The sequence below is a fragment of the Myotis yumanensis genome, unplaced genomic scaffold, assembly GCF_028538775.1.
Source record: "Myotis yumanensis isolate MYYU_CA2020_CCGP unplaced genomic scaffold, mMyoYum1.0.hap1 SCAF_5, whole genome shotgun sequence".
Taxonomy (NCBI): domain Eukaryota; kingdom Metazoa; phylum Chordata; class Mammalia; order Chiroptera; family Vespertilionidae; genus Myotis; species Myotis yumanensis.
Genome location: NW_027223756.1, coordinates 80,161,055 through 80,445,542, shown reverse-complemented (window position 1 = coordinate 80,445,542; position 284,488 = coordinate 80,161,055). Strand labels below are relative to the sequence as shown.

Genomic DNA, 284,488 nt, shown 5'->3' with positions numbered 1-284,488 from the left:
CCCGCGGGCCGTAGTTTGAGGACCCCTGGACAGGGTTTCGGTTTTTCAATATGCACAACAATGTAATGTACTTAATGCCACAAAACTAGATATTTAAAAATGGTTTAAAAGGTAAATTAACGTAAAATGGTAAATTTTGTGTTTACCACAACTAAAAATGTTTTTAAAAGCCTTTCAGAACTTAGTAGTTTCTTGTCATTTCTTAAGGAACAGCTATTAAGAGAATAATGAGGCTCGGCTGGCATGGCTTAGTGGCTGAGTGTATGAACCAGAAGGTCACGGTTTGACTCCTGGTCTGGGCACACGCTCAGGGCTGCAGCTCAGCCCCCAGTGCTAGGTGTGCAGGCGGCAGCCAATCAATGATTCTCTCTCATCGATGTTTCTGTCTCTCTCTTCTTTCCTCTCTCTCTAAAAAGCAATAAAAACATTAAAAAGAGAGAGAATAATGAGCCCAGGGTGAGAATCACTGAGAAAATACATATATTTCTCTACAGAGTTTGCACATTTTCGACAATCTAATCAGCTATTTGTCTTTCTTTGATGATGAATAAATATTGAAAAGGAAGTGAAAAATATATTTGCCAAAGATATGCTGATCTATGTAAAAAGCCTATACATTTTGAGAAATAGCTTGACTGTGAAGTATCTGATGATATTAACATACAAAAATCAACAATGTTCCCACATATCAACACTAACCACCTAGAAAAAGGGGAAAATCACATCCACAATGGAAACACAAATTAAATTCACCAAAAATTATAAAGGATAGTTATGGACCAAATTATTACGTTTACTAAAGAAAAGACATGAATAAATTGAAAAAGGCATCATCTTAATGAATGGTTAGTCTCAATATTGTAAAAGTTATTTTTCGAAAGATTAATCAATGAAGATGCAATTTCAACAAAAATCCCAACAGGAGATTTTCTGGAATTTGGAGAAGTTAATTTTAAAGTTTACATAGAAAAAAATGCAAGATAAAAATGACATGAAGGGGGGCCTTGTCCTACCCAAATCAAAACAGATTATAAAGCTAAAGTAATGAAAACACTATGAAGGACTTGCAACCAGAATATATAAAGAACTTTTATACTTCAACAATAAAAAGACAAATAGTGCAAAAATTCACAAAGAATTTGAGTAGACATTTCTCCGAAGAAGATATACATGTGGATGTATGTGTTATATCCAATAATAATGGAATACTACTCAACTGTAAAAATGAATGAACTATTGATGTATGCGGATGAACTTAACCCTAAGCCAGCAGTTCTCAACCCGTGGGTCGCGACCCCTTTGGCGGTCGAACGACCCTTTCACAGGGGTCACCTAAGACCATCCTGCATATCAGATATTTACATTACGATTCATAACAGTAGCAACGTTACAGTTATGAAGTAGCTCCATAACCACGCCATTCTGCCAGGACCACCCTGGCTCTTCCCCTCACACGACTCACTCCAAATCAGTCCTGATCAGTGGAACATGAGTCATATCCAGGAATTCCCGCGTGGGATTCTGGGGAACAGTTTCTGGCTTTCTAGCCTCTGCTTGTTAGAATGGGGTTGGGATCCTCACCCACCAAGCCGTAGTGCACCTGCCGCTGAGCCCAGGCATTTATTTATTCTGCTTCATTGAACTACGTACAATACAGTCTTCTGTGTCTGGCTTCTTTCGCTTAGGGCAGTGGTTCTCAACCTTCTGGCCCTTTAAATACAGTTCCTCATGTTGTGACCCAACCATAAAATTATTTTCGTTGCTACTTCATAACTGTAATGTTGCTACTGTTATGAATCGTAATGTAAATATCTGATATGCAGGATGGTCTTAGGTGACCTCTGTGAAAGGGTCGTTTGACCGCCAAAGGGGTCGCGACCCACGGGTTGAGAACCGCTGCCCCAGGACAATGAGGTTCTGACCCACATCAAATGCATCTAGGCCTCAGCTGTGTTTCAGCTCCAGGCGCAGACCAGCAGCAAAACCAGACAGGAGATTCCATGGCTGCCTCAGGGCCAGCTGCCAGGACTAATGACGCCCTGGCTGGTGCTGACCAATCTGTGGAGACAACCTTCCTGAAAGGGCACACCTGGAGAGCTGATGGATGTTCTACTGAGATCCTCGCCTAAAATCCCTGCCCTTAAAGGCTCTTAGGACCGAGGGCCCATCTGTGGTTCTCTCTCTCTCTCTCTCTCTCTCTCTCTCTCTCTCTCTCTCTCTCTCTCCTCTCTCTCTCCTGCCTTTCCCATCCTCTCCCCTCCCCGCTGGTGCATTTCCTTGCCTCTCTTTTTCTCCTAAGCTCCAGGGCCCTTCTTTGCCTCTATAACTTGTTTCCTGAGCCCATTTCTTCTACCGCTCACTCCTTCTACCTGTGACTTTCTAAATAAACTCTCTCTTCTAGTTTGAGTCTTGAATCTGAATTCGTTCTTAGCCAGAACTGTACCGAAGTCGGGTCTGACTCCATCAGTCTAACTACTGAGGCCATTTCAATGCCAACATAAGTTCTCTTACGTTATTTATTTACTTATCCTTGCGAACTATTCCAGCATAATTTGTTCAAAAGACCCTCTTTTTCCCATTGAACTACCTTGGCACCTTTATGAAAAAGCAGTTGATCATCATTGTGAGCTTTTCATTTCTGGATTCTCCATTGTGTTTTATTGATCTACGTCTATCCCTCCACCAATTCCACACTGACTTGATTATGTAGCTTTATAGTAAGTTGTTAAATCGAAAGAAAGAAAGAAAGAATCTGCACCCAGCATGTGCCATAGACAGATAAACCCCAGAGCTGTAACAGTTCCAGGCCACCAGGCCCGGAGGCCTCTGTCTGAGAGCCCCCGGCTGGCGGTGGAGCAATGTCACCTGGACACATAAGCCCCCTCCCATCCCCTTTACCCTGAGGGTCCCCTTGTCCTCCTCCTTTTCTGGTGGTGGCCCCAGTGCTATTGCTACTGAAAAGTCTTATGTTGTGAGGGACCCCTCCCCCCCATGCAAACATACCCAAGCGCGACTTGAATAAAACTGTGCTACTGCTGCCTTGTGGTCACGTCATTCCTCGTGTGACCACACCCCCCGAACTCATACAGCTTTCTCAGTAGGCGCTCGACGGAAGCCATGCTGTTCCTCTTTAGTGGAGAATATCAGGAGGCACTTGCTGACCTGTCCCACCTGGTCAAGTGGGTGTCTCAGGTTCCTCCACCTTAAGTTTACCTCCCTCCCCCCTTTATAATTGATCAGAATTCTGTGGGGAGGTATTCTGAGGTTGCACCTACATCCTCTCTCATCAGCCGCCAACCTCTGACCTTCGTACCCACTGATGACTCCCATTTGAATCAGCCGCCTCCATTAGGAGATTGTCTAACTCCATCATTCCTTCTGTTTGTTGACGTTCTCCAATGAGGAGGAGATTTCCCCCTCCCCCATTTTTTAAATTAACTTTGATTCATATTTTCAGTAAGTCCCATTGTTCAATGAATTATTCAGTGGGTTATAGTCTATTACTATCATTATTTATCTTGATGCTCAAATTGCCCCAAATTTGGCCTAGCTTTTTAAACTGGCTCTCTGGCCTTTTGACAGCTATCCAAAATTTGGGGCACTACCTTACTTTCTGGTACAAGATATTCCAGGCTCGTCTCATACTTTCCCTGCCCCAGCCCAGGAATTAGATATTTCTTCAAAAAAGCCTGGTTCTTTTCATGGTAGGTGGGGTTTAGAAACCACACCTGGGAGTGCGGTGTGTTCACTGCCACTGGGTGTCACTGCTTCTAGGCCCTCTGAGCAGAAACAGTTGAGAAATGTATGCATATTTAGACTCACGCATGGGGCTGTATATACACAAATGTACAGACATATCTATATGTGGCACATATCTATATTTCTGTATTATAAGCTATGAATTTGTACTAGAACCTCCAATTCAAATCTAATTTTCCAAAACCTCTCCTCTGGCAGTGAGAAACTCAGCTTCTACTTTCTTCAGTATATTTACTTATTGGCTCAATGTGTCCCATCTCCGCCACACAGAGCAGCTCCGCCTGCCGCCTCAGGTTGCCCTCGCTGCTCCATAACCTTGGCCTCCAAGCCTGGCCCCGGTCTCCCTGAAGCTGCCCACCCTATTCTCACCTTACACCCTCAACCCTTGTGCTAACTCCCCCAGCCTGGAAGGGAAGATGTCTCTTTGACACACGCACACACTCACTCTCTCTCTCTCTCTCTCTCTCTCTCTCTCTCTCTCGGCCCGGTGCACAAAATTCGTGCATGGGAGGGGGTCCCTCAGCCCGGCCTGCACCCTCTCGCAATCTGGGACCACTGACTTCTAACCACTCGCCTGCCTACCTGCCTGACTCATCACCCCTGACTGCTTCTGCTTGCTGACCTGATCACCCCCTAACTGGTCCCCTGCCGGCCTGGTCACCCCCTAATGCCCTCCTCTGCTGGCCTGATCACCCCCTAACTGCCCTCCCCTGCTGGCCTGATTGCTCCCTAACTGCTCCCCTGCTGGCCTGGTCACCCCCTAACTGCTCCTCTGCTGGCCTGATCATCCCTAACCGCCTCTGCCTCAGGCCTCGCCACCATCAGGCCAGAAGGATGTCCGGAAGATGTCCAGTCTAATTAGCATATTACCCTTTTATCAGTATAGATAAAATAATTCCTCCCTACCATGCACACATATTTATGTACAGTCAAGGTTGTTCTATAAAGTTGCATTAAGCACTGAATTAACAAGAAATACAGGATTAGGTTCCTGGCAGCCTCTGATCACATTTTTATCAACTGATCAATACATAGCCTTGTATTATGTGTGTTTCTGCTCAAGGACATCATATTTAGTACACATTGTTGATTCATTGACATTGAATTCATGGCCAATAGCACTATAATTCATGCCTGAATGAAGCTTATGTAACACATATTTTTCCATAAAGGTGCCTTACAGCCTTCTAGCACTCAGGAGCCACATTCAACAGCAAAATCACCAACAAAAATGCAAAAAAAAGGGGGGGCACTAGCTTGACCCCCACCAAAGCCATGTATGTACAATATGAGCTGAAGGAAGAAGGCAGAGCCTTACTTATTTAACTCAGCTGGGAATGTTGAGCAATTCAATTTTTCTCTGCTTTTGTGGCCCACAAATGACCACAAAACCACTGGAGTGTTGATTTTGGGGTTACAAATACATTTTAGTGATTGGCCAGCTTGCAAATGTGGAATTGGCAACTAGAGAGGATTGACTGAACTTACATATTAAAAAATGAAAACCTGGCCAGCCCCGTGTGGCTCTATGGTTATGCATCGACCAGGAGGTCGAGGTTCGATTCCCGGTCAGGGCACATGCTCAGGTTGTGGGCTCCATCCCCAGTGGGGGCCGTGCAGGAGGCAGCCCACCGATGATTCTCTCTCATCGTTGATGTTTCTCTCTCTCTCTCTCTCTCTCTCTCCCTCTCCTTTCCTCTCTGAAATCAATAAAAGCATTTTTTTAATGAAAACCTGTCAAATAGATGAGGAGGGCCATCAAATATGACTTAAGCCTTACTTACATTGCATTAAATTTCTTTCTCAAGGAGAATGGCTTAATATATTTCTCATCTATTTATTAGTTTATATTTTAAAAAGAAAAGGGGCTCTGGGTTGCGTCTGGGTATCTAGAACCTGAAGAGACACGGGAAGGGTCCTTTCTCCTGTCCCGATGGGCTGTCCCCTGCCTGCTCCCACCACTGGCATATTTTCAGGGTCCAAGACCTGGATATGCCATGTCAGCACTGGTCTCCGGGGCATGGAGTGCTGGAAGAGAGAGGAATAAACTTCTATCTTCAGTTGCTGTTATTTTGGACCTTATGACAACAGCACAACTCATCCCAAAAGATAAGATTCAGCCATGGCTGGTGTACTCAGTGGTTAGAGCGTTGGCCCATGCACTGAAAGGTCACAGGTTCAATTCCCAGTCAAGGGCATGCACCTGGGTTGCAGGTTCGATTTCCTGGCCCCAGTTGGGGTGCATGAGGGAGGCAACCAATCGACGTGTCTCTAGCACATGGTATTTCTCTCTCTCTCTCTCTCTCTCTCTCTCTCTCCCCCTCCCTCCCTCCCTCCCTCCCTTCAATTCTAAAACTCAATGGACAAAATATCCTCAGGTGAGGATTAATAGCAACAATAAAAAAAAATAGAATTCATCAAGAATCTGTTGGCCCTGGCTGGGTAGCTCAGTTGGTTAGAGCGTCATCCCGCTATGCCAAGGTTGCGGGTTCAGTCCCTGGTCAGGGCACATACGAGAATCAACCAATGAATGTATAAATAAGCAGAACAACAAATCCATCTCTCCCTCTCTCCTTCTCTCTCTCTAAAAATCAATTTTTAAAAAAATCATAGCTGATAATAAAATTGATCTCCACCTAAATGAACAAGGAAATGACAGCTGTTCACCATGGCCAACCGGGTGCTCTGATGATCACGGTTAACGTGCCTGGGCTTCCAGGCGTCAGACACGCACTCTGTCATCCCAGTGACCTTCACAGCGACCCTGAGAGGTGGGGCTCTATTTTTACAGAGAAAAACACCCCCAAGACTCAGAACGTTGAGCTAACACACAGCTAGCCAGAATTGGAACCCAGAACTGAACTTCTCAACAATGGACAAGCTGTGTCCGGACATGAGATGCTGATGTGCTTTATTATCGGGACTGACTGGGAGGGTTTCCTAGTTGCTTCCTAGAAGGCGAGGTGGTTGGGAGCCCAGATCTTCGAACTTGTGAATGTGTTTCTTTCTGATGTCTCAGTCCGTCCCCTGGGGAGAAAAACACACCGATTTGAAACCCACAAGGTCAGATCTTTCTTCTAAAACAGGCAGCTCTTCACAGACCTCCCAGAAGCTTCCCTTGGCAGGGGATCACGTCTGGGAGGTTCATTGGAATTCAAATAGCTACGATGACCCTGCCACGTGGAAGCATGGCGGGTCCCGATGGGGCACGTCTTCAACAAGAGACTGACACAGACAGAATCTGGCTTCTTAAAAACAGGAGAGAAAGTCCCTGCCCAGAGCAGTAAATCATGTGTCAAGATGGGATCTGCCTGTCGGAGCTGGAGAGAGGAGACAGACAAGCTGGCACCTGGGGGTCCGTGGAAAAGGTGTTCATTCCGTGAGGCCCAACAGTCACCATACGATGAAAATATTCCAGCATGAATGGATCCACTTATAAGTTAGAAAAACGTGAATCCCTCTCCAATGAACTTGAGAGCTGTGCTGTCCAAGGGAAATATGTGAACCACCTATATATCCTTAACATTTTTCTAGTAGCCACAAAGAAAGGAACTGGAGAAATTGATTTCAATGGTGTCTTTTATGTAACCCAATATATCCAAAATATTATCACCCCAACATGTCATGCATATTGTAAAATATGAGCAGGATAGAATACATTCTCCGCTAGAGAATGTTACACTCGCAGCGCCCCTTGATCAGGACCACAGCACCACACTGCGGCCCGTGTCTGCCCTGCTTGACAGCACAGGTACAGGGGGACCGTGCCCCCGTGTCGATGGGTCTTGCCAATTGCAAAATGAGACTGGACAGCTTTCAGAAGATGAAGAACGATGGACGTATTTAACTGCTGGGCTCCCCGACAAGACTGACAAATGAAGGTGCAGAGTGAAACCAGTGAGTGATGAGGAAAAGAAAATGGGTGATGGTGGTGGCACAGACTGCATGTCCCCCCCCCCTAAATCCATATGCTGAAGTCCTTACCCCCTGCACCTCAGGATGTGACTGTTGGGAGAGAGAGGTCTTTGCAGACAGAGGTGATCAGGCCAAGATGAGGTCGTTAGGGTGAGCCTAGTCCATGTGCCTGGTGTCCCTATCAAAAGGGGGCCATCGGAACACACACACACAGGGAGAGCCCGGCCTCTACAAGCAGAGGAGAGGCCTCTGAAGGAACCAGCCCTGCCTGGGTCTCGGGCTTCCAACTGTGAGAAAAGAACATCCTTGTTGTTTAAGACCCCAAGTCTGGTGCCCTGATACAGCAGCCCTAGTAGGCGGATGCAGGTGTGTTGGCTGGGGGCATCAGAAGAGAATGATTTGACCATGAAGCCCTTACGGCAGCTGCCCATGCGCTCTCCTCCCTGCCTGCGCCGTATGTCATGGTGTCATGGGGGCTCCTCTGGACAAGACTTAGGGGAAAGGAGCGGAAAAGGAGGGGCAGGAGCAGTCCAAGTCTCCATCCCTTACCATGTGTGATGGGCCAACACACGTCATTCCTTGGGTTTCTGACATGTAGAACTCCCGCCCCCGCCCCCACCACCACCAAAGGTTCTGACAAAAGGCCTCCAGATCGGCCACAATGAAACATTTGGGTGTTTAACGAAAACCTCTAGTCCTGGCTGGGAAGATGGCTCTGCTTCATCTTTGAGACAAGTGGCAAAGGCCAGGAGAACAAGTAACGATGTTGGTGGCCAGGCATGAAGGCGCTTACGTGCCCTGCCATGACCCTAGGAGAGAGAGCGTGAGTTGGGGCCGGACACTACCCAGAACCCACAGCAACTGAAGAGTCTGCGCGCTTGTCCGCGTGGCCTCTGCAGTTCTGCTCACAGACCCTGCCCCTCTCACCGGGGAGACCGCCTCTGTTGGACCCAGCTGAGGCACAGCCCAGGGGAGCCAGTCTCACCATCGGGACGGCCGGGAGCGGCTCTGCCAGTCCAGTCAGTGGTATAAGTTTTCGATTTGCTTCCTGTATTTCTGGGTTATGGAGTTTCTCTTCATCTTTGCGGTTGGACCTAGTGAGGAAGGAGAAACCAGTCCAGTTGTGGAGAGAACACAGAAGTCCACGTGCCCCGCACAGGACCAGGCAACAGGGTTGCGTGGCCGGGGCTAGCTGGTGGCCACTTCCTGGGCGCGCCACCCCTGCCATCCCCGGGAAGGAGTCGGTGACAAGGAAAGGTCAGGAGAGAGCTCACATGGAGCCATAGTGAGGAGTTGGGCTTTTGTTCCCAGAGGGAGGGGTGTGGCTGCCCTGGGGAGAAGCGGGGGCTGGGCACCAGTCAGATGGAGGAGCCAGCACCCCTGTGTGTCTCCAGCTGGTCCCGCAGACCCTCTGGCCCCCAGAATAGGGCAGGTCTCAGAGCCCACATGGCCCTGGACCAGCCGGGGACCAGCCTCCAGGAGCCACGGCCACAGCGCTCCAGGCCGCTCACCCAGCTCTCCACCGTAGGTGGAGAAGTCTTTCTCCAAGATGACCCACTTCTGGATCTTCTGCGCATTGGAGGTGGCCTCCTGGTTCACATCATCTATGCCTTTCTGGATGGCGCTGTAGACCAGGGCGTCTTGTAGCTCCACGATCTCAGACACGGTGGACGCCTGGCTGCCCAGGTCCTGGCAGAACTTGGTGGCCTCCCAGTTCAGTTTGTCCAGCGGCTCTCCAGTCATCTCATCTGTCTCACACTGCCCCCAGAACACCCCTGTCACCACACCCAACACCTCCCCCCCCCCCCCCCCGCCCCCGCACGCCCCAGCCAGCCCTCGGGACCAAGAAGAAGGTCGGGAACTGGCAGGAGCGCGCCCTCTGGACCCTGGGGCCGGGAGCCCGCAGGACGCCCACGTTACCTTCAGCGTCAGCAGGATGCTTAGGAACTTGGCCTTGTCTCCCACTAACAGGGCGTTACTGACGATGGGGATCTTCTCTTTAACCCTGTTCTCGATGGGGACAGGGGCTACGTTCTCGCCGCCGGCCGTGATGAGCATTTCTGGAACACAGGGCTCCGTCTGTGGGTTCAACCATGGCGACGGGAAACCCCCACCCCCTTGAGGCTCTGAGGGGACAGGTGTTGGCACGGACAACCATTCACCTAGAAAACCCCAGAAGCAGCAGCGGAGCCCTGCCCTTGTCCAGGACTCCCAGCATGCCCTTGTCTAAGCCACAGACCCCACGTTCCCCTGCCCGCTTCTCCCCTATTTCTTCCAATTCCCACGAAGTGTCTGAAACCTGTGCATTCCAGGTGGACAGGGTCTTATTAATTCACAGCCTATTTTGCAGCCTCCCATCCCCTGCTCCAGGCCCTCTGTCTTGCTTGGAAGATAGTGAAATGCTCCCAGTCACAGCCCGTCTCTCTGTCCCCTGATTTGCCCACCACTTGGCAGCCTCAGAAGAACCTACGTCCAGTCTCACCCGGAGGCTTTGTGCCACATCCCTGGTCTGTCTGAAAGATGCGGTGTCCCTTTCTCCCCCAGGCCTCTACGATTCTCCAAGAGCTACATTGTCCTTTCATCCCCGGAGCTGGCCACTCTCGGCTCCACCCACCCAAACTCTCTCCATCTCATCTCAGGGCCTCGCAGTTATCGCATTTCTGATGTGGTTATGGCAGTCGTCATAATATGGTCACTTAATGAACATCGGTGGTGGTGTCTGCCCAGTGGCTCCTCCTTTGGATAAACGCACCCGTAGGGATGTTTCCTTAAGGAGCTACTCTCCATCTTTATGTGGTTTGGCAGGTGAACCACAGGGTGAGCGTGTGACCAGGTCTGACCAATCAGTACATTCCATGCTCTACAGTGATTCGTGCTGAAACTATGAGTAATAACACACTCTTATCCCTAGGGGGTAGGATAAGCCCAGCCTGTTGGCAGCCATCCTGACACCAAATGGGGAAAAGCCTCTTCAAGAATGGCCCCAACAGCCCCAGCTGGTTTGGCTCAATGGATGGAGCACTGGCCTGCGGACTGAAGGGCCCCAGTTCGATTCTGGCCAAGGGCACATGCCCGGGTTGTGGGCTCGATCTCCAGTAGGAGGCGTGCAGGAGGCAGCTGATCAATGATTTTCTCTTATCATTGATGTTTCTCTCTCTCTCTCTCTCTCTCTCTCTCTTCTTCTCCCTTCCTCTCTGAAATCAATAAAGAAAAGAAAAAAAAAGAATGGCCCCAACACAGAAAATAGTTCAGTAAGAGAAGGATAAAGAAATTCCTCTTGCCATTGTTTTGGCACCTTGATCCAGCCATGCCTGAAGCAAGCCCTTTTGGACTTTTTCATTCAAACCCGTTTCCCTTTTTCATTTAAACCTGGTTAAGAACCCCACTTACTGAATAGTCATTCCCTATGTCAGGCTCAGGGCCAAATGCTCTGTCTACACCAGAGGTTGGTAAATTACAGCCTGCAAGCCAAATTCAGCCTTCTGCCTGTTTTTGTATGACCACGAGCCAAAAATGGGTTTTACATTTTTAAATTGTTGGGAGGAAATCCAAAGGATAATATTTGTGACACATGAAAATTATATGACACACAGTCACACCCATTCGTCTACATATTGTCTGTGGCTGCTTCTACGCTACCCTTCTGCCAAGTTGTGTAGCTGCGACAGAGACCATATTCCTGCAAGTCCAAAAATATTTATGATCGGGCCCTTTCTAGGAAAAGTTGGCCCATCCCTGTTCTATGTCATGTCATTAAATCCTTATTCAATCGTTATAACTCTGCAGGTTATTATTCATCTCAAATTAAAGGTCAGGAAACAGGTTTCAGGGATGGGGTGGGCATCTTTCCCAGGTTCATCCTGCGGAGGGCCAAATGCTGTTCCCGAGGACAGAACTGGGATGTGCAGAACAGGATGGCCCTGTATATCCATGTGATGTGTGTCCCCCCCCCCCCCCCCAACCCCCCATCCCACGCCGGGCAGGGAACTGAGGCCTGTGTTTGCGCTGGTATGCCAGCCCCTTAAATGCTCAGATGGGCCTGTTTGCAGGAGACCCCCGCAGAGCCCGGCCCCAGTACCTTTGATGCGGCCAGTGATGTAGAGGAAACCCTGGTTGTCCATGAGGCCCAAGTCCCCGCTGTGTAGCCAGCCTTCCTCATCGATGATCTCCGTGGTCTCTTCCTGCTTTTCCAGGTAGCCCATGAAGACGTGCCGGCCCCACATGCAGACCTCCCCAATGCCGTCGCTGGTCGGCTGGAGCAGCATGTTTTTACAACCACTTGCGATTTTGCCGCAGCTGCTGAGGAACCGAGGGGGGAGAAACTGAGGCTGAGAGACAAAGTCACTCGCGCAGGTCAGCCCGGTCTGTAGCCCAGGTGCCTAACATTCTGCTCAGCTGCCTCAGTTCTGCTTCTTTCGCCCTCTCCGGGACCTGGGGAGCACACGGAGGTGTTTGCTGAAGGAGAGAGGGAGTGTTCGATCCAGTGAATCCAGTTCCCAGACCCTTGGTGAACTGGGACACACAGCAGAGTGTAGGTTTTAACCTCCACAGAAATGGGAGGAGGACAAAGAGCTCCTGGCTTCAGAATAGCAGCAACACCCCCCCCCCCCCCGGGTGTGTGTGTGTGTGTGTGTGTGTGTGTTAGCAAACAGGTATATAGACCTGCACCCAGTGACCAGGACAACCAACCAGAATCTCTTCAGAAGTTAGTTACTTCCATGTGACAGAAAAGCTCTGCCTGAAATCTGGAATCTTATAAGACTTCTTTTCCTAGAGAGAACGCGCGGGAGGGTGGTTTCAGAACGCAGGAAGGAAAGTCATGCTGCTTTGCTGGATCTCCTTCCCTGGCAGAAGGGCCAATGGTCTTCGAGCTGATTGTAGGGATTCCCTCCGTTAGCAAGAGAAACAAGACACACCCAGGAAGCGCAACATTTGCGGAGAGCCCCCTTGGGCCTCCCCCGAGGAAGGCCTTTGAAGGAACATGGAAAAACACAGAAGCCACAAAGAAAAGATGGATCCATTCAACCACGCAAAGGTTTTTTAAAGTTCCGCACAGCAAAAACACCTTAACTAAAACTAAATGCTGCCCTCGCCAGTTTGGCTCAGTGGATAGAGTGTCGGCCTGTGGACTGGAGGGTTCGATTCCGGTCAAGGGCACATGCTCAGGTTGTGGGCTTAATCCCCAGTAGGGGGCGTGCAGGAGGCGGCCAATCAATGATTCTCTCTCATCACTGATGTTTCTCTCCCTCTCCCTTCCTCTCTGAAATCAATAAAAATATTTAAAAGAAAAAGAACACATAAAACTAAATACTAATGATAAACTGAAGGGTCAAATATTGGCAACTCGTCAAAACCAAAGGGCTGACTTTCCTCATATATAAAGAGTGCCAACAAACCAACATTAAAGGGACCGATGATCCAGTTTTTAAAAGGGGCAGATGATATGAACAGATAGTTCAGGGAAAAGGAAATACAAATGGCTTTTAAATGTATGAAAGAATTTTTTTCAACTTCATTTACAATGAAAGGAAAATTATGATGAAATACCATTTTCTTCCAATTGGTTTAGCAAAATATATGGTGTATACACTAAACATCCACTTTACCATTGTTTATGGTGACAAATAATGGAGAGAAAGCCCCAAATATCCACCAAAAAGGGGGCCAGTTAAATAAGTTATGGTTACATCCGCCTGGCGGAATACTATGCATTAAAAAAAGAGGCAGCTATTTGCATGGACAGAGAACATCCTGTCCAATGATGCCTTACCGACCGCGTCTGTTCGGTTCCTGAGCTGGGAGGGTGTGAGGCAAGGCCGAGGGGGAGTTTGTGCACCGAATCCGGAGAGTGAAGGGCATCGTGTTATCTGAATTATTTTGGTTTCCGAACTCAAGGCAGAAAGGATGCGATTTTTGTCCGTTTTTACATGGGAAATGCTCCCATTTGGGATAAAAATATCTATGTCGATGCCCTCTTATGCCAGGGTAATTTAAAGGGATGTGATGTGGTCACTGTGCCGCTGGGAGAGTGTTATGGGTTGAGTTGTGTCCCCCATTCATATTTTGCAAGCGAACTCCCAGTACCTCAGAATGTGAACCGATTTGGAAATAGGATCCTTGCAGATGTCATCGGTTAAATTAAGAAGAGGTCATGCTGGAGTAGCATGGTCCCAAATCCACTACGACTGGTGTCCTTTATAAAAATTTTTAAAAAGTGGAAATTTGGACAAAGACACACATGGGGAGATGCCACAGGGAAATGAAGGCAGCGATGAGGGGGCTGCTAATACAAGCCAAGGGAGGCTACAGGTTGCCAGTGACAACAGAGCTGGGAGAGAGCACGGGACAGATTCTCCCTCACAGGATAGAGAGACAACCAGCTCTGCAGACACCCTGATCTTGGACTTCTCGTCTCCAGGTCGTGAGGAAATTCATTTCTGTTGTTTAAGTGTGTGGAACTTTGTTACAGCAGCCCCAGCACACTCCCCCCGTGAGGGAGCGGGGGGGGGGGGGCAGCGGGGGGGGGTTGGGGTTGGAGTGGAGGGAGGGAGCTTTTCACGCTATCATTTCACACCTTCTGATTCGTGTGTGTGTGTGTGTGTGTGTGTGTGTGTGTGTGTGTGTGTGTTTCTCACTGGGAAAAAAAATACAGACGGAGGCTGGAGTTTGTGCCTTTCCTCTGGGATTGGGATAATGTCACTTCTCTTCAGGGAAGGACCACCCTTTGGTTTGGGAAGAACGCCAGTGGGCATTGGGGTTCTGCAGAAAACAGACTTTAGGTAGGATTATGGAGTGGAGAGGGGGCGATATCAAGGTGACAATCTCCCCTACAAGGGAAAGGCAAGAAGTGAGGTTGCCAGATTAGGACGATTGAACTTCATTTTTGCCAAGTTCAAAGGCAGCTGCCACCTGGCCAACCACAAGAGACAAGCCAGACTTGCAACATGGCAGCCGGAAGGGAGAGAGATGGCTGGAGGTCCTGTGAAGGAGCATGGCCCTCAGACTTGGAGTGGGCCTTGCCTTTAGTATTTTCTTATTTTTATTTATTTTTGTTGATTTCAGAGATGAAGGTAAAGGGAGAGAGAGAGAGAGAGAAACATCAATGATGAGAGAGAGCATTGATTGGCTGCCTCCTGCAAGCCCCCTACTGGGGATCAAGCCCGCAGTCTGGGCATATGCCCTTGACCGGAATCGAACCCGGGACCCTTCAGTCCGCAGGCCAATGCTCTATCCACTGAGCCAACCCAGCTAGGGCGCCTTTGGTATTCTTACTGTCTCGGTATGTCTGGGGTCAGTCCCGCAGCCTGGGGTGAGCTCAGCTGGGGGGAAAGCCAGAGAGGACCCGTGGACGGTGAGTCTGGGTGGTCGCTGGAGGCAGCGCTCCCCAGCAGCCATCGCCGGGGGAGACCATGGGAGGCTCTGAGAGCCCTGCCCCTTGTCGGTGAACCTCCGACAAACTGGGGCTTCCCACGGTCATGAAGATTTGGGGCTTGGGCGCTGGAGAGCAAGGATCATTCTGGAGATACCGAAACAGAGTTCATCTCAGCCCAGAGGCCCATCCACCCTCCCAGCTTCCTTCCCCTGACCCCGTGTTGCTGGAGGACTGGGTGGGGGTGGGGTGTCTATCCAGAAGGTCAGTACCTTAGCATCCTGAGGTTATCGAAGTTGGATACAGTGTGAGGGCCCGAGCTCTCGCTCATTCCATACATCTCGCCTATAGGTATGTCCAGGCTTAGAAAGAACTCGGCGGTCTCTGGGCTGAGGGGCGCGGCCCCGCTGATAAAAAGGTGGCAGTGATCAAAGCCAATGCTGTTCCTGATTCTGTTGAACACGAGTGCCTTCGCCACGTGGTAGCTCATGGGAGCGTCATGTATCCTGTGAACGGTGCCAAGGAGCGCTCTCTAGCTGTGGATCTAAAATGGGCTTCTGGGTTCCAGCTGAGCCCCTCACCCACCACCCTCCCCACCCAACCCACTGGGCCCTCCACCTACCCCTGCATCCTTTTCGTATTGACCTTTAAGCCAACAGTTCTTGCCCACGCAAACACCTTATTCTTCAAGCTTGAGGATTTGGCACAACTTTCCTTTATCTTTGCCTGTATCTTCTCCCAAACTCGGGGCACCCCCAGGAAGGCGGTAGGCTTCACCTCCTGCAGAGTGTTGACCAAGGTGCCCTGCATGGGACAGAGCTGGGTTAGCTACACCTGAACCTTCCAGGGACCCCAGATGTTCACCCCTGCCCAGCCAATCAAGTCAGCCCAGGAGAACCTCCTTTTTTAAATTTTTTAAAAAGTTGATTTCAGAGAGGAAGGGAGAGGGAGGGAGAGAGAAACATCAATGATGAGAGAGAATCATTGATTGGCTGCCTCCTGCACACCCCACACTGGGGATTGAGCCCATAACCCAGGCATGTGCCCTTGGCCGGAATCGAACCTGGGACCCTTCAGTCCACAGGCTGATGCCCCGTCACTGAGCCAAACCAGCTAGGGCAGGAGAACTTTCTTTTGGCTGATTAGACCAGGGTGAGCTCCCGACTCAAGCAAGCCCACCCACTGGCTGGGCAGCAGCCAATCAGATTTTCTCTCTCTAGGGTAGAGAGTAGCAGGCTGGTAAAAAGCTGTTGACCAAGCGTGCAGTGGAATATTATGCAACCGTATAAAAGGATGCAACTTTCTCTCCAAACTGATCTATAGATTCAATGCAATCTCTTTCAAAACTCAGATAGGCTCGTTCATACAAATTGACGAGCTGAGCTTAAAACTGCTATGGAAGTATGGAGGATCTGAATAGCCAACCCAATTTTGGAAAAGAAAAAAATCGGAAGGATTACTACCTGATTTTGAAATTTATTCTAAAATAGGGTGGTCAACTATCCTGGTTTTCCCAGAACTAAAGGAGTTCCTGGAATGTGGGTTTCTCCGTTAAAAAACTGTGTGGGACAAGGTAGTCAGCCTATCATCAAGCCATAAAACCAGTGTGGTTTTAATGTAAGAATTGACATATAGATCAATGGAACAGCATAGAAAACCCAGAGATGAATCTTTATATTTGTGATCAATTGACATTCAATCAAAGTGCTAAGGCAACTGAATGGTGTAAAGGATATTCATATCCCCCCCAAAACTAAAAGCTTTGCTTAGAGCCTTACTTCTCACCAAACAGAAAAGTAAACCCAGAACGGTCACTGACCTGAATGTAAGAGCCAAAACTAAAAGCTTCTAGAACACACAGAAGGAGAGCTCTGTGGCCCTGGCATGAGTAGAGATTTCTTATATACGACACCAAAAGCAGAAAAATAAAATAAAAAGAAATTGGCCCGTCTGCTGTGGCTCAGGGGTTGAGCACCAACCCAGGAACCAAGAGGTCACTGGTTCGATGCCCAGTTGGGGCACATGCCCAAGCTGAAGACTCGATCCCAAGTAGGGGGCATGCAGAAGGCAGCCGATAGATGATTCTCTCTCATCAATGCTTGTATCTTTCTCTCCCTCTCCCTTCCTCTCTCTGTAAAAATCAATAAAAACACATTTTTTTTTACAAAAGAAATTGGACTTCAGAGTCAAGACAAAAAGACAAGTCACAGACCTGCGAGAAAATATGTTTGAACATATATTTAAGAAATAATTTATATCCAGAGTGTCTAAAGAAGCCCTTACACTCAACCATGAGAAGAAATGCAGCCACATTTAAAAAAAAGATTTTCTTTTAGTGAAGAGAGGAAGGGGGAGGAAGAGAGAGAAAAACATCTATGTGAGAGTAGAACATGGATCAGCTGCCTCCTGCACCCCCCGCCCCACACCGCCCGCTAAAGGGATTGAGCCCAAAACCTGGGCAGGTGCCCTGACTGTGAATCAAACTTTCAGTGCGCAGGACGATGCCCAATCAATTAAGCCACACCAGCCAGGACCTGGAACCATATTTTTAAATGGGCAAGAGATTCGAACAGACATTTTTCCAGAGAAGATATATAAATAGCCAATAAGCACGTGAAAACTTGTTCACCACCGTGAGTCACGAAGGAAATGACAATTGATGTGATGAGCCACCACTTCACATCCACCAGGACGCAATGACAGTGGTGATGATGTTGAGGACGTGTTAGTGGAGAGGGGCAGAAACCGGAACTCGCTCATGCACTTCCGGGGGGAATACAAAACGGAACAGCCACTTTGGAAAAGTCTGGCGGTTCCTGAAACTGTGAGAGAACCTTTATCGCCCATCAGGTTGATCATGTTAAAGTTTCTGACGATATTGCGGAGTTGACGCGAATGTGGGAGAATGGGAACGTCTCGGGTCCTGGAGGTGAGTGTTATGTGTATGCATTATGCATTCAGCCAAAAAACCAAAGTATTTATCGAGTGCCTACTACATCTCCAGCACTGAGCTTGGGGGATGTGAAAGGGGCCAGGGAGAACTGTAAGCAGAGAACTAAATGACCAGGAGTCAGCAGCCACACGAACAAAAGAAGAATAAACCTTTCGGAAGGAATTACAAAGGCCCAATGCAGCCTGTTAGATACAGTGTGGAAGGGAGAATTGCGGCACCCCCGAAGACATGCCCTCCCAACCCCTGAGCCTGTGAATAGGTTCTCTTTCACAGCAAACAGGACTTTGCAGATGTAACTTACGGGTCTTGAGACGAGTTTGGTTTTTGGAGCTTTGGGGAGCTGGGGATGCTGACTTAAACAAAAACAAAAGCACACAACCACACATGGGTGCCCTGGTTGGGGTTAAGAGAAAACAACAAGAATATGACCCAGTGTTTCTGATGCTGCCAAATGAAGCATAAGATGAGGACAGAGAAGGAACCCCTAGAACTGGGGCGTAATGGAACCATCCACTCGCTCCAGCTGCCCTCCGCCTTACCTTGAGAGCGTCTGGTTGAGCAAAGTAGGTGCAACCCCCGACCTTCATGGGCAACCAGATATCCATCATCAGAGCCGCAATGTGGCTGAGGGGAAGGTAGCTGACCACCACCTCCTGCTTCTCTGAGGCGCAAGTCAGCTTTATGTCCTTTGCCACCGTCCCGGCCAACCACGTGATCTGGAACACAAGTGGAGCTTACAATCCGGGTGGCCTTGTCCTGGCTGAAGGGCCACTTCAATGCAGCTCTTTTATAAATAAATAAATAAATAAATAAATAAATAAATACATAGATAAATAAATAAATAAAATAAAGTTGATTTTAGAGAGGAAGAGCACAGAGGTGTCTCCTGTCCAGTATAAAATTCTGGAACCAACACTGTCCGACAAAGAGACCACCCATAATCCCCTCCCATAATCACCTAACCATTAGCATATTCATGTTTTTCTTTCTCCAATGCATACCTTGATGCAAAGTTTTAGCGTGTCTATCATTTTGGAATCTGTATTCCTCACGGATGTCATAAAACCCTGGTGAGCAGTTTACTTCATTAAACATGGCCTCTGCACTGTTCCACATGGCCTCTGCACTGTTCCTCCAACTCATCAGGCAGAGCCCAGCCTCAGGGCCTTTGCACTGGCAGTTCCCTCTGCCTGGACTGCTGTTCCCCCAGCTTTCCCCATGACTGACGCCTTCTCACCTGTCAAGTTTCCCACTAAATGCTGTCGACGAAGAGAGGCTGTCTCACACCACCCAAACTGGAGTCTTCAATGTCTAATTCTCTAGGCATGGTTTTATTTTATTTACAGTTTTTTTTTCTTTATTGCCATCCCTACACTACCACCCCCACCCCTCTCCTTTGGCAACCATCAGCTTGTTCTCTGTATCTATGGGTTTGTTTCTGTTCGTTTGTTCATTTATTTTGTTTTTTAGATTCCACAGAAAAGTGAAATTATATGGTATTTGTCTTTGTCTGACTTCACTAAGCATAATACCCTCTAGGCTCATCTATGTTTTCACAAATGGCAAGATTTCATTCTTTTTTTATGGCTGAGTAATATTCCATTACATAAATAAATAAGTATACCACATCTTCTGATCCAATTTTCTATTGATGGACTCTGAGGTTGCTTCCATATCCTAGCTATCCTATCTAATAATAGACAATGGTAATTAACCGTATCTCTGACACACTTCCCATTGGCTAATCAGAGCGATATGCAAATTAACTGCCAACCAAGATGGCAGCCAGCAGCCAGGCAGCTGAAGCGAACAGGAGGCTTGCTTGCTCCAGTGATGGAGGGAGCCAAGGTTCCCCGCCTGCCCTGCCACTGCCCAGCTCTGAGCTGCACTCTAAGCAACTATGTTGCAATTATAGAAACTAAACAATCCCCAGAAACCTGCTTTCAGCCAGCCAGGCCTCAGAGCTGGAGTTGCAACAGTGTTTCAATTATAGAAGCTAAACAAAGCCCAGATACCTGCTTTCAGCAGCCGAGGTCTTAGAGCTGGAGCCAAGCCTCAGAGCTAAAGCTGGCTCTCAGCTCCAGTGACAGCCATAGAAGGTAAATAAATCCCAGAATAAAAAAAAAAGAAAAAAAGGAGAGGTTGGGAGCTTCAGTCACCCGCCAGCCTGAAAACGGCCCTCAGCCCCTCACCCAGACTGGCCAGGCACCCCAGTGGGGACCCCCACCCTGAAGGGGGTGTGACCAGCTGCAAACAGCCATCATCCCCTCATCCAGGCTGGCCAGGCACCCAAGCGGGACCCCCACCCTGATCTGGGACACCCTTCAGGGCAAACCAGCTGGCCCCCACCCATGCACCAGGCCTCTATCCTATATAGTAACAGGGTAATATTCAAACTGATCCTAACAGCAGAAGGACTGGGAATGACTGGTCACTATGACACACACTGACCACAAGGGGGCAGATGCTCAATGCAGGAGCTGCCCTCTGGTGGTCAGGGCGCTCTCACATGGGGAGGAGCTCTGCTCAGCCACAAGCCAGGCTGATGGCTGCCAGTACAGCGGTGGTGGTGGGAGCCTATCCTGCCTCCTCAGCAGCGCTAAGGATGTCCGACTGCAGCTTAGGTCTGCTCCCCGCTAGCAAGTGGACATCCCCCGAGGGCTGCCGGGCTGCCAGAGGGATGTCTGATTGCCATCTTAGGCCCAATCCCTGGGAAGCGGGCCTAAGCCAGCAGCTGGACATCCCCCAGGGGGCCCCAGAATACAAGAGGGCACAGGCCGGGCTGAGGGACCCCCCACCCCCGAGTGCACAAATTTTTGTGCACCGGGCCTCTAGTTGTAAATAATGCTGCAAGAACATAGGGGTGCGTCTGTCTTTTTAAATTAAGTGTTTTGGATTCTTTGGATAAATACCCAGAAGTGGAATTGCTGGGTCAGATTACAGTTCTATTTTTTTAAAACCTCACCTGAGGATGGGTTTTATTGATTTTTTCAGAGAGAGAGGAAGGAGAGAGAGAGAGAGAAATATCCATGTGAGAGAGAAACATCAATCTGCTGCCTCCCATTGAAGCCCCAACAGGGATCAAACCCGCAACCTAGGTACATGCCCTGACTGGGAATCGAACCCGCAACCTTTTTTGGTATATGGGGCGATGCTCCAACCTACTGAACCAGCTGGCCAGGGCTGGTAGTTCTATTTTTATTTTTTGAGGAACATCTATACTATATTCCATAGTGACTGCACCAATTTACAATCCCACAACAGTGCACAAGGGTTCCCTTTTCTTCACATCCTCGCCAACACCAGTTTGCTGACTTTTTCATGCTAGCCGTTCTGAGGATGATCTTGAAGATAAGAATGGCTAGGACTGACATGGCTCACTGTGCGCCAGGCATTGCTCTAAGCACCTTATTTATGTGGTAGGTTAAAGGCAGCGGCAAACTCCCTGTCACCCTCCCCTTCAAAGCTGAAGTCTGTTTTCCTCTCCTTCCACAGGACTGGCCCACTGACTGGTTGGCCAACAGAATGGAGCGGAACGACACTGTGACTTCTGGTGCTGAGCCGCCATAGACTGCAGCTTCTGCCTCGGTATAAGGCAGGGGTCCTCAAACTTTTTATTTTATTTTATTTTATTTTTTAAAATATATTTTATTGAATTTTTACAGAGAAGAAGGGAGAGGGATAGAGAGTTAGAAACATCGATGAGAGAGAAGCATCGATCAGCTGCCTCCTGCACGCCCCCCAGTAGGGATGTGCCCGCAACCAAGGTACATGCCCTTGACCGGAATTGAACCTGGGACCCTTCAGCCCGCAGGCCGACGCTCTATCCACTGAGCCAAACCGGTTTGGCACCTCAAACTTTTTAAACCGGGGGGCCAGTTCACTGTCCCTCAGACCGTTGGAGGGCCGGACTATAGTTTAAAAAAAAACTATGAACAAATTCCTATGCACACTGCACATATCTTATTTTGAAGTAAAAAAACGGGAACAAATACAATATTTGTATTTGCATGTGGCCCGCGGGCCGTAGTTTGAGGACCCCTGGTATAAGGGAATATTTGCTCCGAGGAGAGCCCGTCACCATGGTAAGCAGTTCAACCACCTTGAGCCACCGTGCCGTGAGGTTGCCCAAGCCGCAAGAGACTGGTGAGTGAATTCCTTCCTGGACTTTTCTGCTTTTCTGAATACAGCTGAGTGGCCCCAGCTGACACTCCTTGGGGCACAAGACACAGCCTGCTGGGCCCTGCCAAGTGCCACACCCAGATGTAACACACTTTTGGTGTTTTACGTGCCTAAGTTCTAGAATGGCTACTAGCTGACTGGCAGAGATTGTGGAATAATTTTATCTTCCTGGCAACTCTAAGAGCAGAAACCATTCTTACCTGTGTTTTACAGATGGGAAAACTAAAGTCAAGAGGAGGTAAAGAACAGGTCACACAGCTAGCCAGTGGGAGAGCCAGGATTCAACCCCAGGCAGCCTTGCTCCAGGGTTTATACTTGTCACCCCAGTGCTAGGAAAACATTTCACCAGATATAAAGCCACAAGGAGCCAGGGTCAGGTGGGAGTTTAATCAGATGCCATTCATTCGTTCATTCCACAAAAATGGATGAGTCCTCCTATGTGCCAGAAATGAGAGACACAGACAACCCCTGCCCTCGGGAGCTGATGTTCACGATAACAAGTGACGACTAGATAATACGACAGTGGAAGAAAACCAGCAGCCAGAGGAAGATGAGGGATCAATGGGATGGTTTGTTGTTTGCTATTTTAAACATGGAAATCAGGGAGGGCTTCCCTGAGGAGGTGATGTTTGAGCAGGACCAGAAGAAGGTTAAAGGAGCAAGTCATGTAGCTTTCTGATGTGCAAAAGCAACAGCAAAGGCCAGTGTGTGCTGGTAACTATTAGCTAGGTTGGAGGAAAAAGTTCTTATAAGGTAGAAAAGCTTCATTTAAAAATGAAGCAATCTGCCCGGCCAGTGTGGCCCAGTGGTTGAGCATCAGCCTATGAAACAGGTCATGGTTCGATTCCTGGTGGGAGCACATGCTGGGGTTGTGGGCTCGATCCCGTGTGGGCATGCAGGAGGCAGCCGATCAATGATTCTCTCTCAACATTGATGTTTCTCTCTCCCTCTTCCCTCCTCTCTGAAATCAATAAAAATCTAAAAATACATATTTTTTAAAAGCTAGCAATCTGCCCTGGCCAGTGAGCTCAGTGGTTAGAGTGTTGCCCTGCACACGGAAGAGTTGTGGGTCCAATTCACAGCCAAGAGCTTGTACCTGGGTTGCAGGTTCAATCCCAGGCTCCGGTAAGGGCGCATGTGGGAAGCAACCAATCAATGTGTCTATCTCACATGGTTGTTTCTCTCTCTCCCTTCCTCCTCCCTTTCACTCTCTAAAAAAAAAAAAAAAAAAAAAAAATCAATGAAAAAAATATCCTCCAGTGATGATTAACAAATGAATCAATCAACCAATTAAAACTTGCAATCTTTCTGACTCATGGGGGGAACCACCGTGGCCAGTTGGGTGCCTGTCCTGCCAGACATTTTTCTGCTTTTAAAATGTACACGGGAGCATATTGCTTGCTGCCTTTTTAGTTTTTAACCAAAAAAAGTCACTTGTGTTCTGTGTACTTTCTGCAAATACCTTTCACATGCTTACACTGCATCTTCGGACATCTTCGCACGTTAGCCACATAGGTCTACAGTGTAGTTAAAAGTGCAGACTGTGGAGCCAAATCCTAGCTCCACCGTGTCGCATGCTGTGTGACCTGGGCCAAGTAACTTAACCTCTCTGGGCTTCAGTTTCTCCTCTGTTAAAATAGCCTCCGCCTGATAGAACCAGTAGACTTGCTGCGAGGATTTACTAAAGCTCTTGGAACAGTGCCTGGCAGGCAGTGATCGTGCAACAGTCTTTTTTTCAAATAGTTTTATTGAGGTATAAGTGACGTACAATGCACACATTTAAAGTGTACATCTGACACAAACTGACACATGTCTACACCCGTGGAACCATCACCATCATCAAGACGTGAACGTCTTCATCACCCCCCCGGCTTTCCACTTGTTTCTTTGTGATGCCTCCCTCTGGCCCCTCCCCAGGCAACCGCCGATCTGCTTTTAGTCCCTAAGGATAAGTTTGCATTTTCCAGGGTTTTGTGTAAATTGCATCCTTTAGCCTGTATTCCTTTTCATTTCATACCAGTCATCTAAATGATCTGGATGACTCCATCCAGACATGCGTAAGTGTTCCCCAAAACACACAGCCTTCCTTGAGTAACCGAAGCCTCAACTTCTGCCCCAGCCGGTGCGGCTCAGTTGGTTGAGCATCATTCCATTCCATACACCAAAAGGTCACAGGTTCAATTCCTGGTCAGGGCACATGCCCAGGCTTCAGGTTTGATCCCCAGTGAGGTGTTATGGGAGATAATCTCTCTCTCTCTCTCTCTCTCTCTCTCTCTCTCTCTCCCCTCTCTTTCCCTCTCCCTTCCTCTCTCTCTCTAAAAAAACCCCACCAAAATCCATTTTAAAAAATGCCCTCAAGTCTGCTTTACTCGGAAAGACAGGACATATTCACTGCTCTTTCACGTACTTATCAAACACGGTTCTAAGCTCTTTGCAAATGTTAACTTATATCATCTTCAGGACAACCCACGAGGCAGGGATAGTATATCACATCCATTTTACAGACGAGGAGGCGAGGCTGGGAGATGCTACAGGCCTTGCCTGAGATCCCAGAGTTGGGTTTGGACCTAGGTCTGCTCCAAAGTCTTTGACCTCAACCCCTGTGCATTGCTGCCCGCTCCTAAGTGTCCGCATGACTCTCTACACGCCACAGGTCAAGGGCTGTGTGTCAGGCCCCTAAACGCAGCCCTGTGGGTCAAGGACAAAACATCCTGAAGGCCACCGCCCCGGAGTGAAGGGATTCTGGCTGCTACCAAGCTGGCCACGTGGCGGGCGGCCACTTACGTTGTCGTGGCTAAGCATCACGCCTTTGGGGTTGCCCGTGGTCCCGGAGGTGTAGATGAGCACGGCGCACTGATTGGCCTTCTGGCTCGCAATGATATGGTCCAGCTGCGGGTCGGGGACGGTATTGCCAAGTTCCATGAAATCGTCCCACTGTGGGAAGAGAAGACAGGCAGAAGGTGGGGCCTCGGGGAGGCCTTTCCCTTCCCGGTCAGATCTTGTCCCGTCAGCTTCTCCTAAAGCAGTGGTTCTCAGCCTTCCTGATGCCGCAACCCTTTAATACAGCTCCTCATGTTGTGGTGACCCCCAACCATAAAATTATTTTCGTGGCTACTTCATAACTGTAATTTTGCTACTGTTATGAATCGTAATGTAAATATCTGATATGCAGGATGTACTTTCATTGTTACAAATTGAACATAATTAAAGCATAGTGATTAATCACAAAAAGAATATGTAATTATGTGTTTTCCGATGGTCTTAGGCGACCCCTGTGAAAGGGTCGTTCGACCTCCAAAGGGGTCGCGACCCACAGGTTGAGAACCGCTGACCTAAAGCATGATTTCTGGCCGGGGGAAAGTTTAGGCAGAAGCATCAGTCCCGGTTCCTCTTATAACAGCTGTTGCTTCCGTGGAGGGGGCTACTGGGTGGAGACCCAGGACGCTGCTCTAATCCCTACAATGCGCGGCTATTTGCTGCCGGTTCCTGCACTCCTGTCCTGGGCAGGCCCCTCAAGCTCCCTGTGCCTCAGTCTCCTCATTTGTAAGATGGGAATGATACCGGAACCCAACCTCTCGGGTTGTTCTGGGCGTATACATGAGTCAGTATATGTCAAATGCTCGACAGTGGAGTTCAGTATCATTGGAGCTCTGCCTTCCCTATTCCACTCAGCATCCCACATTTCTCAGTGACCAGCTCGTGGGGCCGACTCCATCCCCAGTTCCAGAGGTCAACCCTGATTGGTTTAAGGCAGAGGGTTCCGTCTGTGTGGGCCACAGTGATTGGATCAGGTCTGGGTATGTGACGTCGAATGGTCCAACCACAGTGAAAGTCAGGGCTTTTGCTGGAAGTGCTCTCCGGACAAGAATGAGTCAAAATGTAGCCCCGGGAGCTGCTGGACCATCTTAGGACTATGGAGTCAAGAAACCAAGCGGGCAGATTGGAGCTTGGGCCACATTCAAGCCCCTGGTTCTAGCCATGCCTGAAATCCACACCCTGAGTTGTAGTTCCATGAGTCATCAAATTATCTTTTTGCTTAAGTTGTATCCTTCATGCCAAAAATGAAATAAAATTAAATTTAAAAAGGCCCTCAGTCTGGCCAGCGTGGCTCAGCGGTTGAGCATCGACCTATGAACCAGGAGGTCATGGTTCTATTCCAGTTGGGGCACATGCCCGGATTGTGGGCTCGATCCCCAGTGTGGGGTGTCCAGGAGGCAGCTGATCAGTGATTCTCTCTCATCACTGATGTTTCTCTCTCTCTCTCCCTCTCCCTTCCTCTCTTAAGTCAATAAAAGTATATATTTTTTTAAAAAGCCCCCCAAGGGCCTGCCCATTTCCCTCTGGAGCCTGGCCCTCTCTCCTGCTCACCCCCCACTTCCTTTGAGCGTCCCACACACTCCCCTCCCTTGTGAACCCCCCTCCCTGTGCTCTGTGCCCTCCCACACTCACAGAATACAGGTTGCTTTTATTGTTCTCACTCATTGGCATCTTGTACTGGATGATCGCTTTTAGGTTCCCCATCTTGTTCTGTGGAATCTGAAAGAAAATTCAGCGTGGGCCTCGCGGCAACCCAGCCCCGGGAAAAGCAGAAGCCGGATGGGTGTCCTAAGCTCCCTCCTACTGCAACCCCAGCCTCTTTCTCGCCTCCCTTTTGTTTTCTGCGAAACATCGGAAACATCGCTCCTTGTCTTGACCGATGTTAGGCCTGGTTGTGGGTTCTTTGTGGCCGGTGTCAGTAGCTTCCAGCCATCAAAGGTGCATGAAGACAGCGGCCTCCTCAGGCCGAAGGCTGTGCTCTGCCCGCTGGCACCTCGCAGCCAGGATTCAGTGAACATTCTTGTTGGAGTCGGGCCACAAACGTCCTCCGTAGAGGGAGCTGGGCCCTGCACAGGTTCAGAAGCCTGTAGCTCCACCAGCGCTGTAAGGGTCGATGACCAGCCTGGGGGATGCTGTGCCTGCTCAGACAGAGCAGTCCCAGGAGAGAGTCACTCCCAGCATCGTTACGTCATTAGAACGAGAGCCGCTGCACCGGTATGGGTGGGAGAGAGAAGGTGACGGGGGTGCTTAGACCAGCCAGACAAGACTTCCAGAAAGATAGGGAACAGACAACCAAAACGCCTGGAGAGGCAGCAGTCTGCGAGGTTCGAGGAAGAAAGAGTTGGGGAGGCTGGCCTGCGGATGGGAGGGACAAGGATAGGGAGGAAGCAGGAGAGGATGGTGAGGGCTAGGTAGGCCCCCTTGGAGGCAGTGGCGAGGAGTGTGGGGTTTATCTAAAGGAGGCAGGCGGCACTGGAGAGTGGGAGGAGGATAAGTCACTAGTATTGCCCAGAATTAGAATCGCCAGGGCAGCTGAGGAGGCAGTTTGAGAGGAAGCGTGTCAGGAGTTGGCTTCGAACCTTCCATACAGAGCAACCAGAACCACAACCCCATCAGCAGCACTTTCGTCAAACTATGAGAGAGAAGTAACTCGGTGTGGCTTGATGTGTGGGAGGTCAAATATACCGGAAGTAGGACAGGAAGCCATAGCAGTGAAATTGGTGCAGGGGGGCAGATGGGGAACGCGGCATTTTCTAACACAGTGTTTCTCAACCTTCTGGCCCTTTAAATACAGTTCCTCATGCTGTGACCCAACCATAACATTATTTTCGTTGCTACTTCATAACTGTAATATTGCTACTGTTATGAATCGTCATGTAAATATCTGATATGCAGGATGGTCTTAGGCGACCCCTGTGAAAGGGTCGTTCGACCGCCAAAGGGGTCGCGACCCACAGGTTGAGAACCGCTGTTCTAATAGGAAAAACCCAAATCACAAGCCAGTATTCATGGCAAGAATAGGAAGCACCGCCCCACCCCCCCATCACCCGTCACCCATGACCCAGCCCCCAGCACATTCTGCTATTAGTAAGCCGGGCGTGACATGAGGACCAGGCACCACGGAAGTGCCATGCAAGAAAGCTCAAGGCTGACCCCAGCTGGTTTGGCTCAGTGGATAGAACGTCGGCCTGCGGACTGAAGGGTCCCGGGTTCAATTCCAGTCAAGGGCACATGCCTAGGTTGGGGACTTGACCCCCAGAAGGGGGGGTGCAGGAGGCAGCCAATCGATGATTCTCTTTCATCATTGATGTTTCTAACACTCTCTCCCTCTCCCTTCCTCTCTGAAATTATATATATATTTTAAAAACACACAAGACTCAAGGCTGGAGGCAGAGGTCTGTCCTTCTGAACCAGGTTAGGAATTCGGCTCGAAGGAGGCCTGCTGGCACGTGTTCTAGTTCACTGAGTCCTGCTAGGATTTCACTGAGTCAGGAAATGTGCCCTGGTTTCAGAGATATTAAAATGTGGGAAAACAAAACACATGGCCCATGATAATCCAAGAGGATGCCATCGATGGCAAGACACATCTCAGCTCCACGCCTGTTAAAAATGGGGAAACGCGCAACTCACAACTGATGAAATACTAAAACACAGTCCCAGTGGCCCCTCGGCCGAGCCATTGATCTGGTCACATGGGCTCACCCTTCCCCTAACTCCCCTCCCCTTGGGGTCTTCCTGCCAGAAGCTGGCTCAGGAAACGGCAGCTCATTCGAATAGGAATAGGAGGTTTCCACAGTCAGTGTCTATCTTCATACAAAGATACTGCAAGGGGAAAAAGAGAAGCTAAAAGAGGAGCCCAGTTTCACCAAGTCGCCACAAAGCAAAGGAAAATCACCACCCAACACCAACATTCCAGTGTAAAATGTAAAACGCGAGGAAGCACGTGCCACTGGGAAGCAAGAACACGGAGCAAACATACAAGGGAGGAGAGGGCCGGAGAGAAGAGAAACAGGAGGTGGTAGGATTCCGGAAAGAAACAGAAGAGAAAGACAAACGCATTGCAGAAATGCAGACAGCTATAAGGAATGAACGTGACAAGGCTCAACATGATCACACTTCTAAAAGAAGAACAGCAGTGGACCGTACATCAAATTACGCATATACGCGTTTTTTTTAAATGGAGGCTGAGTAGGAAATTAAGTTACTGAGAATTGGGAATTAACTCCCCCAATCCACCCTCATCCTCGTCCCACCTGCAAAAGCAGCGTTGCCAGTTATGCTAAAGTGGCGGAGGACTGTCCGGCCTGTGTGGCTCAGCGGTTGAGCACTGACCTATGAACCAGGAGGTCACAGTTTGATTCCCGGTCAGGGCACGTGCCCAGGTTGTGGGCTCGATCCTGGTAGGGGATGTGCAGGAGGCAGCCAATCAGTGATTCTCTCTCTTCGTGGATGTTTCTATCTCTCTTTCTCTCTCTCTCTCTCTCCCTTCTCCTCTGAAATCAATAAAAATATATATATTTTTAAAGTGAACCTGCGTGTGCAGCAAACCTTACCACCCCACCTGATCATTAGCATCTACCTGGAAGCACAGAGACACCTGGTCAGACCACTGAGGTTCCCCCCGCCTCAGATGACTGGCAGGGAGGGCTGGGTAGAGGTTTACCGAAAGGATTTTCTGCAGCTGTAGGTCATTTTCAACCAGCAGGACATTCACTTTGGCTTGAGCAATGACGTATTGACAAGCATCTGCAGAATTGGTGGCATAAATACCAACACAGAGGCCCCTGGGAAAAGAAAACACACATGCCTGTCATGTGCGTGTGAGCCTGGGGTGGGGGAGGGTGTCCTGGGTGGCGGGGGGCTAGGGGGAGGGCCTGCAGACAAGTTCTGAGTTTGCAGCCTTGGCAAAGCTTCCCTCCCTCCACAGCTCAACAAGGACAAAAACAACAAGAGATAAGGATGATGAAAGCAGCAACTCCTGTGATGTCGTTATGAGGTAGGATCACGGAACCCCCACAACAGCCCATTTTACAGTTGAGCAAACTGAGTCAGGGCAGTGACGTCACTGTTCAAAGTGTCGTGGCACATAATAAATGCCAGAGATGGGATTTGGACCGTCCCCCACCCTCAGGCACCGTTCCCTCCATGGGCAGCCTTTTGTTCTTGTTGTTTTGTTTTAATTCTCACCAAAGGATATTTTTCCCATTGCTTTTCAGAGAGAGTGGAAAGGAGGGAGGGAGAGGGAGAGAGACAGAGAGATGTGAGAGAGAGACACATTGATCGGTTGCCTCTCACATGCACCCTGACAGGCCTGGGGATCAGATCTGCAACCCAGGTACGTGACCTTGACTGGGACTCGAACCCGAGACACTTCGGTTCATGGCCAGGATGTTCTTGCTTTTAACCATCCTGTCCTGGGTCTCACTGGCATCTCCCTGGTGGCTGATGACACCAAACATCTTGAACTACTTATCACCTACTTCGCTTTGTAACATCTCTTGTTCAAGTCTTTTGTTCACCTAAAATATTTTTGTCTTTTTACTACTGAGTTCTAGAAGTACCTTCTGTATTCGAGATACTAGTCCTTCTATATTCGAGATACTAATCATTTGTCCGATAATTGGTTTGTGTGTCTGTCTCGCCTGCCCACCTGGGGCTGAGGCTGAACTCCCCGTTCACATCTCGGGGAGGCCCTGAGTAGCGGCTCATCAACATTAACAATGAACAACACATGGTCTTACCCTGCTAGGATGGTACCAACGGAAGCAATAACCCACTCAGCGGAGTTAAACCCCAGGATGCCGACTCCATGGAACCGCTCCAAGCCCAGCTGGGGAGGTAAAAAGAAACAGAAACAGGAAATGGAAACATGGAATGGTTTTGCTTCTGATGGGATGTGCTCCCTGCAAGGGGATAAGCCAGCACTGAGGCTAAAATCTGGGTGTGAGGCTTTTTTGACGATTGGGAACCTGCTTGGCCTCCCTCGGGTTAACACCGCATTGGTTTATTTTATGGGTTTTGCTTTTGTTGTGGTAAACTATTTACAGCACGAATATACCATTTGGGCCAATTTTAGGTGGACAGCTCAGTAGCATTAAGGACACTCATGTTGTATGACCACCCCCGCCATCCCTCTCCAGAATTTTTTCATCTTCCCAAACTAGATCTCTGTGCCCATTACATACTAACGCCCCATGCCCCTCCCCCAGTCCCTGGCTCCTACCGTCTACTTCCTGTCTCTATGAACTTGACTCCTCTAGGGACCTCATATAAGTGGAATCACATAGTATTTGTCCTCCTGTGACTGGCTTATTTCACTGAGCATAATGTCCTCAAGGTTCATCCATGTTGTAGCAGATGTCAGAATGTCCTTCCTGCCCTAGCCGGTTTGGCTCAATGGCTAGAGCGATGGCCTGTGGCCTCTAGGGTCCTGGGTTCAGTTCCGGTCCAGGGCACATGCCAGGGTTGTGGGCTCGATCTCCAGTAGGGGTTGTGCAGGAGGAAGCCAATCAATGATTCTCTCTCATCATGGATGTTTCTATCTCTCCCTCTCCCTTCCTCTCTGAAATCAATATATATATCTATTTAGATATGGATATATATATATATTTTTTTCCCCTTCCCTTTTAAGGCTGAATAATATTCCATTGTGTGATGGACCACATTGTGTTTATCCATCATCTGTTGGCAGACACTTGGGTTGCTTCCCCTTTTTGGCCATTGTGAATGATGCCGCCGTGTGAGTGTGCACACATGTGTTTGAGTCTTTGCTTTGAATTCTTTTGAGTACATACCCAGAAGTGGAATTGCTGGGTCCTATGGTATTTCCGTGTTTAATTTTGTTATGAATTGCCATACTGTCTTCCACAGTGGCTGCTCCATTCTTCATGCCCACCAGCAATGCATGACAGTTCCAATTTCTCCACTTCCTCACACCACCTGCTATTTTCTGTTCTTTTTTAGAGTAATAGACACTCTAATGGGTGTGAATTTATTTTCATTTTTCATAACAAAAGTACTCAGAGAGTGATACCCTCGAGTGGTGCTAAGTTGCACTTTTAAAGATGTAGCCTTGGTCTGGATGTGGCTGAGGATGAGCTGGAAACCTGGACTTGAAGTCACCCCTTTGGTTTGGGGCAGCTCCAACTTTGTTGGCCCTTCAGTCCTACGAGGCCAGGCTGGCGGTTACCCTGCTCTTCGGGGAACAGGCATTTGGAAAGCACCCGCTGGTGCTCAGAACACAGGGCCAGGTGTTTCTCTTGGTGACAAAAGGCTGTCCTCCTGGAAGCTGCCTCTACTCATGTGCACATAAACTGACATATTTCCGATTGGGTCCTGAAGGTAGGAGAGGAGAGGGTCCTTGAGCTCCACAACTAAGAGCATAGCTAACAAAGATCGACTTTCGGGAGAAGGAAACTAACCACGTCACTATGGCCCTGGGCGGGCAGCCGAGACAAAAGCCGGCCCAAGCACAGGGTTCTTAATTGTGACATATCACAGTCTCTCAATGAAGACACATGAGCATCGGGGAGGGGAGAGAAGAATTGGGATGTAGGTCAAAATGTGACCCAATTTCCTGTATATCAAAATCACTAGCAGGTACCCTTCTACAACGGGAGACACCTAATGTATTCACTGTCTCCTTTTATGTTTGCTGGTTTTTATATATTCACTAGATGCCTGGTGCATGGATTCGTGCACCAGTGGGGTCCCTCGGCGTGGCCTGCGGTGATCGGGCCGCAGCAGATGGCTGGGGAGGAGCCCGAGCCCAGGCTGGGTGCCGGGCCACTCCAGCTCATCCCAGACCCGCTGTGCTTGCCACCGCTGCTCAAGTAGGCTCACTGCCGCTCTGCTGCAGTTTCTGATCCTGATCCTGGTCCTGATCCTGGTCGCAGTCTGGAGTGGGGAGGGGCTCACAGGGGGAGTGTCTGCGGGAGAGACTTGTGAGCCCATGTGTGGCACCCGTCGGTCAGCTGAGTGGTGCTCCCACTGTGGGAGTGCACTGACCACTAGGGGGCAGCTCCTACATTGAACATCTGCCCCCCCCTGGTGGTCAGTGTGTGTCATAGCGACCGGTTGTTCCACCATTCGGTCAATTTGCATATTAGGCTGTTATTATATAGGATTGTCTACTGCTGCATAACACATTACCACAAACACAGCACACATTTATTATCTCAGTTCCCACAGGTCAGGAGGCTGGGGGAAGTCTAACTGGGTCCTCTGCATAGGATCTCCCAGTGCTGCAATGAAGGCCTCAGTGGGGCTGTGGCCTCCTCTGAAGCATGAGTCTTCTCCTGCACTCATAGATTGCAGAATTTATTTCCTGTGGTTGAATGAATGAGGGCCTGTTTTCTTGGTAACTCTCGGTTGGGGGTAGATCTCAACTCCTAGAGGCTGTCTGCCATCCACTGCTCCATGGCCCTGTCCACTGCTCCATGGCCCTGTCCACTACAAGGCCGGCAGGAGAATTTCTCCTTTAGTGCATCACCTGATTAGGTCAGGCCCACCCTGAGCATGTGTCCTTTTGATGAACTCAAAGTCAACTGATTAGAGACCTTAATGACATCTGCTAAATATCTTCACCTTTGCCACCACAGGAGGGAAAATCCTTCATTGTCACAAGTCCTGCCCACGCTCAAGAATATGAGACTAAAAGCATGAATATACCAGAGGCTGGAATCTCAGGGTCGTCTTAGGTTCTGTCTCACATGCCTATTAACCTGGCCAAGATGAGCATTTCTGATATGATGTTGGCAAGAATATAGACAAGCAGGTTCTTTCATACATTTGCGTGGGCATACAGAGGCACCTCCGAATAAGATTTCATTGTGCAAAAGAAGTCCACTGTGGCACCATATATGGTAGCAAACAGCTGGAAACAACTTAAATACCCACCGGTAGGAGGATGGTTAAGTCAGTACTGTTACAGACATAATTGCAGTTGTTGAAAAGAATGTGGTGATGGTGGCTGCCTGCATATGGAAGGGGTCAAGAACTGGAAGGCCTGGCCAGTGTGGCTCAGTGGTTGAGCATTGACTATGAACCAGGAAGTCACAGTTCGATTCCTGGTCAGGGTACATTGTGCGGATTTCAGGCCCTCCAGTGTGTGGCATGCAGGAGGCAGCTGATCACTGATTTTTTTCTCTTCATTGATGTTTCTATCTCTTTCCCTTCATCTCTGAAATCAATAAAAATATATTTAAAGGAAAAGGAATTGGAGGGGAAATTTTCACCAGTTACCCTTCATATCTTGTGGTGCCTTGTGCATTTTGTACCATTTGTATGTATATGTATTTCCTATTCTCAATGAATGATTGAATAAGTAATATGGAAGGAAGGAAGGAAGGAAGGAAGGAAGGAAGGAAGGAAGGAAGGAAGGAAGGAAGGGAGGGAGGGAGGGAGGGAGGAAGGAAGGGTCTCACTCACCTTGAGCAAGGCTTTCGCAGCCTTCCGACAAGCCTCGAAGTAGTGGTTGTAAGTCAGTACTTCCCATTTTCCACAGTTCTTTGATGCGAGGGCTGAATAAGTCCCAAATCGGTTGACTGACTCCCGAAAATATTCTGGGATGGTTACGGGGGGCTCATGGCCTGGCCCATGTTTTGACATCCTCAAAACGACTTCTCCATCTGGACGAGTGGTCCACAGTCCAGGACTAGGTGGCTTTGTTTCTAAAAAAAAAAAACAAAAAAACAACAACAATGCACATACCTTAATTTAAAAATACTTTATTCCTGCCCTGGCCAGCGTGGCTCACTGGTTAGTGTGTCAGCCCTCAGACCGAAGGGTCGCAGGTTCAATTCCCAATCAAGGGCATGTGGCTCGGTTGTAGGCTCCATTCCCGGACCAGTTGGGGCACATGAGGGAGACAACCAATAGATGTGTCTCTCTCACATCAATGTTTCTCCACGCCCCCCCCCACCATCCTCTTCACTCGCTCTAAAAAAATTCAATGAGAAAAATATCCTCCGTTGAAGATTTTTAAAATATTAAAAATACTTTATTCCCCCCCAAAAAATGCTAACCCTCATCTAAGTCTGTTTGGAAAATGGTGCTGATAGGTTTGCTCAAAGCAAACCTTTGATTTGTAAAAAAAATGCAGTATAAAACGAGGTGTGTCTGTGCTGTAGACTGGGTGGCTGGAACCACAGAAACTTACTCTCTGCCAGTTCTGGAGAAGAAAAGTCCCAGATCAAGGTGTTGGCCAGGTGGTCTCTCCCGAGGCCGACCTCTGGTGACTTGCTGGCAATCTTTGGAGTTCCTTGGCTTATGGAGGCATCACCTGGTCTCTGCCTTTGTCTTCACATGGTGTTCTCCCTGTGTGTGAGCCTGCGCCCGGATTCCCCTTTTATAAGGACACCAGCCATACTGGATGAAGACCCATCCCATCTGCAATGGCCCTATTTACAGATTACGTCACATTCTGGAGTACTGGGTAGCTGAATTTGGGGGGATGTCTTAGCCCATTTGGGCTGCTATAACAAATACCATAAGCTGGATCATTTAGGAACAGCAGGTGGGTCTTTCTCATAGTGCTGGAGGCTGAGAAGTCCAAGATCAAATCGCCAACAGACCCGGAGTCCCGGCCTCTGGTTCAGAGATGCTGTCTCCCCGTGGCGTCCTCACAGGGTGGAAGGGGCGAGGGAGCTCCTGGGGCCTCTGTTATTAGAGCACTAATCCCATTCAGAAGGGCTACACCCTCATGACCTAAACACCTCTCAAAGGCCCCCCACACACTCCTAATACCATCACGTTGTGGGGGCATAGGTTTCACCGTATTAATGGAGGGAAACAAACATTCAGACCATAGCAGGGGAACACAATTCAGCCCATAACAACCAACATCAAAGGAAGGCTAGTTCATAGAGCCCCCGCCAGCACCCCTCCCTCAAGGAGAAGCAGCAGTGGGAGTCTCACCAGCTTACAACAAAATCACCCAGTGGAGCCCGGGGGCGGGGGGTGCGGGGGCAGTGAGGAGACTATCACCTGGGAAATGGAAGTCAGCTCATCAGCCTCCCTTGCCCCCGGCGTTCCAGTGGCCAGAATGAAACCTGGGGGTGGGGAGAAGCTTTAAATTGGACAAAAATGTAGGGGGTGTCGCCTGGATAGGGTGGGGATATTTTAATGACTGTAGTGGGTTGAAAAGTGTTCCCTCCAAGTTCATGTACAGAATTTCAGAATGTGACCTTGTTTGGAAATAGGGTCTTTGCAGGTGAAATCAGTTGAGGATCTCAAGATGAGACCATCCTGGACTGAGGGAGCCCTAAGCCCAATGGCTGGTGTCCTTATAAGAAGAGGAGAGGACATAGACATGCCCAGAGTAGAAAGCCACATGGAGACAGAGACTGGAATGACGAGGGTGCAGGCCAAGGAACACGGGCAGCCACGGGCAGCCACGGACAGCCACGGGCAGCCACGGGCAGCCACGGGCAGCCACAGACAGCCACGGGCAGCCACGGGCAGCCTCGAGGAGGTTCTTGGTCACGGCCTCCAGGACTTGGTTTGGGACTTCTGGCCTCTAGCACCGGGGGGCAGTATGATCCTGTGGTTTCAGCCACGCCATCCGGGTGCTTTGCTATGGCAGTCCCCGGATAATACAGGGACCACAATGAGATTCTGAAGATGATTCGTTTTGAGAACGACTGAAAGTTATCGTCTCGCCACATGTAGAGGGCAGGTATGAAAGCAGGAAGGTGCTTTATTATCGCATGGTGCTCCCTGAGTAGTTCAGGCGGTAAAATGGTTACAACATCATAACAAATCATCATTACTACATCTGCACTATCTATAACAATAAAAGCATAATATGCTAATCAGACTGGACAGCTGAAGGACCTTCTGGACGTCATTCCGGACATCCTTCTGGCTTGCTGTGGCTGCAGGGGCCTACGCAGAGGCAGTTAGGGGCAACCAGGCAGGCAGGTGAGTGGTTAGGGGTGATCAGGCAGGCAGAGTGGTTAGGGGTGATCAGGCAGGCAGGCAGAGTGGTTAGGGACGATCAGGCAGGCAGGTGAGTGGTTAGGGGTGATCAGGAAGGCAGGTGAGTGGTTAGGGGCGATCAGGCAGGCAGGTGAGTGGTTAGGGGTGATCAGGCAGGCAGAGTGGTTAGGGGTGATCAGGCAGGCAGGCAGAGTGGTTAGGGACGATCAGGCAGGCAGGTGAGTGGTTAGGGGTGATCAGGCAGGCAGGTGAGTGGTTAGGGGTGATCAGGCAAGCAGGCAGAGTGGTTAGGAGCGATCAGGCAGACAGGCAGGCAGGCAAGCAGTTAGGAGCCAGCAGCCCTGGATTGCGAGAGGGTGCAGGTCGGGCTGAGGGTAACCCCCTCCCCTGTGCATGAATTTTGTGCACTGGGCCTCTAGTATATATATAATATTATATATCCACACTTCATGTATTACTTCTGTGCAACATATATTACATTTGCACTCTATATTCTACATCTGCACTATATTATTACATATGCACTTTATATCACATCTGCCCTATATATATCACTGCATCTGCACTATATAATGTTACATCTGCACTATATATATTATATCTGCATTATATATATAATAGTACATCTTCACTGCATATACAGCAGTGGGCAAAAGTGGGTTTATTGATGGCAATCAAGAACTCTGTGCCAAAGTGTGCTTGAGTTAAGCAAGTTAATGGAGGCCAGCAATTTGAACACTTAACGAGATTGTACCTAAGTGCACTGTGCCACTGTGACATTCTTTTGAATAAAGCTATTATAATAACCATATGCATATGAACAACTGTAAACCTACTTTTGCCATTTTTGTATTATATATGTACTATATATAATATTACATCTGCAATATATATACTAAATCTATACTATATGTTACATCTGCACCCATATACATTACATCTGCACTATATGTGTGTGTGTGTGTGTGTGTATATATATATATATACACACAATTATATCGACACCATATATATTATTACGTCTGCATTATATATAACTAGAGGCCCCATGTACAAAATTCGTGCAAGGGGCTCAGCCCTCACAGCTGCAGCAGCTGCCTCAGCCCTTGCAGCCCCGGCTTCATCCAGAAGTTCGTCCGGAAGGTCATCCGGACCGTTGTCTGGACGGTCGTTCCCCTGTTCGGCCGTCCAGTCTAATTGGCATATTATGCTTTTATTAATACATATAATTACCTCTGTGCCATATATATACAAATACACATATATGCTTCCTCCCACGCGGACTCACCTCCTAATAGGGAGGTGCTTGTCAATGCGGCCGTGACACAAACAAAAGAGTGAGGCTCTGAAATCACAAGCCTGTACTCCCCGTTAGTGGCAGAGAACCCCACCCCTACCCCCACCCCACCCCCGGGTCCAGCGCGGACAGAATGGCCGTGTCCTGACTCCCCCGACCAGGCTCCCTAGGAAAAGCCTGGCCAGGTCGTGCCTCCCACACGTGCCTCCCACACGTGCCTTTTGTTTTCGTCATGTCTCCTTCAAGGTCCTGCGCCTTCTCTTCTTAAGTGGTTGGGGTGTCAGCACTTTCAGGTCCGCAGAGACCATTCTTCACGGAGCTGCAAGGACAGAGCCGGGAACTTAGTAGGACGAGCAAAGGTGCTGCAGGGCCCAGCCCAACTCCCACCCGCCGGCCGTGTCTGCCTGGAACCGGGGTCGTCAGTCATGGCTGCTCTGGGCCTAGGAGGAGAGGAGAGTGGCACGAGTGTGGGATCAGAGAGCAGCTGTGAAGTCCACAGAGCATTCGATCTGTGAGTTTCCAGAAGTCTCCTAAAGGCTGGAATATAAGGGTCAGGTCTCTATGTGATCTTGTGAGTAAGAAAACATTTTGAAGTCTCCTGAGGGAAACCAGCTCCCCTCCGCCTCCCTGCAATGGACGCAGCAACACAGAGGCATGAACTATTGATACGGCCATTGGAGTGGGTCTCCGAGGCATCCCACTGAGGGGGAGGAGACAGATCCACACGCTTTATGATTTCATTTATGTCACTTTCTGGAAAAGGCGAAACTAAAGTGACAGAGAACAGCCCGAGGTTGCCAGGGGCTGTGGCCGGAAGAGGGGTTGACTACAAAGGGGAAATATGAGGGAATTTGGGGGTGATAGAAATGTACCATATCTGACTGTGTCGGTGGTCACACGACTCTATGGATTTGTCAAACCTCATAGAACTGTCTTGGACTCCACTGCATGTGGAAAAAGTATACTACACGTCTTAAAATGGGCCATTTAAAAACCTTCTGTAGCTAATTGGCTGGGTTTTCAGGTATTACTAAAGATAAAATGTAAAAAGAAAAAATAATTTATTAGCAAAGAACTCCCCATTTTCTTTATAGACTTGAGCTGTGTTCATATACTAATTCTGTACGAGTTGTTAAAAAGTCTTCATCACGCCCTGGCCCAGTGGCTCAGTTGACTGGAGCGTCATCCGTGCACCAAAAAGGTTGCGTCGGGTTTGACTCCTCGTCAAAGCACATACCTAGATTGCAGGTTCAATCCCCAGTTGGAATGCACACTGGAGACAACCAATCATTGTTTCTCTTCTCTTCTTCTCTCTCTCTCTCTCTCTCTCTCTCTCTCTCTCTCTCCCTTCCTCTCTCTAAAACAAAATTAAAAAATTTTTTTAAGATGCTGAGGGTCAGTATCTTTGGCTCAAAGCCAAAACGTGTGACTGGTGAGACCACATCCTAGTGACATACGCTGCTGCGCAACAGTCAGACACTAAATCCCAAAGGACGCCCGCGTGCCCGTCTCCCATACCACTGGCACCTGCCGTTCTTCACGAGGTGTGGGTCGGGCCATCGCAGCAAGGCATTGGTTGCTGAGCCATCTGGACACTCAGGTGTTTTCTTCTTCCACAAAAGTGACAAACAGGTTGCTCCCCCTGGAAACCTTACATGCGCGGCGTCTTCCCAGCCCTCGTCACCTTCTGGGTCCAGCCAGGATGTGGTCGTGACGAGAGGCAGGAAGGCGGGCAGTTTCCCTCCCTGCCAGCTCTCCCAGAACCTTCTGTCCCAGCCACCTTTTGTGACATCACTGCCTGTCCCTGCCTCCCCATACCACCCCCACCCCTGGAGAAAACTGCTTCCTGGGCAGGAGAATTGCGGTTTTTGTTTAGCTTGATCATTCATTCATTCGTTCACTCATCATTCAGTCAGTCATGCATTGCCTTCCTGCATGTGTTGATGAAGTCTACACGGAGCCACAGCCCTTATGTTGGGCATTGTGCTAGATGCTGAGGACACAAAAATGAGCAAAACCAGATTAAGAATGTTTAGGGAGACAACAGAGAAACCGAGAATTGTGCAAAGAGACACTAGGTAGGTCGAGAGAGTTTGATGAGGGATCTGACCCAGGCAGGGAGGTCTGGAGAGGCTGCTTGCGCTGAGAGGTAAGGGGTGGGCAATGTTAGCCCCGATCTCACCACCTCCTACCACGCTGCCCTGCCGTACGTGCCTTCAGTCGGCCTCCTCTGTCTGGTGAGAAAAACAAGCCCGTACTTTACAACCTGCTGTGGTTAGATCTTCTTTTAGAGGCAGTCAAATGCTACCTTACCATTTTAAATGCCATTGCTGGGCTGACTTTAGAAACGAACAGTTTATGATGGGCGTGTGTTATTTAAGTGATTAGCCCCAAATTTCTCGAGCTACAAGTCTTAAAACCCACTCGTGCTGCTCACATATTGTTGGTAGTAGTGAGTTAGTACAGCTTCATTGAAGAATAACTTGACTATTCGTCAAAAGTTGAAAACATATATCCTTCCTCCCCCTTCCCCTGTATGGTGTCAGTTCAGTCTTCTATAGGGCTAACCCATTACTTCTTCATATTTATACTAATTTCTAATAATATTATGAAAGTAATACATACATGTACATTGTTTTTAAATATTCAAAAGAAACAACCCAATTAAAACTGAGCAGAGGACTTAAATAGACATTCTTCCAAGGAAGACATCCACATGGCCAACAGACACATGAAAATGTGCTCACCATCACTGACCACCAGGGAAATGCAAATCAAAACCACAACGAGGTACCTCCTCACACCCCTCAGAACTGCTGTCATCAACAAATCAGCAAACCACCTGTGCTGGCGAGGGTGTGGAGGAAAAAGACCCTCCTGCACTGCTAATGGGGTTGTACATGGATGCAGCCACTGGAGGAAACAGTGTGGAGGTTCCTCAAGAAATTAGAAGTGCAACTACCTTATGACCCAGCAATTCCACTCCTGGGTATTTATCCAGGGAAATCCAAACAGATCTATGCACCCCTATGTTTAATGCAGTATTACTTATAGTAGCCAAGATATGGAAGCAGCCTAGGTGTTTATTAATAGACTAGAGGTGCATTGCACGAAGATTCGCAGTAGGCCTTCCTTCCCCTGGCTGCCGGCACCGGTTTTCCTCCTGCACCTGGGACCCAGGCCTTTGGTCTGGCCACAGCAGAGAAGCCAAGCCTCTTCAGTCTTCAGTCATCTTCAGTCTTCGCTCCACACCTGCATATGCAAATTAACCACCATCTTTGTTGGGTTAATTTGCATACTCATCCTGATTGGCTGGTGGGCATAGCAGAGTGACACCAATTTACATGTTTCTCTTTTATTAGTGTAGATGAATGGATAAAAAAAAAGAAGTAGTACATACATGCAATGGAATATTACTTGGCTATAAAAAAGAATGAAATCCTACCATTTGAGACAGCATGGATGGACCTGGAGGGTATTATGCTAAGTGAAATAAGTCACACAGAGAAAAACAAATATTATATGAGCTCACTTATTTGTGGAATCTAAAAACAATTTAAAAAACACATATGAACTCATAGACACAGAGAACAGATAGGCCGTTTCCAGAGGTGGGGTTTGGGGAGGGAGGTGAGGAGTGGGCAAAATGAGTGAAGAGAGTCAAAAGGTACAAACTTACAAACTCCCAGTTATAAAATAATTAGTCCTGGGGATGTAATGTATATCATGGTGGCTCTAATTAACAATATTATGTAGAGAATAGCTCTTAAACGTTCTCATCACAAGTGATAGTGGGCCTTGAGTGGCAGGGGCGGGGTGCAGGATAGAAGAGCTGAGACACCCAAGCAGCAGGACCTGGAAGGGAGAGAGGCGGTGGCGCCCGCCGGACCCCTAGCACCGTGGCCTGAGAGGAGAACCTCCCGGCCCGCGGGGGAGCAGCCGCAATGCCAGCCTCTGGACCCTTCAGGGTTGCAGTCCCAGATGGTGAAGTCCCCATGTCCAGCCCAGGGCAAGAAGAGTCCGCGACTCCTACGTGTAGAAAAGTAACAACTGACAAAGAACCACTTGACAGTTGCAGCAGACTGTCCTGGTAGAAGAAAACTGAAGCAGAAGCCCCGGAAGGTCCTGAGTGGGGAAGCCTATATCCAAGAATCCCGAACCCCTAGGAGACATCCATCTCTACATGCGGCCCTAACGTTATCCTCACACTGAGATTATCCCCAGTGGACCAGAACTCTGACAAAGAGGAAACAGCTCTGATGAACACTCCCTGGCCTTTTAAGTCCAAGAAGGCTCAAGCTGCTCTGAAATAAAACCTGCCAGAGTGCTCTAACTGCACCCAGGCCAAGGACCCGTTAGCTTCAGTGCAGTGAATCCCCTTACAGGTAACTGCGGCTTAGTCTTCTGCCTGCCTGCCTCATTGAACCCGCCTTGCTTCTTTGATTCTAGCTAAATGCCCAACTTGTATCCTGACTTCTTATTGGCTGTTTCTGTTTGTAATTTTTGTCTCTATGAGAATTTCTAAACTCTATTTTCTTTACTGTGACTCCGCCTAAACTCTCGTATCAGTTAGCTATTGCTGTATAACAAACCATCCGAAAGTGTAGTGGCTTAACATACAGCCATTTGTTATTTTCCAGTTGGGCTCTTTCCTTTCCGTGTCTTTCAATCCAGATCTTTGTGTATCCAGATGATGGTATCAGGGCAAGTTCCAAAGGCTGAAGGCAAAAGCTGCAAGGCATCTTAAAGCCCCACCCACATGATACGAGGTCAACACACAAAAAATCAATCATATCTGTATGTTAACAACAAAATTGAAATTATAAAATTAAAAAATAATACCATTAAAACCCTGGTCAAGTGGTTCAGTTGGTTGGAGCATTGCCCATACAACAAAAGGTTTCAGGTTCAATTCCCAGTCAGGGCACATACCTGGGTTGTGTGTTCGATCCCCAATTGGGATGCATACAGGAGGCAACTGATCAATGTTTCTCTCTCTATTCCGCCCTCTCTAAAATTAATAAAAAACATATCATCAGGTAAGGATAAAAAAATCTTACAAAGATAATAAGACCATTAATACAGTATCAAAAAATATGAACTACTTAGGGATGAATCTGACAAACATGTGAAAGACTGAAAAATATAAAACATTGCTGAGTAAAAGTAAAGACCAAAATAAACAGAGCCATGTACCTTGTTCATGGGTTTGAAGACTCAATATTGTGCAGTGGCATTGGGAAAACTGGGCCACTCTCTTACACCGTATACAAAAATAAGCTCAAAATGCATTAGAGGCTTAAATGTAAGGCCTGAAACCATAAAATTCCTAGAAGACAACCTGGGCAGTAGACTTTGACATCAGTCTGAGGAATATCTTTTTGGGTACATCCCCTCGGGCAAGGGAAACAAAAGCAAAAAATAAACACATGGGACTTCATCAAACTAGAAGGCTTCTACACAACAAAGGAAGCCTTCAACAAAACAAAAGACAACCCACTGAACTGGAGAATACATTTGCAAATGATATATCTGCTAAGGGATTGGTATCCAACATATATAAGAAACTCATACAACTGAATTTTTTTTTTAAATATATTTTATTGATTTTTTAGATAGAGGAAGGGAGAGAGATAGAGAGTTAGAAACATCGACGAGAGAGAAACATCGATCAGCTGCCTCCTGCACATCTCCCACTGGGGACGTGCCCGCAACCCAGGCACACGCCCCTGACCGGAATCGAACCCGGGACCCCTCAGTCTGCAGGCTGACGCTCCATCCACTGAGCCAAACCGGCTTCGGCGACAACTGAATTTTTTTAAAAAATCCAATCAAAAAATAGTCAAGAGGACATGAAAAGACATTTATCCAAAGAAGACATTCAGATGGCCAATAGACATGAAAAGATGCTCACCACCACTAATCATCAGGGAAATGCAAATCAAAACCACAGTGAGACACTACCTCACACCCGGCAGAATGGCTGCTATCAAAAAGTCAACAAAGAACATGAGCTGGCAAGGATGTGGGGGAGAGGGAACCCGTGTGCACTGTTGGTGGGACTGCAAACTGCTGCAGTCCCTGTGGGGAAAAAAAGTAGGGAGACTCCTCAAAATGAAAATAGATAATATACCATATGAACCAGCACCTCTGGGTATTCATCCAAAGAAAATGAAAACACTAGTTGGAAAAGATACATGCACCCTTATGTTTATCACCGCTGTGTTTACCATAGCCAAGGTATAGAAGTAACCTAGCTGTCCATTGATAGATGAGTGGCTAAAGATGGGATATACACACCTACCGACATACAATGAAATATTACACAGCAATAAAAAAGAATGAAATCTTCCATTTGCAACAACATAGATGGATCTAGAGCAGTGGTTCTCAACCTTGGCTGCATATTAGAATCACCTGGGAATCTTTTTAAAATCCTGATTTCTGGGCCTCATCCTCCGGAAATTCTGTTTCTTTGTTATGGGGTGGGGCCACAACATTAGTAACAAAGAAACAGAATTTCCGGAGGATGTGGCCCAGAAATCAGGATTTTAAAAAGATTCCCAGGTGATTCTAATGTGCAGCCAAGGTTGAGAACCACTGATCTAGAGGGTATTATGCTAAGTGGAAAAAGTCAGGCAGAGAAAAACAAATATCATATGGTTTCACTTATATGTGAAATCTAAAAAAAATAAAATAAAAAAATAGACTCATAGAAACAGAGACCAAAGGGGAGGTGACCAGAAGGGAGGGGGGTGGAGGAAGGATGTAAAGGAGAAGGAGAATATAGTCAATAATATTGTGATAAGTTTACATGATGACATGTGATCACTAGAATTAGTGGAGTGATTACACTAAACTATTAAATCACTGTAGTGTATAACTGAAATTCATATAACAAGTATATACTTAAATTTAAAAATTTTTATTTAAAAAAAGTTCTCATCTCAAGTAAAAAAATTCTGTATTTATGTTTGGTGACAGATGATAGCTAGATTTATTGTGGTGAACATTTTGCAATATATGCAAACATTAAATCATTATGTTGTATACCTGAAACTAAATATCAACTATACCTCAATAAAAATAAAATAGCAAAACAACAAACAAATTCAGGTAAAGGGCCGGATCTGGCCTCTGGGGTGGTAGATTGGCAAGTCCTACTGTAGCCAGGGTGATTCTTATTTTATTTTCTATTTACAGGGAAAAACTGTAACTTTTCTCACAGCGCCCCCTGGTGGGAACTCCACAGGCCCAGAGAGACTATACCACAGAATCTGGGACAATATAGGCAGTAAAGATGGAGTGCCCTGACATTAGTTGACTGTTTTTTTTAAAGTTTTTACTTTTTTTAATTAAGGTAATACATATACATCTTTGTTGTCGTTGTTTGAGTATCAAAACGATCATAAAAGTTTATAACACCTCTGCCTCCTCAAATCCCACTAATAGCCTGTAGCCAACCATCTTCAACATTAACTATTCCTTCTAGTATTAACCTGTTTTAGTTTTTATCTTTTGACTCCCTGTTGTGGCCTTGCTCTCTGACAATTTCCTATGCACTTTAATACTTTTTTCCCATTACATCTGCCATAGGCCCACCAATAGGTTATTGGTTATATACTCCAACCTATAGGACAAGAATTGGCAAACTACAGCCTGTAGGCCAAATCTGGCCCCTGCCTGTCTTTATAAATAAAGTTTTATTGGCAAAAAAATAAAACAGATGTAATTAGATATGTTAAGACTATGCTGGAATAGGTGGGCCCTACATTCAATGGTGTCCTCATAAGGAGAGACCATACACAGGGAGACAGAAGAAGGCTTTGGGTGGAGACAGCTCCAGGGAAAGGCCCCAAGTCCCCGTCTTCATGGGTAGCAATTTGCAGCCGGGGTGCCCCTTTAGTAGAGACCAAGTCCGCAGCAGGGTGACGACTCTAAAAACACAAGCACGTCCTGAAAACAACGGCATCGTCATTATTTGAAATTCCTGCTAGAAAAATATTCAACTGGATTCAAAATCCATGCACATCATTAGGAGAAATTTTTAAGCTTAGATTTGTCAGTGAACAAAGAGGGAAAACAGGGGTCTTCCAATATAATCTCACCAGTCATCCTGGATGACTTGCCAACGGTGGTGTTACATTTCCTATCTCCTGCAAAGTATCATTTTGCCTGTTGTAATTTTTGAGTGATTTGCAAAAATTGTTTGTTCTTAATTTCTTTTTTTATTTATTTTTTTATATATTTTATTGACTTTTTGCAGAAAGGAAGGGAGAGGGACAGAGAGTCAGAAACATCGATGAGAGAGAAACAGCGATCAGCTGCCTCCTACACACCCCCTACTGGGGATGTGCCCGCAACCAAGGTACATGCCCTTGACCGGAATCGAACCCAGGACCCTTCAGTCCCCAGGCCGACGCTCTATCCACTGAGCCAAACCGATCAGGGCTGTTCTTAATTTCTTGTCACCTGTTTGTGTGCACCCAAAATTTCTTGTCAATTGCGCCTATCGAGAATTTGAGGAAATTGGACTGCTACTTGAACCGAAGTCTTAGCCTCTTGACTTCCTTCCAGAACAACATGAGCTTCAGCACCTGGTCCAGCTTCTACGTAAAACTCGCAGACGCTGGGCTCCGTGCAGTCGCCCAGCCGCTGAACCTGCAGGCCAGCAGCACAGCCAGCTTTGGGGGCTTGGGCTCCCGGGCCGCTCTGTGCCCTACTTTACCAGCGTGCAGGGCAGTGGGGGTCCGAGGACCTGGCTGCGGGGATGGCCAGGGGTCTGGGAGGCACAGGGGGCATCCAGAGCAAGAAGGAGGCTGTGCAATGCCCGAGTGACGGCCTGGCCTCCTACCTGGAGAAGGTGAGGAGCCTGGAGGCTGATGATGGGGGACTGGAGAGCCGAATCCAGAACTCCTGAAGAAGAAGGGAGCTTGGGTCAGAGACCGGGGCATTATTCAAGACCATCGAGGACCTGAGGGCTCAGATCTTTGCACGTTCTGTGGGCAATGCCCGCATCGCTCTGCAGATTGACAATGCCCGTCTGGCTGCTGACGACTTCAGAGTCAAGTATGAGACAGAGCTAGCCACGTGCCAGTGTTTGGAGAGCGCCATCAGTGGTCACTGATGACATCAATATCGCTCGGCTGCCTCTGGGGACAGAGATTGAGGCTCTCAAGGAGGAGTTGCTCTTCATGCAGAAGAACCACGAGGAGGAAGTACATGGTCTACGAAACCAGATTGCCGCCGACTCTGGGTTGACCGGGGAGTTGGATGCTCCCAAATCTCGGGACCTCAGCAAGATCACGCGCACATCTGGGCGCAGTGTGATGAGCTGGCTCGGAAGAACCGAGAGGAGCTAGACCAGTACTAGTCCCAGCAGATTGAGGACAGCACCACAGTGGCCACTTCACAGACCGCTGACATAGGAGCTGCTGAGATGACCTTCACAAAGCTGAGACCTACGGTCCAGTCCTTGGAGATCCACCTGGACTCAGTGAGAAATCTGAAGGCCAGTTTAGAGAACAGCCTGAGGGAACTGGAGATGCACTATGAGATGCAGAGGGGCAGCACCAAGCCCAGGAGTACAAGGCCCTGCTGAACGTCAAGGTCAAGCTGGAGGCTGCATTGCCACCTACCACAGCCTGCTGGGAGAAGGGGAGGACGCTGATCTTGGTGACACCCTAGACAACAGTGACACCATGCAATCCATCCGAAAGAAACACCACCACTCTGGCCAGGTAGCTCAGTTTGTTAGAGAATCAACCTAATATGTCAAGGTTGCCGGTCAAGGCACATACAAGAAGCAACCAATGAATGCATACATAAGTGGAACAACAAATTATGTTTCTCTCCCTCTCTCTTTCTAAAATCAACAAATACAAATTAAAAGAAAAAAAAAGTTCTCGGGCCAAGCAACAGTGCCAGAGCATAAGGACTTGTTATAACTGGGGCTCTTCAGCTCTCAACTGAACTGCTCTTTTAAAAACAAGGTACATTTTAAAAATAAATAAAGAAAAGAAAAGAAAAAAAAAAGAGCACCACTGATGGCAAAGTGGGGTCTGAGGTCAACGACACCAGAGTTCCAAGGCATTAAGGCAGCAGAAGTGGGGCACCCTCGGGGGGTAAAAGGCCAATAAAAAGTTGAGAGATCATAGGGGGGAAATTGAGGAAATTTGAAATCAACCAAATGTCCATCAATAGGAAAACGAATCGGTAAAAGGTGGTATATTCATACAATAGAATGCAACTCAACAATTTTTTTAAAAAGAATAATTTGATCCACTTAACAATAGGGATAAATCTCACAGATGTAATATTGTACAGAAGAAGCCAGGCACAAAGAGTACATTCTGTACAACTTCATCAATAGGAAGTTCAAGAATAAGCCAAATAAATATGCTGATAGAAGTTGGAATAAATGGGTCGGGAAGATAACTGGAAAATGATATGAGGGAGCCCTTTGTGGGGGTGGAAATGTTCTATATTTTGACCTAGGTGCTGGTGACAAAGGTCCACACACATGTAAAGAGTCACACATATGTAAAAACTTAAAAACTGTTCACTTTGCTGTTATAGCTCAGTTAAAAGAAAAATATCATTAAAAAGTTTATAAACATTTCACAACATTAAAAAGAATTTCAAGAGACCATTAACAAATTTCTCAATCAGTAATTGTACATACTGATTATAAGCATAGAAGTTAATTTTAAAAGTTATATTCATCCCTGGCCAGTGTGGTTCAGTGGTTGAGGGTTGACCTATGAACCAGGAGGTCACAGTTCAATTCCCAGTTGGGACCACATGCCTGGGTTTTGGGCTGGATCCCCGGTCGGGGGTGTGCAAGAGGCAGCCACTGGATGATTCTCTCATCATTGATGTTTCTCTCTTTCCCTCTCCCTTCCTTTCTGAAATCAATAAAAAAATAATATTTTTTAAAATTATATTCATGCAAGAAAGTTCAGGTTTTGTATTAAAAGGCTGAAAGAGGTTTCATAAGGAAATTTTATACAAATACCTGAATATGACTTTTTATGCGCACCTTGCAGCAAGAACGATTGAGAAGCACTCAGGGATAAGAAATAGAAGTATTTTTACAATTTAGAATTTTTCAAGACTCAGAATTGCACATTTTAATCTGTATCTTTACACTTATTACAATCTTTATTGCCTGTCCTCAATAAAATAAATACACCCTGCCTTGGCTGGGTGGCTCGGTTGGTTGGAGTGTTGTCCCAAACACCAAATGGTTCGATTCCTGAGCAAGGCACATTCCTAGATTTCAGGTTCAATCCCAGATGGGGGCCTATACAGTAGGCAACCTATTGATGTTTCCCTCTCACATTGATGTTTCTTTCTCCCTCTCTTTCTAAAAAAAAAAAAAAGGAAAGAATAAAAATAAATACATACGAACATACATCCTGATATGAATGGAAAGACCAGCTTCTGTACCCTCTATTTGACCCCTTCATAAACTGAAAGTGAGGGGTACAACCAAGAATTCACCATAACTTTAACAACAGGGATTTCGGTCCACCCTTGTTTAAAGCCGAGTGCACATGCTAAGGCCCTTAAAATGGATCCCTTCGCCCCCTGGTGGCCAGGGAAGGAACGTGTGCCTCTCCGCTCCACCTATTCAGGGTGGGCTCCTCTTGGGGGAAAAAAGTGAATGTTCTGAAACAGTGGTGGTCTGGGAAAAAAGATGAGGCTGTCCACAAGGAAATTTAGAGGAACGCCAAATCCACACATTTAACTTCTTCCATAAACCCATTCGCTTGGTTTATGAGACTATGTATTCTTCTTATTTGCAATTTCCTCCAAGTAAAAATGAACGCGGCAGAATTCACACGGAGAGACCCCCCAGAGAACATGGGTAACCAGGGTCCTTTAGGGAGATGTGAGTAAGCTTCGAAGTGCTGCTCCCCCAGTTAGACTCCTGTGCCAGAACGTTAGGCAGATCCTCCTATAATTCCTTAAAAGTCACTATTTTCATGCGTGGAATCCTGTCTAGTCAGCAGTGTTGCCCTCACAACTAGAGCGGTTGGAATTAAGTTAAGAATCAAACATTCTTAGCTTCATTTTGTAAAATGGGCAACAAATATTTTATTATTATTATTATTGCAATAACAATTCTTGAAAGCTTTTTGCCACTGAATTGTTTATCTTCCTGAGCGTTTTTTATTTTTAAACCTCTCTCCTCCTTCCTCACTTTCATTTCTCCCCACGTCTCCTTTTTCTCTTTTTCCTCTTTCCTTTCCTTCTTCCTTTCATTGGCAGCCAATATGGAACCCAGGAATGGCCATTCTAGTCCCCTGCGCCCTGGTTGCCTAGAAATGGTTAATACACTTGGCTGAAGAAAAAATGAAATTAAGGGAAAAAATGTGTTGGACGTGTATTCAGCCTGCCCTTTCGGAGGCTGCTGGGAGTTATGGCGGTTTGCTATGGAAATAATTCAGAGTCGTGAAGAAATGTGGCTGCAGATGGCGAGAGAGCCGTCAGAAATAGAAAGGTCTTCGCAGCACACAGGTGCTTTCATACAAAATCCTCTATTCAGAAGCCAGGCATTGGGGACACTGTCCTTTTATGCCGCCCTTGAAAGGATCAGATGCTCACACTCAGGTCTCTGCCAAGTAAGTGGCTCTTAAAACCACCCACTAATGCACAAATGGCCTGGAAAGTCCTAATCGCGCTGGTTAATTAACAGTCATTAGTTGAATAAAAAGAGTCAATTAGGAAGAAGCCCGTCTGGGAGGGAAAAAAAAAAAAGTTTTCACAACCACGGAGGGTGAGTGCTCCCAAGGGGATCTGGAGAGCTCCCAGACGGATGTTTCGGTGCCATCCTTGTACTCAAAGCTCATTGTTAGTGGCCCTGCAGTTTTCCTGGCTAATTCTGTTCTCATAATTACATGGTTTACATGTTCTTGTTTGATTTTGCTTTTATATTTTAGCGCCAGATATCTTTTCACTTTATCAGACCTTTGGGGCTTTTTGACCTTCCAACCCCCCACCCCACATGAGACAAGTAATGTTTGCACTTTGAAAATGCACACAGAGACATACAGACAGCCCTGGCTGCTGTGGCTCCGTTGGTTGTGATATGTGATTTTTGGACTGGAACACCCGGTGTTCCCCTGGGCAGGATGGTTCCCCGGATTCTTTGTCCCTCGGAGTCGAAGAATGAATCCACGGACTGAAGATGGTATAGCAAAGGTGGAGATTTATTGAAGAACAAGTACAGACTCCCACGTGGGGAAGGGGGAAGAATCTCACAGCACAGACGTCCATGTGGGGAGGGGGAAGAGTCCCGCCGATGGTTTATAACGGCTACAGTTTCTGTGTCCTGATATCCCTTCTGATTGGTCAATATTTCCTTTTGAATTGGTTACTATAGTAACTCCTGAGCTCAAAGGTCAGCATCACTTGGGGCATGTGATGCCCTCCTCCCTCATTGTTGTTCTATTCCTTCTGGGCTTTCTTCCTCCTCCTTTATTTTTTATTTATTTTTTATTTAATTGATTTTTTTACAGAGAGGAAGAGAGAGGGATAGGGAGTTAGCAATATTGATCAGCTGCCTCCTGCACACCTCTTACTGGGGATGTGCCTGCAACCAAGGTACATGCCCTTGACCAGAATCGAACCTGGGACCTTTCAGTCCGTAGGCCAACACTCTATCCACTTGAGCCAAACTGGTTAGGGAATCTTCCTCCCTCTTTATTTTGTAAATATAGACCCTTTGGCTACTCCCAGTTCCCTTGTCTTACTCTTACGTAAATGTAACTGTTGCCTCTCCCTTGTCTTATGGAAATGTAACTTCCCCTGGCTCCCTTGTGTTATGGAAATGTAACTTCTCCCAGTCTGCAGCCCTGTGTTTTTTTTCCATGGACCCCCAATTCTAAAAATTCCCTAAACCTGCCTATATCCCCCTAAAATTCCTATTTCAGTTGGAGCATCATCTGGTGCACCCAAAGGTTTCGGGTTTGATTCTGGGTTGGGGCACATTCGGCAGATATCTCTCTCTCTCTCTCTCTCTCTCCATCCGTCCCTCCCTCCGTCCCTCCCTCTCCCTTCCTTTTGCTCTAAAATCAATAAGCATGTCCTTGGGTGAGGATTAACACTTGGAGTGGGGGAAACGAGTTAAGTCGGCTCGCGTGAATTGACTCGGTTCATATAGATTTGCGGTGGAGTGCGGGAAACGTGTAAACTCGGGCCGATTGTAACTGCGTATTACCAAATATTTGTTTGTTTGCCGTTCACAAAGATACCTACCTGCGTATGCGAACCGTTTCATACCCATTGGGGTAATAGGTATCATAAAAATCCCTGATTTTGCGCGGGAAACCTAAATAATTGCCCGCGCCATCTTATATTTTGGCGGGAAATTCACCCCACACCGGAGTGTTAAAAACAAAACAAAAAACAACAACAACAAAAAAGGCCATACAGACAGCTTCAACAGTGGGAAAAGCCTAGCCTTCCTCCTACTGTTATAGTTACTCTTACCAGGTAGTTTCTATGTATCATCTTCCCAGGAATATTCTCTGCATGTACAAGCATGCTGCAAAAGAGCAAGGAGGAGAAGGAGTCCCGGGCAGTCAGGCACCTGGTGTCAGAGCCAGACCGCCTGGCTTCAAACCCCAGCTCTGCAATTTGTTAGCGAGCTCTGTGCACTTTGGCAAGTGATGGGATCCTTCTGTAGCCCCAAAGCATAGGCAGCCTCTAAGATGCCCCCAAAAATATGGCCCCCAATGATCCCCACTTTCTCCTATCTCCACCCTTCAGTAATCATCGCCCCTTGAGTGGGGGCTAAATTTACTGTCTGAATTGATGCAATGTTGTGACTGAGATTAGGTTATAAAAAGATGGTGGCACCTTAGCGGGTTTGGCTCAGTGGATAGAGCGTTGGCCTGCAGGCCAAAAGGTCCTGGTTTGATTCTGGTCAAGGGCACATACCTTGGTTGCAGACTCCTCCCTGGCCCCAGGGTGCGTGCAGGAGGCAACCAATCGATGTGTTTCTCTCACATCGATGTTTCTCTCTCTCTTTCCCTCTCTCTTACACTCTCCCTAAAAATCAATGGAAAAATATCCTCAGGTGAGGATTAACAACAAAAGAAAGATGGTGGCTTCTGTCTTGAGTGCATAGGGATAGGCAGCTGCTAGGTCCCTGTTGCCACATCATAAGGACACCCAAGCAGCTTGTTGAAAAGCCCATGTCGTGACGAATGAAAGTCTCCGGCCAGTAATCCATAAAGAAGTGAGGTTTGCCAACAACCATGTGAGTGAGCTTAGAAGTGAATCCTCCCCCATGGAGAGTTGTTGTCCAGTGGCTACAAATTTTCTGTAGCTGCTGGACAGCAACTCTGCCATACATTGTGCCTCCAGTTAACAACACTGTACATATTGTACTTAAAATTTTGTTAAAAGTGCACGTCTCATGTTAAATGTTCTTACCACAATTTTAAAAAGAGAAAAGGAAGGAAGGAGAGAGAGACACTCTTTTCCCAGTTGAGCCTTCAAATGAGATTGCAGCCCCAGCTGACAGCTTGCCCACACCCCATGAGAGACCTTGAGCTAGAACCACCCAGCTAAGCTGCACCTGGATTCCTGACCCACAGAAACTATGAGATGATGAAAGTTTGTTGCTTAAGCTGCTAAATTTGAGAGCAATTTTTATAGGGCAATAGATAAGTAATACACCCTGCTCCCTCATATGTAAAATGAGTTATGAAAATCAAATGAGTTAATACTGACAAAATGATGGGAAAATGACCGGCACATAGTAAGCACTCAAAAAATGTTTATACATTTGCTTAAAAAGGGTAGTATATTTGTAAGCTCATCTCCTTTTGAAACAAATACAGTGAGGCCTTGATTTATGAGTTTAATTCATTTCGTGATGGAGCTCGTAACTCAAATTACTCGTATGTCAAATCTTAAAGTGAACGAATGAGACACGTGATGCTGGGCTGATGTTGTGACGTTCGCTGCGACGTTCGCTGCGCCAACTAGTGGTGGGGTATCTGAAGCTGGCTCGTAACCCGAATTTTAGCTCGCAACTCAAAGCAAAAAATTGGCCAAGAGACGGCTCATATCTCGAAAAACTTTAGTCGGGACACTCGTAAGTCAAGGCCCCACTGTACTTTAAAAATACAAATAGGATCGCTAGCCCATTTGGCTCAGTGGATAGAGTGTCGGCCTGCGGACTGAAGGGTCCCAGGTTCGATTCTGGCCAAGGGCATGTACCTTGGTTGCGGACACATCCCCAGTGGGTGGTGTGCAGGAGGCAGCTGATTGATGTTTCTCTCTCATTGATGTTTCTAACTCTCTGTCCCTCTCCCTTCCTCTCTGTAAAAAATCAATAAAATATATATTAAAAAATATAAATAGGAAAATACTATAAACAGTGTTCTGCACTTAATTTTTCATTGTTTGATACATACACCATAGCTATTGTCTTACATCTGCCTACGTAGTCATCTCTTTCTTTTCCACTGCTGCATAATATTCCATTGTTTACCTGAATGCCACTTTATTTACTCAGTCTTTTATTGGTGGCAGTTTAGGATGTCCCCAGGTTTTGCCATTCATTTCATCTCAGTGCCCCATTTTAAATTGTGTTTTTAGTCATGGACTGTTTGAAGTGGAAGAGACCTATCTTTGGAATCATTCCATACCAAGGTTTCGAACTGTGGAGGCCTAGTGTTCTGTGGAGCTCACTGTAGGGGTCTCAGGTGATCACCCCACACCTCACACGCCCTCCATGGGAACAGAACTATGGCTTTATCATGGAAATGACTGAGGCAAAGAAACTCATTTTATAGCCAGCTCTTTGGGAATACACCAGGATAATCCTTAATAGTAAACTGCTGTTCCCTAGGTGAGGGCGGTTCATAGGTGCTATAAAGGAAAATAGGGCACGTGGCATGTGGTTAAATAGGTTTGGGAAATGCTGAGTTCAACAAAATTAACCAGGTTCATTTACTAATAATAGTAACATCTCTTGGGCATTTGCAGGCATCTCAGACACAGTACAGACTTCATTTCAATTAATCCTCAACCCCGTGAGATAGGTTTTCACTGGAAACCTTTTTTTTTTTTAAATCCTCACCTGAAGATATGTTTTTTATTGATTTTAGAGAGAGGAAGGAAGAAGGAGAGGGAGAGAGAGAGAGAGAGAGAGAGGCATTGATTAGATTGATTGATTGGTTGTCTCCCCACAGGCCTTGGACCTGCAACCTGGGTATGTGCCTGATGGGGAATTGAACCTGAGACCTTTCCGTGTAAGGGAGGAGGCTCATCCAACTGAGCCACACTGTCCAGGACTCACTGGACACCTTTTTTACAGAAGAAGAAACTACAGTTTACAAGGTTATATGACTTGCCCAAGAGCATGCTAGCACACAGCAGATCCAAAATTCAAATAGAATCTGAAGGTTCCAAAAGCTGTGTTCATAACTGCCTGATTGCAGGACTTCTCAGGGCCTTTAATAAGCTGCTGGACACTGCCGTTATTTCATCTCATCGCCCCTTCTTCATGGAGCATCTGACTGTAGTCAGTAAGACTGTTGGTAAGCAGAGGGTAGCAGGGACTCAATATCTACCTGTCTGCAACCAAACCTACAAGTTGCAACAGCTGGAGTGACCAAACATCTGGTTTGCTCAGGTCTAAGATGATCCCTGCCTGGAACATGGAACTTTCAGGTTTAAAAAAAAAAAAAAAAAACTTAAAAAAAAAAATGTGAGCCACTAGTGGAATTTATTGTTTTCTATTTTATTGAATTTACTAGACACCTGGTGTATGACGTTCGTGCACTCTGGGGGTAGGGCTGGGGGGGGGGGAGGGGTCCCTCAGCTGGGCCTGTGCCTTTTCACAGTCCAGGAGCCCTCAGGGGGATGTTTGACTGACAGCTTAGGCTCGCTATCTGCAGGGAGCAGGCCTAAGCCAGCAGTTGGATATCCTTAGCACTGCCACGGAGGTGGGAGAGGCTTCCACCATCGCCGCTGCGCTCGCCAGCTGTCAGCCCGGTTTCTGGCTGAGCGGTGCTCCCCCTGTGGTAGTGCACTGACCACCAGGGGGGCAGCTCCTGTGTTGAGTATCTGCCCCCTGGTGGTCAGTGTGCATCATAGTAACCGGTTGTTCCACTGTGCGATTGATTTGCATATTAACCTTTTATTATATAGGATTGGGATGACACTGGTTAACAAAATTATACAGGTTTTGGGTGCACAATTCTATAACACGTCATCTGTACACTGTATTATGTGGTCACCACCCCCAGTCAAGTCTCTGTCCATCACCATTTATCCTCCTTACACCCTTCTCTCTCTCCCCTTCCCCCAGCAATCACCACACTGTTGTCCGTGTCCATGAGCTTTTTCTCTCTTTTTTTCTCTTTTACACAATCTCTCCACCCCCACAGGCCCACCCTCACAGCTGTTAGCCAAGACATTTTTAAAAATTACTATTCAGATACAATTCATATAACCTGAGCTTCATCATATTAAAGAGTTCAATTCCGTGGTTTTAGTACATTTAAATTGTTGTGCAACCACCCCCACTATTTAATTCCAGAACATTTCACTAACCCAAAAGGAAACCCCATACCCCTGTACTCATTAAGCACTCCCTCAATCCCTCCTCCGCCAGCCCCTGGCAAGCATGGATCCACTTCCTGTCCCTGTGGGTGTGCCTGCTCTGGACATGTCACAGAAACGGGATCACACACTGTGTGGCCTCTTGTGTCTGGCTTCTCTCACTGAGCGTCATGTGTTCAAGATCCACCCACACTGCAGTGAGTGTCAGTGCCTCACTCCTTTTCATGGCTCAGTGATATTCCAGTGTGTACATAGACCACATTTTGTGTATCCATTCATCCTCTGATGGGCATTTCCGTCATTTCCACTTTGGGGCTGTTATTAAATAACTAGAGGCCCGGTGCACAAAATTTGTGTACTGGGAGGGGGGTTCCTCAGCCCGGCCTGAGCCCTCTCGCACCCGGGAGCCCTCAGGGGATGTCCGACTGACTGCGGGCCTAAGCTGACAGTCAGACATCCTTAGAGCTGCAGTGGAGACAGGAGAGGCTCTTGCCACCATTGTTACGCTCTCCAGCTGTGAGCCCAGCTTCTGGCTGAGCAGCACTCCCCCTGTAGGAGTGCACTGACCATCAGGGGGCAGCTCCTGCATCGACCGTCTGCCCCCTGGTGGTCAGTGCGCATCATAGCAACCGGTTGTTCCGCTGCTGAGCCAAAACCAGCTCTCCGACATCCCCTGAGGGGTCCCGGATTGCGAGAGGGTGCAGGCCAGGCCAAGGGACCCCACCCATGCATGATCGGGGCTGGAGAGAGATGCAGGAGGTTGGCCAGCCTGGGAGGGACCGTGGGAGGGCTCTAGGGCATGTCTGGCCCATCTTGCTCAGTCCTGATCAGCTGGACCCCAGCAGCAAGCTACCTACTGCTTGGAGTGTCTGCCCCCTGCTGGTCAGTGCAGATCATAGTGAGCAGTTGAGTGGCCTTAGCATATCATTAGCACACTAGAGGCCCAATGCATGAAAATTCGTGCAAGAGAAGGCCTTCCTTCCCCTGGCTGCTGGCACCGGCTTCCCTCTGGCACCTGGGACCCGGGCTTCCCTCCAGCCGCCTGCAGGCACCCGGAACCCGGGCTCCCCTCACAACCCCGGCTTCATCCGGAAGGTTGTCCGGAAGGACGTCTGGTCTAATTAGCATATTACGCTTTTATTATTATAGATGCTGCTATGAACATCCATGGACAAGTTTTTGTGTGGATGAATGCCACCAATTTCTGTGGGTATGTACCTAGTAGAATTGTTGAGTCATAAGTAACTCTGTTTAACTTTTTGAGGAGCCAGTAGTTTCAGTTTTAAAAGTGGGAAAGTCCCAAGGAAACTGGGACAAGTTGCCCACACCCTCTAAATGATTCCCCGCTGATGTCACTGCCCTCGAGCTTTAGATAAGAGGACAAAGCAAGCAAGGTCCTGCCTTCTGTGCACCCCCTTCTCTCCACTCTGCCCAACTTTTCTGGCTCTGTGGCTTCCTCAGAATGGCAGGCTTTTACTCTGCTATTTTCCCTCTAAATTGTGCCCTCCAAAGACCGCTGTGTGCCTTGAGTCGCTTCTTTAAGCAGACAATGCTTTCTCTCTGGGATGGACTGGAAGCAGAGTCCACTAGGGGGAAGTGTCAGCCTTTCATTCCAGTCCATTCGGAGCAGAGGTTCATCTCTCTCCTCCCTGTCTCCGTTCTGCGTCAGCAGGGGCCAGGCACTTCTTTGATTTCTTGAGCCAGAATAGAGATACTGGGGAGCTAAGAGGGATAGAGCAGAGCTGAAATTTCCTGTAGGAAATTCATACCTGTGTCCTCTTGTCCTAACGTAACATATAACCACTGGTCCAGTGGGAAATTGAGGAATTGGAAAAAAAAAAAAAAAAGGTAAGGATGAATCTCAAAGCAACTTTTCCATACCTTTCCTGGGTTATAGTCAGAGGCTTTCATATTCACACAGAATTATATTCTTTTCATCTACATTTCCCTAATGAAAGCCTTTCTTTTTTTTAAAAAAATTGATTTTAGAGAGAGGGAGAAAGAGAGAGAGAGACAGAGATAGAAGCAAAGAGAAAGACAGAGAGAGAGAAACATCAATCGATCGGATTGGCTGCCTCCCCACCCACGCACACCTGGGATTGAACCCACAACCTGGGTATGTGCTCTGACTGGGGATCAAACCCGTGACCTTGGTGTACTGGGGTGATGCTCTAAACAACTGAGCTACCCAGCCAGGGTTGAAATTCTTAATAATTTTGTACAAGGACCACGGGCCGACCAAAGGCTTTGGTCCTCTCTGTGCTCCAGGGACTGAAGAAGAGGCCTTTGCAGCAGGGTTAGGCATCAATGCAAAGCAGGCCATTGGAGGAAAGAGCTGTGGTGTTACAGGCTGCGACTAAATCTCTGAGGAGATTCCCCTTTAACTAAATGGCTAAGAGTAATTGGGTTTTCTTAAAAAGTGATCAGATTTAAGAAAACAATAACAAAAACGTGGCTGGTATGGTTCTAGTTGATCATCATCCCAGGAACCAAGGGGCCGCCAGTTTGATTCCAGGTCAGGGCACATGCCCAGGATACAGGCTTAATCCCCAGTAGGGGCTGTGCAGGAAGCAGCCAATGATGATATTTCTTTCTCATTGATGTTTCTATCTCTCTATCCCTCTCCCTTCCTCTCTCTTTAAAAATCAATAAAAACCTTTTTTTTTTTTTTCCCCAAAAAGTGATTAGGCAGGATTCCCACCTTATCCTGTTTCTCTATCAAGGACAACTGTCACTTGACCAGCCTAAACCTACTGCTTACTAACATGGAACCAAAATAACTTACTACGTACAGTCAGTTCTGCTATACCATGATATATATATGTTCCTAAAAATCACTGCCCTCAGCAAAATTACACAATAAAAACCACAGGGCTTGTGGTAAAATTGGATTACAGTGACAAAACCCAAAAACTTCGTCAGTGAGTTGCACAATTAAAAAAAACAACAACAAACTTAACTAATATGGTAGCAGACTTACTTAAATACAACTTTACTGAGATATAATTCACATGTCATGAAATTCACCCCTTTAAAGCATATAATTTGGTGTTTTTTACAATGTGCACAAAGTTGTGTAACTATTGCCACAATCATTTTATAATATTTCATCACTGTAGAAAGAAACCCCATACACTTTAGCAGTTACTACCCAACCCCCTCCCCGAGCCCCTAACAGCCATTCATCTACTTTCTATTTCTGTGGATTTGCCTATTCTGGACATCTCATATAAGTGGTATCATGCCATATGTGACCTTTTCATAACTGAGATCTTTCACTTAGCATAGTTTTGAAGGTTCATCCATATGGTAGCATGTATCAGGGCTTTATTCCTTTTTATTGCTCAATAATATCCCATTGTGGATTTACCATATGTTATTTATTCACCCATTCTTTGATGAATATTTGGATTGTTTCTACTTTGGGATAATGCCATTATGAAAATTTGTGTTCAAGTTTTGTGTGGACATATGTTTGCATTTCTGTTGGGTATGTATACTTAAGTTACATAACAATTCTGTGTTTAACATTTTGAGGAACTGCCATTTTTCAAATTGGCTGCACCATTTTACATTCCTGCCAGCAGTTTATGGGGCTTCTGATTTGTCCACATCCTCACCAGTACTTATTTTTTTTTTTAAATATATTTTTTTATTGATTTTTTACAGAGAGGAAGAGAGAGAGATAGAGAGTTAGAAACATCGATGAGAGAGAAACATCGATCAGCCGCCTCGTGCACATCTCCTACTGGGGATGTGCCCGCAACCCAGGTACATGCCCTTGACCGGAATCGAACCCGGGACCTTTCAGTCCGCAGGCCAACGCTCTATCCACTGAGCCAAGCCGGTTTCGGCTCACCAGTACTTATTATCTATCTTATTATTATGAACATTCTAGTGTGTGTGAATCAGTATCTCATTGTGATTTTGATTTCTGGTTTTATTTCCCTGGTGACCAGTGATTTAGAGCATCTTCTCATGTGCATACTGTCTATTTGCATATCTTCTTTGGAGAAATATTTGCCCACTTTTAAATTGGGTTATTTGCCTTTTTATTGTTGAGTTGTAGGTGTTCTTTATATATTTTAGATACAAGTCCTTTATCAGATATGTGATTTTCAAATATTTCTCCTATTTTGGGGCTGTTTCCAGTTTCTTGATGGTGTCCTTTGAAACACAAAAGTTTTAAATTTTGGTGAAGTCAAATTTATTTATTTTTTTCACTTGTGATTTTGGTATCATATTTAGGAAACCATTGCTAAACCAAGGTCATGAAGATTTTTCTCCTATATTTTCTTCTAAGAGTTTTATAGTTTTAGTTCTTACATTAGGTTTATGATCTATTTTAAGTTCATTTTGTGTATGGTGTGAGGTAGGGGTACAGCTTTATCCTTTTGTGAAGATCCAATTGTCCCAGCACCATTTGTTGAGGTGACTGTTCTTTCCCCATTGAATGGTCTTGATAACCTTGTCAACAATTAATTGACTATAAATGTGCAGGTTTATTTCTGAATTCTCACTGTTATTCCATTTATCTGTATGTCTAGCTTTACCTCCAAACCACACTGTAGCTTTGCAGTAAGTTTTAAAATTTGGCAATGTTAAGTCCTCCAATTTTGGTCTTTTTCAAGATTAAAGATTGTTTGGGCTATTTTGGGTTCCTTGCATTTCCACATGAAGTTTAGGATTACTTTGTCGATTTATTAGAAAAAGCTGGGTTTTGATAGTTACATTGAGTCTGTAGATCAGTTTGGGGACTATTACCATCTTAATAACATTATATTTTCTGATCCATGAACATGGAATATCTTTCTATTTATTTGGGTCTTTAATTTCTTTCAATGAATTTTTTTAAAGTTTTCCTTGTATATGTCTATGTCTTGGCTTCTTTTATTAAAATTATTCCTAAGTCTTTTATTACTTTGGGTGTAATTATGGAATAATTTTCTTAATTACATTTTGAGATTGTTCCTTGCTTGTGTATAGAAAAACAATTGAGTTTTGTATATATCTGCTTATACTCTGAAACCTTGCTGAATTCCTAGTTTATTTCTAACTTGGAGCCCAGCGCGCAAAATTGCACGGCCCGCTCACCCACCTGCTGCCCCTGCCTTGACACCCGAACCTCTCCACGCAGAGCTCCAGGGCGCCTGGTCCAGCCCCCGGGCCCCTCTGGCCTTCTCTGGCTACTTCAAGCCCTGCTCTCAGTCCTTCGAGTCGCCTTGGGCTGATTCCGCCTTCTCCGGGCGCCTCCCCACTTCTGCCCCGTCTCTGGAGCAACGCGGCAGCTCCACCCCATCATGGCGCCAGAGGAGATCGTGGAAACCTCCTGCCTGCTGCGCTGTGCTCCTTCTCCAGGCAGGTGAGTAGCGGGACGCTCTGAGTGAGAGCGGTGGGTGGCAAAGGACTGGTGAGGGGGGCGCTACGGGCTCTCACCCCTGCCCTCCCTGGCACGGGCCTCCTCCGGGCACCTCCCCACTTCCACCCCATCTCTGGGAGCAATGCCCCACTGTGTATGCGCAGGCAGCCTTCTCCTAGCGGTCGTGACTGTGACAACTTTAGGACCAATTAGCATATTACCTCTTTATATATATATATATATATATATATATATATATATATATATATATATATAGAAGGTAGCTTTTTTTTAAGTTTTTTTTTAAAGTTTTTTAATTGATTTCAGAGAGGAAGGGAAAGGGAGAGAGAAACATCAATGATGAGAGAGAATCATTGATTGGCTGCCTCCTGCACGCCCCCAACTGGGGATCAAGCCCACCACCCAGACAAGCCCTTGACCAGAATCGAACCTGGAACCCTTCAGTCCACAGTCCGACTCCCTATCCACTGAGCCAAACCAGCTAGAGCTCTAACAGCTTTTTAATAGGTTCCGTGGGATTTCCCATATATAAGATCATGTCATCTGCAAATAGAGATAATTTCACTGCTTCCTTACTAATCTGCGTGCGTTTTATTTCTTTTTCTTGCCTACTTACCTTGACTAGAACATCTAGTACAATGTTGAATAGAAATGGTGACAGCAGACATCTTTGTCTTGTTCCTGAGCTTAGGGGAAAGCACTCAGTTTTTTACCGTTAAGTATCATCCTCAGTGGCATTTTTGTACATGACCTTTCTCAGGTTGAGGAAGTTCTCCTCTGTTCCAAGTTTGTTGATTGGTGTGCTTTTTTTTTTAATCACGAAAGGTTATCGGATTTTGTCAAATGCATTTTCTGCATCTTTTGTCTTCCATTCTACTAAAATAGTCATTTTTTAATATTGAACGAACCAAACTTGCATTCTTGGGATAAATTCCACTTGTCAGGGTTTATAATTCTTATTATACAGTAAAGGCCCAATGCACGAAATTCGTGCAAGTGTAGGCCCTCGTAGCCCCGTTCCCTGCCCACTGGTCATTCTGGAAGGTTGTTCTGGAAGGTCGTTCTGCCATCTGGTCTAATTAGCATATTAGCTCTTTATTATATAGGATTGCTGGATTTAGTTTGCTACTATTTTATTCAGGACTTTTGCATTTTTGTTCATAAGGAATATTGATCTGTAGTTTTCTTGTGATATCTTTGTCTGGTTTTGTTATCAGGATAATTCTTTCTTCATATAATGTAAGAATAGACCCATAGAATATTTCCTCCTTTTCTATTTTTCAAAATAGTTTATGAAAAATTAGTGTTAATTCTTCTTTAAACATTTGGTAGATGTCACCAATGAAGCTATGTGGTCCTGGGCTTTTCTTTGTGGGAAGATTATTATTATTATTATCATTATTGATGAAGTTTCTTTACTCATTATAGGTTCTTTCCAATTTTCTGTTTCTTCTGAAGTCAGTTTTGGTAACTTGTGTCTTTCTAGGAATGTGCCCACTTTATATAGGATGTCTAACCTGCTGGCATACAACTGTTCACGGTACTGTTTTATCATCTTTTCTATCATCTTTTCTAGGTTGGCTATGATGTCCCCCCTTTCATCCATGATTTTAGTAATTTGAGTTTTCTCTCTTATCTTGACCTGTGAGTCTAGTTACAGGTTTATCAACTTTGTTGATATTTCAAACTAACATTTGATTCTATTAATTATCTCTATTAATTTTCTATTCTCTATTTCTTTTATTCCTGCCCTAATCTTTACTGTGTCGTTTCTTCTGCTAGCCTCTGGCTTTGTTTACTGGGGCTTGAGCCTGCAACCCATGTGCCCGGACCCGGAATTGAACCAGTGATCTGTTGGTTCATAGGTCTATGCTCAACCACCGAACCACACTGCCTGGGCTGAAATGAAAACTTTTTAACTAAACGCAGTTTATGATAGGTAGTCATGTCCTAGGCTAGAATCTTCCCTGACAAAAGTCAATCTTTACCTTAATGAAGTCTATCTATTGTCTTTTCGCATCTACATTAACATACTTTTAGAATGTTAGGGTAGTTTTCCTTTTTTCAGACCCCACAGGACACATCCAAAGCAGCAGGGTGGAGACCACAAATCCTCTGATGGTTACTGTTATTGAGTTCATTGTTGACGGTTAACTATCCTATACCCACTTGTGTATCCTGTACCCACTATCATTTTACTTTCTATCCAATCCCAGAGGTCCCCCCTCCCCGCCTTCTCCTAATCCCTAATCTATCACCAATGGATTTCATGTAACCCACTTATCTCTTCTCTTTTGATTGTAACGTATAAAATAAAATGCAAAACTGCCATTCTCTGGGTTGAGCATTTTCTCAACCCGTTGAAATTTTGCTTCTTGGACATTGTCGATAGTTTGGCTCAAATAAACTCACAAAAATGCTCTAGAGGTTTGAATGTTTCTTACCTTGACATTCGCAATCTGGCAAAGACCCTTTCCCATGGCCTATGACCTCAAATGGAATGACCCGCTCTATTCTCCCACTCACCACCCTGCACTCACTCCTGGCCTCCCCGTCCGCTCTGCTCCCGCCACACCTAAGGACCAGCTTTCTGCTTGTTCAACGGGAGTTTCCACCCCAGGGAGTTTGAATTCCTGAAACTTCCTTCCCTTTTTCCTCATCATTCCCATCTTGGCACAAGTGTCCTACTCATAGTTGAAGCTACCATTTGGGGCTTGGGGAGGGAAGAGAGTCGGCACACATCTTCTGTGATGGACCAGACAGTAAATATTCTTGGCTCTGCTTATGCCACTTCGTCTTTGTGCAGCTGCTCAGCTCGCCACTACCCTGCGGTGTGAAAGTTCTGTCTCCCTTAAAGGAAAGTGAGAGTCTGTGTCTCAATAACATTTTATTTACAAACACAGGCAGACAGAATTTGGTGCACAGGCCCGTCTGTCAAACTTTGAAAATACTGGATTCAGTCAAATAAAAAGTTTCATGTTTTTTCACATGCCACAAGATTCTCCTTTTGAATTTTTTTTTTAACCATTTAAATTAAAAATATTTAAAAGTTTATAGTTTGTGGACTATGGAAAACAGGCAGCGGGCGCCCGCAGGACAGAGTGGGCTGACGCCGGACCGACAGGTTCTGGTTACCCCTTACTCGTTCGGGAAATGCACGGAGGCCCGCGGGTTCCGGAAACTCGGCCTTCCGGGCGCCGCGCCGCTAGCCCGGGTCCCCCGCGCGCCACCCGCTCTTCAACCTGGCGAGCCCGCGCGCCTCCCGCCAAGCCCCGCCCTTCAGCGCGGCGATAGGTCGGGCCTCGTCCTCCTCCTCGCCGGGAACGCCCTTTCTGACAGGCACAGCGTTCAACCAATGGGACGCCGCCAGGCCTTTCGCCCTGCCCTCCCGCGCCCGTTGGAGGCGGGCATGGGCGGGCCGTTGAAGGGGTGGGGCGTGGAGCCTGGTAACCGTTGCCGGTAACAACGCCCCGCCCAGTCTCGGCGGGCGGGCGGCGCGAGGCGGTCGGCGGGAGCTCGAGGAGGAGCCGCCGCCGCCACCGCCGCCGCCATAGAGACTGTAGCCGTGGAGACTGTTACTTACCAACGGGGACCAACACGCAGCAGCCGCCGCCGCGGGAGCCGCTGCCCGAACTCCCGGCCCGAACTCCAGGTGACCGATGCGACCGCCCGGGCTGGCCGGGACGGGGAGTGCTGGGGGCGGTGGGGGTCCTGGACAGGGGATGGGGGCGAGCCTCGCACCCCCCACCGTTCATCTAAACGTCCCGGACAGCGCGCCCGCGGGACCCGCCTTCGCACCCCCAGTCCCGCAGGGGCGGCTGAGTTTAGGGGCTCCCTGAGACCCCCACCCTCCTTTTAACCAAACTCGGGAGGAGGTGGGGATCCGCCGCCTCACTTTTATAAAACTTCCGGGGTAGCGCGCTCGGGGGCTCCTTTCAATCTCTCCTTCAAAATCTCGGGATTGGGGGCGCCCCGATCACCTCTCTCAAACTTCCATTAGACTTCCTGCATTAGAAGCGCCCGCGGGCCTCTTTTCCTTCCTTTTACTCCCTAAACCTCTAAAGTTGGGGTTCCCGGGGACCCTTCGCTCTTTAACCTCAGACTTGTAATTAGAACGGCCTCGGAGACTCTTCACCTTAACCCCACATTCCTGGACTTGGGGGGCTCGGGGACCCTCTTCCCGTGCCGACTCCCCACACATCCTGAATTTGAGGGGCGCCCCTGGAACCGCCTTCTCACTTTTTAACCAAAAGTTGGTGCGCTTGTCTAGAGGAGATCCCCTCCTCCTCACCTTTTTACAACAAACTCCAGAGAATCTGGCTTCCTGGGAACCCGTTTTTCACTCTGCCCCCCCCCCCCCCCCAAATCCTGGAGCTTTTTAGCTCCTTCGACAGCCCCTTCCCGCTGAACTTCACATTCCTTCGCACCTCGCACCTCCCCTATTTGGACTGATCTCGAAGCGAGAAAAGTTTCACCGAAAGGTATTATCATTATCTTATTATTTTGTTAAAGAGCCCAACTTGTGGCCCAGACTCCTCGGTGGCATTTTCTCCTGCGGTTGTGCGAGTGTGTGTGTGTGTGTGCGTGTGTGTGCGCGCGTGTGAACCCCAGTCCCACCCCTAACATACACCCCCTCCCCAGCTCTTTATTCCTTTCCTTTTCGCACCCGGGGAGCCGCGGCGCTCCCTCCGGCTCCGTCCGTGTGGGTTTTTTCTCTCCGCTGCGCTAGGAGAGTTGGGTTTCCTAGTGGCTATTTCAAGGGTCCCCCGGGCCGAGCTGACCCTGCCATTAGGGCGGCGACGGGGGTGGTTCATCGTTTTAATTTTAACCTCCGGGTTGCCCCGCAGGAATGAGGGACAAGGGCAGGATGCAGCGCAGGAGTCCTGGGCTGCGCTCCCCCGTAGACCTCATGCCTGCGCCTGTCTCCGTGTGATGCCTTCCTCTAATTATTTCCTTGTTTTGTGCAATAGTCAGTGCAGACGCTCGTGAGTTTTTTATCCCCCTCCCAATCAGCTTTATCTTTGCAAATCCAAAATATCAAACCTATACAAGGCTCTCAGTTCTGACTTCCCCAACAAAATAACGATAATAATAATGACATAAAACATTAACAACAGTTTTTTTATGACTGCACATATTGTCAATATGTTTTCATCTTTTTGCTCCATGCCCTGAAATATTATTTATTTGCTCATATAAAGACCCTTACCCTCTGTCCTGGGGAATAGGGGGGGTGAGTGTTAGCCACTCAAGTTTAAAGATTTGAACTGACTCTAAAATAACCTTAGAAATGGCTACTCACCTGCTCTGAGCAGAGAAATGAGTGTGTGGAAAGCCCTCCCCAGAAAAGGGAGTTAATTTTCATAATGACCAGCCAGCGCTGCTTCTCCCACAGGCTTGATGAAGTATGGGAGGGGACTTGGTAGTTTTTATTAAAAAGACTTCCCATAAAATATGACGGAAATGATAATCAGTTCTGTGATCCTGTGATATTCCAACCGATTTGGGTCAGGAGTGAGTTCAGAAATGCTTTGCCCCGCAGTAAAAGCAAAACTGAATTATTTAGCCCTTTTAGGTACATTTATGTCTTCTTCCAGATAAACCGCCAAACGCTCAGGAGGACGGGACAGAGTTATTAATTACCCCCAATTAGCAGAACAAGTCCTTTGAAATTCACATGTTATTTGCTTTCTGGGTGAAGGGCACATATTACCTTAATATTCATCTATTAACTACATTTATCACAGGAGCACTGCTGGCATGAGCCATGCACCAGAAATGGCGGTGCTTCGAAATTGTTTATCTGGCTCTTTTTATTTCTTAGATCAAAATCGTAGTTTCAGATTGGAGTTATAAAATTAGTATTGATCAATATTTAATTAATTTAACTTTAATTAATATCATAATTGAGTCAAAAGTTTGGATGTTATTGTGGGGTTTTTATAGTCATGTGTGGTTGTTTTGTCATAAAATTGCAGGGACTAAAGGAGTCATATCTTATAATGTATTTGAGTCTTTTTAATTAACTGCAGGTTGACCAATAACTTAAATAATATGCTCCCCTTATACACATCTACTTGTTTGTAAAATGTGAAACTATTTAAAAAGTAAGTTCTCAGAGAAACTGTCTTGCTTGTGGAAACCCTCATGAATTAATACTAGTATAAGTTCTGACCTAGTGTCTGAAAGCCCCACCCAGGACACATCCAACACATACACTCACATATCTACATGGAACTGTATGCAGATTCCCACTAAATAGAGGAGATAAGAACCATCAATAACTTCTTGTCAGTTCAGGTCAGATTTGTTGCCAAGTGAATCCGTGCCAAATGAGCAGAAATTTCCTGTTTTCAGAGCTTTTTGGATTTTGGCATTATTACAAGGGAATGTGGACTTATATATAAAAAAGGGTCTTTTGCCCTGGCCAGTGTGGCTCAGTCGGTTGGAGCATCATCCCATGCACCAAAAGGTGGTGGGTTTGATTCCTGGTTTCGGATTCAGTCTTTGGTCTGGGCACGTATAAGGAGGTATTTCACGGCAATGTTCTCCCCTCACCCTTCTCTTTCTCTTTTTCTTCCTCTGAAATCATTTTTTAAGGGTGTTTTTTATCCCCTTTCTAGAATGTAAATGACAGTTAACTCCACCACAACGCCATGTTTTCTTAGACACATGCCTGACACTGAGTGTGTACTTATTTTGTCCAACGAATGAATGGAATATGCATTGGGAATTAGAGAGAAAACTGATAACTACCTATATGCTTTTTGTAAACCCCAAGGTCAGCAAACTAATTCTTAAAGGAAAAATAAAAGTGAGAGAACTTGAGTAGAGGAAGACACAGAATCAAGTAGTAGGATGTGAGATAAGGAGTGGGTGAGTCTGGGGGAATTCGTGCCGGGGAAGCTCAGACTAAGACGACGAATGAGGAGATAGGCTTCTAAGAGCTTCCTAGCAGAAAAGTCCGGACAGCTGCCTATAGACACATCCAGATGATTCTGACAGGCAATTCAAACATGAGGTAGCCAAACAGAGCTCAAGATAGTCCCCCCAGTTCTGCTCCTCCCAGGCTGTGACCTCCCTGCATAAGTATCTACTGGCTGCTCTCAGCTGCTAAGGCCAAAACTTTGGCCTTGTTCTCCATTCTTCTGTCTCTCAAGTCATCAGCAAAATTGCCCACTCCACCTTCAGTGGGGACCTAGAATCTGACTATGACTGGCCACTTCCACTGCCCACCTCCTGTTCCAAGCCACCATCACCTGTTGCCCAGATGATTTTAGCCTCTTAACCTGGAAGAGGGAGGGGTCACATTGTGTCTTGTGTATTCCTCAGTTCCCATTTTACTTAGCGCAAAAGCCAAAGTTCTCCCTCCATCCCACCCCAATATATCTTTTTTTAAAATCCTCATCCAGAGATATGCTTATTGATTTTGGGGGGGGGGGTTGGAGAGAGGCAAAGAGACAGAGAAACATCGATCAGTTGCCTCTTATAGGCACCCCTACAAGGGATTGAACCCACAAGCTAGGTATGTGCCCTGACTAGGAATCAAACTCACAACCTTTTGGTGTGTGGGACGATTCTCCAACCAACTGAGCCACACCAGCCAGGGCATCTCAATATCTCTTTGGTCTAATCTCCAACCATGATCCCCTGTGCTCACTCCACTTCTTACCGGCCTCCCAGAAGTTCCTCAAACCCTCTGCCCAGAAAGTTATTGGCCCAGATAATGGGGGGTTGGGAGAAGCTTCTCCCTCATTGTCTTGAGGCCTTTTCAAACGTGTCACCTTCCCACTTGAATGTGATGCACTCTTAGCCTCCTTCCCTGCTTTCTTGGCCTCCTTAGCATTATCACTGTCTGTCTAACACACTGTATATTATGCATATTGATTTTATTATTATTATCTCCTCGTGGAATGTCAGCTCCATTAGGGAAAGAAGCTCTGTGTTTTATGAACTTCTGTGCTCCTGGGGCTGAGAATAATTCTGGCACTAAGTCAGCCCTCGATAAATATTTGTTAAATGAATAAATGGTTTCCTGCACAGGTATGGGAAAGCATATGTAGAAATTAAGAGTTGTTCCTTATCTGATACATACAGCCATCTATGAGACTCAGTGCAGCTCAGACCAGATGAACAGGGCAGAGGGAAGAGAAAAGGAAAAATTGCAGGTTGGATGTAGAACATATTGCAGAGGAGGGCTTTGGGGCCTGGCAGAAGGGCTTAAAGTGTGGCACCTTCGTTTATTAGCTCTCTGACTCCAGGTAAGATTTGGCATCTGTGAAATAGGTAATAGTAGCTTTATTGGAAATAATATCTATAAACTTCTTAGTACAGGGCCTGGCACATAATAGGTACTCAACAAAGAGTTATTATTATTATTATTATTATTATTATTGGGATAAATAGAAGTGGCCTGAGATTATTTTTTATTTTGGTTTCCTGCCTAGTACCAAATGCTGAGTAGACAATGAGTGAACATGTCTTGCTTCATTGAGTGGGCAAGCCTTACGCTGCCTGTTTTAGGGTGGAAAATGCCCTTCCATTAGCGTGGAAATTCATTGGTATAAATATGTCACTCTGCAAACGTAAGTTCTCTGCAATCATGAAACACCAACTAGTCACTCACAGTCCCACATCTTGGTTGTGGTTTAGATCCTTCTGAAATCACACCCCAAACATCACACTCTTGGAGTGGGTTTTGTCGAGTGACCAGCCCTACAGGCAGAACATAGAGATGAGAACATTTAAACACTGGTTTCCCTTCTCTGTTATCACTGGCTCTTTAATGCCACTGGTAGAAGTCTGGAATCAGCCACTTGGAGGTGAGACCTGGTCTTCTTGCCAGGACTTGAGTTAAGCCCTCAGGGGCAGACGGCCTTGGCCTTGCTCCTTGCTGCAGCTCACTTCTTTTTTCCTGAAATGCATTCCTGTTTTATGATACATAGGTTTTGTATGTTTTATGCTCTGGCAACTCCTTATTTTTCATTTTTGTGACTGCTATGACTTTCTGAAAAATATAGTTAACTTCCCAAACCTGTAGGTCAGTGATGGCGAACCTATGACACGCGTGTCAGAGGTGACACGCGAACTCATTTTTTTGGTTGATTTTTCTTTGTTAAATGGCATTTAAATATATAAAATAAATATCAAAAATATAAGTCTTTGTTTTACTATGGTTGCAAATATCAAAAAATTTCTATATGTGACACGGCACCAGAGTTAAGTTAGGGTTTTTCAAAATGCTGACACTCCAAGCTCAAAAGGTTCGCCATCACTGCTGTAGGTGATACATACAGCAAGTGGATTTCAGATACTGCGAATCAAATTACAGCTGCCATAGTCCATGTTTAAAAAATATATATAAAGCCATTAAAAATATGTAGAACTTACATGTAATGGCCCAACAAAGCGATTGTCATTTACCATGGAATGAAGTCCAGATATGTAAGCCTATTTCTACTAAGATATTTGCAGTTATTTTGAGTGTCTCTGTGTGTGTGTGTGTGTAAAGTAAGTAAGTAAGTTTAAGAACTGGACTACTGGTGTCCAGGGAAACTCTTCAGGAGGTGACAGTTGAGCTGAAACTGAAATGGTGACCAGGAGTGGCCCTGTGGACTTTAGAGGGAAGAGCCTTCCAGGAGGAGGCGGGGGGTGGGGAGTATGTGCAGCAGGTGTAAAGGTCCTGGGGCAAGAGGAATGAGCTGGGCCTGGTCAAGGCAGAGAAAGGCAGCTGTGTGTCTGATGCCTGGGGAGCAAAAGGAGGAGAGGCAGAGGGTCCCAGAAGCCGTGGGGAAGAGTCTGGATGCTATTCTAAGTATGAATTAGATTGTTGGTAGATTTCTCCTCTGCCTGTAATTGTCAGATCTGTGGTGTCTAGTCCTTTGCCGGAAGACCTGCTTTCTGAGTCTCTGACATTTGTCATTCATTCATTGTTCTCTCAGTCGAGTACTATCCTATGAGGTTATGAAGATCAAATACCAACTAGGAAAGGAAACCAGCTTCAAAAAGGGACTGTGCTGGATATGTGCCCTGACTAGGAATTGGTGTCTCTGTATGGCACAGTGAGTGAGTGCACAGAGGAGGGGCCAAGAGAGGTGTCCAGGAGATGGATTTAAGCTGATTCTGGGTACTGATGTCCTGCAGGCTGTCAGTAACTAGAGTAGTGGTGTGGCTGTTTTCAGCAAGTTGAATGCAGGATACAAGGATGATTAGGTGGAGAGCAAGTGTCAGCCAACTGCAGCCTGTTTTTGTAAGTAAAGTATTATTGGCACACAGCCACACCCATTCATTTACCTACCATCTCTGGCAGCTTTGGCATGGCAATGGCAGCATTGAATATTTGTGACAGAGATAGAATGTGGATCGCAAAGCCTAAAATATTTACTGTTTGGGCCTTTGCAGGAAACATTTGCGACCCCCAGCTAGACAAATGAAATTTATCTCTCTGGCGCTGGGCTGAGAGGTGTGTGTGGAAGCAGCTTTATGATCAGGCATGATTTTTGTAGATGCATCAGAAATCTTGGAGTCTGGAGGTTGGCAATGGAAGAGATTAATGTTGCCATAGTCCAAGCGAAGGGCGACAGGGCCTGCCTGACAGCTCCAGCTGCGGGGGTACTGGGGAACACAGAATTGTGGGGTTTTCTGGGACCTGGTGACTTGCTGTGGGACAGGAGACAGGAGGACCCCAGAGCAATTCCCAGATGTCTGACTTTGGGGATCAGGTGGAACATGTTGCCTCAATGAGTGAGGGACCACAGGAGAAGCTGCTTTTGGGTGGGGGTGGGGGCATTCAGGAGTTCAGTCATGGCTTGCCCAGCTTGAGATGTCTGTGGGGCCCTTTTCCAGTATGCACAGCTGGATTTCAGGGTCTGGAGCTGAGGGGGACCATCCAGGCTGGAGATCAGGATCTAGGAGCTGTCAACGTACAATTGGTCATTTCAGTCATGAAAACAGATGAGATCATCCAGGGAGAGGGTGGAGAGGGAGCATAGAGGGCCAGAGCACAGCCTTCAAGGAGCAGGAAACCAATTAAGAATCAGAGGAAAGTGAGTTTTTTAAACTGTGGCAAGACATGAAATTTTGAAACATTAAAATTTACTATTTTGACCATTTTAAGTGTGTAATTCAGTGGCATTAAGTACATTCACATTGTTGTGCAACCATCACCATCATCCTGCTCCAGAGCTTTCTCATCTTCCCAAACTGAAACTGAAACTCTGTCCCGGTTTTAACACCAATTCCCTATTCCCCTCCCCCAATCCCTGGCGCCCATCATCTACTTTGTTTCTATGGATTTGACTTCTCTAGGGACCTCATATGAGTGGAACCCTACAGTATTTGTTCTTTTGTGTCTGGCTAATTCACTAAGTATAATGCTCTGAAGTTTCATCCTTGTAGCATGTCAGAATTTCCTTCTTTTTCAAGGTTAAATAATATTCCGTTGTCTAGGCGGACCACATTGTGTTTATCCATTCATCCGTCTGTCCATGGACACTTGGGTTGTTCTCACCCTTTGGCCATTGTGTATGATGCTGGGCAGAAGAGGTATTGAAGAGATTCTTAGATGGAAGGAGTAGTTGGAAATGGACTCTGCAGGCAAAGGGAGAGTAACTCAAGGACTGAACACCAGGAAGCGTGAGGAATGGAGACCAGAATGCTCAGACTGGGACCAGTCCCCACAGAAAGGCAGACGGCTTGACTCATGAGCGCCTATTTCCCTGGAAATGTGTTGAAATCATCCTAATGATATAGAAGTCCATTCCTAAAGTCATAATAGCACTTAATTATGCTTACATTTTAAAAATAGGAATTGTTTATCTTTTAGAAACAGTGCCATGTTTCTAGGATATGTTTCTGTCCAAAAGGTGATCCGTGGGGTAAGGCCTTGGAAGCAGTTTCCAAAAAAATTACCAGCCCACAAATATGTTCCAGCTCCACCCTGGCCAGGGAGAACCCAAAGAAAACACACAGCGCTTTCCCACCTCTGCTGTTCTCCTCAGAATATGTACAGGCAGATGCAGCCTGCTTTGAGAAAAAATAAATTTGAAATTCCAGACGCACAGAAAATAGCTTAAAGGATATGTTCTGCTTTCTCAAAGAAGTCTTCATTTTCGAGAAGAATTCACTTATGAGGGACTTCTTTATGTGAGGAGCTCTCTTGGTCCTCCGTCCATTCAGCAAATATTTGTGAGCCCCAAATCTCAAACATCTTATAATTAGTTAAATACTTTAAGTGTTTTAATATAACATCATGAGGCAAGTTAAGAGGGGAGAAGATGCTAGAGAATTTTATAATTGTTAGCAACCATTGGCCACTGACATTCAGATCCGAAGTTAAAGCATAAACTGTGGCTATATTATTTTAGGAGCTTGCTAATTGTGTAAATCATGGTATGGTTATACAGCCAACTCTTAAAATGACAACTGAGAGTAAATAGAAAGTATTTCTGGAAGCCCTGTGTGATTCAGTTAATTGCTGACCTTAGGTCACAACTGAGTATGTATTTGTCAGCTGGGCTCTAATCTCTGAGAGTCCAGTGCAAGGGAAAGGTTCAGCAGTTAGTGGCTATTTTAGATGGTGGAGTTAGAAGTGGCGATAGAGCAACAAGGTGGTGGCCCCACTAGACTTCTGGTTGGAAGCTTCTCCTCTCCCCTTTGTGGGGTCTACATAGTCTAACTTCTGTCTCTCTCATAGCTCCAGTGGTGACTGGAGTCCTTTGTCCTACTTGCTACAAGGGGCCCAGCCCTCTTCTCCTGTCCTAGGAGCACTATTTCCTCAGCCTTCAGTTCTCCACATCACTTCGTACCCTTCAGACCTGGGTTACCTCTTTATCTCCTCCTGCCTCAGTTCTCCTGGGCTACGTCAGGAGGGAAGGATGGGCAATTTCTCTCTACTTTTGTTAGCCAAACTGATGGACTGGCCCTTCCCCTTTGTCATAACCATATCCTACTTAGCTTGGTTCAAGGCTTGTCTCCATTCAGCCCTATTTCCATTTTCATTGCCTCGTCTTTCACTATTGCTCTGAATGGGCTTGCCATCCCTTAAACAGGTCTTATACTTTTGTCTCCTCCCTCTCTCTGGAATGTCATTGCTACTGATGACAATCTTACTCTTCTCTGAAGACCCTTGTCCAATGCTCTCTCACCATGGAGACTTGAGATTTTAATTGCTGAGCTGAATGGGAAAATGTCAGACTAGGGCGGAGATTTTCCTCCTCAGCACTGTTGACAACTCTTTGGGGCTGGACCATTCCTGGTGGAGGGTGGGAGGCCATCTTGAGCACTGTAGGTGTTGAGCGGCATCCCAGGCCTCCATCTGCCAGAGCACCCACCTACTCCCAAGTTGTAACATAACCATGTCTCCAAGCATGGCCAAGTGTCCCCTCGATGACAGAATCATCTCCTAGTTAGGGACCACAGAACTAATCTGCCAGAAGCGGCAGTGACTCCTGAAGTGGCACAGCCTGTAGATTTAGCATCCGAGGCTACTTGGACATGTTGTGATTTATGTGTCTTATTTCCTGTTCTCAGTTGTATACTTCTGGGGGACAGGGACAGCTGGGACTTTCCATAGGACTTCATATTTAATACATGAGTGAATAAAACACTTGAGCCAGAGTGCTCTTCAGAGGGCATGACCTACAGCAAGTAATGGCAGCCTTTTGTGGTTTTTAGTATGTTCACAAAGTTATACAAGCATCCCCGCTATCTAGTTCCAGAATATTTTCATCACCCTAAAAGAAGCTCCATTCCTCTTAGCATTCACCCTCATCCCCCTCCCCATCCCCTGACAACCACTAACCCACTGCCTGTCTCTGGGGACGTGCCTGTTAAATGGAATCACACATTCTGGCTTCTCTCACTGAGATGTTTTCAAGGTCTGTCCATATTGTAGCAAGTGTCAGTGCTTCACTCCTTTTCATAATTTTCTATTTTTCTTTTGCAAAAAAGGAATCATATTCTGCCCATTGTCTTGCAACTTGCTCTTTCCATCTAGTATTTAGTCCATATCTTTCCTTATTACTATTCATATGTCCATCTCATTCTCTCCAAATGATTGCATGAGATTCCACTGCACAGCTGTGGCTAAGGTATTGAATTAGCCTCTTATTGAGGGGCATCGAGCTCATCCTTTTCACTTTACCAGTGACGCTGCAGTAAACAACCTTGTTCAAACATCTCTGTGCACATGTATGTATGAGGTGTCAGCAAGTTCCCGGAGGAAATTGCTGGGTCCAGGGGACTTCCTTTCCCTGCATTAGCTTTCTCTCATCACATTCACACTTTATTCCTGTAGTGAAGGTCACTGTCCATTCGCGTGTCCTTGCCTGCACCTACACCATCTCCAGCATGACTAGCTGGCATCACCTCCTCCAGTTCCTACCCACACCATGGGGCTGTCACAATATGCCTGTCCTTTACCCTTAACTCCCAGTCCCATTCATAAAATAGCGGGTGACAGACCTTTTGACAACCTGGTGAAAACGTGCATCCTCCCCTTAGGAAAGTGCACGATGAATGTGTACTTCTGCCTGTGATCAGAACCTCTCCCTAGACCAGTCCCTACTTTCTAGTCAATTCTGCTCTGTCCATTTCACAGCCTTCGTGTGCCAGACTCAGCCCCAGTCTGTCACCAGAGCTGTGCCCATGCCTGTGTGTACCTCTGGGGGAGGCCCTGCCTGGGAGCTGGTTTGTGCCCATACAAGTTCATGCTTGTTGCCTTGACTCTGAGCCGATTCTCACATAGCAACAGCATTTCCCCTCCCCTTTGAATTCCCCATTGATATATGGCTTTCAGCTCTTTGCTACCTTGATACTCCACCAAAGCATTCATTCTGCTGCCTTCTCAGCAGAAACCTGACCTGGCAGTCCGGCATGTAACCTCTGGGCCACTGTCCATCCATAATCTGCCGAATTGGGTCACTGTCCTCCATATGCCAGCAAAGGGACCCAAGCTCCTGTTGTAGAGTCTGCTGCTGCTGTTGAACTTTCTTTCTTGTGTAGGTGACTTCTTATTATAGTGAAGACCATTTCTGTCTGCAAACAATTGAAAACCAGAATTCTGATGCCCTAATTGTAGATGAAGTCATCCATCCTTAATGCGAGCTTTTCTTCCACTTTAAATTTAATGGAAAAAAATTTAAATAAGGATATTTTTCTTTTTAATATCCTTTGAGACTTCTGAGACACTAACCTAATCTGGTTTTTCTTTTTTAGTTTTCATGAATATAGAATCTTCTAGAAACTATCTGCTCCTTTATTCTCCAATGATGATGTTCTCTTAGGGCTTTTGGCCAGAAAGTCTCTAATTCTTTGATTCCTGAACTGAGACATATTCTGGTTTCAAATTCCTGAGGGTTAAGTGCCTACCCTAGCTGTTCATTCTTCATTCATTGCTCCCCCTGTTGGTTCTCTTTACAGGACACGTCTAACCAAATGTTTTGGCATTTTTTTACATACCACCACCACCACTGTCACTGGAGGTTTTCAAATAGAAAGTCTCACTAGGATAGTGTGTTGGGGGTGTTTTGTTTGTAAACAAAGTTTATTTCTGAAAACTTAAAAAATTTTGACCAAGTTCTCAGGCCTAACTTTCTCATCATTTCAAATCAGCATCATATTTCAGTTCTTCTTAGGTAAAGAATATAGGGACCATTTTAGGTTGTATATCATCTATTTTTCTTCTTATCTGGCATTTGTCAACACTTGCTGAGTCTTTTTTTAATTGAAATAAAATTTACATTACATAGAATTTACAATTTTTTAATGCTATGCACACTTCTTTTTTTAATGTTCTTATTGATTTTTTGGGAGAGAAGAAGGGAAAGGGATAGATAGATAGATAGATAGATAGGAACATCAATGATGAAAATCATCAATCAGCTGTCTCCTATATGCCCCCTATAGGGGATTGAACCCGCCATCTGGGCATGTGTCCTGATCGGTAATGGAACCAGTGACATCTTGGTTCATGGGTCGACGCTCAACCACTGAGCCACACCGGCTGGGCAAAAATTCACAATTTTAAAGTATAATTCAGTGGCTTTTATGATATTCAAAATACTATGCAACCATCATCATTATCTTATTCTAGAACATTTCCATCACCCCTAAACAAACCCTGTGCCCAGTAGTAGTCACTCCCAATCCCCATCCCTAACAACCATTAATCTATTTTCTTGGCTTTGCCTGTTCTGGATATTTCCTATAAATGCTATCATATAATAAGTGGCTCCTTTTGTGACTGGCTTCTTCCACGGAGCATGTGTTGAAGTTCACCCATGTTGTAATGAGTGTCAGTGCTTCCTTCCCTTTTTTGGCTGAAAAATATTCCCATGTGGATGGACCACACTTGTTTATCCATTTATTTGTGATGGACATTTGAGTTTCTTTTTGGCTGTTGTGAATAATGCTGCTATGAACATTTGTGGACAAGTTGTTATATGAGCATAGGTTTTCGTTTTTCTTTGGTAGTAAATACCTAGAAGTGGAATTGCCAGTCATATGGTAACTCCATGTTTAACTTCTTGAGGAACTGCCAAATGTTTTCCACAGCAGCTGCCCATTTTTCTTTCCCACTAGCCGTGTAGGAGGGTTCCAGTTTCTCCACATCCTCACCAACACTTGTTATTCTCCCTTGTTTTTATTATAGCTAACCTACTAGGTGTGAAGTAATATCTTGTTGTGGTTTTTTATTTCATTTTCCAAACGACTAATAATGTTGAGCATCTCTCCATATGCTTATTAGTGTTTGTACATCCTCTTTGGAGAAATGTCTATCCAAAGGTGACATCTTTTATAATATTTTGGCATCCACAAGTTTCTCTTTCTCTATGAAATGCCCAAAAACCCTGAATCATAAAGGGGCAAGACACACACATCCGAGTGCAGTGGCGAAGGGAAGGGAGGGTGAGAACTGACAAGACATGAGGGCTGTCTTCTCGCCCTTGTAACATGGCTCCTAACTCTGGCCTGTGGGCACCCCCATTTACAGATACTTCCTGAAATCCTGCATTTTCAGGTTTTGCTTTTTGGAACTTTCTGGGATTTTTTTTTCTTTTTGGAATATTTTTTATCCAAAGTTGGTTGAATCTGGAAATGCAAAACTGGTGGATACAGAGGGCCGGCTGTGATTATATGGGCTCTTTGATATCCATTTATTTATCCTGAATTATTTTAGGTTCTCTTTTAGAGACATATGAGTCTAACTGTCTGAGTCTAGTACAGGGTAGCAGTCCATGGGCTAAGTCAAACCAACTGCTTGATTTTGTACAGCTAAGAGTTAAGACTGGCTTTTTACATTTTTACATGCTTTTTAAATGGAACACATGAAATTACATGAAATTCAGAGTCTATCAATAAAGTTCTGTTGGCACCTGTCAATGCTCATTCATGTACATATTGTCTATGGTGCCTGGTACCCTATGACAGAGGAGTTGAGTAGTCTCAACAGAGATCATCTGACTCACAAAGCTTACAATAATTGCTGTTGGGGCCTAGCCAGTTTGGCTCAGTGGATAGAGCATTGGCCTGGGAACTGAAGGGTCCCGGGTTCGATTCCTGTCAAGGGCACATGCCTGGGTTGCAGACTTAATCCCCACTAGGGGGCATGCAGGCGGCAACCGATCAATGATTCTCATCATTGATGTTTCTCTCTCTCTCTCCCTCTCCCTTCCTCTCTGAAGTCAATAAACATATAAATAAATAAATATGAAAGGTGGTTTTAAAAAAGAAAAAGACTTACCCTGAAATGAAAAAACAAAACATCAACCAATACTATTTTTTTTTTAATTGCTGTTGGGGCCTTTATAGAACAGTTTCCTGCACGCTAGGCTAACACACAGCACTGGTTATATGTGACTAGCCCCTGGCACATCATCATAAGGCTGATTTAGAAGTTTATGAAACTCCTTAGAATATTCAGTAGTGCTTAACATTATTTTTGCTTCCTTAATGGGTGAGAGGAATAGTATTTACCTTATTATCTTATTCCTGTTTGCTGTAATTAAGGAAGAGTCTTCATCTGGCCACATCCTTCTTGCAGGCTGAATCCTCTTTTTATGTCTACAAAACTGTTCCCTTTTAAAAATTTTAATTCCACAACACCTGGCCTTTCTCTTCAGGACCTGGAGCTGAGGTTAGGCTTAGACCAACACTCTTTGGTGGGAAGGTGCTCTACAGTCAGGAAGCATTGGTTTCTTTTTGTTTTGGTCCCTGGCTCACCGATACTTGGCTCCCAGTGGCTGTCACTCAAGGACAGCTGCTCCCTCTGGGCAGGTCGGACCAGCTCTGCAATTTGGTGTGCACGTCATGGCGCCGAGCAGGGATTTCTGAAACGAATGACTGCTATAGATGATGATGCAAGGAAACAGGCTCCCGTGTGGGAAAAACTGACACCTGTAACCAGTTGGCTTCGTATGGGAGCACACTATAATAGTGACACATAAGAAGAAAAATGTGTAATGGCTTATCCATAAGGAAAAAAAATCAGTGTTTAGAGATCAAAACGGCGAACTAGTTCCACATTTCAGTTTTTTCCATATACAGCTAACATGACACTTGAAATGCATTCTGCATGACTTCGAGATCATTTTTATAGCTGGATTTTTCAGAATTGAGACATAGCTAGATCTCCAGGAGGAGCAGAACTGGTGTTGGGCTTCTCTGGGATAAGAATGTAAGAAATGATTCATCTTAACCCTCTTGCCATGGGAGTAGTCAATGTTGACTACCAAAGATGGCAAGTTTGGTTTGTATCCTTGGTTCCTTTGGGATAGACCCTAGAAAAGACCATGACTTCTCCTTTCTCTTCTTTATTCCCCACTGGCAGATGATTCTGTTTCAAGTTTCCTCCAATCTGTGGCATTTCCTGGGCTTTGGTGTCCTGTGTGTTAGGTGGTGCCAAGGTGGTCATTGAAGATACAGCTAACTATCAGCATGATCCCTTCCTGAACTGTTTGAATTCCTAAATATAGAGTATGGGAAAGAAGTCTAGCTGCCTTCAGACTGTGGCTTCCTAGAGACAGGCATGTCTCCTGTGACTGTCTCACCTGACCACATCTCTTCCATATGTGATTGGGGACCCACTGTCACCATTTTGCCCCTCCTCCAGGAAGTAAATCAATTGTGTCACTTACTTCTAAAGACTACTGACCTGCCTGGATTATACAATGAGCCTCATCTAAAACTGGTATCCTTGCCCTGGCTGGTATTGCTCAGTTGGTTGACTTCGAAATCATTGAAAGGTTGTTGGTTCGATTCCCGGTCAAGGCACATACCCAGATTGCAGGTTCGATTCCCAGTGAGGGAGCACACTGGAGGCAACTGATTGATGTTTCTCACATCGATTTATTTTCTCTCTCCCTCTCCCTTCATCTCTCTCTAAAAAATTTTAATTAAAAACTGGAATTCTTGAATTCATGAACTTAAAAGCAGACTCCCCACCCTCCAACCCCCTTCCGCCCCCTCCCCAAGAAAAAACACGTATCACTAGTAGTTCGTAATCTTTCTTCAGGACGGCTTTCAAAATTTGCTGAAAGTTGGGAATTTTTTCCTCAGAATAACAGGCATAGACATGTGCATACCACCCCACTTATATTTCATGTTCAAGTTCAGGTTCATGGACTCCCTGAAGTATACCCTCATGAATCCATGGACCCAGTTATAGGATCCTGCTGTAGTCATTTAAATGGGCAAACTGCAGAGTTTAAACCACCTTCTGAGTATTCTCTAGGTGTTTAAAAGTAGAAGGACATGCCGAAACCGGTTTGGCTCAGTGGATAGAGCGTCGGCCTGCGGACTGAAAGGTCCCAGGTTCGATTCCGGTCGAGGGCATGTACCTGGGTTGCGGGCACATCTCCAATAGGAGATGTGCAGGAGGCGGCTGATCGATGTTTCTAACTCTCTATCTCTCTCCCTTCCTCTCTGTAAAAAATCAGTAAAATATATTTAAAAAAAAAAGTAGAAGGACAAAAATTAGGTGAAAATCTAACACTTTATTGTAAACAAAAATGGTGGGGGTCCTCATGTAATGTTTGTATCGTTGTAGAGTAGTGTGGGTAACTACACACAAATTCCATTTGAAAATAATAGTAAGGAAGTCATCAATGAGAATAGGAATAAGAGTTATGTGCAGATGTCTACTACCATCAGGAAAAAGTAGAATTCATCTAATGCAGCGGTTCTCAACCTGTGGGTCGCGACCCCTTTGGGGGTCAAACGACCCTTTCACAGGGGTCGCCTAAGACCATCGGAAAACACATATATAATTACATATTGTTTTTGTGATTAACCACTATGCTTTAATTATGTTCAATTTGTAACAATGAAATTGGGGGTCACCACAACATGAGGAACTGTATTAAAGGGTCGCGGCATTAGGAAGGTTGAGAACCACTGATCTAATGTATGTCAGCTTCTTTTACAAATTCACTTTTCAGATGCTCTTTCTGGCAAGAGTAGATATTTGTGTGTTGTTACTTATTTACTTGTTTATAATATTTTACTCCAAGGGTACCAAGGCCATTCAATGGGGGAAAGGACAGGCTTTTCAACAAATGATGTTGGAAAATTGCATATCCACATACAGAAGAATGAAGTTGGACCCTTGTCTTACACCATATAAAAAGACTAACTCAAAATGCATCAAAGACCTCAATGTAAGAGCTGAAACTATAAAATTCATAGAAGAAAACATTAGGGGGGGGTGTTCTTCATGACATTGGATTCAGCAGTGATTCCTTGGATATGACACCAAAGGCAGAGACAACAAAAGGAAAAAATAGATAAATTTGATTTCATGAAAATTAAAAACTCTCATCCATCACAAGACACTATCAACAGAGTAAAAAGGCATCCCATGGACTGGGAAACAATGTTTGCAAATCATATATCTAATTCAGGATTAATATCCAGACTATATAGAGAACTTCTACAACTCAACATCAAAAAACAACTTGATTAAGAAATAGGCAAATATTTGACTAGATACTTCTCCAAAGAAGATACATATAAGCCAATAAGTACATGAAAAGATGCTCACCATCACTAATCATTAAAATAAAAAAATCACAATGAGATGCCAGTTTTGCATAACTAGATGACTATTATTTAAAAAAGCAGAAAAGAAAATAACGTGTTGGTGACAATGTGAGGAAATTAGAACCCTTGTGCATGGCTGGTGGGCAAGTAAAATGGTGCAGCTTCTGTGGAAATCAGTATGGAGGTTCCTCAAAATATATATAGAACTACTATATCACCCTGCAGTCCCACTTCTGGGTAGATACTTAAAGATTTGGACAGATCTTTGCACACCCATGTTCAGAGCAGCATTATTCACAATAGCCAAGGTGGAAGCAATCCAAGTGTTCATCGATGGATGATGGATAAACACCATTTACACAATGTGGTCCATTCACACAATGGAATATTATTCAACCTTGAAAAGGAAGGAAATTCTGACAACTGCTACAACATGGATGAACCTTGTTAGTGAAATAATCCAGTCAAAAAGGATGAATATTGTATGACTCCACTCACAGGAGGTTCTTAGAGGAGTCAAATTCAGAGACAAAGTAGAATGAGTGAGCCCTGATCGGTTTGGCTCAGTGGATGGAGCATCGGCCTGGGGACTGAAGGGTTCCGGGTTCGATTCCGGTCAAGGGCATGTACCTTGGTTGCGGGCACATTCCCAGTAGGGGGTGTGCAGGAGGCAGCTAATCAATGTTTCTCATCGATGTTTCTGACTCTCTTATCCCTCTCCCTTCCTCTCTGTAAAAAATCAATAAAATATATATTTTTTAAAAAGTAGAATGAGTAACAAGTCCTATTGAGTAGGATATTCAGTGGGTACAGAGTTTTACTTTTGCAAGATGAAAAAAGTTCTGGAGATGGATGGGAGTGATGGTTGTCTAACAATGCAACTGTACTTAGTGCACGTGAACTGTACACTTAAAAATGGTCAAAGTGATAAATTTTTGTTATATATATTTTACCACTATTAAAAATAACTAATATTTCACTCAGATTGTATTTCCAGTGTTACATTAAAGAGGTGTGTTTTTCTTAGTTTCCATCTCCTAAGTCCCACCTCTCCTGCTGAATCATAGGATCATAGATCTAGTGAAAACCCTAAAAATCTATCTTGTACATAGTCATGTTCTAACATGTGTGCTGGTGCATTTGGGGACCTGGGGGTGAACAAAAAATGAGAAACAACCTTGGCAGGGATTTCAGAAAGGAGATAATAGGACTAATTTGTTCAGAGTCCTTTGATTGTCCACTGGATAATCAACAAAAAACATTGGATAGCAAGTGTTTTTCTGTGAATGTAAAGATCACTAAGAAATGCTTCTAAATGGCCATCTAACATAGAGTCAGCAAACTAACCCTGGGGCCAAATCAGGCATGATGCCTGTTTTTGTGTAAGTCTTGCACTGAGAATATTTTTTGCATTTTCAAATGGTTGGAAAAAAATCAAAAGAATATTTTATGATGCATAAAAATTATATGAAAATAAAATTTCAGTGTCCATAAAGTTTTATTGGACCGCTCCAGGGCTGGGACTAGGGCAGTGATGGCGAACCTATGACACGCGTCAGAGGTGACACGCGAACTCATTTTTTTGATTGATTTTTCTTTGTTAAATGGTATTTAAATATATAAAATAAATATCAAAAATATAAATCTTTGTTTTACTATGGTTGCAAATATCAAAAAATTTCTATATGTGACACGGCACCAGAGTTAAGTTAGGGTTTTTCAAAATGCTGACACGCCAAGCTCAAAAGGTTTGCCATCACTGGACTAGGGTGAAACAAGTGGGCATTCATCTTGGACACAAAATTTAAGGGGTGGGTGGTGCCAAAAAACTCAGTCGTCAAGATAAATAATATTTTAAATGCAGTATTTTTAAAAATCAAAATGCCGAGATATCCATGGTGAGAAAAATATCAATTTTAAATAAAGCTAAAGTCAGTATTGCTGATTTTCCCCCCGTTGCCCCAGGCTCTAGTAGTGTTCTGAAGGGCATGAAGGCAGCCACACTCATTCCTTACTTACTGTCCATGGTGACTTTCTAGAAATAGTGACAGATAACCCTATGGCCCATGGAGTGAAAAATACTCTGGCCCTTTAAGGAAAAAGTTTGCCAACCCCTGATTGAAATCAATTTACTATATTAATCCCTAAGAGCAAATAACTATAACCAAATTACAGATCCATTTCCTCTGTCTACTTTTTTTTATGTGCCTTTTAAAAAAATGAGTATGCACTCAAATTATTTAAGTTTTAGATAATGGCCTTTATAAGTCAATAGGGATAATTCACACTGAATTAAAAAGCACGATGATGCTCTTGGGCTATGATGATTGACTGAGTATATAATTACCTGCATCAAAATTGTAGAAGTCATCATTAACTTTCTTATTAATTAAATACTTAATTATTTAGCCCTTCATTTACTGGGCTGACTTGACTGGGCTTCTTTCATAAAATGATATATTTTCTGCCCAGCTGCCATATATAAGTCTTAAGAAGCTCAACTAAGAAGTTAAGAAGTATTAATTATTATTAAAATCATAACATAGTAAATGCCAAGGGAACTTCCTGCCTGGTTTTCCTGTTTTCATTTTTTCTCCTAATAGTCTAAAATGTTTGCTGTTTTAAAAACATAAGTCAGATCATATTGTGCCTTCACCCTGGGCTTCTTTCAGGAATTGGAATAAAATCCAGACTTGTGGCCATGCCTTCAGGGTCTCTGCTGACCTCTGGACAGCCTGCTCCCCTGCCCCAGGGCCTTTGCACCTGCTATTCCCTGTGCCTGGAATTTTTTCTCTCACATCTACCCAGTTTGGCTTCTGCTCAGGTCAGGTCCAGCCAGCATATTGAGAGGTTGGGAGCCCCTCCCCACCACTGTCTCAGTCCTGTTCCTCTGCTGTCTTCTTTTGTCCCAGCCCCAATCTCTCTGCAGTCACCTTGTATATATATGGTGTCTGGTCTTTTATCTGACTCCTCTGCACAAGCATGTCAGCTTCCCCAGAGCAGGGCTTTCATCTCACTTACTCACCTTTGAATGTTCAGAGCCTAGAATAGTGCCTGGCACTCAGTAAGTTCACTTGTTTCCTTCTTGTTTATTTCTAGTTTAAGTTTGTGTACTTTCATGTTCATCTTTTGGGGTGTATGTTTTCACACATGCATGGATTCTACAAATATTTGAGGGCCTGCTGTGTGGCAGGCACTTCATATCTTGGAGAATGTACCTCATTCTTTTGTTGTTGTTAATCCTCAATGGAAGATATTTTTCCATTGATTTTCAGAAAGGGTGTAGGAAAAGGGAGAGACAGAGAGAAACATCGATGTGTCTACATCAACTGGTTGCCTCCTGCATGCGCCCTGACAGGGCCAGGAATCAAGCCTGCAACCAAGGTACATGCCCTTGACTAGAATCAAACCTGGAACCCTTCAGTCCGCAGGGCAATGCTATATCCACTGAGCCAAACTGGCTAGGGCATATACCTCATACTTTCTAATGGCATTAAAGTATACAGCAAGAATGTACCATTATTTATTTAATAGTTTTTCTATTGATAAACATTTAAATTGTTTCTGCTTTTTGGTGACTTTAAATAATGCTACCAGAGACATTTTGTCCACATACATTAAATTTTTTACAAGTTTTTTTTTGAGACATATTTCAGGTACCATGACGTTGACCCATTTAAAGTATACAGTTCAGCAGTTTTTAGTTTATCCACAGAGTTGTGCAGCCATCACTTCCTAATTCGAGAACATCACACCACCCCAAAAAGAAATCCCATCTCCACTAACATTCACTCCCTATCTCCCTTCTTCAGCTCCTGGCAGCCACTAATCTGGTTTCTGTCTCTCTGGATTTGCCTGTTCTGGACATTTCACATAAATGGGATCACAAACTGTGTGGCCTATTTTGTCTGGCTTCTCTCACTGAGTGTCATGTTTTCAAGGTCCATCCATGTTGTAGTGAGTGTCAGAGCTTCGCTCCTTTTCATGGCTGAGTAGTACTCCAGTGTGTAAAGGGACCACATTTTGTTTAATCAGCTGATGGACATTTGGATTGTTTGTACTTTGGGGCTATTGTGAACCATGCTGTCATGAACATTGGTATACAGTATTCATGTGACCATGCCCCTTCCTGGACATGTGTATTTCTATAAGATAAATTCTGAGGGAGAAGGGAGACACTGCTTCCATTTAGGTCTTCATTCTCAGACCCTCAGTCTTGAGGATTTCCTGTTTCAGGCAAGAATTCTCCACCCCTCACCCAGAAGCTGGTGCTGCATTGTGGGGAGCCGATATAGGATTAAGCCTTGGACTGACCTGTTGGCAAAGTCACAAACAAGTCCCAGCTTAGAGGGCACAGTCCTCTTAGCATAATTAGGCTTGACCTTATGAGGCTCCCTAGATCTTATCTGGGAAGCTAATGGGCTGAGGGAAGTGCAGCAAGAACAAGAACAAAAACAAGTGAAACTCACAAGAACAGTATAACTATGGTCAAAACAAGTGAAACTCACAAGAACAGTGTAACTATGGAAGCCACTACCTTGTTTACCTCTGACTATAAAATAAAGGTTCAGCTTGCTTTGGGATCTTTCTCTGTGGCCTCAGCCAGGCACAGGAAGATCCACGGAGACTAAAGAGAGCTAGAGAGTTCTGAAGGCTGTCTCTGTGTAAAACATTCTTCGCCGACTCAGTCCACACCTTTGGGAATCCCTGGCCCGCTGGGCCTGGACCCTGGCACCCCAATATTTCCAAATTATCTCTTGTCTCTTCTCTTTTATTTGTGTGCGGCTCCTCTTCCAGATCCTGAACCCTGAACCACGTGGGACGTGGAGGGAAACATTTACAACACTGCATGGCTCTGCGTTTGCCTCCCTTGCACATGCTCAGGGAGGACACTCCAGGAGCCCACACCAACTTTGAATTAGTGCTGGAGAAGGCATTGGCAAAGCCAGTGGTCTAATGATGCAAACCCCAGAAACTTGGAGCAAAGGACAGAAAGCAAAGAGGATCTCTTTGTGGGGAATTAAACAATCTCACCAGCTCGCTCTCTCACTGGAAAGGACGGCACTAAACACAGTCTGCCTCCGTCACCCTTTGTCAGGCAATTTATGAGACGTTCAGCTATGGACAGTGTACTGTACATGCTCTGAGGTCTTAGGGAAGGGCGGCATTTCTGAGAAGGAAAGGGAGCTGATAAGATATAATCTTTCTGAAAGCAATGCAGCAGTGTTAATTTGGAGGAAGAGCTGCTATATTTGGCATGATGATGGGAGGGAAATAAGTATTAAGTATTGGGCCCAAATATGCCCTGGAATAAAGCACATAGCATGAGGTGCTCCCCGAAGAACTTATCACACTTACTTGTTTTTGAAACCCCAAATAGCAAATAACTGCTTTTAGAGCTTCAGATATTTAAATAGGCAAAAAGCAGCAAATGGTCTTGGTCCTATATACCGGAGTAGATTACAACAATGACTAATTAGCATTTATTGAGTACCTAATATGTGCTGGGCTGGCAATTAAACCCCATGTTTGGTAGGCTTCATTTTATTTAACACAGTTGCCCATAGAGGCAGACAGAATTTATTTTCTCCATTTATGGATAAAGAAATGGAAGTCCATGTGTGTTGGCCAATACCAGCCACTTTGGGCGGGGCTGCCCCTTACTCATCATCTGTCTTCCTGAGAATTGACCTTTAGCCAGGCGCTGTCCAGAGCCCCTGCTGTTCCAGGGCAGGCCTATACAGCAATTGCCAAAAAGTCCTCCTGTGGTTGTCCACATCATTCATGTGTATGTAAGGACAAACCACACACTTTGTATTTGCTATAGAGAGAAGATTCTGGCAGCATCCTGCTGGTGTCCTGCATCGTCACAGATGTTATCTTAGCACAGCATGGGCTGAGCAATAGCCTGGGCAGATAGATGCTATAGCTCCCCAATGAGTAACGTTTAGCCCAAATTATTGAGATCAGTATCCACATTTAATCTAATCTTAAGCTTGAAATTTGCATTAAAAAAAGGATTTGATTTACCTAGAAATGCAGTTGCATCTTCATTATTCTAGTGTAGTAAGCTTTAGTGGGGCTTTTATAACTCAACCTTTTCCCCTTAATTCAGATTGTTTCAAATTTCATGTGGGTGAAAATCTCAAATATTTATCTTAAAAAGACATGTTGATGTAGTAATAAATGCTGTTCAAATGTAACAGTGGTAGAAGATTGGATAAAGAAGATGTGCATATACACAATGGAATACTACTCAGCCATTAGAAAAGACCAAATACTGCCACTTGCAACATGAATGGACCTTGAGAATATTATGCTAAGTGAAATAAGTCAGGCAGAAAACGCTAAGAACCATATAATTTCACTCATGTGGGATATAAAACAAATTCGTGAGGTGGATGCCAGAGAGAAGGGGGTAGGTGGGAGTAGGAGTGAAAGAGGCCTAATATATGGTGACAGAAGATGATTTGACTTTGGATGGTGGGCACACAGTACAGTATACAGATCTTGTAATATAGAAATCCACACCTGAAACCTATATGATCCTATTAACCAATGTCACCCTAATACACTTAATTTAAAAATGGTAACGGTGGTAATGATCACCTGGACAGCCAGGTTATGTCAGCTGCCAGGCTTCCAGAAGCAAGGAGAACTGGAACCACTATTGGCACACAGGAGGGTTTGAAAGATGGCTGCTTGACCTAGGGTACATTCTGAGTGAGAGCAAAGAGCGAGAGGGGAGGATAGAAAGGCCCGTTCACCGTTCCTTGAGTTATGTCTCACAGCACTCATCTGTTTCTCTTTCCACCTTTCAAGCAGAGCGACATCACTTTATTTCTTTTTCTCCTAAATGATCTTTTGCTCTGCTTTGGGGGCTGACTTAATGCAGAACTGGGAATGGAGACACTGAAAACAGAAGCAGACAAAGCTAGGCATTTGTCTGGACATTGCGAGCTGCTTGCCCATTTCACACTCTGGGGTCTTCCCCAACCCCATGCCAGTGGGAAGTGTTTACTGAGAAAAATGAAGACTTATCTTAATATTGATGGAATAGGGAAAATATTTTCAAGGTTTTATGATGCCCTCTTAAATTTAATAATTACACTTCCCCCCAAGCTTTTGATTAGAATGTCTTTCTAAAATGGAATTAATTTCAATGTATCTTCTTAGCATTAATTAGGATTAATTAGATTTAAAACTAAAATATCTCCAAGATTTCATTCATTGAGCTTAATTAGAATAACGAGTTCAACAACAATAGTAAAATTTATTTTGTTTCATTTTGTCAAAGTACCATGAAGTTTTGTTTTGGGGTTGAAACTTTCACAAGGACAGAATAAAATGTCCTTTGTTTTCAGAGGATTGGATGGAGGGTTGAGATGAGGAGAAGGGAGATGATGGATGGGATAAATATTTCTCATTTTTGCCTTTCATTGATTCATTTTCATGTCCTCAGAGCTCCCTGGGTTTTGCTGAAGAATCTTTGACTAGATTTTCAGTCCTGGGGCCACTTGAGATATATCATCATCCCCCCAGAGACTGGTGAGCACTAAAAGCAATAGAAGTTTCCTTCCTTTCCTAGACAGGTGGACACTTCTCGAGCTGGCCCAAGTCCATTCATTGACCAGAACAGGAGAACTCTGTTTCTGAAATTCTCACTGCAAGACCCCTGGCCTCCCTCATTTATCTTATGTTAAATTTCTTGGTAATCTTGCATAGTTCAAACATGACTTAGCAAGAAATACACTTTTATTTTTCTATGTGACTCTGGAGCTTTTTTTTAAAAAGATCTTTACCTGAGGAGGATATGCTCACAAATAATAGAGAGAGGGTTTGGGGGGGGGGGGGGGAGAAAGAGAGAGAGAGAGAGAGAGAGAGAGAGAGAGAAAGAAACATTGATGTGAGAGAAAATATCTATCAGTTGCCTTCCATATGTGCATAATACCATGGATGGGGTGGCTTATAAGCAACAGAAATTTATTGTGCACAGTTCTGGAGGCTGGAAGTTCAAGATCAGGGTGCCAGCCCCTCTTCTGGGTTATAGACTTCTCACTGTGTCCTCCTATAGTAGAAGGGGCCAGTCTTATGGCTTTAAATAGGTCATCTATACATTGATGGCTCCAGCCCACATCCTCTATATACTGATAGCTCCAGCCCACATCTTCTAAACAATGCTGGCTCCAGCCCATGTCATCTATACACTGATGGCTCTAGCCTGTATCATCTCTATATCATCTATACACTGATGGCTCCAGCCTACATCCTCTGTACACTGATGGCTCCAGCCTATATCATCTATACACTGATGGCTCCAGCCTATATCATCTATACACTGAAGGCTCTAGCCTGTATCATCTCTACACTGATGGCTCCAGCCTATATCATCTATACACTGATGGCTCCAGCCTGTGTCATCTCTACACTGATGGCTCCAGCCTGTGTCATCTCTACACTGATGGCTCCAGCCTGTGTCATCTATACGCTGATGGCTCTAGCCTGTGTCATCTATACGCTATGGCTCCAGCCCACATTCTCTGTATTCTGATGGGTCTAACTTACCTCTTGTCCCTCAGGCCTTCATTTATATATCTGCCTGCTTTTTCAGTATCCCAAATTGGGTGTCTAAGAGTCTCCTACACCTCACCTTTAAAACTCAGCTCCTGCTCTAGTTGGCATGGCTCAGTTGGTTGGAGCATCCTCCTGTACACCAGACGGTGGCAGGTTCAATTCCAGGTCAAGGCACATGCCCAGGTTGCAGGTTCAATCCCTGGTCGGGGCATGTGCGGGGGGCCAATCAATTTTTCTCTCTCACATCAATGTCCCTCTCTCAAATCAATAAAAAATATACAATAAAACTCAACCCCTAGTTGCTCCTCAGGCCTATTTCTGCAGTTTTCCTGCTCTCATGTTTTCAGTTGCCAAAACCTTTGAGCCACTCTTGACTCCTTTCTCTCACACTCCATCTCCAACCCATCAGCAAGTCCTCTGACTCCACCTCCAGTATTTATCCGGAATCCAGCCCCCCACTGCTGTCTCCCAGGACAGGCCATGTCTCTCATCCAGGTTATCACATTAATCTTTTAACTGCTCTCTCTGCTTTCACCCTTTTCCTTCTTTTCCTGTTCTCAACTGGCAGCCAGAGGGACCTGGTTAAAATGCAAGTCAAATCTGATCATTCTTGGGCTCAAACACTGTGATCACTTTGATTTCACTATGAGCAAAAGCCACATCTCAGATGATGGTGTAGTCTGCATGGGTTTTTTCTTCTTGTCTCCTGGTTTACTCAGCTTTAGTCACTAGCCAGGCATGGTCCCACCTCAGGGCCATTACACTGGCTGTTCCCTCCACTGCAGTGTTGTTCCCTCCACTGGAACACCCTCTCTAAGCTCTGCCCCTCACTTTCTTCATCTCTTTAATGAATCTTCTCAGGGAGGACTATGTAATACAACCCTTTAAAAATTGCAACCCAACCCCACCCCAGCACTCCATATCCCTGCTCCATTTTTTCCCTTTGGTACCTATTACCACCTGACATGCTATGTATTTTTCTTATTTATTTTGTTAACTGTAACTACCACCACTCCACCCCCACCCCACCCGCTCATTATCCACTAGAATATAAGATCCATGAGGGAAGGAATTGTGTCTGTTTTGATTACTGGCCAATGCCTGGCTCATGCTAAACAGTCAATACTTTTTTTAAAATTGAGATGAATGAATAATGCAAGTAAGACCCCTGTGTCAATCCTTTCAGAGATGGAGTTTGGGGTCTTCACAGCCGCATGTCAGAGCCTCCCTTCAGATGGGGAGTCCAGGCAGAATCATCAGTGTCCTTAGGGCTGTGTCCAAGCAGTGACTTCCATGGTTTTGGCTGCTGGTGGTCTCACCTCCAGGCCTAGAGACATGTCACCTTCCATGTCACTGCTTCACCATTGGTTAGTGGCCCTGGTCTAGCTTCAGATTTCTCATGTCCCTGGAGCCCAGGTTTAGATTCTAACAGTATGGCATCCACTCTCTTCTCCTCAGGGATACATGCTGATTCCCTCCTGTTTATTTAAGATCACCTCTAGGAGGCTATCTTAAGAAAACAAAGTCTTTGTGCACCAATTGTATCTATCTCAAAGGCCATGTTTTGTCACATTTATCATCTAAGATGTGGACTCCTTGCGGCTGTAGCCATGTTTCTCATTCTGTCGCTCCCAAACCTCAGAATAAGACCAACCGCTTAGAACTCTATACTCCCCTTGTTAGATGGGGTGCTGCCTGCTCCCTGTGCCAGTTCCAAAGGCACAGAGAACCCAGGCTCAGCCTGCATTGCTCTGGACAGAGCCAAGGCTGTGTGCTTTCAGTTTAACGTGTGTGTGTGTGTTTCCTGTGGGCCAATGCTAGGGACCTCCCTGCCACCTCTTTCTGGGGCTGTGTGTCCCTGTGCCTCCTGACATCTGGGGGCCTCTGATGTGGCCTGGTTTCCTCCTCTAAGAGTCCTTCCCCTGAGTGGGGCAGGAAGAGCAGGCTAAGGGACTCCAGATGCTGTAAGTTCCTTCCGGCAAAGCCCCAGGAGGCCTTTCTAATGCTGAGTCAAAGATTCAGTTTGCACCTATTTTGTATGTACATGACGTTTCAAACATCTTTTTAAATTAGGAGCTATTTCTCTTACATTTTTTTTCAAATAGTTTAATCCTCAGGTTTAGTTTGTCTAATCACGGCTTATGTGCGGCTATGAACTATCCTACACTGTTTGCTTGATGTTTAATTCTTTCTTCTTGGAGAAAAAGGCACTTTCTCCTCTGGCACTAGGAAAGACTGATAGAAGTCCCTCCTGTGATGCTTATGCAGGCAAAGTTGGTCCTTCTCGGGTTTTATTATTTCAGAACAAATATGGTAAACTGTTTTCTCCTCGGTTACTATAGAGATTATTTGCCTTTCTCTTAGGGCTTCTGAAAATAATAGATTACATATTTGGGAGGGTTTTTTTTTAGATCTGGTTAATGTGAGATAGAGAGGATTGCTCCTGGGATGACATTGTTTGGTTTGGGAAGTATTCTCCTGGTTGCCCAGCAACAGGCTCTTGGAGACGGGAGTGGACTGCGTTGTCCCTGGCAACCGTTGTTACTCAGCAAACAATGAGGGCCGGCAAGCTGCCCAAGCAGCGCCAGGACTGCAGACTCCTGGGCTTTAATTGAACATCTGTATATATTTTTCTCTGATGAAATTATGTTTGTATTTGATCTGCCATGACAGGTAGAGCTGAGTCCACCTGGGGTCTACTTAGAAGAAAGCATATTGTCATGTTGACATCTTACCCTGTACATAAACCAAGAGGAGATGTTGGGGGAAAACTTTTAGCCATTTGACTCTGTCCTAGACTGCTCTCAGATGGAGACATTTCAGTCTTCAGTGGAATTTCTTTTTTGATCTACTTCCTCGTGTTTATAAAATAATTACCCGACCAACCTACTACTGTAGGTCCCTGGTGAGCAGCAACTTCTGGAGCGCTTTTCAGCACGATGCTTTCATTCCTGCTGCCAAGAATATTAGAAAAGGCAGGAGTTGAACCCTGATGGCTCACACATAAAGACATTCAGATGTAAGGCTACCTGATGATGGAAACTGAACCCAGAACCTTCTGGTTTGTCAATATTCCTCTGAAGAAGTTGTTGACCCTCAGGGGAACCTGTATATTATATTAGGGGAAGCAGGTGTGTTCCCACTAATAGGGGACTGGAAAACTCTTACCCTGTTAGCGGGCACTGGGTTTTATCAAAACAGTGTCACTCCTCCACCTCCTCCTGGCCAGCCAGAGATAGCGTTTGTTTACCAGGGCTGGTTGCTTAGGTAAACACTGCCCCTGAACTTCATTCAAAGCCTTCATTCAAAGCCGGTGACACATTTCTTTCCCTCCTCTCAGCTACGCCCCCTCCCCTACCCACCAACTAGGGCTATAAATTGAGGAATGTTAGGCAGTGCAGGTTTTTGGTGGGGACTTGATTCTGCCTTATTCGCCTCTAGTGCAATCTGTCTAATGCAGCAACAGCCACAAAAGTGACGCCCGTATCGGAACACGGCAGCCTGTGGTCAGTAAATCAGCCCTTTGGTGAGACTTGCTTTAGTAATATGGATGTTCCTTTTTTTTTTTAAGGGCAGTTCACCCTGTAGCTTCGAGAAAATGTTCATTGCACTCCGTGCCAGCATTCCAGCTAACGTCTTGGAACGATTTAAAGTATCTGAACAAGTTTCCCAACTGTCTTTTGCAACCAAAATTTATAACGGGGTGTCATTTGTGTTCTAGAACAGGTAAAAGCAAGCTTGTAAAAAAACACAAAAAACAAAACACACACACACAAAAAAAAAACACAGCAAAAAAAGCAAGCTCTTAAGCCACCAGCCCTGTTAGATGCAGAAATTAAGGTCTAAGTACAGCAAGTGTTGCTGGAATCAACATGAATTCTGACTCCCCAGAGGGTTCTTTCGAATCCATGATCCTTCCTGCAGCCTGTTGCAGAGGATAGTTGTAAAATCCTTCCAATAGAAATGCTACCCTGCATTCCATAAAACTATTTCACACCCAGTCCCAGTGTGGGCAAGTCATTTTTGAGGAATTATTGCCTCATTTTTAAATGTTCTTTTAAATGAATTATTTTTTTTTAAATTTCCCATGGAAATACTTTACCCCACAACAGGCTTTGTAGCGTGGCCAACCACTTAACCATCTTTGGGTAAATTCTCCATCCGTTGGGCGAAAGAGCTGGGCTGGGTGATTTCTAAGGGCCCCTCCAGGACTCTGATTTCAAGAAGTTCTTGATTCTTAGCAGGGCCATTTTTCTGCTTTTTACATTTGAGTAAAGTGATGACAGAAGGGGAGGTAGGGGGTAAATTGGAAAGGTCCGTGTACGATGTTGGTGGGATGAAGGAAGTCAGCCTCCTCTTTGCCTGAATCAGTCATGGAGGTACTGCCCATTGCCATGGTCATTGCTTGTCCCTATAGATGGTGGTGGGGATCAGGACAGAGACCCCCTATTCCAGGTGGTTATCAGGCTCAGAACCCAGGAGATACCATCAAGGAAGAAGCTCCTGGCCTGTCCCTTGTCCTGCCTTGCTCCTCCTCCTCCTCTGGGCTGTCTGGGCTGCTCTGAAGACTTGGGAGGTGGGATAGGAGGGGACAAGTTAAGACAGCCTCCAGACTGCCATATTTTCAATGGCCTCACACATTCCCCACCTACTGGAGAGTGTGCAGAAGGGAGAAAAAAAGGTGGAAACCTGGGTGCAAGTGAGAGGGAAAGAAAGGGTGCTAAAGAGGATGAGATATAATCCAAAAGCAGGATACCAATGAGACTGCACCCAGAACCTGGAGCCGGGGACACATAATAGGCTGAGGTGGAGGCCAGTGTTCAGTCCATGTGGACAGTGTTGGTGGGCAGCCCTGAGCAGCAGCTACCTCATGTCCCCATTCACTTCAAAATATTTCTGGAGGATCATTATGGGGAACATGCTAGGGGGGCCAGGAGTGGGGAGAGGGATTGGGAGATGGTCACAGGGCGACTAAGACCTAGACTTGGTTTTCTCAAGGAGGCCTGATTGGTCCCAAAGCCAAATGTGTGAACAACTGTGTGATAGGAAGCTGAACCAAGAGCGCCAAGCAAGAAGAATGGTTTGGCTAATTGGAAATTCCATGTGTAATTAGGCCATGGCCTTGGACCAGGAGTTCTCAGTGGGCGTGATCCTACCCCCCAGGGGACACTGTTGGGTGATGTGTGGAGACTTTTGTTGTTATGACTGAGGGAGAGAAGGTGCTCTTGGCATCGAGTAGTTGGGGGCCAGGGATGCTGCTGCTCATACTACAGTGCCCAGGATAGCCCCACAAAGAATGATCTGGCCCAAAGTCTGTATTGTCCATGCTGAGAAATGCTGGTTTAGAACCAGGCTTCTCAAACTTGTCTGTGATTCAGCTCTCCTGAGAATTGTGTTAAAATGCAGGTTAGAATGTACGAGCAGTCCCAGAAAAGGCAGAGCCTCTCAGCCACGGCTGACTTTGCCCCCAGGGATATTGGGTGATGTCTCAAGACATCTGTGCTTGTCACAGCTGGGTGATGGGCGTCCTGGCATCAGGTGCCCCAAAGTGCCCAGGATGGCCCTACAACTGAGAATGACCCTGCCCAATGTCCACAGTGCTGAGGTCAGGAAACCTGCACTGGGCAGTGAGGTAATTTGAGGGAGGCCTTTAGTCACTGCTCACTGCCATGCTCTGGCCCACTTTGAAGCCACTGGTGGGTTTCCCTGTCCCCTCCCCCCCATGTCAACTGAGCAGCCCTTCTAAGCTGTAACAAGCGGGTAGACTTTGAGGGATAGAGTGCTCCCCAGCCTGGCCTTGGCCCTGCTCCATCGGGTCACATCAGTTCCATCCTGGCAGGCACCATTATGGCTGTGGTACTGGCAGGGACACCTGTCCAGCCTTTAGTGGTCCTCCATGCCAGAATGACTGCCACCCACCTTGTCACTCTGGGTCTGGACCATACTGGCCTCAATTCTGCAAAGACTTTGACTTGTAGATAGAAGCAGCACAGTGCAGTGGCCCACACTCGGGTCCCACAGGCCTCAGTCAGAAACCAGGTTCTTGTAACTCATTCAATGAGTCCTGCCAGTCCGATCAGAGCTCCAGTGACATATGGAGCTCTTCAAGCAAAACACCGAGCTCCTGTTATTGTTTTGCATTCTCTTTGCCAGAGGGTTGAGGAGCAGTTTATCTGGGAAGGAAACGGGGCTCTGCCTAGTACAGACAGCAGGAGGCTCGGGGGTCTTTACAAGCTTGTGCCTCCTTCTGTTAAAGGATAAGTCCTGGTCAAATCCAGCTCTGCCCTTCATGCTGTATGTATGGCCTTCAGCTCATTGCCAGACGTCTCTGAGCCCCAGTCTGTTTGTTGTTTCTAAAATGAGGGTGATAAAACGGGGGTGATAATGGAATAGCTTCCTCAGAACTTAGCAGGAACACATGTGTAATGCACTTAGCCCAGAGTCTGGCACACAATCAGTGCTGAGGTGATTGCTGCCACCACCGTCACTGTGATTGTCCTTGGGGTCCTTGGCCCGTCCTTTTTACTTGGTCAGACAGATGACCCTTGAACAACATAGGGTTAGGGGTGCAAATCGTCCCCCCACAGTCGAAAATCCACATAAAACTGATTTCCCTAAAACTTAACTACTAATAGCCTGCTATGGACTGTGAGCTCTTACCGATAACCTAAACTGTGGAGTAACACATATTTCACACGTCAGTGATTTTTAACCTTTTTATTTCATGGCACACATAAACTAATAACTAAAATTTTGTGGCACACCAAAATATATATATATATTTGCTGAACTAAAAATAGGTATAAGTTTTGACAAAAACAAAATAGGTATAGCCCTGGCCAGCATGCTCAGTGGTTAGAGTGCTAGCCTGCGCACAGAGGGTCTCAGGTTCATTTCCCTGTCAAGGGCACATGGGTTGCAGGTTTGATCCCTGCCCTGGTCCAGGTGCAAGCAGGAGGCAACCAATTGATGTCTCTCTCTCACATCAATGTTTTTCTCTCTCCTCTTTTTCTCTCTCTCCTTTCCCTCCCCCTTCCCCCTACCCTTTCCAATCTCTTAAAAAAATTAGTGGAAAAAATATCCTTACTCCTTGGGTGAGGATTTTTTTTTAAAAGGGTATAATTTTGATTCATTCACACCAGACAGCTATTAATGTGTTGGCTAGTGTCATTTATTTTCTTTGACAATATAAGGAAAAAGAGGTCAGTGCCCTAAGTAGTCAGGTATTGCATGTTTTAAAAATTCTTGCAGGACATTGGTTGAAAATTGCTTTTTATGTATTATACTAGTGGCCCGGTGCACAAAATTCATGCATACGGGGAGGGGGGGATTGTCCCTCAGCCCAGGCTGTACCCTCTCCAATCTGGGATCCCTCTCGCAATCTGGGACTGCTGGCTCCTAACCGCTCGCCTGCCTGCCTGATTGCCCCCAACTGCCCCCCTGCCAGCCTGCTCGCCCCCAACTGCCCCCCTGCCAGCCTGCTCGCCCCCAACTGCCCCCCCTCCTGGCCTGCTCGCCCCCAACTGCCCCCCTGCTGGCCTGCTCACCCCCAACTGTCCCCCCTGCCAGCCTGATCGCCCCCAACTGACCCCCACTGATGGCCTGCTCGCCACCAACTGACCCCCCCTGCCGGCCTGCTCACCCCCAACTGCTGTTTCATCCTGGCCTGATCACCCACAACTGCCCTCCCCTCTTGGCCCCTAACTGCCTCTTCCTTGGCCCCGCCACCATGGTTTGTCCAGAAGAGCATCTGTAAGGTCTCCTGGAAGGTCTCCCAGTCTAATTAGCATATTACCCTTTATTAGTATAGATAGAGGCCTGGTGCACAGGTGAGGGCTGGCTGGTTTGCCCTGAAGATTGTTCTGGATCAGGGTTGGGGTTCCCTTGGCGGGCAGGGCGGCCTGAGCAAGGGGCCTGTGGTGGTTTGTAGGCTGGCCATGCCCCCATTGGGGTGGGGATCCCCACTGGGGACGGTGCTGGCCTGGGCAAGGGGCTGGGGAAGTTTGCAGGCCAGCCAGGCCCCCATGGGGTGAGGGTCCCTGCTGGGGGGCCTGGCCAGCCTGGGTGAGGGGCTGATGGTGTAGGCTGGCCATGCCCCCCAGCAGGGACCCTCACCCCATGGGGGCGTGGCCAGCCCGGATAAGGGGCTGAGGGCCGTTTTCAGGCTGGCCACACCCCCAGCAGGGACCCTCACCCCGATAGTGGCGTGGCCAGCCTGGGTGAGGGGCTGACGGCCATTTGCAGGCCCCTCCCTCAGTGGCCGCCTGGGCAACCCAGGCCTCCCACTTGCTCTGGCTTGCTCTGTGGCCACTGCCCACAGGCCCCTCCTTTGGCCAGAGGCCCAGGTGGACAGGAAGCTTGGCTTCCTCTGTCGCCAGGGGCGACCCAAGCCTCCCGCCTGGTCCAGCTGGCTCAGTGGCCACTGCCATTTTTGTCCTGCTAATTTGCATATTCCCTCCTGATTGGCTATGGGGTGTTGCAGAGGTACAGTCAATTTACATATGTGTTTATTATTATACTGCATTCTTACAATAAAGTGAGCTAGAGAAAATAAAAATGTTATTAAGAAAATCATGTAGCCCAGCCAGTGTGGCCCAGTGATTGAGCATCGACCTATGAACCAGGTGGTCACAGTTCGAGTCCTAGTCAGGGCACATGCCCAGTGTGGGGTATGCAGAAGGCAGCCAATCAGTGATTCTCATCATTGATGTTTCCATCTCTCTTCCCCTCTCCCTTCCTCTGTGAAATTAACAAAGAAAAAATTTTTTAAAGAAAATCATACAGGTCATCTGCCAAGGCAAGTTCAAATTGTCACAAACCTCCAAAAAAAATCCCAGTATATTTATTGGAAAAATAAATTCACGTATGAGAAGATCCACACAGTTCTCAAACCATGTTGTTCGGGGAGTCAACTGTATTTATTTATGGCTGGGATTCAGACTTGAGGCAGCAGGTCCAGTATATCATTCCACTTCATCCTCCCCACCCATTTTGCAGATGAAGAAACTGAGGCCACAGCAAGTGACGGTGCTGAGATTTGAACTTGTTTGTGCCTGAGTCCAAAGTCCATGCTGCCCTTCCTCCCCTCCCAGCTGGACACTCACCTCAGCATGTTGAGTTTCTTATTTAGACTGTTAAGTCTCTTCCCTAATGGAACTAAGATCCAATGGCAGGTTGGGAAGAGAACCAGGTGTCCCTTCTTTTGAAGCACTCCACAGAGCAGGGCTCTTAGGCTGGCTGGACATCAGCAGTCTTTGGGTCAGAAGGTCTGGCTCGCCCAGAGTAGAGTGTGTCCCGTGATGTGACAGGCACGCCTGAACCCTCCAACACGTGGAACTCAACCTCCTCAAGAACTACAGCCCCTTGACCTGAGAACGTCTCGGACCTCCATCTTGGTAGTAGCCCTTGATTTGGAATATGCATCCACTTTGGAGGCAGATCCAGACTTCCATGTGTGCGATGAGGAGGTAGGGACTGTACTACTTCCCTGAGGGGTGCTACCCCACAGAGACAGCTGGTCAGGGTCACCAGATAGATGTGGCCTCAAGGCCGAAGGAGATGCCCAGTGACTTACAGCCCAATGGCTGAGTAAATGCAGAAGTGGCAAGTTTAGGAGAAAGAAGTTCCCTTTTGGATTTGTTGTGGCACCTTAGGGGCTCCCAGGTCTGGGAGGCAACTGGAAATAGAACCTGGAGTTGGGCAAGTGGGTGGTGTTAAAAGTTGTGGTGAGGGTGACGGAGTTGGGGGAGGGGAGGACCACGTGGGACAAAGAAGGGGCAGGGCAGGCGGCTGAGAAGGGACCCTTAGAGCAGCGGTTCTCAACCTATGGGTCGCGACCCCTTTGGGGGTCGAACAACCCTTTCACAGGGGTCACCTAAGACCATTGGAAAACACATACATAATTACATATTGTTTTTGTGATTAATCACTATGCTTTAATTATGTTCGATTTGTAACAATAAAATTGGAGGTCACCACAACATGAGGAACTGTATTAAAGGGTCGCGGCATTAGGAAGGTTGAGAACCACTGCCTTAGAGGGAAGAAGAGACCAGAAACAAGAGCACAGAAACCCAAAGAGCAATACCAAACATTACAGAAAGGTCAAGTTCAGATGAGCCTGGAAACTGGCTACTAAGACCTTGGTTGGGGAGAACTGTGGAGCTGTCGTGAGAACATAGATGGAAGAACATGAGAGGGAGGCAAAGATGCCAAAACAACACAGACTCCCCAGACCCTGAGCCAGCAAAGGGACTAAGGCATGGGATCATGGTGGCGATGGACGTGACTCTAAGATGGCATGATGGAACATGCTGCGAGCTACAAGAATGGGACCTGAGCAGAAGGCAGAGGGCAGCCTGGTCAGCAGGTCCTCTGTGGAGACAAAGGCTCTGGGACACATGCTCACACCCGGATCAGAACTTTGGGAAGGGCCAGAGAGTAATAGGCTCTGCCAGTCTGTCTCGACAGGAAAGCTACCATAGGCAATGAATGATGGGAGGAAGAGAGGAGTAGAAATGTTGGGGTTAGGATCTGGGTCGATGGAGGGATGTGGGCTGAGGGGAAGGGGCAAAGGGCATGGGGTATTGTGTAGTGGGGTGCAGGCTGAGAGGTAGGGAGAATAGGCTGTGTCAGAAAGTGGGTGATAGGGGGTTACAATTTGAGGACGTTATCTGTGGCGCAAAACCTGTACTCTGAGATTTTTCTCCTATAGACACGTGCAAATATGTAAACATAGGTGTGTCACCCTTTTTACAGTAAGAATCACTGATTTTTTCCCTATTGGGACCAGTCAACATTCAGTTTAATAGAAAAATGTCCATAGTAAGAACGTGGCAACAGGTTGTCTAAGTGGTTTGGGACATTTTTCACGTATTAGCCTGTGCTGTACGTGTGTACATGCACATGTGTTGTACGTGTGTACATGCACATGTGTTTGTGTATATGTATGGTTTCTATATGTGTTTGTGTGTACATGTGTGCATTCATATATATGCATTGTGTTGCGTGCATACGTTTGTGTGTGCATCCATGAGCATGTGTGTATGTGTGTTTGTGTGTCTATGTGTGAGTGTACAACACTTTCTTTGCCCACTTTCTCAGCACAAAGCGGCTGACAGTTGGTCTCCCACACAGCACCAGTTCCCATTCCTTTTCATGTGCTGAACTTTGGGGCACCGGCCCCAACCTGGGGAGACTTTTCATTTCCTGGACACCAAGTCTTGTGGTATTTAAGTTTTTACTAATTAGAGCTGGTATCAGAAGCCTGCCTAAAACATTCGCTGGGTGAAAATATCAGTGAAGGTTTTTTAATTCCCATTTTCCCCTGAATACATGGCATTGTCACTTGCAACTAAAATCAGATCCCGTTTAAGATGAGGTAGCCAGACCTGAGCTCGGACAGTTTACATTAGTAGTTGAATGTGCTTTAAGAGGGAAGTAAGAGAGTGTTCCCATTAGGACAGGAGGAAAGGCAACTGTCCCATGTGACCGAGGATGACAGCCTGTGACTTCAGGAGCCGACAGGGGTCTGGCTGCCTCCTGCCCCAAGCCCAGTTTCCAGAGCTTGGGCCTGGTCCTCTGCTAGAAAAAGAGGAAAAGTTTGGCTGCTGAGAAGAAAACAGGAACAGATGCCCAGTTCTTACCAAAAGAAAAAGGAATTTGAACTCTGAAGATACTTTATTCCAGAGAAACTCAGGGCCAGCTCTGATCCCTCAAAGTCCACTGCAAAAGAAAAAAGCTAAGACTTGCCAGAGGAATGACAGGATGCCCCAAAAGTTTAGGCAAAGGACTAATGGATTGCCCTTGCTGGGAGTTGGAATTGGATTCTCTTGGAAATGGTGGGGAGCCTCTAAAAGGTCCCTCGTTTTCCCCCCTCTAATTGCACACTCATTGTCTGACAGATTGTAACAATTTCATGTCCAGGTCACTATAGCCCCCTCTTTGTTATTCTTAACCTGTCAACAAGTTCATTTCACTCAAGTGACATTTATCCAGCTCATTTCTCAGACGTCGCATGTTTGTTTAAATGTCACATGTTCATTCGGGGCAATCCTGCCCTCCAGGCGACATTGGCAGTGTCTAGAGAGTCAGGGTGGGCAGGGGGTGCTCCCAGAGGCCAGGGATGCCTCTCAGCACCCCACAGTGCCCAGGACAGAGAATGTCCACCTGAGACGCCTGCATTAGTGTCTGCTGGGCCAAGTTCGAGAAAGGACATGATTTCTGCCATCATGGACTGTGAAAGCATCCACTTTTCGGCAAGGAGAGATGGAAACTTAGTTCCTCAAACGTGGGAATTCTCTCTTGGTGCCTAGAACTGAGCAGGGCTACGGTGAGGGCTGGCAGGGGCTTCCCGCAATCGGGGACAGTTAAGACAGAACCTAAACCACTCAGTACTTGCTCCTTAGACCCGGACTCAGATTGAAGAGGGTGCAAGAGAGGGTATGGACCTGATTTTTCTGGTCGCTGTAAGCACACTGGGAATTATCAGTACAAATGGCACGAGACCTGGGTTTGAAAGAACTCCTGAGAGTGTTCTGGACTTGTTGCTTCTTGGTCATAAGAAATTAATTGCCTTTTGGGGGAAAATGAACCCTGGTGCCATCCAGATGCCACCAAGCAACAGGAGAGCAGGAACTGATGGCCTGAGGAGACCTGTGTCTCTCCCCAAAGTAAAAGTAAAAGGCTGTGTGGCTCTCCAAAGGGGAAGTTAATTAGCCAATCAGAAGGAAAGGAACTAAAAAAACGCTTGTGTGCTCTTCTCTAATTACCCAAAGATGACCAATGTTTTCTAAATATCTGTCAGGCAGGTGGTTCCTCCACTTGGCATATGAAAGAACGAATGAAAGGAGATTGCTTCAGGTCCTGGTGAGTCAGTGTCAGGCCAGGAGCGGGCGCAGAGATTGCCCTCAGCATTTCCTGCATTTCCTTTCCTGTCATTACTGGTTACTAGGTAACCAGAGTATTTTCCTGTAAACAGAAGTCTCTTTCCTTTGTGCCCAGGCAGATTCATTCATGGAGGCCGCAACCCAGGGCTGCTGACCATGGGTCTGCCATGCCCCCTCACATACCTCAGCACATGTCCTCACTGGTGGGTGTTGTTGGCAGCATCTCCAAAAAGTCAGATGTGCCTTCTAGATGCTGGTGCCCGCCCAGGAGAGGAAGCTACAGCAATGAGGCTGTGCTTTCCCACTTATTTCTCCAGTCTGCTCTTGTCTTGGACCAGATGACAAATGAAAAGTGCTCGGCTTATAAACAACACACCAGGTGTGTTTCTGAGCAACCAGGAGCTTTGGGCCTACCTGGCCAGGCTGGGTCGTGTTTGAGGCCCCTCTCCATTGTGTTGGTCCACCTAAGGCCTCTGGACCCCAGTCTAGAGGGGCCACTGATGAAGGCAATCAGAGAAAGAATGCTTGGGTTCCGGCCTTGGGAAGAAAAACAGGAGAGAGGACAAATGAATGTAACAGAGACAGACTGAATGGCTCCCAGTTCTTATCGCAAGTTTAAGTTCAGAACAGAAGCACAGACATGCATTCATATCTATGAGACTGTTTTAGGGTGACCTTGATCACCAAGGAGCCTGACCCTGCTGAGTGGGAACAGGGGATTCTCAAATTTCATGTTGAATGTGGCCAATTGGTGCCCTTGTCACCTCCCTTCCCCTGCTGCTTCATGTTCTACCAGGTGGAGTCACTCCAGCCTCACACCTTCTGGAAGGACCGCTGGAACTACTGCTCTTCAAGGGCTGCTAGCATGGCAAACCAGCAATAAAACATTCTTGCATTGTCCTGGCCTAATGGCTCAGTTGGTTGGAACATCATCCAGTACATCAAAAGGTTGTGACTTTGATTCCCAATCAGAGCACATGCCTAGCATGCGGGAGGCCACCGATCAATGTCTCTCTCTCTCTCTCTCTCTCTCTCTCTCATTTTAGCAGTTTAATATCACCTCAATTGGCTTTCTTTTTATTTATTCTTCTTAGGGTTCACTGAGGCTCTTGTAATTGTAAGTTGATGCCTTTCACCAAATTTAAGTGATGTTTAGTCACTCTTTAAATATATCTCTTCTCTCTCTCATTCTCTCCTTTTCTTCTGGCACTCCAATTACATGTACATTAGACTTCTTATTTCTCTTTATTTTTTCCCCCTCAGTTCTTTTGATTGGGTAAATTCTATTGATCTATCTTTAAGTTCACTGACTCTTCCTTCTGCCTTCTCTGATAATCAGCTGTTAAACATATCCAGAGAAATTTCCATTTCAGTGAAATTTCTTTTCAGCTCCAGAATTCCTTTTTTTTTGTTTTTTTGTTAATCCTCACCAGAGGATATTTTTCCATTGGTTTTTAGAGAGAGTGGAAGGGAGGGGAAGAGACAGAGAGAAACATAAATGTGAGAGAGACATCAATTGGTTGCCTCCTGCATGTGCCCCGACCAGGGCCGGGGATCAAGCCTGCAACTGAGGTATATACCCTTGACTGGACCCAGGACCTTTTAGTCTGCTGGCCGACACTCTGTCTACTGAGCCAATCTGGCTAGGGCTCCAGAATTTCTATTGGGTTCTTTTTTATAGTTTCTCTTCCTTGGTTGAAATTCCCACATGTTCATTCATTGTACTTATAATTTCCTTTAAGTTCCTGAGCATATTTTTAGTAGCTGCTTTATCTGCATCACTTGGATTGGTTTTCTTATAATTGACTCCTTTTTTTTCTCCTTGAGGATGGATGACAGTATCCTATTTCTTCTCACAGCAACAGTTTTTATTGGGTCATGGACATCATGAAAAATATGTTGTATTATCTCTGGATTCTGCCATGTTCCCCTGGTAGCATTTAACTTGGCTGGGCTCAAACTCTGTCACTCCTGCAGTGGGCAACAGCTGAAATCTTTTCTTAGTGTTTTTTTTTTTTTCATCTTCAAGCTGCTGTTTTTTCCTCCAAGGTCCCTGGTGTCTCCCACACACATGTGTGGTTTAAAGATTTGGGTGCGCTCTGGCCGGTGTGGCTCAGTTGTTTGGGTGTCATCCCATGCACTGAAAGTTCGCTGGTTCAATCCCCGGTCGGGGCACATGTGGGAGGCAACCAATCAGTGTTTCTCTTTTGCATCAACATTTCTCTCTCTCTCTCTCTCTCTCTCTCTCTCTCTCAAATCCATAAAAACATATCCTGGGGTGAGGATAAAAAGAAAGAAAAGATGTGGGGGCCTCTGTAGTTGCATCTGGGGGCTCGTCCCCTCTGTGGCTCTCTCTCTTCCAGGATTCCCTCCCAACATTCTGAATTTCTCCTCTGACGCTTCAACACAATAAGCTGCTGCTTTCTGCTACCCTAGCATTTGCGGATTTGGTTGGCCCCCAGGGCCAAAAGCCAGAGTTGCTGATCTGACCTTGTGACAGTGGTATTTCAGGGGTGAACTCCCGGCAGTGTCTGCCTGCTTTGGTCACCTTCCAATGACTTTATTTTTTAATTTAAATTCTTTATTGTTGAAAATATTACATATGTCTCCTTTTTCCCCATTGACTTCTCCCTGCCCGCTTCCACCCCGCAGCATAGCCAGTGACTTTAAATAGTTCTTTTTTCAAAAATATTTTGCCCATATTTTATCATTGTTATCTGTAGGAGGGTTAGTCCAACCAATCTGCCCCACCATTACAGCGCTCTCTTGCATGTCTTTTAAAAACCTTTTTTTAAAATCCTAAACTTTGATACGCTAAGATCCTTTGATGAATGAACCCCATTTTTTTTTTTTTTTTTTTTCAGAAAACTGGATCAGCTTATGTGCAACCTACAACATTATCTCCGGTAGGTAAGGAAGGATTCCATGTTCTCTGCAGACTGGCGTGTTGTGTGTTAATATATCGGAGCAGCCAAGCTGGCTCACACAGTGTCTGTCAGTCTGTGTGTCTGATACTAGCATCAAGGGAGGTGTTCAGGGAGAGTAGAGCAGTCAGTCTCCAAAGGTCACTACATTTCCCAAAATAGTCCCAGACATCCTAAAAGTAGATTTAAAATTTTCTGAAGCCTTTATGAACTTATTTATATTTCCCACCTGTACTGCCTTTTGAAATCTGAATCTATGTATTATTATCTGTCTTATAAAGTACTGTCATAGATTCTCACAGTCTCACTAGCTAGTTTTATATAATTCAATATCAGATGTAATACTGGGGAGTTACTAAAGTGTTCATTCATTTGATCAGTATGTATCAACTGCCTGAGTTGTGCATGACACTGAAGCACTACACCAAAACTATCTTGTGGTATGCCCTGGTCCCTACTGGTTCCTTGTGCTCCTCATCTTATGGACCCCTATTTGAGTTGGGGTGTATGGGTAACACAAACTGGGTGGCTTGAAACATCAGAAATGTATCTTTTTGTAGTTCCAGAGACTAGAAAGTGTTGGCAGGGTCATGATCCCTTTAGGGGAGGATCCTTCCTGCCGCTTCCAGCTTTGGGTGGCTCCCAGCAATCCTAGTTGTCTCTTGGCTGGTAGCTACATCACTCCAATCTCTGCCTCTGTCTTCACGCGGCCTTTTCCCTGTGTGTCCTTTCTGTCTGTCATAAGAACTCTGTCATTTGATTTAGGGCCCACCCTAATCCAGTATGGTCTCATCTCAATCCTTACCTTGATTATATCTGCAAAGACACTATTTCTAAATAAAATCTCATATTCTGAGATTCCAGGTGGACATGAATTTGAGGAGACACTATTCAATGCACTACAACTCCCCAAAGTTATCTGTCCATTGTGCCCAAACTCCTGTCTTAAGTTTTAAGGGCTGCACCTGGCTTCTGGGGTTCCACGGTTTGGTGAATCAACGTGACTTCATAAGCTTCAGAGCACCATTGTTGTCATTTCTGACCAGTGTTTGATATTTCCATTTGTCTCTAAATGTTAGCAGCTCCACCCTCCTAACAATCTGAGTACCCTCTGCAGCCCCCTCCAGCCCTGCCCTGTTGGTGAGATATGGCCACAAGAGCTATGCACTAGATCAGTGATGGCGAACCTATGACACGTGTCAGAGGTGACACGTGAGCTCATTTTTTTGGTTGATTTTTCTTTGTTAAATGGCATTTAAATATATAAAATAAATATCAAAAATATAAATCTTGCCGAAACTGGTTTGGCTCGGTGGATAGAGCGTCAGCCTGCGGATTGAAGGGTCCCAGGTTTGATTCCAGTCAAGGGCATGTACCTTGGTTGCGGGCACATCCCCAGTAGGGAGTGTGCAGGAGGCGGCTGATCGATGTTTCTCTCTCATCGATGTTTCTAACTCTCTATCTCTCTCCCTTCCTCTCTGTAAAAAATCAATAAAATATATATTTTAAAAAATATATATAAATCTTTGTTTTACTATGGTTGCAAATATCAAAAAATTTCTATATGTGACACGGCACCAGAGTTAAGTTAGAGTTTTTCAAAATGCTGACATGCCGAGCTCAAAAGGTTCGCCATCACTGCACTAGATCAAGGGCCTGTGGACCTCCAGGTTTTGAATCAAGACAGTGTGATTTTTCTACCCATCTTCCAAAACCACATCACTTTATCAAACCCAGATTATGTGGACCGAGCACCAGCAACCTTTGCCCATTGCCTGTATTTGGAAATAAAGTTTTATTAGAGTACAGTCAAGATCATTTATTTACATGTCAGCAAAGGCTGCTGTTGTGCCATGATGGCAATGCCTCGTAGCTGCCGCGGAGACTAAATGACCAAAATGTCTCTGGTCCTTTACAGCAAAAGTGTGCTGATCCTGGTCTAAACAATATAAGCTGAACAATGCAATCAACTCAGACAGTGCATAGTAAATAGTGTGTTAAACCAGGGAACACGTTAGCATGAAAACTCCATGACACGGAATAACTTGTTTTCTGGAAAGTGTATTCTGGCCACAGTAAGCTGAGCATGGACTCACTATCCATCCCCAACGCTCTCACACCTCTCCTTGCTTCACTAAGGCTTAGACTTTGGGCCTCTGGAACAAAGAAGTGATCTCAGTGAAGTCAGCTTTCTCACTTTGTTGCTAGTAGATTTTTCTCACAAAGAGTTCTAGTCCACTTATCTCCTCCTAGTGTCACTGAAGTTACCCACTTCTTGGCTTTAAATGGGAACAAAGTGGTATATAGAGTGTAAATGACTGATTTAAGTGTTAGGGAAAACTGTAAATAAGAGTCCTCGGTTAAGCAATTTCCAGCAGAATATTCCAAAGGTCAGTTCTGTCAGGAAGGCAGAGAGTTGGAAACACAGGACTGGAAAGCCACAGTCTTCTCTGAAAAAGGCAAATTAAGGAGGAGGTGCCAGTCACCATGGCGTGCTGGGGACATCTAGTGTTGAGAACTGAGTCAGGCTCACAGGAAACAAAGATGCCACAGACACAGACCACGATCTATACAGTGGCTCTCATGGTACCAAAGGCTTGTGGACAGGGGACTAGAGAAAGTCATGGAATAATCCGTCAATAAAGATGAGATTAAACTAACACATTTGGATTCAAACCCACACATATCCCTTTCTACTTCCCTTCGGCAAGTTATTTTATTGTTACCAGTTGTTTTCTGCACTAAGAAAAAAAAAGGCTTTGAAAAAAAATTTTTATTCATTCTTGCAGCTGGGAACTCTTGGGGTGATAGAGAAACATGAAAGTTCTGGCACTATATCCTGGGCACTGTGATGTGTGCTGTGCCATTCAGGCCTGCATGTGAGGCAGAAGCCAGGAGACTCCACTCTTAGGAGTGGCATGCTCAGAACTGGGGCCAGGACAGGATCGGGACTGCAGAGCCACCTCCTCTCTCTGCAGTTTGTGTATTTCACTGCCTCTCAAATGCTTAAGGTAGCCAGTAGTTTATTTAAAATTGAAGACAGTTTGACTTTCTGCATTTTATAGAATGGTTTTGTATCATTTGCCACTTTGTTCTGATATTGAGTCTTTTTGTAGAGAATTTTAAATTACCTATTTGAAAGACGTATGCATCTGGCTACAAAGAAATACATTCTTATGCTTTCTTGTGGGCAAAGATCTCTAGGTACAGAGGGCAATTTTGACTTATTGCTGACATTCCTGAGGACTTGTACCCAGCCCAGCACAGTGTTTCTTAACTGTCACTGTACATCACCTTTTTTCTCCCTAGGTCAGTGGTTCTCAACTGGGAGACAGTTTTGCCCCCAGGGGACACTGGACAATGTCTGGAGACATTCTTGATTGTCGCCACCTGAGGAGGGGGTGCTTCTGGCATCTAGCGGGTGGGGGTCAGGGATGCTACTCAGCACCCCTCAGTGCCCAGGAGCCCCCCAGACAGTGATCCAGCCCCAGTGTCATAGGGCCAAGGGGAGAGACGCTGCCTGAGGAGATCATTTGCCAAGCTCCCCAAACAGAAAGCACCCACCAGGGGCTTTGGCTTGCTGGGTACATGAGTAAATAGTTCCATGAGTCCTGAAAATAGTTCACCCTGATCAGTCTGGAACAGGGACAAACAGTGACCACTATCCCTGCATGCCTCTAAGGAACTCCTGCAGGGCTACTTTTTGGTTTAATATTTGGAAGAACAGTCCCTGCCCCCTCCCCCCTCCCTTTGTTTGGAACAATTATGCAACCTATTCCCCGTTCTTTACCCAGCCTGGCCGGATCCCTGCTCTGAACCTGGAAGGCTATCGGGAACTCCCGCTCGCCTGTTCTGTCTGCATCTGCAGTTGCCTCTGTGGGCCTCATGACTGCAGCCCTGCCCGCTCACCCTCTCTCCGCCTCTCTTCAGAACTGAGCATGCAGAGTTCAGAGGGTGCAGCGGACTCACCAGCTTCTGTGACTCTGCGTTCGTCAGCGGCCGCCCAGGCGCCTGTGGCCCAGCCAGTGCCAGCCTCCCCGCAGGTAACAGACCAGCCCGGAAAGATCAGTGTGGCCAGTGTGGTTGTATCCACTGTGGTTTTGAAAAGCACTTGACTCAGCAGGGAGGAATCTGTGTTCTCCTGAATTGCCTTCTCAGCCCCAAGGTTAGAGCTGTTGAAATAGCTGCTCTTCTTGTCTCCCCCACCAAATCTGACTTAGTTTGTTCTTCTCTTTTAAGGGAAGTTTTCTTCTACCTTGGGAATGACCTTTTTACACAGAAAGACTTTATGGGTAAGGCAAATGATAAGTGAAAATTCTCAGTATTGGTTCACAATTGAATCTAGCATTAGAATGGATATATTTAAAACTAGAGGCCCAGTGCACAAATTTTGCACCAGTGGGGTCCCTTGGCCCAGCCTGCGGATCGGACTGAAACCGGCTCTCCGACATCCCCCAAGGGGTCCTGGATTGTGAGAGGGTGCAGGCCAGGCCAAGGGATCCCACCAGTGCACGATTGGGGCCGGGGAGAGACGCAGGAGGTTGGCCAGCAGGGAGGGACCACAGGAGGGCTTCAGGGTGTGTCTGGCCCATCTTGCTCAGTCCCAATCGGCCAGACACCAGCAGCAAACTAACTTACCAGTTGGAGTGTCTGCCCCCTAGTGGTCAGTGCACGTCATAGCGAGCGTTTGAGCAGCCTTAGCATATCATTAGCATATCACGCTTTGATTGGTTGAACAGACGACCTGACACTTAACATATTAGGCTTTTATTATATAGGATTTGTGGAGAAAATTTTTACATTAAGGCTGTGTCAAAATAAAAACTGTAACTCAAAAAGATATCTGTGCCCCTTGTTCATTACAGCATTATTTACAATAGCCAAGATATGGAAACAAGCTAGATGTCCATCCAGACAATTGGGTAAAGAAGATGTGATACGTAGATACAATGGAATATTACTCAGCCATAAAGAAAATGAAATTGTGCCATTTGCAACCACATGGAGGGACCTACAGGGAATTATGCTAAATGAGAGGTCAGACAAATACCATATGATCTCACTTATATGTGAAACAACAACAAAAACCCACACATTAAGCTCATAGATAGAGGACAGATTGGTGGTTGCCAGAGGGGGCGTGGGAGTGGGTGAAATGGGTCCTGCCATGGCCACTGTGTCTCTCCCAGGTTCCAGGGCTTCCATCCCTGTTAGAGATGCATCCAGGTGCCCCCTCTCCCACTTGGCAACATCCACACCCCCCTTGCCTTTCCCCTTCTGTCCCCACATACACTGTCTGCTGCTCAAAGCTGAGCCTCCCCACTGCCTATGCAGGGGACTCCCTTTCCTCCAGCACCCTCTCCACAAGCTGTGTTTTGTTCCCTGAACAATGAACACCCCAGGCTTCCTTGTCAGAAAGAGGAATTCTTGCAGCTCAGTTCCTATGGTGCATTGTCCATGTTTCCCCTCTCAGCCCTCCTACACTACCCAACACAACTTCCCACTAAGCAGACACAGATGTGTTCTGCCACCAGCTCCACGTGGCTCTGAGCACTGGAAATGTGGCCAGTGTACCTGCAGAACTGAATTTTACAGCTTATTTAAATAGAATGAAATTGAAATGGCCACACGGCTACACAGCTAGTAGCTACCATATCGGACAGCTCAGCTTTAGAGCGTATGAATGCAAATCCTTAATGTTCTTACTTATTTACTTAATCGAGGTGAAATTCACATCATGTAAAATTCACCGTTATAAAGCAAACAAAGAAGTAGCATTTTCATACATTTATCACTCCCAAAAAAGAAACCCTGTCTCCCATGGCAGTCACTCATCCCCCTCCCCAGCCTCTGACAACCATAAACCTACTTCCTGTATCTGTGGATGTGCCTGCTCTGGACATCTCACATGAATGGAATCACAATGTGATTTTGTGTCTGGCTTCTCTGAGCATTGTGTGTTCAAGGTTCATCCACATGTAGCGCCGATCAGCTTTCCTCCTTTCAGGGCTGAGTGATGTTTCATTGTGAGGAGAGACTACATTGTGTGTATCCATTCATCCATTGATACTTGCACCATTTATGTTCTTTTTGTCTTTGATCATGAGCTCATAGGATGCCTGGTCCCTGTTGATCTCTTTTTATACAGTGGGGTTTAGAAGGCAAAGCACTGCAGAATCACCACAACCAGTGACATTTAGGGTCCACTTTGGAAAATCACAGAATTGAAGTCATTGATTTCTAAAGCCCCAGCTCCTGTTTCTCTTTCGACTCTGGCGTTCATTTGATCCTTCACATTTTCAGTTTTGTGTGTCCAATAAAGCAACAGCAGGCCAGGTGGCAGTAGCTGTGGTTGTATTCTGTGTTTGTTTTCAGGCCTAAGTTCTGACAAGTCTGAATGTCCCTCTCTCCTTCCCTTTTAGAGGGTGCTGGTCCAGGCAACGGGCTCGGCTTCCAAAGGGGCCCAGATGCAGCCAATCTCCCTCCCCAGAATCCAGCAGGTGCCACAACAGGTAACCATAGCACATGTGATCTGGAGGCCTCTCTGTGTTATGTATTCTTTCCTGTCATTGCTGCTCCTTCTTTAATGTCTTCAGTTCCTTACCAGAAGGTTCTATGTTTTTTAAAGATCTTTCACTTCAAACAGTTTTGCAGCAAACCAAGACAACTGTGATCTTTCATTCATTCAGAAATTCAATGCATGAGACATAAGCCAGCCCCTTGATATAGCACTGGGTTCTGAGCTAGACATGCAAACAGATAGCAAAGGTTCTGGATTATTAGGAACACAGAACCTCCTAGGGAGGCAAACCCCTCTGCAGGCAAGTGTTATACCCTCAGACGAGAGCCATGACCAAGAAAGCGCCTCTTGTGAGATTAAATTATCTGGGAAGAAACCTCGAAAGTGTGGGCTCACCCACCAAAGAACAGCACAGACCATCAGCTCAGTCAGTCAATGGAATGTAGGACAGTGGTCAGCAGCCCTTTTCTGGAAAAGGCCAAATAGTGCATTTTTTTTGGCTTTGCAGGCCAGGTAGTGTCTTGCACAGCCACTCAACTCTGCCTTGTCTCTAGAAGCAGCCATAGATGTAAAAAGAAGGGGCAGGGCTGTGTGTCAATAAAACTTTATTTACAAAAAACAGGCAAGCCAGATCTGGCCCAAGGGCTGGCTTGTGCTCTGAAAGATGCTGAATTAAAATCTGTACAGGGTCCTGCCTGAAAGGAAGGGACCATGAGTGAAATAGAGAGATGGCCGAGACCCCAGAGCACACGCTTCTTTCTTCAGGGGTTCCTGTTCAGATGAGCAGTGTGTGTAGGGGGAACCAGGGGAGGCTTATGGGGTCAGGGAGAAACAAAGGTTCTGAGCAGGCCCAGAAGGGAACCTTAGCTCCTCGAGGGAGGGGAGATGGAGGCTAATGTCATGATTCCAGAAGCTTCCCCCCTCTGTGGGGCTCGACCTGCACCATCACTTTCTCTCTGGGCAACTCAGACTTGTGGAGTGACTTGTGCATTTCACTCGGTCCCCTAAGGCAAAGCCCACTCAACATGGTAATCCCTGGACTCCTCATGATACGCTATTACTCTAGGAGTTGAGCGTGTATGAGTGTATCCGTGCTGGGTTGTCCTCGGAGGTGGGAATCAGCTCCACACACAGGCCTAGAGAGAGGTCACGATGGGACCCAGCCTTTAATTTTGTTACCTCAAAATGAGGTTGAATTAGGCATTGGGTAAGGTTCCCTCTGTGGTGAGATTCTGAAGTCTTCCATGCAGAGCTCTGGGCCTCTACCACCAGAGCCAGCGTCCCTTGTGGGCCATTAGCTGAGGCGCTGCACTGACAGGGACCAGGTAGGGCTGTTCTGTGGTCCTCCCATCACGCTCGGTCTACATCTCTCACTCGAGGCCCATCGCTTCTTCTAGTTCTGCTCAGACCTTCACAGTCTCTCCCCAGTGTGGCTCCAGGACCCCTGCCCTCCTGCTGGGGAGGGGCACCAGGGCCATCCTAAGGGGGCATGAGGGGGGACATGTAGACCAGCTCGAGCCCTCTGCCCTGTCCTTGGGTGTGGATGACAGGTCCAATGCTCAGAGGTTGGCATTCTGTCCATACTCTGATTTCCACTGTCCAGCATTACCAACCCTTTTACCCAGTGGCTGGCAGGCCCCAGGGCCCTTCCTGGCTGTCGATTTGGCTCCTTCCCCCACGGAACAGGCACCATGGACTTGGCTTCCCTCGAGCATAGCAGTGGATCAGGACTGCCTCTCCTATTTCTTTCAAGACGTGCCAACTGTCATGCAGTACTTAATGTTAATAAAAGGCAGTCCAAGTTATTTTCAGCTTGAATGATGGAAAATCATGAACAAGTAGACTATACTGTGTGTAACACAAAATATCTGATGTTTCAGGTCCAGCCTGTGCAACACGTGTACCCATCCCAAGTGCAGTACGTGGAAGGCGGAGACGCCGTCTACACGAATGGTGCCTTGTACGTGGTTTTCCCTGCCCTCGGAAGGGTCCTCACAGAGAACCTCAGGCCACGTCTGGAACCTTCCTTCACGACTCTCCCACCTTTTTCCTTTTGGGGATGTGTTTGCACAAATCCCTCCCCCTTATCCTTTGGGTGCTGTGTTGGAACCATTACTGTGGTATTAGGTCATCACAGTCCTATGGAGATTTCAGAAATCATACACTTTTGTAGTTTTTACTTCTAGAAAAGGTAGTCTTAAGAAAAACAAACCGTAACCCAAGTCTAAAGATTCAGTCTTCACAATCCAGAAGCCATTTCTATCTCTGCTTTCTCCTCCTGGCCTTTGTTAACCTCTGGCTTTTTATGATGTAGATATGACTTGATTTTTTATTTGTCAGGGACTTATAGGGTTTTCTGCTTGTGAACTATGTGATTCTTGGGGCAGAAAATAACACATTTCTCAGGAAGCTCATTGGACTCAAGACATAAGTCCTTTTGCTCATTTGATTTCGACAACTCCCCTTTGAAAGTTCAGGGATCAAGCATGAGAGTGTGGTTGTGGTTAAGGCGCTGTGTGAGCTTCTACAGCACAACACTGAAGGTTCTAATACATACACAGACACATGTGAGCGTGTGTCAAACCCATGACATCTGAGCAAGGTGTGTAGATTGTACCAATGTCGAGTTCTTGGGTTCGATTGTATGACAGTTACATGTGATGTCACTGGGGGTCAGGATGGGAGTGCACGCCTCCCAGAGGTTGGGGCCACCTGCCACCTAGGGGGGCCTTCCCTCAGGACAGGTCATAGCCTTTAGTTACCACCAAAGAGAAACCATTACCAGCTGCCTTTTGCAATGGCCAGCGTTACTGGAGTGGGACTTAAAACTATGGGATGACATACATAGTTAGCTAAGCATTTAATCCAGATGTTAAAGTAATATTAGACAAATTCTTCATATCACTTAGAAATTTCTTTTTATTATGCAATTTCATTTTTTAACCTTTTTTGATAGAATCGTAGACTTACAGGAAGTTGCAAAATGGGAGACCCTTCACCCAGTCTCCCCCTGTGGTGACCTCTTTTTTGAGTATTACTGTAGGACAATAGCAGGAAAGTAACACTGGGACAGAACTGTTAACTAGCCCATGGGTCTTATTCCATTTCACCAGTTTTGACTCCTCTGTGTGTGTGTGTGTGTGTGTGTGTGTAGTTCTATGCCATTTTTTCTCGTGTAAATTTTAAAATATATATTTTTTTATTGATTTCAGAGAGGAAGAGAGAGGGAGAGAGAGATAGAAACATCAATGATGAGAGAGAATCATTGATCGGCTGCCTCCTACACGCCCCCTACCGGGGATCGAGCCCACAACCCCGGGCATGTGCCCTTGACCGGAATCGAACCTGGGGCCCTTTACTCCGCAGGCCAACGCTCTATCCACTGAACCAAACCAGCTGGGGCTCATGTATAAATTTCACATAACCATAATAAGACACTGAAGTGTTCTGTCTCCATGAAGGAGCTCCCTCATATGACCCCTTCATACTTAGAATTTTTAAATGATCAGTTTTTGATGAGTCCGCATGTGATCCTGAATATTTTCAGATGATTGCTTTGAACTCTGTGCTGCATAGGCGTTTGGTGTCTGACTTACCCCAAATGTTCAGTCTCATCAGGCTTCCACTTTGACGTGAAGTTTTGCAGGATTCCTTCCAGACTCAGAGGAGGCACATTCTCTCTTTCTGACAGGCGGACGGCCTATGCCTATAACCCCGAGCCTCCAATGTATGCCACAAGCAGTGCAGCATCTTACTTCGAGGCCCCGGGCGACGCCCAGGTGACCGTGGCAGGCTCCTCGCCGACAGCAGTCCCCTCCCACAGCATGGTGGGCATCACCATGGATGTCGGGGGGAGCCCCATTATCTCCAGCACAGGAGCCTATCTCATCCACGGGGGGATGGACAGCACCAGACACTCGCTGGCCCACACTTCCCGGTCGTCTCCAGCAACGGTATGTACGAGGCTCTCGGGCAACAGGTTAGACCCTGGATAGACTAGCAGTAGAAGTAAGGATGGTGAGTGGAAGGCAGCTGGAGCCCTGGAAGGGAGCCCTGCCAGCCCCAGCCAGGCCCTGTGACCCAAGGCAAGTCTCAGCTTCTTTGAACCTCAGTTCCTCCACTGGTTTAAAAAACCCCACAAAAACGTTAATCTTCCATCAGGGCTATTACGAACACTGCATATTTGTAAAAAGAACTCCATACTGGTATGTGCTGCTGCTGATGTCACCATTATTATCAGCCTCTGAGAGGCTTAGGTCAGTCCACCCATATGAAACGACTGAATAAACAAGAGGAAATTTCTTTTAGGAGCTATGCCGAATTGCTCCCGCCATGCTCCTGTCCAAAACAACATCTGCTTTAAAAACTTACCTTTCAAAACTCTAGTTTCCATATTTACTTTTACTTTGTAAATAAATACAGAGCTGTGTGACTTTCCTGTGTGTACAGCCCTGAGTTTTGACACACATGCACGTTTGTGTAACAACTGCCGCAGTCAGGATCCTGATGGTTGGTCTCCCCTAAACTCCCTCCTGGTATTTGCAGTCATGACCTCCCCTCACCCACAAACCCTGGCACCCACTGACCCTTTCTCCATCACTAGAGGTTTGTTTTTCCGGGGCTGTCGTATGAACAGAATCATTCATTAATGACCTTCTGAGTTCCGCTTCTTTAACTCAGTGTGGCGTCTTTGAGATCCATTCGGGTTGTTGCATGGGCCAGTAATTCCTCCTCCTTCGTAACGGAGTAGTATTCCTACCTATCCATTCACCAGTTGAGGGCAGTTGGGGAGATTTCCAGTTTTGGGCGATTATGAATAATGCAGCTATCAGTCCTCACCGACAGGTTTTTGTATGGACATATGTTTTCCTTTCTTTTGAGTAAATAGCTACGAGAGGATTGCTGGTTGATACGGTAAGTGTGTATTTAACTTTATCAGAGATCACCAACAGTTTCCTCAAGTGGTTGTACCATTTCACATTTCCCCCAGCGATGTGTAAGAGCGCCTGTTGCTCCACTCCTCGCCAGCACTCCTTGTTGTCAGCATTTTTTCATTTTAGCCATTCTAATAGGTGTGTAGTGGTATCTCATTGTGGTTGTAACTTGCATTTTCTTAATTGCTAGTGATGGTAAGCAGCTTTTCACGTGCTCATTTGCCTTGTATATGCTTTTGGTGATGTGTCAGTTCCAGTCATTTGCCTACTTTTTAAACTGGATTGTTAGTTTTCTTATTGTTAAATTTTGAAAATTCTTTGTGTTCTTTATAAGTCCCCTGTCAGATAAGCAATTTGCAAATATTCTCTCCCAGTTTTTATAGTGTCTTTTCATTCTGTTACAAGTGTCATTTGCAGAAAAAAAGAATTTTTTTTAAATAAAGTTTTATTTATTAATTTTTCTTTTTTGAAAAGACCACACTTTTGATGCCATACCTGAGAACTCTTTGCCTATCCCCAGGTCATAAAAATTTCCTCCTGTTTTTTTTGAAAAGTTTTATAGTTTTACATTTTGTAGTTGGATCTGCTTCATTTGGGTTAACTTTTGTATAAGATGTAAGGTTTAGGTCGAGGTTTACTTTTGTGCATATGAAACCACCAGTGGTTCCAGCATCATTTGCTGAAATGACTGTCCTTCCATTGGATGACTTTTGCGTCTTTGTCAAAAATCAATTGGTCGTGTGTGGATCTGTTTCAGGACATTCTGTTCTGTTTCATTGATCTATGTGCCTGTTCTTAACTATTACAGCTTTATAGTGAGTGATTCCTCCAACTTTATTTTTCTTTGGTATTGTGTAAGCTATTTATATAAATTTAGAATTTTCTATATCTATAAAAAATTCCTGGTAAGGTTTTGATTAAACAGCATTAAACCTGTATGTCAGTTTGGGGGAGAATTGAGTTGGGTCTTCAGTCCATGAACATGGTATGCTTTCCCATTTACTTAGGTCTTCTTTTCTTTCTTTCATCAGCATTTTGTAATTTTTAATGTGCAGATCCTGTACACATTCAGTTAGGCTTATACTTAAGTATGTCATGTTTTTGGGGCTATTGTAAGTGGTATTAGTCTTTATTTTATTTTTTAAAATTATTTTTTAAACCAAGCGCTGGCCAGTTTTATTAAAGAAAAATCTTGCATGATTTACTTTTCACTAATATGTTTTGGCATGCTTTTTATGATACCAGAATCACCTAAATCACTGATAGCCAGTGTGCATACTCTAGTATTTCCACATGCTGTGCCCAATTCAGGATTACTGCCACTGTAGTGATGGACACCATGACATAGTCCTCTATTTCAGATTTCCTCAAGGCTGAACAGCTGTTGGTGAGGATGACCAGTTTCACTTTGCCGGATCATCTTCAGGGTCTGTTTGTACCCCAGCATGTACCTTTCACTTTGCGTAAAAAATTGGAGCCTGGAGTTGATCGACTCCAACAACTTTCATTGTCTTTGCAGCCACCATCTTCTTGTTTAATTCAGTTTCTAACTGTTCATTGTTAGTATGTGAAAATACGGTTGATTTTTTACTATTGTCCTGCAACCTTGTAGAACTCAACTTTTTAGTTCTAAGAGTTTTTTGTTGTCTGCAAATAGGAGCAATTTTACTTCCTCCTTTTCAATCTGGGTAACATTTTTTTTATTGCCTTTTTTTGCTGGCTAGAACTCTACTATGTTGAATAGGAGCAGTGAGTGGACATCTTTTCCTTGTTCCCAGTCTTGGGGGGAAATCTTTTCATCTTTTACTGCTAAGTATGATGTTAATTGTAGGTTTTCATAAATGCCCTATTTCGGGTTGAGGAAGTTACCTTCTATTCCTAGTTTTCAGAGAGTTTTTGGATGTTGAGTTCTGTCAAATGCTTTTTCTTCATTGATCATGAGGTTGTATTTTTTTTGTTTGTTGTTGTTTTTTTAAATATATTTTATTGATTTTTTTACAGAGAGGAAGGGAGAGGGATAAAGAGTTAGAAACATCGATGGGAGAGAAACATCGATCAGCTGCCTCCTGCACACCACCACTGGGGATGTGCCCGCAACCAAGGTACATGCCCTTGACCGGAATCGAACCTGGGACCCTTCAGTCCGCAGGCCGACGCTCTATCCATTGAGCCAAACTGGTCAGGGCATGAGGTTGTTTTTTTCTTTAGACTGTTAATATGATAGATTACACTGATTGATTTTCAATTAGAAAAATCTTCCTATTTTGGTAGTGGGCTAATCTGAAATAGAAGGTAATGTTTTAGCCTCATCCCTGTTCTTTTCAGGCTGTTTTGGCATCACCCCGACATCAGAGCGGCTTGCTGTCCTCTCTCTTTCTCTGTGTAGACTGCTCCCCAGAACCTGGCTTGGAGGACAGGCGTAGAGAGAAGTCACTTGCTTTCTAGAAGCTGCGATGTGTGGGGCAGTGTCCACTGCTCAATCCGAGAGGCCCTAGCTTCCACCTCACCTCTCCGTTTTTCCAGCTGTCAGCTCAGCAGGGGCTGGGAGGACACAGGGGGCCAGACACGCTTCTCCCTTAGAGGACTGGCTAGATGGACTCAAGATTAGAGCTGCTAGTGATCAGAAAGTGCTCCTCGCATGCCATGTTAACTTTCATGGATATGGCAGGCTCAGTTTTATGAGACTGCACCAATTTATAGTAGTAGAATATACTAGAAGTATAGGAAACAAGTTTACTGAGAAACAGCAGCATTCTCTCTGATCCACACCCTCTTGGTTGCAAGCAGATGTGCAGCTCAGACTTGGAGCACTAGCTACTGTGGTTTGTTGTTTGGGTTGCCTTTAAGGAATCAAGTTTTTAAATCAATTGGAAATCCATGGATGGACTGTGTTTTAACACACATCCCCATGAAAGCCCCTAGGAAGTGATCATTTCAAATGAGAATCTGATCCCTGACTCTGCCTTCTCTGTGTTATTTATCGGCTTGGTTTTGGCATGGGAACATCTCACAAGGATGCAGCTTGTGAGAGCTGAGGGACTTTCTGGGAGCCATGAACAGAAATGGCCCTGGGGCTTGCAACAGAAATAAAATATGGCTCCTGCCCTGGCTGGCGTGGATCAGTGGTTAGAGCATCATCCAGGGCCAGGAGCCATAGGATTGTGGTTCTGGCTAATGCTCTAACCTGAGATCCTCATACAGATAGAGGGTTGTATCTCGGTTGCAGGATCCTGACCCCAGTCAGGGTGAGTGCAGGAGGCAACCAGTTGATGTGTCTCTCACATCAATTTTTCTTCTCTCTCTCTCTCTCTCTCTCTCTCTCTCTCTCTCTCTCTCTCTCTTCTCCCACTCCTTCCACTCTCTCTGAAAAATCAATGGAAAAAATATCCTCAGGTAAGGATTAACAAAACAAACAAACAAAAAATACGGCTCCTGTATCCGTCCTTTCACATCTGCCAATTCTTTCATGTTAGAGTTATGGGATTTTAAGTTAATCCTGAAAAGGGAGCATGAAGATCAGAGCAAATCACCACCTACACACTCAATAAGTGATTTCAAACTTTTGGTGACAAATTGTCTTGAGTCTTTATTTCTGGTTAAATTTTCTTTTTAATTTTTTTTTTTTTTTAATATCAGAAAAGAAGGGAGAGGGAGAGAGAGAGAACCATCAATGATGAGAGAGAATCATTGATCAGCTGCCTTCTGCACACCTCCTACTGGGGATCAAGCCCACAACCCAGGCATGTGCCCTGATTGGGAATTGAACTGTGACCTCCTATTTCATAGGTCAATGCTCAACCACTGAGCCACACCCACTGGGCTAAATTTTCATCAGTGTTATAAATCTTTTACTAGTAAAATACATTTTATGAGTTTATTTGAGCCAACCAAATGACATGCCAGGAAGCAAGATCTCAAATGCTCCCAGTATTATAAATCTTAAGAGTGATTTGCCCAAATGGTGAGTTTTTTGTTTGTCTGTTTGTTTGTTTTTAATCTTCACCTAAGGATATTTTCTCCATTGATTTTTAGAGAGAGTAAAAGGGAGTGGGGGGGAGAGAGAAATATTGATGTGAGAGATACACATCAATTGGTTGCTTCCTGCACACTCCCCAACCAGTGCCAGGGATCAAACCTGCAATCCAGGTATGTGGCCTTGACTATGAATCTAACCTGTGACCCTTCAGTGCACCAGCTGATGCTCTAACCACTGAGCACACTAGCCAGGGCCGAAATGGTGAGTTTTTAATAAAGTTTTCTGTTGCACTTTTTTTTTTTTTTAAAGTACATTGAGTAGAGATACTAACCTGAGAGGTTTGCTTTTGTCATTTCAGCTCAGGTCGAACCTCTTTGACACAACCCAAAGGGCAAAGTGCCCTGGGTGCCAAACTTCAGGAGGGTTTCACCTCCAAGTGCTGACCCTGCTCATGCTCGACCTTGAGCATGAGCACCTCCTTAAATTTGGTGCCCTGGGTGCCTTGTTGGCCCCACCCCAGTCCTGGCCCAGTATGGAGACTTATATGCCTCTGGCCTAATCAGATTTTTATACAGCATGCACATGTAATATTACCTACGTAACTTTAAAATGCTTAATTAACAAAATAAAGATGGACAAACAGATTTAAAATGTCGCATTTCCCTAAGCCAGCCTCCCTCTCTCCCGGGGTGAGCCCACTGTTTCCCCTTCTTCCTCCCTGGCCCTTAACTGCAGTTGGTCGCTTTCTACAGGCATAATTCTAGCATTTATGTTCCTGCCTCAAAATTCCCATCGTGCTGCTCCCTTCTTTTAAAATACTCCCCAATTTCTTTAAAGGTCCAAAGGGGTTACTCATGCAACATCTAAATGTTTATTGTCCCCACTTCTGATCATGTAAGTATGCTGTATTTTAGGATGGAGGGTTAGCTACTGCAGGTTTCTGTCCTTGTCCCAACTTTTCTCTGGTCTTTCTAAGGAACATCCCTGCCCCTTCCCAGGAGGCATGGTCTAGAAATTGAATTAGGGAAGACCCAGCCTAGATTAGCAGGTATTTCATCAATAGTTGTCATTGCTGGCCCTTTGTAGGGGCTACCTCTGTGGCAGGTCCTTTTAACAAGGTTATTATGGGATGGCCATTGGGGTAGATGCTAATAAACTTGAGAAGTAACCAACACCCTCCATTAGGAGGCATTAATTTAGTCCTTAATCAGGTAAAATCTTGGTAGAATTATACATGAAAGGAAAGGGTTTTAAAATTTTTCTTTCACAATTTTTAAATAATAGGCTAATTTTAATATACTTGGGAGCTTTAAAACTAGTCTGCTATCTGCTATTACTTTGGGTCCTTCGAGATACTGTATCTTTGATCACAAGTATTATACATTTTCTGTCCTCCATCTCAGTGAGTCTTTAAAGCAGGCCTTCTGTTAACAATTCATGTAGCAGAAGCAATTGATATTAAATGAACAATAAAAAGGAGTATATGCTGCATTGCACCAAGTCAAAAGTAAAGATTAAGCGCCTGATAAATCAAGAAACAGATGCATAAGCATATGCATAATTCTAAAATGTGAAGGAGATTACCAGAAGTTCAAAAAAGAGAAATGATTTTAGATAAAGCTGCCAGGGCTAGGGTTAGGGATGGGGCACCACTGCATGCCTCCGTGGTTCTTTGGTGCTGTTTGACACATGGGCCTGTGCATGTAGCACTGATGAAATTTTTAAAATAAACTCCAGTCAAATATAAAATTCGTTTTCATTTTAAGCATATATAAAGGTTAAACCCTAACTTCTCCAGCCACCGAGTGGACTGTTAAAGGCCCTTGGTTAGATCAAGTTCAAGGGCCAGATGCTCCTTTTCAGGGATGCTGCACAAGTCTCCCATGCAGGGCCAGGAGGTGGTGCCATAGCGCCCTCTGCTGGACATGCGTGTGCTCTGCGCCTTCAGTCCTGACTCCTGGGCATCAATGTGTCTGGCATCTGTCCTTCTGGGGCTTGACGGTGTTTTCCTGACCTTTATCATCTTCACATAATTAAGTGGTATTTTAAAACACAGTGAACATCTTGGGATACTCACAGTACATTAAATCAATTTCCTGTATCTTGTCTAAATCCTATTTAATAGCTATGGGTTTTTGAAGATGATCTTATACAGCGAATCTTAACTTATATTCTTTTCTTTCCCTCTGTACTCATAATACCGTGATTTTTAGCAGTCAGCCTTAAATATGACCAGTGAACCTGTGGGTGTCCCCAGGACCCCTTAAGGGGGTCCACAAGGTCAAAACTTTTCATAATAATACTAAGCCAATAATACTAGTTACCATTTTCACTGTATCATCATTTGCAGTGATTGTGCAAAATCAACACCCTTGAAACAGATGAGCACAAATCAAGACAGAGGCCTCTTCTAGACGACACTGATCTTTTGCCATTGTGCTTTCAGTAGAAAAGAAAAAGATAAAATACCAGATACCAGTTTTATTTAGGAATGTCCTTGATGAAGTAGTAAAAATTACTAATTGTATTAAATCTCAATCCTTGATTACATGTCTTTTTAATATTCTTTGTGATGAACAGCTCTTCTGCTGTCTGCCAAAGTATGATGGCCATCTCAAGGAAAAGCTCCTGTGCAATGAGTTGAGTGGAACTAGCCACTTTTTTTGAAATGTCATTTTTTTCCTGAAAGAATAACAGACACATTGTGATCATTCAGACTCAGAGATGTGGCAGACATTTTCTCAAAAAATAAATGGTGTGAACCTGGTGTATCCATAAAAACAAGTGACAGATTTTATTGCCATTTCTTTTTTAAATAAAAAAACAAAGCAAAGAGAATTTTGAAAAACTGGTATCTTTTCCAATGAGGTTGGTAGTGATATTAACAAATGTGATTTTTCAATATTATGTAATGAAATGTGTCAACATTTGGAAGATCTGCAACTCATTGAATGAATATTTTCCAAGTGACCAGTGCATGATGTTAAAACTATGCATGTGAGTAAAAGATTCATTCAAATTTCAAGAGAGACTAATGGATTTTTTATACCTTTTTATTAAGGTAAAATTCACATAACATAACATTCACCATTTTAACCATTTAAAAGTGTACAATTCAATGACATTTAGTACATTCACAATGTTGTGCAACCATTACCCTATCTAGTTCTAGAACATTTTCACCTCCCCAAAAGGAAACCCTGTACCAGTTAGCTGTTACTTCCCATCCCCTTGGAACCAGTCTGCTTTCTGTCTGTGTGGATTTGCCTATTGTGGGCATTTCACAGAAATGAATCATACAGTGTGTGGCCTTTTGTGTGAGATGTTTTCAGGGCCCATCCACATTGTAGTCTGTGTCATTGCTTCACTCCTTTTCATAGCTGAGTAATACTCCATAGTATGGATGGTGCGCACAGTGTTTATTAATCTGTGATGGATGTTTGGGTTTTTCCACTTTTTGCCATTATGAATAATGCTGCTATGAACATTTGTGTACAAGTTTTTGTTTAAACACCTGTTTTCAGTTCTTTTGAATACATACCTAAGAGTGGAATTTCTGGGTAATCTGGGTTAACTGGGTTTATGTTTAACTTTTTGAGGCACTACCATACTGTTTTCCACAGCAGCTGCATCATATGACATTCCACCTGCAATGTATAAGGGTTCCAGTTTCTACACGTTTTCCCCCAACACTTCATTATCTTGTGTTTTCTTTTTAGCCATATTGGTAGATATGAAGTGGTATCTCATTGTGATTTTAGTCTTGTATTTCCCTAATGATTAATGCCGTTGAGGATCTTTTCATGTGCTTATTGGAGACATGTCCATTCAAGCCTTTTGCCATTTTTAATTGGGTTGTTATTTTGTTGGTGAGTTATGAGGGTTCTTTAATATTCTAAATACAAGACCCTTATCAGATATATGATTTACTAGTATGTGAGAGTGTGGGTTGTCCTTTCACTCTCTTATTAGTGTCATTTGGTGCACAAAACTTTTTTAAAATATTTATTTTTATTTCAGAGAGGAAGGAAGAGTGAGGGAGAGAGATAGAAACATCAATGATGAGAGAGACTCATTAATCGGCTGCCTCCTGCACGCCCTCCCCTCCCCTCCCCCCCCCCCCCCTTCCGCCCCACACACACACTGGGGATCGAGCCTGCAACCCAGGCATATGCCCTGGCTGGGAATCGAACCATAACCTCCTGGTTCATAGGTCGATGCTCAACCACATGCCAGTTGGGCGGTGCACAAAAGTTTTTAGTTTTGATGAATTCCAGTTTATCTTTAAAATTATTTTTTAAATGTTTATGCTTTTGATGTCATCTAAGAATCCATTGCCAAATCCAAGGTCATGAAGATAACCTTGTTTTACATGATTACCTGATGTTTTCCTCTAGGAGTTTTGTAGTTTTAGCTCTTTCATTTAGTTCTTTGATCCATTTTGAGTTGACTTTTGTATATGATGTAAAGGTCTAGCTTCATTCTTTTGCATGTGGCCGTGCAGTTATCCCAGTGCCATTTTTTGAAAATTTTATTATTTTTCCATTGAATGGTCTTGACATCCTTGTCAAAAATCAATTGACCATAGATGTATGGGATTATTTCTAGACTCTCAATTCTATCCCATTGATCTGCATGTCTATTTTTATCCCAGGAATGCACTGTGTCGGTTACTGTAACTTTGTGTTAAGTTTGAAATCGGAAGTGTGAATCTTCCATCTTCGTTCTTTTTCAAGATTGTGTCGGCTATTGGGAGTCCTTTGCAATGCCATATGAATTTTAGGGTCAATTTGTCTATTTCGGTAAAGCAGTTGGAAGTTTAATAGAGAAGTTTTACAGGGATTGCATTGATTCTATAGATCATTTTGGAGAGTATTGCCATATTAACAATATTAAGTCTTTCAATCCATGAACATAAGATATCTTTCTGTTTATTGTGGTTATCTTTAGTTTCTTTCAACAGTGTTTTATAGTTTTCATTGTACAAGTATTTCACCTCCTTGGTTAAATTTATTCCTAGGTATTTTTTCTCTTTGATACTATTGTAAGTAGGGTTGTTTTCTTAAATTCCTCTTCACAGTGTTCATTACTCAGAAATGTAACTGATTTTTGTATGTTGCTTTTATATACTGCAACTTTTATGAATTCATTTATGAGCGCTAATTGTCTTTTATGGATCCTTTAAGATTTTTTATATTTAAGATCATGGTGTCTGCAAATAGAGATAGTTTCATTTCTTCCTCTTCCATTTGGCTGCCTTTTACTTGTTATTGTTTTCCAATTGCCCTGGCCGGAACTTCTGGTACAATGTTGAATAGAATTGGCAAGAGTGTACATAACAACAGTGGTTGTCCCGTACACTGAAAGGTCGTGGCACTTACCCAGGTTGTGGGTTCCATCCCTGGTTGGGGTGTGTACAGGAGGCAACCGATTGATGTTTCTTTCTCTCCCTTTCTCTAAATTCAATGGAAAATATATCCTCAGGTGAGAATTTTAAAAAAAGAAGTGATGAGTGAAACAGTATTCCTCTCATTCCTGAACCCAGCCCTGCTGCACTTTCTGGAATACTTGTTCAGCCTGCCTTTTTGCAGAAGCATTGCTGAAGTCTTTGCCTTTCCTGGTATTTGAGGACAGACAATGTATGCTTTAGGTTCACTGCTTTTTATTGCAGTTCTCTGCCTATTGTGGTGGGCCACAGCAGAGTTTAAATTTCCATGTACAAGTCAAGGTCAAATTCAGCACATACAAACGTGGTAGCCACACACAGTGGGGTGTTTCTTCCTTTGCTTAGACCTGTGGCACCACCTCAGTCCTCACGTCCATGAGATCCTTAGAACCCAACTAAAAAGTCCCCCTCCCTCAGGAAGGCCTGCCTGATAGCTCCGTTCTCATTGCCGCATATCCCTCTTTGCACAGCTCACACACACTTCATAAACATTCAGGAGCTTATCTCTGTGACATGTCCAGTGACCCCAGGGTCCAATGCCTCTGATGGCAGGGCCTGGGTCTTTGTCCTTGTTGGTATTTTCCCAAAGCATCCAGGAGAGAGACCTTGGATTTGTGACAGGACAGGCTGGGCAGGAAATCAGTACTGCCAACTGTCCTTGGGCTCTGTTGGTCATTTATTCTCCCTAGCAACAGATGACGTGTGTGGGGAGCAGCAGGTGATTATTCTCTGGCTTTGCTCACATTTGAATGTATGCAGTGACTCAATGTTCATGGTGTGCCTGTGCACATGCAGCCCATGTTCACATCACAACTTCATCCGCTGCGTGCGCTCCTCGGGCTCTTGGGCTCATCTGCATGTAACGAAGTAACACGCCTGGCTGTAGCTTCAACTCACGACTTAACCCATCTCCCCTGCCTGCATTAAGCCTTATTTTTATTTTGTAGGCGCTTGAATCATTTATTTGGATATTAATAAAAACAAGTCTTGGCTGATGCTAACCATCTGATTTCCCTTTTTTTTTTTCCATTTTGTTTTGTTTTGTTTCTGCACACATTTTCTTTAGCTTGAAATGGCGATTGAAAACCTCCAAAAAAGCGAAGGGATCACATCACACAAAAGCGGTTTACTCAACAGCCATGTAAGTGTGTGTCGCCTGGTGGTCTGCCCCACTGTGCACGTACCTGCATGGGCATTTCAAAAATAAGTGAAGGAAATGACTTGATACCTTTAAAATGTTGAAAGGGAGAGAAAAGCTAGCCTAGAGTTCTATATGCAGCAAAAATATCCTACAATGTAAAGGGGATGGAGGCAAGTTCTTCATTCCTAAAGGTAGATGATCAGAGTACCTACTTCTTCAGGGGCATGTTATGGGGATTAGATTATTTAATACACATGACAGGCTTCCAACAATGCCTGGCAGATCACAAGCATTATAAATAAAGTTAATACTAAAATAAGTAACAATAACAAAGTATGACACAGGATAGGGAATGCTATAAAGTTTCTTAGCTAAGTTTCCTATGATCAGTTCTTGCGGGGGTGGGGGGGAGAGGTAATTTGAGAAAAATGCAAAGCAACACTTTCCTACTAATTTGGGCTTTGTAAAAAATCTTTCTCCTTCACTTGCCTCCTGGGGAAAACCGTGATTATGTGTCCCGTGCCAGGAGGAGGCAAACGTCTTAGTCCCTGGGCAGCCTCACGGGGCAAGATGGCACTGGTGACAATTAAGAGTCTCTGTTTCCTGGGACAGTTTAGAAGGAAAGCTGTGGTCTCCTCACGCTCCTTCCTTTTCCCTCTACTCCTCCTAATGCTCTCAGTTTAGCTTTATGTGGAACTGGAAATTTAAAAATAGGACAGGCCACTGAAGTCAGAATGTGCTGCTCAAGCACTTAGGTTGGGATTTGACCCCAAATGTCTTTAATTCTCTTGAGAATTAAAACATCAAGAAAAAGAAGCCCCTGTAGTCAATCACGATCCTAACTGTGGCCCCATTAAGACTTCCGTACTGGCCAAGTGTTGCCTGAAAGGAAGTGGTTCTGAGGCAGAGTGGGCTAGAGAAAGGCCCCAAAACTTCAGGGTTTATGGGTTGGCACAGGCGAGGCCAGCTGCTCCAGGCACACGTGATGAGGGTCTGCACTCCTCAGCCTCGGAGGCGAGTTACTAGAAGGAAAAGCAGCCTCACTGAGTTGTCTCAGGAAAAGCACAGAAGACCAGCAGGCCCTTCCCCAGTGCCCCCCCCCCCCCAGGCTAGGTGGGTCGTGGCCACCCTGTTGCCCATCACTGCTGGACAGTTGTCGCCTGTGGGCACAGCTGGGGAGGGAAATTCTTCAGTGAGTGCTGGGAGGGGAGGATACCTACCCCCACGCTGTCAGACTCCAAGCACACTGGTTAGAATGTGTGCAGAATGACAGTCTGCTCCAGGGACCATCTCTGTTCAGTGGGGACAGGCTTGCTTCAGCTGTCAAGCAGGCGTACATGGCCACATCACAGCCTGTGGGCCCGGCGCTAGGTCAGTCCTGGGGAGAGCCCTGTGAGGAAGGCAGGATGGGGCGCAGACCCCAGCAGGCAGCACGTGTGTCCATGGGAATTTTAAAATGTCTCGGGAAACGCATGCGCTGCTCGTCTGGCTGCAGGGCTGCTCCTGGCTTTCTAACACTTTTCTTTTGGAAGGCAGACTTTCCGGGGTGCTTCCAGCCAGTTTATATTCCTGAGTTGACTTCCAAGCAGGAAAATCTCCCCGTGTTTGTTTCCTCCCTGCTGATCTATGGTTGAGCCTCCTTCCATCAGGAGCTGTTAGCAGGAGCTGGGGCTTGGCAATTTGGAGTCAAAGGGAATAGACAGATCTTTCTAAAGAGTTGACTGTGCACGCTGAGTGAAGTCCCCTGGAGCTGTCCTTGCAGATGTGAGAGCGGGAGGAAGATGTAAAGAGATGGGCAGTGTGTCCTGTTGACACCTGTCATAGTCTCAGTTGGCTGAGCCTGCCCTCTGGCCACGGCTCAGTTGTCACCACGGCTGCCTACATCTAAGATCGCTTTAGTATTGGGCGACAAGGGCCACAATCCCCAATCCTTTGCCAGCCCAATCCAGAGCAGATGAGCATGGCTGTCACAGTGTCCCCCCAGCATCGGGGCTGTGGGAGCAAAAGGAACAAGAGCTTGGACTGCGAGGGCAGGAGCTCGGCGGTGTGAGAAAACCCGCCTACACAAACCAGTCTGCCCAGGAAGCCAGGGCAGAGGCTCACCTCTGAAACTACCACTGTTTTCTTCCCAGGCAGTGTCTTGGGGTGGGTGCGGGTGGTGATGCCTAGAGCCCAGGAAGGCTGGGCAGCATATTCCAGATCCAGCTGATGTCAGGGTCCCCCCAGAGCTTCCCATGCTGCCCTTGGGGGCTCAGACCTAGAGGTCTGCAGGTGAAGGAACCTTACAGCCTAATGTGGAAATCCCACAGGAAGGGGCCTCACGTGAGCGGTCTCTAACATTGGGGTGGCTGTGACTTGGTGGCATGAGAACAGGGATAGCTGTTTCAGAGGAAGGAGGTGATGAAGATGGTGCTGGGGATGAAGACACCACCCATTGGTGTCACCGCGGCCTCCCACTGACATGCCTGGCCTCAATCAAGGTCCCCCACAAAGAGCATTGGAGGTGCTGGGCTTCTCCCAGAACCACCACCCTACTGTCCCCCAGATCACTGTGTGAGAAGCTGCCCTCCTCCCCCCAACACTCACTGACTCAGGGACCCCACAACATGTTCACCAAGTCACTGTTATGGGGAGACAGCCACTGTCTACTAAAATGAACTCTTATTTCCAAACCCTGCTTTTATTAATTGTATTCAGATTATGTGACATTTTTGTTGTTAATCTTCATCAGATTATATTTTTTTCCCCATTGATTTTTAGAGAGAGTGGAAGGGAGGGGGAGAGAGAGAAACATCAATATGAGAGAGACACAGTTGGTTGCCTCCTGCACTTGCCCCAACCAGGGCCGAAGATCGAGCCTGCAACCCAAGTACTTAATGCTCTTGACTGGAATTAAACCCGAGACCCTTCAGTCCGAGGGCCATCTTTCCACTGAGTCAAACTGGCTAGGGCCTATATGACTTTTTAATTTAAAAAAAAAACCAACAACACAAATTGTCAATGATCCTTTAGCCTTTAGTTGATGGCCAACCGCAGGCCAGGATAATGACCAAGCTGTCACCTTTAGACTAAGATGGGACTTGACTAGAGTGGCAGCTTCATGGCATGGGTCCCTTGTCCAGAAGTTGTTCCAAATTATTGTGACATGCCTAGTAGTGGTCTTGACAGGACCATTATTCCTTCACTATTCCTGACTCACCCTCCCTGCCTTGCTGACCTCATCCCTGCTTCTGTGAGGACAGGTGGTTTTCCTGCAGAGCATCTGCCTGGACCCCTCTCCCAACTCCACATTTTAGTGTCCAGAGCTGAGTGGGCCCTGATACCCTCCTAACCCCTCCTCCTCTCACCATTGTCGCTGCTCACCAAGTACTTCCAGCGCTCATCCTTGCTTTCCGCCTCCTCCCGCACCTCACCTGATGCTCCTTGACGTCACCTTCAGAACAATCCACGATCAGACCGCTTCTCCCGTTTCCACCACTATGGCCACACACACACACACACACCATCTCTCCCGTGGATTGTTAAGCCAACCCTCGGCTCCCACGCCCTTCTCATGGCAGCTGCCAGAGTGATCCTACTAAAACCTAAGTCAGATCCTTGCACCTCTCTGCTCAGAAGCCTGCAGGGCCCCCATTGCCCTCCAAGTAGAAGCCAAGTTCATGGAAATGGCCTTGCAGGACCTCCCCATCCCTTCCCTGCTCTCAACTCCTCCCTCTCTCCTCCTTGCTCACTCTGCTCCAGCCACACAGACCTCCTCACTGTTCCTCCAACACCCAGGCACAGTTCTGCCTCAACAGGCCTTTGAATGGGCTGTTCCTTTGCCCGAGACTCTTCCCCAGTGGCTCCCTCCCTCAGCTTCTTCATGTCTTTACTCATTTGCCCCTCAAATCAGTTTCCTTTCGTGGTAACTTCTCAACGCAAAAGAGAGAGGAAGTGTAACCAACTGTTCTTTTGGAGAATGGTTTCAGTTCTCCATGTCGTCACTTGTACTTGGAGGAAGATAACTATGCATTTTTAATCTCATGATGACCTTGATGTCAGCTCAACAGAATCACCCAAACAGAGAAGTCTACTTTTAATTTAAATAACATGGGGTTGGGGAAAAGGAATCATATTTCCTGAGCCTTTCTCTAGTCTCCCCCGAAGTTCTCTTTCTAACCATTACCTTCGGTAATGGGCCAGGTATTAGCCTTCCTCCCTCAGGACCCCCGGTGCAGTGCCCCTTCCAGCCCACCACCCACACAGTATGCCCACCCTCTAGCCCAGGACCAGTGTCATCACGTGGCCCCTGCCCCATCCACCATCGTCATCAGTGGGGTTGTCTGGACAGAGGTGGCAGCTTAGATAGACCCCCCACCTCCCACAAGGATCCTGCCTCAGGCTGGTTCCTGTGCACATGGCTCCTGCCTGTCCCCAAAGCCCATGTGTGGTTAAGGCCTTTTGTACTCACATAGCAGAGTGGAAGCCAGAATCAAACTACAGCTTTGGGGGCATTGTGCTTGGGGCTCCCAGGTGGGCGTGTTGCCCTATGTGGGGACTTGCTTTCTACAAGGGCGGCTCCTGCCCGTCCAACACTAGCGACCTTTGGGGGCAGCAACTTCAACTTTCCATTCTTTTTCCTGCCTTGGCCTGAGCACAAAGTCCTCCACATGAGCCTCATAGGTATCTCACTCGGTTTCTGTCTGCTCCGCTCGGTCAGGACCTGCAGGAGATATTAGTCATTCTCCATGGACAGCTGGCCGGTGCAGGGCATGGTGCTCACGGGCCCCTGAGTTTTCTTGAATCTGCCTCTTTCTCGTCATCAGAATTGATCTTCGTTCCTGTGGGTTTAGGAGACATTTGGTGTTTAAGCAGCATCGGGGGCGTGTGCATGTTTAAATGATTATAAGGACAAATTGTACGAGGTCTCCATCCATGTATATTTTTCTCAATTAAGTCAAGCAGAATGAAAATTGAAGGAATAAAGAAGCAGGTAAAAAGAAGCTACTAAGTAACGTGCCCAGAATCTTTTGCACCCAAATCCATGACAGTAGCAATGAATTTCCTCACCATGTGAAGTGAAGGGAAAGCATGTGGTTAGCATTTTGGTGTTAGGGGGAATCTGACAGTCAGGACTGTGTCTCTTTCTCCAGCTCCAGTGGCTGTTAGATAACTACGAAACCGCTGAAGGCGTCAGTCTCCCCCGAAGTTCTCTTTATAACCATTACCTTCGGCACTGCCAGGAGCACAAGCTGGACCCTGTGAATGCCGCCTCCTTTGGGAAACTGATTCGCTCCGTGTTTATGGGCCTGAGGACGCGGCGGCTGGGTACCAGGTGGGTAGAAGGGGGTGTCTGACAGCCCGCACACCCACCCGTTCTTCCTCTTTCTTTATGTAGAAATCAAGCTTTTGGAGAACATGGGGCTTCCTCCTCCTGACTGACACTTCCTCCCACACTTCCTGACTGACATGCCTCTGGGTGGACTTGGAGCTGCCCCAAATTGGCGGCAGCATTGGCCTGGCCAGGGCCAAGGTGCCGGCAGTGGTTCAGTTCTCTTCAGATGACAGGACGCAGGGGTTCCCTTCAGCTCTCTCTTTGTTTGAAATTTTCCATAATAATAGGTTTTTTTTAAAGCTGCCTCGGGATTATCTAATAGAGTTGGATTTACTATTTCTTGATGCTTTTCACTGTACTTGGACCAACCTACCATGGCCTGCCCTTGGCCTATATCTTCCAGGGAACCTCATGTGTCATAAACTTCACCAGACAATAATGCAAACACCCCTCTCACTAGAAAAAAAAAGTGGCCACAGTCTCCTTAAAGTGAGTGGCCTAGAGATCATGTGGCCATGATCAGTGACAGGCCTAGCACTTGCTTTCAGTGAAGTTGTATAGAAGTGGGTGGCAGGGAGCATTCATGCCCTCTCAGAAGCCGGCATCCTGGCCAAGAGAACGGGCAAGTCTTCTCTTGTCCTCTGCCACTTTGATCCTTGACAGAGAATATCTTTACAGAATATAGCCACAGAACTGGTTTTCTGACTGCAGGACTTCTCAGAGCCTTTATCATACTAAAATACAAGAGGGGAGTCTCCCAGAAGGGGAGGTAGTGTGCAGAATTTTCTAAACCTCTCTAGCCATGGGACAGCTTGTAAGCATTTCCCATAAGGTCCAGAAAACACTGAACCCAAGGGCCCAAAGTGCAGGTGCCAAAACAGAGCACCTCCTGTCCTTTAGGACATCTGCAGGGAGAGCTGACCCTGGGTATTTGGTTTCTAGGGGCAACTCAAAGTATCATTACTATGGGATCCGTCTAAAGCCGGACTCGCCCCTGAACCGGCTGCAGGAGGACACCCAGTACATGGCCATGCGGCAGCAGCCTGTACATCAGAAACCGAGGTGAGTTACTGGGTTGAGGCTGGCCTGAGGAAGGGGACAGGGCCTGGATTTTTTCTAGGGAGGATGTTTCTCAAACATTAAATACATTCGTATGAGGGGACTCCCATTCTGCAGTGGAGAAAACAAACTCATTAACCTCAGTCTCCAGTGTCCTGGGAGAGCCAAGGCATTCACCTCCACTGACATGAAGGGAGGCCAGCAGGACTTGGGGCTGAGGATGCAACCTCAAGCTAACAGAACTTATGAAGCATACTCTTTAAAAAAAAAAAAAAAATAGACATTATTTTTTAGAGTGGTGTTAGATCACAGCAAAATTGAGTGAAAGATACATATACTCCCTGCCTCACACGCACAGCCTCCCCACTATCCACATCCCCCGACAGTGGCGCCTTTGTTTCAGTCGGTGACCCCAATAAAGTTCCAATCGATGACCCCAATAAATCGATGACTCCAACAGCAGATGAATGGATCATTAAGATGTAATATATATATATATATATATATATATATATATGCAATAGAATAGGATTCAGCCGTAAAGAGGAAGGACATCTGACACATAACAATAGGGATGAACCTGGAGGACATTATACTCAGTGAGTGAAGCCAGACACAAAAGGACAAATATTGTAGGAGGTCCAGACATAGAAGGTCCCTAGAAGAGTCAGAGTCATAGAGACAGAAAGGAGATGGTGGGAGCCAGGGGCTGGGGAAGGGCAGGGATGGGTTAGTGTTTAATAGGGACATAGTTTTAGTTTAGGAAGATAGAAATTTCTGGAGGGGGATGGTGGTGATGGTTGTACAACTATGTGAATGTACTTAATGTCACTGAGCTATACACTTAAAAATTAAGGTGGTACATTTTTGTTATGTATATTTGACTGCCTCTAGTTATTTTAAAACTAGAGACCCGGTGCATGAAATTCGTACATGGTGGGGGGTGGAAGCTCCCTCAGCCCAGCCTGCATCCTCTCACAATCCAGGACCCCCTGTGGGATTGGGCCTAAACCAGCAGTCGGATATCCCTCTCACAGGCCGGGACCACTGGCTCCTAACTGCTCACCTGCCTGCCTGATCACCCCTAACCCCTCTGCCTGCCTGCCTGATTGCCCCTAACCACTCACCTGCCTGCCTGATCGCCCCTAACTGCCTCTGCCTGCCTGCCTGATCTCCCCTAACCCCTCTGCCTTTCTGCCTGATTGCCCCTAATCGCTCACCTGCCTGCCTGATTGACCCTAACCACTCACCTGCCTGCCTGATCGCCCCTAACCCCTCTGCCTGCCTGCCTGATCACCCCTAACTGCCTCTGCTTGCCTGCCTGATTGCCCCTAACCACTCACCTGCCTGCCTGATCACCCCTAACTGCCTCTGCCTGCCTGATCACCCCTAACCACTCTGCCTGCCTGCCTCATCGCTCCTAACCACTCTGCCTGCCTGCCTGCCTCATCGCTCCTAACCACTCTGCCTGCCTCATCACCCCTAACCACTCTGCCTGCCTGCCTCATCACCCCTAACCATTCTGCCTGCCTGCCTCATCGCTCCTAACCACTCTGCCTGCCTGCCTGCCTCATCACCTCTAACTGCCTCTGCCTGCCTCATCACCCCTAACCACTCTGCCTGCCTGCCTCATCGCTCCTAACCGCCTCTGCCTCAGCCCCCGCCGCCGCAGCTTTGTCCGGAATGACGTCCAGAAGGTCGTTTGGCTGTCCGGTCTGATTAGCATATTACACTTTTATTATTATAGATTACACACACACACATACACCAACTGTACCCTCTTCAGCCCTGTGCTCCTCAGGCCCTTTCTAGGCAGTGTTGCTGGGGCCTCATGGTGGCACGTGTGTGTTCTACCCAGGTACCGGCCAGTCCAGAAGTCGGACAGTCCTGGGGACAATGGCTCGCACAGCAGCCTACACAGCACGCCAGAGCAGGCCATGGCCGCCCAGAGCCAGCACCACCAGCAATACATAGGTGAGCAGGGACACCCCCACCCTGGGTGCAGGGCCTGCTGTGAAAGCTCCGGATCTCCTCAGCACTTCTGGGTGCTTGTGGGTTTCGGCACCAGCAGCATCTACAGGGGTGCATTAAACAGTTTTCTTGTGTGACACATTTTCTTTTTTATAAATTTCTCTTTATTTGAGAGAGATACATTGATTTTGTTGTTGTTGTTTCACTTATTCATTGGTTGATTATTGTATGTACCCTGACTAGGGATCAAACTCCCAAGCTTGGCATATCTGGACAACGTTCCAGCCAACTGAGCTACCCAGCAGAGCCTGACACCTTTTTTGTTACATAGAAAGTTTTAGATAAACTTTGTTGTGTCATCCCTGAGATTTTAGAACAATCAGCATATATCCCCAAAATTAATGTATAAAATGACCATCAAATAAATAAATAAATAGCCCTGGCCAGTGTGGCTCAGTGCTTAGAACATCGGCCTGTGCACCAGAGGGTCGAGGGTTCAATTCCCGGTCAAGGGACTGTACCTGGATTGCAGGTTTGATCCCCGGACCCAGTGGGGGCATGTGTGGGAGGCAACCAATCTCAGATTGATGTTTCTCTCTCTCTCTCTCTTCCTCTCTCCCTCCCCTCACCCTCCCTTTTACTCTCTCTAAAAAAAAAAAAAAAAAAAAAAAAAAATCAATGGAAAAAATATCCTCGGGTGAGGATTAACAAAAAAAACCTACATAAAATTAAATGCCCGTCAGAAAGAAGACTAGATGTCCTATTTTATTTTAGTTTTTAATCCTCACATGAGGATATGTTTGTTTGTTTATTGATTTTAGAGGGGGTGGGGAGAGAGAAAGAGAAACATTGATGTGAGAGAGAAACATTGATCAGTTGCTGACCAGGGATTGAATCTGCAACCTGGATATGTGCCCTGACCAGGGATCGAACTTGAGACCTTTCGGTGTACAGGATGATACTCCAACTAGCCGAGCCACACCGGCCGAGCTAGATGTCCTATTGTAAAACCTGTTGGCTCAGGGCAGCAGCAGGATTTGGCTGTCCTCCTGGGTTCTCTTCCTTGCTTAACTGGATGCTCAAGACCCCTGAAAAACTGGATTTCTCCCCTCCCGGTGCCCTCACAAAGGGCTGCCTGGCCCTCTTCCCTGGGAACTGTGGGAGAGACCGTTTCCCCACCCACCCACCCACCCAGTGGCCCCACTGCTTTCTTGGGATTGCATCCTAAGAGCCTGCCACCGGGACATGCCCAGGGAGGGTCACTGGGATCAGTATCAAGCATACACACACTGAGACATCAGTGGCCTGGTGTATTTTTAATGTATTTCTTGAGCCTGGACAGAGCCCTCCCGTGTTGGGTCTTCTAGAGAGGTTGTCATGCCCGGGATCACCACAGGGCCAGCCTTGTCCCCAGAGGCACTGCTCTGGCCGGCTCCCCTGTTGGGGAGATGAGAACACTGACTGTGTCTGGGCCCTGGCGCAATGCTTTGCCTTGTCTCAGCATATTTCATGTTGGTGGGAGGTGATGCTGCTGTCCCCACACTGTACCTGAGAAAACTGAAGCGTACAAAGCTGTGTAACTGCTCAGGGAAGCCAGGATGCCGCCCCGGGTTGTCAGGAGGTCACCACCACTTCTGGATAGCATCCCCCAGCACACGGGACGCCCAGCCCGGCTTTGGCTCATGGACCTTCTGCAGGTCTGCTGATGACCCCGTTTCCGTCCTCCCCCCCACCCCCCAGATGTCTCCCACGTCTTCCCGGAGTTCCCAGCACCTGACCTGGGCAGCGTCTTGCTGCAGGAGAGCATCACGCTTCAAGACGTCAAGGCCCTGCAGCTGGCCTATCGGCGGCACTGTGAGGTGACTGCCCCCTCCAGGTGGCCCCCAGGAAGAGCCCACACCTGGGCTGTGGGGATTCAGTGGGAACCTCGGTGCCCCCAGGGCCTGGGTGCAGAGCCCAGTGTGCCTCCCCAGGACTACCAAATCCTCTGACATCCCCAGGTGTCCCTGACAACACAGAGGACCCAGAGCAGCCCCTGCCCCCTCTAGCCAAGGAGCAGATAGAATCTTTGCCCCCTGGACAGCGCCCCTTTGTCCATTTCCATCTCCACTGTGGTCTCTCTCTGATTTCAAAAGATCCCCTCCCCCACAGCCTGAATCACCACTGACTGCTTAGAATGTCCTGATGACATGTGATCCACACCCTTTTTTAAAATATATATATATATATATTTTTTTTTTAAATTGATTTCAGAGAGGAAGGGAGAGATAGAAACATCAATGGTAATCTTTGATTGGCTGCCTCCTGCACACCCCCTACTGGGGATGGAGCCTGCAACCTGGGCATGTGCCCTTGACCAGAATCAAGCCTGGACCTTTCAGTCCACAAGCCGATGCTCTATTCACTGAGCCAAACCAGCTGGAGTGACCCACACACTTTTGAACAGCCACATTCATGCGTCTAACGGGCCAATTTTACTTCCAGGCAACTTTAGATGTTGTGATGAACCTCCAGTTCCACTACATTGAGAAGCTGTGGCTTTCCTTCTGGAATGCTAAAGCCTCCTCCAGCGACGGCCCTGCCTCTCTACCAGCCAGGTATTGTGGTTGTTCCCCCAGACAGGCGCGATGACACCCACACTGTGACCCACAGATAAATGCGTCTACTTTCCAAGAATTGGCACTCCCCCCATAATTACATGTTGTTTTTATACTTCTGACGGTTGATTTGTAATTTGCCCTCAGAAAGGCTTCTGGGGCTTCTGGGCTTCTGGGTCTCTGATGTCCCCAAAGGAGTTCTAGACTGTGATATATCTGCTGATATTGCCCATTCACTTGTTTCAAGTGAGTGTTTTATTGGTGACCATATGCCATCCCAAAGAGAAGTCAGCAGTAGCCACAGTGGGAAATGTCATTATCTCAGCCATAGGCGGGGGGTGGACAGCATGACCTGCGTGGGGTGGTCTCCAGGCCTTGGCTTACCTCGTCTCCCCCATCCCCCCACAGTGATGAGATTCCCGAAGCCACCATCCTCCCGAAGGACAAGCTGGTGTCTCTGTGTAAATGTGACCCCATCCTTAAGTGGATGAGGAACTGTGACCACATCCTCTACCAGGCCCTGGTGGAGGTCCTCATCCCCGACGTGCTGCGGCCAGTACCCAGTAAGCAGCTTGCTCACCTGCCTCTCTCCTTTCTCCCCTGCCCCCCTGTAGCCCCTTTGTCAGGTCCAGCTCAGACTGGGACACTGAGAATCCAGTGAGAGCAGCGGCTTGGTCACCCTGGAAAGATGCTCACTCCTGCCTGCATGTTTTCCTTGTCATTGACCTGGGGAGAGGAGGGAGGGCCTTATGGCTCTGGTGAGGGCTGCCCACTCTCAGGTCCCTGCCCACCTAGTCTGGGCTGGGCTTAGGGCTTCATGCTACTGCCCAACGCTGTGGGCTTCTGGGTCTCTGATGTCCCCAAAGGAGTTCTAGACTGTGGGGCCCAAGTCTCAGGACATGCATACCCCTCCAGGCTGCTGCATTTGCTGAAAGCCCTAGGGATAGTCTGAATCCGGTTTTATCCCAATTCCCCCAAGTTGATATGAGGCTGAGCTCAGCTTCCTCCCAAACCTGTGATTCTTTAGCACCAAAAGGTGGATTCTATAGAATTTTCTCCAGATTCCAGCATCCTTAATTTAGGAAAGGAGAAAAAATGAAATCATGGGCCTCGCTGGCTGCATCCATTAGGGCTGACATGGACCTTCCCAGGGAACTGCCTGGGAACTGCCTGCCAGGCCTCTGGTGGTGGTGGTAACTCCCACCACCAGGGGGCACTGTTGTGCCAGCCCCTGACTTCCAGACTTTCCTGTGGGCTCCAGCATCATCCCAAGTGAAGGGTGAGCAAGGTGGGTACCTGAGGCCTCATTGTTTTTTGTTGTTGTTTTTTTTAATCCTCACCAGAGGATATTTTCCCCATTGCTTTTTCAGAGAGAGAGGAAGGGAAAAGGGGGGGGGGGGGGCGGAGAGAGAAAGAGAGAGAGAGAGCAGAGATGTGAGAGAGAGACAGACTGGTTGCCTCCTACATGCACTCTGACCAGCAGTGGGGAGTGAACCTGCCACTCAGGTACATGTCCTTGACCGGTAATTGAACCCACAACCCTTTGGTGTGCAGGCCAATGCTCTAACCACTTAGCATACTGGCCAAGGCTGAGGCCTTGCTCTTTTTTTTTTTTTTATTGATTAAGGTATTACATATGTGTTCATATCCCCTCTTTACCCCACCCCCCACCCCCCTGCTCCTGCCCTCATCCCCTTGGTGTCTGTGTCCATTGGTTAGGCTTATATGCATGCATATAAGTCATTTGGTTGATCTCTCCCCCTTACTCCCACCCTCCCCTACCTTCCCTCTGAAGTTTGACATTCTGATCAATGCTTCTCTGTCTCTGGATCTGTTTTTGTTCATCAGTTTATGTTATTATATTCCATAAATGAATGAGATCATGTGATATTTATCTTTCTCCTACTGACTTATTTGGCTTAGCATAATGCTCTCCAGGCCCATCCATGCTGTTGCGAATGGTAGGAGTTCCTTCCTTTTTACAGCAGCGTAGTATTCCATTGTGTAGATGTAACACAGTTTTTTAATCCACTCATCTGCTGATAGGCACTGAGGCTGTTTCCGAATCTTAGCTATGGTGAATTGTGCTGCTATGAACTAGGGGTGCATATATCCTTTCTGATTGGTGTTTCTAGTTTCTTGGGATATATTCCTAGAAGTGGGATCACTGGGTCAAACGGGAGGCCTCGCTCTTAATGCCTCCAGCAGACACCACAGGTTACACTTGGCAGGTGACCTGTGCACATTTGTGTCAGTGCTTGGAAACCCCCGGTCTTTCTTGCACTGCTGCTTTTGTGCCAGAAAATGGGAACCAGCATAATGATTGCATTTATCCTATGGCCTTGCCTGCCCAACAGCTGTTGAGTATAGTGTGCATTAAGTCTATATTAAGGTTTAAATTAGGGGTAGATTTGCTTTTACATTGGGGGATTTTTTATTTTTAGAGTCTTATTATTTCCTTCTTACTGTAACCCATCTCAAAGTCAACTTAGAAGTTGATAGGATATATTTACATGCATGTGTATCAGGGTCTCAGTTTCAGCACTGCTGACACTGGGGCCAGGTCACTCTCTGTGGTCATCCTGGGCACTGTGGGGTGTTGAGCAGCATCCCTAGCCCCCACACGCTCAAGGCCAGGAGCACTCCCAGTCATGAGAACCACATATGTCCCCCAGGGGGCAGGGTCACCCTAGGTGCAAACCCCTAGTGTACACAGATAGGTGAACAGAGATGAACGGTCTGGACAGGCCCTAACTCTTACTCCAGGCTCCCCTCACTAAGTGTCCCAAATTATCCCCCATGCCTGTGCTACTCCCTTGCTCTCTTTTCCTCTGTGTTGCTTTTCAGTGGTAACTTTCATTACATTTGCATCTTACTCATGGCTGATCCTGAGGGGCGAGGCTCTGCCTTTCTCACTGTTAATATTGTGTTTCGATCTCCCAGGCACCTTGACACAGGCCATTCGTAACTTTGCCAAGAGCTTGGAAGGCTGGTTGACGAATGCCATGAGTGACTTCCCACAACAGGTTATCCAGACTAAGGTAACTCCTGGGAATGGGTCTGGGCCTTCAGACCACACTGGTGACCAGAAGCAGAGGCCACAGGCCTGGGGACCCCTTGGGCCCAGCTGTGCTGTAAAGGGAGGGGGCCGGGAGTAGCTCAGAGGAGGGGGCTCCTCTCCCTCTGCTCTGGGAGAACTTGACTGCTGGGCCCCAGGGAGAGCCGATCGCTCCTATGTGTCCTGAGGATCAGTAGTCCCTTCAGGAAGTCCTGAAGATGCTGCTGATGTAGGATAGGTAGTGGCAGGGAGGGCTTGACGGTAGATGCCATTTGATGTGGCACATTTGGGTCAGCTCACAACAGGTTGAATATTTCTATGCTCATGAAAAGACAGAATTTAATCTCCTTGCTGTATCCTTATTACGTTAGTCTTGGCCACAAATCAGAATTTAAGTGTGGAGATTTGGCCCACACAGGAAAAAGAGAATAACTTCTTGCAATTGTTCTTGCACACATTTCTTAAAGCGTTGCCATGTACAGAGGAGGCCAGATTTTGGGCGTCTGGTCTGCCTGCCTATAGTCTGGAATTGCTGTTAGGCCGGTGATACTGCAACTTCAGGGAGCAAAAGAACCATCTAGGTAGTCAGTAAAATACAGATTCCAAGGCCACCCCCACAGAGTCTGCCCCAGCTGGCCCAGGAACCAGCATTCTCACCAACCACTCCAGAGAGCTGATGGAATTGATTTCTAACCCACCGATGCCACACTGTCTCCTGTAGGTGCCACGTGATGTGTTGGTGACATCTGTGTCCACTGATTCTTACTCTTCAGGTTCTTGAGACTGTCACAAGGGTGCATCCCTCTTCCCTGCCCCTGACTGTCCCTGTGCTCACGCCCTCCAAGGAGAAGAGAGAATAGGCTTTCCCTACGTGCAGTGCATGCGTGCAGCTCACCCTCTCATGCCGTCTTTGGCCACAGGTCAGCGTGGTCAGCGCCTTTGCCCAGACCCTGCGGAGATACACATCCCTCAATCACCTGGCACAGGCGGCCCGGGCCGTACTTCAGAACACTTCCCAGATCAACCAGATGCTCAGCGACCTCAACCGCGTGGACTTTGCCAACGTGCAGGTGACTTTCCCCACATGGGTCCCCACAGCCTGGATAGGGTTCCAGGACCAGACTGCAAGGCAGGGACAATGTGCGCGTGACCCTAACCCCTCTGGACTGGACTTCCACCCCTTAGAAAAATGCATAAACCCTCAATCTGCAGCCATAGCAAACCCAGCGCACATTTCTGCTGCAGGAACTAGATTCAGGGTCGGCCCACCCAAGGACCACAGGTCTCCACTTCAGGATCTCTCAGCCTCTCAGAGTTGTGACCATCACCTTGGTTCATTTTCTTTAAAATTGTGCCTTCCTATTGCCACATTCATGGTTCTTTCTTTGGGCCTAGAAAAGTTCAGGCTGTCAGTAAATGGATCCTGCTACTGTATTTATGTCAAGTTCAGGCCCTGGGTCAACCCACTAAACACACACACATTCACAAGAGTGACCACTCAAAAATAAAACCCAAAGACATGGTATAATTGGAGATATAGGTCCGGGAAACCTGGATTTAAGTCCTTAAATGCTGGGACAGGTTCCCTCTCTGTTCCATTGTCTCCGTCCCCATGAGATTGGGTACTAATGGTGCTTGACTGCACTTGGAAAAGGCCACGGGTGAGGATGGGTGCATGCTCCGCCTAAGGTCAGACGTGGAGCTGGTGCTCAGGAGATGGCCGCAGTCTGGGTCCCTGAGCTCTCACCCATGGCATTGGTAGTGGGGGCTGTCACTGACTCTCTGTTCTGACCCACTGCCCTTGCGCCTGCAGGAGCAAGCCTCGTGGGTGTGCCAGTGCAAGGAGAGCGTGGTGCAGCGGCTGGAGCAGGACTTCAAGCTGACCCTGCAGCAGCAGAGCTCCCTGGACCAGTGGGCCAGCTGGCTCGACAACGTGGTCACGCAGGTCCTGAAGCAGCATGCGGGCAGCCCCAGCTTCCCCAAGGCCGCCCGGCAGTTCCTGCTGAAATGGTCCTTTTATAGGTAAGTGCCCCTTGAACTCCCCAAGAACTCTGGAAGGGCAGGGGTGGAGGGCTCCAGAGGTTGTCCCGCCTTCAGTAGCAAAAAGCCCAAACCAGGGCCCAACCTGTAGGCCTCATCTGGCAGGCTGGCTCCCAGGGTCAGGCCCAGAGGCACCCTGTGGCCTAAAAGTAGGTGGCAGGCTTCCACAGACAGAAATCGTCATCGAGCCTTCTGGAGAAACATAACAGCCTGAGCCCATGTGTTTATTTCTGCTCCCCAGCAAAACCCCACAAAGTGGCAGTAAAGGAAGTGGTGAAAAGGCATAAATCCCCAGAACAAGGAGAACAGGAGAGCAGATGATGGCAGATCAATGAGTGAAAGCAAGAGTTTGGGAGGTGGTGTGAGGTGGTCAGTTAGGTCAGTGAGCCAGACGGGGAGCAACTATTGGTCTTTTAGTCACTCACTTCCAAGTGCAAGCAGGAGACAGAAACCGGCGTCAGTTCCGCTGTGGTCCCATGTGTCCCTGCAGAATGGTACTGGGCAAGGGTCAGGTGTGTCGAGAGTATATATATCTTAAATTATATATGTAAATACATTATAGTTAATCATAATTGTATATGAATATAGAAATAATTATTATATATTAACTAGAGGCCCAGTGCAAGAAAATCATGCGGGGGGGTGAGGGAGGGGGCCCCTCAGCCCGCCTGCACCCTCTCACAGTCCGGGACCCCTCGCTCCTTACCGCCTGCCTGCAGCGGAGGCGCCACCACCACTGAGCTTGCCAGCCGTGAGCCTGGCTTCTGGCTGAGCACACTGACCACCAGGGGGCAGCTCCTGCGTTGAGCATCTGCCCCTTGGTGGTCAGTGCGCATCATAGTGACCGGCCGTTCTGCTGTCCAGTCGATTGCATATTAGAGTTTTATTATATAGGATATATAAAGAGATGTATTTCAAGGAACTGGCTCATGCAATTGTGAGGGCCTGAAAGTCTGAAATCTGTGGGGCAGGCCAGCGGCTGGAGGCTCAGGCAGGCAACACTGCAGGCCACGGGTGGGATTTCTTATTCAGGGAAGCCTCCGTTTTGCTCTGAAGGCCTTTCAACTGATTAGATGAGGCCCATGTTATCAAGGGTAATCTTCACTTAATGTCGAGAGGTGACAGATGTGAACCACAGCCACAAAATACCTCCACAGCAACACCTGGACACTGTTTGGTTGAATAACGGGGCACCAGAGCCTAGCCAAGCTGACACATAAACTATCACAGAAAGTAAATATGAGAGAGGAAAAAATATGGAGAAAGAAAAAAATGTGAGAAAAATCATAAAAGAAAAATGAAAGGATTCGAATTTTTCTAGAAGGTTCACTAATTATTTTAAGTGACAGAAAATGGAGGGAAAGAAAATAATAAAACCATAATCAAGTAGCTGTCTCAGAACTGAAGGGCACCAGCCTCCAAACTGAAGAAGCCGCCGTGTTTCCAATACAATGAATGACACCCTCCCCACGAGCATCCCTGTGGAATATTAGGCTGGAGACAACCGAAAAGGCGTCCAAGAAAAAGCGACGGGCTGCACTGAAGGCCTAAGAACCAGAACAGTGTCTTCTGACTGAACTAGAATTCAGGATCTAGTTCTTCCTGTGAGTCTGGGTACAGAGAAAGCAGTATCTTCAGAATTCTGAAGGAAAACCTTTGTAGAAGGGAACAGAGGAACCGGGGCTTCAGAAGGGACACTGCCCAGAAGACATGGACTGTGCTTGCTAACAGCAGCCCAGCACTTCTGCAGGGGAGTCCTGGTCTCAGTGATAAATACATAGAAAATTGAACATTTTTAAAGAAGGGGTCAGTTGCCCTGGCTGGTTTGGCTCAGTGGATAGAGCATTGACATTGACCTGTATACTGAAGGGTCCCAGGGTCAGTTCCAGTTAAGGGCACATGTCAGGGTTGCGGGCTCGATCCCCAGTAGGGGCCGTGCAGGAGGCGGCTGATCAATGATTCTTCTTGTCATTGATGTTTCTCTCTCTCTCTCTCCCTCTCCCTTCCTCTCTGAAATCAATTGAAATATATTTTAAAGAAAGAGAGAGAGAGAGGGAGAGAGAGAGAGAGAGAAAGAAAGAAAAAGAAAGAAAGAAAGGAAGAAAGAAAGAAAGAAAGAAAGAAAGAAAGAAAGAAAGAAAGAAAGAAAGAAAGAAAGAAGAAAGGAAGGGGAGGGGAGGGGAGGGGGAAAGTGAGAGAGAGAAGAGAGGAAGGAAGGAAGGAAGGAAGGAAGGAAGGAAGGAAGGAAGGAAGGAAGGAAGGAAGGAAGGAAGGAAAGAAAAGAAAAAAGAAAGAATGAATGAATCACTTAACCCCAAGAAAATGATAGCCACTCTAAGGCTTTCAGGCCATGCGTGATCCAGCTGAACAGGGAGTTACAGCTGTCAGGTCAGACCACCCTTCACCTGATTGTGCAAATAAACTGTTATTAACACTAGGTCATACTCACTGTTTATGGATCCTTAGCAGAGTTGTGACCATGTGGCCACAAAGCTGAAAATATTTACTATCTGGGTCTTATTAAAAAAACAACAAAACAAAACAAAAAAAACTTCACTGGTCTCTCAGCCAACTGCCCAGTAACTCCCTGTTCTCAACTCCCTCCTCACTTTCTACTCTAGCCTTGCCACCTCAGGGTCTTACACTGCCTTCCTCTGCCCCATTTAGCCATGTGGCTAGATCATCACCAGAGAAGCCTTCCCAGACCTCCCTAAGTAAAAGCAAGCTCCTGCTATTCCTCTGTCACTCATGCCTTGCTTTTTCTCATGGTCACCTGTCACCTTGTTCTCCCTTTGCCTATCTGTTGTCTGCCTCCTCTGTGATCGAGCACACACCCCAAGAGCCAGGATGTTGCTTTTTCCACTGCACCTTTCCCAGCCCCTAAAGGTGGGTTGAGTGAATGAAGAAGGAAATGTGAGCCTAATATACTGCCTGGCTCAGCTGTGAGCTTAGCACCCCATTGTCACATAAGGGAACACTGAGCCAAAAAGTACTGTGAAGCAACATTGAGATGACAGATGAAGAAGGCGGTGCACCTCTGAGTCTCGGTACAGAGACAGTGCCTGTGGTGGCATGTCTCAGGGGAAGTCATCTGACCAGTCAAGAGCAGTAGGATGAGCCTATGACTTAGAAATGTGAAAACGAGAACACAGCTAAAGTTGAAGGGGGCCGTTGCCTCTGTGACATGGGCACTTTTCACTATAAGGATGAAACACTACCTGACTTCATTTTATTGGGTTTAAGGGACTTATTTCTATAGCATCCACGAGAAAACGGTACAGGGATGGGCACAAGCTTCATGAGGGATCACCACGCTCAGGTTGAGCTTCTCCTGGTGGAGTTCCGCTAATGTTCCTACTGCAGGAAGCTATCAGCCCGTGTGGAGAACCCGAAACATACCTGGAGATGGTTCAGAAAAGCTACTTGAACTGAAGCATAGCACCAGATGCCGAGGTTGGGGCAGTGGGTACAGAGTACCAGCACAGGAGGAAGTGGGGGGTTTTAGGGGAAGGGAGGTTGGAACCGAGCTGGGTGGGCTACAGATGGGAGGTGAGACCTGAAGAGTATGGACATGGGATCCCCTAATAAACAGTGTTTGAACAGCCTGAGTTGTCATGAGCGTCCAGACCTGTTACCTTGTATCTGACAAAGAGCTTCCAGAGAAGGGAGCTGGCACAATCTCAAACCAAGCACAGCTTCCTGGGGTGGGGAGTGGAGGGAGAGGCAGCGAGAGGTGAGCAGGGGGTGAGCCTCCTTCCCAGGAACCTGCAGTCCATGGCCCTTCATTTACTAAGGGGAGTTGGCCATACAGAGCCAAAGAAGCTTCTAAAGAGAAAACGTATCACAAACCCTGAGCCCTTTCACCCTGTCCACTTAAAAGCACACCCTTTGCATTCAAGAATGTTCTTCAAGTGACCTTTACTTTCTAAAGTGCCAGTTTGGACACAGTCACCACGTGGGTTCCTTCGTTGGTTACTCTTCCTAAGCCATCTCACCTTCAGTCCAAATCAAGCCATGAGGGAAGAGGCAGCGCACCACGACGACGTGTGACGCCAAGTGTGCCCCTCACCTGGCCAATAAGCCTGTGAGATAAAGCATCACGGTCATCGGGCACCCGCACAGATTTGTACAGAGCACCTTAAGCCATCTCCAAGCCACAACCAACTGAAGCCAGCTGTCATTTTCTGTGGCTAAACAAAACTGCCTTCAGAGTGCATCTACACGCTGGCCCAGAGATGCAAAAAGATTAAATAAACTAATGTCATCAGCTGTCTTTACTAACTCCCTGCAGCCCCATTGTGATTATACAAGTACGGACATTTTCAGCCTATTAAAAGTTAAACTGAGACATTAAAATTTCCAAACATTTGAACAAATACCAATTCAAATTGGTCAGCGTGAAACCCAAAGTGTCAGGAGCCTCCACCAACAGGAATGAGGACAAGGTGTTATGGAGAAGATGAGGAAGCAAAGCAGTGACAGGATTTGATTGGCTACAGTTCCAACAGCTGCCTTATTTGGGAACTAGTTGTGACTCCTTGCTTGTAAGTTTCACTCAGACATTGACATGGCTTAAATTTTGGTTTGCTTACTAGGCTCAAGGCATCAGAGCACCCCAGTGTGATAACCCCTTATTTAATTACTGTAATAGTCTGTATTTATATTGTGTCTCCCTTCTCGTCTTGCCCTGCCTATGTCTTTTGTATTGCTACGATAGTGATTAGACTTAACTGAGAGTAGGTGAGCTCTGAAATGGGCATTTGAGTGTTTGGGACTACATGGCAGATGTGTGTATAGACCTGGGTTTCTGGTTGGGTGCCACGTTACTTAAGATCAGGGGTCACTTTTTGTTCTTTAAAAAGAATCCCATACTACGTATTTTTGAATAATAGTTTTATTGGCACATGGCATACACATGTAAACAAATAGGCATGGCTGTGTGCCAATAAAACTTTATTTATAAACACTGAAACATGAATTTCAGATACTTTTCATGGGTTGAAAAATAATTCTTTTGACTTTTCCCCCAACCATTTAAAATGTAAAAACTATTCTTAGCACTCAGGTTGTATAAAAACAGGGTGGTAAGCTAGGTTTGGTCTGGATTGGGCTTTAGTTTGCCAACCCAAGGCAAAGGCACCCTGAAATTCTGTCTTATTTTTAGGTACCTAAACCACAGAGTGAAGAGGGAAGGATACAAGGGAGGCTGGGAAAGATGGCCTGCTGTTGGGGAGTCATTATGGCACTGAAAAGACTCCTTACCAAAGGCGGTCTGGTCTCTAAGGCTTATGTCAGAGACTGTCACCTTTATGTTCTCAGTGGCCTCTTCTTAGAGCCACTGCTCCTGCTCACCTCCCATCTGCCTGTCCCCACCTGAGTCACACTGGGACATGGGGGTGGTCTGGCAACTGGCATGCCCCTTGTAGGTCTAAGAGGTCCCCAGACGACCCCAGAGCTGAAGAAAAGCCTGGTTCGCCTGCCTGGTGGGGCTCCGTGCTCCCAAAAGGTGCCTAGCCTCTGTCTCCCCGTCCCCCAGTTCCATGGTGATCCGAGACCTCACCCTGCGCAGCGCTGCCAGCTTCGGCTCCTTCCACCTGATACGCCTGCTGTATGATGAGTACATGTTCTATCTGGTGGAGCACCGCGTCGCCAAGGCAACCGGGGAGACACCCATTGCCGTGATGGGAGAGGTGAGGACCAGAGAAGCCTCCAGGGGTGAGGGAGTCTGCTGAGTATGACACAGTGGACAGCGGGCAGGAAAGAGCTCTCATGCTGGAGCTTGCAGGCCTGGGTTCAGATCCTGTCTCCTCGGCCAACTCTTTATTCTCACTCTGGGCAGGATACCCTGCCTCTGAATGAGGCCTCAAACACAGGCCTTTTTTTTTATTGTGGTAAAATACATATACAATTTACTATTTTAACCATTTTGAAGTAAACAATCCAGTGATATTTAGTACATTCATAGTGTTGTGCAATATTGCCTCTATCTAATTCCAGAACAGTCTATCACCCCAAAGAGAAGCCCCATTCCCATCCTCCTCCCAGCACCTGGCAACCATGAATCTGTCTCTGGATTTGCTTGTTCTGGAGATTTCACATGGAATCACACTATGTGGCCTTTGGTCTCTGGCTTCTCATACTGAGCATCATGTTTTCAAGGTTTATCCACATTGTAGGGGGTATCAGTGCTTTGCTCTTTTTAGCGGCTGAGTAATAGTCCAGTATGTGGATGTTCAGCATTTTGTTTGTCCATTCATCTATTGATGGACATTTGGGCTGTTTCCGCCTTTTGGCGATTGTGAATTGTGCCGCATTAAACATGTGTGTACAAGTTTTTGTTTGAACACTTATTTTCAGTTATTTTGGTTATCTATCCAGGAGTGGAATTTCTGGGTCATGTGGGATTATTTTGAGGAAGAAATGAGGTTATACTTATACAGCTTCTGGAACATAATAAGCCCTTGATAAATGCCAGCTATTCCTTCACTGTCACTATTCAGAGGCCACAGCCCCTGTCTCCTTTCTGGCCTGAGCAGTCAGCACCCCCTCAACTCTCTAGTAGCTCTTAGACACAACCCAGAAAGTGGCAGAGGGGACACACAGCATCATAGCTACTTCTTATATAAGAAGCCCTCACTTACAAAGCAAAAGCCTGTTTTAACTGCTGACATTCACGAGGACCCACTCTGCAGAGGACCTGACTCTGGTCTTCTCTCTTTCAGTTCAACGACCTCGCCTCCCTGTCGCTGACACTGCTGGACAAAGGTGGGTGTGTCCGTGGCTTTCCCATGAGGCTTCCTCCTGCGAGTGGCCTGGTGGAAAATCAGGGCAGCTCTCGGGTGGGTTGAAGGCCTCAGGAGCTGGCATGCAGACAGAGGGTGACACCCAGGCAGCAGTAGGTGTCCCAGTGATGCCTCTGAGTAGCCCTGTCCTCTCCTACTTCATGGGCACCCACGCCAGGCTCCAAGGAGCAGGGCCACAGCCAGGAATGAGGTGGGAGGGAGGATTTGAAGGGGTAGCAGGGCAGAAAGGCCCCCAGCTCCAGCCCCATTCCCTGCCCCCAGAGGGGTGAGAGGACCAAGCACTAAGGGAAAACCTGCCAGGAATGTGTGACCCAGGCAAATGAGCACTGGTCAAGAGAAGTCACGGATAAGAAGGCCGGGAAGGACCAGGTTAACCAGACCAGAGCTGAGGTCTGTTCATGCCTGGGCGCCTCTGAGGATGTGCTTCTCTCTCCCTCCCTCCTGTCACCCCCCACTCACCCCTTCCTCCCCAACACTGACCCCCACAGATGACATCAGTGAAGACCGGAGCAGTGAGGCCGATGCGGATGCCCGCAGCTTGGGTGAGCCCCTGGTAAAACGGGAGCGCAGCGACCCAAACCACTCCCTGTAGGGTATGTAGCACTGAGGCCCTTCCCCAGGCCTGCCTGGCCTCCTCGAGCTCCACAACAGTCGTGCCTCTTACATGAAGTGACCTTGACTCTGACTCACAGGATCCCAGGGCATGTGCACCCTGGAAGGACATGCTATTCCTCCCCAAGAAAACTGTTGTGCGCCACGGCTGAAGGTCACACCTGGTTCTGAGTACCTGAGTGGTTCCCCTGGGGGTCACCCAGATCATCTTTTCCTCCTGATTGTCTTAGTTCTCCCGATTGCTGGACTGTGACCTTCAGGCCACTTCCACACACCCCGCCGAACTGGCAAGACCGAGCTGGGCAGGTCAGCACCTCTGCGTTGGGCTTCTCCATTCAGCTCAGTCCAGTTTTCACCGTGATTTTTAAAACTCAGGCAGATCCCAGGAAGGAAGGGTGTCTCATAGCTGTTGGTCAGTCCCACACTGACCTCGTCCACGGAGACCTTGCTCTGGTGCCCCTGTGATGGAAAGGCGTGTCTCCGCACTGCACCCATGGCCTCTCGTGGACAGGCTGTCCTCGGCCTCCTGTCCTGTGCTGAAGCAGGGAGGTCCCAGGGCCCCACTTCTAGACTCCAAAGGTCCGCACAGTGTGTCTCTAGATGGCAGGCAGCCCATGGGCCCATGTGGCTCAAAGAACAAGTCACAGAAATAGGCCCGCTGTGTCTAAGAATTAACACCAGAAGGATTACCAGCACCAGGAAGGACTGTGGGTCTGTCCAAGGTTACAGCCAACATGAAGCCAACCGCTGAGTCTGCAGTGCGTCTGATCCAAGGGGGCCAAGGCTGTCAGTGTTCCAGTGGTGCATTCAGAAGCCCGCCATCCCGCCAAATCTGCACAATAGCCATGCCTGCAGTGTGGTCCACAGAATCTTCGAAAACGCCTGCCTTGGAATTGGTGATCCTGGAGAACGGTGTCCCTGGGCAGGTCCCATCTTGAACTGTTTGAAGTTGAGATCTTTTCTGGGGACAAACAAATCCCAAGGACTTGGACAGCCCTGAACTTTAAACTCCCAATCTGTGTCCCAATAGCAACACGCACTTGGTTGCTCCGTGTGAGAGTCCTGTCCCAAAAGCAACTGCAAAGAAAGACAAACCTCTAGTCTAGGAAGCGCCATCTAATGCAATGCAAATGTTTCTCTCTTTGGAAATATCTTTATACCAATAGTTCTGTGCTCTAATTGTTATTAGAACATTTCTTAATAATGTATATTGCAGTATATTTGGTCCCCAATATTTTATCTCATTCACGTCAAGCAGGAGCGCTGGGCCCACCTCGGCCCTCGCCAGGTGTGCGGGGTGGTGGTGGGGGAGGAAATGGCAAGAAAGAAACTCGCTGACTGTAGAAACCCCAAGTCCATGATGACAATGTTTGTCTGGGCTTAGCGTTCAAGACTTAGATGAAATCAGACAGAAAGAATGTCTTTAAATATACACCTCCTCTGCTGGAAGGCCCTGAAGCCCACGGGACGTGCACTGTGATGGCCTCTTCTTTCCCAGTGTCAGCTGGGTTCTGCCTTAGGCTCTGCCGTGTCCTTTGCAGGATTCCACGAGGAGGACTACAAATGACAGTAAAGACACGAGTCTTCCGAGCCTGTTCTCGTTTTTCATTGCAGTAAACACATTAAGCATACCCATTTGGGGGTCACAATCCACACTCCAGCCCCCTCCCACCCCAGGGTGCTGGAGGGTAGATGCTCCCTCCCGGCCTGCTTGGAACAGCAGCTTGGAGAAGGAACATGTTCTTCAAGCTTCACTTAGCAAGGCCAGTCCAGGGCCAAAGATGGCAAGAAACAATTCCTAGCACAGGATGGTCGAGGCAATTTGTAAACAGAGTAAATTCATTCAAATATTACAGAATAAATCCACACTCCAGCCACTGAAGCAGCCCACCAGTTGTTTTCAAGGTTTATTGGGGGGGGGGGGGGGGGGGGGGGCGGCTGGCAAATCCAGAATCTCCTAAGAACCAATGCTAGAGCTTGTTCCAAAATCGCCAATCCCTGGGCCCCAGCTGAAGAAAGACTGCCTCTTGGGATTGGGCTGGATCTGGGAATCCATATTGTGACCACCACTTCCCAGGGGAGTGTGACACAGGGGATCATAGGACTTTGAAGAAACCCTGCAGAGGAGAGTGATGCCATTCCTGATCAGCCTTCCCTAAAAGCAGCTTCTCACTGCCAGGCCAGTACCCCATGTTATGACTAGATTTCAGGATCCCCAAGAAACCACACCAGGGAGCCAGCCGTGTCCGATGCAAAAGCAAAGAATCTTTTATTCAAACCCGGGCTTGGCTCCCCTACCCCCCTTACTGGCACAGCAGCAAGTGGTAGAGAGAAACCAGCCCTGTGGGGAGAGAGGTTTTATAGGGGGGTGGAGTAAGGGGAGGAGAGGGGACTGTGGGCCCTGCCAATTGGCCAGGCGCAAGTCGGTGTCTCGTTACACAGGATGTGGTCATATCTATGGCGAGCACTTTCCTTGATTGTCATTGGTTAGTTTAAAGAAATCCTGGGTGTGGCTAGCAGAGGCTTGGGCTTCCAGGAAGAAGCCTTGCCGAGCACATGGCTGCCCCAAAATGGAGGACACAGGGTAAGATGGAGGGCGTAGTCCTCGCCCTTTCACCCCACATGCCCCCAGGGATGCTCGGCCTTAGGCCCCAGAGCAGGCCATGGGTCCCTTCTAGAATCCTCTATGATGGGGCCTCCAGGTGACACTAAAATTATCCATCACTTCCTTGGGCTGGGACTCCAGGGTCTGTGCTTGGCTTAATGCTTTTCTGTCACTATCTTGAAATTCTTAATTTTGGAACAAAGGGCCTACATTTTCATTTTCACTGGGCCCCACAAATTCCATGGCTGATCCTGGTGAACTCCCTCTTCTTCAGGCCCTGACTCTGTGCTGATTCCCTGCCAGTCTCACGGAACCCAGACTCGCCCTTACCCTCTGGTGATTCACAATTTCAGCTACTTAGCAGCAATAGCTCTTGCACCAAACAGCGCCCTCCCCCTCTCCCCCCTCCCCCGCCCCACCTTCCCCTTCAGAGAAACAGGCTGGGTGTTGGGTGGCAGGGTCCCTGGAGGAGAATCAGGCCCTGCCCTTGGGGTCTGAGTGGCTGGTGAAGGATTGAACATGGGTGGTGCCTACGTGATTACTGCCCCAGGAGTCAGAGAGATGAGCAAGGGAACCTGCTGAAGTCCCACAGGCTGCCAAGTTCCTTGGAGGGCCCACTGGGTAAGGGCTCTGGGAAGCAGGCATTGCACAATGGAGGGAACCTAGTCCTACCAAGAGCCTCTGGAAGCTTCTGCCTAATCACAGGAGCTCCACAATAGACACTTTGGTGTGATCTCCTCTTTTTGACAATCTTCCAAGGCAGGTATTACCCCGATTGTACACATGGGGAAATTGAAGCTGCTGGCTGGAATGCAGACATGATGGCTGGAGCACCAACAGCCATCTTGGATCTTGAGGTGGATGTTATCTAATAAGGATGGCAAAGCAATGTGACAGAAGGAGCCTGGGTCCCTGGTGATCATTATAGCTTTAATGGCCCCATCAGAATTCAATAAGCCACAGTTGGGGGTAAGGGAGTGCAGGAGGACCCATAGATGCCCCTACCCACCCCACTGCAGGTGTTAACTCTTGTCTGCCTTGCTCAAGACTATTTCCCAATTCTAGCACACTGTATGCTCAGCAAACATTTAGTGAATGAGTGAGTGAATGAATTAATGAGTGAAGAAGGCCTCTGAGAGAAGATACTATTCCTGGGGATCATGGGAAGGTGGAGGAAAGGAGAGGAAATGTGGAGGAATGATGAGGAATAGACAAAGCGAAACTTGGGAGGCCACCATCAGAATTTTTCAAGCTGGACTGATTCTGGAAGGATGGATTAAACATGAAGAAACTGGAAGCAAGGAGGTCAACTAGGTACTTGTTAAAGTCTACAAGGGAGGCTCTAGGGGCTGAACGGGAGTGTGGTAGGGGAAGGGGGGAAGAGGGCCGAGGCCTGCTAGAGCCACTGTCCAGCGGCAGGCCGAGTGGGTTATAAAATCATGCTTGTGACTTAGGATCCGTTTAGTTTTCTTTTTAATGGACTAAGAAAAGATCAGGAGTGTCAACATAATAAAAATAAGCATGGCTTTATAAAATCTTAATTTCAGTATATATTAATGTGTATATCATACGTGTGTGTGTGTGTGTGTGTGTGTGTGTATGGTATGGACTGTAATGTATTGAATATTCATATGTATCCAAAGGCACAATGCCAGAGAGTAGTTCTCACCCTATTTTGAGGTCATGGGTCCCTTCTAGAATCCTCTATGATGGACAGTTGTGGGGTTTTGCTATCCGGCTTCTGTCCCACCTTCTTTGGGGATGACCTTTCTCCCATAGAACCCAATTTCTATGGGTTCTCTCACATCCTGGGAACAGGCTTGTCGTGTGTGGAGAGCAGCAAGGAGGCCACTATGGCCGGCAGAGGGTGACTGATGGGGCAGGAAGTGCAAATGAGGGGAGATAAGGAAGGCTGCCTAGATCCTGGCAGGGACTTGGGGTTTCATTCCAGGGTGGTGGCCCGTAAGTGAGAGGCCAATAACCACAAAATGGATTGAAAAGTCCCCTCCCTTAGCCCTCATATGTACAACTGCCCACTGGATGCCCCCACTGGCATCAAGATACCTCAAATGGCATCTCACCAACAGCTGGGCACCTAGAGGCACTCAATCAACATCTGATGGAGGCTTGAACTGGATAGAGGTGGGACCCTAGGCAGGGCAGAGATTGATAAATGCCTTGTGGTGCTGGGCCCATGCAATATTTTCTGCTTGGATTCTGACCAGGGAGTTGAATGACTGTAAGACTGAAAACAACTGAATTTGGGGCATTCTCACAAGGTGCCGCTCCGATAATGCTAAACAATTCCCAGCCCAAGACCTGCTGGAACTGCCCAGTGTTTTCTCCTCTTTGATCTTAGCATCCTCTTAACTTTCAAGCAAATTCCCCCTTTCTTTACATTTGGCCAAAGGTGGTTTTTGGGGTTTGCAACCAGTCTCCAAAGCAAGACACCTTAGTTCCCATGAGTTTTTTGGTGTGTTTTTTAAATCCTCATTCTAGGATGTTTGTTGTTGTTTTATTGGTTTTAGAGAGAAAGGAAGGGGGAGACAGAAAAACATGGATCGGTTACCTCCCATACATGCTCCCACCGGCGACCAAACTGACAACCTAGGTATGTGCCCTGACTGGGAATCGAACCCACAACCTTTTGCTGTATGGGAGGAGTCTCCAACCAACTGAGCCACCCAGCCAGCGCCCCTATGAGTTTTGCAGGCAGGATCAGTAGGGATTCTCAGACCTCGGAAGCCCTCCCAGGATATGGAGCCCCTGTTTCTGAGGTGGCACATGCGTACTGATGACAGCATGATCCTCAGGGCAGCCAGGTGCAGTGCAACTCAAACAGGCTCTACCTCTGCTGGTGCAGCCAGCACCTACTGACCTTGTTCCCAAGAGATGCCAGACCCCCAACAGGTGCAGAGCCTTTGAGTCCCCACAAGTTTACTTAGAAAGGCCGGGTAGTTCAGTTGGTTAGATTGTCGTCCCAATACCATGCACCAAGGTTGCAGGTTCATTCCCAGTCAGCATACACAAGAATCAACCCATGAATGCATAAATAAGTGAACAACAAATCAATGTTTCTTTTTCTTGCTCTCGCTCTCTCCCTTCCTCTCTCTAAAATCAATTTTTAAAATATTTTTTTTTTAAAAGAAGGAAAAGCCCAGCCGGCATGGCTGTGGTTGAGCATTGACCTATGAACCAAGAGGTCACGGTTTGATTCCCGGTCAGGGCACAGGCCTGGGTTGCAGGCTCGATCCTCGGTATGGGGCATGCAGGAGGCAGCTGATCAATGATTCTCATTATTGATGTTTCAATCTCTCTCTCCCTCTCCCTTCCTCTCTGAAATCAATAAAAAATATACTTTAAAAATATGATAAAATGAAATAAAAAAAGGAATGAATTGCTTTTCTCCTGGAGCCATTTTTAATTAATCCCAATCTTCTGCCACCCCCCAGTGGTCATTGTGAGACACAGCCTTTTCCTTTTGGTCCAAAGACACTGCGAGCTCAGATTTTGCCTAGAATGGTGGCTTTGTTTACTACATTGCAATACTGCCTAGAAAGACCACAAGCTCTTTCCTCCCTCTGCCTCTCCTTTTCCTCAAATATTCCCTATTTATTTATATCCCTGCTAGATATTAAATACAAGGGGGAAAGTATTAACCTAGCAGATACCATCTAGACCTGTTGATCTAAGTTATCATCAGTGAGGACACAAACCTACATCAAGTGCCTCCTAATAGGACGTCACTCCCACATTATTCATGCCCAAAATGCATCACCAGAATTTAATCACTGGGAAACATTAAAAAACAAAAATTAAGGCCATTCTACAAAAAATAGGGCAGTACTTGTATCAATGTCATGGTTAAGGAAAAATAAGGCTGAGGAATTGATCCCTACTGAAGGACTATGGAGAAACAACATCAAAATGGATGTCGTTTTTGGAGGGATATTGGACTGGATCCTGGAACAGAAAATAAATGTTAGTGATGAAATATGACTAAGGTTTGTACATTAGTGAACACTACTGCACCAATGTTAACTTCCTGGTTTTGGTCATTTCACTTACCTAAGATGTGAATATTCAGGAATCTGGGTGAAGCTATGTGTAATGTCTTGGTATTATTTCTGCATTTTTGGTAAGTGAATTTATTTTAATTTGAAAGTGAAGGCTTTTAAGTAATATTTTTATTGATTTTTAGAGAAAGAAGGGAGAGGGAAAGAGAAAGAGAAACATCGATGGAAGAGCGGAACATCCATCAGCTGCCTCCTGCACGCTCCCTACAAGGATCTCAAGCTCCCATCCCGGGCATGTGCCCTAACTGGGAATAGAACAGGCAACCTTTTGGTACACAGGACAACGTCCAACCAACTGAGCCACACCGCTAGGACAAAAGTTAAAAAATATTTTAATTACAAATAAAATAGAGTAAGGTATGTATTTCCATACCATATTTACCTGCTGCACCCAGCTTAGGTCAGGGGTTGCCCTCTGTGTCAGTGGCAGCCACATTGGACATCCTACTGTGAGAAACTCACAGACTGAGGGAAGACAGGGAACGGTGCTGAGCCGGAGAGGCAACCCAATGCCTGCCCTCGGTCCCCACCTGACTCTAAGCTCCCTGACGGAGGGAACTGTATCTGATTCATCTCTGGGTCTTGACCTCAGTGTGAGGCTGGGCACAAGGCAGATACTTTTTCACATGGCTGGCTCCCTGCCCACGATGGGAAAACAAGAACTGAATTACAGTTGTGAAGGCTTTTACCTGGAGCCCAACTATAAAAGCCATTTTCCATCTTGGCTGTGAATAAGGAAGTTCACAGTTCTCAGAGTTCAGCCGGGCTTAGGGGTACCTCGGACTTGTCTCCTAGTAAGCTGAGGAGGAAGCAGGCAGCAGAGAAGCTGATCAGCAGTTTAAAGTAAACAATTTGGATCCCTCCACTTCCCACTTCCAAGCCTTGTATTAGGAAAAACTCCAAATTTCTCGCTCGCACCCCTCCCTAACTGCATTTCCTCACTCTGTCCTGGCCCACACTGAGTTCCTCACTGCTCCTCCAGCTCACCAACCTGGTTCCTGCCTCAGACCTTTGCACTCACTGTTCTGTCTAGAATGCTTCTCCTACAGACCTTCTACTAAAATGTCACCCCTCAGAGGCGACTTCCCTGACCAACCAATCTAAAGTATCCCTTCTGTCACTCTGTCACAATATGCTATTTTATTTTCTCTGTAGCACTAGTCACTATCTCAAATGATTTTGCTTACCTGCCTATCCCCACCGAAGAATGCAAAGTTCCGGGAAGGCAAGGTCTGTCTTGTTCATCTTGGACCCCAACATGTAAAGCAGTGTCTGATGCATAGTAGGTCTGGCGGATATATATTGCTGCATAACAAATATCCCCCAAATTCAGTGGCTTATAACAGCAACCATCATTTAATTTATCTTCCATGGTTTCTGAAGGTGAGAAACAGCAAGGCATAGGCGGGGCAGTTCTCTCTCAAGGGGTTTGTGGTCTCTGTGTTTCAGCTTCCTTACAGCATGGCTGCCTCAGGGCAGTTGGGCTGCTTACATGATGGCTGAACACTTTTAAGAGCAAGTGTTCCAGCAAAGCAGGCGGAAGTTACCTCCCCTCACTCTGTCACGACCTAGCCTTGTAAGTTCCCTGGTGTCATTTCTACTATACTCTGTTGATGGACCAGCAACAAGCTCATCCCCACGAAAGGGAAGGGGACAGAGACTTCGCTCTTGATGGGAAGAAGGTCAAATAATTTGGGGCCATATTTTAAAACCCCCAGAGTAGGTGATGAACAAATATTTGTTTAATAAATAAATATTGACTAAGTTAATTTCTTAGAGGAGACCAAATAAAGATATCAAAAGAAAGCCTGCAGGGCATGATGTTGGCAGCCACGGGCACTGTGATGAAAATTGTGTAACCAGGGGAAATTCAGTCAGCCTATCAGGTTGATAGGTTTAGCATCTCTCAGTGTGCCTTGGAAAACCACAACTGGATTATATTTACCAAGTAATGGCGTGTTTCTGGGAGTTTCCCAAAGTGTGGGATGAATGTAGAGTATGAAATGACTTTAGGAGACTTGTAGACATGGCATTAAATGACACCAAATCACATGGATTATAGTTATCCCATTTTCAATTATCTGTCAGGCCTTCTCATCATGTCAAGGAGAAAGTTCAGGTAAGTGATAATATGCCTTTAATCACCCTCTAATACTTTGCTAATCTCTTTAGAAAAGGCAGGCTCAGCACCTTGGCAGGCAACAGTAGCCACCCAAAATTTTAAAACCTCATTTTTCCTGTTTATTTTTTTTAATATTTTTTAAATGTTTTTATTGATTTTAAGAGAGAGGGGAAGGGAGAGGGGGAAACATCCATCTGCCGCCTCCTGCAAGCCCCCTACTGGAGATCAAGCCCACAACCAGGGCATTTGCCCTGACTGGGAATCCAACCTGTGACCTTTCCATGCATGGGACAGCACTCAACTGAGCCACACCACCCAGGGCCCTGTTTATTTTTACAATCACCTCCTATTCATGGCTGGTAGTTTTCTATTTTAAGTGATAAACAGTATCTATTTAACATAACTTTAAACCAATAAAAAGGCAGGGAAAGAATTCATTAAAGGTCACAGAGTTCAGAGATATAGCAAAGGCCAAGAAGGGATTATATGTAATGACATATAATGAATACTAGAGGCCCAGTCGTGCACAGGTAGGGTCCCTAGGCCTGGGTGTCAATCGGGGCCGATTGGAGCCTTCCGGCTGCTGGCCAGGGCCTCCCTTCCTCAGATGCCGGTTGCCAACTGGGGCCTTCCTTCGTTCCATGCCACCCCCTGATGGTCAGCGCATGTCATAGAGAGCGATCAAACTCCCAGTCTCCCAGTCGAACTCCGCCCAAGAGGACAATTTGCATATTAGGCTTTTATTATATAGGATATTGCTATTTTCGAATAAAACTGTTTATGGACACTCCAATTTAAATTCCGTACAATTTTCACATGTTCTAAGATATTACTCCTCTTCTGGCTTTTTCCAACAATTAAAAATGTAACACCATTCTTAGCTCACAAGCTAGAGACCTCCTCCTTTAGATCCTCCTGGAGAAGGAGCGAAACTGGGATTCGAACCTAAATAAGCCATAGGACACAAAGTCCAAGAAGAGGGATCAACAAATGCAAAGATCCTGAGGCTTAAAGGAGTCTAGTGTGCTCCAAGGATGGAAAGACCCCTGTGGCTGAACTGCAATAAGTAAGGGGGAGCCTGAGAGCAAAGCACAGGGGCCTGTGTAAGTCTGAATAAGAGGTTTAGAGTCGATTCCAAGTTCAGCAAAAGCCCTTTGGAAACATTAAGGAAAGATGTGCCCTTGGTCCAATTTATATTTTTAAAAGATCCCTGCGCATGTTGCTGTGTGCAGAACAGAGCGTGGAGCTCCAGAAGAATGAAAGGAAGGAGAGCAAAGAGAGAGGACGCTGTCTAGTCTTCCAGGAGAAAGAGGAGGATGGTCTGGCCTGGGGTGCTGACAGCCAAGCCGATGAGAACAGGTGGGTTTGGGCTAAGGCAGGCTTTGGTGAGGCAGAACCCACAGGGTGTTCTGAGAGATTCATAGCAGGTGAATCTGGAATGAGTCCCATTCTAGATTCTTACATCAGCCTGTGGGGTTGATCAGCCCATTTACAGATGAAACTCCAGGCCCGGTCTGTGCCAGGGCGCTGTTCCATTCATGACATCGGGTATGGCCATCCTGGAGCTCCCATTCTATTGGCCTAGAGAGAGATCAAGTCCCTTGCGCGGGGTCTCTCAGCCAACACCTGTGTCCCCACGGACACCCCCACCTTTGGCCAGTTATGTTTAACCTCTGATTTCTGCTTGCTCGCCCCAGCCATTCCCCACATCCCCAAGAAAGCATTTGCCCAATGTAGTTGCCCCTTAGAAGGGGAAACTGAAGCCTGAAGTGACAGAGAGCCAAAAACCCCTAGCAGGCCACCCCCTCTGGCCTCTGACCTGTGCGTGTGGAAAGCCCCCCTGCCACGGTCCGCAGACTCCCCAGGATTTACCTAGATTCTAGGTCCTAGAAGGTTTCCATCGCGGCGCTTTGGATGGCTCACTCTCCCACCACTGGGATCCCGGGAAAACAAGCAGTAAACGGGCGACTAGACCCAGCGCCAGCCGCGCTCCCTTACTAAACGTGTGTATTCCCCCTTGCCCGGGATGCTCGCGTGGGGCACTGCGCATGCGCCCTGCCCTGCCACGCCCCCTCGATCGGCGGGAAAAGGAGGCGGGGGCGGTTAGTGCGCAGGCGAGTGCTCCGAACAGGGCCTGCCGGTGACAGCAATACTGAGCTCGACTCCGCGCCGGGCTCGGCGCGCAGGCGCGAGATGCCCTCCTCTCTCGGAGTCGGCTTGGGAAGTGCGCACGCGCGAGAGTTTCTGGCAGAAAGCAGGCGAGCGGCGGCCAGCGCGGAGCCTTGTGGGAGGGCTTGAGGAAGTAAAATGGCGGACCTGGCGAACGAAGGTAGGGGAGGCGCCGTCGAGGTCCAGCTGGCGGCCAGCGAACGGGCGGGGGAAGGTCCAAAGGCCACAAGCCCGAGGGGTGAGCACCCCGGAGTGCGGGGGGCCTGTCTGCTTCCAGATGGTGGCGCAGTGGGTCCCGCAGCCGTCCCCCATCGCGTCCCCTCAGGCCGGGCTCACCGGCTCGGCCCATCACTCCCGGCAGCCCCGACTCTGCCGTCCTCCAGCTAGTGGGTCGGGCAGGCCGCTAGGGCCGCGGCCCTGACGCCCTTCCGCCTCGCGGACCCGGCCGAGGGCTGATAGGCACGGGAGGCGCGGCCTCATCGCCTTGGCCTCGGTTGTACATAGATCTCTGGGCCTGGTGGTGGTTCCAGCGCGCCACACTCCCTCCCCGCCCCCTCATTTCTCCGGCACCCGGCCTCCCTCCCACCCCCATCCCGGGCCTCGCTGTCTGACCGGCCCTCCCACCAATCCCGTGGGGTTCTCATCCTCCGCGGGCCTTCCCCATTCAGAGGACGGAGGACGCCCGGTCTCTTTGCACCTCCCGCCCCGAACTCGGCCCCCAGTTCCCGCCAGTTCCCCAGATCCTTCGTGGCGACCTGAGAGTCGCACCTAGTCTGCCAGCATTTAGGCCGGGCCGCAGGATGTGGGCCCCGAAAGTCCTGGCTCCTCTTTGGCCCTTTTTTGCTGCAGTTCCAGAGGGAGAGAGACTGTGGTCCTCTCCCCTGTTGAGCGCTCACATCCCACCTGAAGGTTTATGACAAGGTTACAGAGCCGAATCCCTAGAGAAAACACTCCATAAGCCGATGTCTGCTCAAATCAACAGTGGTGTTGATACCACTGTAGCTTCGGGACTTCCTAGGCCTATTTTTAGCTCCCCCCTCTTCTAGGTGCACAGCTACAAGCGACCTATCTCCCTGCCTGGCCCTGATCCCCAATACCATGCTCCCAGCTATTGGAGGGTGTCCTGAGGTTTCCATAGTGAAGCGCATGAATGCATGAATTGATAATAAGTGCTCACCCTGGTGGAGCATTTGTGATGGTACCAGGTAATGTTCAATGTCTTGATCACCCTGTGTTTTCTCCGGTAATACAAAATATCTATGAGGTAGGTACTGTAGCCCTGTGCTCCTGGTAAAGAAACAGAGTAGCTGTTTGTACAAAGCAGGTCACACAGCCAGGAAGGAGCAGGGATGTGAATCAATGAGGTCTGGCTTCAGAACCACCCCCTACCGTGGTCATTTTATGGCACATCCCTTTTATAAGATAAAGGCGCCTATAGAGCATTCATAAGATTTAAAGTTAGTAGAGGGACTGGACAAATTGGAACCAATATGACTTTATATATTTACATCTTCGCCTCATTCAGTTTCTTGACCTTAAGACTCATCTACCCAGTATCATATTCGCCATTTCTATTTGGGTGTCTAATAGGCATATCAAACAAAATCCCTATCTTTTCTCCAAAAACCTGTCCATGCCATCGTCTTTCCCCCATTGTAGTAAATGGCAAGTCCATTCTTTGAATCAGGCCCAAAACCTTGAAGTCACCTTGACTCCTCTCTTTCTCTTACTTGCCACAGTAAATCCTGTCTGTTCTACCTTAAAATTATTTTAGAGGATGACCACTTACCACCAACACTGTTGCCCCTTGGGTTTTCCTTCTACCCTTACTGCTTAACCCAGAAGCCATAGTGGCCCCCTGATACCTCCCTGTCCTCTCCCACCACTCTCTCCCTGATTCTGGCTTTCTCAGTGTCCCTTGAATAATCCATTAGCTCCCTCCATTATGCCTTTGGACCTGCTGCTTCCTCTTCCTGAATCACTCTTCCCCATATATTCCCATGGCCCACTCCCTCACCTCTGTCAGATTTTTACTCAAGGATTACTTTATTATTGAGACTTTCTCTGGCCACCTGTGTTAAATTGTATCCACATTCCCTGTCCCCTTTACCCTGCTTAATTTTACCCACAGACTTACTCACCATCTGGCATGCTAGGTTTACTTGTTTGTTCAACTACTCTTCTACTGGAATATAAGCTCCACGAGGGCAAGGCTTTCTGTCTGTCACTATTACTGATGGAGTCACAACATCTAGAACAGTGCCTGGCACAGAGTAGGTATCCAAGAAATGTTTGTCCGATGAATGAATGAATGAATGAATTCAGTGAGGACCTTCATTGGGAGATATCTTTTAGCATAAAGAGGAAATTATGGATTCCTGTTTCCCAAGGATACCATTTCTAGCATATACCTGACACATCAGCTGTCAATTATAAATTACTGCATAGTTGAATGGGTAAGTGTAAAATAGAGAAATGGAATGTTTTTGCGTAATGAATGCCGCACTCACCTAGTACTTTGCCTCTGGCACTAGTTCTGGCATAGATGTCCTCAGGAAATCAACTTTCAGGGCTTTTTATGCCTCACATATTCCTGCCATCCTTTAATTAGTCATTATGTGTTTCTTGACTCCATTTCTGGATTTGGCTTGGATGTTAAACTTATTGCTGTAAACTAAGACTCCCTTGCCTATGCATTTTGAAGCCTTAAGGACTGCCCCCATCCATGTGCTTTTCCTCTTGCTATTTAAGCTCCAAATGCTCTCTTGGATTCTGTCTTTCTAGACAGGGATCCTAAGCTGATTCATCCTCACACCCTCTGTCTCTCTTCTGTGGGCCATTGCCACCTCTGTGTGAGTCTGAGCTTTGGCTAGCCACCCGGTCTGGGCATCAGGATTGCCTAGGGAGTTTTTTATTTTGGGGTTTTTTAAAAATATATATTTTATTGATTTTTTACAGAGAAGAACGGAGGGGGATAGAGAGTTAGAAACATCGATGAGAGAGCAACATCGATCAGCTGCCTCCTGCACACCCCCTACTGGGGATGTGTCTGCAACCAAGGTACATGCCCTTGACCGGAATCGAACCCGGGACCCTTCAGTCCGCAGGCCGACGCTCTGTCCACTGAGCCAAACCAGTCAGGGTGCTTAGGGAGCTTTTTTAAAACCAGAAATGCTCAGTCCCCCACACCACACCTATTCTGATTCTGTGAGGTGTTAGGTGGGCCCTGGGCATCTATACAGTTAGAAAGCAGCCAGGGTTGAGAAACCACAGGCTTGAGTGGGACATGATAGGAGTACTGCTTATCTACAAAGAAACATTTCCAGTGCTTTACTCAACACAGCATCTCGTTGGCCCTTGTTGCCATAGTGATCTCTTCAGGGATGCTTGACAACAGCTCCCAGAGCCCTTTCTTGGTATTCCTGTAGTCTTTGACTTGTCCAGTTGTGTTTTGGGATATTCTCTTCTTCCTGGCATTTTGCTATTGATACATCCCAAACTCTAATCATCCTAACTCTGAAGTTATTCTGCATTGTAGACTAACATCAGGCTTTGATGGCAGCATTTTGATCTTGGTAAAGTTAACGAAGAATAGGGAGAGGGAGCAGAGTGTATTTGAGTTACAGGAAATCTTGGGTTCTAGATCCTGCATTACCATATACATTACTACATACATTTGAATTCTTACTGACTTGTGAACATGCATGATAGAAAGCTGAGATGTGGTATAAAGCAGGGTTCTCAACTTTGGCCCCATTGACATTTTGGGTTGGATGATTTTTTGTGGTAGAGGCTGCCCTATACCTTGTAAGATGTTTAGCATCATAGTGGCATTCCTGATTCTACCCACAGATATCAGTAGCACACACCCTCCCCTGAATCCCTGCCTCAGTGGTCGTGACAACCAAAAATGTCTTCAGACACTGCAAAGTGTCCCAGGGTGGGCGGTGAGTGAACCATCAGCAGTTGAGACCCACAGTGGTTCTCAACCTTCCTAATGCCGCGACCCTTTAATACAGTTCCTCATGTTGTGGTGACCCCCCAACCAAAAAATTATTTTCGTTGCTACTTCATAACTGTAATTTTGCTACTGTTATGAATCGTAATGTAAATATCTGATATGCAGGATGTATTTTCATTGTTCGTGACCCACAGGTTGAGAACTGCTGCCTAGAGTAAGTGATGGTGAGGCACAGGCTGTGCCCTATATATTGGATTTTGTGTTTGACTCTGCCTTTGTATTCTCTGAGTGCCTTTAGGCAAATTCTTAACTCTTTTGAGCCTCAGTTTCCTCACCAATAAAATGGGAATAGTCATAACTATCTCATGGTTGCTGGGAGTATTCATTAAATTAATGCATATAAATTATTTAGCACCTGTCTCAGCACACAGTAATAAACAGTCAGTAAATGGTAGCTATTTTTACTGCAGTGGGCTCATGTTGTAGACATATTTAGCTTAAGTGCTCAGCAAAGAGAGAGGGGAAAAAAAAAGAGATGAATCTGAGTAGTACAGATGAATCTACCCCACTGAATGATATGTCCCTGGTCAGCCCATGGTGGAAGCCAGTGGGAGCTGGTCCTCCTCTTTTCTGTCTTGCCTTTCATTGCTTGATCTTCTAGCATTGGGTTCTCAGCCTCAGCACTATGGACATATGGAACCAGATCATTCTTTGTTGTGGGGCTACCCTGTGCATTGTAGGGTGTTGATTGGCTTCCCAGGCCTTGATCCACTATATGCCAGTAGGACCCTTCCCCAGTTGTGATAACCAAAAATGTTTCCAGACATTGGCCAATGTCCCCTGGCGGGATGGCACAATTACTCCCATTTGAGAACCAGTGATCTAGCCTGATCAGCTAGCAGTCTAGAGATTTTCAAGGTTGGTTTGGCTTTTCTCAGTTTTTTTTATCTTACTTGTTGACTTAAAACCTAAACCCTGAGAGGATGAGTTGCAACTGAATTTTTATTAATGAGCCAGAACTCAGTTGGAGTCATCAATTCACTTAATTCTCACCATCCCCTTCCCCTGCCCTAAATTTTTAGGCTAAGTGATAAACATTTAAAAATTTTTCATTAAGTTGTGATAAACTCTAACTCTGGGATTTGCCCTCAGGTCAGAGCATGCACATTTGACTCTCGGGTGCCCCTCATGTCTGTAGCATGTGGGGCCTGGTGTTAATAAGAGGTGTCATGCTACCTCAAAGGCTGCAAAATCATTGGGTGTTAGAGCTAGTTGGGATGTGGTTTGTGCTTAGAGTCCAAGGGAGTTGGAGTGAATGGAGGCAATAGGAATTTGGTAAGATTAGAATGGAGTTTGCAGAAGGGACACTGTTTGGGGTTGCCGATGGGGCATTTTAGGTGCCAGTTGAATTCTGGGTCTAGTAAGTGAGTTCAGGCAGAGGATAGGCTGGAGTAGAGTGGGAGATGAGGGCCACTCAGGGAACAGTGGGGTGCATTTGGAGGATCTCCAGTACATTAGAAAGGCAGATGGCCAAGGTGGCTACTATTGACTTGACCAAGCCTTGGTAGCTCTCCATGGTACTTTAAGCAGTCAAGAGGCAGATGGGTTTGCAATTGCATCATTATCTACTCAGGACCTGGTGGTAGTGTGGGCAGCAAGTTTCTTCATTTTATTTGAACAGAATTTCTTTTTCCCACCTGTGTGCAGTACCCTTCCTGTGGTCTCATGGAATCCTGTGTGGAGTGATTGTACATTACTACTAGGTAGCAAAGTATATAGCACAGGACCTCAGAATAAAGCCCTGCATGTCCACAGCTTGCTTGGTTGTTGGCACGCTGTGCTGTTGCATAGTACTTGCTATGAATCTTAACCCTGATTGTCCATCCCACTTGTTTATTGTTTAAGGAGGTTTTGAGGAAAATAAAAACTGATGCCTGTGCTGTACCGTCATTGCTGCATTGGTCCAGGGCATCGTAGTTTTAAAAGGCCCCACAGATGTCTTATGACATGAAGCCAGGGTTGAAAACCACAGGCAGAAGTTACAAGATTGCTTCAAGGGTAAGCAGACATGTTTAATTTGGCACATTTAGGTTTTTCTTTGTTTTAATTAGGAGCCAAAACTTAAGAATTCTGAGGTTTCTAGGGGGAAAAATAACCCAAGTTTCTGATTTCTCATGAAAAACAAGAACCAGGCTCCGCCTGCATACCTACATAGTATGATTTTGCCTGGTCTGAGGAGCAGCTGCTGCCCTTGAGATATACTGTCCCAGACACCACAATCCTCACTGAGTTGTTTGGGGCCTGGCCCACTTCCTCCTTTTCTGGTGCCGGCCCAACCTGGGTTGGCTTTTTGTTTCAACCCTTTTGTACCCCTCTTAGACACTGTTCTTTCTACTCAGGGTACTCTTTAATCTCAGCAGAAAGCTCTGACTGTCTGCAATTAATTTGGGATTCAGTGTCCTCCAATGCTAATATTCAGAGAGCAGTATATGGCAATGGTTCTCCGAGATGGTCCAGAAGCCCCTGGAAGTGCCCAAGACTTTTCAAGTACCTTGGGCAAGTTGTTTGACTTCAGTTCCTACATCTTTGCAGTGGGAACAATGCAAATTAAGTCTGAGGATAGTTGTGTGAGAGAACATATATCAGATCATTGACTCACTGGCTTTTGTAGGTACTATCAGTCACGACTGGCTGCTACTCTTCTGATTGGGTGCCTGGATAGAGAAAAAGTTCCTTTGGGGTTATACCTGTGTCCTCATCATTACTGACATTAGGGTTAGTAGGGGCCATCCTGTGCATTGTAGCATGTTTAGCAGTATCCCTCCCTACATTTTACCCACATGATGCCAGTGGTACCCACCTACCCCAGTCATTACAAGGAGAAATATCTCCAGACAAGGAAAAATGTCTCAGATGTCCCCTCAAGGACAGAATCACCCCCATGTGAGACCCCCTGGGTTAGGGAATTCCATTGACACCCCCATACCCGAAACTATGTTCTATAATCATCTGGTTTACTAAATTCCTAATCCTGCACACATTTAAATACACAAACTGCCCAGCTGGTGTGTCTCAGTGTTTGTGCGTCATCCTATGAACCAGGATATCACGGTTCAATTCCAGATCAGGGCACATGCCTGGGTTGTGGACTTGATCCCCAATGGGGGCCGTGCAGGAGGCAGCCAATAGGATGATTCTCATCATTGATGTTTCTATCTCTCTCCCTCTCCCTTCCTCTCTGAAATAAATACAAATATATTTAAAAATAAATAAATATACAAACTGAGTGGGGAGGAAAAAAGGAGGTAACTCACAGAAGCTGGGGGTCACCCTCTTTGTATTGTCTGACACACCGGGAACTTACTCTGGTGTATAATGTGAGTTAGCAAGCTAAAGCAGTCTTTTTCCAAATAATTAATGTAGAACCAGGAGATCTGGTTCAACCTCAGAACAGTTGATATTTGGGTTTGAATAAATCTTTGTGATTGGGGGACCATCCTATGCACCCTAGGATGTTGATCAATATCCCTGGTTTCCACTTACTAGATGTCATTAGCAGCTTCTCTCCATTGTGATAACCAAAACTGTTTCCAGACATTGTCTATTGTTCCTAAGGGGAACAAAATCACCTCTGGTGAGAAATACTGGGTTATAAGATTAAATAAAACTATCCAGGAATAAATTATTTGCCAACTAGAGTTTAAGCTCACCCTCCTGACCTTCCTTTTTCATTGTGGTCTTTTGGCATCATGGACTTCATATCCCTGTTAATGAGGAGGAACAGTGCTTTCCATGACCTTTCAGGTCCAAGGTGAGGACCTGACAGAATGTCAGAGCTGGAAAGGACCTTCAGAGATGTTCCAGGTCCAAGCCATTCATTTCATGAGAGCTGAAGCAGGGAGAGTTGGCTGGTAACAACATGCCTACTGCCAGCCATTGAGTCGATTGATCATCCTTTCTAGTGGATCAGTACCAGCAACTTAATGGGAATTTGTTCTTCTCCCCAAAACTGACTCGTGGGGCACTACATTCGCTCTCACTCTCCCAAAGAAAATAGGAAATTGCAGAGATAGTAGTTACTTCATGCACATGTTTAAAAGGTAGGCCTTGTTTCTGCAGTAAGTTTAAAATACCTTGGCTAAACTAAACTCGCCTAGGTTTGCCACACAGGGTCTCCAGAATTTGTTGACCCAGAATCAATGCCTGCCCTGCATCTGTAACAACAGGGTGGGAGAGGGGAAAACAGTTCTTGAGTGTTTGGCTTTCTCCACTGAGCAAGAGCTCAGGGGATCTAAGGGTCCAGGGTCTGGGTTATTCATCATTACCATTTGGGAGATTCGGGAACACCCTGCTTGTGGAGTCTTCTTGTCAGCGGAGCAAGAGTTATTATAGCTGCCAGCAAGACATGCCTTCATAGCCTCATTACAGTCATCTCCATCCCCACACCTAAGAGACCAACAGGCTCTGTCTTCAAAATATTCAACTCCACCCACTTTGCCCTGTCTCCAAGGCCACAAGACTAGCCTGAGCCACCATTGTCACTGCCATTTCTTACCTGGATGACTCCTGGAGGCACCTCATTGGTCCCTTTGCATCTACTCCTGCCTCCCTGAGATCTCACCTCCCAAGATGATCTTCCCCTACATTTTAGGTACAAAACTTTTCTTACACACATGAGAGGTAGAATCACATAAGGACTACTGCCAGGGTGGATCTTTTAAAAATATAAACCAGACCCTGGCCAGGTGGTTCAGTTGAAGCATCATCCTGTGCACCAAAAGGTTGCATGTTCAATTCCCGGTCAGGGCACAGGCCTGGGTTATGGGTTCCATCCCTGGTCGGGGTGCATATGGAGGCAACTGATTGATTTAAAATACCTTGGCTAAACTAAACTCACCTAGGTTTGCCACACAGAGTCTCCAGAATTTGTTGACCCAGAATCAGTGCCTGCACTGCATCTGTAACAACAGGGTAGAAGAGGGGAAAACAGTTTTTGAGTGTTTCAGTGTGTTTCTCACATCAGTGTTTCTCTCTAAACTCAACAAACGTATCCTCAGGTGAAGATCATTCATATACATATATATGTGTGTATACATTATATGTATATATAATATAATAAAAAGCTAATATGCCAATGGTCGTGATGCCCTCACGCTGTAACAACGGTTCATCAGGAGGCTGCATGCACAACAGGGCGGAGCCGCCACGTTGCTCCAGAGACGGGGCAGAAGCAGGGAGGTGCCCGGAGGAGGCAGAACCATCCCATGGCAGGGTGGGCGGGGGTGAGAGCCCGTGGTGCGCCCCTCACCAGTCCTTCGCCACCCACCACTCACACTCAGCGGGCCCGCTGCCCATCTGCCGGGGGAAGGAGTGCAGCGCATGTGCCGCCAGGAAGCAGCGCTCGAAACTTGGCAGCAGGCGGGAGGCTTCTATGCTCTCCTCCATCACCATGACGAGGCAGAGCCTCCGCGTTGCTCCAGAGATGGGGTGGAAGCGGGGAGGCACCCTGAGGAGTCGGGACCAGCCTAAGGCGACTCGAGGGACCAAGGGCGGGGCCAGGCATGCTTGAGCTCTGTGTGGAGAGGTTAGGGTGTCAAGGTGGGGTGGCGGGCGGGTGGGCGGGGCTGCGCAATTTTGTGTGCCAGGTCGTGTGTGTGTGTGTGTGTGTGTGTGTGTGTGTGTGTGTGTGTGGTGTGTGTATCGGTCGTTACAGCGTGAGCATATTAGCTCTTTATTATATAGGATACACACACACACACATACACTAGAGGCCCAGTGCACAAAATTTGTTCAGGGGGGTGGGGGGAGGGGCGGTCCCTCAGCCCAGATTGTGAGAGGGCACAAATCAGGCCGAGGGATACAATCGGGGCTGGGGAGGCATTTGGGAGTTTGGCCAGCCAGGAAGGAACTGTGGGAGGGCTCCAGGGCGTGTCTGGCCCTTCTCGCTCAGTCCCGATCAGCCAGACCCCAGCAGCAAGCTAGCCTACTGGTTGGAGCGTCTGCCCCCTGGTGGTCAGTGCACATCATAGCGACTGGTCGACTGGTCGACTCTCTGCCCCCTGGTGGTCAGTGCACGTCGTAGCAAGCAGTTGAGCAAACTTAGCATATCATTAGCATATTACACGTTGATTGGTTGAATGGCCGACCGGAAAACTGGACACTTAGCATATTAGGCTTTTTTATTATATAGGATACACACACTCACACACCAGATTCTGTCACTCTCCTGCTTGGAGTCCATCAGCCTCCCTTTATACTAGAGAGATCCAGACTCCTCATCACAGCATCCCCTCGAAACCTCACCTCCCACCTTTCCCTGTGGAAACTCTCAGTCATGTTGACCTCCAGGTTCTTTCTGTCCTTAGGACTTTCATACTTGGGGTTCCCTCTGCTCAGTATATTTGGCCTTCACCTCTTTATTGTCTGAAGTTCGGATGATACCTCAGAGAGTCCTTTCCTACCCTCTCACCCTATACCCTTCTACCCAGTCATTCTTTCCAACCCCCTGCTTTATCTTTCTTATAGTACCTGTCTCCAGAATTATTTCATTATCTCTCACACCTTTGGGTACTTGTTTTCTGTTGCCCTTAGAGAGCTGTGACCATGCTCAGCATGGTGCCTGGCATGTAGCAGGTGCTCATAAGTCATGCAACTAGGAACAAGACTTGGCTAATTGGCCCTCCATCAGGCCAGATCAATGAGATCTCGGCCTCAGAAGGACTTGAGGGGTTTGAACTACTAAGCATTTGTGTTGAGGTGCCCAGCATCCATGCAGCTCTCAGAAGGGACTAAGCCAGTGATGGCGAACCTTTTGAGCTCGGCGTGTTAGCATTTTGAAAAACCCTAACTTAACTCTGTTGCTGTGTCACATAGAGAAATTTTTTGATATTTGCAACCATAGTAAAACAAAGACTTATATTTTTGATATTTATTTTATATATACAAATGCCATTTAACAAAGAAAAATCAACCAAAAAAATGAGTTCGCGTGTCAGAGGTGTCATAGGTTCGCCATCACTGGACTAAACCCTCCTTCAAACGTGAGGGTATCATTGTTGAGGGCCTGAGAGCCCCTGCTTTAGGGTGGCATCAAAGTATTTGCAGTCGTCTGTGTATAATTATGACGGTAATAATGCCAACGTGGAATTCATATTCTGTGCCAGCCACTTTCCAGTCACTTTATACGCATTTCATTTAATCTTTCCCAAAACTGCCTGGGGTGTAGGTACCATCCCTGTTGGACAAAGGACAGTATACAAAGAAAGTGAGTTAACTTGCCCAGCCACAAATGGTTGAGGCCAGTTTGAATGCACACAAAAACCAGAGCCCTCATTCCCGAATGTTATCAGTTTGGGTCTGCAACCTCAGCAGAAGTTCTGTAGTCTTTAGATTTCCTTCCTGTGAGGGGCTTTCTGTTGTCTTTACTGGAACTTTTCTCCAGTCTTCAGCCACTTTTACTTCACCTCAGCTGCACTGGATGTCACCCTATCTAGTGACCGAATAGAGAGGTGCTGTCAACGCTGGATCCCTGAATTTATCAGCAGTTTTAGGTGAAGTTCCTGACTTTGTATGACTTATTTAATAGGTTTGTGGGGTTTTTCTTGAAGTCAAGCCACAGAGGTGCCTAAAGTAACAAGGTCTTACCTCAGCTTCTTAGTCTGGGTGGGTGGGGCAGAGGTAGAGGGTTTGGCTACAGCGCTGATAAGTAGAAGAAGGCAGACTGCTGCTTAGCCCCCAAGGTGTGGTTCGGGACATGTGAGGTATCTATAGTCAGGCTTAGGGTTCTGATCCCACCTTTGCCACTTACCAGCTTTGTGACTTCAGGCAAGGCACTTGTATGCCCAAGGCTTCTCAGTTTTGTTTCATGATTTGAAAATCAGAGATGATAAATAATACATATGCCACGGAGTTGTGATGACATTCAATGAAACTGAGTGTGTAAAATACTTGCCACTGGATCTGGTAAAGGCCATTCAACAATTGTTAGTTGCTTGTTCCTCCTTACCACTGTTAGAAATATAGGAGTCTGGCAGTAAGATGAGAGCAATAAAAAATGTTTTCGATTTCAATAGTTGAGGGTAATGCTCCAAAGAACATTTCGGGGGGGGCAGGGGGGATGCATAAAATAAAAGCCAGCATTATCTCCCTAAAACTGTGTCCCCTATGACCTCCATGAGATCAGTTGAGAGTGGCCTGAGGAGAAATATATTTGAGTACCCAAAAAAGAATTCAGGGGCCCACTACCATCCAGTAGCAAGGCTGAGCGGTCACTGAGCATGTGGTACACTAGAGAGAGGCATCACCCAGCAACAGCATGATTGAGATCAGTGTCATTCTTCACCAAAGAATTAGTTTGCGAACAGAGCTGACACAAGTGACGAGTTCACCTTTATGTTGCTGCACAGAACTGTTTATAATAATTCCTGAGAAAAGAAATGACTTGAAGGGCTGTGATGGTGTCACAGGATTAAAGTAGTTGCCACGTATTAATAATTATTTGTGTTGGCAAGATGCTTTCCATATTTTTTGCACAGATAAGATTAAGACACATCAGCCCAGGATTAAAGCTCATTTTAAACAAGTACCTTGCTGACATTTTAGACAGGAATTCCAAGTGGCTTTCCAGAAGGGGGCTGTTTCCTGGCAGGTGTTCAAGCCATCATTTAGGAGGGGAATAAACAGAACAGGAAAGATAATCCAGATTCCCTTCTCTGTGTGTTTTCCTAGATCTGCATATTTTCTTCTATTTAGTTTAACAGAGATCCTCAAAGACAAAGGTTGGAGGCAGCCACTGGGGGGTGCCAAAGCTTGTCACAGGACAGTCTGCCTTTGATAATTTGTGTATGCTAACACAGCGTGAAGAAGGAAAATTTATGTGAAAGGGAGGAGAGAGAATGTGTGTTTTCAGCTTGGAATCTGAATGTGTTATGCAAAGCATTTCATAGTTAAACATTTGACCAATGAAGACCATGCAATTTGTTTCACCACTAAGTGTGTATCTCGGGATGTGTATTCATTCTTTACTTGAAGATTCAATGGATTAGCCGTTGTCTAAGTGCACACTTGTCACATTATTTGTTGAAGGCATTGGGCCCACCCCAAAACTCATCACTTGCTTTCTAGTTTGTTTTATTTGATTTCAGAAAGGAAAGGAGAGGGAGAGAGAGATAGAAGCATCAGTGATGAGAGAGAATCATTGATCAGCTGCCTCCTACAAGCCCCCACTGGGGATCGAGCCCACAACCCGGGCATTTACCGTGACTGGGAATGGAACCATGACCTCCTGGTTCATAGGTTGACACTCAACCACTGAGCCATGCCAGCCAGGCTCCTTCTAGTTTCTTTTGTACTCTTCTATAAATGTTTATTCAGAATGTTAACTGACAGCTGCTTTATTCCTAATGTTATTTCTCAAAAGAAAAGTGTGTATTTCTTCACTTGAAGGCCCGCCTAAGCAGAAAAGATGGGAGAAAGTCACTGGGGTCGTGACTTCTCCCTTTTGCACTTGTGCATAGATAGCAGTATAGCTCAGCTGTGTGGGCTTCAGAGTCAGGTCCACCTGGGTTGGAGACCCGTTCCCACCTTGAAGGAGTCACTGAGCCCCTCTGAGTCTCCATTTCCTGTTCTATAAAATAAGGACATTGGAATGACCTACTTCCTAAGGTGGTTGTGAAGCTTCAGGATAATGCTTCAGATAAAGCACCCTGCCTAGCCCATAAATACTGGGAGCTAAATGACTGTGGGATGTATGAAATCATCCTGGGGTTTTAGGAAACCCCATTTGGGAAAGTCCTTGTTCTGAATAACTTGGCAAAGGCTGAGGAAAGTCTAAAGATGGGATTCCCAAGACCTCTGTTACCTTGGAGGTTGGAAAACACTATTCTTCCCAGAGCCACCTTTGGGGTCCAAGTGAAATCCTGGCTCTTCGTACCTTGATTGTAGCAAGGACTCTGCCTCCTTTCCTCAGCCACCCTTTCCTTTGGGGTTCTTCCTTCTTAGACTGGCTTTGGGGCAGTGCCCCTCTTCATCCACCTTCCTTGCTGCCTCTGAAATATACACATAACTCCTTTAATCTTAAGGATTTTCCAGCAATCAATCTCTGAGCAATGTAGACACAGATAAAACTCTTGAATCCAGTCCCTGGCCTACTGTTAGGGGTGGTATTAGGAAGCCTACTATTTTAATTCTCTCAAGTGTGGGGCTGTTTACAACTTTTCTCCTCCTCCCTAGCTAGCTGGTTTGGCTCAGTGGATAGAGCGTCAGCCTGTGGACTGAAGGGTCCCAGGGTCAATTCCGGTCAAGGGCACATGGCTGAGATGCAGGCTCAATCCCCAGTAGGGGGTGTGCAGGAGGCAGCCAATCAGTGATTCTCATCATTGATCTTTCTATCTCTCTCTCCCTCTCCCTTCCTCTCTCAAATCAATAAAAATATTTTTTATTTTTTTTTAATATATTTTATTGATTTTTTACAGAGAGGAAGGGAGAGGGACAGAGAGTTAGAAACATCGATGAGAGAGAAACATCAATCAGCTGCCTCCTGCACACTCCCTACTGGGCATGTGCCTGCAACCAAGGTACATGCCCTTGACTGGAATCAAACCTGGGACCCTTGAGTCCGAAGGCTGACGCTCTATCCACTGAGCCAAACCGGTTAGGGCAAAATATATTTAAAAAAAAACAAAAAAACTATTCTCCTCCTGTTGACCCTCCTTACCCACTATTAGAGGAGGTAGTTTATGAGCCCTCTCCCTGACAAAAACATTGTAAACTAAAATTATGGACCTGACTTTTGGGGTGGGACTTTTAGTGCTTCCCACTCTTGCACCTAAGCCATCTGAGGACTTTCTCTAGGTTCCGGGGCCCCAGTAGTTTCTGCTTTGGAGAAGGACAACCTCCTTGGAAACCTTCCCGCCCAGAAACCTACTTCCCTGTAGGCTCCTTGAGTGAGGAGGGAGTCTGCATCTCAGGGATCCCCACCATCTTTCAAGCCACCTTTGGCTCATTTCCTGAAGAAAGGAACTGCCTCACATCAAAATTTACAACTAAAATACAGAACAACCATCATTCAGAACCACCTGAAATCTAGCTGAGCCACTGGGCTCTACAGGACACCTACTTTACACAAGGTGACTCTACCAAGTCCCAGAGTCATAGCAGATCTACCTAATACATAGAAACAAACACAGGGAAGCAGCCAGAATGCAGAGACAAACATGTCACAAATGAAAGGACAAGAGAAATGTTTAGAAAAATAACTAAATTAAATGGAAGCAAGGAAACTACCAGATAGAGTTCAAAACAATGGTTATAAGGATGCTCAAGAAACTTAATGAGAACTTCAAGAAACGTAGTGAGAATTTAAGGAACTTTGTGAGAACATCAACATAAAAAAGGGTCAGTCAGAAATGAAGTATACACTAACTGAAATAAAGAATAATTTACAGGGATCAACAGTAGAGGATGCCAAGAATCAAATCAATAATTTGGAATATAAGGAAGCAAAAAACACCCAATCAGAACAGAAAAAGAAAACAAAAATATGAAGATAGTATAAGGAGCCTCTGGGACAACGTTAAGCATACCAACATTTGCATCATGGGCATTCGAGAAGGAAATCAAAAACCTATTTGAAAAAAAGTGACAAAAAAACTTCCCTTACCTGGTGAAAGAAATAGCCATACAAGTCCAGGAAGCACAGAATTCCAAGCAAGATGAACCCAAAGAGGCCCACACCAAGATACATCATTTTAAAAATGCCAAAGGTTAAAGGCAAAGAGAGACTCTTAAAAGCAGCAAGAGAAAAGCAGTTAGTTACAAGGGAGCTCCCATAAGACTATCAGCTGATTTTTCAATAGAAACTTAGCAGGCCAGAAGGCAGTGACAAATATTCAAAGTGATTAAATGTAAGGATCTACAACCGAGATTACCCAGAAAAGCTATCATTTAGAATTAAAGGTCAGATAAAGAGCTTCCCAGACAAGGAAAAGCTAAAGGAGTTCACCACCACCAAACCAGTATTACATGAAATGTCAAAGGGTGTTCTTTAAGAAGAAGAAGAACAAATAAAAGATATGCATATCTATCAACAATTGAATCTAAAAATCAAAATTAAATGAGCAAGGAATCTAATGAACAAAATAAATTGATAAATAAAATAGAACCAGAGTCATAGAAATGTGGAACAAACAGACTGAAAAATCTTAGAGGGAAGGGATGGGGAACCAGAAGAGATTAACCAAAGAACCTATATATGCATTACCTTATGGACACAGACAATAGGTTAGTGAAGGCCTAGGGTGGGCAGGAACTGGGTGGAGAAGGGCAGGGGGCAAGACCTGTAATATTCTCAAAAATAAAGGTGTGTGTGTTGTTTTTTAAAAAAAAAAAAAAGGAACTGCCTGAGTGTGATTGGTGCTTACCTTCAGGAACTATGCTCAAACGTGCCATGTTAATGTGCAGACCTCAGACCTAGCGAAGGAAGAGTGTGCCTTTTACTTCTATCACCCTGGGCTTCAGTAGTCTGTTTTCCCAACTGTCCTTAAGGGTCTGAAGTCTGTCTACTGGTGCCACCTTAACCTTCAAGTATATCCAGTGCTCCTTGCTCTCTGCTGCCTCATTTCTCCCTGCTCCAGGTTACCTGGTTAAATGCTGTTTGTCCTTCCACTTAAATGGCACTTCCTCCAAGAAGCTCTCCCCAGTTCACTCCCTTTTTTGCAGGCTCACCACCTTGAGTGCTCACCTCAAGCTCTGTGCTGTAAGTCCCTTCTACGCATCCTGTGTCATAACATTCAACTAAGTCTGACATGTTCTGGGAGGCAGGGGACATGTCTGTGTGTCACCATCACACTATAGAAGCCAGTATGATGCCTGGCGCACAGTGGGTACTTGGGTGTGTGGAATTGTTGAAGGTTGTAGTTGCCAATGAATGTTATGATTGAATCTGTGAACATAGCAAGTGGTGTAGCTGGGGAAGTGGGTCCCAGGCTGGAATGACTGGGCGAAGCACCCTGACAGTCATAGTCATGTCAGCAATGCCTCTGGAAGCAGGGCCCTGAGAGCAGAAATTGGCAACTTTCTGTGCCTGGACTTAACCTATCCGTGCCCATCACAGGGACTGCAAAGACTAGATTCAATACACAGACCCTGCCCTCGGAGATCAAAACTGGGCTGAATCATTTTGCATCTGAACTTCACAGTTAGATGGAGGATGACAGAGGACAGAGGGAAAGCTGGTGCTGTGTGCCAGGATGTCTTCAGGGGCTCGCTCCTTTCAGCTTCTGGCCAATGAGACCCGCTCCCTCCACACAGTTCGCCTAGGCCTGAACTTTGCTCCACTGGGTTGTGTGATCGTTATCTGGGATCACAGTTGGGCTTGAGCTGGTGGATAGCTGAGGAAGGGCACTTAGAAAAGGATGCAGGAGGCATTTGAATTGAGCAGTAGCCATCTTGGACTTGTCATGTAGCACTTAGAAAGCTGCTGTGAGGCCGAAGTACCAGAAACATCCCAGACAGTAGAGCCTTTGCCATCCAGAGGTGGGGCTATTGTTTGAGGTGACTTGGGGGCTCTGAATCCCATCCCACTGCACACACCAGCATGTGCCATCGTCACCCATGGGACACAGTTCTCAAGCCTTGTCTGAAGGTGTTCTAGGAAGGGAGGCTTCCCTGGTCAAACAACTTTGGGCAACATTTGGTTAAACAGATTTCTTTACTGTTTTCTTTCTCTTTTTTGTTACTCCTCTCCCGAGGATATTTTTTCATTGATTTCTTTTTTAATGAAAGGGGAAGGGAGGGAGGGAGGGGGGGGAAGAGAGGGAAAGAGAGAGAGAGACATTGATTGGTTGCCTCCCACATGGTGCCTAGCTGGGAATCAAACCTGCAACCCAGATGCATGCCCTTGACCAGGAATCGAACCTGTGCCTGAGCCAAAGCTCTAACCATTGTGCACACCAGCCAGGGCATTGTTGGTTTTCTTTTTTTTATTAATTTTTTTTTTTAAATATATTTTATTGATTTTTTACAGAGAGGAAGGGAGAGAGATAGAGAGCTAGAAACATCGATGAGAGAGAAACATCCATCAGCTGCCTCCTGCACATCTCCCACCGGGGATGTGCCCGCAACCAAGGTACATGCCCCCGACCGGAATCGAACCCGGGACCCTTCAGTCCGCAGCCCGACGCTCTAGCCACTGAGCCAAACCGGTTTCGGCTTTTTATTAATTTTTTATTTTTATTCATTTCCAAGAGGAAGGAAGAGGTAGAGAGAGATAGAAACATCAATGATGAGAGAATCATTGATCGGCTGCCTCCTGCATGCCTCCCACTGGGGATTGAGCCTACAACCAAGTCATGTACTCTTGACCAGAATCTAACCTGGTACCCTTCAGTTCACAGGCCGACGCTCTAGCCACTAAGCCAAACCAGCTAGGGATTTTTTTTTCCTCACCCGAGGATATTTCTCCATTGATTTTTAGTGAGAGTGGAAAAGGGAGGGAAAGACAGAGAGAAATATCAATGTGAGAGAAACACATCGATTGGTTGCCTCCTGCATGCGGGCCCAGGCCTGGGAGGACCCTACAACCAAGATACGAGATAGGTGCCCTTGACCGGAATCGGACCCTGGACCCTTCAGTCCGAAGGCTGATGCTCTATTCACTGAGCCAAACCGGCTAGAGCAGTGGTCGGCAAACTGCGGCTCGGCATACTGTGGCTCGCGAGCCACATGTGGTTCTTTGGCCCCTTGAGTGTGGCTCTTCCACAAAATACCGACTTCTGCGCATGGGCCACGAAGTTTCTATCGCACTGTACGTGCACGCCCACACGTGGTATTTTGTGGAAGAGCCACACTCAAGGGGCCAAAGAGCCGCATGTGGCTCGCAAGCCACAGTTTGCCAACCACGAGGCTAGGGCCATCCTTTATTTTCTTAACCCTTCCTGTGCTGATGTGTCAAGCCAATGCTCCGGCTGAGCTGCTTTTTTACAAACTAATTTCATCAGGGAGCATCTCACAGAACAAAAACATCTGGTTGGCAGAATCTGGATTGAATCGTCTGCATGTGATTAACATTGTAATATCTTAGGTCTTTGTGGTGGCCTGGGTCTCTAGAAATTTCTAGTGTCTGGGCTAGGAGTTCAAGCAGATCATAGAAGCCTCATTGCTTGACAACCAGGAACTGTTTGGTGATGGGGGACAGTTTTTAAAAACCATCTGTGACTACTCTGATAAGTGCAGAACCATCCTACTTGGAAGGGGTGCGTATCGTTATTTTGTACTATCAGTATTAATTTGCAATTTATGGACTTCTGGTCTTATTGGAGCTGAGTGGAAATGAAATATTTGTAACTCTGGTGCTTTGTTTGGTGGAGAGCTGACTGGCTAAAGTTCATTGTTACGTTTTAGTACAGTGGTTGTGTTTGTCATGACTGCCAAACCTACCCTCAGTGGGAGGTCCCAGGGGGACCCCAGGTGGGCTGCCAAAGCACTTGCCGCTTCCCCAGTCGTAGCCATGGGGACAATGAAGGACATTTCATTTACTCTGTAACTGCTTATTGAGCATATATTTCATGTGTGGCTCTAAAGATATGAATGTGAACACAACAAAGGCCTCACTTATGCCGAGTTTATATTCCTGGGGTAGATGCTGCCAGTGAGCAGATAAATAACCCACTGCAAGCTCCGGGCCTTGTATACAAACACACTCCTCCCTTTAAATTGGGTGTTTTACCCTAAAGTTTTCTGCCCCCAGCTTGTTCCCATTTTTCCCGTGATGCCTTGCATGGGATAAGGGTTTAATAGATAGTGTTATGCACATGAAGAAGTACAGAGGGAGTTTAGTTCAAACATTTATTGAATGATGCTTATATGATGTACATTGGTGGCAGGCTGGGGATGCAGAGCTGTTTTGGATGCTGTGTCAGTAGTCTCCCAGTCTCCTTGACAAGTAGCCTAGGTAGGATCAATGCAGGATATAAACCAGAGCATGCTTTAGGAGCACAGTTCAAACTAGGGGCTTCCTGAAGGAGATGGTATCTATACATGAATGAGTGTTGACTAAGGGAAGAGAAAGTGAGAATAGTGTTCTAGATGGAGGGACTAAATCAGGCACAAGTCCAGAAGTGTGACAGAAGCATGGGGTGTACAAGGGACAGTGCCACAGTAATGGTCAGGTGGGGATGGCCTGTTTGAAGGAGCTCCAACCCTAGTCTGGGAGGGCACTGCAGAGTTTTAAGCATGTGTTTCACACCATGGTTCTGGCTGCTCTGCAAAAGCCTGACTTAAGGGGGTAAAAATAGAGACAAAAAAGGTCTGAACTGAGATAGTGGTGGCAAGGGTGGATCTGTTTGGATCTCAGCTGGTGATCCTGTTCTTTGGGTGGCTGATTTCAGAGCTCAGTCCCCATGGTCCCCTCCATAACCTCTCACTGCCCCAGCTTAGCAACATGCCAGTTGCAGTACAGAATTGTTCTTCAGATGGGACCTCTCCCAGCTAATGCCTGGACCCTGCCACATGGTCCTGTCCTGTCCTGTCCCAGGCTGCCCGCAGTTACCCTCCTATGTGCCTGCAGATCAGCAAGTTCTTCCTCTGCTGTCCAAATGGTTCTCTCTTCATCTAGTCTCTCTTCATCTAGCCTGGCAATCGTTTTCTGTAGTGCCCTCTCCCCTTGCTCATCCCTTCATCAGATATTTGTTGAATCCCTTCTGGTTGTCAAGTAATGTTCTCACACCACAGGACAGGGAGGGGGAACCGGCAGTCTCCAGTCTCCTAGAGTTGACATCTTAGTAGGGGAAAGAGACCATAAACCCATAAATACATAGTGTATCAGCTGTTGATTTCTGCTGTAAGCCAGTCTAAGGTTTCTCCTAGGAAGTATAGCGTGAGTTTAGTGAAGTCTGCAACCTCTCAGGCTGGAGGCTGTTGGAGACAAGGGGCAGAAATCAAGCTCAGAGTGCCTTACACAAAAATCAGCTTCTGTTGACTTAGCTGAAAAGTCTTGGGGGTGGGGTTAGCTGTGGGCCGGCTGGACCCTGGGCCTCCAGCGATGGGATTCAGTTTCCTCCCCTGCTTCCTGTTGGATTGGCTCTAGTCTAAGGTCCCTTTTGATGACAGGATTACCTCCCACCAGCTCAGCAGAGAGAGAGCTCCCCTTCCCCAGTAGCTCCAACAAAATTCCTGGACCTGAATCTCATTCACCATCAGCAGCCTGGCCTTATTCAAGGGTCACAGTGTTCCCTGGGGTAAGGGCCTGCAGTACTTCTTAGGCCTGGAGCCAGGACTAGGCTCCATCTGAAACACAGAGGTGGGGGAGGAGTGCTTCCCTGAAGAAAATGAGGGGTTGGGGTGCTGGGCTGGCCAAAACCCTGGCTTCTCCCTGTGCACCTCAGTGCCTTGTTGCTGGCCAAGAGTTGAAGACAGAAGCAAGGCGGGGGCCTGGACCTCCAGCCCTTCATGCTGGGTTTGTGGTTTATAGGGCAGCACTAGAACGTCTCTGGGATTTCCCGTAGTAGACAAGTGTAAATAAGCTGCTGCCATCCCCAGAGTCCCTCCAGCATTTCTTTGCTGTCATTTATTGTCTAGCATAGGCCTGTCCATTCATTCATTCATCCACCCATCCTGGTTTGTCAGGCAGCAACTATGCACTGTGCCAGGAGATGGCTGCTTAGGGTAGCATGGAAACCTTGATGGTGACCCTTACTCTCCTCCCTTTAGCACTTTGGTCTCACACATGTCATTCACCCGTGTCCATTGTGGGCTGTGCACAGTGAGGACTGTTGTGGTGAATCTAACTCGGTTATGGTGCGGCTTCAGTGAGCGCGGCAGAGGGAATGGTCACCATCAGTGGGCCATTGCCTCAAAGTGAAGACTGGGGCCTGTCCTGCTTCTCCAAGAAGGGGGAGTTTGAAGAGACGGGGAGTGGAACAGGATCCGTTTGATTTTTGTCTCGGTCTTGTCCTTTTTCGTCCTCAAACTTCCTCTTCACCTCATTTCTATTGTGGGTAATCGCTGTCACCTCCTAACTGGTCTCTTCACACGGCCTCTTCCCCACACTTCTCATTTTAAACCTAAACCAACCACCATGTCTCCCCCACTCCTTTTGCACCACTTCCCAAATCCTTGGCATGGCCACCATCTGCCCCTGGGCTCCGTGCCTTCACACCTGCCACTCTCCCTGCCAGGCTTTTCTCCTTGAGACTTCAGCACAGCAACCTCATCTCAGTGATATTTCCCTAACACTCTAGACCAGGCACTCTACCAGCTCCCTATATGAGCACTCTTATGAACTGCGAACTGTGTCCCCCTCCTAACTAGCAGTCCTGCTGGGGCAAAGCTGTGTGAATGTAGGTTCCTGGTTAATCTAAGTCTCCTATGACTGGAGGCTCTGACAGCAGGACTGTGCAGATGCTCCCCAAATTGATGACTCCCCTGGCCTCCCTCCTCTCTCGGCCCTTGGATGCTAAAGGAGACCCTAAACACACCCCACAGGGTTCATGAGCACACCCAGAGCCACATGCCCAGGTCCAAGGCGATGAGGGGCCTCCCCCATGGGTTAAGGTGGTCCTCGGTTACAATCCCCTAGCTGGCCGCAGAGGCTTCCTGGGCTGCCCCCTGGATAGGAGATACATGGTGTTGCCTAAGAAAATAGGCGGCATAGCCCTGACCGGGCATCCCAAAGGGTCTTTTCCTTCAGCAGACATGAAGATGGACTCTCAGACTTTTACAGCTCCATAAATTCTTTTTTTGTTAATGGCTGCTGGCTTAGAGAACCAGGTGGAATGTGGGCCGGGGTTCTCCAACAAGCATGAGCTGTGTGGACAGAGATTGCAAACTGGTTGCCCCCTGGCCTCAGCTGGCCTGCAGATTAAAAAAAAATAACCAACCCTAAACTAGTCTCCAGCATTTGAAATTCAGGAGATGCCATATAAAGATTTGACTTACCTGAGCCGAATTCCTTCAGAACCACAGTTGGTGGCATTGAATAGCTGCCACCCCCAATGTATTGCAGCTCGCCACACTCCCCACACTCCCCACCGCTCTCCCTTGATCAGGCCTAAGTGAGTCTTAAAGCCTTTTTATTGGTGTATAATATGCATACGTATCCTACCATTAAGTGTTGAATTGTCACAAACTGAAACCCCACACCTCCTCGTAATGAAAGTATTTTCTAGGTGATTTGATGTCCTTTGGGGTTACTAGTTTTATATGGGTTTGTTTTTTATTTTTAACTTATAATTATAGCTTTATTTACTGTATGAAATAGTGTTGGGGGGAAAAACACCAATTTTTCTTTTTGCAGAAAAACCTGCCATTGCTCCGCCCGTCTTTGTGTTTCAGAAGGATAAAGGACAAAAGGTAAGGGGCTGGTATGTTCTCTCTTCACATTTGTTTTCTCCTAGAGCTCTCTCCCCCCAGGTCACATAGCAAAGGAGACTTCTGCCCTTTAAGCCTTCACATTGAGCTTGAAGGAAAAAGGTCCAGTGGCTTTAGGTTACCATGGCGAATGGTTGAGATAGGTGTGTGTGGAAAGGGTTCAGAGACCCTGCTTTAAAAAACGGTGGTAGAAAACTTTCTCCTCATTCCTAATGATTTGATTTAGAAATACTGTACATTAGGAAAATTAGTAGGAGAAAAAAGGTAGAAGGACAGAGAGGAGGGAGAGAAGGAGGGACAAGGTGGGAGAGAAAGTGGGGAGAGGGGAGGCGAGAAGGAGAGAGAGCAATGGTGGTTAGAGGAAAAACAGGACCTTTAAAGATTTTAGAGACATTTTTTGGCCCCAACCAACAAGGCATAAATGCATTTAGAATAATTATTAGCTGACTTGGATTGTATATTTACCATCCATCTTTGTTGGGTTGCTTCCTCTTCTTAGATTTTAAATGTCTTGGTCACATTGTTGTTGGAAATACCTTGTCTAATTCATAGTGATGAGCTGGCAGCCTGTCAAAGGCCTGATTGGTACATCAGTTGCATACCTACCTTTGCATGTTGTTTGTCTTGAAGTCACAGGTTTTATATCCTTACCTGATAAATCAGTATGGAAGGTTGGGATTGTGTCCAAAGTTAGTTGATGTTTTATGGCGATGCTTCCCAAGCTGATGTGAGGACTCCCTCTATTTGTCAAAAACATGGATGATCCCGCCCCACCCAGGGCCCAGGACAACAGATAATTTAATGCCCATGGCAAGATTTCAGAGAGACCAAGTGTGTTCTGAAATCCATTTGTAATCTTGTTGATAAGAAGAGAATTTGAGAATTGGCTCAGGGCTGGGGATCCCCAGTTCCTCAGCAAGGTGGCCGGCTCAGAGGTTGGGCCAGCAGTCCAGCTACTGCTTTGTAGACTTTGTCCTTTGGTCTGAGAAGAGAGGCCAGACTTTTCTTTCTGTGCAGCCCAGTTTCCTAGAAAACATTTAGGTGCTATGCCAGGAAGAAAGCTTATGTACTGAGGGGACAGGAGGGAGAGGGGCCCTAAACCCACACCCACTTGCACTGGAGCCTTCTGTTTTGGCAGGGTTTTATCTTCTAGGGCTTGTTCTCACATTAAACATCCCCATTGTTAATTCTTTGCTGAAGAAAGAATAGCCAAACCTGAGGAAATGTTCTTCCCATTTTGTTTTGACTTTCCAGGTGGTATTTTCAAGATACATCAACCTCTGCTGTCTCCTCTCCCCTGGGCCCTGACACATACATACAGTTTACTTACCTGTGTTTTTAATCATCCCTCCTTTGGAAAAGGGTCAGTCACTGAAAGGCTGATGTGTTTCCTGTAGCTTTTTAGAAATGGATGTATTTGATTTCTCTTTTAGATGTCACTTCTGAGGTTTTTCATTAAGTCGGGGTTTTCTAGCATTTTGAGTTTTATTGCGACCATCATTTGAATCATTTTTAGCTTAAAATGGGGGTCAGCAAACTAAGGCCTGGCACCAATGCTTATTTTTGTAAATAAAGTTTTATTGGTACACAGCCATGCCTATCCCCTTCATAGTTACTGAGGCAGATTTCACACTGTAACAACAGAGTGAAGTAATTTGGACCCAGACGCATGGCCTGCAAAGTCAAAAATATTTAGTTTCTGGCCCTTTACAGAAAAATTTGCCGACCCTGAATTTAAAATGAGCACTAGGAATTAATAGTTCTTTAAACCTGAGGACTTTTGGACAGCTGGCAGGATGAAAAACTAAAATGTAATAAATGTTTGGCTGAATTTAAAATGCTTTTAAAATTAATTCCTGTTTTATTACTGTTTTCACAGTTGAGGTGGTTTTTGTTTTGTTTTTTTAGTTTAGTTAGTTTTTTTTACTTTTTTATTGAATTTATTGGGATGACATTGGTTAATAAAATTATATAGGTTTCAGTTGTACAATTCTATAATACATCATCTGTATATTGTATTGTATATGTTCACCACACCAAGGCAAGTCTCCTTTTATCACCATTTATCCTCTTCTACCTCCTCCCACTCCCCTTTCCTTCTGGTTCTGTTGCTTTGTAATTCAAAGGATAACTTACATGTATTGCCTTCATAAAGTTGAGGTAAATTATGTAAATGGATGACTGAACCAGAAGAGTAGCCAGGAAGATGGTCATCATCAACTTAAAATATACAAATGTAGTTCTTATCACAATACTGACTCAGAGCCAATACTAATGGGCTTCTAAAAATAACTGATCTGCAGCTTTTCAGAATTCAGCTCTCCATTTCTGTCCCAAGATCATCGAAAGGGTGTGGGAAACCTCTATGTTTAACAGCGGAAGCTGGAGAAGCCTTTGTGACTGTCCTTTAGGGGTGCTTTCTGAGCTGTCAGGTAGATAGATAGTGGCTAAATGGACTCAGAATCTTTTCTTTCTCTATCGTTTATGACAGCACAAGAGTAAGGTGGAAAGTAAACAGTAATCAGGTAGCTTTGTTTTCCCCTTAACTTCCCATTTCAAGAAAGACGGAAGGGCAGGTCTTCAAGGATCATCCACAAGACTTCTTGCCAAAGTAAGAGTTTGAGAGTCTTCCAGTTTCATTCTTTCTTTCTGCCCCTTTCCCTTCTCATACTGCAAAAGCAGAACTGGGAAAAGACTGTTGGGGCTGCTTTTTTCTGAGCACACTCTTATCCTCTTTCTCTTCGACGTTTTATTTTGAAATTTTCAAATTATCAGATAAGATGGAAGAACAGTACTGAAGACACAGGTATTCTTCACCTGGCTTCACTGTTAACATCTTTGTCATAAATGCTGAAAGCACTCAACTGTAATTTGCTCCCATCTGATGTTCCTCTCTAAATACTTCTGCAGGTGTTTCCTAGGAATAGTGTGTCATTCCTCTCCATGGCCCCAGTGTCATTGTCACCCAGAAGAAAATGACCATTCAGAAGTCTCCTCCAATATATAATTTGTCCTAATTGTCACCAAAATGTCCCTTATAGCTATTTTTTGAGCCACTTCTTGATCCACATAGACCAAGTATTCCCATTGTCACTCTGAGGCCATTAACTTCCTTGTCAGTAAACAGTCTCTAAACCATCCAATGGGTGTGTTTCAAAGAGCCCCTGTCCCTCAACCCCGTTCAAAGGAGAGCACACCACAGGCCCAGCTATTGTTGGGATAAAAGATTTGAAATTTTAAAAACAAATAAGCTGCCAGCTAGGTGTTTTTGTTTGGTAGTAAAGCCACACAACATTTTATATCAGTTCCATTGATGGTCCGTGTGTTCATAGCAAACTACAAATTGGTATTAGTGGCCTGCTGGTGGCACACAGGTCAAGTTGTCAAATCCTCCTATTGTCCCAGTTAGAGAAAGCCTTCCACAGTCTGAACTCCAGTCCTAATGCACAAGAATTGTCTTTACTTCCTTCCATGTCTTCAGGCTTCCTCAAGGTGGTGCTCTTCACAAAATGCTTGTGTTTACATGCATTTGTGTGGTTTTCTTAATGAGTTGTTTGTTTTTTAAATTTTAAGCCTCACCCAAGGATATGTTTATTGATTTGAGAGAGGGAAAAACAACATTGATTGGTCGCCTCTTATACTTGCCCCAACCTGGGACCCCAACCTGGGACTGAACCTACAATCTAAATAGGTGCCCTGGCCTAAAATCTAACTGCATTCTTTCAGTGTACAGGATGACCAACTGAGCCACACTGGCCAGGGCTACATGCATTTGTGATTTTAAAGCAAAAACAAAACCTTTTATTAACTGCCTTGAATGGACGCAATTTTTTTTTTCTTTTTAATGTGTAGAGAATTTGAATCTCATTTAGTAGGTTGTCTTATTGTATGTGATGATTAAGTGTTTCTTTCAGCCCTGGCCAGTGTGGCTCAGTTGGTTGAGCGTTGTCCCCTGTACCATGCACCGAAAGGTCTTTTGTTCAATTCTCGGTTAGGGCACATGCCCAGGGTGCGGGTTCCATGCATACTTGAGGCAACCAATTGATATTTCTCTCTCATATCAATGTTTCTCTCCCTCCCTCTTTCTTCCTCTCTCTCTAAAATCAATAAAACTTTTTTTTAATGTTTCTTTCAGTTAGTTTATCTTCCAAACATTTGTTAATCCGAAGGGGGGCGGTATTGCGGTTGCACTGGCAAGATAATGCCCATTTGGTAACAAGACAGAAAGCAGTAACAGAAATGCTTATGAGCAGAAAGTCCGCTATTGCTAAAAATGCTTATGAGCAGAAAGTCCGCTATTGCTGAAAACGCGGTATAGTATGTGTAGACCTAGTTTTGAAGCTTATTGTTGGTGTAATAACAAGCATACCCTATGTGCATGTTTTTATTTTGTTTGTTATTTTTGTCAGCCACATATAGTTTAGGATGTATGATCTAGGGTCTGGATCAGATGTCTGATTTTAATAAACATGTTGAAAAACTACAGGTCCTATCTTGGTTCTTTAGAGCTTACTTTCTTGTCCAACAGAAACACTCGGACCCAAGGAGAAAAATGCTGGAACAACATTTGTATTTCTTTTTGGTCATCTTGAGTCCACCATGCTATGAGGACATTTATGTTTTAAAAGCAGTGATTTTTTAAAAATATATATGAGAGTAGAAGAATTGTGAATAAATAAGAAAGCAACTAAGGTAGAAGCATCAACAATCAGCTCAGTAGATACTGTATACATTTGGTTTCTACTTTTTTTTTTTTAAATATATTTTATTGATTTTTTTACAGAGAGGAAGAGAGAGGGATAGAGAGTTAGAAACATCGATGAGAGAGAAACATCGATCAGCCGCCTCCTGAACACCCCCGACTGGGGGTGACGCAATCAAGGTACATGCCCTTGACCAGAATTGAACCCGGGACCCTTGAGTCCGCAGGCCGACGCTCCATCCACTGAGCCAAACTGGTCAGAGCGGTTTCTACTTTTACAAGCTAGAACCTGCTCATAATCCTCAGTAAATTGTTAAATACAGTTTTGCCCAGATGTCATGAATTAATTGATACTAAGTTCACCTCAACTTCCCATTTGAAAGGAAGCACTGACATTTAAAAGCAGGGATTTAAAAAAAAAAAACAACTGGTTCTAATTAGAGAGATAGGCAGTTTCCCACAAAGCTCTGGGTTTAATTTTCTTTTGGTGGGTGTTAAATTTCTAACCATAAAGTAGCAGCCGACTAATGGGCAAACTGACCTTGGTGCCCCAGAAAGGTTAGAGGAACAGTTTGGGAAGGTCTTTGAGTCTGTGGATCTTCCCTAGACAGGAAGGGTTGCTTTTGGTGGCTTTTTAGATGTGTGCATGAGTTAACACTGAGTTGCTATTGCTTTCCTAAGAATGTTTGAAAGTTCTCTTAAATCTTTTTTATATAGCACCTTTCATCCAAAAGGCTCACATGTTAAAAAATAGCCCCAACACCTATCTAAAGAGATCTCAGATACTTCACACCCAGAAGAAACACGGCAGCGTCAGCAGGGTGGCTGGATAGGGTAGCCCTGTGGTCATTTAGTTCACAAAGTAAGAGAAAGGGCTTCTTGTGGGCGATGCCATGCGGGAGGTTTGGGAATTGGAGCCCATTTGTTGCAGGACACCAACTTTATAACCCACTTCTCAAGAAAAGAGTCTTGGCCACAGAGCTCTCAGCCCACTGAAGCAATCCCCAGAAGCCCAAGAACCAGCTCAAAGAATGCCAGGGGTGTTGTACTTTCAAGGACAAAGACTTCTGGAGCCAGCTTTCTCTTATCCTGGCTGTTTTCCAAATAAGCCCCTGCCCAAGGTGTTTGGAATGAGCCTGGGGAAATCCCAAGCCAAAGGGCTCCCTCTTCCAGCTAAACTCCCACCCTCCCACCAATGCAAAACTGGCTTTTCATGTCTCTGCCAAGTCCTTTAGTCACCCCACACCTGTACTCACTGAAATGAGAAAAGCTCTTCCTTCACCTCAGGTTTAAGTAGAACAAGTTGAAAGTTGATGGAAGAACTAGGGTGAGATGCAGAAGCTGTTGGCCCTGGACGCCTATGCTTGATTGTGTGGTGTCCCTGGCCTACTTCCCCACCTTTCCTAGCAGATGGAAGTGGTGCTGAGGGCAGCTTCCCTGATCATATCTTTGAGGAGATGTGTTATTAACCTGTAATCATCCCTGTTCCCCTCTGATAGAGGCACTGTCCCCATTTTTGTCACTAGGAGTGTTTTTCTTCGCTCATGGCCCATAAGCAGAGTAGCTCCATGCCAAGCCTTGCACTTTTGAAAACAAAGGTTCAGACTTCCTGCACACCTTAAAGCTCCTTGTAAAGTCAAACAGCAGGAAGTCCACGTTCATTTTACTTTGTGCCTGCTTTCTTGGCCCATCCTCCTGGGCAGGAATTGCTGAAGGTGGAGCCATCTCTAGGCCTCCGATCCCTGCCCCCATCCCCTGCCCCATGTTGCAGCCTTTATTTACATTGAAGGAAAATTGTCTTTTTTGCTCCCAGTCCTCTGCAGAGCAAAAAGACTTGTCGGATTCGGGAGTGGAGCCTCAGGGGGAGGCTGAGGCTCCCCACCATGGCCCAGGTCACCCTGAGTCAACTGGTGAGCATGCTCTAGAGTCTCCTGCCCCCGCTAGCGCTTCAGCCAGCGCTCCTGAAGCCCAGCTTCCTCCTTTTCCACGAGAACTGGCAGGGGTAAGTCCACCTCCATTCCATGGCCCAGGGGTCCCAACCCAAACCGGCCCTTTTCCCTCTGAGTCCCTCAGATCCAGACCTTAGAAAATAAGCAGCTGATAACTTAAAAGGTGTCCAAGATCTCTCCAGCTCTCTTTAATTCCTGCTGCTGAAAAATCAGAGAAGATTAGGTCCCCTTTACATGGAGACTTGTCTAGTTGGATAAATATATGCCCATAGCAAAAAGCTAGTCCTGTTTCCTGAAATAGACACGAGGGGTCAAAAGAGGAATTGAGTAGTGGGTAGAACTTTCCAAATCAAATTGGACCCCTTCTCCTTCCTTCCATTTTTTCTTTCTCTCTCTGAATCCGGGCCTTCCAATTCAGTGTCTTAGAAACACAAGGAGCTCTGGCTTCCTTAATCTGTAGGAAGAGGAGATGTCTAACACAAATTGCTTTGCAAGACTGATTGTGTCTGGACTGTGGTGAGGCTGTGAGCTGCTTGTCTTCAATCAAAGCAGGAAGAAGAGAAGACTCTTCTTTGAATCCAGAGGGAACCCCTGAGCTCTTTATCTTTGTATTAAGAAGGCTTTTGAAGATAATAGGTGGAGAAGATTGTGAACTCTCAAGAACAAGAAATGTCTTGAGTGTTTGGAGTTTGATAAGTTGGGAAAGGTAAACATCATCATATATTCAGGATTGTAAACTCCATCCTCTAGGTACCCCCAATGTCGTGACATTGAAAAATGACTCTTAACAAGAAAACAGAGGACCCCACTCTGCCATACAGAATGCAAGGCAGCCTTCCAGGGCATCACAACCCTAGACATTTAGCAATTTCTATGTCACGTCACCAGTACCCTGTGTTCTTAAGGAAACCATTAAAATTCAGTTACAGGCACCAAACCATAGGCGCAAGAAGAAGCCGTGTTCGGCCAAGGTGAGATTGGAGTCATATTTTGACAATTTGGAGGAATCAGTGTGTGGTGGCTAAAGAAGTAGTAGTTTTTATCATGGGTGGGGAACAGCAGGGAGGCAGTCCTTCATGGCATAGAAGTGGGTTTGGGATAATGAAGTGTACTCAGAAGCTCAGTAATGACTCCAGCCAGGAGGCACTTACTGCCAGAGTGTTCTGGCATCACAGCCCTGACACGAGAGCTGTCAGGGCAATAATTAAGAGGTGGTCACTTTTTTGGTTGGGGGCAGAGCAGCTCCTGGGACCTCTTCCTGAGTCAGGTATTGTTAGTTATTTTATCTTCAGCCTTTGCGAACAGGTCATCTGTTCTCAGGCACTAAGAACAGATGACCTTGAAGTGGACCTGCCTGAGAGACTCTGAAGCCTTCTACTGCTGCCTAGTTTGAAAAACACAACTTAGAGACATCTCCAACTGGGATGGTTGAGGGTTTTCAACTGCGAAGAGCAGACGGCTAGATTGCAGAAATTGTGTCATGGCAGCTACTCTACCAGATTCATGTGGGCTATTTCAGGCCCCTCTCACTGCTAGTGCCCACTTGGTAAGACTGGTGGGTCCTCACCTTCCACCTGTGGCCAGTCCAAATGTTGATCTCTGAGGAACGTGGCTTCTCTGTCCTTGTGGACATTGGGTTGGAGACTCTAATCCCAAGAAATTCCGTTGTTCCCCAGGCTGGCCAATACAAGATCAAGTGTTGTAGCAGGGAACCTCAGGATGGATTGTGAAGTCATCATGGGAGGGAGCCAGGTCTCGGGGGAGTGGTTTATGAATGGAGAGCACAACCGTAAAGGCCTGCATCTGACACACACACACACACACACACACACACACACACACACTCTGTTTCAGCATTTGTGACTACAGAAATCCTCCGTTCTGTCACAAGTCCCAGCAGCACCACCATGATATCAGTTGGGGACAGCTCTGAGGGCTCACCAAGGGCTCACTCTGTGGGGCTGTCTGCAGAGGAAACCATGGCAGGTTGCTAATGGCTCCTGTCAGTTGACTTTCCCCACGGAGTGGGCATGTTCAAGCAAAGTTCACTTTGTTTTTTAGGTCAATTAAGGCATAAATCAAGGCAGAGAAACCTGATCCAGGCTTCTTGGGCTGAGATTTTTTCCCTTGGTTACTCATTGCGTTTGCATCAGAACAAATTTGGATCTTGCTCTGTACCACACCAGAGTTCAGGAAACCGCCCACAGGTTACTCAGCAGGTCTCATCCATCATGCTCAGTCTCTTCTCTGTGCCTCAATCCCTGGGGGTCTATAAAGCATGAGCTCTTTATGGCAAATAGTGGCTCGCTGAATTGTTATAAAGGGCCTTGATCATCTTTCAGTCTCATCAGCACTCTAGCCATGGAAGACTCAGTACCAGAAAAAAGTCTATATATCAGACTTCCTGGCTCTCAGCAGGCAGTTTGAAGAAACCCAAACCACATTTCAGATTCAGTTCTCTTATCCAGGAGAAGCGAGCAGCTTTGTGCTTGCCCCGATCCTAGCTGAAGTCTGCTGGACTGAAGCTCCAAGCCAAGGCACTGATGAGCTTAAACTATGTTTACGAGACCCACCAAGAAGCTTAGAAAGTGTCTGGAACGAGCCCCCTGGCTGGACAGCTTCCCTCATCTTCCAGCTCCTGCATAGGATTTGACTTTTGTTCCATCCCCACCCTACTTCATGTCTTCAGAGGCCACTTCTGTTTTTCTTGTTTCAGTGAGCTTTTTTAGTAAGAATTTCTGAGCTGGTTGCCTCAGTCACAAAATTGGCCCATAGTTGATATGAAGACAAGGACATGATCAGGCTTTGCTTTTTTTAAAAAAAATCCTCACCCAAGGATATGTTTTTATTGATTTTTTTTTTTTTTTTTGAGAGAGAAAGAGAGAAACATCAATCTGTTGCCTCCCATATATGGTCTGGCTAGGGATCTGACCCACAATCTAGGTATGTGCCCTAACTGGGAAGCAAGCCTGCAACCTTTTGGTGTGTGGGACGACGCTCCAACCAACTGAGCTACTGGACCAGTGCAGTAGGCCCTGCTGTTATTTGATTTTTCATCCCACAGCCAGCTGGACTTTCTAACTGGTCAGTCCAGGCTGGAGTCACTGAGGCCCAGGCAGGCCAAATGGCATCCAGTGTTTTCTGGAAAGAACTTGTCTGACTTAGTCTTGCTTTCTGGTCTTTTCTGGGAGGTCAGGAACGCAGTGCTTTTCATTTCTGCACATTTCCTGTGTGCCTATGTCTTTCATGTTCTGAAACACAATCTCCAGCTCCATCCCCTTCCCTGGCCTGGCACCTTTGTTTCCCTCGAGGCCACACCAGGCAGCCTCATGAGAGCCATGGTTTTTTTTGGAGGAGGGTAATAATAAATCTAATGATCATAATTTTTACAATTTAATCCTTTATACAAAAATCAGAAGCTTCCCGTGCCTATGTTCCCATCCTGGGTTAGACATTATCCCGATTTTGTACTTGGTGACAGGGTCTTACAAGCCTCCCAGAATGAACTGCTTCCCTGGAGGACCCAGTGGCTTCTGAGGGGAGAGGGCTGCCGGTGCCGCCCAGAAGCACACGGTGAGCAGCTCCTTTGATTCTTCTGCAGGCTGGTGCTTACCAGCCCACAGCCCCTCCGCCATCTAAGAGGGCTTTTCCATTTTTGTGAACCTGCTTCATTTGTTCACACCGTCCTGAAGCCAGAGAAATCAGTTGAAGGCTTATCTTTGTTCTACTTTCTCTTCAGCCTCCTTATGTCAGTGTTAGTTGGGTATATTTTCATCATGATGTCCCAAATGGGTACTGACTCTTCCACAGATGGATTCTACTGTGGGGAGAGGCAGAGTAGAAAATGGGGCTTCTACACCCTGCTTCTGTTCTCCCTAAGAAGCACAGATCCTGAAAATCTGCTCTAGAGTCCTCCTCATATGAGTCTCTGTAATGGTAATCCTTGAACTTGGGCTGCAGATTTCTGAGGTCCAAGGAGTTGGGAGTCCCAGGCATTGCTTTCTACTGACCCCTGAGTAGCCACTCCCTTGATTGGGATGAAGAGTTTCCCCCAGGCTGCTCTGACACAGAAGAGGTCCAGAACACCAGGCTACCATCCAAGGGAAATGGTGGAACTGGCGCTGGCCTTGAGGGGAAGGGGGGCGCGGCAGAGGGAGTTGCTGCACCTCAGACCTTTTCCTTCCAGACAGCAAGCTCAGTCCTTCTCCAGCAGGGTGTAGGGCAGGTTGCTCTTCACATGGACATCTATGAAGGATTTCTAAAAGAGTCAGCATTTCCAAAGGCATGCAGAAATGACTTCACCTTACATTCTGTCTTCCTGCTTCCTTGCACTAATTTTTTTTTTTTTAGAAGAGTTGCCAATGTCTGTTTCCTCATCGCTTCTCAGGTGTTTCATACTCCACAGAAGGTTCCAGCAGTTTTTGGAAGGTTCTCCTTGTCGGGGAGTCTTCCTGTGTTTTCCTTCCCAGGCCTTGGCCTCCAGGTTTTTCCGGACCGAGAGACCCATCGCCTGTCTGTGGGTGGTTCTTCAAAAGACTTGGGGCAAAAATTTGAGGGTTTCCTGGAGTCGGGTCTAGGAGTGTCTGAATCTTGTTTGGCCAGGCAACTTTTCTTCTCAGGTTTCCTAAGGGGCCATAGTGGAGGATATGGACTCCATTTGTGCAATAAATACTTGAGAGTTTTTTGTGTACTGTGTCCTGGGTGTTGCACATATGAGCTATGAGGATAACAGACAGGGTAGGGCCTCATCATGGCTAGAGACAGACATATTAGATCATTTTTTATTGTGATACACAAAACAGGGTAGAGGCCCAAGAGAGGCTGGAGGGTGGGATTAAGGGGAGCTGCTTCCACTTTCTGGGCAGTGAGATAGGCATGAGCATAGGTTCATTCTGGAGGTGATCGGGAAAGGCCTCAGGAAGGCCACAGTGAGTGGACCTGCAGGAAAAGCACCCAGGCCTTGGGAGTAGCACATGGCAAAGGAACATTGAAGCGGGACAGTGCTGACATACTCAGAAAACAGCAGAGAGACAGGTTGGAGTATGACGGCAAGGAGGAGTGGTATGGGATGGACCAAGGGTCCTGGTAAGCAGTCCTGGACCCTGAGAGGTGAGGCTAAATCTCCAGAGGCTCCTGGTTTGAGGAGGGGCTCCTACCAACATTCAAATTCTTAAGGAGACCCAGCTGCCTGAGGCTTTGCTGTGTCGTTGGAAGAGGTAAGAAATTTAGGTGTCATTAAAAGAGCCCCAAAATACATGCAGCAAAAATTGGCAGAACTGAAGGAAGAAATTGACAATTCAGTCATAACAGTTGGAAACCTCAGTACTACACTCTCAGTTATCAGTAGAATATCCAGACAGATGGACCCAGCAGAGTGCACTGTCCCCTCAGTCATGAGGAACCTTCTCCAGGGTAGACCCCTTGCTAGGCCATAAAACCAGTCTCAGTAAATCTGAAAGGATTGATACCATACAGTCTTCTCCAAACACAGTGGAATGAAATTAGAAATCCATAGCAGAATGAGCCCTGGAAGATTCACAAGGTGGAAGCTAACATAAATGACCAGCAGGCAACCGAAAAGTTATGTATGGAGGCCTGTTGAGATTGAGATGCTAGAGGAATCTCCTCTGCAACAACTGAGGCAGCTCGGGCCTAACAACTTTCAGGAGCACTGGCTGGGCTGCTGGCTGTTGCCCTGTGCATAACTTAAGAACACAGGCCTTCACTGCTTCTCCCTAGTCTTTCACTGAGCAAATGCTGAGGAAGCTCCTTCTGTGTGGTGCCGAGGGCCAGTCCCCTCCTGTACTTTGAGTCTAGCAGGGGACCCTGACACGGAGCAATGAGGCCAAAGGACCAAGGGGTTTGTTCTCACATGGGAACTTAGAGACCTGAGGGAAAGGAGGACATCAGTGGATGAGAAGACAGTGTCTACAGAGCCCAGAGAGGGTGGTCATTTCCAGATCCCAAAAGTCAATCCAGGAAGTGGCAGGTCCCAGTTCCTGCAGAGCCATGGGACGGTAACACAGCTCTTTATTATCAGATGTCAGCCCCGGTCACTGCTGAATCATAGTGCTGTGGGCTCAGGAACCCCCATTCAAGGGTCTCCAAACCTGGCCCTTCAACTCTTGGCTGCCCCCAGGACATTATTCCAAATCCCAACTCACCTGTTCATGCCTGTCCCTGAGCTTTCAAGCCCTGTCCATGGGTGTAACATCCAGTGGAAGTGAGCTTGCTGGGAGAGCAAAGCCACTGCCAGGTGCGAGCTATAGCAAGGACTGGCAGGTTGGGCTGAGCAAATGCCACCTATTTATCCAGTTGACCCCGTGCCACTTCCCTGTGAGGGAGGCACCAGCACCCTGTTTTCCAAATGAGATAATTTGCCCAAGGTTCCCCACTTAAACAGTGGCAGAGCTGGAAGAAACTCTCTAGATCTAGAAGCCTTGAAGAGGGGGGTTGAGCACTCTCACGCTCCACTCATGCCCCATTTGGGCCCAGTGGTGTGTTCACAGCTGCCCCAAGGACGATTGAATAGCCCCGTTGTGAGAAGGGTTTGTGTTCCCTAGCACTTGGATGGATGGTCCCCTGTGAGCTCCCAATCCCCTGAGACACACCTGGGGACAGTGTCATCCTCTCCCTTCACAAATACTTCCAGGAGCCGAAACCGGTTTGGCTCAGTGGATAGAGCATCAGTCTGCGGACTGAAAGGTCCCGGGTTCGATTCCGGTCAAGGGCATGTACCTGAGTTGTGGGCACATCCCCAGTGGGATATGTGCAGGAGGCAGCTGATCGATGTTTCTCTCTCATCGATGTTTCTAACTCTCTTTCTCTCTCTCTCTCTCTTCCTCTCTGTAAAAAAATCAATAAAATATATTTAAAAAAAAAAAAATACTTCCAGGAAGGCTCTTAGGACACAGACTTGGAGCAAGAAGCCCAGGTTGGTTTTTCTGACTCAAACCCTAGTCATTGACTCACACAGGAGAGAAGGTCCAGGTTGGAATCCTTTTCTTACTGTCCAAGCTCTCACCATCCTTCAAGATGGGCCAGTCTACACACTCTTGCCCACAAGCTAAGGTGGTGTTTACATTTTTAAAAGATTGTAAAAACAATATACAGCATGTGGTCCTCAGAGCTGGAAATACTTTCTGACCCTTTATGAGGAAAGTGTGTTGCCCAGGCTTTAGGAGGTCCTCACTAGTGCAGAGTCAGGTTCCAGCTTCAGGAGGAAAGCAGGGAGGGTGTCAGGTCACCAGCAAGAATTAGCTGCCCCAGCTTTAGGAGGGTCCCTCCAGCTCCTCCCTCGCCTACAGTTTAGTTTAGTGCAGTTACTGCCTCCACACATGCTCTGCCATGTGAAAAGCTCTTTCACATGCACCACCTCATTTCATCCCTCAGCTCCTCCAGGCAGGTGGTCATTTAGCTAACCATGAGTCTTAGGGGCTTTTCTGAAACTAAGAAAACTGGCTCCTCTGCTGTTTGTTAAGCAACTCAGGAGTGATGTTCAATCTTCCACATTTGCTTTCTGCTGCTTAGTTCTCAAGAAGCATACATCCCTGAGAAGGGACATATAGGAGGGATTATATGTTACCCTGGCTTGGGAGGGGACTCATTTCAGGCCTCTTAATTGTTAGTTGTTCACATTCTAAAACTAAAGGTTGTTAAGGAAAGGTTCTTCAGCCACCTTCTTTCAGGTGTGTGTGTGTGTGTGTGTGTGTGTGTGTGTGTGTGTGAGAGAGAGAGAGAGAGAGAGAGAGAGAGAGAGAGAGAGAAAGAAAGAAAGAGAGATCGTTCAGTAGGTTTGTAGTCTATGAATTGTTCTACTCTGAGCACGTTGCAGCAGACTTTGGTCCGAGGCATCAAAGTTCTAGGTTGCTCTGGAAACAATGGCCTACCTTGAAACAAGGTTTCTTACATGAAATATGCCAGGGCAAGGAATGGAAACCACCACAATCCAGTGTTAGGCAACCGTTTTTATTTTTTATTTTTATTGTTAATCTAAATCAAAGGTTATTTTTTCATTGATTTTTAAAGAGAGTAGAAGGGACGGGGAGAGAGAGAGAGACATCGATTGGTTGCCTCCCAAGCACACTCTGACTAGGGCCAGGGATCAAGCCTACAACCTAAGTTCGTGCCCTGGACCAGAATCGAACCCAGGACCCTTCCTTCAGTCAGCAGGCTGATGCTCTATCCACTTAGGCAAACTGGCTAGGGCTAGGCAACCATTTATTTTAATTAAACAGTCCAGCTGCCCTTCAGAGTGGAGAACGGGTCGCTTTTCAGCTCTTGGCAAAATGAGTTTTGGCCAGGTAAAGTTTCACTATGCTTGAATTTGGGAGTGACACACCAGTTAGCTGTAACCTGTGGAGAAACAAAGAAACCGATCCTTGTGCTGTAAATGTGCTGTCAGTCATTAAGAGGATTCCTTAGCACGTGGCCTGGTCTGCAGAAGGTTCATGGGGGAGTTCTGAGCGTGAGATTGAAAGTTCTTCTGTGACTTGGTGGCTGAGCTAAGGGAGTTGGCCCTCAGTACTGTGTCTCAGGATCCATTCATTACGGAGCTTCTGAGCTGTTAGGTGAGAGGGCAGCTTGGCCCTCTCTTCCACCCTGACATGTGCTCTCGTTTCAGAGGTCAGCTGGAGGCTCCAGCCCTGAAGGTGGTGAAGGTGAGGAAACCTCTAAAATGTTTCACTGTCTTTCATTGTAAAAATGGAAGGAGCCTGATTTTCTCCTCCTCCTCATTGTTTTCTGTAGATTCTGACAGAGAAGATGGAAATTACTGCCCTCCTGTCAAGCGAGAAAGGACGTCCTCTTTAACCCAATTCCCACCTTCACAGTCAGGTAACAGCTATAGACCTTTATTGAGTGACAAAAGCATTCATGTTTACAAGCCCACTGTTCCCCTTTCAACATCTCACACTCATCTGTCTCCTGCCCAGATCCAGTTAGAATCAATCTGAGACTTGGTCTCTGTCACGATAAGGTTAGAGCTTGCCAGAGGTGTGGCACCAGGTACCCCAGTCTGGGATCAGTGACACTTATGGAGGGGTGTGACCTAGTGGACTGATAAGAAAGATGCACCAAGAAAAATCGTCCCTCTGAAATAAAGGGACAATCTGAGCCCTATTGTGGCCTCTGACCATTAATCACATGTCCACCTTCCAAAAGCTGCTTAGAAGTGGGGGATTCTCCTGATCCTTCTGCCTAGACCTTAGTGGTCCAATTGAGAATTACACACACGGTTCATAGTGAGCTGAGTGGTCCCAGTAGACACTGTGGTGGTGGATTGCCTTGAGCTCCCCGAGGAAAGGGCTTGGTGGAGGCTTGAAAGGTGGGCCAGACTGGACCCCTGTAGAGGTATCTGGACGGCATGATCTGAGCACATGCACAGAAGCCAGAAGACCAGCCACAGCTTATGCAAAGTCTGGTGCAGAAAAGAGGTAGGTTCAAGGGTAGAGAGAGACACTGGGGCTACTTAGTGGGGGCTCCTCGAGCCTGGGGACTCCCCTGTAGTTTGGAGGGTCAGTGCTGTACAGGGCTGCTCCCTCTCCTCCCCACCTCATCTGGACTTGGTCCACTCTGGCATTGTCCCATCTTGGTCTCTGTAACCATGACTTAGAGATGCATGTGTATTGGGAGAGGATCACTAGTTACCCAAATTGAAGTTCATTCTTGCAAAGTTCATATAAAACATTTACAACTGTGAACTTTAAAGATATCACTTTAAGGAGGGAAAAAAGACACTCTTGGAAAGTTTGTTTCTGCTTATAAAAGTAATGCAGACTTTACAGGAATAGCTGGTGCAGAAAGTGAGCGTCCTCTCAAGGTTGTCTCTCTAACACACCTAATTTCCTACCTATTTCCCTTAACGCTTTTTTTTTTTTTTTTTTTACGTTGCCACGTCCTTTTTCATGACTGCATAAGACCCTCCCCTGAATGGATGCACTGTCAGTTGCCCATTAGACATTAAGGAACTGTTCAGATGGTTTGCAGTGGACATCCTTTTTTAAGGGCCTCTGCCCGCTTGTTGCATAGGTGTTTCTATGGAATGAGGAAGCAACCACTTCCTGGCTGTGATTGTGTTCCTTCTGTTCACTGTCTACTGCTGAACCACACTTTCTCATTAGGAAGGTGTAGCAGAGAAGAGACGAGGTGATTTGTATTGTGCACTAGGCTGAAGGGGCAAAGGACTACCAAACATTTTCTCTCTCTAGTGCAGTGGTTCTCAACCTTCCTAATGCCGCGACCCTTTAACACAGTTCCTCATGTTGTGGTGACCCCCAACCATAAAATGATTTTCGTTGCTACTTCATAACTGTAATTTTGCTACTGTTATGAATAGTAATGTAAATATCTGATATGCAGGATGTATTTAGGCGACCCCTGTGAAAGGGTCGTTCGACCCCCAAAGGGATCGCGACCTGCAGGTTGAGAACCGCTGCTCTAGTGCATTGGTCTAGGACAGTGGTCAGCAAACTGCTGCTCGCGAGCCACATGTGGCTCTTTGGCCCCTTGAGTGTGGCTCTTCCACAAAATACCGACTTCTGCACATGAGCCACGAAGTTTCAATCGCACTGTACGTGCGCGCCCACACGTGGTATTTTGTGGAAGAGCCACACTCAAGGGGCCAAAGAGCCGCATGTGGCTCTCGAGCCGCAGTTTGCCGACCACTGGGAGATAATCGGCTCCCAATCCTCAGAGGAAATGGAAAGATGAGCAGTGCCAGTGAGATCCAAAACAGGTGTGGGTGGGGAGTGCAGCCAACTTTTGAGCCCAGACTGGTGACAAGGAGCAGGGGCTGAGGCTCAGCCCCAGGTAAGACTTGGTACATCTGGTGTACTCCGATTTCCTCCTGGCTGTCCCCACGGGCCTAGGGTGCCAAGGAAAAGCCAGGGGCATGAGGACAGGAGAAATGACCACAGTGGACCAAGTAAACTGGTAGACATCAGACAGAGGCCATTAGGCTGGAGACTCCCCTCTTCTTGCTGTAGAGTGTGTGGAGTATCTAAAGGCCTTATTCATTATGCTGACCCCCACCTCATACACCACAGTGGGACTTGGAGATCAACCCCTCAGGTCTGCCCCACCTACTCACTCTGTTTTTCCTCTTGTTCCCCCCCTGCCTGCACCTCCTTGCTGACAGTATCAAAAAACAATGTTTTTATGCCATCAACCTTCTGCGAGCCATCTGCAGGCAATTCTGACTCAGAACCAGGTGAGCCCTCACATCCCTTTGCCTTTCACAGCCACTCACTGGGGGTTTTCCTGGGATGAAAAGCAGTTAATATTGTAAAATAGCACCTTAACAGCAATGGACAGTTTGAAAGCAGAGTTCATTTTCTAAATGTTTTCCCAACTGTTTAGCTTGTACATTTGGAATCCAGTGTAAGACAGGCTTCATAAGTCCTTATTTCTGTTTCTGTAAGTAAGCCTGTTTACAAGGATTTTTACATCCTTCTTGAAAAAAATAAAGAGGTGTATTACTTGTTTTTCAAAATTTTACACAAGTAATACATTTATGTAATTTTTAAAAAGGCAGATTAGAAATTAATAGACTTAAAGAATTAGCCTGCCCCTTTCCCACTGACTACCATCCCAAAGATAACTAATGTGAAATGTAATTTCCCAGACCCCTTTTCAGTTATTAAATTCCCACATTAATTAGTATGGCTTAGATGTGTTCGGATAAATGCATATATTTAATCACGGCTTTAAAACTTTAAGGAAAACAGCTTGCTCCCCTCTGAAGAACATAGAGCCTGCCTTTTTTGGTCTTTTGCAGGAGAACCAACTCCAATAATTCCTGAAAGTTTCTCCTCATAAAAGATTTAATGAGCAAGTTTAACCACCCTAATTCTGTAACCAAACCTGCCTTATATAAATTCATTGCCGACTTCAAAAGCATTGCAAGATAACTCATACTCTGGCATGAGAGTGATGTCAAGGGAAGAGGCTAGTTTCTATAACTTTGAGGATTGATGTGATGGCACCATTTCAAACAGTTGAATTTGTTCTGACTCTGAAAGCAAACTGTTTGGAGTTGAACCCCCTTCCCGCTTCTGAAGAGGAACTTGGTTTTTAAAGGTCTTTGGTCGTACCTGGGGCACTGGTTTAGCAAGTTGTGTTCTGAGGTGTGGGGGTAGTGTTAGTCTTTGCGAGTCTGTTTTGGTCTAGGGATCCGTAGCTGAAGACACACATCTTGATCCCTTTATGCCATGGAGTTCTATTATGAATCTCAAGATCACCTCTGAGGTCTGTGAGTGATGGCCTCACACCCTCTCTCTGCCCCCAAAACCTTTATCCAGCAGCATTGAGAGTAGGGTAGCCCTGCGAAAGGGGACAGCTTAGTCTGCTTTAGCAGAGGTTCTGATACAGCCCTGGTCCCTGATACCTGATGCAGCATGCCAGTCATATTAGATTTGCACATCAGCGCTGCAAAGTGAGCCTCTTATATGCTTGCCTGTCTTATTTTTTAGCTTAATGGGGGGGGGGGGGGGGGGACCTAAAACTTATGGAAAATTTTTATAAAGCATTTCTCTATCCCTTTACCTAGAAGGCTCCATGCGTACTTCAGAGCAAAGACATCAGATTCTAATCATATGTCTCTCTCCATCTGAAACAGTTGCTCATTCTTTCCTTGACTTTTGTGACCTTGAAGATTACAGGCCAGTTATTTTGGAGAAGTCCTTCAGTTAGCGGGTGTCTGATGTATCCTGGGGCTTCCACCCAGGTTGTGTATTTGGGACTGGAATGCCATAGAAGTGCAGCCGTGCTCTCCCAGTGCACCCCAGTGGTGGCACACCATGTGTACTCTACCTGGTGCAGGCCAGGTTGACTTTGATCACTTGATTAGGGTGGAATCTGCCCGGTTTCTCCACTATAAAATTATTTCTTCTTCCTTTGTCATTACTATTTTCTGGAGAGATACTTTTTTTTTTCTTTTCTTTTTTTTTCCTTATTGATTAAGGTATTACATATGTGTCCTTATCCCCTCATTGCCCCCCCCACCCCCACCCCATTCCCATTCATGCCCTCACCTCCTGGTGTCTGTGTCCATTGGTTATGCTTATATGCATGTATACAAGTCCTTTGGTTGATCTAGCCAGTTTGCCTCAGTGGAGAGATACTTAGAGACATGAGGAAATCTCTCATATTGCCCTCCTTTGTTAGCATCCATTCATGTTTTCTTGCTTGAATTAATTATTACTCTGATGATGACCACATGGAGATTTTCTGCCCCATTTTTTGCCCCAACATTTATGAATTGGCATTCTACTATAAGGAGCAGCTTTCTTTTCCCCACTTCACTTAGTTGTTTGTGTCGATATGGATTTATGGATTCCTGTTTTAGTCAGTGGGTTGCAATTTGTTATTAGTTTTTATTTTAATATTCAGATTTTATTTTGATCATCAGTTATTTTAATTGTTCCAGATTTGGCCAATGGGCCCCATCAAGCCAGGTTCCTGTGTCCTTTTCCCAGGTCCCTGTCATTCTTTTAAGCACTTTCTTTACTTTCTGTCATAATAAGAGGTTCCAGGCTCATCATCTTTCCCCTTTTCTCAAAGGAGTCATAGTTCTTAATGGAGCATGGTCTCAAGAAACCAAGATCTGGGTGCTCCGTGTGTTCACCGTTTGGGCTGTCACTGCTCTCAGGACCTCTCAGTGCCCAGAGCTGGGAACACACACACACACACAACTAGGAACATATACACATATACCTATATGCATATATGTGCTTACATTTACATATATTTCTACATCTCTGTCTGGATACTTCCAATTCATTGCCAACAGGATTCATCTTAACCTCCCCCTCTGTATATCTACCTCTCTTTTCTAAGAAACCTGACTCCCTCTGTCCTCAGTACATTTATTTACTCATTGCTCCATACCCCCATATGTGGTCAGCACTCTTCTCCCCCTGCACCAGCACTGCCCTTACACACCCCAGCCCTCATCAGGCTGCCTTCTCTTGGATTCTTTCCAACCCCTGGTATACATCAGGTTGAATTCTGATATATTTTCCTGTTAAATCTGGGCCTCCCTGGATGGTGAACATTACTTCCTCAGAAGTCACTCAGGATCTTCCTGAGGCAGGACACAATGTACCCTCAAAGGAGCCTGCTTGCTTCAAACATGATTTGGAAGAGGAAGGAGGCTGCCCCAGAGGGGAGTCCTCTTCCGCCAGGGAGCTCACAGAAGGGGATGCATGTGCCCTTAAGAAGACACCAGTGTAGCCACCTGTGTGTAGTGGGGCTCTGGCCTCCAAGCAATGCCTCTTCATTGTACCCTGACCATCTTGCAGGAGGCCATGAGAAGAGATCATATTTGTTTTAGTGAAGATGGGGCTGCAGCAGGGGCCTCCAGGGTTTGACTGCCCTGTAAGCACACCACCCTCCTGCTTTGGCCCCTTCAGAAGTGTGGTACACCTTGCTAATCTATCCATCAATTTACTGAGCATTCAGCATAGATTTCCTGTGCATCTTCAGGGTTGTCCTGGCACCAGTTGCAAAGTTAGTGAGTGTTCACTGGCAGTAATTTCTGGGCCCGCTGCCCACACTGATCAGCATAGGTCAGCCCCACGGGTCAGTGGCTGTTAGCATTGGCTCTGCACAGGGCTCAGTGGTCGCCATCAATGTGTAGCCACAATGTGAGCGTTGCAGAGCCAGCTCTAAGAGCTTTAGAAGTTTTCTAAATTGTGAATTTCATCTCAATTTTTTAGTTTTATATTGCCAATCATCTTCTGAATAACCCTAAGCTTTGGAAATGTAATTCAGTATTTTCCTTCTAAAAAGGAACATCTGGCAGCATGTCTTCCCCTGCATCCTGTTTTGTCTGATTTCCCGAGTGTGGTTTTTATGACCCACAGCTCTCTTATGGGAGAGACACCACCCCACTAACAGAGGCTCTAGAAACCTGGCAGGCTCCAGTCCTTTTTACTGAGTAGCAGTGAGAGTTTCTGTAATCCTATTTTTGCCCAAGGAAAGCAGTTTGGCTCACCAACATGTCGACAACAGGAAGAGGGCCCTTCTGTTGTACTCAGAATTCTGATTTGATTTTGTTTCCTACCTGAAAGTGGTCTGACAAAGCATTTGTGATGTCATTTTAGTGTATAATTGGTTGGTTTTTAGTGTATCCACAGAGTTGTGCAACTGTCACTGTAATTAATTTTAGAACATTTTAACCATCCCCAAAAGAAGTCCCATATCCTTTAGCAGTCATTCCTCATTCTATCTTTCCCAGCCCCTGGCAGCCATGAATCCATTTTCTGTCTCTGGATTTGTGTGACCTTTTGAGGTATCTTGTAAGTCTTTACTTTCTTCCAACAATATGGAATTGTTTCCTTGACTTCATTTTGGGTTGTTTGTTGCCAGTGTATAGAAACACACTGATTTCTGTATGATTATCTTGTGCCCTAAAATCTGGCAAGGGTTTTTGCCGATGTGTTGGACCTTAGCACAAAAGCAAGGCTGCCTCTGGTGGCCTAAAATGCTGCTGTCCCTCTGCTTCTCCAGATACAGACCTGGCCTGTTAGAGTCACAAAGCTTTTTATGCTGATCCTTCACACCAAGGATTGCATTAAACTGTCTCTTCCACCTCACCCCCTTATGAGATGGGCAAAGTCACCAAGATGCATTGATTAAGGGATCTGTGGACGTGTGGCTAAGCAGAAACCAGGTTTTGAATATCCCCAGAGCCCCTGTATTTGTCAGCCTGAACTCAAGTCCTGAGGGAGGCCCCGCCTCCTCACATGTGGCCAGGACAAACAACCCTGCTTCCTTCTTCCAGGCCTTCCGGTGCTCTCATTAAGCAATGAGACAAAGCTCTCCAGGCATATCTAGAAAGAGAGCAAGTCCACTATGTGCCACTCTTGATCTCTTGCCAAAGAAAACATGTCTCATTTCCCACACATCTGTTGGTAGTACAAAGAGCTCTCCTGACAAGTGCTCTAGGAAAGAGAAATGCATCTCTGGAGACCTTTATTCGGTGGCCCTGTGACATTCTCCAGGGCCTGCAAGTGCAGCATGGCATCCAAGGTCCTGGCAAAGTCCAGCCTGGCACTCACCTTCTGGATGGAAGGGCTCCTTGGTGGAGTGGTCACCCTCACTTCTGTCTTGCACCTTTGACACCCTCTGGTCTTCCATTCGCTGCAGTTTGCCCCGAGCCACACTTCCTGCAATCCCCTGCCTCCTCACCCAGGCCGCCTTACAGCCTTGGTGGTTGGATAGGACTTTGGCATTTCTGTTTCAGTTTGAAATCATTTCCCTTGTTCTCTAGGCCCCTGGCTACTGAGGCCGAGACAACAACCCTCTCCTGCCCCTGCTCCCTCCCAGCCTCACCACCCCACTCTAGGAAGGCTTTTTTTTTTTTATCTTTTGTCTTGTGCTTGTAGAGGAAAAGAGCAGTGGGTTCCGGTTGAAGCCACCAACACTGATCCATGGCCAGGCACCCAGTGCAGGTAGGTGCCCACGTTGGAGGAGGAGAGGAGAGTGGCTTTCTCATACCCTTCCAGGCTTCTGCACAGCTGCCTAAGGCAACCCACCAGTGCACTCTGGGCTGGTACCTGACACTTGAGCTATGGAAAAACACTATAAAGAGCCTGTCAGACCAGGAAGCTCCTCTACCCTGAAGTGGAGGTGACAAGGGAACAAGCTTGGGTTGGTATGGGAGTTTGGGCTCTGTGCCCAGTGATAGCTCAGTTGGTTCCAGCTGTCTTTCCAGAGCATTCTAGCCCCAGCACGCCATATCGTTAACCCTGATTTGCAGAGTGGCCTCAATTCAATAGCACACTGTTCGTGAGCAGGGCCAAGTGATGGCGCTCTGGAGACCTGTCAGGTCCAAAGGGAGCCCAAGCAGGGCCAAAAATGTTTTCTCGTGGTCCTTGCCCTAGTTGTATTTGGCCAGAGGTGTTTTCTCAATGTGGCATTTTAAAAAGCAGGTGCTGCCCTAACTGGTTTGGCTCAGTGGATAGAGTGTCAGCCTGGGGACCTAAAGGTCCCAGGTTTGATTCCGGTCAAGGGCACAGGCCCAAGTTGCAGGCTCAATCCCCAAATAGGGGGCGTGCAGGAGGCAGGCAATCAGTGATTCATCATTGATGTTTCTATCCCTCTTTTCCTCTCCTTTCCTCTCTGAAATCAATAAAAATATATTTTAAAAAATAAAAAGCAGCCCTAACCAGTTTGGCTCAGTGGATAGAGCATCGGCCTGCGGACTGAAGGGTCCCAGGTTCGATTCCGGTCAAGGGCATGTACCTGGGTTGCAGGCACATCCCCAGTGGGGGGTGTGCAGGAGGCAGCTGATCGATGTTTCTAACTCTCTGTCCCTCTCCCTTCCTCTCTGTAAAAAATCAATAAAATATATTTTTAAAAAAATAAAAAGCAGGTGCAGAGGGTGCCTTTCTGTGATCCCAAGCAGCAGCCTAAATTCTGGGGGATTGCCTGTTGGCTTTGCTGCTTTCCCCTCAGGTCTGTGCTTGACCCTTGAGCCCAGCACTTGAGAACAGCTGTCCCTTGGCTTCCCCGAAGCATTAGTGTACTCACTGGGTTAATTCACAGACATGATCAGTTACATGGAAATGTCATTTAATCACATATAAAAATAGCAATAGCCAAACTCTGTATGTTTAGCTGTAAAGAAAGTGTCTTGGGTTTGTTTTTTTAATGTGCTTCCCTCCTGGCCGCTGTGGCTCAGTGGTTGAGCATGGACCCATGAACCAAGAAGTTGCAGTTTGATTCTGGTCATGGCACATGCCCGGGTTGTGGGATCGATCCCCAGTAGGGGGCATGCAGAAGGCAGCTAATCAATGATTCTCTCTCATCATTGATGTTTATATCTCTCTCTCCCTCTCCCTCCTCTCTCTAAAATCAATAAGAACATTTTCTAAAAACAAAACAAAACACAGATGTGCTTCCCTACAGAGTCTAGTCTGTGAGGAACATGAAATGGATTGCTGGATTTAATTTGTCTGTAAAGTGCCTGAGAGCCTGAGCTGTTGCATTTCTGCCCACGGGATCCAAGGGCGCTGGGCAAACCGACCTCTGTTCCCAGGTCTGCCAAGCCAGAAGCCCAAGGAGCAGCAGCGGAGCGTGCTTCGCCCGGCAGTGTTACAAGCCCCACAGCCAAAGGCACTCTCACAGGCCGGTAAGAAACGCAGCCCTGGTACAGGCTGGCATGGCAGAGTAGATTATTACAGAAGTCGCTTCTGGGACAGCCATGTCATATCTGCCAAATGCACAAAGAAATAAAGTGCTGGGAAAGCAGCCCTTTATATTCCTGGTGAGCCTAGTAAAGACATGAGGCCAAGCCTGACTGCTGGTGCAAATGTGCCTTGTGCACGCCCTGGCCTCATAAATGCTGCCTCCACTTCCTGAGCGGTTCAGATTCGTCCCTACACGTTTGCAGGCAGAACTCAGCCCTGCAGTCTCAGAAACTCAAAGGGTAACTTTCACATGTTTTCATTTTACTTGCCAACCTTGAGACGTGACTCTTAAACCATATTTTCATTACATCCACATAGGCAGTGGTTTTCAGTTAATCTTTAATTTTCTTCATGTGAATGAGCTCTTGTCTTCCTCTTGGTCTTTCCCTATAATTCGAGAATTCTTCATCAAAAGCCACGCAACATCCCACATGAGGGAAATAGTAACATTTCTGAAGAGTTTTTAATTACATGGGAAGTTTTTTTATGTAATACTCAACAGTCAAAGCTAGATTTGAAGTTGTGCGTGTCATGTAATCTCGGCTATTTAAAGGAAAAATGCATAGAATGAAGATATCATTTGTAAAACTTTTTTGTAAAACTCATAATTGTTCCCCCAATATTTGTTCTTTTAATCTAAGAGTTTGTTGCTTTTAGTAGAGATACTAGACCCTTTCTTATAAAAGGAGAAATTATATACTGTTGGTCCAAATGGTGGCAGAAGAAAGCATTAGAAGTGGTCTAGCACTAACCCCACGATTCTCACTCTGTCGGTTTGTCCCCACAGTTCCAAGCAGCGGCACCAATGGGCTCAGCATCCCAGCAGACTGCACAGGAACAGCGACATCGACATCAACATCGCCTGACAACCCCGCACAGAGAAGTCCACCTGATGAGGCGCCAGCACCAGAGGTCCGTCTGTGCCAGGGCAGGGAGCACACCTCACAGGAGACTTCTCAGGCTTTGCTGAGCACATAGACTGTTACCTGCTCTGAGCAGTGCCAGTTTGTTCTGTGTTCAAGCTTTCTGGATTTGCTCAGCAGTATCAGTGCTGACGAACGCCAAGAGAGGGGAGGGGTGTCTTCATGGTTCTGAGAGAAAGATGCTGTGAGCAAAGCTCTGCTATAGAGTCCTGTGTTGCCCGAATCCAGCATGTCATTTCCACATGTCCTGGGGCAGCGTTTCTGCTAGCGTGAAACTAGCCTTTGAGCCTTGGGGAACCACAGGGACCAGAGGGATGGCTTTCATTAATGAGATCCTTGCACCATTTTGTGGGGACAAATGTCTTCCCTCCCTGTTTTCATACCCCAGCGACTCTGGGGATTCGTACACGTGTGCTCTTTTAAATGCCTGGGGAGTCAGCTCAGAAATTGTTTGTTTTTAAAAGACATCCTTTATGGTTCTGGAATTATATAGGCCAGAAGCATCTGTTTACCAGTAGTGCTGCAGAGCAGCTGGGAAACAGGCATTTCATGAAGCACCTGCTCTTGGGGTTAACAGACAGATTTGGAATCCAAATTGCAATACTGCACCTTGCCTCAGACGCAAGCCAGACTGCGTCTGTGTGCCTTTGCCCTCGGCCACTTCAGCAGATAAGTTGCTGCCAGAGGTTCTCTATCCTCTGCCTCCCTCATCCTCACCCTCACCCCCCATAGGTGTTCAGGCTCAAATGGTGAAAATGATCATCTACAGTTCTATTTTGAAACATCTATGAGGTCCCCCCCACCTTCACCCCAGTTAATGGAATTGGAAATAGAAATTGTTTTTGTAACATATGCTTCATGGAACTTTGGTAGCTGGGTCTCAGGGAAGTCAGCTGCACATCTCTGCACCAGAGGGAGACCAAAAGTGACCCCACTGTCCTGTCCTCCCCATGTTCCTGGCTGCCTCACTTTTCCGATTGGTTCTAGCCCCTCCTCGGATGTTCCTCAGCCCAGGGACCCTCGTCAAGGGACATGCAATTGTGCTATAAGATGATTCAGCTTGCTCATCAGGGCTAACATGTCCCTTCTTTACAGTTGTCATTGTTCTGTTTAACTAGGAGAAAGAGCCCCAGAAAAATGAGTCTAGCAGTACTTCTGAGGAGGACAGCTGTGAGAAAAAAGAGCAAGTTGCACAGCAAGCGTTTGTATTTGGGCAGAACTTGAGGGACAGAGTTAAGGTATGTACTCAGAGGGCTGGGGGAGCCGATGAACTCAGGGATTGATCTCTGTATGCCTCTCACTAGGTTCGAGAACAGGAATTGCTTCTGAAGGGTGGGGCAGACACAGAGGCTGTGTTGTGAAGTGGTCCTGTGACTCTCAGCACGGCCGGCAGCTGCTTGTTGTGCATGTTTCCCATACTCTGCTGCTCAGCCACCCAGGCTGCCTGCCATCCCTCCATCCTCAGTGGGACTCAGCGGTGGCTCCTGACTACAGGGGACAAAGGGGCAACCAGTGCGAGGTTTTTGTTTTCTTCAGGGTTTTTTATCTCAACACTAGCAGCATTCAGACCAGATTGTGTTTAGTTGTTGGAAGCATGACCTACTCACCACTGTGGGTTGTTGAGCAGCATCCCTGGTCCCCACCCTCTAGATACCAGGCGTATACCCTCTCAGTTGTGACAACCACACATGCCCCCAAGTAGTGCTGAATGTTCCCCACGGGACCAGATTGCTCCCGACAGAACCATCATCTTATTTTCAAAAGTAGGGCAGGTGGGAAGATTGTTTTCTCTCGCACAGGAGCAACAGTATCTGTCACCTCGGGTGGGTCCAGTCTGGGGACTGAGTTGGGGTGGGGGCATCTGGCAGTGGCAGGGGTCTCAGCTCTGCACCCTCTGTGCTAGCACTTCAGAAAGACTAGAGTGAGCAGCACTACATTTTGCAGCCACAGATATGGAATGTTCTTCTGTGCCATTTCCAGCAGCTCACCTGGCAGGAATCTCCTTTAGAGAACTGAGAGGCAGTGTCAGTGGCCATGTCTGGGGACATCTGTGGTTGTCACACTAGGGGGAAGGTACTCCTGGCATCGAGTGGGTAGGGGCCGGGGATGCTGCTCAACACCCCCCAGTGCCCAGGACGATCCAGCCCCAATGTCAGTGATGCTGAGGATGAGAGACTCGGAAATAAGGAAACAAAAGTCACCACATAGAAAACATGCCACCTGTGTTCTCCTGTGGTGTCACTGTCCAAGAGAAGCACAGATGCCCCAGGAGACAAAAATAAGTGTTGATGGTCACATGACTTTAGCCAAAATAATGCGTTCCTTGGGGACTGCTCCCTCCGGGAAGAGGAAAGTGAAGGAGCAGCCTTGAAATCTACCAGCCCTGGGGGCGGTGTCTGGCCATCCATCTAGTTGAGTCTGCTCCTCAAGTTCAGGGCAATGCTACCTTGACATGGGGGCAGGGCCAGTGTCTCCTAGAGACCCGGGGCTCATGTGGTCTCTGAGGTCTTGGTCACATCCCACCTTCTCCACAGAGGGTGACTCCAGGCCATGGTCTCCTAGCTCCTCTGAGCTCAGGCTTCCTCGCTCACAGGACCAAGTCCATCCTTCCACCCCTCAGGCTGCCCAGGAGTAGTGCGTTAGGTCACATATGTGATGGACAGACAGGGCAGCTGGCATCAATGAAGCCCTCAAACAACAGTGTTTTATGTTCTTAATAAACCCCTTAAAACACCAGATTTATAAGTGTTCTGTGATCTCGGAACAGAAGTGATGAAAATGCTAACAAGATGCCAACCTGAGTGCATTTTTTATTTTGTTTTTTTAAAACAAGGTAGAAAAGGTCCACTAACATTTTATGAATTGTTTTTGTACCTTAACTGTGAAAAGCAAAAAGTTCTGGAGTTGATTACAGCGCCAGCACCCAGTGCTCACACACAAGCCCCTGCATGCACATTGATGGGATTTGCATGTTGAGCTGTGCCACACGGCGGAGGGATTGTGCAGCCAGGCCAAGCTGTAGAGGTCCAGAATGTGTGTTCTCTGAGTATAGTGTTTCTGTTTCCCAGTTAATAAATGAAAACACTGAAGCAGCTGACGTGGAAAATGCCGGACACCCCAGTTCAGAAACGCCAACCGCGACCAACTATTTCCTTCAATATATCAGCTCCAGGTATGTGTGTGAGGCCCTGTGTCCAGCCTCAGAGGCGCTCAGGTCATTCATCCACCTTGTCTGTGGCCCAGAGAGGAGACAGAACCCAGACCAGGAGCCAGCCTGGTCCTTCCCTGGGGGGCAGGATGGAGGGGAAGGAGAGAATCCTCCAGAATTCCAGTTGCTTCCTAGTCCCATTCTTCTTTCCCACTTGGCACAGCTGTGGAAGGGCCAGGACAATGGACTTTGATGGACAACTTTGAGGCAGGACCTGAGTTCTGTGGGGTTGTCCAGCCCAGCTCTCAGAGTGACTTCTATCACCAGGACCTTGTGCCCAGAACAGAACCCAGTGGGCCGGTGGCAGCTCAGCTGCCTCTTGTTACCCACCAGGTTCTGCCCCTGAATTCACAGTCCATCTTCTTTTCAGTTTAGAGAACTCGACCAATAGTGCCGATGCCACCAGCAACAAATTTGTATTTGGCCAGAACATGAGCGAGCGCGTATTGGTGAGTGGCCCCTATGGGGACTCTTCTTCCTGGGGCCCAGAAGGTTTTTAGAACTCCCCAGCCCAGGTCAAAGGAATGTGAGTGTGGCTGCCACGTTGTCTCTTGGAAAATTAGGATGATTTCAGTTGCAAGTAAGAATGAAGACTCAGCTTAAAGTCAGGGGCAGGGTTATTTGCTCTCCAGGAGCCAGTGTTCCATTTCCAGTCTTTCCTCATTCTAAGACAGGTGTCCTGAGGCACAGGCCATGCTTTCCTTGTGAAGTCTGGCTACAGGTACAGCCATCAGACCAGTCCTTGGCTGCACGCTGCTGGGGCCCACCAGAGCCACTTCTGGAGCCAACAATGGTTCTCCCACCTGCCAATGAGGCTGCGGCACAAGGGGGGGGGGGGGGGGGGGGGGGACAGGTCTGGTGGCCTCAGAGGGACCCTGTGTCCCATGTACTCCCGACACATCACAGCCAGGGTTGGGTTCTGGAATTGTTTACGTGCTTCCTTACTTCATCCCTTTTTTAAAAAAATATACATTTTATTGATTTTTTACAGAGAGGAAGGGAGAGAGATAGAGAGCTAGAAACATCGATGAAAGAGAAACATTGATCAACTGCCTCCTGCACATCTCCCACTGGGGATGTGCCCGCAACCCAGGTACATGCCCTTGACCGGAATCGAACCTGGGACCTTTCAGTCCGCAGACCAATGCTCTATCCGCTGAACCAAACCGGTTTCGGCCCTTTTTTTCCCCTGATCAAATGGGCACAGCCCTTCTGTGTCCATTGTCAGTGTGGCTACAGAGCTGTTTTGGGTCCAACCAATTCTGCCCATGTTTGTCTCAGAATACATTACATTAAAAAGCCCTCTGCTTTTTTCTCAAGCATCAGTACTGTCCATTTCCTGCTAAAATGAAATAGTCAAAGAACTACCTCACACAAAGGTGAACTCTGCAGCCCAAAGTAATGTCAGCTGGTGGCACATATCTCCCGGCAGTGCCATGAGAGGCCCCATTGGGGGGCTCCAAGGGCAGTTCATGCATGATGCCCCTTTTGTGTTAGGTTTTAACACCAAATGATGCTTGAAAATTATTGTGTGGTTTTTGGAATGGAGGTGTGGTGAGTATGGCTGGGACATAGCCCATGGGGAAGGGCTATGTAGGTCTGTCTGCCAGGTCTGGGAGGGTCCGCAAAGCTGCAGAGGAGGAGCTGTGGGCAGAAAGCAGCCCTCTACCCAGCAGGGAAGTTCTGAGAGCTGCTGCCGGGCCAAGGGACTTACTGTTCCATAGTGGTTGACCCACCAGGATCGCCCAAATGCCTTTCCCATGTGCCTTTGTTTCCCTGCAGAGCCCACCCAAATTAAATGAGGTCACTTCAGATGCCAACAGGGAGAACTCAGCTGTCGAGTCTGGGTCCGAGTCTTCATCCCAGGAGGCCACCCCTGAGAAAGGTACGTCGCAACACTATTGCCTCATAGGAGGGGGGTACCAAGTGACAGGACACTGTCCATCCACGTGCCAGCCTGGGAGGGATGTAGGGATCAACTCAACATAGCAGTAATAACCTCATGAACCAGCCACTGGGACAGAGCCAGAAAGCCATGGGCACTGGTTTTCAGTGAACAAAACGGGGACATGTTCATCTATAAACAGTTAGGCCCAGGCCCGTGGTGCTATATGGTGACTTGGGGGTAGGATGGTTGAGATGGTTGTAGCCCTCTCCCTTCACACCCTGAAGCAGCAGAAGGAGTTTTCTTCCGTGCCCTCTTCGAGGTCTGCCCCCTACTGAGTGGGGAATAGAAAACCCATAGCCATGCCAGCAGCTCCCAGCTGGCCTCCCATACAGATCCCGAGGCTGACCTACTTGGCATATTTTGGGGTCCACTCCATGTCCCATGGGTAGCTGGTACCCTTGAAACCAAGCCAACCCTTTGCCTCCTATGCAGTATACTCTCCCCCAACCAAGTAAATAGTAGTCAGTGTCATTTAGCTAATAACATTGCAGAGTCCCTGGCCGAATCGGCAGCCGCCTACACCAAGGCAACAGCGCGGAAGTGTTTGTTGGAAAAAGTGGAAGTTATCACCGGGGAGGAGGCAGAGAGCAACGTGTTACAGGTAAGGTGGGCCTCTTGGCTCTTAGGTGGAATGTTATGGCCTGAAGCTTCTTTGTGCGTTTGAGGGTCCAGCCCCCAACGGGTCAACCCACATTCTCCAAGCACATCGGGGAGAGACTTCCCCTGGAAGTGACAGAGAGGCCTGAGTACCATCTTTAGGATCTTGTTGGTGGGGCTTTTGTTGAAAGTTTAACCAACTCTAAGGGTCTTCTTATATTGCTTTGTTTTACAACGAAAGAATTCTGTTTTGAAACATTCTCATAGTTTAGGGCAGTGGTCGGCAAACTGCGGCTCTCGAGCCACATGTGGCTCTTTGGCCCCTTGAGTGTGGCTCTTCCACAAAATACCGACTTCTGCGCATGGGCCACGAAGTTTCAATCACAATGTATGTGCGTGCCCGCATGTGGTATTTTGTGGAAAAGCCACACTCAAGGGGCCAAAGAGCCACATGTGGCTCGCGAGCCGCAGTTTGCCGACCACTGGTTTAGGGAATTACACGACTGTTGTAACTTCTCTTAATATCCAGAGTTATAGCTGTGGTTATTTTGTCCCACTGGCACCTTGTCTTGTTTGATTAGAGGGAAAAAATCATAGCTGCAGCCCAAACTTCACCCTACTCTTTCCCTGTCAGCATTTTCCTTCCTAGTCTGGGGCAACATGTCCAGGTCTCTGTGCCTGTTATCTGCTTTTCACACATATGTATGTGTTTATAAACTATACATACATAGTATAGAGAGGGTTTTTATTTTGTTTTGTTTTGTTTTGTTTTTAAATGTATTTTATTGATTTTTTTACAGAGAGGAAGGGAGAGGAATAGAGAGTTAGAAATAACAATCAGCTGCTTCCTGCACACCCCGCACTGGGGATGTCCCTGCAACCAAGGCACATGCCCTTGACTGGAATCGAACCTGGGACCCTTCAGTCCGCAGGCCAACGCTCCATCCACTGAGCTAAACCGGTTAGGGCAATATAGAGAGGGTTTTAATGCAGGTTTTAGTGGTACTTCTTTCCCCACTCAACTTTGTTTTTTTTAATCTATCCATGTTAAGAGATATTGACATGATGATCTGCAAACTTTTTCTGTAAAGAATCACTTATGGTCCCTGTTGATAGCCTTTTTTAATATAACAGCTTTATTGAGATGTAGTGCACACACAAAGAAATTTACCCTTTTAAAGCATACAATTTGGTGGTGTTTAGTATATTGACACAGATATGCAACTGTCACTATTATCTAATTTAGAACATTTTTGTCCTCCAAAAAGAAACATTGTGCCCATTAGCAGTCACTCCCCATTCCTCTCCCTCACCCCCAGGCAATCACGAATCCACTTCCTGTCTCTGTGGTGTTGCCTATACTGGACATTTCACATAAATGAAATCACATACTTTGTGGCCTTTTGTGTCTGGCTGCTCTCACTGAGCATCATGTATTCAAGGTCCATCCATGTTATAGTGTGTGTCAGTGCTTCACTCCTTTTCATAGCTCAATAATATTCCATCGTGTTGAAGGACATTTAGGTAGTTTCCACTTCTTAACTATTACAGAATTCTGCTGCTATGAACATTTGTGTGCAAGTTCTTGTGTGAAAATCTATTTCATTCCTCTTGGGTGGATACTTAAAAGTGTCATTGCTGGACCATGTAGTCACTTCATGTTTAACTTTTTCTTCTGTTTTTTTAAATACGAGAAAAACATTGATGAGAGAGAACCATCTATTGGCTGCTTCCAACATGCCCCCTACTGGGGATCCAGCCCTCAACCTGGGCATGTGCCCTGATGGGGAATAGAACCAGCGACTTCTCAGTGCATGGGACAATACTCAACCAACTGAGCCACACTAGCCAGGGCAACCTTTTTTTTTTTTTAATCCTCACCCAAGGAAATTTTTCATTGATATTTTTTATTTTATTTTTTTTTTTAGAGAGAAGGAAAGGAAGAGGGAGAGAGAAATATCAATGTGAGAAAGAAGGTTGCCTCCTGCACACGCCCCAACTGGGGATCAAGCCCGCTACCTAGTCATGTGCCCTGACCAGGAATCAAACCCGTGACCTTTCAGTGTACGGAATGATGTTCCAGCCAACTGAGCCACACTGCCCCAGGGCCATATTTACTATTTTGAGGAACTGTATGAGGCTTCTGGTTTATCCACATCCTCTCCAGTGCCTGTTATTATCTGTCTTTTTGGTTGTAGCCATCCTAGTGGGTGTGAAGTGATATCTCGTGGTTTTGATTTTCATTTCCTTAATTTTTAAAATATCCCTCTAAAAGTATAAAATCCACTTTAGTTTGAAGGCAGAATAGAAAACTGGCCAAAGGTCAGATGTGGGCCCGTAGTTTGTTGACCCTGGTAGTATATGAGAATTAAATGGAGGCTCCCAGGTATCCCGCCCCGCCCCCCCCATAGTGGCATCTACCCAGCTAGGGTCCCTTGCTCACCCAGAGGGCTGCCCTGTGTTCCAGATCCAGTGTAAGCTGTTTGTCTTTGACAAGACCTCGCAGTCTTGGGTGGAGAGAGGCCGGGGACTGCTGAGACTCAACGACATGGCATCGGCTGACGATGGGACATTACAGTCCCGACTAGGTGAGCTGTGGGAGGGCCTGGATCGGTGCAGAGTTCCCAAGGCAGTAAAGGGCAAGGTCCCAGCTTGGCCCCTTGACCCAAGGAGCAGGGGAGCAGGTCCTCACGGGAGAACCCAGGTACCCACACCCTGAGGCCTGACCCGGAGGATCCAGCTGCCAGCCCTTCCATGACTTCCCTCTTTCTGAGTGTGAAAGTGAGATAAAAGTATTTAGCAATTTTTAAACTTGTTTTCTGATCATGAAAGTGTCAGTTATTTTATGGTAGGATGGAAAAAGAAAAAAATCAACTGCAGTCTCTTGATAAAGAGAAATCTCTGCTAATAACATGTTGGTCCACTCCTGTTCTGTGGGTTTTTTCTTAAGGAAATGGGGTAATTTTATATTCTGTTCTTTTCACTCACTATTTTGTGAACATGCTCCTGTGTCATTAAATTTTCCTTAAAAACATGACTTTGGGAAAACTAATATATTCTGTTGAAAAATGAATGTATGTCACCATTTCCCTATTGATGGACATGTAGTTTGTCCCTAATTTTTCTGAGTATCATAAATGGTGCTCCTGGGCTGTCTACACATGACTCTTATTCTCAGAAGTATGTTGATTACAAAGATGGATTGAGGGGGTATATACACATACATATATGCATGTTTGAAGAGAATCAGCATGTTCATTTGTCTATGTTGTGAAATATGTATGTTCACTTTTTTTGTTGTCTTCCCACACAAAAATTGCCCTCCAGCCTTTACAGAAACAGCTATTCATGACCCAGTAGTAGCTTACGTTGCATCCTTTCAGAATTGTCTCAGAGATTAGAACAGGGATGAAAAGGGTCCTTCTGTTGGGCACCGTTCTTTTTCCCCCATGGATGTCCCCTCCATTCCTTTTTCATTTTTTCTCAGGGAAATGTTCAAATGTATGTGGACAGAGAGAGCACAGTATTTGCAGCCCCACAGCTCATCACCCACCTCCTCAGGCAGCAGCATGGTTGCATTACGCCCTCCCCTCCCTCATTGAGATCCCTTTACTTTCACCCCACACAGCCTTTTACCTTGTCACAGACCTTCCCTCTGAGCCCATCTGAACTGCTCCACTGCCTCAAAGATGGGCACTTTGGGCTTGCGAGGCCAGGCTTAGAGGACACAAGGAGATTTGGTGAGTTGAGGCCCAGGACCCCACAGACCTCCCCAAGTTGGCCCAAGCTGCTCCCCGTCCTGTGTGGCCATCTGGATGGGATGACACCTTTTAATCCTCACCAGGTTGTTCTAATGGGGAGAGCTGGGCTGGCTGGCTGGGCTCTGACAAATTGGGCAGGCTGACTATGGCATTGGGTCTGCTGCAGGGAGACCTGGGGGTGTCACATGTATGTCCAGAGAGGAAAGGTCTGTGCCCAGTTTTTCTTTGACATATGTTTCCTTCACTCTGTCTTTATCTCCTTCCTGTTGGAAGCTCTGAGCACAAGTTAGCCTCAATCCTTTTTCTAAGAAAACCTCAGGGACTTGGCCTGTGAGTGGGGGACAGTGAAGAGGTCTTGACTTTTATGTGACATGTGTCACATAAAGTGTGAGTGTCGGCGATTTCACTAAGCTTCTTCGTGAAGTCACTTCTTTGCTGTTATTTTAGCAATAAAGGTCAACAGAAAGCGCCTCCCTAGTTCTCTTCAGCTCTGCACCCTGGGCGCCCGCCTAGGGCAGGATTGTCCAGGGGGTGGGCGGGGGTGAGACCCGCAAGCCACCTGGTGCACACAAGCCCCTCCAGGAAGCCCATTGCTGGTGTGAACTTCAGGGAGCACTGGGCCCAGGCCCACAGTGCCACGGGGCAGAGGTGGCCACGGAATCTGAAGAGCCTTGCAGAGTAGGGAGGGGGGTGTGGCGGGGGCGGAGGACAAAGTTAAATCAAGAAGCAGAAACTTGGAGACCACAGTTTACCTAATTAAGGGTGTAAAAGTGTTTACCTAATTAAGGATGTAAAAGTGCTTTTGTTTTCAAAGGTTATTGTTGGTGAGATTAAAACAATTAATTGAAACTAAAAAATAAAGAAGTGTGAGTGTCCCCTGTGTGCAGCCCACAAATGTCCCTATCTGGCCCCACCTCCCTACAGTTCTCCTCCTGCTTCTGCCTAATCACCCCCTTCCCCAAGGAAGCCCCCATCCTGGCACATGCTGGCCTCTGACCCCGCCAGTGGCATTGGTGGTTCTGGGCCCCGGAAGCCAGGTGGTGGTGCCAGGCCAGCCCCAGCATGTGTGGCTGTTGCTCAGTGGACAGGTGGATGACTTTCGCGGACCTTGGGAGAGTCATGGGATTTCACTGTTGGGGTTTGCTTTCCTTCCAGTTTGTGTCTGTTCTAGCTGGTTGTTGGGCGGCGGGTGGGAACCAGGGCTGAGTGGCCTTGTTGGTTGCAGTGATGCGGACCCAGGGTAGCCTGCGGCTGATCCTCAACACCAAGCTGTGGGCTCAGATGCAGATTGACAAGGCCAGTGAGAAGAGCATTCGCATCACAGCCATGGATACCGAGGACCAGGGCGTGAAGGTCTTCCTGATCTCGGTGAGCAGCCCCCCAGACAGGCTAGGCTGCCCAAACCCAAACAGCCCCCCTCCCTCGGACCAGGGCAGCAACCCCGAGCTGCCACAGGAGGGAAGCTTCTTGGCACATGCTGGCAGTCACCACAGGGCTAGATCGAGAGTGCCCCTGTGCGGGAGCACTCAGCACTGCTCTGAGAGCATGGCCCTAGAGAGCAAGGAGGCCTCTAGTTGGGCCCCACCCCCAAAATGAGACGCAGGAATGCCACTGTCACTTGAGGGCTGACCCAACCACAGGCTCTGGGAGCACTTGGAGGGATGGGCCCTGGGCTCTGGGAGCTTTGGGCTGTGAGCCCAGGGAGCGCTTTCCCCATGAAGCCTCATAATCAGGACTTCCTCTGCCTCCCCCAGGCCAGCTCCAAGGACACGGGCCAGCTATATGCCGCCCTGCACCACCGCATCCTGGCCCTGCGCAGCCGCGTGGAGCAGGAACAGGAGACCAGAACACCTGCCCCCGAGCCTGGTGTGGCCCCATCCAATGAAGATGACAGTGACGATGACGACGTCCTAGCTCCGTCAGGGGCCACAGGAGGCGGTGAGCCAGCAGTCCCTGCCCTGGAGGGCACAAGGGGGCTGGTTTCCTAGATCCCCTCTCATCCATTGCCGTTGGCCCGAGGGTGACATCTTGGTGTGGAAGCCTGACCCCGGGGGCTGGGGTGCCTTCCAGAGTGGGGACCTGATGGCGAGGCCACTGCTTCCCACAGGCGCTGACAACGAAGGGGACGGGCAGACAGCTGGGAGCACATAGCGCCGGGAGCTGGCCACCCAGGAGCCTGCTGCTTTGTCCGTCTGTCCACCCACCCGCCCGCCCCTCTCCGGCTGTGTCGAGGTGCGGGCCCCGGGAACCACACTCCCCGCTGGGTTGGCCACAGTCCGGATCCGCAAGGCCCGTTCAGAAGCAGACTTGGGAACTGCCTGAATGTGGTTTGGGACACGAGACCTCATCATATTGATGAGCAAAACAAAAAGAACATTTCTTCCCTCCCTCCTTTGAATTGAAATGGCACATTAAGACTTGTCACGGCTTCTCACTGGGACTGGGATGCCTGGTTTCTTCACCCCTCTCATGCCGCCGCCATACCTGTGGGTTTCTGCCACGTGCCCAGGCTACCAGGTCTGCTCCCACAAGTGTAAACACTGGTCCTGCTGGATATTCTGCTAACTACTATCTTTATCTCCCCTTCCCCACCTTCTGATTTGGGGTATATGTTTTTAGGTTTCTTTTCCCCCAAGGCGCTTTTTTTTTTTTTTTTTGGTTTCTTAGATTAAGATGCTCCTGCATATTGAGCAGGCACAGCTCCAATGTCCTCGTTCTCCCTATGGTCATGGCTTGTGTGCTGGGGCCTTACTGGGGAGCTTGGGGTGCTCTGAAGGCTCCCACTTGTTCCCCACCTGGGGCTCCTCCAAGCTATGAAGTGGTGTTGAGGGGTAGGCCTCATACCTAGAGAGAGCTTATCTAGAAAAGGGTCACTGGATCTAGGAGGGTATGAGGGGGCTGGTTTCTTAGATCCCCTCTCACCCATTCCCGTTGCCCAGAGAGTGATGTCTTGTTATGGAGACCTGGCCCTATCGGATGGGGTGCTTTCCAGAGTGGGGACTTGACAGGCCACTGCTTCCCACAGGAGCTGACAAAGAAGTGGATATGCATTGCATAGCGCCCCTCCCCTCTTGCTTGTCCCCGTCACGTGGGTCACCCACCATCAGACACCCAGGCACACACCTGCTTTCTACTGTTGGCCATTCCTTGCCCAGCCCTGGATGTCACCATCCCCAAGACCATCCAGGGCCAGGGGCCTCCATAACAGGCAGATGGGGTCCCTAAGCAGGGCCTCTGAGGAGTGGCAGGGGACTGGTTCCAGACTACAGACTGCTGTCCCAACACTCGCAGCACACACGGGAGCGGGTGCTTGTGCCCACCCCAGGGAAGGCCAGGACCCCAGGTGGGCACCGCTTCCCTTGCAAAGAAGGTCCCTGTTCACAGGGCCCTGGGGGATTTTAGAAGAAATGATCCAGCCCACTCATAGGGAGAAGGCCTGGTCTCCACAGCTGTGCCACCCACACCTTGGGTTGACTGTTTGCAGCCTGAGCCATGGGAAGACACCAAAGCCCTTCCACCCCTCCTCCCACCCCCAGCAGATCTGGCTACATTTCTCTGCTTTAAGCCTTAGCCAACTAGTGACAAGTAAAACCAGATAATGCCCATGTGTTTTGGAACATTTATGTAAGATTGTCATATGAAATGTATTTGGGAACTACATTAAAACTTTTAACTAAACCCCTGGCCTCCTGTGTGCCCCAGGGGCCTCAGGAAGCCTGAGGGCCTGGCCAGGAGTGACCTCTGCCTCCCAAGGTAAGGCTCCTCCAGCAGCCTGCTGCCCTGGGCCCCTACCCCACACTCCACGCCTTCCAACACCTGCCACTTCAGTGCAGAGCCTACCTTCATAGAAGAGCCATTTGCTTCCCTCCCCACACCCATATCTCATCCAGGGGCCTCCTGGCTTCCCAGGAACCATGAAGGAGGGACAGGATGGGAATTCTAACAAAGTCAAGGATTAACTGAGCAGAACAGGGTGACGGGTGGGGGTGGGCATCTACAGTGGCCTAATGCGGGGGGTGGGGGGGGGGGGGCGGGGGGCTCAGACCTGGTCCAACCAGTTCTGCAGCCTCAATCCTCCTGCTCCCCTCCAGCCCCCACAGCTGGGGCTGCCCAGCTGGGGCGGGGGCGGGGGGAGGGAGCATGGTGGAGTCCTATGCTACAGTGGTGCCAGCTGAGTGCATGCTGCTCACAGTCGCCAGGCACTGGTCATCATGGCCACAAACTCCTCATCCGTGTCCATGGAAGCGCTCACACCACTGTAATAGTCCTGGAATTCAGCCAGGGTGACCTGGGGGCAGACAGGTTCTAAGTAGGGATGGAAATCTAGGGCAGGAGGAGCTAGGGAGACCCCATAGGCACCTACCTGCCCATCCTTCTCAGAGGAATCAAAGTTGTCCAGGAAGCGGCGGAGCACCTCCTCCTCAGTCCACTCCCCACTCTGCACCTTGGGGTGGGCGTGGCAGCTATACACCCCCCGAAGGTCATCCACGGTCACCACACCATCCCCACTGCGGTCCAGCTTGGAGAATGCAGCTGCAATGACTGCCTCCCGGGCCTGGGACATGGGGGGCTGAAGGAGGGCAAGTGATGACTAAGAGACTCCAACCCCTCCAGGCATAGAGTGCAGAGCGCAGGGGATCCCTGAGTCTCTTAGTGATGAATTCCTGGGTGTCCGGTGTCTGCTGACACAGGTAATCCCACTGAGAGCTCAGCACACCCCTTCCCCCCAGCTGGGTGAAGGGATCTGCCCCCAGTTAGCCCAGCCTTACCCGGAGTGCCCTCAGGAACTCCTCCAGGTCCAGCGTCCCACTGCCGTCACGGTCCCATCGCCTGCACACACCCTCTGCCTCAGCCATGTCCAGCGCCAGCCCCAGCTCAGCCAAGCCCTGCTGAAGCTCCCTCGCATCCAGGGATCGGCTCCTGTCCTGGTCCAGGCGGCGGAAAAACCTAGGGGCAAGGGCCGCAGTTGGAGAGTGATCCCTGGGGCCAAGTGGTCAGGAACGGGTGAGGGGACAGCTCACCTGGCTAGGCCCTGGATGCCAGAGGCCCCTCGGGACAGGCACTGTTCCCGGAGCCTCTCCACAGTGGCGTCCACTGTATCCATGTTAGGTTCAGGCTCTCTGGGCAGCTGGATGAGACAGAGGTTAAGTGGGTTGCCTGCTCGGCTGGCCATGCTACAAGCTGGGTGCCCCCTACTCACTTACCTGGCCTTGTCTGTCCTGGAGTCCTCAGATGGCCACTCCACTGGCTCCTGCCTGGTTTGTCCTGTGTTGGCAGTGCGTTCTGCCCGGTAGGATTGTTGCTAAGGGACAGTGGCTCTGGAGACTGGGAGGGGCCCCAGCTGTAACCCCGACTGTGCCGAATGGCAGGGCCAGGAGGGACAGAGCAGTGCTGTCATTGGCAGCCCCATCGACCCATTGTGCTGCTCCCTACCCTGCAATGCTCAGGTCTGGGATAGAGCCAGGCCCAGACCAGGGTGGGAGGTGGGAGTCTTTCTGACCACAATGAGGGGCAGGCCACAGGTCTGCAAGGACCACCGTGTCCTGGATGGAGGGAGGCTCAAGGCCCAATTCCTATGTGACCTGAGGCAGAGCCCCTCTCCTCTCTGGACTTTACTGACCCCTATGCCTTTTCACAGGGCAGCAGCCAAAGCTCCTGAGGGATTTGAGTTTAAAAGGGCTGGTGGCGGCCCAACCCATGTCCAATGGGAGGTCCTGAGACCAGTGCTAGCTGAGCCAGGGCACAGCAGAATTAAGTTGGACAAAGTTCCTAGTAGTTATTGAGAGGCCAGTCATGGTGTTTTGTTGTATGGGTCTTTTGGTGGTTGGTTTTCAGTTCTCAGACATCACTTGGTGGGCTTGCTCGTGACAAGCTGGTGAGCCAGGAGGCTGCGGTACCAAATAGAGAAGTGGTCCTGACCCCTGACATAATCCAAGAGGAACCAAGGCCACCATCACAGAAGGCCTTCGATCCAGATTTTGGACATCGTTGCCAACAGAGCATTACACCAACCAGCAGGATCCAAAAGGACATTGGGATTCCCAAGGACTTAAAATGTGGGCCCTCGCCCTGGCCGGTGTTTCTCTGTGGTTAGAGTCAGCCCACGAAACAAAGGGTCACGGGTTCGATTACCTGTCAAGGGCACATGCCTGGGTTGCAGATTCCATCCTGGCCCCAGTTGGGGCATGTGCAGGGGGCAACCAATCAATGTGTCTCTCACATCGATGTTTCTTTCCCCCTCCCTCCCTTCTACTCTCTAAGAAAAAAAAAATCAATGGAAAAAATATTCTCAAAGATAGGATTAATAAAAAATAATGAGTCCCCCTTTGGGGGCCTCCAGGCTTTGCTCTCTGCACAATGGTATGTGGTCAGGAATTCCTGACCCAGTGCTGCAAGTCAAGCCACAGCTGATGTCACAGCTCAGTGGCTTGCTGCAGCCCGGCATGCTTTGGGCAGAGAAATACTGCATTGTGTTTCTTAATGAGTGTTGCATCGGTCTTTTCCCTATGGAAAACGCAGTCTAATCACAGTTAGTATAGTTCTGTTGGACATCTGTAACAGAATCAGAATTTCAACAGTAACTTCCAAAAATGGGTAGGGGTGGCTGCAAACAAAGATTAGACACTGTTGTGTGTGTAAAAGTGCCTGTGGTACAAGCTCCTGTGACTGCAACAAGCCCTCACCCAGCAGGGCCCCACCCTAGACCAGGGACCACACAGTGGCCACCTCTCCAGCCCCCCATACCTGGAAAAAATGAGGAAGGACCAGGCTGACAAATCACCTGTTTATTCTTGAGCTCACACAGGCCCCAGCCTGCCTTCCCTCATACAAACAGCCCCCCTTTCTTATTCATCCAGAGGAGAAAATGGGGATATTGTTATATGCTGAGGGGTCAGTGTTAGATGCCAGGCAGACAACAGGAACCATCCTGAGGACGGGATGGGTGCCAACCTTTCTAACTGGAACAGGCCCTGCCCCACTGCAGTTCCCAGTATGACAGTTTCCTGAGTAAGGAGGTGGGAAACGGCGCAGGCTGGGCTGAGAAGAGCACAAGGTTCCCTGGTTTGATAAGCAAAACTCCCTGAATGGCTCTGGCCAAGAGGGCAGTGTAGAAAAAAGGAGTTAAAAAATAGATTCTCTAGGGACTATAAAAAAGGAACCAGCTGCTTACTACAGAAGCTAGACTGGAGGGGTTTTACCTGAAGTGCTGGGGACTCCCAACTCCCTTCAGGGCCCACAGACCCATCCTGTTCCTACAGGGGTATTAATGTAGAACAAAAGCCCTGCCTTCATGCAGCTTACACTCTGATGGTAAAAGCTTCTATAAAGAAAAAATAGCCCTGGCAGACTTGGCTCAGTGGATAGAGGCTCGGCCTGTGGACTAAAGGGTCCGGGTTTGATTCCAGTCAAGGGCACATGTCTAGGTTTCGGGCTCAATCCCTAATAGAGGGTGTGCATGAGGCAGCCGATCAATGATTCTCTCATCATTGATGTTTCTCTCTCTCCTCTCCCTCTTCCTTCCTCTCTGAAATCAATAAAAATATATTTTTAAAGAAAAAAGAAATGCAATGGTAATGGCAGGGGGTGGGGAGGAATGACTTCAGGTAGTCAGGGAAGGCCTTTCTGAGGAGGTGAAATTTGAGCAAAAACCTAAGTGACAAGGAACCTGTCATGTGACACCTGGGGGAAGAGCATTCTAGGCAGAGGGAGCAGCCAGTGTAAAGGCCTTGAGGCAGCACATTATCAAGAAAAGGTTAAGAGCCCTAACCGGTTTGGCTTAGTGGATAGAGCATCGGCCTGTGGACTCAAGGGTCCCAGGTTCGATTCCAGTCAAGGGCATATGCCTTGGTTGTGGGCACATACCCAGTAGGGAGTGTGCAGGAGGCAGCTGACCGTTGTTTCTCTCTCATCGGTGTTTCTAACTCTCTATCCCTCTCCCGTCCTCTCTGTAAAAAATCAATAAAATATCTTTAAAAAAAAAAAAAGGTTAAGGGAGGCCTGAGTTTTCTAGGACAGCACAGCCTGGCTGCCAGCATCGCACATGCCCTACACGCACTGCCTTCTGAGTTAAAGGTTGAGGGAAGGACAGAGTTGGGGCAGGGGGGTGTCTAGGATCTGTCTTCAAAATAATTAATACAAAATAGCATGAAGCGTGAAGCTCTTAATTCTAGTCTGGGGGCCATGTGGCTCGACTAGAGCGTTGTCCCATGCACCAAAAAGTTGTGGGTTTAATTTCCCTCAGCACATACCTAGGTTGTGGGTTCGATCCCCAGTCAGGGTGTGTACGGAAAACGGATTGATGTTTTTCTCTCACATTGGTATTTTGCTGTCTCCCTTCTCCTCTCTCTAGAACATCAATAGGTATGTCCTTGAGTTGGAAAATAATAAAAATAATTCTGGTTTGAGATGGAGTAAGAAAAAGCTCTATCCTGGGATGAAGGATGCTTCAGGATGAAAGAAAATCTGGACAGGGAAAAGGGGAGAAGAAACAGTCTAATAACCTGGAACTTGATGCCATCTGCCTCCACCAGAGGTCTCAAACTCATGCTTCGGGGCCTGGACATCTGGCCCTAAGAGAGGTGAAAGGGCTAATTAAAAAACTCACACTGTGGCTAAAGAGGGTATCCTGGGTTCAGTTCCAGGCAGGCATGGGCAAGTCTAAAGCCAGAAACCAGGTTTTTGTGTGTAAATGTTGCCAATTTTTCAATAAGGATAATTGATTCAAGGTTTTCTTTTTAAAAAAATTTGGGCTAAACATTTTCATTTGCCTGCAGGCTGATCATTTGACTTTTTAGCAGGTCTGATGCTTGGAAAGTACTATGGCTCTGCCGTGGGGTTCCCCCTGGGACACTGGTGACACCCCCACCCTTGAGTACCCCCACAGCAGTGGAAAAGTCTCCACAGGCACCCTCTGTCTCCATTCTGGAATCTGTGCTCTGGGACTCACACAGTGGTCCCAAACACTGCTGACTGGAGGTGGTCCCTGTCCCCTTCCTCCTCAGTGTTGTTGGCAAGGAGCAAACTGGGCGCACCAGAGAGTGGGTGGCCAGGGTCACTGGCTGGTAGGGGACCCAGGCGCTCGGCCTCAGCAAGGGCTGCCAGCAGCCCAGCCAGGGGTGGTCGCTGGCGGCATATGTCCTGCAGCAGCTCGGCCCGGGGCTGCAGCTGCCTGATGAGCTTGTCCCTCTGGTGCACGGCCGCCTGCAGGCTGTGGACAGTGGCCTCGGAGGTCAGCAGCTGCTCCTGCAGAGCGGCGATCTCGCTGGCAGGAAGACAGAACTCGGTAGTAACAGTACTGAAGGGCCAGAGAGCAGATGCTCTTCTCCCTTCTGATCTCGGGCTCCCCACCATCAGGATAAAGGCCATATTCCTTACCACTGCTTCACGGCCTCCCCTTAAGGACTGAACAGTTATGTCCTTCCCAAGTTCATAAGTTGAATCCCTACATTCCAGTGTGATATTTGAAGGTGGGGGCCTTTGGAAGCTAAGGTTAGATGAGGTCATGAGGGTAGGATCCTCGTGATGGAATTAGTGCTCTTATAAGGAGAGAGACCAGACAGCTCTCTCCCTCTCCTTCTCTCTCTCCTCTGTGAGGACACAATGAGATGACCAAGAAGTCCTCACCAGGAACTGAATTTGCTGGTACTTTGATCTTGGACTTTGCAGCCTCCAGAACAGTGATAAATGTCTATTGTTTAAGCCACCCAGCCTGAATAAACTCATGTCTCCTCCTAGCTCTTCCTGCAGTTACCTCTTTCCCTCCATCTTTTCCTATTTGTTGTTCAGCTTAGTTGGCTCCTCCTCTAGGAAGCATTCCCTCTGGATCCCCTCAGAACCATGTGTGCACCTCCATCACAACCTCTGATCATCCCATGTTGTAACTACCTAGTGATGTGTCTGCCTAAGGGCAGAGCTGTATAGATGTGCCCTAATACCCAGCACAGTGTCTGGCACATAGTAGGTGGCTTAGTAAAGATGAATTAATCCATCCAGCTCTGAATTGTTTCTCACCTGGGCCCCAGTATCTCCCCTGTGCACTTGTCTCATCCCTTTCAATTCTCAGGTGCTAGAGGGACTCTTCAAAAACTTCTGATAGTCCTAGCTGGTTTGGCTCAGTGGATAGAGCATGGGCCTGCAAACTGAAGGGTCCCGGGTTCAGTTCTGGTTAAGGGCACATGCCTGGGTTGTGGGCTTGATCCCCAGTAGGGGGCGTGCAGGAGGCAGCCAATCAATGCTTCTCTCTCATTGATGTTTCTATTCCTCCCTCTCCCTCTCTGAAATCAATAAAAATATATTTAAAAAAAAAAAACCTTCTGGTAGCTGTAGCTGATTTGGCTCAGTGGATAGAGGATTGGCCCTCGGACTAACAGGTCCTGGGTTCGATTCCAGCCAAGGTCAAGGGCACATATCTTGGTTGCAGGCTGGAGCCCCATTGGGGCACCTGCGGGAGGAAACCAGTCGATATGTCTCTCACATTGATGTTCCTCTGTCTCTCCCCCTTCCCTTCCATTCTCTCTAAAAATAAATGGGAAAATATCCCTGGGTGAGGATTAGCAAAAAGCAAAACAAAACACAAATTTCTGATCATATCCTCTTCTGTTCAAGAACCTGCCATGGCTCCCAAAATCTGCTCAAAGAAGTAGGTGAACTCTGCACCATTCAGTACCAGCTGCTTTTACTTTGTGCAAAACTTTTAAGTTAAAAACTCCACACACTTGTGTGACATTTCTTTACATGCTGATGACTAAGTCAAATGTTTTGGTGTTTGTTTTTTCAACCCCTCCGGTAGTACAGCCTCCAGTGAATGAATTCGGTTCCCCTGCCAGCGCTCCCTTCCAATCTCGACTCCGCCTCCGCCCACCTCCTAGAAGTTCACCTGGCGGGCCCCGGGCCTCACCGGTCCTTGGCGCGGCCCAGTTCGTCCAGGGCAGCGCGCAGCTGCTCGTCGTGGTGGGCCAGGCGCTCGGCCTGGGAGCGCACCGTGCGCTCCGCCGCGTTCAGCCGCGCCTCCAGCTCCGCGGCGCGCCGGTGTACGGCCGCCAGGTGCGCGTTCGCCTCGCGGATCTGTAGGGGCGGCGGCGCGGACATGGCCCCAGCGGTGGTCCAGGCCCGGCCACGCCCCTGGGCCGCCTGGAACCCGTGTCCGCCCGCGGATGGACCACGCCCCAAAGGCCCACGCAGGACCACGGGGCGATTGGCCGCAGCCGACTGCCTCCTCAAGCCCCAACACCCTGATTGGTTCCGGAACCTCGGAACCCCGCCCCTGGCCCGGGCCTGTTCTCCCGCGGCACGCCCCATTCAGGCTCTGGCAACGGGATTGGTTCCTCTGCTCAGGAGGTAACACCAGGATTGGCCCGGATTCCGCGACCGAGCAAGTGTGACCACGTTCCGGGAATCGGTTGCTCTTCTTTCAGATACACTTGATTGGCACGTCCACGCCCCTTAGGCAATCGTACAGCTCCGGATTGGTCAAGTCCCCTACAGGTTCTGTCTCTGGTCCTTGCCACGTCCCCAAGCGTAATGCGTACTTCATCCGGCACAGGTCTTGGACCAGCCGCAAGCTGGGCACAGGCCATGTCCTTCTAGGATCTCAGTACTAGGGTTGGTCACTTTCCCGTCAAGGCCCGCCCTTGATCCTGGCCACGCCCCAAAATAAGTCGCACGCGGTTCAGATTCCTACTTGGGGACGGGCCTCAGTGCGTGACCACGCCCCTAGGCAGATTCTGACGCAGCAAGTGGCCACGTTTTCACTATGTCCCGCCCCATAATTACCTCTGGCTCTTGTCAAACCCAGTCCCGTCCCGCCCGCGCCCTAATCTGAGCCTGGCGATATGCCTAGCACCTATTATAGTCCAGCCCATATGTTAGGTCCCAGCTCTGGGAGTCAGACCATTCCTAACCTAGGGCCTTCTGAGCTAGAAATAGCGAGATCTGACCTCACTGATCCTGGTTGGCCTCACCTTTCCCCTCCAGAAATCTGCTGGAGGAGCACAAGCTCTTCCTCTACGCCAGTCCCGAACTCGGCGCGCGCGCGCAGCCCGTGTCCGTGGCCGCGGCACTCAATAAAGTTGCATGCTTGTTGCGGGCCTGTCCGCCAGGGGTGCTGCGCGCGCCTCCCCGGAAGTCTCGCGATAGCGAGCGGCGGCTGCCCTTGGCCCTGGGTACTGCCGGCCGTGTAGTGCGGCGCTCGGGGTCGCAGCCATGGCGCGTCTTATTCAGCGGTACTGGGACATCCCTGACGGCACCGAGTGTCACCGCAAGGCCTACGCCAGCACTAGTATCACTGGCGCCGTTGGTGAGCACCGACTGGCCGGGCCCGGGGGCGGAGGGTGCAGGGAGGTCATAGGGTCACTGGGGGCTGTCCGAGGGTGGCCTGGGGGACTGTGGGTCTCGCGGGGTGGCATATGGTTTTCCTCAGGGTGTCTGGGGATACCCTGTACGAGATAGACTTTGTGGGGTGTCGGACTAATTCAGAGGGCGCGGGGAGGCCGTAAGGCCAGTGGGAGCTGTCCAAGGGGTCACATCCGGGCTGGGAATGTCGCGGGGTAGTACGTCATTCTCGACGGGGTGTCCCGGGCGGTCATGGGGAACTCGTGAGAGAGACGTTTGCGGGGTGGGGTCTAGCAGGATTGGAAGGCACCAGGAGGTTGTGGTACGTGTCGCAGGCTGGTTACTGGGATTGTCAGAGTGATCCCTGGGTTCCGGGGTCTGGGGGTTATTGTTGAAGGGACACAGGCTCTTTGGAAGACGTGGAGTGAGACAGGGCCATTATCGAGGTCAAAGGAGCCGGAGGATCAGGAGACTTTCTAACGGGGTAAAGTTGAGATTATGGGGGGGTGGGGGGGGTAATGGATAAATTATTAGGATGTCTGAGTGGGGTACAGAAGATTTGAGAAAGTTTTGGACTGGGATGGGGTCTTTTTAAGGTTCAGGACAGTTGTGTGGTCAGGGACATCTGAAGTTTTATTGGGGCCACCAGAGGGATCCTAGGAGTGCGGAGGAGATCATAGGTGAAGTGAGTCAGGGCCACTGAGAGGAAAGCCTTGGGGTGTGAGGGGACCCACAGCACTGGCGTTCCCCTGCAGGCGAGACCCCCAAGTCTCACTCCTTTTATTCTAGTCTCCCTGAGAAGTAGATGTGGTGGTTTTGGCCACCTTTGTATCTCCAGCTCCTGAAACAGGGCACGGCAGAAGTTGAGAACACTGGGAGGCATTTGCATTAGGATAAACCTAATAATCCCCATCATTATCTGCATATTTAGTGAGACCATTATCTCCCATTTCTCAGAGGTGGAAACTGAAGGTTGAAGAGGTGTATTAACTGCCCCGGGGTCTTTTGAAGCCAGGCTGCATATCCAGGTCTGCTGATATTCTGGGGGTGCCTGGGGCAAGGAGTGTGTGCACTGGGTCCTTATGGAGGGTGGGTCCCAGGGGGTGGGTTATATAGAGTCTACTTGAATGGCAAGTTATTGGAACAGTTTAGGGCAGCGGTTCTCAACCTGTGGGTCGCGACCCCTTTGGGGGTCGAATGACCCTTTCACAGGGGTCGCCTAAGACCATCGGAAAGCACATATATAATTACATATTGCTTTTGTGATTAATCACTATGTTTTAATTATGTTCAATTTGTAACAGTGAAATTGGGGGTCACCACAACATGAGGAACTGTATTAAAGGGTCGCGGCATTAGGAAGGTTGAGAACCACTGGTTTAGGGCATGTGGTGGGATCTCTGTGGGAGCCCTGGAGGGCTGCACAGTGTGGGATTGGCTCACTGTAGGAGTTTTCTCGTGCATTCTTTTGGGGAGATGCTGACACTGGTGAATGCCTGGAAGGTCTTGATTGTGTCTCAGGAAATTAAAGCCCAGGAGGGTGGGGCTTTCAGGGAGAAGATTGGGAGAAGTGATGCTTTAGGGCAGTGATTTCAACCTTTTTCATCTCATGGCACACATAAACTAATTACTAAAATTCTGCAGCATAACAGAAAATATATCTTTTGCCTATCTGACAAAAAAAATAGGTGTAATTTGGATTCATTGACACCAGATGGCCATTGTTGTGTAGGCTATTGTCATTTTATTTCTTTGACAATCTAAGGGAAAAGAGCTCAGTGCCCCTGATTAAGTTGTCAGGTAATGCATATTTTAGAAATTCTTTCAGCACACTAGTGTGCCATGGCACACCGGTTGAAAATCGCTGCTTTAGGGGATTTTGAAACCGAGAAAGACATTAATGCTGGTGTGTGTGCATGGGAGTGTGCATGTGTGCTCTCACTGGCCAACACCATTCAACTTGACTTCTGGATCCTCCCTCACCTACCCACTCCCTCATTCCCTACCTCTCCTCAGCCCTCACAAGAGGACTGGTTTCATGTTCCACTTCCCTGGGCCCATGAGCCCCTGGAGGGAGCCCTACGGTCAGCAGAGCCCAGCACCTTGTAGACATGCCATAACTTTTTGAAGGAAAGAAGGAAGACAGTAACTGTGAATGAATGAATGAATGAATGAATGAATGAATCAGGGCACATAGTGACTATGTGAGTGAATGAATTTTTGAATGATGGTTGTGGGTACAGTAACTATTTGTGAGTGAATAAATGAACCAGGGTCCTGAGTAATTGAATGAATGGATGGATGTGGGTGCATAGTAACTGAGTGAATGAATGATTGATGGCACACAGTAACTGTAAATTAATGAATGAACAAATGTGCACTGTGTCTGGAGGCCACTATGAGAGACTGTGAAGAAGCCCAGAGCAGACTGAAGGATTGGAAAGGTGTGAGTCAGAGATCCTTGTGTGCTGGGGGTCACAGCATCTGAGGAGTTGAGCAAGCTCCTGGAGAGGTGGGCTGTGTCAGGCCACCATGCTGGATGATTGCTTTGGGACAGTTGGGGTGGAGCAGTCTTGACCCTGGGACAATCAGGGGGCTCTCAGGTCACTTGCTCCCAGTTCAAGGACTTCTAAGGGCATGCAGGATGGTAGGGGCACACTGTGTGTCCATCATGGCCAGGACCACAGGCATACGGGATGGGGTTGATAAGGTGCCCCCCAGGGCTCAGTGCATGGCTGGGTTTGGGGACATCACTGAATCTTGTAAGGGGTTCCCCTTCAGGGCAGCCTAAGATCCTTGTTCCCGGCCCAGCTCCTGAGACCAAGACTCACAGGTCCCAGACAGGACTGGGGGGCCCCACCAAATAAGTCTTTAAAGGGACCACAGCAGCCCCAGTGAGCTGCATCCCAGCCCAGGCTAGGGTGGGGTACTGCTCAGCCTAGAGGTCCCATGGGTGGGTCCTGAGAAGCAGGTGAAGCCTACTGCCCGGGGCTGCCGTGAGGGGTAGACCGTGGCTCCAGGGTCAGAGTCATCCCGCTTGCAGTCTGCTCTGCTTAATGACCTCAGGCAAGTCACTCGCCTCTCTGCCGCCCCTCCCCTCCCAGGAAGCAACAGATGAAGGGTACTGAGCCCCTTGGGTCCCGAGGAGGGCAAGTGCAGCCACCCAGCAGGTGACAGTTCTCTTTTGTCTGCAATGAAATGGGCTTGCCTCAAGATATACCTGAACTAGGCAACACTGGGGGGTCTGTAGGGAGAGGAGGGGTGAGTTGTTGCCCTGAGCAGGGTCAGCTGGAGGTTGGGGACCCATGATGGGCTGTTCTGTGACAAGCAACCAGCCAGGTGGGCCCTCGTCTGCCCCAGCCGTACCCCAAACCCACATACCAGTCCAGATCAGTGGTCACCCACCTGGCACTCAGCAGCAGACCCAGCCCCCACTCGGGTCCCTCATGCATCAAAGGCCAAGGTCAGGGGCAGGGTGGTCAGGCCGACAGCAGAGATGGAAAGGCAGAGATGGAAAAGCTGATGGCAGTGGCGAGGCCAAGTGAATATGGGCATCCACCCAACCAGCCAAGTGTGAGGGACAGGCCCAGGCCGGAGCTGCCAGTGGGGAGGGGGACCTGGGTGACAACAAGGAGGCATTGGCAGCCCCAGGAGCCAAGCCTCTGCCAAGGAGGATTAGGCCATGGAGCCCCAGGTCCCACAGGAGAATAGAGCCCTTGCTGGGAGAGGAACCCAGGTGCCAGGGGCTCTGGGAGTGCTGCTGTGATGGCTCTGCCTGCACTCAAGGCCAGGGAGTAGTCTGACTGTGGAGGCCCTGTCCTCTGTGTACTGGGCTGGTGCCCTGCGGTGGGCCCATGAGGGTGATGGGGATCCAGGCAGGCCTTCTGCAGGCTAGATTAGGCCTCAGTGGGGAGGCCTGGGGGCTGAAGGCGGGGTGAGAGCCCAGGCTTTGCAGCAGCAGACCTGGGTTCCCATCCCAGCTGAGATACCTTGGGGGGGCACAGTGGGGACCAAGGGAGAGAAGGTTTATCAGGTGACAGAGGGGCCTGCTCCCCAGCCAGGGCCACTCCTCAGTGCAGAGGCCCAAGTCTGAGCCACCTTACCCCTCTCATCCTGCAGGCCTGATCACCTCCGCCTACAGTGTCGCACTCAAGCCCCCTGACTCCTTCCTGGAGGGAGTGGCCAGGACAGGACGGTACACATTTACTGCAGGTGAGCAAACGGTGTGGGGGGGGAGCAGGGGGGGAACATCTTACTTCTCCTCAGTGTCCCCTCTGGCACTGGCCTGGCAATCCTGCCCCTCCAGGCCCCTGACTCGGTGCCCGCCCCTTCCTATCTGCCCCACAGCTGCCATTGGTGCCGTATTTGGCATTGCCTCCTGCGTCAGTGCCCAGGTTCGACAGAAGCCCGACGACCCCCTGAACTACTTCATTGGAGGCTGCGCTGGAGGCCTGACCCTGGGAGCACGCAGTGAGTGAGCTCCCCAACCCTGCCCTCCACTGAGCCTCCTCCCTCTGCGTTCCATCCCTGACCGGGGACCAGGCAGGGCTGGCTGTGTAGAGGAGGGGGCAGTCGCCATGAAAGCTCCCAGTGCTCTAGTCACCAGCCAGTTCAATAATAGTAACACCTGCTGCTGCTTAAGCACCTACTGTAGCCCCACCTCACCAAGTGCTTCCCTCCTCCCTTTCTGCCCCATGCTCATTCTACTGCAGCCACACAGCGTCCTCCGTGTTCCTCCAACACGCCAGGCACCGTCCTGCCCCAGGGCCTTTGCACAGGCTATTCTCTCCTTGAATGTCCTTCCTCCAGATGTCAGCATAGCTCTCTCTCTCTCACCAACTTCTCTGTGTATGATCTCAGACCCTTACTACCCTCACTCCATATTTCACTCCTTGGTTGCGCTTTGTCAGAGAATTTGAGGTCACTGCCTGTTTCCGCCACCAGCCTATAAGCACGAAGAAGGTGGTGCTGGTTCTTGTACTTCATCCCCACTTTACAGATGTAAGGATTAGGGCTCAGGGAGGGGGCTGAGGTGGCCTGAGGTCACCTGGGATCCAGCAGAGCATGCCTCCCTGGTGGATGGGGTCTAGCCCAGGCCAGCCTGGCATGGTGGAGCCCCCTGAACAGAGCACGGCCCACACACAGCCCAACTCCAAATTCCTGGGCATTGGAGCAGAGAGCCCCAGATGGCCTGCCCCAGAGCCTTGTCCCCATCTGACAGGTGGGTGACAGGCCACTGAGAGCCTGCAGGGCAGGGGCCCCTGGCAGCAACAAGAGGAGACTTGAGATCCTCACCGGCCGCCACCTGTCAGGCACAGTGATTTAGGCAGCCCCAGAACACTGGCCGCCTCGGCTCCCACAGCCCCAGAGGCCACACAAAGCTCAACTGCCCTGGCCCAGCAGGCTGGGAGTGTCAGTGGAAGGTGCCAGCCAGCAGAGAGGGAGGGCACCACAGAGGGGGAAGCCCACACTATCCTGCTTTTGCCTTTATTTTTTTAAAAAGTATATTTTAATGATTTTTTTTTTACAGAGAGGAAAGGAGAGGGATAGAGAGTTAGAAACATCGATGAGAGAGAAGCATCGATCAGCTGCCTCCTTCACCCTCCCCACTGGGGATGTGCCCGCAACCATAGTACATGCCCTTGACCAGAATCGAACCTGAGACCCTTCCGTCCGCAGGCCGATGCTCTATCCACTGAGCCAAGCCGGTTAGGGCATTTTTAAAAAATATATTTGTATTAATTTCAGAAGGAAGGGAGAGGGGGAGAGAGAAACATCAGTGATTAGAGAGAATCATTGGTGGGCTGCCTCCTGCACACCCCCTACTGGGGATTGACCCACAACCCAGACATGTGCCCTGACCAGGAATCGAACTATGACTTCCTGGTTCATAGGTCGACTCTCAAGCACTGAGACATCTGGGCTGAGCCTGCCTTTGCTTTGAGACCTTGGGTGAGGTCTGGGTTTGGCATGCTCCCCCAAGCCTGTGAAGGGGTGTGAGCCCCACACAGAGCAAGCAGAACCCCATCCTTGGCGGCAGCTTTCAGGCCATCGGTTGCAATCTGCTCCTTGGTTCACAAACCACGGGGTAGACAGGGAGCCTGGTACCGGTACTCAAGATGTCCCCAGTGTGACATCTGCCCAGCAACCCCTACCCTTGCCCCTCTCCTATCTTGACAGCTTGTATTCCTGCCTCTCTCTCTGCCTCAGTTTTCACACACACCTTCAAAGTCAGAGGGTTAAGTGACTTAATCCCTCGAGGGAGGAGTTCCTGCCAGGGTGGGCATGGGCAAGCCCCACAGTCCCTGACACCACCCTCTCCACCCTCGCAGCTCACAGCTACGGGATCGGCGCTGCATCCTGCGTGTACATGGGCATAGCAGCCGCCTTGGTCAAGATGGGCCAGCTGGAGGGCTGGGAGATGTTCCCAGAGCCCAAGGTGTGAGTCCCACCACCTCCCTCAACCTTGAGCAGATGGAAATGCCCCTAAAATTAAATTTGATGTATATTTGTGTGTGTGTCTTCCTTTTCTCCTCCCCTGCTCTCCGGGGTGAGAGTGACAGGCCAGCGCCAGCTAGGGAACCTCGGGGTGGATTTGGGAGGAAGCAGGATGGGAGCAGGAGATGAGGCACCTGGATTTGTTCCCCACTGAGCCAGAGGCACCAACTGGCCTTGAAGCAGGGAGCGGGTGTTGGGGGGCAGGAACCTGTGAGTGGGAGCTGGGACAGCCGCCCACAGCCCTTCCTGCTGCTCCCCTGCAGGTCACAGACCATCCTCTGTCTGGGCCTCCCCCCAAAGCCAACAGCATGCGGAAAACACGCCCACAGCCCACGCACAGCCCGACTCCAAATTCCTGGGCATTGGAGCAGAGAGCCCCAGATGGCCTGCCCCAGAGCCTTGTCCCCATCTGACAGGTGGGTGACAGGCCACTGGGAGCCTGCAGGGCAGGGGCCCCTGGCAGCAACAAGAGGAGACTTGAGATCCTCACCGGCCGCCACCTGTCAGGCACAGTGATTTAGGCAGCCCAGAACACTGGCCGCCTCGGCCCCCAGACTTTGCAGAACTGGCTTGTTGCTTCCTGGCAGCTGGAGAGGAAGGCCTGGCTTGCTCCAGCACGCTGAGATGGGTCATGAATTAGGGCCCTCCAGTCCCCCCTGGCACGGTTGTGCCCTGGCGGGGTCTGGGCTCTGCAAGTTGCCTTGGGGGCAGCAGGAGCAGGCCAGGCTGGTTGCAGCCCTCATGCACCCTCCTCACTGGGGCCCTCCCTATATCCCTTCTTTCTCTCACGTCCACCCCCGGGGCCTAGACATGGTTGAAAGCCAAACTTGGAGCCTTGCTTTCCTCTTCTGTCCAGCCCAGGTAATAACTCAGCCGGGTGTTGATCGGCTAAAATTAAACCTCTGCAGAGCACAGTCCGGGCACTGCTGCTGTCAGCCACTGGCCTGTCACTGTTCATTTTTTATTGCCCCAGTATAGCCACTCCAGGTCTCTTCTGGCCCTGCCCCCTCAGCCTCCCCACCCCCCATGATGAGGGACCCCTGCCAGGAACACCCTCCCTGGAGTGGGCACCAGCATCCTGAGCCTGGACTTGGGTTCCCTGAGAAAGGATGGAGACACCCCACCCCACCCATGGGCTAAGGGGGGAGGGGCCCAGATGCCTGGTTGAGCCCTGAGGGTGCTGGGCTTCCAGACCTGCCTTCTAGTTCCAACACTTGGTTCTTTCCTGGCTCCACCCTCAGTTTTCCCATCTGGCAAGTGGGGTGTAACCGGGGCCCTCAAGATATTCAGTGAGGAGGGAAATGACTGTACCCCGGGGGTAAGCTCCCTTCCCACACCCTCTGGGGGACAGGCCCCTCTGCTCCTGCACCAGCCGGTCTGTTCCTTTAGTGGCCGGCAGGGGGCGGAGCTCACCATGCTCAGCTGGATGGCTGGCCCTGTGGTGTCCACATTCTGTCCCTGCCTCCCTGTCCACTTCCTCTTCCCATTCATCCTGCCCAAGTAAGCAGGGGTGACAACGTCTAAGAATAGGTACCACAGACCCAGACCCATTGCATGGAGGACCCTGAGGGCTGGGCAGGGAGATGCCTATTCAAGGACCTGTACCAGATCCGCCTGCACCTCCCTACTGCACACCCTTCCTCAGCCTCTCCACTACTTCTCCGTGAAGCCCAAACCCCGTGCCTGTTCACAGCCAGCCAGCTTCTTCCCAGCCTTGGTTTCCCCTCTAGACATCTCAGGCCAGGGACTGTGCTCACCACCCACCCAGCCCTCTGGTGGGCCGGCCGCCAGTGTTGAAGCAGACCTGCCAGGCCCCCCAGAATAGGCCAGGAGGGAGCAGCTGCTTGCTGGCTCCAGGGAGCCCCCAAACCCAGGCCCCCTTGCTCATAAACATTTACTAGGCTGTGAGGGGTTGACATCATCCCCGCCCCACACACAGGCCCCAGGCCCCCCACCCCTCTGCCTGGAACCCCACCTCCTGCCCCACCAGCCCCTGCTTGGGGCAGTGGAGGACCTTTTCCCGAGCTCCCCCACCCCCAGGTGAGGGCGGAGAGGTCTTTCCAGATGTGCATGAGGGGGAGGGCATGGGGCAGAGGGCATGGCAAGACCATGGGGGAGAGCACAGCAGGGAGCCATAGGGCCTTCCCTGCCCTCCCTGCAGGCACTCCCTGAGGGCCATGGCCCTGACACACTTCCCAGTGGGCCAAGCCTACACGGACTGCTCAGCCAGGGGGCCTCTGAGCCCTCAACCCAAGAAAACGTATGCGATCCAAGTAAGACTAAAAGAGAAACCCTGGAGCCTTTCCCACCTGCCAGCTATTCACATTAGTCCTGCTTTACAGACAGGAAACGGAGGCCCAGGGTGACAGGGCTGAGCTCACAGCGCACGCGGAGTTGTTCTGTTATTATTAGCTACTGTTGGGACAACACATAAAGTGTCTCTTGTCTCTCAAAGACCTTCCAAGTGGGAGTGGTCATCGTGACTGGAACAGAAGCAGCCCAATGGGACCAGGGGATCTCAAAGGCAAAAGTATGCCCCACAAACATCTTCACAAAGTTCTGTTGGATGTAGGCTGGGGCGCCTGTTGGTCCAATGGGGACACACGAGGCTATCGAGATGGCCCCTTGGGGCTGGGATTTGCCCCTGCTTCCCTGGGCCCAGCCCCCACCATCACTCACCTGCCCCCAGGTCTGGCTCCAACCCTTACCCCCTCCAAGCCCCCCAGTCCATTCTTCCCTCAGCAGTCACCAGAGAGAGTGCCTGTGAGCACCCCAGTCAGGTCCTGCCCCTCCTCTGCCCACAGCCCTCCAGGGCTCTCACCTTCCTGGGGTACAAGCCTAAGTTCTCCTCACAGCCCACAAGGCCCTGCACAACCTGCCCCTGTCCCTTTCCTGCCCTCACCTCCCTCTCTCCCCCCTCACTCACTCTGCTCCAGCCACACAGGCCTCACTGTTCCTCCAACACCCCAGACACAGTTCTGCCCCAGGACCTTTGCATTTGCCATGACCTCTATCTGGACTGCTATCCCCCCAGAAGTCCCCACAGCTCTTCCCCTCACCTCCTTCAGTTCTCAGCTTGAATGTCACCCCATTGAGGCCTTCCTGACACCCCATCACATGCCCTCCCACCTGCCAGCAGGGCACCACATCCCCTGTACCCTCTTCCACTTTTGCCCATAGACTTACCAGCTTCTAAATCCCATGTTGCCATCACGGGTATTGTTTAGTGGGAGGTGGGTCTTCTTGAGGTCTGGGACATATCCTGGCTGCCACCCATGGTCAGCAGCCAGCCAAGAAACACAACAGGGCTCCATAAACGTGGCCCAGCCCTGTTTCCTGGGTGCCAGCTCTGGGCATGGTTCCCCTCATTCCATCCCATTAGATGATGGCTGCATGGAGGGGGCAGAGAGAAACCATCCATACTCGAGTCTCCAAGACAAGAGTTAGAATTGACCTACACGTGCTTACTGAGCACCTATCTGTGCCAGGCATTGTCTCAAGCCTGGGGTCGGATCAGCCAACAAGGTCCCTGCCTTCCCACCTTCCCAGAGCTCAAAGTCTAGTCTGGAGGGAGAAATAGTAAAACAGGCAGTAAAAAAAAAAAAAAAAAGCAAACATGTAAATGGGCATGAACTGTGCTCAAGGTGGCATGAAAAGACACAGGTGAGCCCTGGCGTGACTCGGTGGTTAAGAGCGTTGTCCCAATACACCAAGGTTGCAGGTTCGATCCCCTGCCAGTCAGGGCACATGCAAGAATCAACCAATGAATGTATAAGTGGAATAACAAGTTGATGTTTCTCTCTCTCTGAAATCAATCAAATATATATAAAGACACAAGTAAGGGGGTGAGGTTGTTCTTAGCTGGGGCGGGGTGGCCGGGGAGGGACCAGAAGAAGCCAGTCTCAGGTTACTTTGGAGGAAGGGTGTTCCAGGCAGCGGGAACAGAGTGCAAAGGCCTTGGGGCTGGAACAGTGGGCTGAACACCGGCCCCAGTCCGCCCCCCCCACACACACACACACAGCTAGGAGGCCATGCGGTGGTGGGTGGTGGGTGGTGGGTGAGATGGACCGTAGGTGAGAGGACAGGCCGTCAGGCCTCTTGCCCAGGTGGACACAGCAAGTCAGAGCAGGATTTACTGCCTTGGGGAACGCTGACCGCCAGATACCACAAAATCCGTTCTTTTGTTGTAGTGGGCCCTTCTGGGCAAAAACGTTTCCCTTGTCCTGGCAAAGACGCCCCGGGAGCAGCGCCAAGAGGGCTGCTGGCAGGGGCCAGAGCTGAGTGCCTCGGGGGCACCATCCCCCTAGGATGCAGGGTCCCCATCCTGGAGGGGAGGGCGGAGGTTTAGGTCTCCTGGCTGGATTCTGGTGGGGGGGTCCAGCCCACCCTCCCACCTGACGCCCAAAGCCAAAGCCGGGTTTGTCATCACTTCAGGGTCCGGAAGTGGGGGCAGGGCTTTGCCAATCCCTACCCAGTCTGGCTTGACATCCAGGGCTCAGAACCCAGTGGAGCCCCCAGTTCCCTAGATGCAGATCATCTCGGGCATCCCCTGCCAGAGAAGACTTTGCCTGTGGGGAAACTGAGGCACAAAGTAGTTTCTCCCTCCCCCCAACCCCTTCAGGCAACCCTCCAGTCACCCTCCCTCCCTTCCTCAGGTCCTCCTTGGATTTGGGCGGCAAGCAAAGCCTGGCTCAGCCCCCAGCCCCATATTGGTGCTTACAGTTTCCCCCTCAGAGCCAGCCAAGCCTCCCAGTGGCTTCCTGGAATGCTGGGTGGTCGGCCTGGTCTTCAGGGGCTCCCTCAGGCCTGGCCCCAGCGCAGCCCATGCCTCACCTCCCAGGCCCTGCTGGGCTCTGAGCATTGGATGAACCAGAGGAAGAAAGGTGTGAGCCAGGCGAGGACAGGGCTCAGGGCCCATGGGAGGGCTCTCGGCCCAAACGGAGGGGCTGCAGGCAGACCCATGGCCTCCCCCCTCCTTTTACACCCATCCAGATGCTTTCATTTTGCCCATTGTTTTGTTCACAGTCGTCTTTTTAAAATACACTGTACAGTTGATTTTCCAATAGGTAAAACAGACCGGGCCACGGAACTTAAAATATACCAGACTATTCAGAAAAAAATCTCTGCCACCCTCCCTCCCCCGCCTCCTCCCCCCACGACCTGTGTCTCTCCCCAGAGGCCGTGGCCAGGTTTCTTATTTTCCCTCCAGCCATGTTCCATGCGGAACAAACATGTCTGTGTATTTTCTTTCCTCTGCAGAAACACATCCCAGTCCCCGCTGGTTCGCAGATCTTAGTCCACTTCCCTCATAACAAACATCTCCGATCCCTTCCTGTGAAGAACTTTCTCTTGCTTCTTAACAGCTGCCTAATACTCCATCCTGCAGCTGGACCGTTGACCCATTAAAGCACGTTCCTTATTCCCAGGTTTTTGCTACTATAAATAGTGCAGCCAGTGTCATTTTGTATATGGGTGAATATACTCACAACCTTTCTGAAAAAATTATGATTAATAAACTATTTAAGAGCCGTTTTAGATTTATAAAAAATTGAGCAGAATGTATAGAGTTCCCATATATGACCTTGCCCCCTAAAGGCACACACACACACAGTTTCCCCTATTGCCCCAATAAGATCTTGCATTTGTGGCTACGTTTGTTATAATTGATGAGCAAACACTGACCCAGCAAATGCACCATCACCCCGAGTCCATAGCGGACATCAGGGCTCACGCTTGGTGGTGTACATTCTGTGGGTCTGGACAAACGTATAGTGATGTGGCCACCATGACAGTGTCACACAGAGTAGTTTTTCTGCCCTAAAATTCCTCTGTGCTCCGCCTGTGCACCCTCCCTCCCTCTGGCGAGCACTGATCCCTTTGCTGTCTCCATAGCTTCACCTTTTCCAGAATGTCATAGAGTTGGAATCACGTAATTTGTAGCTTTTCCATACTGGCTGCCTTCACTCGGTTACATGCATTTAAGTTTCCTCCATGCCTTTTGGCGGCTCTCGGCTCATGTCTTTGTGGCACCGAGTAACATCCCTTTGTCTGAAGGTCCCACCGTCTGCTCGTCCACCACCTACCGAAGGACACGGGGTTGCTTCCCGGCGTTGACAATTGCGAGTAGAGCTGCCGTGACTATTTATGTGCAGGTTTTTCTTTGGACATAAGTTTACAACTCCTTTGGGTAAATACTAAGGAGCATGGTTGCTGGATCACATGGAAAGGGTGTGTTTAGCTTTTGGGGTTATTTTTTTATGTTTCTATTGATTTTAGAGAAAAGGGAAGGGAGAGGCAAAGGGATAGAAACATCAATGATGAGACAGAATCATTGACCAGCTGCCTCCTGCACACCCCCAACCGGCAATCAAGCCCACAACCCAGACATGTGCCCTGACCAGGATTGGAACCGGTGACCTCCTGGTGCATGGGTCGACACTCAACCACTGAGCCACACCAGCCGGGTGAGTGTGTTTAGTTTTGTAAGAAATCATCAAACTGTCTTCCAGAATGGCCGCACCATTTGCATTCCCACCGGCCATGAGTGAGAGTTCCTGTTGCGCTGCATCCTCACCAGCATTTGGTGTTCTTTTTTTTTAAATATCTTTTATTGATTTTTTACAGAGAGGAAGGGAGAGGGATAGAGAGTTAGAAACATCGATGGGAGAGAAACATCGATCAGCTGCCTCCTGCACATCTCCCACGGGGGATGTGCCCGCAACCCAGGTACATGCCCTTGACCGGAATCGAACCTGGGACCTTTCAGTCCGCAGGCCAACGCTCTATCCACTGAGCCAAACCGGTTTTGGCACATTTGGTGTTCTCACTTCGGATTTTGGTCATTCCGCTGGGTGTACAAGTGACAGCTCATTGTAGTTTTAATTTGCCTACGTATTTAAATATTTGTTGAGATTTAAATATATGTTGAGCAACCCTCCCCCAACAAAGCATGGTTTCAACAAAGTATAGTTACTACATGACTTCTTTGCAACTCAGGATACGAAGGAGGTGCTAGTACCCCATTTTACAGATGGGGAAACAGAGGCTCAGAGAGGGATACTTACTTGCACACAGCAAATGGGGGTAGAACCAGGGCCCTGTGGCTGACTCCAGTGGACTTTGTTTGTTTTTGTTTTTTAATTTATCTTTATCGTTGAAAGTATTACAGATGTCCCCTTTGTTTTTCCCCCCCATTGATCCCCTCCACCCCACACCTGCCCTCCCAGGCCTTCACCATGGGCCATGCATATATGCATATAGGTTTCCCAGTTACACTCCCTCCGTCCAGTGCACTTTGGTCTGCAGTGTCACAGGCCCATACTGGGTGCTGGGGACACAGTGGTGATCAAGACAGACCCACCCACCATCCCAAGACTCACAGCCCAGCGGAGGAGATAGACACATGACCAGGCAGTTACCACTCGGACTGACCAGGGCTGCAGTGGGGTTGCACGAGCAGAGGGGGACAGAGGAGGCAGAATGGGAGTTCAGGGAGGTTTCCTGGAGAAGGGGGTACTGAAGCATGCATAGGAGCTTGCCAGGAGAAGGGGGAAAGAGCAACCCAGGCTGGAGGAACAGCATAAAGGATGGCTCAGAGGTAAGAAAGAAAGGGGCGAGGCCAAGAGTCCCAGCTCTGCCACTGGTGGCCAGTCAGCCCCTTCTCAGGGCCTCAGTTTCTACTCAGCCTCTCTGAGGTTTCAATAACCTCCTGCGGTAACAAGCTCCGGTGGAGGCTGGCATCTGCAGAGCCGGGGGGGAGGGGGGACCCAGGAGGGGCGGAGCCCCCGACCCCTGCGTCTGGGGCTCTGGGGCTCAGGAGGACCCAGCACAGGTGGCCAGTGGGGACAGTGAAGGCAGCCAGAGATGCAGGCCCTGCTGCCTGTCTTCCTGCCGCTGCCCCCAATTGGACACTTCCTGCCCTGGGCCAGCCCCCTGGTGGGCTGGGACCCCCCTCCCCACCCCCACTCACTCTCTCACCCCCATTAGTGAGGCCGCCTGCTGCGGGAGCTTCAGTCCCAGGTGTTCCTGCCCACACTCTGGCCCAGTAACCACCATTAAAAATGAATAATGAGCAAGAGCAGGCAAGGCTGGGGGGATTGGCGGGGTAGAGAGAGGCCCGAGGCCCCCTCCCCATCCTGCTTCCCGCCCCGCACTCCACTCCAGCCCCTGGGAAGATCATCACAAGTCACCTTGCTGGCAGGCCTGCTGGCCCTCCTCCCCTCCCCCCAGCTAAGATTGTTTGGACAAGGCAGCTAAGGTTGTCAGAATAAGCAAATAAAAATACAGACGGCCAGTTGTGTTTGAACTTCAGGCATAAAACGAACCACTTTTTAGTCTATGTCCCACCAATACGTGGGACATAAACTATGGCGTGATTCATTGTTTATCTGAAATTCAGATTCAGCGGGATTCTCTCTGGCGCCCTGTTCTAATCCCGCCTGGAGGGACAGTGGGCCTCCGTTCCTCTCCCTGTGTTATGGATGAAAGCCCGGATAGGATTGATATTAGCCCATCGGAGGGACCCTGTCCCCACGGCACGCTGGGGCCTCCCTGCCAGCAGTGCCTGGTGGGTGCTGGACCTTGGAGCTCCTGCGGAGCCCAGGAAGGCGCCCTGGGGAGGTTGAGGCCGAATCTGCCAACATGTTTGGGTTTTGTCTTTGGTTGTTTGTTTTCTTTAGAAAATATCTAATAACTTTAACTGGACCCCTGCTCTGCCAGGCACTCATTCCCCCACATACACATACAATGAACGAGATGGGCGATATCTGTGCTGTGGACATACTTGAATTTGGTGCTGGAGTCGAGACTCCAGAGGTCCCGGGGGAGAGGAAAGGAGGGGTCACGCGCCCGCCTCACCTCCCTCAAGTACCCGCTGCGTGGGGTCTGTCACCTCTGGCCTTCAGCAAGGCCCCAGTGGCAAGGGCACAGTCCTTGAGTCCCAAATTCGAATTACGCCCCTCGTATTGTATTACTAAGTGCTTTCTCTCTGCCTCTCAGCAGGCTGCCTCCCTGATGGGAATACTACTACTACTACTACTAGTACCTGACTGTCGGGGTCATTGAGAGAACTAAATGCATTAATACATTCAAGGAGCTTGGCCTGGCACAAAGTTAGTGCACACTTAAGTGATGGCTGGTCCATCCCACCTCCCTTCTGGCTCTGGAGGGAGGGGCTGAGCGGGAATCTGAGGCTAATTTTAGCCCTGATGACACCCCCTGGCTGCCTGCCTTGTCCAAACATCCTCAGCCAAGCATGAGGTTCAAAGCGTCCCCTGGCCCCCAAACTCTGACATCCAAGGAGCCTGTTTATTCATTCCTGTGTCGGAGCATTCCTCATCCGCCTGCGCCTGCCATCCCGCTCCAGCCCAGCCCCTTGCTCACCCCAGTGGCCCAGGTTCGGGACCAGCTCACCTGTACGCCCCTCAGAGACAGCCCCTGACCAGGCGGCCAAGGTGGGGGGCAAGGAATAGGGTGGGCAGAGGTCCCTGCTGCCCCAAAGTCCGGAGTTTCCGGGCTCCTTGTTTCTAATTCTCTGAGTGAGATCCCGAGCTTCTCTCTGGCGACTCATTCATTCAGCACCTGCTTACAGAATACCTGTTGGGTGCCTGGTCCTACAGGGGACCCGGACCCTGCCCCATGGGCTCTGTCTTGGGGAAAAGTAATGATAAGCCAGGAAACAGAATTTCCCAGCATGCTCGGTACTGTTCATTTCTTTGTCCGCTCATGTACTCATTTATTCATTCAGGGTGTGTTTCTTGAGCCCCTCCTCAGCCAGGCACTGTTCAAGGCGGTCGGAGCTCAGCAGGGAACAAAGCAGACCAAGATCCTCCATGGGGACAAAGGCAAGAGACAATAAATGATGCAAAGAAATATGGTCTAGTTAAGTGGCAGTACTTGCTATGCAGAAAAATAAAGCAAGAGCGGGGGTGGGCAGTGCTGGTGGGAGGCGGGTAATTTGAAAAAAGTGATTCAAGAGGGAGATATTTGAGGGAGCCATGTGGATAACAGGAGGATAGAGTTCTAGGCAGAGGGAACAGCCATGCAAAGGTCCGGGGGTATGAATGGTGAGGAGGCCTATGGGGGATGCAGCAGGATCTGTGGGCTTTGCCTCTGAGATTGATGAAGGCCCTGGGAGGGTCTTGAGCAGAGATGGGTGAGATGTAGCCTGGAATTCTCCCACCTGACTCTCCCCTTGCTCCAAGGTCAGTCCCCAGAACTGGTACTCCTCAGGTGGAGGCCGGCCGGGGCCAGAGTGGCTGCAGGTGGATTTAACTATAAGTGAGGACTCCCGAGATATTCAGAGAGCCTACCAATGGAGAAGGTGGGGGACAAAATCTGGGCACGTCTTCCACACGTGGCATCTCCATATGCTCACGGCAGGGCCGGGCTGGTGCCCAGCTGGCCCGCATTCCTGGTTCAGGCTTTGCCAGTGGAGGGACAGGTATCCGAAAACTGGAAAGCATCCTCCAAAAACAAAACAACAAAACCTCTGCTTTTCTACCTCCATGTCCCAACAGATCTTCTGCGAACGCTTTTCCTTTCTTATAAAATTCCTTCACGGGCTCTTCTGATTCCAGAGCCACCACACACGCGCTCTGCAAAGCCTCTCCAGAGACAGAGAAAGGGCCCTTTGTTCCCAGCCCCTGAGTTCCCTGGAATTTTCTCTCCCAGCGGCAGCAACGCACCTATGTGCTGTTGTTTTTTCACACACGGTTTTGCAATGGGCTTTTTTTCCACTTGACAATAGATGGCCCCACAGCTTTTATTTCCAGAAATTGGAAAATGAAGCGTGTCGGCCCCCGCCTCCTCACCCACCGCAGGCTGAAATTTAAGCCACGTGAACCCGGTCGGGCCTGGGTGCCAGGGGTGGGCAGACCCCAACGTGCCAGGGGCCCAGGATGAAGGAAGGTGGGGGGCTGGCTGCAAGCCAGGGGTCTTGGGAGTCAGGCAGAGGGCGGGCAGCACAGGGGTGCCAGGTTTCTGTCACCTCGAGTTTCCCCCACTCCCTCTCCACGCGATAGCCCCCAGCACCATCTCTTGGGCAGAGATGCTGTCTTCTTTAAAATACAATAGGACGCCCTGGCTGGTGTGGCTAAGTGGATAGAGCGTCAGCCTGCGGACTGAAGGGTCACAGGTTCAATTCCGGTCAAGGGCACATGCCTGGGGTTGCGGGCTCCATCCCCAGTAGGGGGCGTGCAGGAGGCAGCCGATTCATGATTCTCTCTCATCATTGATGTTTCAATCTCTCTCTCTCTCTCCCATCCTCTCTGAAATCAATAAAAATATATTTAAAAATAAATAAATAAAATACAATAGGAGGGGAAACTGAGGCCCAGAAAGGGTCAGGAGCCCGGGCCTGTGGGTTTCCAGCCTCTGCCCACAGTCATGCCCTGCTAAGAGGCTGTGCAGGGACCCCAGAGGGTTCCATGAGGCTCAGCTGCGTTGGCTCCATTTTGCAGACAAGGTGACTGAAGCTCAGAGAAGTGGCGTAACTCACCCAAGGTCACACAGCTGCCAGAGGTCGAAGTCTGTTCTCTGAAGCTTTTGCAATCAAGAACTCTGAAGCCAGACAGGCAGGCCCAGGTTCCAGCCCAGCGCCACCACTTAGGGGCTGCAGGTGGATTCTGCTGTTAAGTGAGGATTTCCTGAACATTCCAGAACAGTCTGGGATTGGGGGAAATTGCTACTCTCTGGAGAATGCCAAGAAAGACTAAGTTGGGGGTGGGTGTGAATTCCAGGCACTCCCTGAGCCTCAGTTTCCCTGTCTGCAGAGTGGACACTGAGGATCCCTGTGATGCCTTTGATTGGGGCTGGGACCAAGGATGGAGGGGCACCACTGGGTGAGGATGTGGGGGGCCTGGAGGGCCTCTGCCAAGCCCGCCTGTGACCCCAGGCCTGAGCCAGCCTCACTGGGCCCATCACTCACCTGCCACCCACACCACACACCTGGGGCCCCTCTCCCCAGCGGCTGGCTGCAAGCCAGGGGTCTTGGGAGTCAGGCAGGAGTCCTCGGGAGGCCTGACCAGGACTTCTTTGCAGGCTGAGGCGGGCTGTCCAGGGAGTGGGGGCGGGCACAGGGTGGAGCCTGGAGTCCCTTTGTCCCTGTAGTCACCGCCTCCAACTGAACTGATGTCTGCAACTGAACCTCTTACCCTTTCTGCCTCTCTTTATCTCTCTCTTTCTGGAAGTTTCTGAGATGGGGGCGGGGGGGTCAGGCGGGGGGGGTAGGGGGAATGGGAATCCTTCTTGAACCTCAGGCATCTGGTTAACATGGGGAGATGCCAGGGTGCCCCCCATCCATACCCAGGCACCATTTTCATACTCCCATTGCCTTCCCACATGCCCCATTTTGCACGTGAGGATAATTTCTCACCCATCCAGCTGGGAGGCCCCCTGCCCTGCTCCTGAGCTGCCCTCCTCCTTGGCTGGCAGCCCTGAGGCCCCAGGGGAAATGTAGTTTCCAGCAGGCTGGCTGCTCCATCACCCACCCGGCCCAGGCCCAAGGCTCTGGGGGGTTGGATGTAGGTAGAGACCCTGGTCTCAGCCTCCGCAGCATGAGGGAGGGTGTCCCAGGGTCTCACACTCTGGGCTCTGGGATCAGCCCTTTCCAGGGAGGTGCTAGCCTTCGAGAGTCAGAGGTCTCAGGTCACAAAGCAAGTTCAGGCTGAGCACTGGCTCCCTCTGGCTTTGGGCAGGATGGTCTTCTGACCCCCAAAGGCTGGACGCCCCCCTCCCCAAAGGCTGGACCCCCCCAAAGGCTGGACCCAGAGGCTGGTGGTTGATCCCCCTGCACACCCTGATGCCAGGAGGCCATGGTTCACATCCCGAACCCCCACCCCCTCCTGCTCCTCACTTCCCAGCTGTGTGACCAGACAATAAAAATGTCAAATGGTCAAATGAAATTGTAGGTGGTTTAAGGCCATAAAACTAAATCATCGGAGAGACAGTGGCAGGAGGCCTCCTAGGAAGGTGGCACTCAGAAGGAAGAGGTTAGGGCAGGATGGAATGTCCTGGGGGGAGGGAATGAAGTGCCAGATCCAAGGAGCTGGGGAGGGGGTCAGGGTGCAGGCTGGGGCCTGTGCCCAGAGGCTGCCAGGTGTGGGATTGGCCAGTGCAGGGTGTCGCTTGGCCACAGGGCTAGTAGGGGTGGTTTGGGTAGGGACCTGGCTTCCCTAATCCCTGTGACATGCATGGTTTTATTTCCAGTCACTGTGGAGTAGGGGTGGGGGACATCCAGCCCTCGAAATCATTTGGTCTGGCCTGCCAAGGCATTAGGGGTGAGTTAATTAAATGCTTGACCAAATATAGCAGGCTAATTTTTAAGTTGATAATTTTGTCTGGCCTGTGAATGATGTTATAAGTATCCAAATGGCCCTTGGCAGAAAAAAGGTTCCCCACCCCTGCTGTGGAGGGACAGGGCTTGCTAGGGGTCTGGGTGGGTAGAATTACGGTGATCAGGAGCCCCAAAGGCCTCCCAGGGACTTCCCCTTCTCGACAGTGGGCCCTCTGCCCAGGATCAGAGCTCAGCTGGGATTGGGGCTCAGCCAGGGTCGGGGGCTCACTTGGGGTTGGGGCTCAGCCTGGCTGTACTTCCTGGCCCCGGGAACACTATCCCTGAAGCCCCTGGGTCATCCAGCCCCCTGGTGCCTTGAGTTCAGGCCCAAGCAGGCCAGTGGGAGGCCCACTCAGGCAGGGTTAGGGGCTGGTATACGGAAAATCCCCACTAGTGCCCCCTGCCTGGCTGCTTCTGCCCCAACCCACACACTTCCCATGACCTGGTGACAGATGGCTAGAGCTCCCGGGGACCACAGGGGCCTCAGGGTCCTGAGGTGCAGTTGTATGTGGGGACCCCCGTGGATAGCACCCCCCTCTGACCATGTGATGAAAAGTAGACCTGAACCAGAGGCCCAGGAGCAGGTGGGGAGGGGCAGCGCTGGGGGCCCCTCTGGCTGCAGTCCTGGCCCATCAGAAGCTGTCAGGAGGAGGCCTCCTGGAGCCTTTCTGACTCAGCCTCAGGGCAGTAAAGCCCCTCCTGGCTCCTCTGGGGATCTCAAATGGTGTTGAGCAGCAACTCCTTCCAGAGCAGAGCCATCCCGCTTGAATCCTTCCCTTGACAGGGAGCTCATTCCCTCTGAAGACAGTACCAGTGAGCACTCCCGGTGGCTCTAGCACAAGCCAATGTAGAGGGAAGATACTGAGGCTCTGAGAAGGGCAGTCCCAGCCTCAATCCCTCATAAAAGGCAGGACAAGTCTCCCAACCCAACACGTTGCAGACATAGCAGCCAGATTTTGATCACAGACCTGGACTAGGCAAAGCCCTCCAGCCCTCCACAGAGACCTCGTTGGGGGTTTGAAATCCTCTCTTCCAAGCTCTCTTGCTCGTCCAGCTTTTCTGTCCTCAAAGGGCCGCCAGCCCAGCAGGGGGTGTGACAGTGTGGCCAAAGCTATGATGGGGGACACCAAGCAGCTGTGGGAGCCCCGGGAGGGATCTGATCTGCCTGGGAGGGGAGGGGAGGCACTGGGAGAGGAGTCTGTACTGAGCCTGAAAGATGACCGGAAATTAACAAGGGGCAGGGAGCAAAGAGTGTTGCTGGCAGAGCAGCTTGTGTTGCTGGAGACCCCTTAGTGCAGCGGTTCTCAACCTGTGGGTCGCAACCCCTTTGGCGGTCGAACAACCCTTTCACAGGGGTCGCCTAAGACCATCCTGCATATCAGATATTTACATGACGATTCATAACAGTAGCAACGTTACAGCTATGAAGTAGCAACAAAAATAATTTTATGGTTGGGTCACAACATGAGGAACTGTATTTAAAGGGCCAGAAGGTTGAGAACCACTGCCTTAGTGCATTCGAGACTCCGAGAAACTCCAAGAGACTTGTGGCAAAGACCTATTCTCTGGACCTTGGTTTCCATGTCAGCAGGGTGGCTGGGGGAGGAAGGTTCTAGTCTTGGCCATAGGCCCAGGACACAGTGACATGAAGACCGACAGCTTCATGAGTTATACTTTAATAAGTTACCAGATATTTCTACCTGCCAAGGAGTGAGCCATGAGGAGATTTGGGTCAGCCTCTTCTGTGACTAGGCCTGGGACTAGCTCCTGGGACTCCAGGCAGCGTGACCATCCTCACAGAAGTGATTTCTTGTCTGGGAACAGGGAAGTGGGGATACCTGGGAGCTGGGACTTGGGCCTGCAGCAGCCTCCTTCTCTCTGGCCTCCCTGCCTCTGCTCTGCTCCTAACAAACTGCTCCTTTTGAAACCTCGAGTGGCTCCCTGTCGCCCTAGTGCTAAGTATTCCAGATGTGGCTCGATGTCGCCTGCCTCAGCACCAGTCCCGACCTCATCTCCTGCACATGAACACCCAGCCTTGCAGAATTTCCTCCAGTTTCTCCATTCCTTGCTGCCTCAGGGCCTTTGCATGGGTTGTTCCCTCTGCCTAGAATGCTCCTCCCTCCTTCTGTTTACTTTGAGAACTGTTTGGGGCTTTAGCTCACAGATCACACATCCAGGAAGTCCAGACCAGGTCACACTCTCCTCACTGTGCACATTATAATTGTACTAGGGGCCCAGTGCACGAATTCGTGCACCTTGAAAGGAGCTGTGGGCCACGAAGCTGCGGTGGACACAGAGACGGGTCTTGACCCATCCTCTGTGCCCCCACCCAGCCCCTCCCTCTTTGGCCCCCGGTCCCCTGTCTGCTGGCAGCCCCACTCCCACTGCCACCGCTCCCACACGCTGATGGCACCAGCCCTGCTTGCACCCACTGACAGTGCCAAACGATAGGGACCGGCGCTGGCTGCAGGTGCGAGCCATGGCCAACACCCACCATTTTCCACACTCTGCCGCCTACTGCCAATGCCCGCCATGTTCCACGCTTGCCTCCTGGTGGTCAGTGCACATCATAGTGACCAGTTGTTTGGTTGTTCGGTTGTTCTGCCATTTGGTCTATTTGCATATTAGCCTTTTATTATAGAGGATGTTCACTTACAAGCTTCCATATGTATCATCTATCTCACCCACTTGCTCCTTGCAATATACCTGGGGCCTGATACATAGCATAGACTGAAGGAATGTGTATTAACTCAGGGACTGAATGAGGGGTGACATCTGGTGGAAGTAAAGGTGAGAAAGCTTGAAATTCAGCTCACCTGCCCCTCCACACCGCCAAAGAACCCCTGTGCCTTGCCACAGAACCCACTTTGAGAACCAGTAGCCTAGGTCAGCCTTTTCACTGTATGGATGAGTCAATGGTATGCCCAAAGCTACACAAGCTCAAGGCTGCAGGGGAGGCCGGGTTGGTGACTCCAGTCCCCAACTTCCTGCAACACCCCATCGGATCTTGCAGCGGCCATTAGGGGAGTCCCACAGTTTGCTTTCGGATGATGGCCTGGCTCCTGGGACCAGACACCCTGGGTGACCTGATGGCAGGTGTGAGGGCTGCACCGAGTTGTGCCGCAGCTAGAGGTATATTCCCTTCTCCCCCCTGGTGTCATCTTATCCACACCTTGAGAGACCAGCTGTGCTCCACCCTAAACCTGCCGGTCAGCTGCTTGCTGCACCAGCACGCTGCCCCCAGGTAAGGCTCTTAGGGCAAATGCATCGGATGCCCCTGGGAAAGGCCTGCTGGCTGCAGTTCCAGAGGCCTTTCTGGGAACCGGGTGGAGCTTCCTGGACCACAAAGCACCCTGGAGTCCTCATCCTTCCCAGGTTTGGATTTCTCCACCCCTGTCTGGTGGGAAAGGAGGACTTGGGATGCAGTGGGGTTTGGTTTGGTTTGGGTTGGGTTTATTTTCCTGATCTTTGTGGTGTCCCATCACCGTGGCATTCTTCAGACCTTTTCTACATATTTTGGGTTCAACTTGGGTGGGATCTCAGTGCTGGTCTCCCAGTGCCCCCAGCCCCCTCCCCCAATCTGTGCTCCTCAGATTGCTCCTCAGAGAGGTCACCGCCAAGGACCTCTCTGTCTCCTAGGAGGGGCTGCCATAAACCCAAAGCCCAACCTGGAAAAGAGAAACTATACTCATTGTAATTACATTTCTATGTATTAACCTCCTGTGCACAGTGCCAACCCTCCCGCACAAAGTAGGGGATGGTCCGAGTCCAGCCTTCTTTCCCCGCCTGCCTCAGGCAGTCTCCCTGAAGGCCTGTCTTTTCCATCTCTTTCTAGAAATGTTGGTGTGAACTTGTAACTCCACAGTCTGCTCCCTTATTTATTTTTTTAATATACATTTTTATTGATTTCAGAGAGGAAGGGAGAGGGAGAGAGAGAGAGAAACATCAATGATGAGAGAGAATCATTGATTGGCTGCCTCCTGCACACCCCACACTGGGGATCAAGCCCACAACCCAGGCATGTGCTCTGACTTGGAATCGAACTGTGTTGGCTCATAGGTCAACACTCACCCACTGAGCCGCACCCACCAGGCCATTCTGCTCCGTCTTAATCACAAAAGGCCTCCTGCGAGGTCCTCAATTGGAGGTCCACACGGCTCTGCCCCATAGAAAGAGCCTGCCAGCCTCCATTGTCAGGTTTTAAAACTACTTTATTGGGGTGTAATTTACATCCCATACAGTTCATCCATTTAAAGCATACAATCCAATGATTTTTTTACCATGTTACATTATTTTTTAAATTGTGGCCAAATATATATGATATAAAATTTGCCATTTTGATCATTTTTAAGTGTGCAGTTCAGTGACATTAAGTACAATCACACGGTTGTGCAAACATTGCTGCCATTTTCAAAACGTTTTTATCACCCCAAACAGAAGCTCTGCACTCAGTAAGCAAAAACTCCCCTTTCCACCCTCCCAGCCCCTGGTAACCTCTAACCTACTTCCTATCTCCATGAATTTACCCATTCTCGATATTTCGTAGAAGTGGAATCATACATATCTGCACTTCTCTGTCTTGCTAATTTCATTGACCATAATGTCCTCGGGGTTCGTGTCAGAATTCCCTTCCTTGGGAAGGCTGAATAACATTCCATTCTACGGATGGACCACACTGTATTTGTCCATCATCTGTTGATGGGCAGCTGGGGTGTTTGCAACTTCTAGCTGTTGTAATGATGCTGCTGTGAACATGGGGGTGTGGACATCTGTTCAGGTCCCTGCTCTCCATTCCTTTGTGTAGGTGCCTAGGAGTGAAATCGCTGGGTGATGTGGTAACCCTCTGCTTAGCTTTTTGAGGACCCCCAAACTTTTTTCTGCCACATACTATGTAATTTTTTATTTTCTAGCAGCCACATTAAAAAGAATAGGAAGATACTAGTAAAATTAATGTTAATGACATATTTTATTTTACCCAGTACATCCAGAGCATTATCTCAGTATGTTCATTAATATAGAAAATTATTGAGATATATATTTTTCAATCCTCACCTGAGGATATGTTTTTATTGATTTTTTTGAGAGAGAGGAAGGGAGAGAGAGAGAAACATGATATGAGAGAGAAACATCAATCAGTTGCCCCCACACATACCATATGAGCTTCTCTCTCTCTGTCTCCACCCCTCCCTTCCATTCTCTCTAAAAATCAATGGAAAAACATCCTCTGGTGCGGATTAGCAACAACAACAACAATGTCCATGTTGCCCTGGCTGGTGTGACTCAGTCGGTTGGGCGTTGTCCCATGCACCAAAAGGTTGCCAGTTTGATTCCTGGTCAGGGTACAGGCCTGGGTTGTGGGCTCAGCCCCCGGTGGGGGGCATTTGGGAAGCAGCCAATCAATGTTTCACTCTCACATCGAAGTTTCTTCCTCCCTCTCCATTCCTCTCTCTCTCTAAAAAAAATCAATAAAAATATCTTTTTAAATCAGAGATATAGATCAATGGAGCAGAATAGAGAGACCATAAATAAACCCATGCCTTTATAGTCAATTAATACTTGACAAAGGAGGGGAAAACATACAATGGGTTAAAGATAGTCTATTCAATAAATGGTGTTGGGAAAAGTTAGACAGATAGATGCAAAAAAAAATGAAACTAGACCACCTTTTTATTTTTTAATCCTGACCCGAGGATATTTTTGCATTGATTTCTAGAGAGAGAGGAAGCTGGGAGGAGGAGGAGAGAGAAAGATCAATTGGTTGCCTCCCGCATGCACCCCAATCAGGGCTGGGGAACCTACAACCGAGGTACATGCCCTTAACTGGGAATTGAACCCGAGAAAAGAAGGGCTGACACTCTAACCACTGAGCAAACCAGCCAGGGCTAGGTCACCTTCTTACACCACACACAAGAATAAACTCAAAATGTATAAAAGAAAAAGAATGTATTAAAGACTTGAATGTTAAACTTGAAACCATAAAAATCCTAGAAGAAAACATAGGCAGTAAAATCTCGGACATTTCTTATAGCAATATTTTTTTCCTGATATATCTTCTTGGGCAAAGGAAACAAAAGAAAAAACAAAGGACTTCCAGGCAAGATGGTGGTGTAGGTAAACACGGTATCGCCTTCTCCCACAGCCACATCACAATTACAACTAAACTACAGAACAACCATCATTCAGAACCACCTGAAACTGAGCTAAGTGGAAGTCCTACCACTGTGAAATTAAAGAAGAAGCCACATCAAGACTGGTAGGAGGGGTGGAGACACGGGAAGGCTGGTCCCACACCCAAGTTTGGCAGAGAAATATCAAGAGAGAGATCTTGGCCTGTGGAGGTTTCCCTCCGAAGTGAGGGGTCCAAGCTCCACACTAGGCCCCCAGCCCAGTGCCAAGAAGAGAATTCCCCATACTTCTGGCTGTGAAAACCAGCAGGGATTGTGGCTGAGTGGGATGGAGGCTGCTGGAGTCCCAGGCATCAAAGGTTTCAGTCTCTTCCCTGGTGGGGTGGGGTGGGCTGGGGTGGGCTGGGGTGGGAGGGGGCGTGATCAATATTATGCTCTCACACCAATGTTTCTCTCTCTCTACCTCTTCTTTTCTTTCTGGAAATCAATACAAACATTTTTAAATGTTTATTTAAAAAATGGGCTAAGGACCTGAATAGACACTTCTTCAAAGAGGACATACAGATAGCCAATAGACATATGAAAATATGCTCAATGTGACACATCATCAGAGAAATGCAAATTAAAACCACAACGAGATATCACCTTACACCTGCCAGAATGGCTCTCATCAATAAACCAACAAACAAGTGTTGGCAAGGATGTGGAAAAGGGGGAACCCTTGTGCACTGTTGGTGGGAATGTAGATTGGTGCAGCCACTGTGGAAAGCCACATGGAGACACCTCAAAAATTTAAAAATGGCCCTAGCCAATTTGGCTCAGTGGATAGAGCATCGGTCCAGGGACTGAAGGGTCCTGGGTTCAATTCTGGTCAAGGGCACGTGCCTGGGTTGCAGGCTCTATCCCTGGCCCGTCAGGGCGAGTGCAGGAGGCAACCAATAGATGTGTCTCTCTCACATAGATGTTTCTCTCTCTCTGTCTCTCCCTATCCCTTCCACTTTCTCTAAAAATCAATGGAAAAATATCAATAGGTGAGGATTAAAAAATTTTTTAAATGGAACTGCCTTATGACCCAGCAATTCCAAGTGTCCATCAATAGATGAGTGGATAAAATAGCTATGGTTCATTTACACAATGGGATACTACTCAGTCATAAAAAAAAAAGGAGAAAATTAGAAAATTTTACCCTTTGTGACAGCATGGGTGGACCTGGAGAACATTATACTAAGTGAAATTAGCCAGTCAGAGAAAAAGTACTATATGATTTCAGTCTTATGTAGATTTCACTCATATGTGGATTTCACTCATATGATTTCACTCATATGTGGAATCTAATGAACAAACTGAACTAACAAGCGAGATAAAAACAGATTCATAGGTAGAGTATAGGCTGACAGCTCTGGAGGAGAGGGCCCGAGAGGGTTGGAGGCATTGAGCAAAAAAGAAAGAGCAAGAACTCATGGACACAGACAGGGGAGCGGTGTAGGTGGAGGTGGAGGAGAATAGAGGGGATAAATGGTGATGGGAAAAATATATATTAAAAAATAAAGTGAAAAAAATACTGTCAGATCAGTTTTAAATAAATTATGATTCATATAAATAATTTCTTTCTTAAAAATTCTAGAGCGCCTGGCCAGCGTAGCTCAGTGATGGAGTGTTGACTTATGAACCAGGAGGTCTCGGTCTGATTGTCAGTCATGGGGCGTGCAGGAGACAGCCAATCGATGATTCTCTCTCATCACTGATGTTTCCATCTGTCTCTTCCTCTCCTTTCCTCTCTGAAATCAATAAAAATATATTTCTAAAAAATTCTAGAGCAATGAACACTGTCCAATAGAGGTACAATGCAAGCTACACATATAGTTAGTATTTTTCTAGTAGCTACATTTTCATATGAAGTTTTGGCAATCTGAAGTATATTTTATGAAATTAATTTAATAATATACTTTCTTTAACCCAATAGATCTAAACTACTATTATTTTGATGTGTGATCAATATAAAAATTATTGAGATATTTTTATCCTCGTTTTCATCCTAAGTCTTGGAAATCCGATGTGTATTTTATGGCAGCTCACCTAATGCTGACACCCACTTTTCATTTTAGATACTTGATCTGTACTTAGACTCCATAAAGTAGATTTTCACATCCTGGGTGTTCCAAATGTTCTTACATATTTTCCAATCATTGAATTGGGAACCAGACATTATTTTTGGTTGTTTTTACTCTTTATTTGAAGTTGTTTTCAATTTACAGAAAAGAATATCTGTTTTTAAATGTAAATGAGCATTAACTCCATTCCTGGGACACCACAGCCACATTTCAAGGGCTCAGTAGCCATACTGGGCTAGTGGCCAGTGAATGGGATGGTGTGAGGTAGAACAATTCCCTGATCACAGAAAGTTCTATCAGACAGTGCCAAGCTGTAGATTTGAGCTCCACTGACTAAGTGGGAGAGAAGTTTAGGGTTACATTCAGAGGGGAGAGTTGAGGTTCTTGATCATAATGGCTCTAGCTGTGTGTACTCAGGCAATAGACAGATGTGTCTCTCTGGGCCTCAGTTTTCTCACCTGTGAAATGGGCAGCTCCAGGGCTGCAGACCCAAGGTCGTAGATTTCCTCTCTAGTGGTTGTGGTCCTGGGATGACTTCATGACCACTCCTGGGGACAGGAAGGACTGGGATTGGAGGGAATTAGCCAGGACAGGCCCAGAGGAGCTATTTTTGAGCCCTTAGTGACTGTGAAACACCAAGTGAATATAAAATCAAGTTCACACTGGCATCTCTAAGCACTTTCTTTGCTCTCCCTGCAAACAGGCCAGGCTCTCTTTCACCTCCAGGCCTTTGCATTGGTTGTTCCTTCTGCCAGGAACACTCTTCCCCTGCTCCTACTCTACCTGGTGAGTTCTTACTTAACCTTCAAACCCAATCCCACTGTGTCCCTCTCCGACAGAGCCCCAGATTTAAGTCTCTTGTAACCAACTCTGTCTTCTCCAGATCAGAGAAGAGTCTGGGAAAGTCGAGAAAGGGCAGGGTCAAGGTGGGACCTGAGAGCTTTGGGACCTATCCCACCTTCCCTGGGGACCCTCCCCGGGTAGAGAAACCGTCATGTTGCCTAAGTGCCAGGAGAAAGTGGACTCGGGTCAGACGGTCTTCGTTGGAATTCCAGCTCCGCCACTTCCTCACTCTGCATCACTGGCCTCAGTTTTCTCATCTGTAAAACAGGAGTCATACCGGTGCCTACCTCAGGACTCGGGGATATTAACCTTGGTGGCCCACGTGTGCCCCCTCGGCATGGGTTATTTTTATCAGTGATACTGTCTCCACTCTCCCTCCTCCCAGCTGCTCTGACCCATGGATCCGCTCGACTGGGCCAAGACACGATGTCCCTGGCACCATTAGCTCCCTGGGGGGCTGTTACAGCTGCTTTTGGCCTTGTGCTTCTCCTACCTGTGTGTGTCCCCCGAGCCCATGTGGTCCCCTGAGTCGACAATGGACTCTCTCACCACAGCTCCTAATGGGTGGGCAGGGCCAGTATCCTCTTGGCGGGGGGGGGCGGGGGGGGGCACCCAGGCCACCTTGGGGGAGCCCCCCACCCACCCACTCCTGCTTCTCCTGCTGTGGACATGGACATTCAGCACCCCACTGCTCAGAGCTGTGGCCTGGCATAGCTAACTGCCACTCGGCCACCAACCGCAGCATGTACCCTCAGGTGGGCGCGGCCCTCGTGCATCCTAGAGGTTAGCTGCTGACTGCAGGTCCAGCTTCCTCCTTCCCTGAGGCCGACCAGCCAGTGCTGTGTCTGGTTTAACATGAAACTGCCTGGCCACTGCCCACAACTGAGGGCCCTGAATGGGTACTTCAGTCTCCCATGTCCTGCTGCAGAGACTCGGACATCTTCGGGTGGTATGGCTGGCTGGAGCCATGGCCTGGCCAGCCGGCCAACGCACTGGTCAACCTCTCAGCTAAGACCGAGCTGGTGGCCTGGGTAGTGTCTGACCGGAGGAAGGATTCAACCAGATGCTTTAAATTCATCTCAAAGTGGATGTGGATGGGCGCTCCCACAAGCTACTGCCACAGGCATTCACGACCTAGTGCCTGTCCCAGTACAAGTGTGACCTGGCTTTGCAGAACTTGCACCCCAACTACATCACAGAGAAGCTGGGGAAGCATGTGCTGCCGGCCTGGACCATGCCCATGGCGTTTTGCCCCAGCAGGAGGAACCGCGGACAATTCCCGCCGCCCACCACCTTCGTCCACATGGACAACTTCCAGAGCCCCAAGGAGCTGGCCCAGGACCTGCTGGCCCTGGACAAAGACCACGTCGGCTCCCTGAGCTACTTCCACTGGCGGGAGATGCTGCAGCCTCGATCCTTCAGCTGGGCCCTGATGTTGTGCAAGGCCTGCTGGCAGCTGTAGCAGGAGCCCACCTACCAGACAGTGACCAGCATCGCTTCTTGGTTCACATGGGCCGACCAGCCTGGGGCCTCACGTGCCAGCGCTTCTGCTTTAAGGAACCTCACCCGACAGGGGCCTCACCCACTGGGGATGCAGAGAGGGAGTATCACGTGCTGGGGCCCTCACCTCCCAGGAATCTCACCTCCTGGAGACCGTGGTTGTTGATCTCACTTACCTGGGACTTCACCTACTGGGCACCTCTGCTGCCAAGAATCTGGGCTCCGGGGCCTTAACCTGCCAGGGGCCTCAGCTGCTGGAAATGTTGGCTTCTGCAGACTTCACCTACCAAGGCGCTCACTGCCGTGGCCCTGCTGGGTCTGCTTGCAGCTGGGTACCTGCCTGTGGGGCAGGCAGGAGGGCAGGCGGGCAATATTGGTACTATTTTCCAGATGGGAACGTTCTGATAAAAACTGATGTGTCCTCCCCTATTCCAGAACAGCGGTTCTCACCCCAGGGCGACTCTGCCCGCCCCCCCCCACCACCACCACCACCACCACACTCGGCAACGTCTGGAGACATTTGTAGCTGTCAAGACTTGGGGTGGGCTGATAGCATCGAGTGGGTAGGAGTCAGGAATGCTGCTCAGCAGCCTGCATGGCTCCCAGACCCAGAATGGTCGGCTACAAATGTCAAGAGGTGTAAAACCCATTGAGAGCAAGCCCTTCAGGCAGAGTGGGGAGAGGAAGGCCCAGAGGGACTGGAAAGCGGGGGCCAGGCTGTCTTGGGGTTAGTGTGGGCAGGGCTGGCACAAGGGCAGGGCCCAGCCCTCAAAGGAGAGCGGGGAGAAGAGTGTGACACGTGAGCACGCAGGCAGAATGTGTGATCCTGGGTCTCTTTTTTGTTGTTGTTAATCCTCACCAGAGGATATTTTTCCATTGATGTTTTTTAGAAAGAGTGGAAGGGAGAGGGAGAGACAGAAACATTGATGTGAGAGAGACATCAATTGGTTGCCTCCTGCATGCACCCCGACCAGGTCAGGGAACCTGCAACTAAGGTACATGCCCTTGACCAGAATTGAACCCGGGACCCTTCAGTCTGACACTCTATCCACTGAGCCAAACTGGCTAGGGCTTGTGTCCTTTTATTTTCGAATGAGTGGTGACCTTGAGGGTGCCCCTCTCTGAGTGTGCAGTTCTGAGTGTGAATGACAACTGAGTGTGTAAGCATGTGGGCTGTGGGTCTACGTGTGATCCTGTCTGCTAAGCCCCATGTGGGTGGCAATCTCTGCGCCGTGTGTGTGTGTGTGTGTGTGTGTGTGTGTGACATGAGTTGAGAACCCCTGCCCAGGGGTCTGTGGGGGCAGCTCTGCTTACATTTCAATTATTTGGCGGGCTAAGCCAGAGCTCTGTGGTTGGGATGCTGGGTCTGGGTGGGAGACGGGAGGCTGAGGTCCCTGGAGGCTGGGGGAGTGTGTGTGTGTGTGTGTGTGTGTGTGTGTGTGTGTGTGCGTGCGCACGCGCGTATACACACACACCCTGAGGCAGCCACAACCCAGGCTCCAAAGCCTGCTGTATGTCCTGAGCGCAGCAACGTCCCTCTTTGGAGCTCAGAGCCATCTACAATGGGGAAACTGAGGCTCGGCTTCTGCAGTGTCTGGGAACCCCAGACTCTGCCACACTGGGCTGAGTCAGCCCAAACAGTGGAGAAATACACCACCCCAAACCTCAGAGTCAGAATACTGCGGGGGCAGGCGAGGGCCCCAGCCAGCCTCCATCCTGAAATTGCCTTCCAAACAGACCACCCACTGGCTGGGTGGGGCCTGGCTGCCAGCCATGCTTTTGGAGCTCCATGTAAGTCCTGCCCGTTAGCTGCCTCAAGTTTCTCTAGTTGCAACCAGAACCCTGGGGAGCAGGGAGCTGGGGGAGGTGCCTGCCTGACTAGGTGATCCTTCTTGGGGCAGATTCTGATTCGAGCCCTCCAGCTTCTGGACATGGATTGGGTCTGGGATGGATGTGGTGGTTAGAGGGTGGTCCTGAACTCAGATGTGCAGGAGGGAAGGGAGGGGGCCCGTCTAGGGAAACAGCAAAGGGGGGGAAGGGGATGTTCCCTTGGGAGCCCCCAGCCTGAGGGGCTGGAGGGGAAGAGTCCACACCCTCTGGTCTTTTGGGCGCCAGCCCTCTTCTTGCAGCACCTACCCCCTCACCCGTCCCTCTTCAGACCATGGGACCCACGGATCCCTCCCCCAGCTCTGGGAATTCAAAACCCTGTGCCCTTCCTCGGCCTGCCAAACGTCAAGGTGACACTGCAGGCAAATCTAAACACCGCCCAGTGCTTTTTCCATCCTCCACGGGGGCTCCTCATAAATCCCCCCTCGAGCTCGGGCCAGGGTTTTTATGGGCCAGGACCTCGATCCCTCGGGACCAGCTCTGCCCCAACAGGCGCCAGTTTGGGGGTGGATGGGGCTGGCGCCCTCCCCAGAGCGATCCCCGCAGGGAGATGGGCAGCGCGTGTGTATTTTTAGCTGGTAAAAGGAGATAGTGGCTTCAGTTCACTCGTGGGGGCTGACCCAGCCTGAGGATGCCTGTCGGGGTGAGGGAGGCCCGGTCCACCTGGACCTCAGCCTCCCCTCTGCAGAGTGACTCCGCCCTCCTCCACCGACTTCACTGCTCCCGTTCCCTCCCAGAAGCGCGTGGTGTGGAGGTGGGAATGGGGACACGTTGGGATCACTGCGTCCAGCTGACCTGTCTCCTCTTCTACATGGTGATCCTTCTCCCTCCCCAGAAGCACATCATGCTGGGGAGGAGCCCAGGGGCCTGCAGGGAGGTGGCAGGGCAGTCCCCGCCGACATAGCCCCCATTAACCCCATTTCCCCACTTGCACTCCGGAAACAGGGCCCTCTTTGAATCTTTCCTTTCTCCCCACCATGCAGGTGACACCCGCGCCCATCCCCCTTTTCCCCGGGGAGAGGGGGCCACTTCCTCACACGTCCTCCTGCCCCTCCCGGAGGCGGACACCCTCGGGGCGCACAATCAAGACCCGCATCGACTTTCCACACTTTATCTCTGTACAGTTATCGCGAGAGTCCCGAAACCTCGACGGCATCTTCTGCGCATGGGCAGTCTGTCGCGGGGTTTGACAGCTGGAACGGTGGGTGCTGTCCGGCCGGGACCGGTGAGGTAGGGTCACACGCAGGCGCACTCGCGCGCCGACAGCTCGTGCACCGTGTGGTAGCGGCTGTTCGTGTCCAGAAAAGACACTTCGTCCTCGTAGGCCGTCGGGCGGCAGCAGGGCTGCGCGCGAATCCTCTCCCGCCGCACGCGCCGCCGCTGGCGCAGGCGCCGCAGGCCCAGGTCGTAGACGCGCGTGGCCGCCTCGCACGCGCCTGCGCAGTAGCGGAACAGCACCGTCTCTTCGGACGTGTAGCCCAGGCCCAACTCGCTCACGCGCACCTCGAGCTCGCGCAGTCCGCATGGTCGCGTCCCCGACCGCGCACGCGCGCGCCGCCGCCGGGGCCCAGTCCGACGGCGCACACTTGGGGACCGCCCTGCCCAGGGCGTCAGCTCGCGCAGTTCCACGGCGTCCGGGGCGCCCTGCAGTAGTGCACGGTCTGCGAGGGGAGGGAGAGAAGGGATGGGAGTCAGTGGGTGGGTGGGAGGGAGTCCTCTACCCTCGCTCTTCCCTGCAAAAATGACCCTTGTGGGGGCGTTGGGGCGCTAGCGCATTTCCCAATTCCTGCCCATGCACCCCCGCGCCCTCGCTGGAAGGTGTTGGAGGGGTCCGTATGCAGACCCCTACGCTGGGCCCCCAAGGTTACCAGCATCTCTCTTTGGACCCTGCCCTATGTTGAGCTGCTCAGAGCCTGGCTAACCCTTTCTGCGTTCCCTGGACCACTTTCCAGCCTGGCCCCCTGAGCTGAGCTCATCTGGGTGTCTCAGCCCCGCCCCCAACACTGTGGATCCCATCCCTATGTTAGGCTCCTCCCCCCCAACTCCCCACCCTTTAGCTGAGCTGTATGGGTCTCTCCCTCACTCTCTGGGGTCCCTACTCAAGGCCCCAACATCTTCTGGGAGCCCTTGGGCTGCTCACAACCCCCCACCCCGTACCTGTTGCTCTACTGTGCAGTGGGACTCAGTTTCCCTATACAGAAACCCAAATCGGGTGTTTGGGCTTCTCAGAACACACAGAGGAGTAGCAGGCACTGAGGCCTGTGTGGGGACCCCACCCCATGGGTGGCAGCAGCTATTGTCAGGACCACTCCCATGTTATAGGTAAGGAAACTGGGTACCCAGAATAGCAGAGACTGGGCCAAGGCCACCCACTAGCAGGTGGCAGTGAGAGAGGAACCTGGACAGCATTTTTCCTGCCTCCATCGAGTACCCAAGTTTGGCCCAAGTTCAGCCCTCTCCTCCCACAGCTGCCCTCGGGAGGTGCCCAGAGTCACAGAATTCCAGGATCCCATAGCCTAAATTTATTTCCCAAGAGGCCGGCCCTGCTCCAGGACAGTAAGTCCTTACTTAACATCACCGGTAGGTTCTTGGAACTCAGGCGAAATGACAAGGAACGAAACCCATTTTACCAACGGCTAATTAATATAAACATTCTTACGGCATCTCATCATTGGAACAAAACTAGGTTCAAGGAAATGACTTTATTCGAGGATCTGTTGTGCTCGGCAGCCCCAGGAAAGAAGTGCAGACTTTGGAATGGCTGGCAGGAGGCGCCCAGCCTGACAGGTTGCAGTCACAGTTTGGGAGGGGAAATCCTGAGTTTAGCCGGGACCTGCCCCCAAGGCTGGCACACCTGGCTGTCAAAAGAAGTATCTTACTGGGAAGCCTGAGGGGGAGGGACTGTCTGCTGCCCTGAGAGTGTCTGTTTCCACAGCAGGCCTCGGAAAGCAGACAAGCCCAGGCTCTGAGCCTAGCTCTGCCACTCTTCTTGTTCAACTCCAGGTAGGTGCTGGCCCTCCTCTGCCAGTATCCCTGTCTGTCCAGTGTGGCTCGCAGAGTCCTCACTGTGGCTGTGGCTGGGAGGGTGGGAAGTGGGGGATGAAGGAGCAGCCTTTTCCGAGTTCTTGCAGCCCAGGGCCAGTCTGGGTTAGCCAGCACTGTCTGCTCTGGGGTTAGATTTGAGCCCGACTCACTTCTGGTGCCTAAAACTCCTCCACTTAGGTGTGCTTCTAGAGAGTTGTTTGGGGGGTTGCCAGGTGAAATACAGATGCCCAGTTAAATCTGAATTTCAAATAAACAATGAATAATCTTTTAGTATATCTGTCCCTGCATCCCTCCAGCAGGCCAGGCCACGTGCACAGGGTCTGGAACACAAAGAGATGAGATCTGCTCCTCATTCCTCCAGCCTGAAATTCCACCATCAGCACATTCGTCCCAGGACCTTGAGGGGATCAACAGCCACTCCCTTCCCCCAGTACAGCTGGGCCCAGGGACAGGACACAGGACCGGCAGGCACCCGCCCATGGGCTGAGACTCTTCTCAGTGGATTCCACCATTGGTGCTTTGTCCCCAGGTCTTGGAACGCTAGCTTTTGGGGGCCCACCCAGGTCTCTGGAACCCAGTGTCCTGGGAAGGGCTTTGCGGCCTACAAGGGCAAGTGTTGGGAACGGAAGTGCAGTCTGTGCCGGAGGCCGCCCTTGTCTATTGTGAGGACAAGAAAGAAGGACTGTGAGGCCTGGCAGGGCGGGCGTGCATGCAGCCTCCACCCGCAACCCCCACCCGCAGGCGCCAGGCATGCGCCGGGCCTGTGCCTACACCACGCTGCGTGGTCATGTGTGCACACACAAGGTTGGGGCCCATGCAGAACTTGCAGGAGGCAGGCACGAGGGTCAAGTGAGGAGTTGGGCCAGGTGGCCATTCTCCCCAGGTGGGAGTTTCACTTCTCGACCGCACTGCCTTTTCCACGTCTCTCTCCCACCTTTGTCTCTCTGTCATCTCTATATCTGTCTCTTTCCCCATGTCTAGGTCTCTCTCTGTCTCCCCCGTTCTTGTTCCCTATCAACACATACAGGTCACTGGGGCCTTGCGTCCAGCCTCCCCCTCCCGCTCCCCGCTGTGCAGCGGGTGGGGCCACCCTGCCAGAGTTCCTAGGTCTAATCTCCATCTGGCCCCCTGGCCCCTGAGGGACTGAGTCTAATTCCTTGTGACAGCTAAGCCGAGAGACCCCAGTTCCCAGGAGCCACGCCCCCACACACACCCTGCCATTGGGGGATTTGCATCCTCCCTCCACCCCATCTTTAAAAAAGCTTCTGTGGCCTGGTTCCACTGCCTGACATTCCACCAGTATGGCCGTCCCTGTGTCGGGGGAAGGGCTTACACTGGGCCAGGCGGGCGATCCGGGCGTCCAGGGTTCGAGGTGGCCGGCGCAGCGGGGCCAATGCGGGTCCGAGGCGGTGGCTGAGGAGCAGGCCGTCCCGACACATCCAGATGGAGAGCACAGAGCTGCAGAGCACCGAGGCCAAGGCTGCTGCCTTCCAGCGCTGCATCCTCGGCCTGCGGGCACGGGAGGGTCAGCCAAACGGCCTCAGTCTGCCAGGCAACACACAGGTACAGCGCACTGGCCAGGCACTGGGGACACAGTGGGTCCATGATTTTGAACCACTACTGCTTAATGCTGAATGATAACAGACATGATTCAGCAAGGAACCACAGAACATGGTTGTGAAAAACTGCTGCTAAGGAGGGTGTGGGTGCTGTGCCAGGGGTGTCAGGGGACCACCCCATCTGGGGGCAGAGTGCTTTCTGGAGGGTTGAGGAAAGTTGAGATTTGAACAAAAGTAGGAGTTGGCCAGGCAGAAGGGAGTGGCATCTCAGGCAGGAGGAACGGCCAGTGCAAAGGAACTGAGGCTGAACCAAGCTGGGCCAATCCAGCCAAGAGGTTGGGGTAGCTGGAGCCCAGTGTTTAGGGAAAGATTGAAAGATGAAGCATTCCCAACGGGGGGCATTGTGGGACAAGAGTGGCCAGGAGACCTGGCATTAGCGTACAGTCTGGGGGCAGAAACCATGGGGTTGACACTTGGTTCCTACATATGTGACTTGCTGTCCTTTCAGAGCCTGGGTTTACCCTCCAGACAGATAAACTGATGCCCAGAAAGGGGCTGCAATGAACCAAAGCTGTTCTCCACCCATTTCCAGGCTATTGCACAAGCCAGTCCTTCCACCCAGAACACTTTCTCTCCCCTGCCCTCTCATTCCTTTCAGTCTCAGCTTGGACCGGTGCCTCCTCCAGGAAGCCTTCCCTGACTGCACCCCACACCCCAAGCCCTAAGCATCCCCCATTAGAAACCCATTACTCGGTGCTGTGACTACCGGGAACTTCGGGCTTAGTGCATACAGTAGGTGTTTAATAACCCTCTTACACCCCTATCCCCCTCAGCCATGTCTGAGCAGCTCCCTGCTGCCTGGTGGCCCCAAGCCTGCGTTTACATTCCCCCACCCGGCTGCCTGTGCCGGCCCCGCACGGGGTCTGGCAACAGGCCCGGTGTAAACATTTACACAGAGCACTGAAAGCCGGGCTGGACGCGGGTCAGCGCCTGGGCTCGGCCGTGGGGTGCCGGGCGCCCCCAAGCGCACACCTCAGAGCGCAGGCTGCTCACCCAGGTGAGAGCAATTTGCAGGCAATATGCATTTCATTTGTGTATTGTTTGTATTTCATTTGCATGTGATTTGCGTGGGCCTGGCCGTGCTTGGGTTAGGCCAGCGGTTCTCAACCTGTGGGTCGCGACCCCTTTGGGGGTCAAACGACCCTTTCACAGGGGTCGCCCAAGACCATCGGAAAACACATATATAATTACATATTGTTTTTGTGATTAATCACTATGCTTTAATTATGTTCAATTTGTAACAATGAAAGTACATCCTGATTCATAACAAAATTACAGTTATGAAGTAGCAACGAAAATAATTTTATGGTTGGGGGTCACCACAACATGAGGAGCTGTATTAAAGGGTCGCGGCATTAGGAAGGTTGAGAACCACTGGATTAGGCAGAGCAAAGAGCTCTCCCCCTTCGCATGGATGCACAGGCACAGGACCTACACCCACTGGACAGTAACAGTGGGCATTTACTAAGCTCCTGCTCTATACCAAACTGGGCGCTGAGCCCACGAGAGAGGCACTGTTATCTCCATTTTGCAGCTGAGGAAACTGAAGCACAAAACAGGGGCTTGTTCAAAGGCATTTCGCTAGAAAAGGACCTGAAATTCGAAGGCAGACACAACACACATGACATGGGCTGAGCTGGGCTTGGGAGCAAATGTCGTGGAGTCACCCCAAGGGCTTGCCACTATTTTATATCACAATTTTTATTACTCTTGATGGTGGTGGTAGAGAATGAGCTCCTAGACAGGGGGGCATATAACAAACCTGGATACCAGAGGGCACACCACCTGCAAAGGCCCTGGGGCAGGGCCAGGCCTGGCTCATTGAAGGAACAGGAGAGGGCCCCCTGTGGCTGTAGCAGAATGGGGGGGGGGGCGGGGGGGGCGGGTGTGACAGGGTAGATCCCGAGGGAATTTGTGGGCTGCAGAGAAATATTTCATTCTCAAGGTTGTGCAGCAAATAGAGGTCAGCCCATTTGTCAAGTGCCCAAACCACCCCCTTTTATGCCAGATCCTGTTCTACAATCAATGCATATTAAGTCACTTCAACCTCACAAAGAGTCTTTATCCCCATTTCACAGATGGGAAAACTGAGGCCTAGAGTAGTCACGTGACTTACCCAAGGTCACAGAGTTGGTAGGGGGAGACAGCAGGGAAACCCACCCAGGCTGAAGACCTCCGGGTGGATAGAGCATTGGCCTGTGGACTGAAGGGTGTCGGGTTCAATTCCGATCAAGGGCATGTACCATGGTTGTAGGCTCTTCCCCGGCTCTGGCCCTGGACGGACACATGCAAGAGGCAACCAATCGATGTGTTTCTCTCACATCAATGTTTCTCTCTGTTTTTCCCTCTCTCTTCCACTCTCTCTAAAAATCAATGGGAAAAAAATATATCCTTGGGAGAGGGTTAAAAAAAAAAGTCCTCCAATGGGCATGGCTTTCTCTTACCCCAACTTCCTGCTTGCTCTCACACCCAGTCTTGGAATAGTGTGCCTCCGTTTCCCTGTTAGGCTGGAACAAGGCGGGGCACAGCGCCAGGCCATGGTCCTCTGTCTCTGCTAAGGGCTTCAGTGGGGGCTGGAGGATGGAGGAAACACCAGCCAAGAGATGGCCTGGCCACAGGAGTCCCCCTCCCTCCCACCCTCCTCCCCGTGGCCTTGAAACACTAGACCCCACCAGAGCTCTGATGGGGGACAGGAAAGCAGGGGGGGTTGACAATGGAGGGGGTCCAGCAAGCCAGCTGATAAGCATCGGTTAACAATGGATCTTTCTGTAAGGGGTCACCCAACTGGTTTGTCTCTGGCAGGGACCTGACAGGGAGGGGGTGATGTGGGTGTGGTGGAGGGCACAGGGGAGGGGCCAGGTGTGCTTGTGTAATGGAGGCCTGGAGATCTGGGGAGGTGGGTGCCCTCACACACTCAGCATTCTTACTCTTGCACACACTGTATCCCACTCACACATGGATGTTTTCACACACTCAGACACTCTCCCATCTACACACTCAGTGTTTTCATACTCACAACCATGCATTTGGACATTTTCACACACATTGAAACCCTCACATTCACACACTTGAGCACTGTCACACACACATTTAAGAGTTCTCACACTTACACCCAAACACTACCACACTCACACACTAGGGTATTTTCATATTCCTGCTCAAACATTATCACATTCTTGGGTGTGTTTACCCTTAATCTTCCAACAGTCACACACGTTTTCACACCCACATACTTGAACATGATCACACACATACACTTAAGCATTACCACACTCACACTCTAATGTTTCACACTCACACTAATGTTTCACACACACACCTGGGCATTTTTAGACTCGTGCATTATGACGTTTGCACACTACCACATGCACATGCTAGCATGTTTCACACTCATGCACTTCACACGTGGGCATTTTACATGGCATTCGAACATGATCACACTTGAGCACAACCATGTTCTGCATTCCGGCTACATGCTCACATACACAGGGACACACACATGAACACGCCCTCCGTGCTCTTGGGTCCTTAACTGCAAAGATCCCAGGGGAATAGTGAACAGCACACACGGTGGGCTGCGAGCGAGGCACATGGCAGTGGAGGAGGCAGAATGACCCAGGAGAGAACTGACCTGCCAGAACCACTGGTACCTGGCCAAGGTCCACACCTGCTAGCATCTCAGGTGCCACTCACTCTGCCCAGACAGGTGTCACTCACTCTGCCCAGACAGGTGTCACTCACTCTGCCGGTTCCCTTCCCAGCCCTCAGGCAATGTCCAGATCCTGGAGAGTCCTCACTGTGGAGGGAAGGGATTACCCTCCCTTCTTGGGGGCCAGGCCAGTCTGAACTGCAGCAAGAGGGATCGAGCCTAGACCTCCACCTCTAGCTGGAGGCACCGAATCCCCAGGGCTGGGTGGGGAGGGAGGGGAGTGGGGGCTCAGAGAGGGGTGATGAATAGCCCAAAGTCACACAACCAGGTAGGTCCTTCTAATCACCCAAGGAGCAGACAATCAGGGTGAGGGTGTGTGGGTGTTTCTGGCAGCTTCCCTGGTGGTTCCAGGAAATGCTGCTCATTATCCTGGTGTCCAGGCAACACCCCGGGGCTCTGCCTTTTCAGAGTTTTCCAGGGACCTACCTGTTCCCAGGGTTAACAGCCTCCATCCTGCAGAGCTCCTGGCCTCAGGGAGGCACCTGCTTCATGCTTGCACCCAGGGACAGGAAGGACAAGAGGTGACCCCTCCCTCAATCCACTCACTCCTCTAGTCTGGGGGAAGCCTGGCATTGAGGCTTGTCCCCATTGGGCAAACTCCTACATATCCTTAAAGCCCTAGCTACTAAAGCCCCTCCTCCAGGAGCCTTCTCTGCTCCCCATCTTGGCACCCTGGTCACAGGTCCATCCCTCTTGTCAGCCCTGCAGCATAGCTATGTCCATGCCTGTCTTTCCTGGAGGAGGGGTTTCCGAGGGGCAGTTTGGGTTGCGTTATCTCAATAGTTCTGTTCACAGAGGCATGAGCTGCCTGCAGCTCCTCAGTCTCCACGCTTTTGGTACCTCCCTCCATGTGCGCCCTTCTTCCTTTCTACCTCACTTCTGAACATGTCCCTGGTCCCATCGTAACTCAGTTTCCCCATCTTCAGAAAGTGTCCACAGGGGCCACCAGCACCACAGGAATGCCAGGGGAGAGCTGAGTGGGGTGGCTAGTAGGGCTGTCATTGTCCACAGGCAGAGCGAGCCTCGCTGTGAAGTCACAGGGGCAGATGTGGGCGCAGCCCGCACACTGGGGAAGGGCGTGCGTCTGAATACTGCAGCACATGGACTCCAGACAGCCGGGTTTGGATCCCTGCTCTGCCTCTTCCTGACTGAGCCTCAGTTTCCCCATCTATACAACAGACTGCCCAGCACACCCTCCCCTACCTGGAGGGTCATTTAAGTTCTGGAAGTTCTGCAGAACCAGCCGACAGCAACAGCTGGGCCCACATGCTTGCACGCCCATGCCTCTGTTTCCCCCATCAGTGCTAACAGCTCCTGGGCTGGCAGCTGGGCCTGTTCCTAGGACAGCCCTGCTTGTCTCCTTTCTCCCAGATGGCCCCTGGGGGTCCACTGATGGGGAAACTGAGGCCCCATGACAGGCGGAACTTGGGCCTCTCTCAAGGCAAGACTCAACGGTTCTGCAAAACAAGAAACAAATTCTGCAGCCCACAAAAATGTGTCCCCTCCCTCAGAGGGCCCCAGGGCCCAGCCCCACCCCATAGTGGGGATGGGGAGGCCAGGGCAGCCTCGAGCTGGCAACACACATCTGGGGGTAAACCAGGAACATCTGGCTAGCACAGCTGGTTCCGATGCTGGGTCTGCAGGGGTCGGGGGCCAGCCTCATGGCTGGCACTTTCACAGACACCCCAAGCAGACCCTTCCAGGCCTGGCCAGAGGTGGGGGCGTAGCCTCTCATCATCTTCCCCCATGAGCTTCCTGCTGCCCAACTGCAAGCACCATTGTTGGCTCCCTGCTACTCTGAGAAGAGAGTGTCAGCCCTTGAGCTTATCTTAAGGGGCTCTGGGTTTGTCTTGGCCAAAGTGTAGCTGAGAGGCGGACAGAGAGAGTGACTTCTGGGGAGGACTGTGCTGGTTGCTTTGTGATAATAACAGAAGTAAAATAATAATAGCTAATGGTAACCCTAGCAAGCCACACTACTGGTGTAAGCACTTCATATGTAATGACTTGTAGCAAGGTATGAACTCTTTTACCCCCATTGTGTAGAAGGGGAAACTGAGGTCCAAAGAAGTGAAATGACTTGCTAAGGGTCAAGCAGAGTGTAAGTGAGATTTGAACTTAGTGGTTGGGCAAACTCCTACTCATCCCTCAAAGCCCCACCCCCAACACCCCAGTCTCCACATTCTTAACCACTGTACCATAATGGCCTCTCCAACAACAATAACACCCAGCAATGTTGGCTATTTCATTTATTTAGAGCCAAGCACTATGCTAAGGACTTTCCACATGTTTAATTCTCCCCACAGTCCCTGGAAAAAGCTGTAATTGTTATTAGCCCCATTTTCCACACAGGGAAACTGAGGCTTGGAGAGGTAGAGTGATTTGGTCAAATAAGTGGTTGAGCTGTGGTTGAACCTGGGTCTGTCTCCCGACATTTTCTCGATGCCTCTACCATCCCTGGGCTCTGGGTAATAGGGGTAATGCTGAGGGGGAGAGGGAACATGGGGAGGATATGATAGGCTCTGCTTTTGGGGGGAAAATAGGGCTGAGTTTCAGGGAAGTAAGAGGTTTCCTCAAAAACACACAGTAGAGCAGAACTAGCAAGTAAATAAAGGGCCAGATGGCAGAAAGCCCAGACAGCCAGGCTGGGCTCTGCACCTAACACATTAACTCAGCAAACACTTATTGAGCCCCTACTGTATGCTGGGCCAGGCAGGGAACTCAGGATGACCAAGGCCAACCTGGGCCCCACCCTTGCCAACTCGCTGTCCAATCAGGACAACGGATGCTAAATAAGAAATATATATGGTAATCTGGATGGTGACAGTACAACAACAGCAGCAAATAAAACGAGGTGAAGCAATAGGACCAGCGGTGGGAGGGCTGCTCCGAGGTTGAAGTGCTTCTCAGAGGAGGGAGCATCTGCGCTAGGACCAAGTGAAGATCTGGGGAGAGCATTCCAGGGGAGGAGCAAAGGCTCCGAGGTAGGGCTGTGCCTGCTCAAGGTGACCAGTGTCACTGCAGCAATGGAACCAGGGCCAGTATGGGGAGATGAGCGAGGAGAGGGCACAGGGGCCCTCTGACCTGCCTACAGGGTCAGTCCTCCATTCTCCACTGTGTCTGGAGCCCTCTTCTTACACCCACTGCTGTGTTCTCAGGGAGACAGGGCTGGCGAGTGTGTGTGGCATGGGGCCACAGCTTTTCCGATCCACGGACCTACCATTTCTAGCCCAGCCCTCTGTGGCTAGACCATAAAGTTCCCACCCACCTTGGCCATATGAGGCTGGTCTGGGGCTGGCCCTGCAGGCAGCTGGGGCGGGCAGGAGGGGGCTCCCCAGGGTAGGATAACAGGATCAGCCTAATGAGGCCTGGCATAGCACATAGCTGAGCAGCTGGCTTGGGGCCCAGTGGGTGGTGTGAGGGATGTGGGTTGTCTGAGGGGCCAGGATATCACACAAAGCTGGTCGACAGACAGAATTGGAAACTGAGGCACAGGCCCCAGGCACAGCTCAAACCCTAACACTACTTTCCTGGGAATCGGGGTACCTGAGTCACTTCTTCCATCTCCCCAAGTTCAAATGTTGCCTCAGGTCCCCAACACACCAAGCTACTTAGGCACGAATGGTGCCCTCTCTGTAATTTCTTCCTGCCCCAGGGCTCCTCTGCCCACCTTGGGAGACCAGGAAAGATACATCTGCAGAGAATCCCTCCGCCCCTCAGCAGAGAGGCTGGCCCACTGGTACCACCTGTGTTAAAGCCCCCGTGCCTCTCTCCTCCGTATTTCCAGCCCCCACCTGCAGTAATCCACCTTTGAACACCCCAGCCCGGTGCTCCCTCGGCCAGCCTTTCAGAGTCTCTCCTTCCCACATCCACCCAGGCACCCTGGATGTGCCACAGCCAACCAGCCTGCTCTTTCCTGCCTCTAGATCGTTGCCGTATAGCTCCCGCCACCTGGAATGCCCTTTGTGTTCTCACCTTAGAAAACTCCTACTCACCCGGCACAGCCCTAGCTCGCGCTCCTCCTCTAGAAAGCCTTCCCTGGCTGAGATCGAGTCTTTGTTCCCCACTTTGGGCACTACCCTTGGTCTAAGTGTGTTGCCCTTGAAGGACAGAGCTAAGGAGCCCTTTTACCAAACAGGCAGCCGTACCATTTCTGTCCAACTAACATTTGTTGAAACAGTCTCTTGATTGTGTCTTACCCAGAGGGCTGGGCTACAGACTGTTTGGTTCCTTCTCTTGCTTTAGACGCTTCATATCCTCTGCTCCCCACCCTCCGCCCCTGAAAACCGGGGCCTGAAACTTGAGGGACAAGCGCTCATGGTGGAATTTCAGACACTCCCCAGCGGCAGAGGGGGGATGCTTGGTTTCCTTTCCCCGCAACCCCTAGAGCCAGCTCTTTGCAATTGGCCGCGGGCAGGCTGGGGGGCCCAGGAGTGGCTTCAGAACTCCAATCACCGGGATTCCTGGGGTGAAGGGCGTTGGGAGAAGGGCCCCAAGGCGAGGGGCTGAAGGTGGGGAGAAGCTGATAGAGTTGGGAGTCTTCCCTCCACTGCCATCAGCCTAGACCAGTCACGCCCCACTGGGGCACTTAAAGACAGACAAAGAGTGTCCGGGAACACAGAGAAGGATGTTGGGCCCGGAGAGGGCAGGCGGGCGGGCAGGCAGGAGTGAGGAACATCAGGAGTCCAGCCTCCCATGCCCCCTTCCCGGCCCCTGGCCCTGCTCCCTGGATCTGGACTGGTGGCCCAGCCTTGCAGGTAACCACAAGCCCGCTAAACAGGGCCAGTGTCACCGCCAGACATGCTGTGGCTTCCTGCGGAGGGGGCAGTGGGGACCAACCTCTGGGCGGGCCGGTTTCCCCTCTAGCCCCGCCCCAAATCTGCCCACCCTCTGCAGCCCCCTCGGCCCGATGAATCCTAACCCCCAAACCGCTCCTCCTGGGAGAATTTTGAGACTCTTCTGAACAAGATAATGTCTCTTAAAAAGCAAGAAAGCAAGGTACAGCCCCCTCTCCTTCAAATCCGGTTTTTGCCCTGAAGGACACCCCCTCCCCCCAAAAAAGGTTTCGCGCCCTCTTGTGGCTGAACAAGTGGCTCCAGGAGCCAAGAGAGCCGGGCCCTCACCGGAGGACACCGTGTCCCCGGCGGCGGCGGCGGCAGCGCGCGGGGCAGGCGGCTGGAACGCGCCACTGACAGATGTTTACTTCTGAGCGCAGCTGGGCCGCGACGGCAACCCCTGTCCAGGGTCTGCGGGATCGGGGAGCCCCCCACGCCCGTTGTGGACCGAAAGGCAGAAGGGGGTCTGGAACTCGCTCTCCTAAGGGCTGTGGAGGGCATTCCAGCGGCCCCGCGCCCACTCCCCTCGGACGCACACATGGGGCTGGAGGAGACAGAGGTGCGCCTGCCCGTCGGACAGGGAGCCGCCCCCTCCCAGGTCCCGACTTGAGAGGCGCTGAGATCGCCCTCCCCGCGCGGACCTGTTGCCCCTTGACCCCATCCTCACACAAACGCCAGGGGGGGAGCGACTGGTCTGCCCCGAGCCCTAGAAGCCCCCAGACCCCCGTATATGGAGCCGGTCGTCCCCCCACTTTGGTCCCCCGCTCGCCCTTGCTTACCTGCTGGGGCGCCCGACTACCCGTCAGTGGTGGCCGCGCCTGCCGCCCGCGCCGGCCCCGGCCCCTGCCCCTGCCGCCGCGACCGCCATCCGGGCCGCCGGGGCCCGCGGCGGCTGGGGGGGGCCCGGGCCTGAGGGGGCGGCCGCGGGGGGGGCGCGGCGCGGGCCGGTCCATGGGCCCCCCCTCCGGGCTCGCTCAGCCGCGGGCTGCGGCCATCCCGGTTCGGCGGGGGCTGGGGCTCGGGGATGCCCTGGACGGCGGGCGGCTCGGAGGACGCGGAGGGCGCACGGACGGCGCGGGCGGCCTCGGTGCGCGGCACGGGGCTCCGGGGCGGCAGAACGAGGGGCCCGGGCGCTCCGAGCCGCTCCAAGGCGCGCTCTCCCGCCACCTCCGCCGCGGACGGCTCGGCCGGCGCGGGGGCCGGAGGCGGGGCTGGGGGCGGGGCCAAGGCGGTGGCTCGGGTTTCCCGGGACGTGAGCCGCCCTCGCCCCGCCCCCGCCCGATGGGGCCCGAGGAGCGCAGGTGGCAGGGGGGCCGGGCCACAGCGCCCCCATAGACGGCGATGGCCCTGGGCCCTGGAGAGCCCGCCGCGCTCCTGTGGGAAAGGGGGTCCCCAGGGCCCCTCCTGGGATGGAAGCCACAGCGCCCCGACGCCAGTGCCCGCGCTCTCAGCGCTCCCCACCCCTACACTGAGGACCCGGCCCTGCTGTCCGACTCCCGGTCCGGACAGTAAGCTATTCCAGACAACTGAGATCCAAGTTTCTCCCCAAGACAGCGAGTGACACCCTAAGACTGAGGACCGCTGTCCACGAGGCCCCCTCAAGCAGCAGTTCCTCCAGTCTGGCCTCAGAGCCCTGCGGGGATCCCCTCCTGGGCACCAAGACCCGGCGCTGCTCCCCAACAGCCGGCCAGCCCCAACCCACCGGTGCCCTCCCCGACGGCTCCGAGTCCCCCCAGCGCCCCCTGGCGGCCCCAGCCGACTAGAGGGCGGGATGAAGGGGCGGGGGGCGGGCCTGGAGCCGCGGGGGCCCGCCCCGCCCCGGCCTAGTTACGGAGAAACACCCCTGCAGCCCCGCCCTGGCCCCCAGCGCTCAGGCTCCTCCCCGCGCCGTCCGGGCCGGCACCTGCCTTCTTAGGCCCCGGTGCTCGGCTTCTCACGGCTGGTTTCTTGGGTCCTCCTCACTCTGGCCCAGGTCGCCTGCATCCCTCCGACCCAGCTGCCGGGTTTATGAGTTTGGGGCTCTCGTAGGACCCCACCCCCCATCCCCAACACACACACACACACACACACACACACACACACACACACACACGGGGGCATTTGGCCAGCCTCACCCATTGTACACGAGTTTAAGCGAGTTTGGGGCGGCTGGGTGTGTGCACAGCGCGTGCGTCCGGCGCGGCGCAAGTGCAAGCGGGATGTAGGCGGGGGTGTGACTCGGTGAGGCATGAGAGTGAGCGTGCTGCCGGCCGCCGGCCGCCGGTCCCGTCCAGAATGGAAAGTGCAGCATCTGTGGGGTTGGTCTGTCCAAAGGACCAGGCGCGTGGTGAGCAGCATCCAAGCGTCCTTCACTGTTAGCGTCGCCAAGTGCTCACGCTGAGACACCCACACACTCAGGAGGGCAGGGCAGGGCACTGTTGGCCATTCGCACAGAGACTCCCCAAACCTTTGTTCCAGGCAGGGTCACGCCCACCGCCATGCCCATTCTCACACCTGAACGCCATCCTTACACACACAGCGGTCACAGCCACCGACACCCTCCCATGTGGACATGCGCTGATGCTCACATTCACACAGGTATCCTTACTTCACTCCCGTTGGGACACACACGAAGCTCACACTGCCCCAGCACATGCACACACACTCACAGTTCCCCACAGAGACACAGACACACATGACATTCATACACTTATCATCACCCCACTGGCCCCCAGAGTAGCTGCAGGGGGCAGAGCAGGGCTGCCGGAGCACATCGCGCACACTTGGCATATTGTTGCACACTCCCATGCTGCCAGGCACTGGTACACACGCTAGCGCACACAGAGCTCACAGGAAAACCCGAGACACTCACGTGCCACCTGCGCACAGGTTGCCTACCCCACAGCCGCACACACAGAGGAAGCGCGGAGATGCCGGCGCGTGTGCACATACTGGGTCAGTTTGGGAGGCACCGCTTCCCTGCACACACAGCGCCCTGCCAGGAACCCACCCCACCCCTCTAGCCACATTAAGCTGTCACCAGCTGCCCCCAGCCACCTCCTGCTCACCCCACACCGCCTCTGTCCCCTCCCCACTGAGGTGGGGGGCCCTGGGGGAGGGGCGTGCAGGCACATGGAGAGCAGGACATGCACATGTGCCTACCATGTGGACGCTCATAAAATGGTTGCCCTGGCAACAGCAACTTGAAAGACTTGGTTCTTCCTCTGGGGTAGGCGGAACGGAAGACAGGAGGTGGGGACACCAGGATCCCCACCCACCTTCCACCACGGGCATGTGTCACACTCGAGGATGCACACACTGATACAAACACATGTGGAGGACACCCCATCACATTCACACCCCCAGAGACCCAGCTCTGTTCAGGGCCAGCCCCACGTGGTCACATGAGACACCAGTGTGACACCCTCACACACCAGTGTGTCACTTCACACAACCCAGCACCCCAGCCACTCTGTCACCAACTCACACACACACACACTTTTTAACCCCTGGACACAGACACCTCGTCACACTAGCTGACTCAGTGTAGCTGGACCAGGGTGCATGAAGGCACCTCTGCCCTGGAGCCCTCACCCCCCTCAAAGGAGCTGTCTGGGCCTGGCTGCCTGGGAGGCCAGGGGGACTCGGAGGCTGGTCCTATGAGCAGGAAACATGGGTATTTACAATGCTTATTCTTAAACCTTCCTTGTCCCACACTGGGGACCCTGCGAGGCGGAGTGGGTGGGACTGAGGCTTGACCCCCCTACACTAACAGTGAAGCCAGGGGTCAGGACTGTGGCCTCCTCAGGGCACAGATACACAGAAACTGAGGCTTGGCCAGGAGCAGGGAGCACCCACGGCACCTGGCCCCTGTGGCTAGTTTGAGCCGGCTGCCTCCAGGGTCAAAGCTACGGCCGGCGTGGGACAGTGCTGGGGCCCTGGAACTAAGACGCCTTCACCTGCCTGAGGTATTTGCCCAGGAATTAGTTCTGCTCCTTC

At 48.5% G+C, this 284,488-nt stretch overlaps 7 protein-coding genes and 2 pseudogenes across 22 annotated transcripts; 5 read left to right on the top strand and 4 right to left on the bottom strand.

Annotated features, from left to right (window-relative positions):
- Positions 1 to 8,694: 8,694 nt before the first annotated feature.
- ACSBG2 (acyl-CoA synthetase bubblegum family member 2) lies at positions 8,695 to 38,466 on the bottom strand. 2 transcript variants are annotated; one of them, XM_070415931.1, is made up of 13 exons: positions 38,447 to 38,466; positions 34,425 to 34,650; positions 30,737 to 30,825; positions 29,659 to 29,779; positions 26,628 to 26,714; positions 24,963 to 25,112; positions 18,536 to 18,712; positions 15,666 to 15,847; positions 15,316 to 15,549; positions 11,753 to 11,970; positions 9,595 to 9,734; positions 9,186 to 9,432; positions 8,695 to 8,768 (listed from the first exon to the last, which is right to left on the bottom strand). In XM_070415931.1, exons 1-13 carry the CDS (start codon positions 38,464 to 38,466, stop codon positions 8,695 to 8,697), a joined length of 1,965 nt encoding a protein of 654 aa, XP_070272032.1. The 2 variants fall into 2 exon arrangements, with proteins under 2 accessions (XP_070272032.1, XP_070272031.1); XM_070415930.1 differs by having other exon boundaries at positions 34,425 to 34,666; positions 38,451 to 38,466.
- Positions 38,467 to 46,815: 8,349 nt separating this feature from the next.
- On the top strand, positions 46,816 to 67,136 carry LOC139011432 (keratin, type I cytoskeletal 18-like; annotated as a pseudogene).
- On the top strand, positions 65,730 to 154,688 carry RFX2 (regulatory factor X2). 4 transcript variants are annotated; one of them, XM_070415928.1, is made up of 19 exons: positions 65,730 to 65,855; positions 107,568 to 107,609; positions 111,558 to 111,670; positions 114,050 to 114,139; positions 116,028 to 116,107; positions 117,839 to 118,100; positions 129,570 to 129,644; positions 134,777 to 134,958; positions 135,901 to 136,020; positions 137,876 to 137,991; positions 139,729 to 139,847; positions 140,473 to 140,585; positions 140,994 to 141,148; positions 143,529 to 143,626; positions 144,564 to 144,713; positions 145,457 to 145,665; positions 151,220 to 151,373; positions 152,406 to 152,448; positions 152,975 to 154,688. In XM_070415928.1, the coding sequence occupies exons 3-19, from the start codon at positions 111,566 to 111,568 to the stop codon at positions 153,076 to 153,078; spliced, it is 2,175 nt and encodes a 724-aa protein (XP_070272029.1). In that variant the 5' UTR covers positions 65,730 to 65,855; positions 107,568 to 107,609; positions 111,558 to 111,565; the 3' UTR covers positions 153,079 to 154,688. The 4 variants fall into 4 exon arrangements, with proteins under 4 accessions (XP_070272029.1, XP_070272027.1, XP_070272028.1 ...); XM_070415926.1 differs by having other exon boundaries at positions 111,422 to 111,670; XM_070415927.1 differs by having other exon boundaries at positions 107,568 to 107,613.
- A 9,430-nt stretch (positions 154,689 to 164,118) lies between these two features.
- Positions 164,119 to 226,409, top strand: RANBP3 (RAN binding protein 3). 10 transcript variants are annotated; one of them, XM_070415913.1, is made up of 19 exons: positions 164,120 to 164,230; positions 187,323 to 187,378; positions 193,912 to 194,100; positions 194,971 to 195,018; positions 202,671 to 202,707; positions 202,796 to 202,882; positions 205,185 to 205,256; positions 210,436 to 210,501; positions 212,091 to 212,183; positions 213,029 to 213,153; positions 214,283 to 214,402; positions 216,233 to 216,336; positions 216,743 to 216,821; positions 218,155 to 218,257; positions 218,812 to 218,921; positions 221,385 to 221,505; positions 223,904 to 224,046; positions 224,433 to 224,616; positions 224,786 to 226,409. In XM_070415913.1, exons 1-19 carry the CDS (start codon positions 164,209 to 164,211, stop codon positions 224,827 to 224,829), a joined length of 1,803 nt encoding a protein of 600 aa, XP_070272014.1. In that variant the 5' UTR covers positions 164,120 to 164,208; the 3' UTR covers positions 224,830 to 226,409. The 10 variants fall into 10 exon arrangements, with proteins under 10 accessions (XP_070272017.1, XP_070272014.1, XP_070272016.1 ...); XM_070415916.1 differs by lacking the exon at positions 212,091 to 212,183 and having other exon boundaries at positions 164,119 to 164,230; XM_070415915.1 differs by lacking the exon at positions 205,185 to 205,256.
- Positions 226,287 to 227,983, bottom strand: CAPS (calcyphosine). 2 transcript variants are annotated; one of them, XM_070415924.1, is made up of 5 exons: positions 227,883 to 227,981; positions 227,700 to 227,806; positions 227,448 to 227,625; positions 227,042 to 227,248; positions 226,287 to 226,966 (listed from the first exon to the last, which is right to left on the bottom strand). In XM_070415924.1, the coding sequence occupies exons 2-5, from the start codon at positions 227,780 to 227,782 to the stop codon at positions 226,865 to 226,867; spliced, it is 570 nt and encodes a 189-aa protein (XP_070272025.1). In that variant the 5' UTR covers positions 227,783 to 227,806; positions 227,883 to 227,981; the 3' UTR covers positions 226,287 to 226,864. The 2 variants fall into 2 exon arrangements, with proteins under 2 accessions (XP_070272025.1, XP_070272024.1); XM_070415923.1 differs by having other exon boundaries at positions 226,287 to 227,248; positions 227,883 to 227,983.
- Positions 227,984 to 229,091: 1,108 nt separating this feature from the next.
- Positions 229,092 to 233,874, bottom strand: VMAC (vimentin type intermediate filament associated coiled-coil protein). The gene is made up of 2 exons (XM_070415925.1): positions 233,576 to 233,874; positions 229,092 to 231,940 (listed from the first exon to the last, which is right to left on the bottom strand). Exons 1-2 carry the CDS (start codon positions 233,764 to 233,766, stop codon positions 231,622 to 231,624), a joined length of 510 nt encoding a protein of 169 aa, XP_070272026.1. The 5' UTR covers positions 233,767 to 233,874; the 3' UTR covers positions 229,092 to 231,621.
- A 941-nt stretch (positions 233,875 to 234,815) lies between these two features.
- On the top strand, positions 234,816 to 241,516 carry NDUFA11 (NADH:ubiquinone oxidoreductase subunit A11). Its single transcript, XM_070415911.1, has 4 exons — positions 234,816 to 234,973; positions 239,128 to 239,220; positions 239,356 to 239,478; positions 241,341 to 241,516. Exons 1-4 carry the CDS (start codon positions 234,880 to 234,882, stop codon positions 241,451 to 241,453), a joined length of 423 nt encoding a protein of 140 aa, XP_070272012.1. The 5' UTR covers positions 234,816 to 234,879; the 3' UTR covers positions 241,454 to 241,516.
- A 22,799-nt stretch (positions 241,517 to 264,315) lies between these two features.
- LOC139011431 (3-galactosyl-N-acetylglucosaminide 4-alpha-L-fucosyltransferase FUT3-like) lies at positions 264,316 to 265,584 on the top strand (annotated as a pseudogene).
- A 2,816-nt stretch (positions 265,585 to 268,400) lies between these two features.
- NRTN (neurturin) lies at positions 268,401 to 281,680 on the bottom strand. Of its 2 annotated transcripts, none has more exons than XM_070415910.1 (3): positions 281,290 to 281,680; positions 271,684 to 271,859; positions 268,401 to 268,966 (listed from the first exon to the last, which is right to left on the bottom strand). In XM_070415910.1, exons 2-3 carry the CDS (start codon positions 271,850 to 271,852, stop codon positions 268,542 to 268,544), a joined length of 594 nt encoding a protein of 197 aa, XP_070272011.1. In that variant the 5' UTR covers positions 271,853 to 271,859; positions 281,290 to 281,680; the 3' UTR covers positions 268,401 to 268,541. The 2 variants fall into 2 exon arrangements, with proteins under 2 accessions (XP_070272011.1, XP_070272010.1); XM_070415909.1 differs by lacking the exon at positions 281,290 to 281,680 and adding an exon at positions 274,414 to 274,577.
- Positions 281,681 to 284,488: the final 2,808 nt, after the last annotated feature.

What these genes read in the sequence shown, in the direction of transcription:
- ACSBG2 (XM_070415930.1), bottom strand. An exon ending in CTGCGAAAGCCTTGCTCAAG is followed by an intron (nt 30,826 to 34,424) that starts GTGAGTGAGACC and finishes TTACCTCCCCAG; the next exon opens with CTGGGCTTGGAGCGGTTCCA. An exon ending in CTCAACCAGACGCTCTCAAG is followed by an intron (nt 15,848 to 18,535) that starts GTAAGGCGGAGG and finishes TGTCCCATGCAG; the next exon opens with GGCACCTTGGTCAACACTCT.
- RFX2 (XM_070415928.1), top strand. Translation starts at nt 111,566, where the DNA reads ATGCAGAGTTCAGAGGGTGCAGCGGACTCACCAGCTTCTGTGACTCTG. An exon ending in GCGGTTTACTCAACAGCCAT is followed by an intron (nt 129,645 to 134,776) that starts GTAAGTGTGTGT and finishes CTCTTTCTCCAG; the next exon opens with CTCCAGTGGCTGTTAGATAA. An exon ending in TGGACTTTGCCAACGTGCAG is followed by an intron (nt 144,714 to 145,456) that starts GTGACTTTCCCC and finishes TTGCGCCTGCAG; the next exon opens with GAGCAAGCCTCGTGGGTGTG.
- RANBP3 (XM_070415912.1), top strand. Translation starts at nt 164,209, where the DNA reads ATGGCGGACCTGGCGAACGAAGGTAGGGGAGGCGCCGTCGAGGTCCAG. An exon ending in CAGAGAGCAACGTGTTACAG is followed by an intron (nt 218,922 to 221,384) that starts GTAAGGTGGGCC and finishes CCTGTGTTCCAG; the next exon opens with ATCCAGTGTAAGCTGTTTGT. An exon ending in TGAAGGTCTTCCTGATCTCG is followed by an intron (nt 224,047 to 224,432) that starts GTGAGCAGCCCC and finishes TGCCTCCCCCAG; the next exon opens with GCCAGCTCCAAGGACACGGG.
- CAPS (XM_070415923.1), bottom strand. Translation starts at nt 227,782, where the DNA reads ATGGATACAGTGGACGCCACTGTGGAGAGGCTCCGGGAACAGTGCCTG. An exon ending in GGCATCCAGGGCCTAGCCAG is followed by an intron (nt 227,626 to 227,699) that starts GTGAGCTGTCCC and finishes CCTTGCCCCTAG; the next exon opens with GTTTTTCCGCCGCCTGGACC. An exon ending in AGTTCCTGAGGGCACTCCGG is followed by an intron (nt 227,249 to 227,447) that starts GTAAGGCTGGGC and finishes GCCCTCCTTCAG; the next exon opens with CCCCCCATGTCCCAGGCCCG.
- VMAC (XM_070415925.1), bottom strand. Translation starts at nt 233,766, where the DNA reads ATGTCCGCGCCGCCGCCCCTACAGATCCGCGAGGCGAACGCGCACCTG. An exon ending in CTGGGCCGCGCCAAGGACCG is followed by an intron (nt 231,941 to 233,575) that starts GTGAGGCCCGGG and finishes TCTTCCTGCCAG; the next exon opens with CGAGATCGCCGCTCTGCAGG.
- NDUFA11 (XM_070415911.1), top strand. Translation starts at nt 234,880, where the DNA reads ATGGCGCGTCTTATTCAGCGGTACTGGGACATCCCTGACGGCACCGAG. An exon ending in ACGGTACACATTTACTGCAG is followed by an intron (nt 239,221 to 239,355) that starts GTGAGCAAACGG and finishes TCTGCCCCACAG; the next exon opens with CTGCCATTGGTGCCGTATTT. An exon ending in CCTGACCCTGGGAGCACGCA is followed by an intron (nt 239,479 to 241,340) that starts GTGAGTGAGCTC and finishes CCACCCTCGCAG; the next exon opens with CTCACAGCTACGGGATCGGC.
- NRTN (XM_070415909.1), bottom strand. Translation starts at nt 274,508, where the DNA reads ATGGCCTGGCGCTGTGCCCCGCCTTGTTCCAGCCTAACAGGGAAACGG. An exon ending in AGAGCAAGCAGGAAGTTGGG is followed by an intron (nt 271,860 to 274,413) that starts GTAAGAGAAAGC and finishes CCGTGCCCGCAG; the next exon opens with GCCGAGGATGCAGCGCTGGA. An exon ending in GATCGCCCGCCTGGCCCAGT is followed by an intron (nt 268,967 to 271,683) that starts GTAAGCCCTTCC and finishes CTCCCCTCGCAG; the next exon opens with ACCGTGCACTACTGCAGGGC.